Source organism: Anguilla rostrata, chromosome 13 (assembly GCF_018555375.3).
Source record: "Anguilla rostrata isolate EN2019 chromosome 13, ASM1855537v3, whole genome shotgun sequence".
Classification (NCBI taxonomy): Eukaryota; Metazoa; Chordata; class Actinopteri; order Anguilliformes; family Anguillidae; genus Anguilla; species Anguilla rostrata.
In genome coordinates, this window is record NC_057945.1 from 15,168,201 (window position 1) to 15,456,558 (window position 288,358).

General features: G+C 40.8%; 5 protein-coding genes and 1 long non-coding RNA gene across 13 annotated transcripts; 5 read left to right on the forward strand and 1 right to left on the reverse strand.

Annotated features, from left to right (window-relative positions):
• Positions 1 to 70,451: 70,451 nt before the first annotated feature.
• Positions 70,452 to 76,222, reverse strand: LOC135238506 (uncharacterized). Its single transcript, XR_010325134.1, has 3 exons — positions 73,473 to 76,222; positions 72,445 to 72,537; positions 70,452 to 72,195 (listed from the first exon to the last, which is right to left on the reverse strand). It is a non-coding gene; the product is annotated as an uncharacterized LOC135238506 (long non-coding RNA).
• Positions 76,223 to 76,337: 115 nt separating this feature from the next.
• On the forward strand, positions 76,338 to 111,537 carry ralgapb (Ral GTPase activating protein non-catalytic subunit beta). 8 transcript variants are annotated; one of them, XM_064306454.1, is made up of 34 exons: positions 76,338 to 76,488; positions 78,868 to 79,076; positions 81,034 to 81,236; positions 81,973 to 82,139; positions 83,795 to 83,981; positions 84,580 to 84,711; positions 85,094 to 85,272; positions 85,970 to 86,017; positions 87,497 to 87,544; positions 87,877 to 87,924; positions 89,256 to 89,407; positions 89,957 to 90,173; positions 93,295 to 93,499; positions 94,107 to 94,274; positions 94,745 to 94,859; positions 95,071 to 95,218; positions 95,315 to 95,379; positions 95,702 to 95,840; positions 98,169 to 98,302; positions 98,949 to 99,131; positions 99,644 to 99,795; positions 100,668 to 100,855; positions 101,360 to 101,469; positions 101,918 to 102,070; positions 102,596 to 102,646; positions 103,137 to 103,346; positions 103,862 to 104,020; positions 105,197 to 105,362; positions 105,977 to 106,099; positions 106,359 to 106,495; positions 106,868 to 106,973; positions 107,242 to 107,320; positions 108,427 to 108,575; positions 108,716 to 111,537. In XM_064306454.1, the coding sequence occupies exons 2-34, from the start codon at positions 78,900 to 78,902 to the stop codon at positions 108,907 to 108,909; spliced, it is 4,692 nt and encodes a 1,563-aa protein (XP_064162524.1). In that variant the 5' UTR covers positions 76,338 to 76,488; positions 78,868 to 78,899; the 3' UTR covers positions 108,910 to 111,537. The 8 variants fall into 8 exon arrangements, with proteins under 8 accessions (XP_064162524.1, XP_064162525.1, XP_064162526.1 ...); XM_064306455.1 differs by having other exon boundaries at positions 98,181 to 98,302; XM_064306456.1 differs by lacking the exon at positions 102,596 to 102,646.
• A 1,853-nt stretch (positions 111,538 to 113,390) lies between these two features.
• On the forward strand, positions 113,391 to 194,070 carry LOC135238367 (phosphatidylinositol 3,4,5-trisphosphate-dependent Rac exchanger 1 protein-like). Its single transcript, XM_064306160.1, has 40 exons — positions 113,391 to 114,125; positions 132,614 to 132,679; positions 134,570 to 134,692; positions 138,148 to 138,252; positions 140,162 to 140,263; positions 142,059 to 142,220; positions 147,083 to 147,216; positions 147,475 to 147,590; positions 149,536 to 149,685; positions 154,400 to 154,547; positions 156,871 to 156,971; positions 158,339 to 158,442; positions 158,736 to 158,785; positions 159,342 to 159,417; positions 161,402 to 161,474; positions 163,029 to 163,171; positions 167,581 to 167,673; positions 169,189 to 169,337; positions 169,906 to 169,991; positions 170,663 to 170,802; positions 171,165 to 171,282; positions 172,946 to 173,121; positions 173,436 to 173,597; positions 174,619 to 174,829; positions 175,805 to 176,087; positions 176,558 to 176,764; positions 178,584 to 178,672; positions 179,343 to 179,425; positions 180,038 to 180,128; positions 180,530 to 180,658; positions 180,769 to 180,810; positions 181,514 to 181,731; positions 182,311 to 182,413; positions 183,173 to 183,316; positions 183,802 to 183,916; positions 184,541 to 184,607; positions 186,102 to 186,277; positions 187,291 to 187,393; positions 187,760 to 187,827; positions 188,331 to 194,070. Exons 1-40 carry the CDS (start codon positions 113,964 to 113,966, stop codon positions 188,371 to 188,373), a joined length of 4,911 nt encoding a protein of 1,636 aa, XP_064162230.1. The 5' UTR covers positions 113,391 to 113,963; the 3' UTR covers positions 188,374 to 194,070.
• A 3,944-nt stretch (positions 194,071 to 198,014) lies between these two features.
• LOC135238319 (potassium voltage-gated channel subfamily KQT member 2-like) lies at positions 198,015 to 250,109 on the forward strand. The gene is made up of 18 exons (XM_064306103.1): positions 198,015 to 198,783; positions 213,655 to 213,745; positions 214,209 to 214,335; positions 214,877 to 215,052; positions 218,397 to 218,522; positions 218,985 to 219,095; positions 219,740 to 219,835; positions 221,689 to 221,783; positions 226,136 to 226,204; positions 226,855 to 226,884; positions 232,432 to 232,655; positions 233,870 to 233,917; positions 238,277 to 238,419; positions 238,993 to 239,229; positions 240,090 to 240,274; positions 241,305 to 241,400; positions 244,632 to 244,755; positions 245,399 to 250,109. The coding sequence occupies exons 1-18, from the start codon at positions 198,488 to 198,490 to the stop codon at positions 246,197 to 246,199; spliced, it is 3,075 nt and encodes a 1,024-aa protein (XP_064162173.1). The 5' UTR covers positions 198,015 to 198,487; the 3' UTR covers positions 246,200 to 250,109.
• A 14,720-nt stretch (positions 250,110 to 264,829) lies between these two features.
• Positions 264,830 to 274,961, forward strand: LOC135237731 (neuronal acetylcholine receptor subunit alpha-4-like). Its single transcript, XM_064305121.1, has 6 exons — positions 264,830 to 265,510; positions 269,324 to 269,475; positions 271,152 to 271,196; positions 271,298 to 271,407; positions 271,715 to 273,065; positions 274,193 to 274,961. The coding sequence occupies exons 1-6, from the start codon at positions 265,450 to 265,452 to the stop codon at positions 274,316 to 274,318; spliced, it is 1,845 nt and encodes a 614-aa protein (XP_064161191.1). The 5' UTR covers positions 264,830 to 265,449; the 3' UTR covers positions 274,319 to 274,961.
• A 5,900-nt stretch (positions 274,962 to 280,861) lies between these two features.
• arfrp1 (ADP-ribosylation factor related protein 1) lies at positions 280,862 to 285,781 on the forward strand. The gene is made up of 8 exons (XM_064305122.1): positions 280,862 to 281,015; positions 281,429 to 281,522; positions 281,798 to 281,885; positions 281,983 to 282,065; positions 282,879 to 282,960; positions 283,155 to 283,225; positions 283,818 to 283,918; positions 285,080 to 285,781. Exons 2-8 carry the CDS (start codon positions 281,430 to 281,432, stop codon positions 285,165 to 285,167), a joined length of 606 nt encoding a protein of 201 aa, XP_064161192.1. The 5' UTR covers positions 280,862 to 281,015; position 281,429; the 3' UTR covers positions 285,168 to 285,781.
• The last annotated feature ends 2,577 nt before the right edge of the window (positions 285,782 to 288,358 follow it).

The following is a 288,358-nucleotide window of genomic DNA, read 5'->3' on the forward strand; positions in this document are numbered from 1 at the left end:
AGACACCAAGGTGTAGAGGTTGTTACACAGGAAGTTGTTTGCCTGATGCTTTTGGATACCTCCCAGTGCTTTATAAGCTTCTCACTTCCTCTAAATTTATAAAGTATGAAATATACAGTTAAATGCAAATGTATTGGACAGTTGTGTCACTGGTTGTAATATAGATCAATGGCTGTTTAAAACAACTCATGAAATAAATGCAGACATTGTGAATGTTGACTCATAGTCAATGTTTGATTGACAAAAAATTGTATTAGTACAAAAGAAAGACAACTTATTTGACAACTGTCCCAATACTTTTGCAGTTAACTGTATGCAATAATATGTTTGCCATCAATACAACAATAAGACAGCAATAACAATACTGATTGTCATCATAATCATCACAGTTCCAGTAAAACAGCTGCCAGCACCAATAATGCAATAGTGTAAACCATTTTTGTATCATGTGGCCTTGTGATTTCAAATGTAACTGGTAAGTCCTATTTTAGTACTAATTTACAATTGCACCAGTGGTACCCTAACCACTTGCTCCATCGGCACCTGCATATACAGTGTCCTCCAAAATTATGGTAATGGTAGAGTGAAATTTTGATTTTAGATCAAGGGAATATGAGACAAAAGTACAGACAATCAGCTTTTATTTCATGGTATTTACATGCATATATGTTTTACCATTTCACAGACACTGTTTTTTGTGTTGACATTCCCTATTTTCAGCTGTGTGAAATTAAATTAGCAGATGACTGGTAGGTGTTTACTGTTGCTCATGTATTTCTTTTTGCATGGATTGTTCGCAAATAAAAGAGCAGTGAGATTCTAGTCTTGGTTTACCCTTTTTTTTTCATTTGTGGAGATTGTATTTGGAGTCAGAGGCATACACCATCATGGAGTACAGATAACTAATTATGGCTGAAAAACAACAAATCTGTAAGCTGAGAGAACAGAAGAATTTATTAAGAAGGATACACAGAAACTGGGTACATTAAGTACAGCAGTTTGTAAAGTCTTGAAAAAACAAAAAGAAACCACTGGTGGACATGGTACAGGTCATCCAAAGAAGACAACTGCAGTTGATTACTGACAGCTGTGAAGAAAACCCCTAAAACAACAGTCAGTGATATCACCAGCAATCTCCAGAGGACAGGGGTGAAAATGTCACAGGCTACTATATGCAGAACACTTTGAGAGCAGAATTACAGAGGCTACACTGCAAGATGAAACCTCTCATCAGCAGCAAGAATTGAAAGGGCAGATTAGAATTAATCAAAGAATACAGAGAAGAGCCGGAAGAGTTCTGGAACAAAGTTTTACGGACCAATGAAACAGAAATAGATAATAATACCGAAGTGATGGAAAGCCAAATGTGTGGAGAAAGGAAGGAAGAGCCCATGATCCAAAGCATGCCACCTCACCTGCGAAATATGGAGGAGGTAGTGGCATGCCTTGGGTCTGTATGGCTGCTTGTGGAACAGGCTCATTCATCTTTATTCATGATGTAATGGAGGATGGCAACAGTAGGGTGAATTTGGAAGTGTACAGACAGATTTTATCTGGCTATGTACGAAGAACTTCCTCCAACCTCATTAGCTAACATTTCATCCTGCAGCAAGACATTGATTCCAAGCACGCTGCCTGCACAACCATAGCATTCATCAGTGGGGAGAAAAGTGGAACATTTTGGACCGGCCAAGTCAGGCACCTGGTTTAAATCCCGTCAAGCATGCATTTCACTTGCTGAAGAGGAGACAGAAACCCCAAAACAAAGATCAACTGATAGTGACTGCAGGGAAGAAGTTGCCAAATATTTGGTGATGTCAGTGGGTCATGGGCCTGATGCAGCTATTGCGTTTAAGGGCCATGCAACCAAATATTACGGTTTATTGCTTTGATTTACTTTTAAATTAATCCAATTACTTAATTTTGCACAGCTGGAAATGGCGGGACTAAACACAAAAACAGCTGTTTCTATAAAATGGTAAAACGCATACACATGCAAATACCATGAAATGAAAGCTGATTGTACTTCACCTTTTGATCTCAAATCCAAATTCCTTAAGTCTATAGCAAAAATAAATTATAATCTACCATTATCATACTTTTGGAGGGCACTGCAGCCCCTCTGATATGCCCCTATGCTCCTCTGCAGGAGCGAGCAAGTACCAAGTGGATGAGAAGAGCATATCTGATGACAAGCAGTAGCTTGTGGGCGTACTCTTTATTTCAACATCTTGGAGATAATGTTTCTTAAGCCTCTGCCTGTGTAATACATTTTAAATGGCCAATGAATGCAAACTGCCAATGTTATATAACACACACACACACACACACACACACACACACACACAGAGCCTGAATACCGTTCTTGGAATGGTGAGCTTTTAACGGAAACGAGTCACACTTTCCAATAATAAAATTAATTCAAATACACATTTTGCTCTTTTACTGTGTCTATATTAAAGCAGCCAGTTCGGAAGGAATTGCATAATGAAAAGACAATAACTGTAATATCTTGCATACAGTACAACGTGCTTTTAATACATTCCTAAGAACTTTGACAGATTAGTTTAATTAACAGTGCAAATTTAAATTGAGCTGGGTTTTCAGAAGCTGCCTTTCTGTCCACAGGCTGCTGCTCACTACACAATTTCCCCTCGCCGATGCTGTGGCTTTTATGGCATTGCAAGAACCATCTCCAGCTTTCTTTGCATTCACAGTTCGCTCCATGTAACCTTCTAGCACTTTCCTTGGTTACTGACTTTTAGTTCCTCTGTAATTTACAGACATGGGCTTCATGACATTAACTTAGCCTACAACTATAGAGAAGTTACTAGTATACCCGCATTGTTTGGAAGACGATGCAGTGTTATAATAGAAAGAAAATCTTCTTATGAGTTCCCAATGATGGTTTTTTGATTAGTAGTTATTATTTAATAGTCTGTTTAAAGTAAATAAGGCTAGAGTTATGCATGTAACCATTTCAACAAAGATTCAAAATTATTCAAATAAAAATTTGTGTAATATGACTTCACTATCAAAGTTCTGAACATTCTGAACTCTGAGTTCTGAATGAGCCCCATTCGCAATGGGTTTGTATCTCTAAGATTCTACTGTGGTAATGGGCCAAGTCAGAGGTAGGTCTGCTGTCAACTTTTATTTATCTATACCATCTACATCCTGCACAAACATAATTTGTGGGAGGGAACTCATGTTAGGGAGATTAGTAGTTGTAGCTAGCTTGCTTTCGTGTTGGCTGCCTAGCCAACATGGAACTGGTAGCTAGCGAGCAGTTCCTGAAGGGAAATAGAAAGCTATAAGAGGTCACTATAACAGTTCCCTGAGACTGAGATGAATGTTAATGAGTAGCTAGTTAATGCAGATGTATTAATTTTGAATTTTATTTAAAATAATTATTAGGGGTGTGAACAGTGGTAAAATGTATTTGTTGGAAAAAGTATTACGTATTAAAAAAATATATTGTTCTTTAAGCAATAGTATTAATATAAAATAATTACATTTTTTGAGCATACAATAGCTCATTACCTGAATTGTTTGTTCTATACAGACATCTTTGCTCATCTTTATCAAGGGTGTGAATAATTTTAGAGGGCATTGTATGTATATATACTGTATATGTGCCCATATATAGATGTCTGTTTTGAATTCCATCGATGTCTGCATTACAATAAGCAATCATGAGAACAAACCTCCTAATTTCCTTCTGTATGCACAAATATTAAGGCATCCATTGTGGGAATGGAGGATAGAAATGTACAATTTTAATTAACAGATGGCTCTGATGTAATTAGTTTCAAATTTATGGAGGGGCAGACAACACAAAATAGAATATTTAACAGAAATCACACACACACGTTTTCCTTGCCAACTGAGGAATGTAATGAGAGATGAATTAATAGAAAATACCAGTGTAGTGCGTTCTGCTGTTATATAAGCCATAATAGTATAACGCATCCAATCAACATCTTATTAATTTTCATAAAATTGTTATTACAGGAGAAAAATGTAAGATGGTTCATTGAAATGTTGCATCTTTTAGAACTATGTGTACTCAAAAGTTATTTTCCTTCCCAGAGGCCCACAGACCCACAAACTGAACCACGCCTGGGAAGGCTTTGGATCAAAAAAGATCACTCTCGAGGGTTGGCACTTCATGTTCCCATGACAGCAGGAGCACACACGTCTGATAGAATAAATCTTTTGAAAAAAAAAAAAAACGACATACTAAGTTCAAATGCATTCGTTCCTCCTTGGGGCGCTTTGACAAGTTTACCTGAAAGCGTATTGGCATTGTGGTGTACTTTCATCCCTTCATTTCCTCTTGTTTAATTCCTCCCTTTGTTTCAGAAAACATTCAGGCAGACAAATTAATTACAAAATTAATTGAAGTATGTTTATTTAGTCCACTTCCTGCTATCTGTCAACCGGCATCCCGCTGCTGTCATATTGAAAGTTTTCAGTTGCACTTGATCTGCTTGCAATTAACCTGCAGCTTAAGTTCTCAGGATAATGTACTGCTGTGACAGAGAATACTGACAACCTTTGTGTAGTCCCTTTGCTCTTCCTATGTGTCCTTCGGTGTTTTTGTTTTTATTTCACTGAAGTAGGAATGAAACATAGTCTTTTTCAAGGGACTATTTACAAGGTACATCTTGGAAGCTCGTGTTTGAAGAAAAGGAACATATGATATTATAGGAGACATTACATATGCAGTTTGGTGTTCTCTTCAACCTATTCATTCCTAACTTTGAATGTGTTCGATTTCATGATGCACAAATTTCCAGTGGCCCGAAATCACAAATGTACCTCAAGTCCACTGCTTTTCATTTAACTTCCAAACAGTCTGACACTGCGTATCTTTAGTTAGGGTTTGGAGTTTATCGGGTTTTGGTTCACATCCTGGTGCAATTAAATCCATCTCAGTGGTTTCACTTCTGCTAATGAAACCAACTGCGCTTCTATAAGAAACAATGGAAATAGCTCTGAATGTGCCTTCTTAAAATCATAACTGCTTTTTGTAACCGCTTTTTATGTACACAGATGCTGCACATTACAGCAAAGACCTACCTCTTTGTGTGCTTTGACAGTGGCAGGCTTCTTTTCAGAGGCTCAGCTGGATCGTATTTTGCTCAAATTGGTGATATATGCAACTAATCAGGCTGAGAGCAGCATCGGGTCCGATGACAGAAGCTCTATTCGGGCAGATAGCTGGTACAGGTTTACCAGTCCGAGAAGATGTCTAATACACACAGTTGAAAACACATTTTAAAAATCATATGAACCCACTGCTATCCATGCCTGCTGACTATCTGTTCAAGAACATGGGATCCTATGTTTGCAGCCTAGGGAAAAATGGCGGCTCTCTGTTATGGCATCATCGTACTAATAGCACTCACGCTGCACAGCTAATCTGTGGCTAAAATGAGCCACTTCTCTTGCCTGTGTTCCTTTTAGTTTGGTTTCATTGCCTGGTTGACAAAAGCAGTTGCATTGTTTTGCAGTCATGTTCTTCCTGTTTTTCATTTTATTTGTTATGTACCCATTTGCCGTTGGTTATTCCATTATTGCGCTATACATGTGTGTTCTATTATGAATATAACTATATTTTCATAGAAAATCTACTAACCTGCATACATTTAACATGTTCAGCCTCTATACAAAAGAAGCACATGCTATTATTTGTATTCAAACTGGGTTTGTTATTGTGTTCATAAGACTGTATTACAGACCCTGATGGGTGTATATTTTTTATTATAGACTAAAAGGAGCAGATTTTAAAGAGGTGAGACAGGTAAACAACCCACTCTGTGCAAAAGCCATTTACTGCATAGGAATATAGATAATATTAACCACATTTTACTCAAGGTGGAAGAAGTAAACAATTATTTGCCTATAAGAAAAGATCTGATTTTATTTTTTTGGTACAATTAATACTGCATTTGAATTACATTGAAAAAACCTGAAAGCATAATTTAATGATGGAAAAAGAAATCAACCGATTCAAATGTCTCACTTGAAGGAAATAAACATGGATTTTAAATGTGAAAGACACAGCTGTTCACTGAGCAACAGCCAGTGCTATTTGTCTTTTATCTTCCTCTGTAATGTGCACAGGTGCTGCTTAATTCAATTGGAAAACGTTGCCATGGTTTTACATTAATATGTTTCCATGTTACCAGTACAACTGTTGTCATGGAGATGATAGGACTTATTTGAACTGAAACTGAGGCTGTTTTCAAAAGAGCTCTATATTTTGATTTTCTCTCTTTATTTTAGGTTTGTTTTTATCCACAGACATTAAATAGACCTTGTTTAATTTAATCTAAATTCCATTTTATGAACGCGACTCAAACATTAAGCAATTAAATTGGATGAACCAATTTTAAATTACACAAGCCACGAGAGCTCGGTCTGCGTAACTACTCTCTTTATTCAGATAAACCTCAGTACCATTTGAAGGTGAATGCAGTTAAAATGATGGACATTTTCAATCATTTTCAGACTTATTGTCGTTGTCCATTTCCTTGCGTTGTTTTCTTCCCCGAATGGCCGTGGAAATTTCCAGAAGAGGTCACAAGCACCTTACTGTCCATCTGCTTTCTGAGAAGGGGGAGCAACCGATTCAATTTTGTGGTCTTGGAAATTGGTTCAAATTATTTAGCTACTACTGATAGTAGCATCTGTGTAGCATATGTGCTTTTATTATTTATTTATTTTTATTCTACAACAGAAGGTGAACATGTTTTTTAATACTGTTTTTTAATCTGTCTCAGGCTCTTCTTTATCTACTGTGTCGCTGGTATATATCTTGCTCTGTTGGCTGACTTGCAGATTACAGCAGACACACCATCCCACCCTTCCTTCCTCCTGGCTACCACTAACATTACAGTATGTTACAGTATTATAATCTACTTCAAATGTTAGCTGTTTTAAGTTTGTATTTCTGGCTCAGTCATACAAATGTGGTGCCAGGGCTCTGGGTTTTATTCAGGAGAGTCCTTGCCATCCATACGGCAAGCAAAGAGGTACAATTAGCTTGCTGAGCAGGAGACCAAGGTCCCTAGCCGTACATTCTTTTTTTTTAAGGTTCCTGGATGTAGCATCGCTTACTGAATGGTATTTTAAAAATACTGTTGTTTGTTCTGACTAATTGTGCTGTTATGATGTGTTCCTGTGGGCTGATTTAAATGAAACCTAAATAAAGGATTGCGCAACAGTTATTGCAAAGAACAGGACTTGTTCAAGGACAGACTGACTCTTATTGAGAAAGCTTTGCGCTCAAAATCTTTTCTTCATCCCTTCAGACTCAGCTGGGCACATGACAAAGCAGGGTCTGTAATGTTGCAAACGTCTAGTTGAGGAGAGCGCAAACTGAAAACCACTCACGTCATGGTTTAACTACGGTAATCTCTAGGGGTGGTTTTGTGACCATGTGGATATTGAAAGGCTGCCTGGCTGTCAGCACCGCCTTATTTTAACTTGTGTTCGGCAGCTGTGTTTCAAAAGGTCAGATACATAGGCTCGTTATACGGTAAAATGGCTTCATCATAGTTTGTATTTAAATGGCATTTTAATGTTATTATTATCATTTGTTATGTAGCATCAGAGATTTATCACTATAGTTTTATCTCTCTGGACTGATCACCTCCCATAAGTAACTGCAACAGTAGTGCACTTTTGCTGGAAGGAAACATTGCTGTCTGCATGAAATATTATATAAATATTATATAAATAGCATCTCTGTGACAGCGTTGCTGAATAAGCATCAGAAGAATTGTGATATTGTAATCAGCAGTCTCAGGGGTCATTTTGGAGGCCAAATAAGAAAAAAATATAGACTATGGAGGAATGGACTTATTATTATATTCTTTTGTTTGCAATTGCATACATTCAGTTCTCTGTATCACAGCATATTAAAAACATTTTTATTGGTTTTTGATATTCATTTTTATGCAGGCTCCTCTTTAAAGCTCTGGAAAACAAACTTCAAGCAACCTTATAACAATATCTCAGATTATTTCATGATTAAGACAAGTTCTTCAGACAGTTTGCTGTAATCAAATGTATAGCTGCGTCAGCGGTTTGTCTATCTAATATTAGCTCGTATTATTTATTACGAAAAAATAAATATTATGCCTTCTGGCCTTTTCTTTGACCCGTAATTGTGTTTACTACTATGGGATCTGCTTATGTTCCATGACTGTTGAATGCAGCTTGGTACGGTCTACACATAAAGACTATGCACAAGCTTATACTTGCTTTTTTAAAATATTAAACAGAAAATTCAAGAAAGTGATAATGGGATTTGTGAAGCCACGGTTTTTTCTTTCTGTCTGTCTAGAATGAATGCCATTGGCAATTGAAATATGACACCAGGCTTCGAAAATAGATTTCTTCAAAGCTCAGACATCGCAGCCTAATTCCGAATGTTGAAGCTGTTAAGTGTATTTTTGCTGACCGAATGGGCGAACCCCATAAACACGACTTCACTAATTTGGGTTGAGGTTTTTGTTTTTGGAATGGCATGTCCTCATATCAGGTTATAGCAAATGGGCAAATGCTGAAACTACCCTGTGCCTCTGATGCCATGTCGAGTGGGCACAGTTAGTGATACATGCTTGTCCTTGTACAGTAACATGCATGTTGACACTGTCCCATAGCAGCGAGCTTGTTAGGTGCACCATTGCAAAGTTTCCGGAGATCTACGCATTAACAGGCAAGTGTAACCAACAACAGTGAAATACCACAACTCCCAAGATATGAGACTAAGAAGTGTCAAAAGTTGCTTTAAAAATGGTGGATGAAACCATAGACCGTATAAAAATATGGACGAAATGATTATGACGTCACCCACTGATTTGCTATGGTTAATGCTCACTGGCGCATGAAGCCTAAACTAGGGCGCAGCCATTGCCCGTTGCAACCAACGCAAGCGCAATGGAGCGAAAGAGTTGAGTCCACGACAACAGGAAAATCCACCCCGACTACCTTACATGGTAATTAGACACGCCCACATCTGGACAACAAGTGTGGCCTTGTAACCACAGAACCGTACTGTCATAACATTTCAAAAAAGTTAATTGTGCAAGATACGTTTAGTGTTAAGATATTTACATAGAAAAATAGATAAAATAGATCACTAGCTAGCTAGCTTACTAGCTACCTAGTTATATAGACAGATAGATAACAGATCTCTAGATAGCTAGACAGCAAGTTAACTAGACTGATAAATCGATAGCAAGACAGTAAGCTTTAAAATCCCGCTAGCTTGTCTTCTTAAAGAAGCTTCAAAACTGCTTACAAATCTGATTTCACATATACAAATTATAAAAGACGAGACTTTATGAGAATCAACTGAAACCCCAAAATGGTCAAAAATCGCATTTTGACATAGGATCTTGTTTATCTGAAGATAAATGTACTAACCGAAATGTCTCAAATGTACTAACCGAAAGAACAGGAGAGAAGAATCCTTAGAATAGCGGTTTAGCGGTTAGTACAATTAATCCCTATTTTTTATACGGTCTATGAGTTGAACGCAGCACACAACATTTTTGGACCTTGGACTTAAAATGGTGAGATCGTATGTAATCTAGCTAATCAGAATAAAACAACACAGCATCGCACCTGCTGCTGAAGGACTGCCTGGCTGCGAGGATGGGGAATGTCCTTATATGGGACATGTATAAAAATGTATTTTTTAAAAATCAAGCCCAAGGGAGACATTACAAGGGATGGGATTAACTAGTTAAACCATCATTTCTTGTGTAAAAAATGCATTGACTTTATATTTCCTCAGAAAAAATAGGCTTTCCCCATTGACTTAACATTGGGTGGGCTGGGTTTTAGGTTCTTTTTGCAACCAGGCGTTGCAGTTCACTTTTTAGCCACTGGGGAGAAAGGCTTCACTAATAAAGGCGAGTTGTTGGCGCTTGTATGAAACCCACAATCTTTGCAGCCACACGCCAACTTCTGTGCATGAGACAAGATTATTGTCCTATTTTTTTAAAAAAAATTTAATGTTAAAAGCAAGTAGCAGAGCCTAATTGACCTTGTTCAGTTTCTCTGAGGTCACTGCACGGACGGAGAAGTACATTTATGAGGATGTGGAGAACCGTCGTGTTTTGCTGTGTGTTCGAAAAAGTGATCCAGTGATCACAGAAGACACTTTGCACCCATCTAGCAGCACCAAAAACAATTGTGATTGAATATTCATATATTTACGCGTGACTGATCATACTCTGCTGTCTGGTGTACTGTATACAATAAGAAAATAATCTACTTCAAATGTTAGCTGTTTTAGGTTTCTATTTCTGGCTCAATCACACTTAAATGTGGCACCAGAGAGCCTGAACAGGGGATGCTTGAAAAAAAAGAGGAAAATCCTGCAATGAAATTTGTAAATTTGTAATCTCAGTTCAGAATGCATACTGTTGGGAGAATTTGTAAAAAAAAAAAAAAAGTGTTTAAAAAATAAATAAAAAAACTGTTTACCTGGAAATACAGTCCAGCTCTCAAGTTCAGAAGACTCAAGTTTGCTTTCTAACAACCGAAAGCGTCAAAGTGCAAAAAAAGCAGAAGACAACAGACGGGAGGAAGCGGCGCGAATGCGCTGCTCCTATTGAGCGATTTCAAGTGCCCGCCGTGATTGATTAACTCAAATAATGGGAGTTCTCGGAGGAGAGAGCCAAAGTGAGGCTACGTGCCAGGACTCATCTGATAAAGGGGGAGCCCATTCAGCTGTTAATATAATCTCATGCCTTTATATGGAAGCATCTGCTCGGCACCGCACGTGGTTTAAAGCCGGAGCACAAAAGGAAAATAATTGACGTTCGTTCGCCTTCAATCGCAGGCAAAGTATGTGGCGCAACAGCCGAGCAGGGTTTGCCAACTCCCGCATGGATAATATCGCGGTTCCCTCCGATGCGTGCGCTGCGGACGTGTACGGGAAACCTTCAAAGTTTGACATTATTTGTCTCTGATTATGAACGTGTGTAGGTCTCCTTTGAGATCCCACTGGATTGGGCATGCGCGTTCCATGTCAGGCTTGCATGTTCTCCAAGGGTCAAAATTTATACATGTAGCTACTTTCTAAATTCTTAGTTTCTATGTTGTCAAGCTAGCAGTTACTTAATATCAGCTGCTGTGCTCGCTCATTTTGATTCAGTGTTTGATTAACATATTCATGAACCCCAGAAAGCACACATTTCAGTGGATTCACTATTATCCAGAGTTGGAGGTTTGGGAATATTAATCTGTAACTCATATCCAATTCTACAAATTGAGGACAAGATTCTTTTGCTAAAAGGCAATTGCAGGTAGGATGAGAGAAACACATCTTGCTGCTATTTTTATGATGTCAAAATGACGCATGACACCGGTCCTTATGACCAGTCCACTGGCACATGCTCAGTGTTATAGCTTTCCCATTTGAAAGAACGTACTTTAAATACACCTTGCCGTCATAGATGCTATTCAGTTGGTATATATCCTTTTGAAAATAAAAAGCATCTCTCAAAGTCTTTTCACAGACATAGATGAACACCTTTCATGGCTAGTATGTAGCTATTTTAAGAGCAGATAGTCCCCAAGTGGTGCACCTGGTAAAGATATTCGTGCACAGCCCAATAATGTTTCCTGTTGCTCAGAACAGCGGCAATGAACTCGGGACAAAATATATTGGGAAAATATATTGGGAATATATTTTGTAACAAATTAAAAATAGTTACACCCCATATCCTGGGCCCCCTTCGGGCCTGGGTCCGGGACAAAATGTCCCAGTGGTCCCCCCCCCCCATGTCTGTGACCCCGGTGCATGCTCAGTGTAGGCCCCCTCCGCAGGATGGCCTGTAATTGGCTGCATTACCCCCAAGGAGGGAAGATTTCAGTCCACAGGGTTATTATCGTCTCGCTGCGCCGGACTTAGTCACATGGTCGATTGAGCCCTCGCGGCCTCCCAGGGGGCGTGGGCGCGGTTTACGGCCGGAGGACCGGGGAGGGAACGGGCGACGCAACGCCAGGCAAAAACCACAAGGGGGCCGATCGACCGAGAAGGACGGGATCTTTTGTAACGAGGCCGGGGCATTCCTACCGAATGAAAGCCCCTCCTCCTCAGCTGTGCGCGAAACTATGAATTATGCAGTCAGCCCTGGAGAAGGATTTGACACCAAATGGTGGGGAACGTCACGGCGACGAACGCCACGGTTTTAGCAGTACGGCTCCTGCAAGCGGTTATTAAAAGGGAGTGGTGGATCTGATCATCCGGAGCCATACCGTACATTCACTGCGTTTTCTATACTTTAAAAAGTATAAAGTAAGGTATTCATCAGTCGCACACTGAACTATGTGCATTTACCCTGCTAAAACACGTGAAAAACAGTAAGCAGACATGCTTTTCCCGCATCTGTGCTAGTCCAGGCATTTGCCAACTGCATTTGCATCCTTAAAATAGGAACCACGGAGGGAGATGTTACGGCTGCAGCGCATTTCGTTTCAGCGGTCTTTGTGTTTCGCTCTTTCCTTGCCGTGCGCGACGCAAAGAAAAAATAAAAACGGACAAGATGGTTTCTCGCGCGGTTCCATACTGTGCGATTTACAGCACTTGCAACTTTCCAGTCTTATGCCGTTGCTCATTTTTCTCCATCTTGGCTAAACTAATCAAAGGTGAACCTCCTGCTTGATCCAGATGGCTGAGAGGAGTCTGTCTGTGTAATGAATTCCATCTACGTCAACATCCACACAGCTGTGCTACTGGATCTTTCTGCTTGCATAACCGCCATGATTGTATCTGTATATAAGGGTTAGACAATACTTTTTTTTTGGGAAGGAGGGGGGGGGGTGGAACACCTAGAAATACATGCAAACATATCATATCTGAGTAAAATATAAATCTGGCTTGCGGGGTTCAGCTTTAGGTTTTACCTTGTAAGGTTTAAGTGATTTAACACCCACCTGTGTTATGCTATTGATCATGTCGAGGGAAATCTATTTTATAGCCAGAGATTCACATTCTACAGGGTAATTTTCGGTACTTATTAAACAATCCCCTTGCGTCTGAGAACAAAGTAGCAAATGATCAACTTGTGTTTGTGTTAGAATGGCAATATGCATTTTCGTCCAGTCTATGATTTTAAAGACCTTTACACTTTATTTTTAGACGATGTTAGTCTTATATTATAAAAATGAAAGCATAAACACCATTTATATACATTGAACATTTAACATTACAATACATTGTCTGACAGATCTGGTCTTTTCCAAAGCGATGAACAGTATCAGTAACATCAAACTCATTTAAAAAGAGCATTAGAAATGTAAGTTGGAATGATATCTTGCAATACTATTGTCAGATAATGCATAATGTACTTTCAATATGGCCATCAGTCAACCAATCACAAGTCAAGTTTGATTTTGTATGCTTCTGCAAGCTCACATTTAAGAATGACATAGCAATTAGGTAAGTCATCAGTGGCTTCCCCATATCACTAAAACAATGTGTTTAAAATGTTAAAATAAATAATATAATTTATTTTATGTTTATTTAAATATTTCAATAATATTTAATTCAATTACTAAATGCACACTGTTACAGACATTATTGAAGCCATTGTATATACCGGCACTGAATAGATATCGAAGCAGCTGTGTTCCGGCAGTGAAGGGTTTAGGCAATTCCGTAATGGTGTGGAACACAATATTTCTGGCATGGTTTGGGTTCACACATATGCCACTCGTTACCTAATGCAGAAGCGCATCTTTCGAAGTGAAATGTACCCATTCACAGAGTTGTTCCTCCTGTAGAATTCAAGACTCTGGTTGGTTCTATGGAACGGCATACAGATCTCATTGACCACACATTGAGTGCCATGCTTAATGACTTCACACTGGCGTTCCCATGGACTTATATACTACCTGTACGTTTATTAGCAGTTAGCAGTTAGATTTTTTCCCCACATTTTAGATACTTGACACTTTGATTTCACTATTAATAATTCAAAGATATGTTTCAAAGCTAGATTTTAATGTTTTCAAAACTGACATTATTTTATTTTTGTTCAGTTTCATTATATAAAAGCTTGGGTATCCAGATTTGTTTTCTCATCTAATCGAAAACATATATACACTATCAAGTAACGCTAATGCATTCATTTAAAAAAAATAAAAAATAAAAAAAAACATATTTTGACTGGTTAATTGGAAAAATGTTTTATCATAAATTTGAGAAGATTGCAAGTGCGGTGATAATCTGAGGAACACAATCTGTACTAATATGTAAATCATCATTTCTATTTTGCATTATGCATTTTAGAACTATTGGTAACCTCCAGTGCTATCTGCAATGGGCTATGTCCAAAGGAAATGTCAGTTTCACCTCTTTGTAAAATGTGATGAAAAGAGTGAATTAAGTGGAATTTAAATGGAAAATGACAGAGCATATTTAATAAGCAGAAATGTCATGAAGCTTTAAGCAGGGCATTGTGCTTTCTTGCTTTCTATTAGTATTTACCAGGAGAGAGAGAGTCCGTGCAAATCAGAGATATCTTTCAGTGGAAAGATCAAGAGGAATCAAAATGATGCAAGAAATTATTAACATTGTTTGCCTTCAGGGTCCTGAATGAAAAATAGTGCATTGGTCTTTATTGAGATTTCCAATTTCTTTTATTGGGGGAATTGTATGGTACTAAAACCAAGCTCACTTAGGAGTGTCTTGTAATAATGTTTTTCTTTTTCCGATTGAGATTTTTGTGATCTTCAAACATTTCCTGGCAGACCAGCATCTCCACTTTCTCCAGCATCTTCCCAAATTCCCACTGCTGCAGTACTGCTGTAGTTATGAGCTATTCATCAGTAAAATCTTGTAATACAGTGGCAGTGTTAATGCACTACATTCTGCAGACATGACCAAAGAATTCTGGAACAAAATGTTACACATTTTATTTGTACAAAATGGAGCTTACTTCATGAAACAGGCAGTGATAAAAGGAGGCTTTATTACATTACATCAATGCCCACTGATAAATTGTAAATGAAAAATTCTGTAAGCTTCCAACTCATAACAATTCACATGCCACACATAATGCTTCCGTCCAAGTCTGAATCAGACACTGCTTCCTGTTGAAAATGCCATAAATCGCATGCATGTCCAGCATGCCCAACCACCCAATAACCTGCCAGTCTCCTGTACCGTGCATGAGATATTGCACTGTTTTTTGATCTGGCCTTGTTAAACCGGTATGTGTAAGGCTAGGACATGGACTACAGATTCACATCATTTTCATACTCATCAAACTATTCACTGACCCCTCTGCAAAACCTGTTGCCCTCTGCAAAAATGGTTTCCATCCTCTTCTGGTCAGGTCTGGTCGACCTCTTATTGGATAAAACGCTATTGCGTGATTTAAACTTCAGTAAATTGTTTTGTGCATGCGTACATACAAGTTACTGGTACATTCATTCACTAAGCCTGTACGTAGCTGAAATAGCTGTAGCTAGCTGCTAACTTGCGAGTGAAAAAGGCACTATAATTTTGGCTGAATTCACAGTGCGGAAATGTTGTACTTTTGTAATGTTCGATTGCACTTCTGTTTGTAAATTATAATAATTTGAAATGAAAAACTTTTTGCTTTAGCAGTATGTTTGGGATCATTGTCTTGCTGTATGATGAAGCGCCATCCAATGAATTTAGAGGCATTTGGTTCAACACTTTAGAATTTATTCTACTGTTACTATCAGCAGTTGCATCATCAATGGAGATAAATATCTATGGCAGCCATGTATGCCTAACTAGTGGTTTGCATGTACTGCAGCCTTTGTAGTTCTGTTCATGAAGTCTTATGCGCATAGTAGTCACTGACACATCCACACCTGCCTCCTGAAGATTATTTCTGATCTGTTGGACAGGTGTTTTGGGTTTTATTCTTCATTAGTGAGAATTCTTTCGTTAACAACTGTAGAGGTCTCCCTTAGCCTACAAGGCCCTTTGTGAGTACTGAGCTCATCAGTGCTCTCTTTTTTCTTAATGATGTTCCAAGCAATTGATTTTGGTAAGCCTAAGGTTTGGGCTATGTCTCTGACTGTTTTTTTTCTTTCTTATTTCCCAGCCTCATAATGACTTCCTTCACTTTCATTAATACAACACTTGTCCTGATGTTGACAAATGCCAATTACAGACTCCAAAGGCAATCCAAAGCCTAAATCCAGGCTAAATGCTGAAGACTGTTATATCTGTACAAATGAAGTGTTTAAACACACCTGACTAATCAGAAACATCTGTGAGGCCACATTATGGTGCCCTGTAATGTAATGTATAAAAAGTCCTGTAATCTCTACATGGTGAGACTAAAATGTATAACAAAAACTCTTAAATAAAAATACCCTTTAAATACATGTGAATTGTTTGATTGCAAACCTGAAATTGTGGAGTTCAGAGCCAAATCAAGAAAAAATTTATTTGTCCCAAACATTATAGAGCTAACTATACCTATACTATATACAGGTGCACATATTTATATATATCACCTATCTGGATTTACATCTGCTTATGGAGGTTTTCCTCACTATTTTTTTTATTTTATTTTACTCAATCTTCAGAAGAACGGCCTTGAGAGACTGAAGATGCATCCACGCCGATCCAAAGGGATTTTTTTCTTTGGGAAGGTGCTCCTTCATGCCTTCTGTGGCACATCATCTTCATCCTTTTGAATTTTTCCCCAGAGTCTGAACAAAAAAATAAACTCTCATTGATGGTTTTAATTCTGCCCATTTTTATGCCACCCCCACCCCCATTCTCTGCCCACACACACCTGCTGCACAGGCAACCAAAAAAAAAACAAACAAAAAAACACAGACATACACACAAAGGTATTTGTCATACTTTCCAACATGTCGCTCATTCGGAAACCTCTCCCGCGTGGATAGCTTGACTTTCAGAAGCAGAACGTGCGGCGTCCTGTGATTCTTTGCGCAAACGCAATGTGACAAGATGGTTACTCTCTCTCTCCGCTGTGACAGTTAATTCCGGACTAGGAAAAATGTCAAAAATGTTTAGTTCCGCTCGACTGGAGTTAATTACAGCCCCTGAGGCAGCCCTGCCTTTAGCTGCTAATGGCACTGAGTCGCCGATAAAATTCCATTTACAGAAATGTTTTTAGCTACAGATCTAATTTACTGAATATCAAATATTTATGCTGTTGCAATTAAAGTGACAATGTTTACCTTCTAAATATAGTCTGATATTTCTCTGCTGTGTATTTCAGAGACCAGAATCCTGTTGCTTCAGCTCATGTGTGACTAAGGGGACATATTTGGTTCTGCCCTTTTGCTGTGTAATATAGTGAGATAGATTGGGCAAACAGTAATCCTTACCTAGGCTGAGGAAGACCAATATTTGTAGTTGGAACTACATGTTGAAACACCGTTGGTCTCAAGTAATAAAAACTTGTCTCACATAGCTTTTTAAAAAATGTTCTGCTTCCTAGATACAGAAGCACTGCAGCACATAAAAAACACATCATATTATGACATTTGAGGAGAAAATGAGACTAAACTATGGAATTCAGTGCAGTTCTTGAAAATGCAGTTTTCTGAAATGGCCATCTGAATCTTGGTTAATTGAAACATATTCCTATATGTTCTGACTATATGTATAAGTATTTGCCCCCTCCTGATTTCCTCTCTTATTGCAAATTGATAATTCGATTCGGCTGATTGAACACAGCCAGCTTTGATTGCAGCCAGCCCTGTTGAATCTAAACATCACTCATATTGAAGGATGTGCATCTGCTTTTTCCCAGTCTTTTAGGCCCAGCGCTGATGGTGCTTGGCCCACTGGAGTCTTTTCTTATTTTTAACAGAGTATAGCAAGGGCTTACAGATACACATCCTTTTAAACCAGCAAATCGTCGTTGCACTTTCACTGTAGTCCAGGGAACTGGTTTCTCTCTCGTTGCATTGAGTTCTTCCTGTAGTTGTGGTGCAGTTTTACAATGGTTTCTCTTGCAAGACAACACAACATATTTGTCTTCTGCCTCTTTATCTTCCTGGTCTTCTCTTGTTAACAGTACTGCCCATCAGCTGGAATCACCTTCTTGTCACAATGTTTACTTGGCCCTACACATCTAAGACTAACTCCTTCTGCTTTGTCATATTTCTTGTAACTTTAGTGCCTACTTTACTTGTACTATAGGCTAAAGCTGTTAGGCTACCTGGGGTTTTTAAAAATGTACGGTAGATTAGATTTCACTCAATTTAATTACCCCTTCACCTCCCTCCCACCCTTTTGCCTCCCACTTTGCAGAATGATTAGATAGACTTACAATAATTAAACTGTAATTAAAGCCAACAGAGGCTATTTTGTGGAAAGTCCTGTCCAAGATAATTTTTAAGTAAAAGTCATCTTTGTGTGTTATTGTAGGTAGAAATTGAAAAAAGTTTGTATTTTGGTTTGTTATTCGATAAATGTGCATACATTAACTGAATTCTTCTTTACCTAAAGTTTAAAAAAGAAAAAAAAAAACTATTGGTGGCCTAATACCTTTTGGCCTGTGCTGTGTATATACTCTTTTTAGGAGTTAGTTGTAATGCTGGAAGACACTCAGTCATTCACTTGTTCCAGTCCATGGTGTGTAGAACATCGCATTTTCACGCAATTATTTTCAAACTTGTTCTAAAAGGAAAATGGAAAGATTCTTCCGTTTTGATCATGTTCAGCCGTTGGAAAAAAGGAGACTTACTTCCACAGATGAGAAGAAACCAGATGAATCCCACTTGTCAGTTTGGGGTGAGAGGAGTTTAAAGAGCCATTCTGTCCACAGAAGGCTGATCAATACAACACTGTAGGTTCTCCTGACTCACTACCTTGTTATGCTCCTAGGAAGCAATGAGGACCTTAAAAAACCCACAAGAACCACTTAAATGGTAAATTTTCCAAAAATGTACTTTTTATATGTTATCCTTTATATTACTGTTGAGAACATATACACTCTGGAAAATAAGTAAGACCTAACTACTTTGACTTGTTTTAGAATTTTCTTCCCACTCTCTGATCATGTCAACATGACATTCCTTTGTTCTCTAGCATGACTGATAAATATGTACATGATTCGTGTCTTCCATCATTTCCATCTCTATTAAACCACCTGTTCATTTATTTTTTAAATTTGTTTGTTATTACGTGTGCTAAGCAGTGAGTACACGATTGTTTTATTGATGCCTGCTTCCATGTTATGCTACTATTTTGTACCACTATAGTATGATTCCTGACCACCACTCACTTACATGTGTGTCAGTTGTCAAAACACTACTCCAAATAAACAGCAGTTTATTCATCATATTATTAATATTGGGTCACTATAGCTAAGCAAGAAGTCAACTTGCTAAGCAAGAAACATGCATGGGAGCAGCATCTTTTCACACCACAAGGTAGCAAACAATTCAAGTTATCTAGCTATGTCATCCAGGACTGTAATCTAACACTAGACTGATAGCCATGTATGTAGGTAGTGTTTCACACTTCAAGTTGTGTAACTAGATAAAAATGTGTGTGTGCATGCGCACGCATGGAACTAAGTAAGTGCAGAATGCGCGATTGTATTGCACAACACATAATGACTGTGTGTACATGCGGTGTGCAGGGACAAAGGCACACTGATGCCACTTTATTTGGAAAACATGCGCTGCTTGACTTGCGGTGTGTTTTATGAAATGATGATTAATTAAAGGCTTGAAAGCGCTCCTGCACGTTGGCGTACCGCATCTCGCACACTCATGGGAGCGGGAAACAGTGTATGAGTCGATAGTTTACGGGTGGTCAGACAGGTGGGCAGAGTTTCCAAATGTCACACACATAAGACTGCGCTTTCTCTTCTGTTTCCAATCGGCGATGACTGCAGCCAAGACAACCAGGTGCTGACTTCGGCGAAACCAGCCGGGGTCTTAAAGGTTGCGTTCAGTTCATTTAGCCACAAGAATTCCCTGGTAAGCCTAATAACGGAAATTGATTTTAAACATGATTATTGCAATTGATTCTAAACCATAATAAACTCATATTTTCAATTTGTCATTTGTTTAAGGGGGAGTGAAAGTGCTTAAAAGGACATGTTGCAGTTCTTGTAGCAAACGCAGAAAATGCAGTAAGGAAAACTGACTGTGTGCAATCCAGAAAATATTTTTTGGGAAGCTTAAAATTGACATGTGACAGTAAACAACATGATTGGAATGCTTGAGTTTGTTTAATTGTACTTGAGCATAAATAGCGTGAAGGCAAAATAGAAATAGAGTATAAATAGAGAGAAGGCAATTTAACTGTTTGATTGGGGAATCAAAGTACCGAAGAATGAATTTAGAGGAGTACACCTCTGCCAGTAAATCTAACATTTTCAAGGAAGGGGGGTTTGTCATAGTTGCAGTAGCTATAGCGCACTGCACTGGTGCAGCAGTTGGCATCGTGCATCGTCACTTCATTGTCATAGGCCTCTAACAGGATGCGTCAGCATAAATAAACTAAATATCCTGTTCGGGCAAGATCATTAATCTGAGGGGAAATGTTTGTTATCGCTGTTCCATTTCGTAATGGATAAAACAATAGTGTGTTTTTTTGGAAAGGGTGCTGAGTCGGGGGAGGTGGGAAGGGGGGGGGGGGAAGAGAGGAGCCTAATATAATGATCGACCCTCATTATTTCCACCGTCGCGCACAGAAAAACACCCTACGTGGAAAATAATAATTGCCATTACTTTTTAATTTCTTTGTATTTGTGCAGATTAAAACCTGAAGTTAATGATGTTTCCGTGTATTCACCGACTAATTAATGCTTACACCTTGCCAAGAATCATTTTCTTCCTCTGCTAATTCTAATTGGGGCAATTAATCATGCAAAAAGTAATTAGCATAGTCAGATGTGAAGTAAAGCCACTCGCGTCCCCCGGGGATACCGGCTTTGCTTCTGGATGCAAATAAAAATTAGTCAAGGTTGGTAGCTGCTTGATGCTGCGGAATATCGTATATGATATTAATGATTCAATTCATTTGTGGCAGTAAGTCTGCGCGGGACTGACGGCTGTGTTAAACTGGCGGCGCCTGGCGCCCGGGCTCCCTTTAAAGCCCGCCTGCGCGGGCGCCTCTGAGGGAGAAGGCCGACTCCCCAGGTGATCGCCAGGTGAGGCAGGAGAGGCAGCTCTCTTCCCGGAGCGCTCCGATCCGGCACTTTCAAGGTTTCTGCAAACAGCAAAATATCGAATGTGCGATTACCTGCATTCCTTGAGCTTAATTATTGATCCGGTTACATAATTAAGGGTTTAGGTGCAGAGAAGGCCGGAAAATACTGAACACTGAGTTAAATGGAAAGCAGTGGGCTTGTGGTTAGGGCATACATTTGTAACAGTGTTGGCTATTAAATACGACTACGCCCTCTGGAGTAAGGAAGATCAGAGGAAGATCAAGGGATTCCTCCAATCACAGGGCTCCAGATGATGAATTAACATGAACAAGCAATAGTAATTCATTAGGAGCCTACTTATACTTATGATTTGACTTGGTGTGAAAGGGGAAAATCTGTTGTCTTTTTATTCTAAATCTGTTAGAATAAAAAGACGACATTACATTTTTTAATTTATTTTTTTGCACAAAAGTTTTATTTAGAAACCATTTACAGAAACCATTTACAGTTTCACAAAAGACATATGAGGACCATTAGAAAACAGAATATGTGTTTTGCTCAAACACAATAGTTCTGCTTTCAGGTGATTTATGGGTTGAGGTTGTCATTCTCAGTCTGTCTGGCTGTGTGTTGAAGACAGTCTCAAAAGTCTGTAACTGGTCCTCTGCTGAGGTGGGGGTGGAATGGCTGAGCACCAAGCTGGATGATGTTCTTCAGGTGTGGTACGAGGTTGAGGGAACTCACAGGTCAGCCGAAGACATCTCTCTGATACTTTATTTCTCAATGAAAACAACTCGACCTCTGGTTTACTCGGAGTATCGGAAGGGAGGACTTAATTTGCCTTTCTAGTCAGAAACAGTGAGATTTAATTCATAAGACGGGGAAACGTATAGCTTGAAGTGCAGCAATACATTTTGGACATTTATATTATAGGTTTTTCAGCTGAGCAAACAGTTTACATTTTGTTTGATTCTTTCACATTTCTCAGACATAAATTCAGTGGAAGAGTTCCAGTTAAGTGCCTTGCTCAAGGATTCAACAGCAATACCTCACCAGGGAATGGAACCAATGACCTCGTAGTTACTAGACCAATGCTCTGGTCATTATGCTAAACTGCTGATCAATTGTTGCTAATTGGTTCACTGGGAACAAGAAGCTCACCCCACCTTCAATATTGTTGGTCAGCTGTAGTGTCACAAACAACAGTTTATGGGTTCCTCCATTTATTATGCATTTCATGCATGTGGTTTGTGCTATGAATATAATGTTGTTGGTGAAAAAAATAAATAAAACAATTTCACCAGAAATAGGAGCTTCCATGGAGTCAAAGCACATGTAGATCAGCATTCCATAGATATGAAGATCTGTTAAATTGTCATTTGTCCTTAAAACTTCTACCCACAAATGTTATGCAAATCTTTTGCAAATATTACCTTTTTGTTATGGCAGTTCAAAAGATTTCTCTCAGTGATTACCAAACTTCCTAAACTGTAATTGTGAAGGGAAAAAAATCTTTCAAGTCAAATATAAAGGAGCTTTAAATTTATTGGCTTCACGCTGAAGTCTATTTTCATTTTTATCTTTATTTTTCAGAATCTGTTCTGTAATGTACTGTATGCACCAATGTTCTTATCGGGGTTAACGGCCACCGGATTGCTGAGATGTGAACAGACGAAGTTCGCCAGGAGTTACTAGGGTCAGGCATGCACTAGGCATGCACTTTGGTGAAGGAACTAGCTGCTGTTTCTCTAACGGAACTCACACAACCACAATGCCTCGTACAGAGCATTAGGAGCAAGGTCAGAGGAAGTCCTATGCATGAGGTAGAGGAAAATAAAGAGTTAGATGCTATCTGCGGCCCAGGTGGGTGTCAGGTTTTAAATGTCAGAGGGTTCAGAAACAACCTTTGAAAATGGGTGAAATTTCTTTCACTGAACCCTGAGAAAGAAGCTTCATACTTTTCAGTTACACATTGTATATTCCCCGTGTGATAATTTTGTGTTTTCATAACAATGTTAGGAAAGCCAAATATAAACTGGATCCCTTTTAGTATAATCTTTTAATGTTGTGCCTATATAATATAAATTGCAGCATAACTGTGGTGTGCAAGTCCTACTTGATGCACAGAAAGAGATTTTGATGACAAGGCATCAGGTTGGTTGTCGTACCTCTAACGGCAGTTGCTCACCACCTTCCTGTAGCGCTGAAACCTTTATCAAATAAACAGCTAGCATCAAGTGGGAAGGAGATTCACACCCACAGCAGACGTAATGTGGCCAACCTGTGTTTTTCTTTTGCGTTTATTAGCTGGCAACACCTAACAGAAAACCTTGCACAGGAAGGTGAAATTGCAAGAAAATGTGGTTGATGCATATGCACACACACATACACACATGCATGTGCACGCATACACGCATACACACATAGCGTGGTTTCAGTTAATTCTTAATTCTGAATGCCTGACAACTGTTACAAGGACGTGTGATATTTCTACACTTTCGATACGCAATGTAAATAAACAACACGGTGGCATTCTATAAAATGAAACAATAATGAAGCCGTTTTCCATGAACAGTATAAACGAATGATCGTTTAGGAATGAAAAATATATCAATGTGAGACTGGTTCATGTACGTATGTCTATGGAAAAATAGCTTTGTGCATATTATAATTTTTTTATTCTGATGCATTTATATTTGACACTAATCTGTTACTTTACACTCCAGTAAGCTAAGGTGAAAGATTGCAGCCCTATTTAAGTGGTTTAGTTTGGCTCATTTTACCCACAAGTCATATGAGTCATATCAAATGCAAAATTAGAACAGCCGAAAGTAGAGCAGGTACAGTGTTTTGAGTTTCAGATTTTACATGAAGGAAAATCAAATAAAAATAATATTTTTAGCTTTACAATGAGGTTTTAGCTTTTACATAAAAGAATATCCAATAAAAATAATATTTAAGTTTTAAAATGAGCATTTAAATATATGCACATTTAACCACTAACAAAGTACACGCTAAAATTCAGTGCGTACTTTGTGGTTAAATGTGCAAACCGAATGCTGCTCTGGTGATTAATACTCATAAATACTCCTCCAGTGTTTTCAGTTATTTGAGGGAGTATTCTATAAACCACATGCCTCTGAAAACATTCCTGTGGACCGGCGATAGTGTATTCCCAGAGAATGAAACAGAATGCCATCTGAATTCATGCTATATTTATCTCTCCAACTCGCCTTCTGCAACCTGCATCCTGATGGGGAACTTCTCACTCAGTTTATGAAGCCACAGCATTGATTTTTCATGCTGTTAGCTCACATTATACCACATTTCCTCGCTGGAAAATTGCCAGGATGAAAATGTGCTGTGATCGATTCGACCACCGTTCTGAATTTAGCTCGGGGGGGATTTCATAAATCAGGATTTTTAGTGAAAGATCAGGAAATATGTCTGCGGTGCTTTATGCTCACAAAATGAACTTACGACTGTAGAGGTAAAAATCAGAATTTTGGCAGCTTAGCTCATCACTTCAAGTAAAGCAATATGCCATATGGGTGACTGTTTCTTACATAGGCTATTGTCCTCCTTAACAATATTTAGTAGCACCAGCAGTTTCTCTGCCCCTCTCTGCTCAGCGGGTAAAATATGGGAGCAAACACAGAGATGGGCAGTGGTGAGTAAGGCTTAGCACGGTGTTCAATTCATGGTAATTTGTGTGTGTGTGTGCATGTGTGCGTGTGTCCATACCTATGTATGTGTTTCATATCATTTAATGTAAGTTTGTGTTATAAAGCATACTAATGCAGAAAATGTATAAAATGTTATGAATTATGCTCCTTGGCTTGGAATTGTACTTAAATATTATTTTTTCTAAAGATAGCAGTTGGTACGCCATTTACATGAAGTTATAATGTAATGTAAAATTCAGAGTATATTTAAGTCATTTTGATGCATATTTTCATAGGCATGCATTATTCACATGACTTTTTACTTTAATACAAAAGACATGGATAATATTTCATTTATACATATAGCATGGCTGTAACCAATATTGATGCTATCATTAGAAGCATATATAGTCAGAAATTATGGCATACCCTTGAGCAAAACAATTTACTAATTAGCATTGTTATAAACTATACATTAAATTTTCATAGCTGCCCAGCGCTCCAGATGGAAGGTCAATAATATAGCTCTGCTCAGGCTACATAGCTATGCATGGTATGCCTGGTACCAGGCTTCTTTGGAACAAACCGGAGATATTTACGTATGTAGCTAAACCGTTTTCTCTTCCCATGCTTCCCATGCCTGACGATGTCACACAGTTGTCTGTTACTCACATTCGAATGATTTGAGGCTTGCCACTAAGCAGTCAGTGTCATTGTTTGTTTCCAGTATGACTCATGAGATGTCACTCCTTCTGATAAGGACAGCATAGTTCTATTATGACAAGAAAATCGTTTTTTGGTTTCTCTTCTTAGAACTGGATGATCAAGTATGTACCCGATCATAGCTCATATCTTATCTTAGCTGATGGGAGTTAAGAGGTCAAGAAGAGGATAGAAGCTTCACTCTAACATTAAAATGTACAGTATGTAAATTTTAAATAGGAGAGGGATTTTACACAATGACATAAGATGATATATAATTAGTATTGTTGGAAACAAATAAAGTAAAAAAAGATAAAATACAAAGAATTTCCATCATCCCACAACATTCTGGAATTTACCTTCACCACAAACCTCCCTTCCACAAGTGAGTCCCTTCCACACAATTAACAGGCAAAGGGCCTGAAGTATGCTAAGAATCTTACGAATCCTATAGATGACAGTTGATATACGGTATGACCGTCCTGTTTTAAAAACATTTACAAGGGCCCGGACGTGTAATCCTCCAATTAATTTCATAAACTGCTCATTGATTGTTACCTCATTCTTCAATAATAGATTACAAAGCTCAGCTCTAATAGGTTTCCATCCAACTTTGAATAATACATGTGCTGTATTGCTTTCTCAAAATATCAAAGGCTTCAGTGGAGAACAAACAACAAAAAAAGGCCCTGGTCTTAATATGAGTGTCTGTGCACGCTCACTGTGAGAGTGCCGCTTCTCTTAAAGGCGCAGGTTATTATTTGATCAGCGGTCCTGCGACGGGCCCCGGCAGAGAGCCGCTAAGGAAAGAGCCGTTTGGTCTCCGCCGGCCTTGGAGCTGAGCGGAGTTAAGAGGCCGCTCTGAAGCCTCTCGTGGTTTCAGAACGAAACGAGCTTCAGAAAGCAAGAGGGAGGGAGGGACTTTGTTTTGGGCCTCTCTCTCTCTCTCTCTCTCTCTCTCTCTCTCTCTCCCCCCTGTTTGCTGTAAATCTACAGGATTCATTGCCTCTCTCTTTTGGTGTGTGCTCCTTGAGGCCTTGCGGACTTACTGAAACCTCCTGGATGAAGAGGGTTTATTTCGAATGTGAAACAAAATGGGGGGGGACAGTCACATTTTAAAAAAATGGTTTCCATATCCACCACAGGAAACATATCTTCTAACAAATGTTGTTGCAGGTATGTAATCTCTCTCTGGGTGGATTAAAGAATTTCCTTTTGTTTTAAAGCACCGTGTGACCTGATTCCCAGGCCATGTACAGGGATTCTTTTTTATCAGTCGCTGTTAACTTAAATATATAAAAATATTGGCACTCTTGATAATTAATATATTAATATAAAGAAACATAATTTGCCCACAAAAATTAAATGACAAAATGCTTATTTCACAATAGAAGTACATTGTTGTGTTATTCTTACTGATTACTGTCATGATTTTTTTTCCCCCTCATGTTTTGAATGTCCAGTTCTATTTGTAAGCCTGTGACCTAAGCATCCTCCATTGCTTTAGAAGAGTGAATATTTGCTTGTCTGATGCAGGCAGACAGCTGTAGGTCTACAACAGTTCATGCAGAGCTCATGCAGGCAGGGTGCAGGTCCCTGACCGACCAGAGGTGTCACTGTTGGGCAGGTAGGCAGGGGAAGCCCTACCGAGTGCAGCCTACCTGTTGCCGCTAACAGTCTTGCTGGCAACAGTTGGCACAGGCAGGATCAGGATTCCTTTTTATATTGTCAAAAGGCAGTGGGTGTGCCCTATCGTTGTATCTACTCATTTGTAATGTATGCCTTTAACTTATAAAACCACTTTAAAAAAAAAAAAAAATCTAAAACACAATCATTTTTTTGTTAACATTACAGACAGCAATTCCCTTTGATTAAATACTCCTGACTCCAATGAAATATTCCTCCTAACACCACAATTGCATATTTTATGTAATTTTTTTCGCATAATATCCAAATGTATTGACATAAAAATGTATATTAACCGAGGCGTATCAGTTCAAATCACAAATAAACAGTCTTGCTCTTTGGCAGTAAACAAATGAAGGATGCGCCGTTTCCAATAATTGTTTTGTGATTTCATATTAACTTGCACGTTTGCTTCAAGGTCATACGTCTGTGACTGTCTATGGTAATAATAAAATTGGACGCATGTCTCCCTCTCCATAAATTCTGTGCATAGCTCTCAATCAATAGATGTGTGGATTCACACAAAACAAAGATTTTCCTGATTTTTCACACTAATCTCAATCTTGTGAAATAAATTAATATTTCAATCAACTATTTGAGCCACGGAATGTTCAATCAATGAGAGCACTCAGATACCATACATCAGTTATTAGACACAGAACATAAAATTTCTAAGTGGTACAGGTAGCTCTTAAAATCACCATGACTATGGCTGCCCACAAAATAAATGCAATATGGAACACAAAATGAAGAACAGGACAAAATGATTTACCATATACAGTGCTAAATTGGATTCATTCGTTGAAACAAACAAGGACAAATTTTTCTATTTGGCCTAATTGGAGAAATGCTATTTTGTACAAATACTTAAAGTGAAGATCAATTTAACAGACCTAACTGCGGTAATTGCTTGCATTGCCCAGTACCGTGTTGTTGACTCTCAAATGTATTCCGTAAAAATGAGGAGAGTAATCTAAAAAAGCCAATCTTGCGCACACAACCCCAATCTCCAGGATTGAACCTGTTCCCTTTACTGCATCTGACTTTTCAGAAATTCTCTTGTACACAAACGATGTAGCGCTGTAGTATTGTCCAGCACTAATTTAATACCTTATTACCATAAGCTTGGTGCAGTGCATGCATAATAGATTGTTGTTCTTTCCCTCTGCTCATGCATGTGGTAGGAGAAGGATTCCCTTCAAAACTGCACCAAATTTGCATGATATAATGTGAGAGTTGGAGGGATTCGAGGATTATATGAAACACTACTTCCATTTCCAGTTCATTGTACTAAAAAGAGGTATCGCATTTGTACAGATGGCATGAAATTTGGAACCACTGCAGTGGGGAAATAGGAAGCACGACCAGGAAAAAACACATCAAAGGCGTCGGTAATTTTCTCTTTTTGAAATGGAAAAATTGGCTCTCAAAATGGCTGGTTTTACTTTTTTAAAAGAAGAAGCTTATTTAGTATGTGATGAGTTTGAATGTTCTGCATTCTTGATAACTTGTGAATGCATTACTGGAGTTTTTTAAGGTTCATAACAAATTTATGTTGGAATATAACCTGTAGCTGGTGTAATTAACTGTAGTCCACTGAGAGAACTGAAAAACCAACCATGAAGAGCAAGAAAAAGCCATAAAAAGAAAATCCAGATAGACCTTGCTGTAAAGGAAATGCAAAATCATTCAAAGCATAAGATCCCATATGCTGGCTAGTTCTAAGTTACCAGTTTTACCATCCTAATCATTGTAATGCTTATGATTAACACTGTTTTGTTACTAGCCTTCCCTATTAGAGCATCAAGTAAGTCGACAAAAATTTATGTCAATTGCATGTCCTCAAGCTGATACATGTGGTTACTGCAGTAATATTTTTTCCACAAAGTGTAAAAGAATGTAACTGACAATACATGGTTTCACTGAATAAAACTCAACTGAATTATTTCAAAGAATAGTCTACACTTTCAAATCCCTCTGTTAATTGTACTAGCTTGTGGCATGACACACGCAAAAATTTTCAGAACTCCGTTTGGTGAAAACCTTGCTTGTCATGCTTTTTCCATGAACATGAAACTGCCATGTCAAGTCAGATTAATGTACTAAACAGTCCATATTCCTTGTATTTGGATACAGATGTTTGGATAATCTGCAGACAAAAGAAAATGCTGCTCAGCTTTGGAATGTAAAGAACAAAGCTAAAAATGCCATCATAGATCAATACTTACAACACCATACCTGTTGGTAAATTGAGAGTAATCAAAATTTTCATTGTATGCGTTTCAGCCTCTTTTATTTCAGGATGACAAATCATTACTGGTGCTTGGCCATCCTGTCGTTATTCTCTGCATGCTTATTATTATTATATTTAATGTGCTTTTTCTTCCCATGTTACAAGCTTTCAGACAACATATTTTCTATGTTAAGATTTTAAGGTGGACCAATCAAAAAACCAATCAAACGGAACATTTTGAAACAGCTGTGTAGAGACTCATCCTCTGCTGGATTCATCACTGCAAAATAATGATTTTATAAAGGCTGTAAAGACACGGTTTTATTCTCAGCCCATGTTTTGACGGATTTACATAAGCAAGTTTCACATTGAGTTGGACCGTTTTCATTTTGCATGCGGTTTCCATTTCACGTTTTAATCTCAATGACATGAAACCAAAAAAAGAAAATAGACAGAAAAGACAGAAACCAATTAATAAGCGAAAATATCGGGCAGTTTGTGATCTGATTTTTTAACCCTGTTTTTCTGTCGGTTTCTCATACCCAGTTTGTTCATGTCTGTGCTCATTACCGTGACTGACTCTCATTTTGGCAAAGCCCAGGCAAGTACGCGGCCCTCTGTGAAATACTGCTGCTTCTTATGACTCCACAGACCACCAGCTAGCCTCGCACAGGCAGTGAGTAGGAAGAGGTTACCCGTAGCATATGCAGGCAGACTGGGGGCACCCCAGGGCATGATGTGATGCAGACATCCCGCAGATTGAGTCCCCTCCCTGCCAGGGCGGTACTCCTGGCAGTTATTACTTTCCATTGGCACACGCTGGAATGCGCTTTAACGGGATTAGGCACACGGCAGCTCGTTATCGTTATCACAATGTTCTTTATCGCTATCAGAAATTCATTTCCTGATCGTAAACGTATGGCATTCCATTAAATCGTAACGTCAAATCATTTCCACCCCAGTGTCGGAAACTAGCCGTTACCGTCATCCCTGTACCATCAAACTTTCCACGTATCCATCACACGTTAGACCTTGCGACCACAGCTCGGAACAGGGAAAGCGATCTCGGAGTATGTACCCACTAGCTATGACTCATTGGATGCTGTTTATCAACTACAGTTAATCCATATGCAGCATTAGCTAAAGTTAGAGAATAAGCCTTATGGTATATTTGGGCTCATGGGTTGGTTTCTTTTCTTGGGGGTCATGTTACCAAATGAGAAAATCTAACACAATTTGGGAATACCTGTCAAAGTAGCTAGTGAAGCTGATGTAATTACCTACCACAAGTGTCTTCTACCTTCAAATGGTGACTTAAGGAGTATTCATTCCAAGTCCTGTATATTCTAATATACACAGTGTGTATACAAGGTGCACATGACACGTGCACATATGAATGCCAATTTACATTTCAGGAGCAAAACTGCTCTTTTTTCTGTTTAGTGTTTAGGTACCACTAATTGAGCATATCCCACCTCAGTGTACCTTTCTCAAGTACTCAAACCATACCAACTTAAAGATAAATTCTTAGAAACTTGGTTTTAGACACAGAGATCAAAATGATCATACCATTTAAAAGATGGAACTGGGCTCTTACTGTAAGATTTCTACCTCACACAGGTAAGAATAGTCTAGAAGCCCTTCATATTAGAATTGTCGACAGGACACAGATACTGTATCAGCTGAAAGATAATGTACTTCAATCATGAAGGGACATTGAGATGGCTGAGTTAATTTGTCAGTGTTTTGCATTGACACATAATAACATACCCTGCTCAGTCAAAGGTCAAACTATTTCTTGAAAAACATATTCAACAGGTCTCTGGGTGCTTGTTGCTTGGAACGTTTTCTGTGATTGAATTTCCCCTCCCTTTAATATGTTCCATCTCCTCGGTGATAGGCAAAGATAAATCTTACCTTCCCAACACGAGGGGTGACATTTAGCAGTACATTCAATTCAAGATATTTGTTGAGAACAGTGCAACATATCACTGAACCAGGAGACAACAGCATTGCTGACTGATCCTATAAGATATTTCAAACTAAAAGCAATGTTGAAAATCGCAAGAAAAAAAATGCAAGACCAAGAAATTAGTACCGTTGAATTAATAGACATTTGTCTCTTGCCAATAATGGCACATGAATGGAACTTACCATTAACCATGAAACAATCTCAAAATCTCAGCATAATCTGGGTCATGGTATGATGTCCAGCGATGCCAAGCTAACTATGACAGGAAAACAGTTGTGGGACACTGTAGGCTTTTTGTCTACCCAGGGCCATTTTAAGTCAGCCGGGGAATTTTCAGGTAAACATTGTAATAGTTTTTCACAGGCCACAGACATGCCGCTTCCCTGAGCTGTTCCATCTGTAGTGTCTGTGCGGCATGCAGTGCGTTTAAAGCCTCTGGCATGCAGGTGGTTGTATCACAGGGGTGTGCAGCTGCTCCAACTGCAGAGCTCCTTATGCTAGGTGTGCGTGCCAGAGTGGTTAGCCGAGAGGTACTACAGACGAAGGCCGTGATTTAACAACAGCAGAATTGCGAGCGAAGACAGTGGAAACAATCGTTTTTTAAAAGATCGCCATTTCATCAGATGTCTTTTTTTCTGGACCAAAAGCGCGACCATTTTAAGTTTGAAGTGGGATATTTTTTGCAGTGTCTCTTTATTCAAAGCGTACACATTTGTGTTGTTGAGAAATCACATGAAACTGAAAAAGAAACTTTCAGTGTGGGTGGATGGAAAACTGTCAGTTGAAACCAAATAGGGGACATAAGTTTTTCTCGTTTATGAACTGACCAAAAAATCAGCCAACCCTCCCCAAGCTCAATAACTTACGGTTATGGTTTATTGCATTCTCTCCAATAAACTTTCAATATGAAATATCAAAATGAATGGTAAAGCTGAATGGAAGCAGGTCATTACCTGAATCTTTATAAGCTGCACCTGTGGCATCCTGTAAGACATTTTATGTAACTGACATAACAGTGGAACAAACTGAAAATACAACAAAACTATGACAGTAAGTGTCAAAACACAGAAGAAACCGTTGGGCTCAAAATTGAACTGGAACAGGAACTCTCCATGGAACGTCTAATAAAAGCACCTTGGACTCCTGTGAAGGATTAATACCTCAAAGCCCTGGTTCATGACCGAAGAACAGACAGAAGAGGTTCTTTTAGTCTCATCTATACGGGCTATAAAATACTATAGACCCATTCTTCAACAGAAACCTGTACGAACACTGAAACATTGCTAAAACATTACTAAAGTCGTAACACTGTCCAACTTTGGTTTGTCATCGTGTTTAAATATCGAGACCACACCCTGCGATATGGGGGTAGTTTGTAACCCACTGAGGACAGAAGCTCATGAAGCTTATGGAACCCAATACTCGCTGAAGTGAACCAGTGGAACCAGAGAAAACAAGTAGTGGCTGCTAAATGTTTCACTTCCCCAAAATATTCATTAAAATCCCCCTCATTTAGTTGACCTTTAGCAGTTCAGAAATTCCATACATTATTCTTCTGAAAACATATATATGGATTAAAAATACATTAACCTTATTATTAGTACTATTTCAGTGTCATTATATATTATATATCTTTGTTTATAAGACAATTGAATGCCATTTCAAAACAGTTGCATAGACCTTTGGATTGTGACATTGAGGTCTGTGATTTGTGCCACACAGTACCCCTGGTATAACTGAAGTGCAGTTGGTTTACAATGATCCAACAGCCATTTTGATGATCTTCATACATTTTGCACACATGATAGCGACAAAATGTCTTCCTGACCTTCTGTGTCTTTCTTTGTGTTTGAAAGGACACTGAATTTCACAAATGGGAGCAGTGCAATTCAGTGAAACTAATCTTTGCTGAATAGCTTTCAGCTTTTTCACAGTGCATCAGAGTCATATCACAGCTCATTATTATGATGATAGTAAGGATGGCAAGTTTCTTTCAAGTTTAGGAACAAGGAGATGATCACAGAAAATTATGTTTATGCAGCAGGGCAAGAGAGCTGTAAGCTGATTTTGCAGTACAAAAAAATGTTATTCTATAAGCATACTATTTAAACATTCAGAATTTGCAAAAGCTTGATGTATGCACAAACAATTGGGTTATACATTACATATCTTTGGGGGAGGGGTTGAATTTCCCCCAATAGTACCCAAATTTCCCTGTTTGTATCATGCGACTTTTTCACATAATGTAAATACACACATACACATACACACACAAAGAACAAACTTTGGAAACATGAAGCAATCTGGCTCCAATAGGTAAAGCACTCAGTTAAAACAATAAAAATATACAGTATATGCCATCCAATCCTGAATTCATACAGGTTTTGAAGAATATGGACCTGAAGTGTGGTACAAAAGCATGTTTCAGTCTGAAACATCAGTTTCAGTCCAAGGGCTTTTGAAAGCAATCTCTCAGAGGAAAGCAAAAAAAACCCAACTGGAAACTAAGTGGGGAAGTGATCTGAAAATGGCCAATGCCCCCCCCCCCAGTCCGCTTTGTTTAAAGCCGTAATCATCTTTATCTCTGAACTCCCTCCTTAGAAAAGATCCATCTCGTTTTTGACCCGGGAGATGGAATTTTCTCCGCGGCATGTGCTTCCGTGCGAATAGCGCCATAAATACAGGGAGAGCCCTGTCTTCACTGGATAAACATGTCATCATTTAGACCCCGGCTATCCATCTGTTTGCATATTCCGACTGTGCGCGGCATAAATAAAAAGTGAGCCTCTTCTGTGAAGCCGAGTTTCGAATCCCATTCACCCACAATGAATATTTTAAAGTACACTTTTCAGTGCCATTTTGGAGTATATGAATACATTTCTAAAAAAGACCACGGTAATTTTGTGCATAGATGATGCTCTCAAAAGTACACCAAAATTAAGAAATGCATTAGCACACATATACTGTAGTTTCTCTTTGGCTAATAGTTCAGAGAAGATATTCTGGAAGCCAATGGCTATGTGTACTAATGTAGTTTGGATGGGAGTTTGCACCTATTACTAACACCAAGCAATGAAATTTGATTTAAAAAAGATTGCGATTAATTCATAAAATGCGTATGAGGTGCATCCTTGCCCTGTTTTACTTGAATGTTTGTCTACAGGCCCAATGTGTTCATATGTAAAACTGACCCTAAGAACCGTATATTGTTTTGTATTCATATATCCTACATTGAAAGACACATAGCGGATGTTTCTTTAGTCTGCTTTTAATTTGTATTAATTGATTACACAAAATACATTCACAAAAAATAGATGGTAACAAAGACAATACCTACGTTTCCTTTTAGCGGTCAGTGATAACTTCATTAGTCATTTGGACATGAGAATGGTGGATATTCATTAACGCAGCCAAGGCTTTTTTGGAAATGAAAACATTGGATTTGTTTTATTTCACAGACAAGCTGTTCTGCATTCTGTCAATAAGGCTTTCACAAAGTCATCAAACTCTTATTTGTTTGCACTATTTCGTTTCCAATTGTCAAGTGTCACAAAACCAGGACTCGGCATTTAAAAACATTCTAAAATCTATTAAAGGAAAGTCAGTCCATTCCACATCAATATCATCTGTCAGGATACGTAGACATCTTGTACTACAGGGAAACTTAGTATTTGGACTTCATTACATTTATTATATACAGGAACCAGAAATAGAGTACATTCATTTATTAAAACACATAAATTAAAGTCTAGCAAAGACAATAAATATATATATATATTTTTAACATTCTGTTTGAGCCTCATAGTAACGTGCCATATTCAGCAGTCAAACTGCATACATTTCACACAACAGTCAAATTTATTTGAGATAAACAGCAAATTCAGCAGTCAAATACCTTGCTAATTAACATTCATAGCATGCCACTATCGGCACAGTATAGCTTTCAGATTCGAAAATGTGGCGTTGGATGTGACAGATGTGCACCAGAAAGGGGTTAACGGCTGCCGCTGGATGTTGCTCAGCATCGAATGATGCGGCTCACTGAACTGCTCTTACTCAAATACCTTGACGGATATAAGCCCCAGCATGCAGAAAAAATGAATCCCAACATTTTCCTCAGCTGAAAAAAGGCAGGCATATAATAACATCCCGAAACGTCTGATCCCTCTCAGCGGCAGCGTTCCCGTATCAGTGCCATCATGTGTTTTACAGTGTATTCATCTGAATGTAAATTCGCCCAAAAGTAGTCTCCGTAAGTTGTTAATGTTTCTCTCTACCCTGAGCTGGGAATTGAAAGCACTCTGCGCCGTAGCTGCGGGGGTTTGTGTACATTATACATTCCATTTTGTGTCCACAGGAAGCAAAATATTAAATATAGCTGGTTACCCATTTTGGCAAGTAATTCAGTTGCCATTTGGGCCATAGGTGAAATAGAGAGGTAATTGTTCTGTACAGGTATCCACCTAAACCATTCCCATTTCATTTCTTTTTCCCCCAATCCATCTCAGTAAATGAAATTGTGTGCGCGATACTTTTTTTTGTTTCGTTTTGGGGCCTAAGTTCTTTGAGGCAAACGGAGGTGGGCCAGGTGAAACCCCAGGGGTCTACTGAGCATAAAGTAACTGTAATCAGGTTTGAATGTTGTGGATGCGTGAATTCAAATCCCTGTGACATTCCAGTCTAAATAAGGCTGGGGTTTATCAGATGATAATCAGGTGCTCTGCAAATATTTTGAAGGGTGAACGTCTCGTGTTGTGTCAGTCTCCAACCCACCCCTCCTCCACCCCCCCAAAGCCTTCCCGAGATGTTAACCCCACGTGCGCCTGAAATGTTTTTAAATCGGCGCTGTTTCCACATTCTTTTATTAGAGTACCCACAAGGCCCTGCTGGTAATAAAGGTTTGTTTTTATTGCCGTTTCTACATTGTGCAAAGTTGTGAAAACATTGTGTTCTTGTCGGGGTTCAAACGGTGCCTAAAACATTTCCTGCAGAATAAAGTGCAAAGTGTGATCTGGGTATATTTGCAACGTAGCTGGAAAGTTGTGGTTTGGAGGTGATAAAAAAATTGTATATAAAAATACTGCTAAAACATTGTTATTCACTGAAACCTTATGCTGCCCTACATTGTAAAAAGTCAATGCAGTCTGTTATTATTTAAACTCTCCATATTATTTGTATTATCCAGATTCTGGTATTGCGCTAGATAGGAACTTGCAGAAATCGTGCATGGTCATCAGAACCACTCTAACTGTGAAGACGTGGTATTGAGTAAACATTCTTAATGTAGAATATTCATGCGCTGGAACAACTGCGTATTCATTAAAGTACATAAACAGTGTGTAGGAGATTCATGAGACTGTATGAATTATGGCGTTTTAATATAAGATGCCGTGTCATGTGATGCTGAGCTTGACATTTTAAAAGGCTTGCACACTGGGGGCCCTTTTGTAAAGTAAACGGAAATGGCATTTTAACAATAACAGAAAGCACTTCCTTTGACTAAGCAGGAACGTGGCACTGCACATTTCATGCAAATGTTTTTTTTGTTTTTTTTTTATTCGTAAATTGTTACACCAGACTGGTGTCCAGACATTTTGTACATTATTATTTTACATATAGTAGTTTCAACTGAACCCAGCACAACACTGGCCAGAGATCATATGAAAGGAATTGTTTTATAGTTGTCAAATTATTTTCTTCTTTCATTTTTTGTTCTACATTTGTGTTCTGCATGAACATACTAACTACTAAACTAACCAACTAACTACTTAAATCAGATCTGTCCTCTGTGCTCTCAATGCAAAAAAAATTTGTAGTTTTGCACACACACACAAATACACACGCACACACATGCGTGCACTCACACATAAACACACATACACACACACACATACACATAAACACACACACGCACGCACACTTGTGTGCACTGAGCTGGAGAAGGCAGAAGTGTGGAGAAGATACACACACACACACGCGCACTGCACTGGAGAAGGCAGAAGGGAGGTGGGCTTATCAAAGCACTAAGGCAGCTGTTAGTATGTATGCATGGGCTGCTGTCCCCCCTAATTGAGGGTACATCCCCATAGTCTTATTGGAAACACTTTTGATAATACCATAGGTTCAGTGTGTGGAAAGAGCCAGGCAGTGAGGTATTCTCTCTGGTAAAAAAAGATTATGCAGAGGAGGTACTCTCGTGGCTTGAATATGAATAAATTGCATTTTTCAAACCTTATCAGAAGTGAGCCATTTTGCTCACAAATTTCACAAGTGATTTATTATTTATTAATTTTCAAATAATTGATTATGAATGCTCTGGCAGTGAAAAAAACATTTTGATGAAAAGGCAGACACGATAATAAGTCAGTTTTGTCACACTGTGAATTTACCCCCGTTCTCCACTGTGCTTGGATTCGTACATGTGCATGCACATTCTCCCACCATCTTTGCTAAAACACAGATGTAGCGATGGACATCCCAGGGATGGAATTGTTCCTTTTCTAACTCTATTTAAATACTAGTAACGAATCACATACTGAATAAAATGACTGCCTTGAACCAAAATAAACTCACTGAAACTCCGAGGATCCCCTAGTCTACACCCAAAGCACAGAGCAATAATGAAGTAACGCAAAATGAGGGAGCCTAAATAAATAAATGATTCAAATGGGGACAGCTGGTCTGAGCACATCAAAACCTGTGGATTAATTCTTATAACACTGGACACATTCAACAAAGAGCAACATTGCTTTGCAAATGCTTCCAGATTGCATAATGATGTGAGTGTAACGGTTAATTTACGTTAAAATAAATCGGAAATCCAGAAACATAATTTCAGACCTTAAAAACAGCCTAGATTTCATTAATTTAATGGTTCAGTCGAGTGGACTCCACCATTGTGCTGCTGAGGCATTTAGCTTCATTTCAGATGTAGCACCATATAGTGGTTCCTGTTCTGTAAATTTTCATTCCTGAATAAAAAATGCAAGAACATTTCACTGCAGAGTACTGTAACTATTGTATTTCACTAGATAATGTGTTAGAACTAAGCATGCCTTTGTTTCATTGTATTTCACCGGGACATGCCTGTAATGTTTCACGTCAATTTGCCCGTTAGCGATGCTAATGCATGTGGAGGAAGGTGCAAGCAGGCTGGTAATAAGTGAACACATGATCGTACATGGGCCAATCAGAAAACCTTCCCTGTTCCCTCATTATGCCTGCTTGGGTCAGCTTTCCAAGACGGCACCTGGAGCACAAGTAGTCCTGAGTTTGACTTTCATAGACTTCATTTGTAGGAAAGTATTACCTCACTTCAGGAGGACGGCAGTTTGTCATCCCTAAACAGGACAAAAGCGACTAATAACCAATCAAAGGGACCAATAAAAGAGCAGACTACTTTTAACTGGATTTGAACTGAATTATATTACATTATTAACATTGTATTGCTGAATGCTGTACTATATTTGGCACTGCGGAGAAAGAAGCATAACAGGATGTTTACATGCGCCAAGATATAATCTTCCATCGACGTTAACACAGCAGCTGTGCTTACAGTGACTACTCAGAAGGAAAGCGAAGGTTGAACCCTAGACGCGTGAGCCAGACTGTCCTGTAGTGCAGACTGATGCCCTGACAGGGGGAGGGCAGCAGGTGCACTGCTGAAGCATCAGGTTTGGCGACGGCAGGTGCAAAAGCAACTCCGAAGCTGCGCCTGTACAAGCTGCCTGGACCTGAAATACCTGTTCCTATAGCTGTTTAAGGAAGCCAGTCAGAAGGCAGCCGTAGCCAGGGGAGCAATAAGAGAAGCTAGCAAGCTAATCCAGGTCCCTGTGTTGTACTTCTGCTAGCTAGACAGGCAGAAACACTACACCATCTGCCATAGTGAAATACACATGGCCAGTGTCGCTAAATAAGAATGCTGCAAACCGGGCAACAGCAAAAATGTGCAACTGTTAGTGAACTGTATGACCCAGCAAGCAACAGAAACTTTTCCCAGACAGTGGTAAGGGATTGCCCCACAGACAGATTGGTGGAAGTCGTAGATGGTCACTGACATTTATGGGTAAAAGTTGTTGTTTTTCAGCCACTATTTTGGACGTTGTGACCTTTCTGTGTGATTTTTTTTTTGTCTTTCTTTTCTTTGATTTTTTTACACGGCTGCCATCTTGTGGCTATGTCACCTTTGGTGGAAGTGCCTATGGCCATTTTCAATCTCATACGACTGATATTATCCAAAAAATTAAATAACACACAAGACTGTTAATGTCTGTCACACCTGTGAGAGGCAGAATAGCTGGACACGGATGAGGTAAATCTGGTTTTCACCAGCAACTTATTTTTAAGTGAGATCACATTGTGTAAACAAACAAAAAGAAAAACATTCACCGTTAACCATCAGGGTACCAAAGCAAGACAAACCTAAACACGGTGTTGCTGGGTGTCTCATTCAGTTAAAGCACAAGTTGTGGTGCTTGGATGAGCCCCACGGCCTCAGATCAAATCCAGACCGTGCCAGTGCAGACTAAGTGCATGGCCCAGTCTCCTACTGTGAAAAGAAGCATACTTTTAAACCTTGGGCTGAGTCATAACTCAACCCCAGGACGTGTGCCACTTAACCAGATTGCCTCTGCCAGAACAAGCCCTGGCACAATGTGCAACAAAAATATATATTACATATACAGTGATCTAATATATTGCTATTATTGAGTTGTCATTTTTTTTGCAATGGTGGAAGGCTATTCTGATGCATTTTGAGTGCCTCCATATATTTAAACATATTACTCAATGTACTACACTATATATGGCAATATATTTTCATTTCAGAAGTGTTACTCAAACTTAAATGTCAGTTTCTGTCATAAATTCAGTTATTCGACACTGCATATTAAATTGAGATCTTGCTCACTTCATTTTGTAATGTAAAAATTATAGATAATAAGGGTATAATGGTTTTTTTGTGTCAAAAAAATTTCATGTTCTGTCCTTCATTATCTTATTTTGTGAGTATTACCTACTCTGTGTCAGTCAGGGTTTTTTCTTCTAAGCGGTAATTAAATGTATTTTAATGACTGTTGGATCTTATCAAATGCAGTGTACTTCCAAACTGATTAATTTTCTTTATAAACGAAGCCCTTAATGAAATGCAAGCAATTAAACTAAAAGCCCTATCAAATAGTTCCTGTCACTCAACGGGGTGAAATTTCATTGGAAATCCTTCTTGCCTCAGTCCCATTGCTCTCTTATACAAATCCATTTAAAAAAAAGCTCAGGTTGCAGTAGCGCGGAGAGAAGATGATACTTAATTAACTAATTGACACAACAAAGAACCTTCTGATATGTTTGGCCAACTAAAGTGTATGCGGAATTTAATGATGGCAGGGCTCCTCATCTCGGTGTTAAATTATTTAAAGCTGACTTAAACTGTTGAGACAGTCAGAGTTGGGATGTTATTAAGCTCATTAAGAGTACTCCTCTGAGAACTTGTGTTTGGTTGCAAGGATCCAAGAAGCAATTCTTCAGTTTTATACTTTATGGGTGGCAGTGTGGTATAATGGTTAAGGAGCTGGTAACCTAAAGGTCACAGGTTCGATTTTTCAGGTAGGACTGCCCTTGTACTCTTGAACTGTTGTACTTAACCTGCATTGCTTCAGTATGTATCCTGCTGTATAAATGAATGCAATTAAAAAATGCATTGAAAAAGATGTGTAAGTCGCTCTGGATAACAGCGCCTGCTAAATGCCTGTAATGTAAATTATCTACTTGTAAATTCCATTGCTTCCTTCACCAAGCTGCACTGTGAACTGTGAACAGTATTCCAGTGTTTGCCTACTGTAGCAGTTGTGGTTACTGGCCCTGCAATCTGCATTTAAAAGCAGATTATTTGTTACACTGTAGAGTATGTGCCTGGCGGACAACTGTTTTCAAGTAAAATTTAAGCAGGCACATGGGGGGGGGGGACTCCGGGGGCCCGAGCATCTGCCTATCTGTGGCCCTCTCATTTGACTTTTAAAAATTCTATTTGTATTATTTTTGTTACCGTAATTCATTTTCATTCATTCATAAAATATTTTATGCAAAATAACTCTGTGGGGTTTTTCTAGGTTGGCGTGGTTTTCTCACTTTGAGCACCTGCCCCTCAGAAGGTCTATCCATGGCCCTGAACATACGCCCCGTTACTGTCGATAAGTTGTGGATTCATTTACTGAAATTATGGTTTGGTATGATAATTGCACTTGTTATGAGATGGCTGGTGTCTGGGAGGGGAATTCTCCTGGGAAGGTCCAAGTGTAGGTTTGAAGCCTCTAGATTTGTCATGTGGGGCTTTTCCTTGGCTTTTGTAAGGAAATTATACCGTGGGCAGCAGAAGACAGGTGATCAGAGGAGTTATTTTAACATTAACATCATTCTGGCGTCATATATTTTACAGTACATTTTGAATCCAGAAGCTTTTTTTGTGGTGCAGTTTAACACAGACTTTGGTGGCTTTGTCTTTCCTTGCATTCTGCATGAAAACTCTATAGCATAAATATGATGAAGCGATTTTCATCCCGAAAAACAAATATCTCGGAGCATCTCAGTACGGTCCAATTTTCCCTCTCTATCCTCTAGAATACATAGCAATCACTCCAGACAATCACTCCATAGCAACAAGCATGCAGGAGAACCTCATAACTGCTGTGGCCAGCCCTAGCACTGTTCCAGTCAATCAGAGAGGGTCTGTGGTTTGCACCATATCTACATAAATGTGAAATTCTGAAACACAATTGTGGGTGGGGGGTGGGGTGGGGTGGGGGGTAATGGCATGTTACCACTTGCAGTTTTACATACGAAGCATCAATGATAACAAAAGGGACTTCACCACATAACAATGTGTTGCAGCTTAGACCAAGGGATATGAATGAGGATGTCTTTGTGAGTGAAAGGGAAATAGACCCAAGTATAAATTAAATATGGTCACATTGAGTTTGTAAGCTGATTGTGCCACTTATCCACCAGCTGGTTATGTTTGGTTAAATTGGTATAAAGTTGATTTAGTTGCTAGCTTAGGTGCACCTGACTATAGCAACTTAGCTGACAAACAATAGCCTCTTCACAAAACAGTTTCATCACAATACAGTGAAGATAGGCCATTGCTCAAACAATACACAATTTTCCTTTGAATGTGTTGTCTCCTTCTCTCTTTGTATCTTTTCTCTCGCTTTCTGCTTTGTTTGTGTTTCTTTCTTTGTTGTTGTTTTGTCTGTTCTTTTATTTTTAAGTACACTCATTTCTGTTTGAACAATGTCCCAATAAAAAGTTTTATTTTTGTTCTCAAAAATAAGTCACTTGGGTTCCAAAATTACAAAAAAAAAAACAAATGCAGACTCACCACAGACGACAAACGAGTGAAGCCAAGAAAGAAACATTCTCCAACAAATGGTTAACTTCAGTTGCTTAATACTTCAGAGGCTCTGTTTTTTTGCACACATAAAAAGCTCTTTTATTAATTGAGTGACTGAGCCAAACCTCCTGGACTTAACCGGGTCCCACATAGATAGCTACAAATGGAAATTGATTGGGTGACCTAGATTTTAATAAACTGGTGCAGAGGCTCACACCACTAATTCCACTCATAGCAGCTTCTTCAGTCGTTACGTGACTCGATATTGTGGAAATAAGAAGCTAAAGTTTCGACAAATAACTATCATGTTTATTGGTAAAACGAGCAGCCCTCCTGTAATGTTGTTGGAGTTTTTTTATCGATGTAACAAGCACAACATATAATACTCTGGTTTATGATTTTTCCACCCAACAACTTCTTCTATTGCACAGAAGGAACAAAGAGTAGTTTGTAGGTCATACATCACCTACAAACTGCATTACAAAGGAGCAGCGAAAAAGAGAGAAAAAAACACAAACAGCATAGTTAAATAAAGTGGTATACTAAATCAGACCATAAAAAATGAAAGAACTGAAAAGTCTTATGTTAATAATGGTGGTACTTCACATTCTTTTTGTCAGAAAATGCTCTTATTTTGGCTTAATTATGAATTTCCTTTGTTTCTTTTTGGCTGGACCGCAACAGCGAGGCCAGCCCTACAAACGCGAATGTCTGTGACTGAGTGACTGAGTGAGTGATGAAGTTACATCATTGGTCGGCTGGATCACGTGTGTAAGGTCCAGTCATATACTAGGTTTTAACCTGGTCTTGTTTACTGACAGATGTCAGGCACAACAACGTTAGTCAATTCCCTAAGCACTTTGCTATACTTCTGACAGCATGGCAGTAGCTTGCTGCCACTGATGTCTTCCCCTGCTTGAATGAATGTGCATCATTTGTCGTACTGAATTGTTTTGTTGCAGGCATATTTTTGGGAACCCTAAAGAACGACTGACAGCAAATAACTGTAAAGAATGACTGATGATGCTAATTCAACTACGAATGGGGATCAAGCATTCCTCGCTCTCGTGTTTTTATTGGTCATCATTACAAGGTCTCTCTTTGAGTTGCTTGTCCTTGACATGAGAGACTCGTTACATTACATAAATCAGGGGTCTTACAGGGTTTTGATATTGAATGATAACGTTTGGAAATAAGTGTTTTTTTTCTGTTTTGCATCTCACTCCAACTATTATCTCCACAATTTGAGTTTTTCTTTCATTCTAGAAAAATAGCTCCAGTGGCCTCTGAGCTTGTGAAATAGAAGACGGAGAACCTAAACTGATAAAGTTTTAATATTTATTTTTAATTAATAGTTTTTCCTATTACATAATCACACAGCCCCTGATTCATTTTTGTATAGTCATATATAATGTGAGAGCATTACTTTTAAGCTCTGATGTTAATAACAACAAGGAGATCTTGTTACAGTACCTCTTGTGGATTGGAGGGGGTTTGACACTGGGTTCAAGTTAAAACCAGTTGTTTAAAGATAAATCCTGATTTATTTACAATAAAGTATTTAATGTGAAGGACGCAATCATAATAGAATCATATTAGCCCTAAGCTTGTGAGTTGGACAAAGATTTGTTTATGGTAACAGTATTATATTCAAAACACTCAATCAATGCAAATTTCATTCAGCATTATTTTTTACTTTAGATCCCTGTGTGTGTGTATGTGTGTGTGTGTGTGAGAGAGAGAGAGAGAGAGAGGTGTGTGTGGGTGCAAATACATATTTGTTCAAAAACAAATTCCCATCATGTCCTGTTTCTTGCTCATTGATCACAATTGCACTGATAGGAAATAGGCAAAGAATAACTATGGCTTCTATCTCCATAATGAATGAAGTCAGAATCACTAACTGAAATTGGTGCTGAACACTAAGGTTTTCCATGCTTTTCATGTTAATGTTAAAGCAAACCAAAAGTTAATATAATTGTGTCACGCCAAGTACGATACTGCATCTATTCCAATCTGAAATAGCTTGTATGGTCTAATCTACAGGCAGACAGATGTGTGTATGCAGCAGAATCTTCTCATAAGCCATGAGAATGAGCTTGACAATAAATAGCTGCACAGTGACCTTATGCAGATTCCATTTCACAAGTCACACCAAATCTGCACAAGGTCCTGTAAATACACCAGAAACGGAAGATCAAAAGCAACATATTGGAAACCTGAGGGCTTATAGGAAATCAGATTAAACTTCTTTTCCCTCCGTAATAGTACAATAAAATAGGTGTTTCTCTGAATAGCAAGTACCTGTTGGCTAAGTTATGACAACAGTAGTAAATACATAGTGGACATAATTTATATTGTGCACAAAAATTTAACAAGTGGAGTTCAGGTAGTTTATAAGAGCATTATGAAGGCTTTCTCAAATTAGATTAAAAGAGGAAGGCACAGTGAGCTCCATAACAGGTAAAAACTTTTTTTGTTTTTGATTTGGCTCTGAACTCCATAATTTTAGAGTTGTAATCAACCGGTTCCATGTGATTAAAGTGCAGATTCTCAGCTTTTATTAAAGGGTTATTTAAAAATACATTTTGGTTTCACCATATAGAAAGTACAGCATTTTTTTATACATAGTCTTGCCATTTCAGGGCACCATAATGTTTGGGACAAATGGTTTCACAGGTGTTTCTGATTAGTTAGGTGTGTTCACATGCTTCCTTAGTGCAGGTATATGATATCTGTCAGTATCTATTCTTGATTCTATGCTTTTTATTGCCTTTGGAGTCTATTGGGGGTTGTCAACATGAGGACCAGTTGTGCCAGTGAAAGTCAAGGAAGTCATTATGAGGCTGCAAAATAAGAAAATAAACTGTCAGAGACAATGGCCAAACCTTAGGCTTACCAAAATCAACTGCTTGGAACATCATTAGGAAGAAAGAGAGTGCTGGTGAGCTCAGTAATCGCAAAGGGCATAGTAGGCCAAGGAAGACCTGATGACCTTGATGACCAAATAATTCTCACCATAATGAAGAAAAACCCCCAAAACACCTGTTTGACAGATCAGAAACACTCTTCAGGAGGCACGCGGGGATGTGTCAGTGGCTACTGTCAACATAAGACTTCACGAACAGAACTACAGGGGCTACACTGCAATCTACAAACCACTAGTTAGCCACAAAAACAGGATGGCCGAGTTAGTTTACTAAGAAGTACCTAAAAGAGCCTGCAGAGTTCTGGGAAAAGTATTGTGGAGAGATGAGACCAAGATTGACTTGTATTGGAGTGATGGCATGAGCAAAATGTGGAGGCCAAAAGGAACTGCCAAAGCACCCTCCCTAATCTGTGAACATGGAAGTGGGGGTGCTACGGTTGTGGTTTGAATTATGAAGTGCACAAATGCATCTTATCTGATTAAGTTGAACCAAATACCTCTAAACTCATTTGACAGCTATAGCGATTCAGCAAAGTTTGGAAGCAATACAATGCCATTCATAATAGTAGACATAATAGTGGGCTGTCCCATCTGTCCATACTCACACACTTTGGTGACTTATTGTTATGCAGAATATACATTTCCATATAGTGTGCAAGTATATATTAAGTGCTTGGAGTGCTTGGATTTTCAAAACAGTTGGAACACACTTTGGTCCCTGATTCAAATAATGTATTGTAGTCACACCGCTACTAATAGCTAGTAATAGCTGTGCAAAGCTTGATGTGGGCTTGGTAACTGCTGACAAATTAGCCAAGCTTGGTAACTTTATATTCACATTAACAATGCCATTATTATGCTACAATATGAATAAAATATAAAGTTACAACATTTGCATCTTTGCAGACATCTTTCTTACATTGATATTTCTTCAATTTTCCTCCAGTAAACACACAAGCCGGGAACCTCGTGACTGGCATCAACAATTAACGTCACCAACTTGGTGCATTGTGGGTCTGTGTACTTCACCAGAGAACGCTCTGAAGCAGTCATAGCGTAAATCCGGATAAAGGGCACATCAAGCTCACCGCACTTTTCATTATTCGAGAAATGGTGCACACTTGCACACTAGCGCTAAGCACACAAACGCACATTCCAAGTGCCCAAGCCTGACCAAGTGTGCATATAGTACATGGGTTATTTAAAAGCTTTTTCATAATTGAGATTTGAGGAACTTGGTAAAATATTGATGATTTTGACTTGGTGCTACTGGACATTGCAGAAAGCGCATGCAAATATATGCACGCATAAGTAGCAAGTGGAGACAGAAATGTGACAGGAACGCGAGTGCACACTCATTTTACCCTGCCCTGTGTTTCCTGAATAACCAATCCAATAGTGTGCTTGCTCCTCACTCAGAGTCATCAAATCATCTCCCAGTGAATTATGCTAACCGCTAGAAACCCATGGGACATTAAGGAATGGCTTTTGCATTCAGGTTAAGCTGGTATACCCAGGGAAGTGCTGTACTGTATTTTTCTGGCTCTGAAACCTTACCACCGCTGAGGCAATTCCATCAAATTGTTAATGCTAGAAAACAGGCGCTTTAAAGTGCATAATACCCTCGAGTGTTGAAATAGCAGCTGCATCTTAGCTGCCGTGAATTGATGAATACTGATTTTTTTACATTATGGCCTCTTATGCAATTATACAAGGGATGTATATGTTAGTATGTGCACTGCGTGCATATTGAGTTCAGCCACTGAACGGTCACTTCTACACCCAGGTGTAAGGTAGGCAGTCCATACAGTTGTAGGAGAAACAGATCACAGCATTAATTAGTTTGGTGGCTTCATCAGACAGTATTTAACCCCTTAGCGCACAAGCCAAATCTTGCCAATCCTTGTCCATTTAGGGGGTACCCTATTTAAAGCTTTATAACTCCAGATGTGAACACCACAGAGACTTTAAAAATGGCTTAAATGAAGCAAGACATTTGTACAATTTACAATACTAATGCAGATTTGTTTATATTCAAAGTACCACAAATGCAATTGTTTTGACAAAAAATCAAAAATGAATTTGCACTTTTTAAGTTTGCAATGAAATACTGAGAGATTGCATATACACAGCAGGTTAAACTATTCATGTGCTAGATCAAAAACTTCTTGACCACAAGTTCATAAAATCTAAGGGTGGATATGTAGAACTGCTATAGATGTATGAAGCAAAAACTAAGTAGTGTACCCAGCGTCTCCAAATCTATCCAAAATGTCTAAATTATGCATTGCTGTAAATCACAACATATTCACATATTTCACTACAAATCGACTGTTTTGACTCAAGAAATCACTGTTAATAATTTCAAGTGGAATTACAGCTTTCAGTCAGTAGTGGTCAAATATCGAGGTCCAGAAACTATCAAAATCTCTCCAAAACTGAATTAAATGTTTTTGTCATTATAAAGCATATAAATGAGCCCTTATGAAGGTTAAGATGAACATGCTATCAGATTTTTAAATAATGCAAAAATTGTCACACAATGCGGTACAGTACCTAATGTGTAATATTACTCTTGTGTGTATTTCTATACTCTGTACTCTCGTATGTTTTCTTGTATGGGGATGGGAGGACATGAAAACAATTTTCAACCTTGGCAATGTTCCAACTCTCACGCCATCACTGTTGCATGCTTCATAACAACTATTACACTACCATCTAACGCTTGCATTACAGTGCGAAATATCCACATTATATAACACCACTAACCTATTTAAAGATACTCAATTTCAAAAATAACGTATATAACCGAAATATTTTGAGCAGTAATACTTACATAGAGATGATGAAATCTCATCTATGTTCAGTAGATGGAGACAGAGACAGTATCAATGTTCTATTCGCTTCTGTTTTGCTCAAGAAAACGATGTCAGCTAGGTCTGCAAACATATGGCTTAGCTAGGTCCAGAAGTCCTCAATAGTAATAGTATTTTCCAAGAAATTACGAAATATCGTTGACCACGTTTCGTTAGGTGCAGCTTATTTTTCTGCTAACATAGAGTGAATGCGTAAGTGAATGCGATGCTAAGAATATTTTCTGTTACGCTGACCTATAAAACGCTATTCCAAAAGCAGAATTAGACATGTTATACATCGTTAGAAAGCTTATACTCTCACCTACTGAATAAATTAATTGTCAATCAAGCCAGACTGTACTAAAAAGGGCGACGACGCCGTAAACAACAGGTGTGGTATTATGCACAGCTATTTTGGAAGATACCCAGGCGTCACAAATGCGTGTATATTTCCCAAACGAATTGTCTAAGACAATATATGACCACGCAGTCTCAAAAGGGACATCTCTACACGTGAAACCAACAGTAAGGTTGTATATTTATTCAATATGTAGTCCCAGATATTGACTGTAGAATGACATGGTATCATTTTTAAAAACTTTTTCTAGTTTATTTCGTTAATCAATAAGCAGCGTTTTCACTGCTGTATAGGCATATCTTAGGGCTATTGTCGGGTTTATCTTGTTGCTATGACGGAATGTGATTTTTTAGTGGTGAAAGAATATTTTTATGAATGCCAAGATAGACAATATTATCCATTATGTCAAGGGTGGGGGGTGTTTTGTAGATGAGACTGCAGGAAGGGGGTGCATGTTAAATGAACAACCAGAGAAGACAAGATGGGGCTGCGAAACTACGTTTTCGGCATAGTTGTCCTGTGTCGTCTACTAATGAAACTAAAACAACGGGTTTCTGTTTTTAACTCACACTTTGGTTGCAGTAGCACCGAATGTTTTAGTTTAGTAATCTCGGCACACCAGCGTGCCGACCACTAGGGGCTTTGCGCTATGAGGTTAATGTCTTTCAAGCCCTATCCATAACATCAGATTTTTGAGCAGCCCTTATGCTACATACTTTTAAAATGCTTCTGTAGAAGCTGTCTCAGCTGGGGTGGCACGGCGGTGAGTCTCGAATCTCGGCCCTGGGCCTTTCTGTGTGGAGTTTGCATGTTCTTCCCATGTCCGCATGGGTTTTCTCCGGGTGCTCCGGTTTCCACCCACATTCTAAAGACACGCAGGTTAGGTTAACTGTAGACTCTAAATTTCCCATAGGTGTGAGTGTGTGAGTGAATGGTGTGTGTGCCCTGCAATGGACTGGCTTAAGTGTCCAGGGTTTATTCCTGCTTCTCGCCCAATGTATGCTGGGATAGGCTCCAGCACCTCCTACGACCTTGACCAGGAATAAGTGGGTATAGATAATGGATGAATGGATGGATGGTGATTCAGTAGGCCAATCTGTTCCGTTTCAGACGCATTTCTCATTAAAAGCCGATAACATTATTTAGCATGTCTGCTGATTTTAATGTGCTTGATTGTAATGTTTCTTCTTCTCAGCTTGATCCCCGGTTGGCCAATGGCCAAGCATTCCTCAGTCTCATTACACATTTTGAAACACTTTCCTTCCACAGTATGAAGGTCAATATCTGTTTAATACCGAGAACTGCCAGAAGCCTGCATTTTTCAAGAGGTCGCACCCCGCTAGCCAGTCTCAAAAATAAAGCACTGACTTGTTCGGTTCGAGTCTACACATATTTACAGGAGTGAGAGGTGTGCAGCTCAGGCACTTATGGTAAGAATGTATTTATTCTTTCTGTGCCTGGAAGGCATCTCAAAATATACACTCCAGCACGGTGCCTTGTAATTTCAGTTTACATAATGAATTAGATACAGCAAAGAAGGGCCTTCTGAGTGTAGAATAATATTTTTAATTTAGCAGCAAAACTGTTGGTGTTCCCGGTTGGTGGAGTATGTGTGCCGTCACTGTTAGAAATGAGCAAAGTGGAACTTTGTGGATACAGCCTTAGCTTAATCGCATGTCGAATCTGTTGATAAAACCCCATTTGTCTACTGGTAGCCTGTGTTTGGTGTCTTTTGTAATAGCATGTGCAGTCCAATCGAAAGAACAACCTTTTCTATAATTAGGCAAGCGGCGCAGTGACTCATTTTTGAAATCATCTTTTAAAGGTTACCTGATGCAGCAGACCACTAATTGTAGTCTCTTAACTCTGATTCAATCTGAAACCACCAACAGATGCATGGGTCCGTTTAATGTACTTTCTGATTCAGAAAAGATTCATATGCCGCATATAGAAGCTAAGTAAATAATTCACCTTTCATTGTTTTCTCTAACCTAAAAAAAAAGACATTTGGCTTGGAGTTATGATTTGATTTTATCTGCCAAAGAACATTGTGACCTGTAGGTTGATGACTGCTTGTGCTATGTAATCTGGTATAAAGACGCATGGTATTTGCTAATGGACAGGTACCCCTTCACTAAGAGCACACCATATTTTGACTTGTTTTGAAAAGTGATTGTTTTCCCCCTTCATGCCACAAGAAAAACTGATTGTGGTGGTCACTCTTGGGGATTGTGTGTGTGTTGCTTTGAAATAGCATAGTGCAAGGTTGATATTTATATACTAAGTGAAACCTGCATTGCAAGTCTGTCACCTTCCTTGCACAATTAAGCTGCTCATAAGCAGGTTTGATCTGAAACCTATTTGATGATATCAAGGAGACAGAAGAATTTAAGTTGAGAAGGTATTATCTTGCAGCTTGATGAGTGTTCTTTGTACAGCTAAAAGCCTATACCCAGTATAAAAATGTGCTAGCCTTACAGGGGGCAGTACAGAATGGCATAGCGACTGGAAGAGCAAAATTAATTTAACTGAATTTAAATGAAATAAAATTTGAAATTAATTTCATGAATTGTCTGAATTAAATTGACCACAACCCTACTGCCCACTTTTTTATGTCAGGTGTGCTAGCACAGTTCAAATATCAAAATCGATTTGGGAATAGAATAGAATAGAATAGAATAACTTCATTTTTCCCAGTGCGAAATTCAAGACTTTATGATCTCTCTTATCCGCTTGAACTATACTTTCGCCAACTGCCTTTGTGCTCTGAAAACAGGGCCCTAAAAATAATCGAATGCCTCTGACTGTTCTGCGCTGCAAGACTACCCTGTTTTGCATTCAAATTCATGCGGGCATCTTTCAGGAGGTTTGTTTCGGGCCCTGGTTGCAGCTGAAGAGCTAAAAGCTCCCTTCAAGGGTCAATTCAAGAAGCCTTAATCCACGGCTGAATGTCAAGTCAAGGAAAACAGGATAACGCATGAGTCTGGTGTAGAGAATGGGGGAAAATGCACTTTGGATAAGCTTACAGAGCTGAGGAGAATCGTGACTCTCCAGAGCTGTGAGTCATTCGAACATGGAGGGGAAAAGCAGCAAAGTAATCTAGCATCAGAAATGCATACGATCCCTGCCAGCCCACATTATGTCTCCACCAGTAAAATGTATGCAATCTCAGCAGTGAAAGCCAGCATTTTGTGAGTGGAAATCTTTTGTTTTTAAGTTTGCACCAAGCCAGTAGCAACTGCTTGCTTAGTGTAATATATGCAATATTTGCGATGGCAAACATCAAGATAATTTTCCTGATCAGTTTCTATTTCCCAGACAAGATGTTTATTGCTGGTACCGGTAATTAATGCCAGTAGGCTTTGGGGTATTTCATTTCGGTACAGTATTCAGATCCAGACAGAAAATTTCCTGACATGCTGTAATTATCTTCTGAGCATTTTATGCTACACCTGAAAGCACAAGAATGCTTCCCTCTGGGTGTTATAGCTCTGGATGTTTTTTCATGGAAATACATTGCACAATGGCTTTTACATTTCTTTGACCTGCTCAGTACACGGCATATGATGTGTAGTGAAGTTGCTTGCTTCCCCAATGATAGTCTAAGACAGAAATCTTTTGACTTGTTTTGCTCAGTCTAATGCTTTCAATCTTCCATGCCTTGTTAATATAAGATAATTGAAATGCCTCAGCACATAGAAATATCTTATCAAGCTGCATACACCTGGAGTAAGACATTTTTAAGCATGACACAGTGGTACTGTTTTTTAATTTATACATTTTACTTCAAGTCTTTTCATTTCATAATAAATGTGGTGCATTATTACAGGCATATCTTGTCTTTTCATTCTTTTAATTTCTCTTACTGCCTTTTATGAATTGTGTAGATATACAGCCTCTCAGTCAATCAGCTGGATTAGTGCCAGTGTGTAAACATTTATAATGGTAACTATATGCCTATTTGCTGTTATTCACATTAACGTTTATGGATGTTTTTTCAGTACTTATGATGATGATGTACACTGCTTGTGAATGAGTTATATAATTATATAGTGTATGACACTTTCATTCCAGAACATGTATTCAGAACAAAATGGAGGAGATGGTCTGCTAATGGTGGATTTCACTTTTCTTTTTTGAGTCAATCCACAGGCCTGATACAGAACTATGAAATAATAGGCTTTTGTTATGAGTAAATGCAACAGAACTACTGTAAAGGTGCTAGCATGGTGATGCATTCAAAATTAAAATGGAGGCCAGGTACTTTTCAAAAATCAAAAAATTAATAAAAAAGCTAATATACTTCTCATGGGGCTAAGTAGAATTAATATGATAATTCCCTTATATCATGACATTATAGATTTATGATTATAATAATTTTCTATATGGCTAGTGCTTTACTCCAGGTTACTAATTTGTTTTTACCTCTGAGAGTATGCAATAAGCAGGTCTGTTCTTCAAGAAAATGAAATTCCTCAGATGCAACACAAAGGCATAATAATGAGGTGGGCAGGGCTAAGTACTCCCCTATGGTTCATTAAAAGCTGAATTTACAAAGCTGGATTTTTTCCACCTAAAGACAAAGACAATTTATTGGGAGAATGCAAAACCACTCGGAGAAAAGCTACCTGATTGGAAAGAAACCTGTGCTTTTCAAATAAATTGCACCATGTAGTATGCTTTTCTTTCTGTGATTTACTATATGTCTGGGACCGGTGTTGACATTTCAGCTCGTGCATATCACTTCTTTGATTCACGCATATAGATCTAGCGGGCCCCTGGCTCTCGCGTTTAAACGGCTGGAACGCCTGGCTTCTATAGAGGCCGCTAATGATAGCGGCGGCGCATTGCTTTCGCGGCTCTCTCCAATCAGTCTCAGAAATGTTTTTTTTTTTTTCTGAACTGTAGACATCTGAGACAACCACCTGGTTGAGGAGAAATGAATGCATTTTTATCTCTTTCAGCTTCTCGCGCAAAGCAATTAGATTCCCCAGTCACTTTAAGGGGAGTAAAAGGATACAGCTGCTTGTGCGTAGAAAGCCGAAGACTAGATGGAATTTCTCCGCATGTATTAACTGTGTGGGATTTGGTACATCCAGTAACTGTGAAGTCCACGTATGAATCTCTAGAAACTGGTGCTTTCCAACAGGGCCTTTCCAATTGGTGCTTTCCAGTGTGTGGTAGAGAAAATTTAGCGTTAGCCTTGTCCTTACTTCCTTGACACGGCGAACAAATAGCCACAGAGATGCCGTGAGGTTGTTTATAAATGGATGTCTATGTATTGTGGCCAGACCGATGACAGGCTGAGATATGTCAATGGAACCAAGTGAAGATAGTGTTGATGATGAGAAGAATGGAACCTAAAGGATTGAGGTGGAATACCGTGGTCAACAATGTCAGCAGCAGCCTTCATATCTACGGTAATAGACCCTCAAGGTAGAATGTAAAGAAGATATGTGTGCGCATACAGAGCATTGTTAAAAACCGTATGTACGTGAGTGTACAAAAATATAATTTCTGTTCCTTTTGTGTGTGTGTGTTTGTGTCTCTCTGTGTGTGTCTGTGTGTGTGTGTGTGTGTGTGTGTGTGTGAGTGAGTGAGTGTGTGTGTGTGTGTGTTTGTGCTTGCATGTGTGCTTGCGTGCATGTGTGTGTAGGTTTCAAATGACAGTGGAATGAAAGAGGACATAGTTATTTCTTCATAATATCACAGTTTTGTGTCTATTTCAAAGTGAAGTTGATTATGGACATTATAAAGGAATTTGTGTTTGTGTGTGTGTGTGTGTGTGTGTGCATACCAAATATTTACCAAAAGAAACCCGTATGACCAAGCTGGCTCTATTTCTCAAAATGCAGGGAGCAGGAATTGCTGTGCATTTATTGAATTGGGGGTTTTCAGTTTGTTCAATAAGAGTGAGCCAGTTTAATCAGCAATTGATTTGTTCGGTTTATAAATGTTTCCCTTGTCAACAATGTCCCTTTTCTCCCTTTGTTTTATGCAGACATATAACAAAGGGACAGGACTGTTGTGAAATGCAGGCTAGCAAACCCAATTAACTGATGGCATTCAAATTTAAAATAAAACATTGGGAAGTACCAATTCTCATAGCATTTAGACACGTGCTGAAGTTTAGTCTATTATGAAGACAGTTATATTGACAGTATTTCCAAAGACGGGCTGCTGGGTGGTGCATCCTGTCAAAATGCTGGATTCCAGTGCATGTACGGAAGTGCCCAATGATCCGATATGGAACCCTGACTCTGCCGATGCCAGCTGTGGCCTGCAGCCCTACAGGGCGATGCACAGTTGACTGTGGCTTCAGCCAGGGAGGGAGGCTTCAAGTCAGCAGTGCTGTCCTCGTCGCATTGTGCTAGAACGGTTCCTCCGGTCAATAGCATGCCTGCATTCTACCTGCACCGGAGGTGCGTGACTTGAGCAGGAGGGGTTCGGTGTCTGCAGGTCCTTGTGTTTCTTCCAATCAGCTGCAAGTTTAGGCCTTGGAAACCATGCGTGGGGCCAATCAACTGCACAGCTTTACAATTCCAAGAAAACACTTTGTTGACTCCTACTGACTGACTGCTGCAGTCAGTGCTCTCTCAGCTTACCTTTGCCAGTTCTGTCTCTGCCTGCCTTCTCTACCAATCCTATTCCTTATGACACCATCTATATAACTTTCAAATTATTACCTCCTCTCAATGACATACTGTATGGATATAAATTATAAATTCTATAAGATCTACCATTAGCATTTATGCTTTATGTTGCATATTTATTGCCTCAGCTCAACAGGTAAAGCCAGCACATTCTGTGGGACTGAAGACTTATTTTAGATGTTAACGCGTGATTACCGGATATCTGATATCCAATTAAAACGTGAATGAGGGGCACGGCATTAAAGACACGAAGGCCTCATTTGCTCTTGTCTGTTATCTGGAATGACTACACTAAAAGGTTTCTAATTACAGTGGGATGAAAGTGGACACACCTATTTCTCCACAATGTCACCGATGCTTCCTATTTCAAAGTGACGTTTCCATTGAAGCGAAGTCGATTACGGGCATGATAAATGAATTATTGTCGACTGTGAAAGGATATTCCTTCCAAATGTTCTTTATAGAATTAGAATTGCACGTATTATCTTCATGTTTGGGTTTTTGTTAGTATTCAGATTGCTTCTTTTTACATTACCTCATGCCAGATTAATGTTTGTGATAGGAGGAGTGGCTTTGAAGAAAACTATGAAGAGAAGAGCAGGCACTTCTTTAGAGATGATCAATAACTGGAAAACAAATACCTGCCAAGGAATGATAAATGTGTAATAGAAATGGCTGCAGACAAATAAACAAAACATTGATTAATTTCTTTAAATAAAGCGTCAGGTCTCTGGTTTTGGGCAAAGCTGCATGTTGAGAAAAAAAAAGAATGCTCAAAATTTTAAGGTTGCCTTTTAAGGGGCATATTTATTTCAGTTTGGTGTTTTAGTTCAGCGCAAAAACACAAATCTAATATTATAACACGAATGAGAAGAGAAGGACAAAACCGCAGTAAAAAGAAAAGGAAATGTCCACAAAAATTATTTATTTATTTATCTATTATGTAATGGAAGTGAAAAATAATTACAGTTAATGCATGTCTTTTGATTAGTGCTTACTTGATTGGGGAAATGTATGAGTAAAGAGTTACTCTTTTGTTCTGTAATAAATGTTAAGTTAGTGGGGTTACTGATAAATAGTATTGGGGGGAGGACGAGAATGAACCTGTGACAAAATGAACAGGATTATTTGGTCACGTGCGCGGTTTGTTGATAACTGATAGCTATATTTCAGGGAATCTCTGAGACCTCCATTAACAAGTGTTCCTTCCAGCAGCTTTTGAAGCCGACAGATGTAACATTAACATACACTTAATTCCAGCCATGGCCTGTTTTTAACCAGGCTATTACCAGAAAACTGTGGAGCCCAGTTCTACACAAAGATAAGATGGGGAAACCACCCAGAACTGAAGCCTGTATAGCTGAAGATGTTTTTTTACTAGCTGATATACAGTACTTTTTCAGATCTTTTAAGCATTAAATATATACATATGGTATGGAATACATGTTTATGTCTGTTAAAGTATTTGAAGGTGTATTCCGGAAAAGGAGGTGCCTCAGAAGGTTAAGAATCGGAGGCAGGCTGTATCATTGCCATTTCAGATAATCGCTTTTGCAGGGGAAAAAAATGGTTGGGATAAGACAACTCAACGCACAACAAGCTTTGCCTTTGTATAAATGCAACCTTTAATGTCAGCACAATCAAACAAGGCCGAGTTTATAATATTTCATCCGAAAGGTCAGCTCAGTCTTCAACTCAGCTATATTCGTAGTCTCCTCAGAATTGCCTGAACTCCGACCATAAATAAATAAATAAACAAATACACAGTGCCTGCATGAGACGTTTTCAGCACTGCAAGATATATTCAGACTGCACCACAAATCCATTCAACTGGGTTACTGTGCACTCTTACAGACACTAGGATTGATTTTTTTGTCTCCTTAAATAGATACATCCAGAACCTTCCCCTGTCTGCTTCGGGGCTTTAGATTCAACCTGCATTTCCTTGTTCGTATGGCTCAGATATTCTGTTTATTGACCCGAGTCCTCGCCGCATTGTATTTTTATATCGGAGGTCATTGGTTGGTATGGCGGACCCATTTCTGTCTACACAAGCCTCATTTAAACTGTAAAATTACCAGTTACCAACAAGCATATGTATAGGTAGCAAAGAACCAGTATCTCAATCATGAAAAATCTGCAGACTTATATGTTCAAAAAACATGATATTTAATTAAATAAAACTAACCAGATATGAATATGAAAATGTAGGAAAGAAAAGGTAGAAAATGACTTTTTCCACAATAGCACTCAGTATAGCACTGGAAAAATGTGTTTATGTGGGTTTAATATTTTGAACCAGTATAGCACTGGAAAAATGTGTTTATGTGGGTTTAATATTTTGAACTTTGACTAATCTCAGATAAATGTAGGCAGAATTTTACCCACAGTTTTCCTTTGTCTCCAGCGCTCTGCCATGGCCTACTGCTTATGTAACACTAATACAAGCCATTAGCTGGTTGAATGCACAAAATGATCTGACTTCCTGGCTGAAAATAGACTTGAAACTAATGGTACTTTGATCAATGTGTGTGCTTCCTTAAAACTAGCTTCTTTAAAACTACAAGCCACTAAATGTGCATAATAATGATGATTATTATGATGATAATAACAATAATAACTATAATAATAATAATAATAATAATAATAATAATAATTATTATTATTATTATTATTATTATTATGGATGGACAGGCTGCCAATCCATCGCAGGGCCACACACACCATTCACTCACACACTCATGCCTATGGGCAATTTAGAGCCTCCAGCCGGAGTACCCGGACGAAACCCACGCGTACATGGGGAGAACATGCAAACTGCACACAGAAAGGCCCAGGCCAGATTTGACCCCAGCACCTTCTGCCATAAACTGATAATGCTACCCACTGCACCACCGTGCTGCCCTATTATTATTATTATTATTATTATTATTATTATTATTATTATTATTATTAATATTATTATTTATGTTGTTGTTGTTAAAAAGCTCAAATATTATTTGGACTGATTGTATATTTAAATAAAATGTACATGTTTATGAATCATCATTTGGATTAAGAAATCCACACTTCTAGCAATATACCATTTCCGAGAACTGGCCTTTATTCCGGTGAAAAAGAACCCTCCTTTTTCATGGCAAAATGATGGCGGTGCGCTATAAAACCTAGTCCGCATCAACGGAACGCTTACTTCTTAACTGAATTAAAATCATTTTATATTTTAACCTGAATCTCAGTGTTCAGTGCGGGTGAGGCATAAACAGCACAAAGACAAGAGCAGAAAATGGAGAGAGCAGCCTTTGCACAAATGACAGGAAGTGAGGGAAACCAACTGAAGAGCGGCAGACTCAAGTGCTTTCAACTAACAAAGACGTGTTGTACTGTATCCATGGTTGCAATGTTTTGCTTCCCCGGCCGGATATTCAAAGTGATCAAAACAAGATGTGATAAAGGCAGCTCCGCCATGACAGCAACATGCTTGCCAAACTGAAATCTTAAGTAGGCTGCCATTTTTAAGATAAAGAAACCAATTTTAATTAAAATATCAATGGCATCTGCATGACCTGGAAATAAAGAATATAATCATTTTGCGGGTTTCTGTTTTTTTTTTTTTGAAACACATGCCAGGACCAAAGATGACAACACATAGTGACATTATGAGGAATTTTTTCCATGCAGGGAGTAGTCAATGTGTGGAATAGCCAGGTCACGTAGTAGAGGCAGAAACTCTAGAAATTTTCAAGACTAGGCTTGATACGGTGTTAGATACTATCTAGTTTGTAGGTAATCAGAGCACTAATTTAGTCAGGAAAATGGTTGAGCGTCGTTGGGCTGACTGGCCTGTTCTTGTCATTATGTTATATTATGCTATGTTAGGTTATGTTATGTTATATTATGTTATGTTATTGTATTAAAAGGAATAATATGGCTGCTGTTTAGTTCATTCGGCTCTCAGGAGTGAGCATCACGGTCTCGGATCGAATCCAACCCGTGTCGACTGTGGCTAGGAAGCCTAACAGGAGCAGTGCATACTTAGTTTCACATCACTCAGGGATATGGGGGGATACAGTCGGTAGGGATATGTAGCATTGTTCTTTGTTCGGGCGCCCGTGGCTAGCTCTCTCTGCGCATGCGTATGAATGGGTCTCCTCTGCCCCTGCTCTACGCGTGCACGGCTTCTACGAGGCCAAATGCACTTTCATGGTTCTGAACGATTGTTAAAATTTTGGAAAGTTACGGTATAGAGACAACGACAGCTGCAGTCTCCACTGACCAATAGTCGACCAATATATATATACGAATGTGTCTGTGCCTATCAGGGATAGGATGGATTGCAACCTTGAAAGAAGAGTGACGGGTGGAATGACAGATGGCTCCTGGGGAAGGCCGTGCCCTGCCGTGCTGTGATGTAACAGGCTAAAATATAACTCCCACTAGGGAGCACCCCCATACACTGATGGGAAAGCATTCATTGAGGGTCATTCCAGAGCCTGGTAACCTTCACAGGAAACACACTCTTGCCTCAAAACTAAAGGAGGCCAAGCATCTGCAGGATCTGGAATGTCCTAACACATGAGATCAGGGCCGCAGAATCACTTGTTTAAAAGGCAAATTGCAGTTTTAAAAAAAAATTTAAAGCATGTGTGGTCATTTTACCTGTAGATTTTTACTTTTTTTGTTTTTAGGTTGTGTTTTCTTCAGTGTCTGGTTTACTATTTTTGACCTGCCTTTAATTCATGCTGTGCAGTGGGGAAAAGTGGACCTGAAATCAGGACAGAATCAAATGATGTCACAGAAACTGGTCAAGAATTAGAGAAGGCTGAAAGCCTATTGCTTTAAAATCCAACCAGGAAGTGGTGTTACCCACAACTCAGCTAGGTGAAATGGGGAGGAGCCAAAGCTGGGCTCATATCTGTGACTGATGCCACATGCTTCTGTGTACGTCGTGGTACCTATATTCTGCTGTTACTCAGTGCATAGATCACTTTCATCTGCATCGGTCACTTTTTGTTTAAATTTCCTTCAAAAACTCCACAGCAGTTACCCCACTCTGAATCACAATATATCCCCTTTAGACTTCTCTGTCATGCATGAACAAGTCAAACTGACTCTCTCGTACAAAACAAAGTAGAAAGTGTACCTTACCTTTTCTAGGAAAACCACAGTCGTACTAATCAACATCCAGGCTGATGCTGCTTTTCGAACCAAGAGACCTGAGTACGAGTGCTCAATCTCTCAGGTTGTAGAGCACTCATTAGCACTTCTGTTATAATTGTTTATTAGAAATCATTAGAAGTAAAAATAAGGCTTGCTTATTAATTACTGCAATGCCTGATTCTTTCACTTCCTTATTTTTTTATAGGTTTACACACTTCGACGAATTGTAGAACTAATCAGCACCTAAACACACTCGCGCACACACAGTTTGAATACAACCCCTGCTTTCTGTTATGAAAAATGTGTGATGTTTAGCCATAGTTTGACAAATACATTGACTAATATTTTCAACTATTCTTTAAAATGTTTATCGTTATCTTAGTGCCATTTCTTATTTTAATGAAGTCATAATCAGAATAATACATCCCACAGTGTTGCAGTTGGCTGTTCAAAACCACAGCCTCGGGAGGCTAAAATGGTTAATGAAGCACTTATGTAGACATTTGAGGCCCCTTGTGCCTATGCGTGTACATCTGTTTAACATTAAATTGTGCATAACCATGGGAAACTGTTCCAGTTTTCGCGTACTATTTCACTCTATGTAAGAAGCGAGTGTGCTGAGCCAGTAATATTAGTACAAAAAAAGGGCAACAGAACCCTTGTAGGTGTGCTACTCTTCAAATCTTCTCATGTTCTCATCAGTTTTAGTAATCTTGCTTTGTTTGCACTGTATACTATGAGTCATACCCTCTCCTGTTTTCTCTGAATTCAGTGGATTTTCAGACACAGAGATGTCCTGACAGATTACAGTGCATTTGTGCAGAAACTACAATTTTTTCTTCTTCTTTTTTTTTTTAGAAGAAGAGTTTTTCTTACAGTATGCTACTCTCGGTTACTGAAAAACAAATTTTAGAAAAAAGAAACTCCCAGAAATATGAAGGAAATGGAAGTTCACGGAGCTCTCGAGTGGCTCGACCCGTACAGGTGCCGAGCGCAGTGCCCAGACTGGGCCTTCTGGTGGAGTCCATATGTTCTTAGCCAGCTAGCCCAGCTTTGGGGCGCAAACGGCCCCCTCTCCACCAGGTGGGTGGGTGACTTTATATTGCTTGGTGTTCCGCTGTATTAACTCCTCCAAATGGTGCGCCAGGCCCACAGGCAACCCTTTATTTTCAGCCAGAGAGGACTTTTCACTGCAAGTTCTCCTCCGGTACTGTGTGGACTGTAGGGTACTAAATAGTCAGTGGCTTGCAGCAGTATTGGGTGAGTATGTGTATGTCAACTGTGGTGCTCTTTGTGTAGCTATGGCGGAGGGGCGGGGTGTTAATCTAGGTTATATCACTCCATTCAGAACATGCATGTTGCATAAGGTTCATTCTGAAATAGCCTCACCCTTTAAGCATATCTCAAAATAAGGAAATGCTCAAGTACATGAATGTTAATTTCTTGAAAAAGCTATTTATTATTATCCGCAGTTGATACTCTGATCAACTTTGATTCATTTATTATATCTTTTTTTTTCCACACACACACACACACACATGCACACACACACACACACACACACAGGCTTGTAATGCCTGCATCCCGTTACCACTACCTCTTTGCTTGCATGATTTAGTGTGTATACCAAATGCATTTTGTTTTCTATGTACTGTTAGGTACTGAAATGCTGCATTTTTTTCCTCTATCTCAGAAGAATCTAATTTCCATATTTTTTGGCACCTGAATTTAATTGATATTAAAATGTCTTCCGTGGTAGTATTGGAAAAGAGGCCAAATCCAGCATGCAGGTAAACTCACATGCATAATTCATTGCTGCCGCCCTCATTTGAGTGAGTTGTTGACTCGTAGTGTGTAAAATGAGGACGGTATTAAGGAAAGAGGGGGAAAGCTTTGCTTTGTGTTATTTCAGCTCTTGCTGTGTTACTAGAATACTTATTTAAGAATGCTTACCATGCAGCGGCTTGCTAGTTTGCGATTTTTCTTTTGCAATGGTCTGGTGAATCTGAAGGAGAGGGTTACTTAAAACAGCACGATGAGCATAATCTAGAAGAGTGACAGTAATTGCCTTTCTTCAGATCCTCACAGCCAATAGAATCATTCTTCTTCCATGAAAAGATGATTATCTTGTGGACTGGGGGGTGTAGTGAATATGTGGAGTGGAGTGCTGTACTGTATTGGGTTTATGGAGCTGGACTCTGTAATTTGGATTTTCTAACTTGGACCTATTCCATGGCAGAGCTTAGAGTTCAGCAGAAAATACTGTATCTTAAAGGTCTGTCTGTGTGGAAGTTGCATATGAGCACTGACTCCACTGTACCCCTGCTCAATTAAAGGTGTTCCTATACTCGCCGCACATAGACACACACGCACACACTCACGCACACACAAACACATGCGTACACCCATGCTCATACACACACACGCACACACACATGCTTGAGCACGTGCACACATTTGCACGCAAGCACGCACACTCATGCACACACGCATACGCAAACGCACACACACACGGTTCAAATAATACTGTATATTTCTCTCATAGTAATTCAAGTGTGGGTCTAAGGAATTTTAGTTCTGTCAGTCTTGTCAGCTAAGATCCCAGAATTACACAGTAAGCACCATACATACTGTACAAATTAAGATCTAGGATCATGAAGCTCAGCAGCATGTCTTTGAATATTTAGGCCTGAAAAAAACCCAGAGAGGAAGGCCAGGGAAAGCAGACAGCAGAAGCCAGAGGGGAGGGCGGGCGTAAAAGGTTGTTCACTGTAACTGGCTGTTCAGTTCATAGGTTAAATCACTCTGATTGGATAGTTTTCCAGTTCTGCGGTGCGGTGTGGCTCTGCCTGAGAGAAAATCACAGATCATGGCTCAGTCATAGATCTGCAACAACTGGTAGGCAAAGTCCCTGTAAAAATAGACATTGAACACGGTTGTAGGAGTTATTTACCTAAATAATACCACACGAGAAAGTGAATATTTTCAATATCACTTTTTTTTTTTAACGTAACTTCTTTTATGTGATCTTAATCCTTTGACAGATGGTGGTTTTTTGTGTCTTGTACACCATTACATTCTGCCAAGCATTTGTTTACAGTTTTCCTACATGGAACTCAAAAATTATGCATGGATTCTGTAAACACTATTCAAATCCCTGTCTGTGGGGATGGCATCGGAGTAATTAATTTTAGCCACTGCATACACATTTTTAAATGTATAATTTTTAGCTTTCAATTGTGATCAATTTAAACAAATTGCCATAAAGCAATGCATTTTAAAGCATAACCAAGAGAACAGCTATTTCCTGTTCAACATAGCTATTTTAATCAATGGGTAGCTACAGTTGTAGGACAGCTTCATTTATCTTGCAATTAACATTTGAACAAAACACAAAACGCACACTTCCCCCATAGTTTACTGTACTTTTTTAAAGATTCTTGAAATAAGAGAAATCACGTCTATACAGAACATAAACATGCCTTCATCACTGAAGTTGTGACAGCATTTTGGAACATCGTCAGTGCTGAGTAGCTGATCTGTGCACTAACTGCTTCCCCAAGTTCGCACAGTGGATTAAACGGTTAAACGTTTGATCTCCTTTTCAAATGGTAACGTTAGCTGCCTTCCAGAGTGATGGAAACACGCTTGTACTGTTAAGATATTTTACAGTAAGGAGGACGATAAAAACAGTTGCCAAAAACTGTTGAACAATCTTCAAATTCAAATTGTTGGTTAGTTATTTTCAAGGTGACAGAACACAGACAGCCTCCCTTAGGCAATGACTCCTAGTCCAGGTTAAAATGTTCCAAACTTTTTTTAGTATGTCTAAAAAAATGCTTTTAAAAACTTTCAAATGGTTTTCATTTTAATAGATTTTTTCAATATTGAAAAGCATTTCAACAAAAACATCACAATAACACAAAGTAACACAAATGGAAAAAAAATGGACAGTGGAAAAAATGGACAGCATAGAAAACAAATACACTACCAAACACTGCCCAGGTATGTGTATTGCCAATTTGAGGTTTTGGAATTTAAATAATAATTAAGCACTGGATCGACAGAGAAATCTGTGCTAGCCAGATCTACTTAACTCTATGAGCTTCCTGCTTATGCTCATGAGAAACAGATGCAATCTGTCATTACAATCGTGCACAGATTTTACAATCCTTCAAAGCAAAGTGAGGCAACAGTTCTTACATTTTCATAAACAAAGGACATATGGTAGTATATCACTACCATGAAGTTATAAAACAGAGCTAAAAAAAAAATAAAAATAACAGACCCATTTCCTTCAAACCAACCTGTAATGTGTAACGATTTACAATTGCAAAATTACAGTACATATTTTATTTTTAATTGCTGTGGGAGTCCTTTCATATGTAATCATTGGGCATTGTGAGTATCATTATGGCTTTGCAGAACATGGATCTCTGGCACCCCTAGTGGCATAATTAGAAAATAGCATTTTTAATTGACCATAGTGAATTACTGACCAAGATGTTGCATACTTTTTTGTTATCATTGGCTCAATACTATACCATTCAGATCATGAAAGTTTAGGTACATACACAAAATACACTGACGCATTACACTGCCACAGTAAGTGCAGTGATAATAGATAACCAAGCTATACGTTGAGTGTGCACATTTGACCGGTTGTAATGTCTGTTGCTGAGTAATGTTAACATGGTAATAGAGATTGCATAATATTGAAATGGTTTCCGCAAATCATAACCGACATTGTAGCCTTCCGTTGAAACCAAGTGAAAAAAGAACTAAAGACTTTCCGTTGTCCAGCTCAACCGTGAGGGTTGACGAGCACGTTTCTCACACCAAGGCTGTTGGTCTTAAGCGACCTCCGTCGGTTTCGGATGCGGTCAAAGTAAAAAATTTTGGCTCTGAGAATGAGGCATTTGGAGAGAGAAAAAAAGGCGAAAAGGGGATCTCCCCTGATGAAACACACAAAGAGAAACTCAGAAAGTGACTGTGGTGTGAGAGACAAGAACCAGGGTCAGAGTGTTTTGGGTTCCAAGAAGTGAGGCCAGATAAATGTATCCTGACTACATTTTAGCCGTAGCAGTGAAATAAAAATTATGGATTTTGGATTATCTTCAATGTGTATCCTGCCCTGTGTGACTGATGAATACAGCAAGACTATTAATTTTACGAGTACGAGTAAAATAAAGACTATGCCCCTATCCTTGGTATGCATTCCTCTCTGTCTCATTGACAAATGCAAAAATACTTCATTCATTTTAACTATGAGAGTAAAAGAAGGATTATGGGACTTCACAGCTTTGTTATATTTATGTGTAAATAGATTTTTCAGTGTAAAAACATGTTCATCCTTGGACTTTTTCCCCACGATTAAATTATTATGTGGACATTTATTGCTACATGTTTTCTTCTTATCCGAATTGAGCAGGACTACAGGTTCCAGTTCGAAGATAAAATCCAGCATAATATTGCCCATGCATAATCAATATATCTACAGTACTATTGGGTTTGGCCAGTTGTGACCAGACAACCTCCATACATCTATCTTCGGCACAACCTTTTAATAACTGATGAGATTGAACAGCAGAGCGAACATAATAAAGTGTATGTTAAAATGCTTAGAAGCTACGATTAAATTTGCCATATAAACGAATGCGAGGCGGCCTCCATAAATCCTCCACTGTTTTAAGAGAAAATGCTACCTTGGAAATTGTAATGAAAAATGTATTGGCGAGAATGTGCCAGATTTATGGCTGAGAGAGCAGCACAAAGAAAGCTGACTGCTGCAAATTCTGTTCAGCTAATAAAGTTGCCTCTGATTTCCCTCAGTTTCAAAATCTGTCATGAGATTGATACGAGTGGAATACAGGTGATTTTACAAATGCAGATGCAAACATTAAAAACCCCACAATTACAGAGCTCGAGGTTATGCAGTGTACACTCCCAAATAATGGAAAATAGATGCCATCCATTGCAGCTGTTTGGAAAATGTGTTTTGGAAGAGAAATTCTCTTTTGGAAGTGTAGGACACCTTTTTTATTTGTCTGCTCATTGTATTTGAAGGACATTTTTGTGTTTGTCAATTATATATTTTTATTGACAATTTTCAAAAAAATATGAACTCGCTATGCTGATTATTATATGTATACGGTTATTTATTATTTTATATTCTCTTCCACAAAATTCATGTTACTTTTGTTTGTGTTCCTTAAGATTTGTGCATATGTTGCATATTGGTGCACGACAGTTGTTATTTAGAAAATCATGATGTTGTGACTTGTACATGTAAGATAACATAGGCTGTCCTTTCAACCGAGAAGTGGAGAGAATATTCGCTCGGCAGAGAAAGGAGAATGAGCATTCCAGCTCTTTTCATATTCTGATTTATTATGGGGGAGGAGGAAGCATCATGGTTGAATCAGTGTGCCTCCCCAACTCTATTACACTGCATTTGTTTTCATTTCGCTCCTCGGTTCTGCTGAATAAATTATGATTTTCCCCGGAGGTCTGCCTGTCTGGTCTTTGTAATCTAAACATGGATTGGGGAAAAAAGAATGATGATGATGGTGGTGGTAGTGATGATGATGATGATGATACTATTACAGCAACAAAAATGACAAAAAAAATTATTATTATTATTATTATTATTATTATGAACAATAATAATAATAATAATAATAATCATTATATCATGAAAAATTAACTATATTAATGATAAGAAAAAAATTGCTTTGTAGTACATATCCTTTTAACTGAGCTGCACAATGGCACTCAGGATTCACTATCCATTGGTAATAAATAGCATAGCTGGCTCTGCGGAAGGAACTGCACAGAAAAAGAGAAGGCGAGGCTGTCATTCTTGAATTTCAAATTTTGTTCTTCGTTTCCGACAATGAGCACGCCGTTACCCTCATTGCGGCTCCCCCTGACTTTGGAATTATGCACGCCTTTCACCTCACAGGCAATTTCTGCAGATTTATACGACAAGCCTTTAACCCTTCCACCGCCCAACAGTCATTTGAAGACACCCCGGGGCACGCAGCGCAAAATCCGATTCTCCTTCCCCAATAGGATGGAATTAGAACACGAGAGAGCAAATGAAATACGGCCCTGTTTGAGGGCAGGACAGTCATCGCAAGGGCAAGGAACAGTAAATTAGATCATTGCGAGACTAAAATGTAATATTTTTCTTAAGCTCCCCTCTAACACAAGCGCACAGCCCAGCGAATACGTTGTGACATATACCCAATCATCTGGTTTTAAAATAATGTCATGTGACCCAAATGCAATCTACAGATATATATATATATATATATATACATACACAAAGAAACACACAGACACACATGCACACGCACACACACATATGTGTGTGTGTGTGTGTGTGTGGCTAAATCCTGTTTTACATTTTCCCATTTACATAACAAAAAGATGGCAAGTGCAGTAAATAATATGATTGCCTTCTGGTGTGACCTTTTTCATCATCAGCATTTTCTTATAATGTAATTTGTGTTACTCTGTTCTACTGAGCTGATCAATCGCTTAGTAAGTCTGTCTATTGAAAAGAGTCTGATTGCTCAGACTTGGAATCATGATTGGGATACCACAGGCAGGGTGAGGCTATGTTTAATAAATCCCAGGATTTCCTAACTGAAATGTGTGTGTGTGTGTGTGTGTGCGCATGCGCACGCATGTGCAGATATACAGACTCAATGTATCATGGGCTGAATTCTGCCAGTTGAGTTCTTTAGGCCCTATTCACGACTATATTTCTATAGGCTAGGGGATGTGCTTCATTCGCATACTGTACATTGAGGAAACAGGGCTGCAGTAAAAAAGAAATAAAACCGTGTGGAGAAAAAAAAACCGTTGCCCACATCTCACAGACTTTAAGTGCAAGACCTTTAAAGCTGACGTATTGTATATAGTGCAACCAGATGTTGATAAATGCTAATAGAGCAGCACGTGGCGACAGGATCTGAGAAGGCATTGTTTCCTGTGAGTAGATATTCGCATCAACATTCTCCTCTCGCAGTCAACACAAGAACATTGAAATCTGGCCGTATTTTGTTATAAGCACTTATACGAAACGTTACATTTCGGTCCGTGGTAAAATAACCAACCCTTACTACTGATTTGTGCTGTATCAAACCTTCGTTCTTTCGCATCTCAAATCTTTCTGTGAAAAGTGTCTCCCCCTGCTGGTTAGAATTTTTTTGTTCGTCCGCTGTTAAAGGAGTCCATCTAGTGGCTGTACATGGCCATGCAGCAGATAACAATTTGGTAAAAAAATAAACTTCCAAGTACATTTGTAAATCTAATTTATTCAGCTACTGTAACCTTGTTTGACCTTTGTCAGATCTGTTATTTTTGAGGGTTTAGAGTCTGAAAGCTGAATAAATGAAGTTTACAATACAAAAGTGTATTTGCCCTAAATATTTACTTCTGCGCAACAGAGTAAAGTTCATGTCAGACATGATATTTCTCCTTTGATGCAGGTGAATAAATAAGTGGCCATTTGAAATTACTTGAGTTGTATTTTCTTGCTTTAAACCAGATACCCATCTGTGCCCCTGTATCAGCCACTGTAAAACCAGCATGCCTTTGGAAACTGTTTTAAGTTTGTAAAATATCCTACATCACACACAAAATCTATCTGGGAAAATCAAAAACATACACTAAAACTGGAGTAATACTTTTAAAACACCAGAGAATAAACTATTCCTTTAAATCTTTACTGAAAACTGATCAGCTTTTTACCATAAATTAATTGCAATGCCTTCAGATAGTATTAACCTGCCACCTCCTAAACCTTTTCACATTTATATTTGTATATTTCATATTATTTTCATTGTATTTTTATTTTTATTAACTTTTTTTCTAAAATTGTAGATTAACATTTGATAAATAGTCCATACTATGTTGATAGGCCTTTAGCAGCAAGTATAGCTCTGAGTCTTCTCTGGCATGTTTGAGGTTTTCATAATTACATTTGTTCACTACTCCATGCAAATTTGTCCCAGAAAGGTTGGAGATGGAGAGCATCAATGGACAAAAATTTCCAGGTCATACCACAGATTTTCAATTGAATTTAGGTCTGGGTCACTTCAGAATACAGACCTTGTTTGTAAACCAATCCTTTTGTGTTTGTGCAATGTGCTTTGGTTGAGTCATTCTCCTGTTGGAACATGAATCTTTGCCCTAAGTGTCTATTTCTTGCAGAGTGAATAAGGTTCTTCTCAAGGATTTACCTGTATTTGGCTCCATCCATTTTGTCTTCCTTTCAACAGGTTTCACTGGCACTCCTGCTGACAGACGATCCTATTGCATGATGTTGCCACTATGATACTCGATGGCAAGGGATAATATTTGTTTTGCACCAAACATAGTGTGTGTTTTGCTTTCAGACTAAACAGTCCCAACTTTAATCTCATCAGATCAGACTACAGAAATCTTCTTCCAGAATGTATCAGGGTCTGTCACTCAGCTTCTTTCAATCACCAGGTGTTGCTTAATTCCAGTCTTTCTCAGAAATGGCCTCTTTGTAGCCACTCTTTCAAAGAGGCCAAATCTATTAAGCAGGGGCGTCACCGTGGGGGGAAACAGTGGAACTGACTACCTGGGGCCCAAAGGGGAAGGGAGGGGGGCTTTGCTTTTGAACATACAGTTGAAAGAAAAGGTTTGTGAGCCCTTTGGAATTACTTGGATTTCTGCATTAATTAGTCATTAAATGTGGTCTGATCTATCTACATCTAAGTCACAATAATATCTTCATACCTAGAGGTTGGCATACTGTAAATGATGAGACATCAAAACATAAATAAATCTATTTATTTCCCAGTATTTGGACCAGGCCTAACAAAAACCATAGCTTTGCCATAAAGTTTCTTGCAAGAAGCCGTACTGAGGCCATTAACCAAACACAACACAGGAGCAACACAGAACTACTTTCAACTTTGGCTACGCCGGTATTCTGCATTACCGGTTACCGTGGTAACAAATTGATACCAGGGCGATGAATGTTGAAGGTTATACGGTCATTATTTTTTCTCTTCATTACACTGATTGAAGCGAGCGCGCTGTACACAAGCTGACACTCCCTCCTCACGTCTCTCTCTGAAGCTGAATCACTGGAGGTCATCGCAGTGCCACACAATGCGCGAAAGAGAATGGGGAGGGAGTAGCGGGTTTAGACCCAGGACTGGTGCTGATATAACAAGTTTTTTCGTGATTTAAAACATTGAATTAACGTTATTGTCTAGTGGTCTTCCATTCACCAATTATTAAAATATGCGTCATTCAAATGGTAATTTGTGCTATTCTAAAAAAACCATAATTAATAATTGCAAGCCAAAATGTTTTGAAGTCACTGTATCCAGTTTTTTTTTTTACCTTTGAATTGTAATACTATACATTTTAAATTTGGATTTACTGCAATATTTATATAATCACAGAATAAAACATTGCAAAATGAAACCAAGTAACAATAATTCTGCATCTGCTGGAAGGCGGATATCTGGGATTTCAGCTTTTCTCTGTCTACTGATCGGCCCACTGAACACAGGAAACATTTTTCCTACTCATTACCGACTTAGATTCATGCCACCGATGCAGAAAGGATGCTCTTTATTTCAGTGACTGTAGGACTTCGAATATATTTCTCATCTATATCCTGTCATTGCCCTTGAGAGAGCCCCACAAACAATTTTCCTCCCGTTACTCGGTAGTGCGATGTGGTAAACACTGTCTTCTTGAAAAAGTAGCTGTTGTCCCAGAACCTTTGACTTCAGAATAGACCACACAATTGTGGAAAGTTTTCTGTTTGACTTTTTGACCGTTTTACTGTATTTTCTCCTGACTCATAGATTCTGAGCAGTGGATGAGGTTTATTTTCTGAAAAGGTCCCTCATTTCAGCATTAGAATGACAGCTGCTAATGAATTACTCATATGTGTAATCTTGTTTTGTACCCCATGGTAAAACAGGTGTTAACTATAGTTCCACAAGGAACTGTTAACGACCAGATGGCAGAAATTACATTCGCAGATGCAGAATTTCATTTATTTGCTTTTATGGGTCAATGACGGATAAGGATTTTGAATAGGCCAATTTTAAAATACAAAAAAGAAAGGATATCTTTGGCAATTGTTCAAACATTTGGAATGTTGTGTACACATGCATTTATACAAAAACATTAAATTAAGTGAATTCAGTGTTTTTTAAGCAAGATTAATAGGACAGCCAGAACTGGTGGAGTGTTCTCCATAGACGGTGGTGTAAGATCCAACACAGCATTTTCCATCTTTTTCCTATCCCTGTAACTTCTGGATGCAGCCCTCCATTTGTCTCTCTGTTTCTTCTTCTCTCTCTTTGACAGCTCACTTGAATTTTAAATATGTAATCTTTCCTTGCTGTTTTCTTCTCTGGCAGCTGAAACAGTAGTGTATAATGTCATTCCATAAATCTAAGTTTGTACATAGTCAATTTTATTTTAGACTAATGATAGACGGCAACAGAAAGTTAAACATGTTACAGAAAAGATAAAATTCATTACATTACATTCATTTGGCAGACGCTTTTATCCAAAGCGACGTACAAAAAAAATCCTAACATGACAGTTAAAAACACACTAGAGAAATGAGTACTTTGTGTTACGTTACTTATAGTTCCTTCGTATACCTTTCTTCTAGCAAGGTACTTAGCTCTTGCTGCAGGGACGGAACTAACATACTGCCTGTGGCGAGTGTTTTTTTCTTTGCTTGTGTGTGCCATCTAGGAAATAGGTTAAAATAGTTATAAATTATTAATAAATGCATAATTACCTAAATGAAATGTCATGCTATAAATTGTTTTGGCATTTCTCTCATAAAATTGTACAAAGATGAAAAAAAAAGTTTTCTGAAATATTGGGGAAAATGACTGAAATTGCAGACAAATCTATGTCAAATTATACTAAAACTTATACTAAAATAAAGAACTGTATGTATATAAATCATGAATTAAATATAAATGCACAGAAACTGCCAATGCAGGACATATATCTATCATGTACAACGTTCTGCAATAGTTGCACCACATGATACTTGGTCTCACCACATGATGTTTTCAAGTTCAGTCAAATTTTACAGGCACAGAATTGGTCACCTAAAAAACAGGCATTCTTCCCACCAAAGTTCACTATCAAATTTATCATCAAAATTTAGATTTGCAGATAAAACTTAATATTCATAGTTTTTTTGAAGTCATACCACATGACATCCAAATGTGGCAACTATATTCCAGCAGTTAAAAAGGTGTTATAATGTGTGGTTATATTTGGTCATCCTGTTTTGAAAAACAGTCTTTTATTTGTGAAAAATATGATTGTTCTTTCTTTAATATTTCCATGTATGCATGCAGAATACTGATTATTTCATAACCTATACATTACAGGCATTTAGTAGACGCTTTTATCCTAATGGACTTGCGCAAATTGTTGCACAAGGTTTTCCACATGGTATCCATTTATACAGCTGGATATATCCTGAAGCTGTTCAGTACCTTGCTCAAGGCTGCAATAGCAGTGTCTGTCCTGGGAATTGAACCTGCAACCTTCATGCAATCAGCCGTGTTCCCTAGCTACCGTATAACACTGCCGCCATTTTGATGCATTGCATTCGTTATTCCATTATCTCTGTGCATGTAAAGGAAAAATGAAACACACTCACACATGCATATTTGATATTCATACAGCCCCTTTGCTACAATGCTACAACTTGATCTTCTGCATCCTCGGTTTTTGGCTGAACCTTCGACAGAAATCGGAAATGGAAACTTGTAAGATACACACATACATGCCCGCCTACTCAGAACAGGAAAACTTTTGGCTCAGTGTGGTTTGACGCAGCATTCAACACAGCCCTGCGCTTGGTACTGGAGATGTTATAGACATTTTGGTATTATATTTTTTCCAGTATAACCAATATGCTATAGATACAGAGTATATCCAGAGCTATAATCCTGTGCTAAATCATGCAATTAAGTTTGGTGAATTATTCCTACATTTCTATAACTGTCATACAGCAAATTACCTCTTATGCTACTTCACTAAACTATCAAACTGCATTAAGTAAAATATAGCAATAGCAAAAAAAAATCTTTTATCTTTACAAAGATGTTTTAAACCATAAAATAACTATTTTCTTCCTCTGTGTAGCTGGAATTTTTTTTGTTTTTTTCTTGCTTTTATGGTCATATACTGCAACCCAACATTTCATGACATATATAATTGAACAGTATACTTCCCATAGCCCTCATTTACTTGGAATGCAGAGAGGATTGTGAATGGCAGAAGTTAAGTGGCGGAAGTTGGGCCTGTGTGGTTTCAGACAGAAACACAGGGTCAGCCGTGCTTTGCAAGAGTTGATTGCTTTCTTCAGACAGCGAGGGCCAATTGAAGCAAGTCATCTGGCACCTTGACTGTCTCCCAACAACCCCTATCTAAGCTGGGGAGTCAATATGCTACTAGCTGTGAGACTGAGAATGCTGACTGCAGTAAAATTATTTCAAACAATAACATTGCTAAGGATTCATCAGGAACAGGCACCCAACAGAATGGCCTTATTAATGACTTGTCTCGCCCTAAGACCATGTGGACCACAGTTTGACACTTTGCATGTGATTACTTAATAACGTGCATTAAATTAGATGTTATGTCGAGCAGTGCAGAGGAAATTCTTCAGTTGATGTACAATACAATACTATTTTAATGTGACTGGATAGTTTTTCAAATTGTCAAACTATTGTAAAATGCCATAATAGTATTAATGCTGCCATACAACTAAGGGGAAAGCCAGCCTACTTTTGTTTGATAAAGGGGGTTATTGGAGTATGTCAGTTGGTCTCAGAGTGGCACTATTATTGTTACATTACATTACATTACATTACATTTACTTGGCAGACGCTTTTATCCAAAGCGACGTACAAAAAGTGCATTTCATGGTCATAGACAACTGCTGAACACAGGTTCAGTAAGGTACAATACTTATTTTGTACAGCTATCTCTAGCCAAGAACACAGTTCACACAGTGAACACTATTCTGACCTAACCTCTGCAAAGCCAGCTAGGCAGAAGAATAAGCTACAGTATACAGTACAATATTACAATATTACAGTATATTGTCACTTATTTTTTAAATGTTTAATCAGAAAGTTTAAACTTTCATACTCATGTACAGTTTGCAAAAGATTATTTTTAAAATCTTAATACTCAGATTATCCTCCTCACATGGCCTATTTATGCATCTTAAAACACTGCAAGACATGGCAACATTTAACCTAGATAGACAGTTGTGTTGAGACCTGCACACTTTGTTCTAAGATCCATGTCATAATACCTCAGTCGTTCATACACTGCGGTTGTTTCATAGTATATGGAGTACACATTTAATTATGAAGGGACACCCCCCTGAAATCCTATTAACTGGGGCATGTTCAGTTGATTGAAATACAAAAACTACTAATTCATATTACCTGAGTCTTTCACCAAACTGTCACTGTTTAAATATATCTGTATGTATACCAACTTTAATCTTCCTTAACAGAGGTTTTCGGCAATCACAACTGCATTATGATGTAGGACACACTTTCTGCACCACTGAGTGAATGGAAGCTAGACTGGCACAAATACAGTTCATGCACTAATGACTGGGTGAAAGAACATTTAAAGACCTTGTTTTTTTATTGTGAGGGGATAATTAAAACATTTTTATCACCATGTGCCTGATTGTCTTGTATTTATTTTCTCAAGCTCCTGTGTGCTTGCCTGCATGCTATGTTGACCTTGACTGATCTTAAAGGAACAGCACTGTGCACTCATAATTGACAATGGTCAACTGAAACAAAAATAAGACTGCTTTGTGAAATGAAACAAAATAACCAAGGTTAAAGAAAAGTTATGGTTCTGCTTGTCCTTATTTGTTAGCACTCTGTGACACCTTCTCTTGAAGAAGGGCCCAAAGACTCATAGGCAACAATAATTAACAAAGCAAAGCAAAAATGAACAGCGCAAAGAACAGAACACTTTTAAAATTAGCTAAATCATAATTCTTCACTCAACACAAGTGAGTTGTTAGGCCCTTAATTGGGCATACATTAGGCCTATTAGTTGAGAGATATATCATCTACATTTGCCTAGTTTTAGTTGGTCAAAAATAAACGCCTTCGAGTTCAATACATACACACAGCATCAAGAAGCAGCATCTTCGAATTCTTGGAATGGCATGATTTTTGGTGATTTCATTGCTTCATGACCACCTCAGTAGTGTTATCTGTAGGGCAAATTTAAATACTTATTATGTACATTTCAATCGTTATTAGCTTTACAATGATGGCAGTGTATGTGAGATTTTCTTAGATTTATTAGACCTTCGAGCGATATGATAATGTTACTGTTACTCGTAGTTATTCACAATGTTTATAGAATTCTAACATACTGACAGGAACAGTTCCTTTCCCAGTTGAGCACAGACAGATGGCGCTGCTCTCGGGTACCATCGGCAATCTGCGGCGCCTCCCGATCCTGCAGTGTCAGTGCCGGACTCCGCCGGACGGAGACGGGGCGGAGAGGTATATTCATGTTGGTGGTCTTGCAACAGTGATGATGTTATAGTCTCCTGGTCTCTAGAGCTATATTTGTTGAGAAGACACGGACGGTTGATATGTCAGCCTTTCCTTCTGATACAGGTAACGTGTGTACATTCAAGTATGCGCTTGCTTCTGTTTTTATTTATCCCGCAATGCGGCCTGTGCCTTGTGGAACAGGGGATTGGAGTTCACCTTGTGGCCGACATCGGGTTCCGCATGAAATCTATAGCTGCTAGCAGCTAGCTACATCTCTGACGACACTAGCTAGGCAGTTAGTTTGTTAGCTAGTTTGCCAAAATGACCTTTGTGTAAAACAATGTTTGGTAACAAGCTAACGTTAGCTAGCTAGCTACTGTTGTTATCTTTAGCTACCTTGCTTGCTGGATAAATTAGAGTATATCTCTTAGTTTAAAGTTAACACAAACTAGCTAGTTATGGATGTTTTGCGGTTTATGTTCGCGATCTTGCAAGATTGCACATGAACACTCTTGGCTAGTATCTAATAGCTTGCTACCCAACTAGTTATAACTATTGGATAGGCCAGCTGAATAAACCACTTTAGAAACAAGGAAGTTGTCCTGCTATCCAACGAGCTAGGCTACCTTTGTAGCTAGTTAGCTAACGACCTAACAAGCTTGTTAGCGTGACACATTGAGTCTTTTAAAATGAAACAAGGTTCAACCATCGTTTAGTTTCTTTAGCTACCGAATGTGTAAAATTTAAACCACTGTTACTGGGCTTCAGCTTGAAAGACTGCCTAGCTTGTCGCTATCAGATAATTGGCTAAAGTTAATGTTAGCTGCCTCAGTGTTATGAATTGTGTTTTCTTAGCTACGGCTAGCTAGCAGACGGTCATATGTGAACTGTGTGATTAGCTTGCTTGCTAATGTTAGCCAGCCGAGCATTAGTCAGTTTTCAAGAAAGTTAGTAAATTAAGCCTGCTATCAGTATTGATAGATTGCTAGATGTACATGGTCAGAAAGCAATTAGCTGTGACATTAGCTTCCTGGCTATATTATTCTCCGTGCGTCGAACTGTTGGGGAATGAGCCCAACCCTTCCGCCCTTAACCGTGGTGGCTAGCTAGCTAGTTAACGTTGTATCAACAAGAAACCTTAGCCCAATCGATTTACCGGCCCTTACGTGTAATGTTATGGCTCTTGCCCTGTTTTCATGCACCATTCCCATTATAGATTTCTGGGAATAGGAACACTATGGTTAGAGAAGCAAAATTGTATTTAACATTGAACTTGCGCTCTGTCCTCGAAAGTATTTGAAATGTCATCATCTCAGACTGTCTTGAATTAGGGTATGGCTCACAGTGATTGCTTTAACGCTGTTTACCTTATTCCGTCTTCCTACTGTACCTAAATTATAAAACGTGTCGTACTATGCGGAGCATGTAGTCTAACGTTACTCTTGCCCCGTAGATTTAAAGACCGGTGAGTTGGTTATCTTCGTTCTAAACCCAGAATCGCTTGCTTGGCGTTGGTAGATGCTGCAATAACAATTGTCTTAAGTTTACATGAGAAGAGGTGCTCATGACAGGAGTCTGTTCAATTTACAGTCGAGGTCTACAGTGGTAAAAGACATAAACATCACCCGTGTTTCAAGGAGTACACTTGTACCCTGACTGTTTAACATTTCTGTTAACGTGCCAAAGAGATCAGCCAGATTAAAATGAAGCCTGCCTTTTTTAGACCCTTCTGCCGTGCTTCAAAATAAGCAGTTTGTCATCTATTTTTAGAACAGGTCCCATGGCTCACTTTAAGTTTAATACATTAAAATCATTGCAGGTCCATTGTAAATCATTGCGTTACTAGCTTTTGTTTGGGTGTTTTTGACCTACAGGTTCAGATGAAGTGGGTATTTGTGATATAAACATAGACAGGAACTCTTTGTATAACAGCAATGGCTCATTTCAGCATGTACAGTCAGCAAGGCTTCTGGTTTTCATTATGCAGTTCTTAATCAGATTGAGGCTCTCATTTGGGCATAAAGCAGAGGCTCTGGCGCAACAGAATAATTAATTAGTTTTGTTTCTTCTTCAATGAAGAAAATGGTTTCAAACCAGAACAATAGAAAGTCAAAATCATAGCAGACTCCTTTCCCTTAGTTTGTCAGGATTTTTTCTGTAAGGCTGGAAACTTGTCATGCTTGCTTTGTGGATGGTGACAGTTTTTTTTATAGCATTGTATTTTATTACATAGGATAGCGGATAAAGCATGGGACTCTTGGGGGTTTCTGTTATCCGTTCACAACGTCAAATTTGACACCGCGGCTTTTGAAAAACCGCAGGGAGCCGAGCGGAAGCGTATTGTCAAAACACCAGAGGGACGCGTCCCTTGTTTGCTTGTCGTCTTTTGTCAGCGGGTCGTAAAGGACGGCAGCAACAGCGAAAGGGAAGACCGGAGGTGGGCACACACGGAAGGCTCGAGCCTGGGCTGGGTGTAACACGCCGAGCACTGCTGTGTTGCAGGTAGCCGCTGGATCGAGTAGAAGAGAGGCGGCATGTACTCGGAGTGGCGGTCGCTGCACCTGGTGGTCCAGGGCGACCAGGGCCACGTGAGCGTCCTGCACACTTACCCCGCGGCGGTGGGGCGGGACGTGGCCAACGCGGTGGTGCGCCCGCTGGGGACCGCCCTCGTGTCCCCGGTGGCCGAGAGCCTGCTCAAAACCGACAAGGAGGTAAGTTTTCGCAGCCCCAGGGTCTTACCCTCCTATACTATGCACACCAGCAGGTTCCAGCCTCCTAGGGTCCTACCCTCCTATACAATGCACACCAGCAGGTTCCAGCGTCCTAGGGTCCTACCCAATATTGTGCGCACCAGCAGGTTCCAGAACTATGGGTCATTCATGATCTTTGGTGACTTGGGTTAGGGGGTGAAGCACATGTTGGTCTAGATTTTAATAATAAGGGGCGTGTCATAGCACTGCAAACACGTACACAGACATATGCTTATGAATTGGGTCCTGGGTTTTGAAACCTGGTCTGGGAACCACTGGCCTAGTTTACTGCCGAACCTGAGTTACTCTTACCTTTGTTCCTGCTAGTAGAGCCAAGAATGAGTATGTAAGTTTTTTTTTTTTTTTTTTTTTTTTTGCATAGCATCAATTTAGCAGACGCTCTTTACAAAAACGTATCTGGCAATATACTGTACATAGTTTTATTGATTGTAATCTAAGTGCTTTGCATAGATAGTCTTGCTTCATGACATTTTAAGGAGTCTCCTTTCTTTGACCTTTGATACATGTGACACATAGGTGAGGTGACAGTCAACTCTTAAAATCCTCCAGGTGTGCTGTACTTGCTGGTTGTGGAGGGGTGTAGTTTGTTGCCCCTTTTCCTCTATACTACATTAGGAATTTTTAGGAGTTGGCTAAAACTCTTTGAGTACTGAATGAATCAGAGAACCTGGCTTGTCAAGATAAGGACAGGAAGGAATTCCAGAGTTAATTTTTTTTTCTTTTGCCATAAACGCAGGTATGCCCTTGCCGGGAAAAGATTTTTAATTAATTTAGACGATTCAGCTGTGTTGGCCCAGTACCTTTTGCTGGATAGATAAGCAGAGAGCTTTAGTATTCGAGGCAACCTTTCCCTAAGTGGGTTCTTTAATGCTACAATTGCTTGAGTGTAGCCAGAGCAGTATCTTTGGGCTTGCAGTTATTATTAGCACCTTATCCTTTCGAGAAACATGCAGTGAAGGACCTTCCATGAAAATTGCTCCAAGTACGTCAACTTTTGATGTTATTGTATAATTTTACCAACCTACTGTTTGTTGGTTATGTATGCGATGAGAGATGTCCACAACTTTCTCGGAGGATCCTTTGTCTGCGTACGGTGTTCACTTCCACATGTTGTGCCCTAGCTCTTTGCTTTGGGCTTCTGCGTCTGGTGATAACAGCAAAAGGATTTCCTGTGTATCCTCTGGGGCATTTTTTTGCCAGTAATTCCACTGGCCGTTTCTCCACCCAGCAGAAGGCCCTTATTTAGCATATTAGGCAAAGCCATTAGATAAGTTTGTTTGTGTTAAGGCAGGCAAAAATTTTGGCCGTCTGCCAAAGGCCGCCTGTGTGCCCTTTTTTAGTGCCACCACTCTGCTTCTTCCATAATTCAGGATGATCAGAATGATGTAGTGACATCTCTAGGACCTTGAGCAAGGTCTGGGCACTTGTTCCACGACCTCACGATGATGTCACTCATTTACAGGACACCAGAGGAAGTAGGTGAGGCATCTCAAACAACAATGCACAATTGTTGTAGCCCAGTCGTTCCTCTTTTGAAAACCGCAGGTTTTCCCTCCGTGTTATTCAAAGTTAGTCTAATCCAACCCTAAAGCACTAAGATATGGAACTGCTTGTAACTCAAACGTTGTAGATTCAGAACCAAGGGAGCTATTATACCATTGAAGAAACCTAACCTTTCTTGCTTTAGTCGATGTCCAGCTGTATGAATAAATAGTATGTAAGCTGTGTCGCACTGCATAAGGGCATTTGCTAAGCAAATTATGTTGGCAGATACTCTCGTCCAGTACCTTTTTTTAAAGAGGCAGTCCATTTTAGTTGGACTGCATTCTTAATGGAAAAATAAATAAATCAACAAATAAAGATGATGACGATGATGATCTTGATCTTGTCTATTCAGGTCAAGTGGACGATGGAAGTTTTGTGCTATGGCCTCACGCTACCTCTGGATGGAGACACTGTTAAGCTGTGCGTGGACGTGTACACTGACTGGATCATGGCACTGGTGGCTCCAAGAGACTCCATCCCACAGCCCATCATCAAGGAGCCCAACCTCTATGTGCAGACTATTCTCAAACACCTCCACAACCTCTTCCTGCCCAGGTAGTGTGTGGATTTTTGGGATGTGAAGTTCACCAAGCTGACCTGAGGAGGATACAAGCGGTATACAGTACAGTAATACATCGGATTAGAGCTGTCACATTACTTTCAGATATGGAATTAAATTTCAAATTTGCGTACCAATTTCACTTTTGAAGACGAACATGGAAATTCTGTGCTTAAGGAGAAAAAAGTATGACAGTTTGCACACTAGCTAACAATTTGGCAGTGCAAAAATTACCAAAAATTAGTGATGGTAGCTAAATAGCCCCGCCTCACCCAGCTGGCACGAAAGTAACCGATCCCAGGTCATAAGTGCGGTTGGAGCCCATCTTCTCGACAAAATATAATAAAAATATTAAAATATATAAAAGTTGTTTTTGAAAATATAGCGCAATATTATATTTGTCTTCATATTTTGCAATTTGCACTAATAAATCTGCTGATTCCCGGCTAAGGTTATTTTTAGCCTTGAAATTTTTAATTTTGGAATTTCGGATAGTATTTTTTGACTTGAGCGACAGCCCTACACCAGGTGACTTTCTTATTCAAATTACAATGTAATGCATGAAGGAATGTGTACAACCGACCTTGGAAAAATTCTTGTAATAAAAATGAGCATTCTTCATGAGTGATGGTCAGAGATCGGTTGTGTTTGTTAAAAGAATAGCCGGCGGTGCCCGTGAGACCCTCTTTCTGATTGGCGTTCTCTCCCTCTGTTTGTTGCTCTCCGCGGCAGGCCCGAACACTACAGCCCCAGCCACTTCCGGCTGTGCCAGCAGGTGCTCACGGCGGTGCAGAAGCTGGCGCGGGAGTCGGCCAGCATGGTGCGGGAGACCTGGGAGGTCCTGCTGCTCTTCCTGCTGCGGATCAACGACACGCTGCTGGCTCCGCCCACCGTGGGAGGTCAGTTCCGTCTAGCCGCAGCGCGCACTGCGACAAGTCCAGTGCCCCGTTCGCGCCCGCAGGTTCTTGATGAGTTCGAATCGGAAACTGGCATCGCCTCAGATCATTGAGCGTCGAAGCATTTGTAAAGCATAGTAAGGTTGATCCTGATTGGGTCATTTCGTCAAGATTTTTACCCTGAATAAGTTCGCCTTAGAACATTACCTAGTGCTGTCAGGCTATTTCAATGTATTCATCTTGTGAGCACGTGGCCAGAGAGTAATGGATGCATCCAAATGGATGCAAATGAAAATTGCACACAGTAAAATACACACCCGTTTTAACATACGCCTAAGCAAATGTACACTTTCACAGCCTGCCTAAGCATCTTATTAATGTGTTTAAGGGATCGAGAAGGTTTTTATTAAGTTAGATAAGTGATTTGAGGTTCTTTGCAGGTATTTGGTATTTGAAGAGGATTTCAATGTATTTACCTGCTATATAAGGAAAATATTTGTTGCAATTTTGAGTTGCAATGTTACAGAATTGAAACTTGAATTTATGCGCACCTTTCTCAACTTGCTGTTTTAAATCAGATATTTCATAGTTCAGTATACAGTACACAACAGTTAAAATGAAAAATGAAAAAAATGCGAAATTCAATACATGTGTGGTTGTCCTTAATAATGATTTAAAATCCTTCCAATGGCGGAAATCTCTACTTGAGAAAAATATTATTCTATTGAACAAAACAAATGTATTCCATGAACTTGGCGAGGTCTGTAAATACGACCACGAGCAGGTTTGTTCCACGCATGGAAACTGGAGCTTTCACTTCTGATCCTTGTATTTTACTGCTGACACAAACCATGAAGACAGTCACACTGATATGGCAGTGAATTTCCCTAAGCAAATGCTATCCAGTTTTTTGCATTAATTACCATGTACAAACAAAGGCTGTTCGGATACCAAAATTTGGGTTTCGGTACCAATACATAGTTTAGTGTCACAATGCTCGATGCCAAAATGATACTGTTTGTTTTTTAAAAAGGAAACGTCAGCCATTGCCATATCCTGCTAGTTGCACTCACTGTGCTTTATCTCAAATTTGAACAACTTGTCTCAAAACACAGGATCGTTTTGTATACATTGAACATTTCAATGGCTTGTATTAACTAGTAAAGCAGCATAACCTTGAAAAGTTTAGGAAATGTGTATATCTTGCCAAGGCCTTGGCAGCTAGCCTTTTCATGCACATCCGGCAATAAGGATGTAGCCTCAGTAGACAAACATACATATTAATCCCAAATCGTACGATAAAGCTTGGTTGAAGCTTTCATTATAGGATATATGGAGGAAAAGAGGCATCTCCCCATTTTGAGATTCCTTGTTTATGCTAGTACTTGTGGATGCGCTCATTTGTTTCAAACGGGGGGTAACTTATAAACTATCACTCCTGTCATTTTTTAAAAAATATTCCTTGAAGAGATCCTGATGTTTATCTGACAGATGTTTCACTGTATTTGATGTGTTGCCTCCCTGTGCGAGCCTGATTTGTGACCTCTTTTACGAATTAGCGCTGTTGCGTTGGTGGACTTGCCTTTCCCATTGGCTTTAAATGTGAAGCGCTGCCCTGTTCGCGCTGCGCGGTGGGTAACCTGCGGGTTGCTCTGCAGGTGGGATAGCAGAGAAGCTGGCGGAGAAGCTGATCAGCGTGCTCTTCGAGGTCTGGTTCCTGGCCTGCACGCGCTGCTTCCCCACCCCGCCTTACTGGAAGACGGCCCGGGAGATGCTGGCCAACTGGAGACACCACCCCCCGGTGGTGGAGCAATGGAGCAAGGTCATCTGCGCTCTGACCTCCAGGTGACCCCTCGCCCCTCTACTCTCCAGCCCTCCCTCCACCCTATTGGTGGAACGAGTTTTCAGCTACCAATCAGAACATCAGTTACCAAAAATCTTCCAAAGCTGATTGAGAATCTACCTGTTACTACTTGTGCTCTTTTGTAATTAATATATTGTGGACTTCTGCTGATGCAATGTGGCACATATGCATCTCACTATGTTTATTATGGGCTATTTTTAGAATGGTTGTTTTTATTGAGTTACTCAGTTTTTAAATCTGTATGGGTGTTCATTAAAGCCTTGTATGCATTGTGTTATATGTCCCTCAAGATAAGATTTTCTGCTCTGAACTTTTTCACAAATTGTAGTGTAACCAGGAAACTGGCACCATGTCGCATGGCTTAATCAGCTAGACCTTGTTTTACCACAAAAGCAGAATTATACCACCTAAACCTTGTTTAGGCATTTGGAATAATAAGGTATGTGTAAATGAGATCGAACAAAGGTATTTTATTTTATGAAATCAGTAAAAGGGCCTAAATGTATAATGCCTCCACCATTTTGTTTGGGTAAATAGAAAGGTTGTTTTGTTTTGTGGATGTGATCTCCCCCACTCCAGACTGTTGCGTTTCACTTACGGGCCCGCGTTCCCGCCTTTTAAAGTCCCCGACGAAGACGCCAACCTGATCCCTGCTGAGATGGACAACGACTGTGTGGCTCAGACCTGGTTTCGCTTTCTGCACATGCTGAGGTAACCGCGGACACAGCAGCTGACCACGCCCATCCGGCACTGCCCGACACCCCCCGACCAGGGCGAGTCGCTGAGTGCTAGACCAGGGTCGTGTTCTTTAATGGCGTGTTCCTCTGCGATGTAGTCCGGTGGCGTTTGGGTGATGTCGTTCCAAAGCCCGGAAAGCAAAATGAGCGTATCTGTAACTGTTACTGCACGCGTAACTTCACTCGACTGATGACTGACTGTGGAACAGTCGGGTGTAGAGTAAGATCTCGCACATTCCTCGTAACATGCTTTTATGTGTCCCCCCGTGACCCGCCTCGACGCCTCCCTCTTGAGTGGGTCCCGGCCCACGCTGCCAATGGGCCAGCCTCAGCATTGCTCTCTGCTGTCGTTCCAGCAACCCGGTGGACCTGAGCAACCCGGTGATCATCAGCTCCACGCCCAAGTTCCAGGAGCAGCTGCTCGGCGTGAGCGGCGTGCCGCAGGAGGTGGTCCAGCACCCCTGCCTCAAGCAGCTGCCCCAGATCTTCTTCCGCGCCATGCGCGGGGTCAGCTGCCTGGTGGACGCCTTCCTGGGTAAGGAACGGGCCGGACGCTGCCCCCCCCCCCCACCCCCCAACCCCCCCCACCCCGCCCCAGGAGTGACGCGGTGCTCGGGCAAGTTGGGCAGAGTGGAGGGTTCTCGTTGTCTGCGCTCTATCCCTCTCTCCTGTGTTCTTTCCTGGGCTTCTGATGCTCACTGAATCGGAGATGCAGATGGCCCTCTCGATGTGTAGCGTTGTGTACTGTCCACGGTTTACGAGAACCATGCTGGCTGATTGGAACTTGCCCACATTATAGTTAGATCTCAGATGACAAACTACTATGATTGGGGAATGTTTCCTTCTTAATGAATGAACTGTTACCAAACTGTGTGCTAGGCACCAATGATGCTTGTAGCTGCCAAACAGAATTGTATAAAATGAGCTTGATGTTTGTCGTTTGTGATAGGCTCTGACTCGGAGAGAAGGTATACGGTGCAGCGATATTCTTCCCCGTGAAATTAGCAGTTCTAGACATATTGAGACATTGTTGATTGTGGCCTAAATTCATTACAACCGCAGTGTGCTTTCTTCTTAATTTTGAATACATTCAAAATAGAAAATTGAGAAAGTAGTAGAAGTTTCAGCTGCTCAACATTGTGTTTGTTAGTCTTTTAAATAGATGAAAAATTTTAACCCAGCATTTCTCTTTCATCATTGTTAAAAAAATGTTAATTTGTTTCCCTTCGTAGGTGTTGCAGTCTCAAAGAAAGAGATACAAGAAAGACTGCCCTCTTATGGTACATGATAAACCACATCTTTTTGAGAATCCAATTCCTATCTAAATCGGGCCAGAGGGGTTATACGACTAGGTGGCTGATTCCTTTTGATGGTGGTTTTTGAAAAGAGTCACTAGTGTGGGAGGATGCAGTGGTGTTTGGAGTATGAAATTAGTGGAAAATAAAGGTGAATCTTTGCATCTAATCTTCTGGACAGTAATTACCCCCTACAGTTAATTTTTACGTATGCCATTTATATGTTGTAACTCCATTGCCATGTGTGTGTATTCAGTCCTTGTCCAGTGCAGTTTCTGTCAGAAGAAATTTAAATCTTTCTGCCACTCCGTGACCACTTCTGCCTCTTAACACTTGTTTACTTGATGTTTCCTGATGGAGGAACATAACAAAGGGTTGTCCTTTATATTTCAAAAGTGTTAGGCTGCGTTCAGACCAGATCAGGCAATGCAGCACCTTCCCGCAGGGTTGTGCGGAGGTGTGGGCGTGTCACTACATGGCCCATTTGTGTGACGTCACAATGGCTTAAAAGATCTGTAGAATTCCTTCTGATTAATATAACTGTAGTATCGTTAATGCCACAAAAGCCACGTGCGCGCACACACAACCTTACTTATTTGTTATTTCTTTTACTCGTTATAGTATTTAATGATAGAAAGAGACTGTATTTGTATCACTGGTTTAATTTCACCGGCTTACGTGACTGGCCACCGCAGCGTGGCGTCGGGTTGCGTTACGGCAAAAGTAGATTCTGGTTCTACTTCCCGCACGGTTGCTGCGTTTTTTTTCTGCACCCCATGCGGTCCCCACTACCGCAGCCTAAACGCACTACCCCCATTCAGATGAATGGGAGGACTGCCGTTTTTGCCGCATTGCCTGATCTGGTCTGAATGCAGCCTAAAACCAGATGCTAAATTAACCAAAACTAAATTAAGACTAAAGGAGGGTGCTCCTAGTGGCACAACGCAATAAATTTTAACACAGTTCAAAAGCATCTTTATATGCAGGGAATCGAGATACTATTTTTGAAATTATGGAATGATGCAGTTGAATACTTGCCACAAGGGATTATTTAATGTCGGAATGTCTAGTCTGGTAATAGCCTAAGCCGGATAACATTTGTCCTGATAGTAGTTAATGGAGTCGTGGAATAGCAGAGTCACAAAATTATTTAAGAGCATGGTGTAATTCCAAGTACATCACTATGCTGAATCTATTAGTTAACTAAACCAATGTTTAAGGAACTGACTTGCGGACATACTGTCATGTCATAAATGTAACATTTGTAAATGTAACATTTATATTATATTTTGGGGCACTGGTACAGTTATGTTTGCCTAACTTAAAAGCGGTCTGCATGAAATCTGGATGAAGTAAAATTGTCAGTGTGCGATTGTATGTTCTTGTTTGTTTCTGTATATGTATGTTGTCCAGTATTTAGCTCTTATCGCTGCTGAATAGTATTGTTCTGTCTCTGTTCTTCAGGAGTTACAGTGTCTAGGAGCAATATTCGCGACAGACTTCCTTCATTAGGTATACTAAACCTAACTAAACCAAATCAGCATGACCTATTCTAACACTTCATGAGTTTAGGGTTAATTTGATTAATATTTGCCATTCATTGTGTGTTTCATTGGAGGGTAAGGCGAGTAAAATGGCTCATTTTGTACCTTTGCAAGTGTGATGGAAATGTGGTTCTGTTTACACTTTTTTTTTCTTTAAAAATTTAAATGGTTTAAATGGTTTAAATCCAGCCATCTGAACACACTCTGAAGTGAGTTCAGTTCTTAGTTTTGATTAATAGAAGAATAAGTTTTCATCGTTTGTCATTTTGAGCCAGTGCAATTAATCGGTTTCTCCTACAGGTGTTGCGGTGTCTAAGAACAATTTTCGGGAAAGGCTACCGTCTTATGGTACAGAGTAGTGCTCCAGACCAATCAGAGCGGAGCTTTGATATAAGCTGATGGGGTTGCTGGGCTTTGCTTAAGTCTGATTGGGTGAAACTGTTGTATAGGCATAAGGAAAATTGTATAGATTTAAAAGCACTTGACTGAATATAAGCAAAGAAGAACACTGCTGGGTGGCTCCTTCACTCTAACCGTATTTGGACATGTCCCATTATCTGATATAGAATCCTGACTGTGTCACTGCCGACAGTGGTCTGTGGGTAATCGGCCTTGGCAGTTTCCCAGGGAGGGATTTCAGCCAATGGGATCTGTCAGTGTCCCATCATGCACCAGAAACTACTGTGGTCAGTTGGCCACCTGCAGTCCGCCAGTCAGCTGCACCAGAAGCATAGTTTTCTACCATAATGGCCGCGCTCTGATGGTGGACTGCGGCACACAACGCGTATAACTGACAGATTATACTGCAGCGGCAAGATGGCCGACAAACATAGTTGGACATTCTAAATTCAGAGAAACAGAATGGAAAGAAATACCAGGGCGCTTTCAGTTATGATATACGATAATGTCGACATTTTTAGCCGTTCTGTTTTTATGATTAGAGGGCACTTCTTGTCTTCTTGTCACGCGACCAGAACATTTTATTTATTGCCATTTGAAATAATAATAATTTTTTTTGAGATCGATATGACTCTCTTGGTATTTTAACACACTGCCATACATTTTACCCTTCGTAGTTTTCATAGGCCAAATCTCTCTGTCAGTGATTGTGTAAGTTGTTTATGAGAATCGGTGTGTTGCACGTGCCGTTGGTGAGGATCAGAACCTTCAAACGCATGGAAGGTTCGTTACTGATCTGTGTAGATTGGTTAAGGACTCACCCAATCAATAGCCATATCAACCAAGGAAATCCTCTTCAAGTTGTATGCATGCTTATACTTGATTTTCCAAAAGTTTAGGATGGTACTTGATCCAAATTGGACAAACTACCTTCCAGTGTGTCTGGAATGGGGTTGCTTGTCCCTCACAAGTACCATCTAATGCCGATTTAAATCCTCTCCAGCTCACGTTTGCTGGGGCATCCGTGATCGACAGATGATGCCTGTATGAACTGTCCACGTCAGATGTTTTTTCTTTTTATTTATTTTCCACTGAATACTTTGAATTTATGGGGAATCGGAAAGGAGCATCAGTACTAATACCGCCGGTCTGATCAGGGTTCTAACAGAGCGGGGGAAAGGGTCGCGTCACCACGTTAAAGGCCTGGGTGGGTTCCCATAGTAACATGCACCCCAACCCCCCTCCCCCCCCCATCTGTTCCTTGTGCCATGTTTTGGTAGGCATCTCCCGGCCGAGGTCGGACAGCGCCCCCCCCACCCCCGTGAACAGGCTGAGCATGCCCCCTCCGCCCACCACCACCAACACCACGCCCCCGCACAGCCGGCGACATCGCCCCACGGGGGTCACAAAGACGACCAGCAAGGCCTCCACGGTACCTTCCTTTTGTGGCGCTTCGCTTGTACTTATTTCAGCTGTTTATTTCAAGGGAAAAAAACTATTATATTAGCCCCCCATGAGCAGTGATATCCAGCGTAACTTACCCTCATTGCAAATTGTATATCATATGCAGGTCTGTGTTATACCAGCGGTCTGACATTATGAAGTTGTGTAGATCAGCTCGGTCCCAGCGTCCCCCTTTGTTTGCTCGTCTGACAGTTGCAGCCACTGAATCATGTTTAGCCCTGAAATATTTTTAAAGCTAGAGGATATTACCCTCTTTTTATAATGTTCAGATTCGAGGATGAAGCATATTAACCTGCCTTCACAACATATTCTATGTTCTTTAAATATTATGAATGCTAGAAGATCTTCAGTATTTATTCATAGTGCTCCATATTCCACAACTGTACATTTTACATCGCAGATTGGAGCCACTGTGCTTTACTACCCGCCTCCAATTCTGGTTAAATTTTGCAATTACTGCAGAAATCTTCAGTATTTATTCTCAGTGCTCATATCCCACTGTCATTTTACTACGCAGGGGAGCACGGCTCACCCCCCCAAAGTGTCCCACCAGACTTCCTCCACGTCCCCGCTGTCCAGCCCCAACCAGACCAGCTCGGAGCCCCGCCCACTGCCCGCCCCCACACGGCCCAAGGTCAACAGCGTCCTCAACCTGTTCGGCCAATGGCTCTTCGACGCGTCGCTGGTGCACTGCAAGCTCCACAACGGGATAACCCGGGACGGCACCATGACGGGTAAGAATGGCTCCCCGCTCCCCCCCACCCGGCCTTCTCTACAGCTATATTTTGTTACAAAAATATTTTACATTTTTTGTTTTGTTTTTTTCATCTTTCTTTACTATTTATTTTTGCTTTCTTAATTTCCTACCTGCAAGATTAACTGTCATTTACCCTGGCTCCTGGAAACGAAGCCTTTTTTTTCTGCGAGGATAGCGTTTCTGTGGTCTCAGACTGGCCTCTCAGCTCAGAATGCCCCTCCCCTCCTTTTTAATTGGCCGGGGCCTCGCAGCGTCGAAGGTTGTTTTTGCCCGCTTCGCTAAATTTAGCCGTCGGCGGCTCGCTAATTTCACGCACGTTTTAACCGGGGTTTTTGTGTTAAACCCAGAGGGGGGGCATTTGGTGGCGGTTGCTGACGGAACTGTGTTCCCGCCGCGCCGGTGGGAATGCTCAGTAGCAGCAGTGGCGGTTTCCTGCCGCCGCTTTATCGCGACCCGCTGGCACCGCTCTCCCCGTCCGCCGAAGGGGGGGGTGGTGGGGGGGGTATGTTGCACTAGCACGCCTGGGCCTGGAGATTAGCCCACATCCTTTCCTTTTCCTCCTAGGAGGAAAAGCACTGTTAAACACTGCACTTTTTTGAGGAGAGCAGGCAGTCCACCCTCACTTTTTTTCTGGCCCCCCTCCCCAGCACTTTATTCAGATGGGGAAAGCAGAGAGGGCTACAGACAGTGTTGGGATCACAGGGCAGAAAGCTTCACAGCCTGCAGCCGAACACCGGGCCTCACGGTGGGAATCGTATATTTGAGTCGGTCGTCAGGCTGGCCCAGTCACTTTCTATCAGCACGTTGCACATCGTCTTAATGTTGGGTAAAGTTAATGGGTGTGAGGGAGAAAGAATATTTGGAATAAATTGGAGCTGAAGTGCTGTGTATTTTCTGATGATCTGTAAACAACAAGGTGTGTTCGCCGATAGGATGGCAAAACCATGTCTCAGAGCTGGGGTTAATGCAATTTTGGAATAGGTGCATTAAAAAAATTGAATTGAAATTCGATTTGGGAATTTCAGAAAAAAGCTCACATGAAATTGCATGTACTTTTTAATTGATGAATTTAATTTGAGTTTCGTTTCGTGAAATGACTGAATTGAGAATAGATTTGACCCCAAACCTGGTCTACGCCCCACACTGGTCTACATTGTGTGCCCCCCTGTGAAAGTGTTCATGACAGTGGTGCCAAATCATGTACATTGAGGGCTGAGAGTAAGCAGGTTTTCATTCCAACCAATCAGTACACGTGCTGGTTTCACTAATTAACACACCTTCATCCAGAGAGGAGGGAACTAATTCATGAAACCAGCAGTGATTGCCTGGATTGAATCGTCTCCGTGGCACGTGATTGGGCACCACTGGTTTATAGTGTGACGGTCCTTCCGTACATCTGCATGTGGTTGTCTCCCTGCTTGGGATTCAAAGGGTGGACCATGTTTTCCACTTTCAGAAGCATTCTGAGCTGACAGCGTTAGTGAGATGTGTAAACGTTTAAAGTACCTTTGATGCCCCTCGTCCCTGTTGTCTGTTTTAGTTTTTTAGTTTTTTTGTGTGCATGCTGGATGTAGCCTGACTGCCAATCTGTTGTGTCTTTAGAGTGGACTGATTTCACATGAGGCGACAGTAAGATTGCATATGAGAGCAATACGTAAAGTATAACCAGAGTGCTACTTCGGGGATAAATAAAAATAATATAAATATAAATAAGGATAGTATCTCTGTTTAGATCTATGTTACTGCTCTCCTTTGATTTTTCCCATTTTTATTTCTGTTATCTTTGCAGCATCTTTTATCCAAATTCTCCTTTCTTATAAATCTTGTAAGTAGGAACATTAGCTTTCTATTTAATTGCAGTCAGTTATTTTTTGCGTATCTGTTTTTTTCGTTGCATCGTACTTTGCCATCGTCACAAGCTTTCATTTTATTTGAACATCATTGTCACCAAAGTCCTTGCTGCTGCACTGTTTTTCCGGGGGAAATAAAATTGTCCACTTCCTGTGTTCTTGGAGGGAAACAGAATTGCCCACTTCCTTCCTGTGTTCCCAGGAGAAACCGAATTGCCCACTTCCTTCCTGTGTTCCCAGGGGAAACAGAATTGCCCACTTCCTTCCTGTGTTCCTGGGGGAAACAGAATTGCCCACTTCCTTCCTGTGTTCCCAGGGGAAACCAAATTTCCCAATTTATTCCTGTGTTCCTAGAGAATTGCCCACTTCCTTCCTGTGTTACCAGTCGAAACCGAATTGCCCACTTAATTCCTGTGTTCCCAAGGGAAACAGAATTGCCCACTTCCTTCCTGTATTCCCAGGGGAAACAGAAATTCCCCCTTCCTTCCTGTGTTCTCCGGGTGTGTCCCCCGGGGTTAACGGAATCCACCATGTTGCTGCCAGTCTGTGATCACGCCATGTGTCCAGAAGTTTCCACACTGAACATTCTCTTCCAAGAAAAAAGAATAATAAATCTACAAACAAGCCCTTTAGTTTACTTTCAAAGCTTTTTTTCTATTTAGTTCATTTATTTATTTTTTGGATGTGTTTTTAATGCATGGAGTAGGTGTCTGTCTTGTACGTGCAAGTGTATGTGAGGGGGGCTGACATAGAGTCTTTGCATTTGTTCACACCCCTTTCTTCAGTCATATGTGTTCAGTGAGCGCTACTGCATTGAGGACAATTTGGTTTCCGTAATCAGCGCAAAGACAATGTATGAAAACCAGATGAAAGTGCGAGTGCTCTCCCTAGAGGTTTCAAGTTTTCTCTCAAGGTCCATCGATTTAGGGACAAGGATACATCCCTGTACTCGTGATCCAGTGAATTGTGGTGTAAAGCACAGCTGGTCTGTGTCACTTAGCCCAGTGGATCAGGAGGAAACTCATATTCAAGAATAGAGAGTAGGAAGAGACTGGCACGTAAAATAGTTCACTCTGCCATCCTGCCGATGTCGTTCCGAGCCTTTCCCGTGGACTTATCCCCCCCCCCCCCCCCCCCGCAGAACCTTTGTGTCAGAGTCCCCCCCCCCCCAATCACTGTGGTCGCTGGGGTCTCCACTCACACGACCGGCTCTCCCCTCTGTGCCCCCCCCCCCCCCCCTCACCGCAGCAGCCCTGGCTACTCAAGCTGGCGTGGAGATGCGCAGGAGAGGCCCCCAGATGTCCACCGAGACCATGGTGTCCAACCCCATGTTCGACGCCAACGAGTTCCCCGACAACTACGAGGCCGGCCGGGCCGAGGCCTGCGGCACGCTCTGCCGAATATTCTGCAGCAAGAAGACCGGCGAGGAGATCCTGCCCGTCTACCTGTCCAGGTAACCCGCCCGAGAGGGAGGAGCGTAGCAATTCAGCTACAGTTCACGCCTCCTGTTTTGCATTTCCGTTTATTTAAATGGCAGGGCCTCTTATCTAGAGCATCCTTCAGCATAGTGGTGGCAATAAGGCTCACTTAGCACCAGCATAGAGTTGATTCACTGCAGCACAGTTCTTTGGCTTGCTTATTGTCGTACTGAAGTGCCGTAGTGTAGCGGAATATTATCCACAGTAAAAGCGCTGTACCATTATTTGTGAAGGACAGGTAAAGTAAAGCAAGTAAAGACGTTGTGGTAAAATAAATCACTTTCACTCTGGGTTTACAGAGACATTTTCTTATTCCATCAGCCAATGTCACTTGCAACCTTAAAATTAATTATTAGACATGGCCAGATGAGATCCAAATCGGTTGTAAGTTCACAATTGACTTTTGCTTCCTTTTGGCAGCTGTGACTAATAATTTCAAAATTCAAGCGTCTTGCTGGAATGTGCTAGTCTTAACAGGACAGCAGCAAGCGCAATCGAGACTGAACGAGAGATTTTAAAAGGGTGAATGTTGTGCATTCCGATGCTGCGCGGCCAGTGACGGTGCTGCTCCGTGCTCGGCAGGTTCTATATGGTCCTGATCCAGGGCCTGCAGATCTCGGACTACGTCTGCCGACCCGTTCTGGCCAGCATAATCCTCAACTCGTCTGCGCTCTTCTGCTCCGACCTGAAGGGCATCAACGTGGTGGTCCCGTACTTCCTCTCGGCGCTGGAGACCATTCTCCCTGATCGGTGAGGATTACACTATCCCAAAAGCGTGAAGCGGGGGCTCTACCACGTCCGTTTCCCCTGTAAATCCTTCTGAGAATGAGCTCTCCTTTTTTGTTTGTTTTTTTATTTTTATTTTACTGAGTGCATAACGCAGTGTTGTTTGTTTTGAATGTTGAAATGTTGATCACTGGCATCTAAATGAACCGTAGCTATTCGTAATGTGCTTTTGGTTCATGACGCTCAAAGCACTTTCCAGTTAAACACAGCTGTCCCTCAGAGTCATGGTGTCGGCTGTTAATTACGCTTTGACGCTCTTGAGGAAATGCAGCCAGTACTGCCGCCAGATGGGTGAACTGCAGTTTTCAGGCTATTCATGTCGATGATGTGCCACTGTGATTATTTAGCTCAAGCTCCGCGGGGTTCCAGCTCCCTTTGGTGGAGAATGGCAGAATTCCCAGTGTTCCAATGCTGTGTTGCCCTCCTCTTCCTAGGGAACTATCCAAGTTCAAAACCTACGTCAACCCCACAGACCTGAGGAGGTCATCCATTCACATCCTGCTGTCCATGCTGCCTCTCCCGCACCACTTCGGACACGTCAAATCTGAAGTGAGTTCCGCCTTCTCTCCCTCTCTCTGGCCTCCTCTGTCTTTTATCCTGGAGGAAAACCAGGCACGTCTCCCCACAATGCAGGTTGCAATTATTATAGAATTAAGCATGTTGGTGTTGTAGTCCACGCAGGTAGTACTTTATAAGGTAATGATCCGCTTTGCATGCGATACAGACGGTTTTGTAGCATTATTTATTTTCTTGCTTTCAGGTTCTTTTGGAGGGAAAGTTCAGCAACGATGAGAACTCCCTGCAGGACAAGGCAGTCACCTTCCTCTCCCTGAAGCTGCGATTGGTCAACGTTCTCATAGGAGCCCTGCAAACCGAGACCGACCCAGTCAACACTCAGATGATTCTCGGTATCTAATTCCGCTGAATTCTACTTGCTGTTTTTTTCCCCACAATGGCATGATATAAGTAATATGACAAGTGACTTTATTATTATTATTTTGCAGCTGCGATGCTCAACATTGTCCAGGATTCTGCTCTTTTGGAATCGATAGGGGCTCAGGCGGAAATGGTAAGATGTTGTCATGTTTTGGGGCACTGCTCCTGTGTTCTCCTTGTTGTTTTTCCTATTTCTTCATTCAAGACAGTTATAGGATATTTTCAGTAGTGTAGAATCCCTAACACAGTCTCTGTGGTGGTTCCCCCTCCAAACACATTTTCACACAGGAGTGCTGTGTTAAATTTTTACAAAAAATGAGAGAAACTGGTTGTTAGTAGGTACAGTTGTAATGCGTGGATGGAGCATGCTGCTACCGTCTCGTCGCCCAGGACCCCGTTATGTCACTCTGATGTCACGTTATGTGACCTTCGCCGCCCCCTGCTGGTACACACAGGGCAGCGCCGAGGGAAGCCACATGTCGGTGAAGAGCCACAGCCGGAACAACAGCGGGATCAGCACCGCCAGCGGGGGGAGCTCTGAAGCCACCACCCCAGACAGCGAGCGGCCAGCGCAGGCGCTGTTACGCGACTACGGTAAGGCCGCGCCGCGTAACGCTAACGCTAACCCTGACTCTCCTTCTCTTAAAATAGCGACAAATATTTCAGAACTGGAAGGTCTCTGAAAATAGACCAACAAATAACACACCCCGCCCCCCGAGGGATTTAATGCACCGGGTCAATTGCAGTGTGCTTAGCTGGAGTTCAGACCTCGGGTATAAACCCCTAGACCACAGAACTGCATTACAACTGGAGCAGCTAATCCTCATTTCACCTGAGGTTTAAACTCCAGCTAAGCATGTTGCGATTGATCCGTGGTGTTCCAGATGGAGATCCCTGCCTAGTTCTTGTGTGATGTTTTGACGTAAGCTACAGTGCTGTAAGGTGCACTAAAGACACTTATTCCTTGCAGTCTTGCTCGGACTCATGTAGCCGCATCAGACAGTCTGGTAGACATAACTAACGAAAATTTCAAAATACGAGTTGAGTCTAGGACTGCTGGACAACTCGCGCTGTCAGTTTAATCACATCAGTGTTAAACCCGCAACCTTCTCATTCAGTAAGCCTCACACTGAAGATAATTCAAAAGGCATTGAAAAAAAATCTGTTGATTTGTGACTCTACCCTTTCTTTAGCAAACATGGTAACAGTGATACGGAGGTGTGGAAAGCGCTGGGTGAAAGTCGTCTGTACGTCTGCGTCTGCGTTTGTAGTGATGCCGTGCCGTTTTGGACGATGAAGGATTTCTTTCCTCGCTTCTGGGAAATAAATAACGTGTTGCTTTTTTTTTTGTTGTTGTTTTTTTGTCACCGTAAACTGTTGATTTACTGTACGTATGTGAGTCTCCCCACGCACATGGTCTTCCACTAATGACATGTGTCCGAAAGCTGTGCATGCTGTAGTCTTGCCGGCTGCGACCTGATTCCATCAGTGTGGTCTGATAATCGCTGATGTGTGTTACATATTAACTGACTGGGCACGGATGGCAGACTTCTGAAAATGGGGATTTTTCCAGTTTAAGATCTGGTTCTGATGAACCTAAGTGGAAAGTGTGTGGAAAAACAACAATGAAAATTAATAGTAAGTTAAATTAGGGCTGCATAATAATCTAATTGCGTTTTTTTTTGTTGTTGTTTTTTTTTTTTTTTTAAAGTGTGATAAAAATAATTTTGTTGTTTACTACCACTTCAGGTATTTTTACCTCGGAAAGGAAAAAATAGACGAAAGATCGCCCACACGCTGCAGGGTGGCGAATATTATTATTATGCTTTAAAAAAAAAACAAACAAAGAAACGTGATTGGATATATCGTGCAGCCCTAATAAACACGCTAGCTACTTCTTCCCCATTGTCCGTCCCTGTCTTGTGTAGTTTGACATGTGTTACAGCGAATGGATACTTTTGACTCTCTGCATGAACCTAAAAATTGCCTGGCATTTTCCTGCCAAAGGTTGCTTGATCTTCATGTGTCTAGCTCTATTCTGGTTGGAGTTCATTTATGGAGTTATAAAATGGTATGGAATTAAGGGCCGACAAGATCATTTTGGGACAGCGCAGCTATACAGTTTGCCTAATATGTCTTTTTATTATATTTAAATGTATACCACCTGCTAATATTTGAAGTAAAGTGTGGACTCGCACTTTACTTCTCATAACAGGGCACTTATAGCATTGCCAAATGAAAATTTGGGTTGATTTAATAAGAAAGGTAAGCTAAAACCTTTTCTAATGGTACTGTATGTTCATTATGTACAATTGTTCCCTAATATACCTGCTTTGTAAGATGCATTGTAGTTCCTAATCATGCGTGTTCACATATTTCTTTGTGACAATTACAGCGACATACTGTCTAATAACTTATTCGGCTAAGCACGAGCGGAGGTCGCATCTGTGTACTGCTTTCTGAAAGTGACATAAGTGTTTGTTAACAGTTTCTCTTGTGGATCTGAGTTTGCATGTTAAAAGCCTCGTGAAACGTGTGCAGTGTGAGGCAGCCCTCCGTGGCAGCTGACCCATCAGGTCGTTGTTATGGCCGACAACTCCGGGGCAACGGAGGGTTGCCATTCTAATCGAACTTAACACCTCCAGAACTTTCTGGAACAGTCAAGTCTAACAGCTTCAGCGTCTTGGCCTCGCCTTCGAAGAACACGCACAAGTATCGATTTGTAGTCTTCAGACAAGGCCTTAAAGCCGTCTGCTGTCGCCGAACGGCCTTCTGGGTAGTTGCCACCGGAGCGGTAGCTCCCTGCGATTCGCTGACCTGGCTGCCTCTGCTTGTTTGCTCGTGGTGTTGCTTTGCTTGTAGTTACTAATGCCTAGTTGTTCTCCCTCTCTGTGGTGCGTGGTATTGGGGGTTATATCCTAGCTCTTCATACAGATACGGCGGCCGGCCTCCTCATCCGCAGCATCCACCTGGTCACCCAGAGGCTCAACTCGCAGTGGCGGCCGGACATGAGCATCTCGCTGGCCGCCCTGGAGCTGCTGGCCGGCCTGGCCAAGGTAACCGAGGCGGAGACACCCCGGTCAAATAGGGAGGGAATAGCCCCGCCCCCTTTACCTCCCACCCCGTTTCTGTGAGGTGTGCGAGTCATGCTTCAGAAGCTGTGACATTACTGAAAAAGACTTCATTCGTTTAGCTGTTGCCCTTGTCCATATGTGCACTTGCAATACCGCACTTATTATTTGCTAATCTAGCGTGACCTATAGCTAAGCTTGAGGGGTAAACTGCTTTGCTTTAAGTACAACAGCATTATCCCAATCTGAATTTTAACTGAAAGTTTCTCGCTACATGTTTAGTACTTCCGTCTATCTTACCACAGATTCTACAGACTAACCACTTGATCAGATGAAAATTATTAACATGGAAAGCCAAATCTCTGCCCTTTAAGCTGGAACATTCTAATTTGATGTGTGCTGAATATTCTTGAAGGGAATGTTCTGTCCTCAGCATTTTCATGAATATTCATGACCTTTAATATAGCAATGGAAACTGTTTGTAGATAGGAAGTAAAGAGGACAGAAGGAACACAGGAGAGGGCAGCACGATCAGGGTAATCCGTAAGAAGTTAGTGTTGTTACTGTCCGACGAGCCCGTGTGTGTGTGTGTGTGCATTGACCGTTTCCACCGGCCTCCTCCTCCAATCAGGTGAAGGCGAGCGTGGAGTCGGCGGACAGGAAGCGGGCGGTCAGCTCCATCTGCGGCTACATCGTGTACCAGTGCAGCCGCCCCGCCCCGCTGCACTCGCGCGACCTGCACTCCATGATCGTGGCGGCCTTCCAGTGCCTCTGCGTGTGGCTGACCGAGCACCCGGACATGCTCAACGAAAAGGCACGCCTCGCCAGCTCCCCCACTGCCCCCGCACCCCCCGCAACATCTGGCCCTTCATCACACAGTCCAGCCGCAGGGTTACCCACACCTTACTTTTAAAAATTCCTACCCCCTGGGAAGACTCCCCACTTCAGTAAAATGGATGAATTTTGCTTTACAAAATGCAATACAGGCTGCAATAGAATATTTAACATGCCAGTACATGTGTAAAACAGGGAATTTTATACTTGAGATGTCTGTCAGACATTTATTTAAAGTAGAATATAAAAAAGTAATAAGTTGCCATGGCTAAAAATATATTACAATAGTATTACAACTTATAAAACTGTTTTTCTTTTTCAAGGTTAATTAAGTTTATTTTTTCTGAAAGTGTCATGTTTGTGCATTGTGAAATGCGGAGATACAAACAAAAGTATGGACGGTCAAGAAATTGGTAGCATATTTCAAAGAATATGGACAGCCATTCAGAGTTATGTTAACCCAGGCTTAACGCAGGCTGTCCCTCCTTCCAGGATTGTCTAATAGAGGTGCTGGAGATCGTGGAGCTCGGCATATCCGGGAGCAAATCCAAGGCGAGCGACCAGGAAGTGCGGTACAAGGGTGACAAGGAGCACAACCCCGCCTCCATGAGGGTGAAGGACGCGGCTGAGGCCACGCTGTCATGGTGAGGGCCCAGCTTCCTGATTCCGTGCCGATGACTGGGTTCAGAAGGGAACTGTGGGAAATGGTGTCCGCATGCTGAGCATAAAGGAAAAACTCTGAAATCATTTTCAGTGGTGTGTTTTCACCAGGGATTAGCTATTTTCCATAGGTAATCATTCACCAGTGGGTCCTGGTTTGATGTCTGTTTTCCCCTCAGAGCCTCTTGTTAAAGCTTGCCCTTGAGCGCTGGTGTGTGACTCTGTACACACCCACAGTACTTGGAGAGGGCTTTTATGTTCCTGCTTAGAAAATTACTTACTTTATTGCATGTGTTTAATTATATATTTTTCTGTACAATACAGTATATAATCGTATGTTGCATGGGGATGGGATGACATTTGTTACAAATAACAAATAACATTTGACAAATATTGCAATTTATGATCACCCCAAGGGAAATATTACATTCATCTAGCTCATATCAGAACACAGTAAATTTGGATGAGTATTTCCCATGCCCTAAGTGACAAGTATAGCCCGTGAAGATACTAATACCCCACATTACGTACAATAATATTACAATAAAATAATATTCCACAAATATATCAAAATTTTGGCGATGTTCTAGCTTCAAGGTAAACCAAACATCAAGCATAACACTATGTTTGTGAAGTGCCCACATTAGAGAGTAGCACAAACCTCTTAAAAGACACTCAGTTTCATTGTGAATGGTATGTATTCTAACAAAGCAGCACCCAGGATACGCTAACAGGCATCCTGGCCACTAGAGGGCTTGCGCAAAGGGGTTGAACTGCTTTTGTGCTTGTTAAAAGTTATCTCTATGGCTGTGGAGAACAAGGTTGGCTAGCTGGAATTAACGATGGTCTCTGACAGCATCATGCAGGTGCTGGGGGCGTTCCCGTCGCCCAGCGGCCCCGCCTCCCCGTGCAGCCTGCTGAACGAGGACACCCTCATCAAGTACTCCCGGCTGTCCTCCACCAGCAGGAGCAACTTCCGCTACTTCGTCCTGGACAACTCCGTCATCCTGGCCATGCTGGAGCAGCCGCTGGGGAACGAGCAGAGTGAGTTTCGTGCCCCCTCTTCGCGGGCGGGGCCGACCCCCATCCCTACCCCCCCACCGATGATCCGCGTGACAGTTCCCTGTCTGCTCTCTTCTCAAATAGATTACCCAGAGAGACCTTCAAATGCTCGTCCAGATGTCTTTTAATTTGCGCAGTGGAGAAATTGAGAACAGTTCGTTTGTCTTGATGTCTCTGCAGCCTTGTTGAAAAGGGCTGTTTTGTTATTTGTTAGCGGACCCCTCTGTGAATGTAGGCCGGGAACGGGCAGCGGAAAATGCTCGGAGCTCAACAAAGCTGCAGCCCAAACCGGAAAATGCCTTTTGTGCAAAAATAAAAATCGGTCAGTGCGTACTGACTGGGTTTGGGACAAACGTGGGATCGTTCTAAACCCGGTGAGAACCCCAGCGGGGGTGGTCCCTCCTGCAGAGGCGGGAGAAACGTCGGGGTGGGGGAGGGCAGGGGCATCAGTCTGAACCCCCCCCGTTCCTGTGTGTGTCCCTGCAGACCCCTGTCCATCCGTCACCGTGCTGATGAGGGGGACGTCTGGCCGGCACGCCTGGACCATGCAGCTGCACCTGCAGCCCCGAGGAGCGCGAGCGCGCGCCAACCAGAGGGTGAGACGCGCGTCTGCGGGCCCCGCCTCCCACCGCGGGGGGCCCGGCGTACGGGAGACCGCTCCCGCGCGGGTCGCCCTTCCCCATCCTGTCTTTGGGGGATGAGACCCCACTTACTGTGGTCTTTACGGCTTCGGTTGCCACAGATTAGCGGGGATTCTTTCATGTCTGAGCCAGAGTTTTGATGTGGTTCTCTCAATCTGGCCACCCTGTTTTAACTGGCTTGATAAAGATGGTGGAACTGGCAGCCATACATCACCCGAGTGTCTGCTCGAACACCTCCCCCTTTTTACTGTAAAGCAACTCTTTGCGTAGCTGAGATGTTGTTCGTACAAAACTGCCAGCCAGGCGCGTGTCCTTTTGCCGTCCTCCCATTGGCTGTAGGCTCTGGGATTTTCGCGTAGTTCCGTTTCCGAGGCCCAACCTCCGCGTCTGTTGCGCACGGCAGGTGTTCGTCCCCGAGAGCCGGCCCACCCCCAGGAACGACGTGGGCATCCGCTTCAACGTCAAACACAGGCCCTTCCCGGAGGAGGTGGACAAAATCCCGTTCGTCAAGGCCGACCTGAGCATTCCGGACCTGCACGACATTGTGAATAAGGAGGTAGGGGTCTGAGATGCGTGCTATTCATGTGTGTTGATGCTTCCATCGAGTGTTTTGCTTCTCGCTGTGATGTCATATCGAGGACAATTTTCAGCCAGAAATACATGGTACTGAAATGTGCATATTAGATATTAACACAGTAAATAAAATAATAATTACTATTAGTCAGTTATAGTTTTGTAGTGGCAAAAAATATGTACATTTATTTTTTTTTTAATTCTACATTCTATTAAACTGAAAATATTTTGTTTATGTTCCATTTAAATGTATATTTTCTTTATGGTTTGCTGAATGTATTTTTGTTATTCCTTGTATGTGTCTTGTTTTGAATTATTATTTATTACAATTTCTTTGCTACAATATAAAGCTATAGAAATGAAAACGCAATTATAGAAATTAAGTTTGATACTCACGTCCAAAGAAAAAGACTTGTGAAATGCTTATTTCATTTTGTTGTGGGGTTTCGAGGCGTATTTGGAGATGCGGTACGCATTCATGCTGAATGCAATGTGTTTTAACTGACAGGCTGAACTGACCGTGCCTCGCACTACGACACTCAAGTACAGTGACCCAGAAGTGAGTTGTCCTCTGCAAGAAACGCGACGAGGTGGACAAAAATCCAGGGTGCACCTCCAAACTTTCTGCTGCCGTGCCTTGATTATTTTATTTTATTTTATTTTATTTTTCCTTCTTGGTAGAATATGCCCCAGTGTATACTGGGAAGTCTTTAGAGCGGCCAAAAATAAAACCTCTTTCCGTTCGTTTTTTCTCTCAGCTTTTTATATCTTCATTTCAGCTTTTGAAAAATGAATTCGGCAGCAGGTTGTTTGGTGTGTGTGGCTGTGCGCACGCGCGTGCACACACACGTTTGCCATTTTTGTCCTCCACCGCGGTCGACCGTTGGGAACGCATGTTACTACCGAACACAAAACCGTCCACCGTGGGAACTGGGACCCGGGTGATGGGTGTGGGCTGCGTTCGCTCGGTGGTGAGGGGTCTCGAGACTTTTTGAGTAGGGATCGGCCCTGAAAAACCCCCTTCTCTCCCCCTTCCCCTCCCCCCCCAGCTGGAGATCCAGCACGACAAGCTGCGGAGCGTGATGGTGAATCAGATGGAGTACGAGTCCACCCTGGAGCGCCACAGCGAGGACCTGTGGAGGAACAAGCCCTTCCCAGACCCCCTGGTCGACTGCAAGCCCCCCGCGCCCTCCCAGGAGTTCCAGACCGCCCGCCTCTTCCTGTCCCACTTCGGCTTCCTGTCGCTGGAAGCGCTGAAGGTACGGCGGCGGGAGTTTGTTCCCAAGACAACCCGTGGCGTAACGTTAGCCTGTAGCAGCACCTGTGAATTCACTGCAGAAAGGAATCCCAGCTTTCAGAAACTAACTGACATGTCGAAGCTTTTGGACTCGTAACATCGTGTTTCATCTTAAAATATTACAGATAGGTGAAAAATGAGAATCCATGTTTCACACTTCAATAATTGCAGACAATTAACAAACACATAGTCGTACTTCAAGATTGTTGTAGTTTAAATTCAAGTTTAAACTGACTCGAAATCAACTGCATATGAAAAATATTACTGTGCTTACCGTGTGAAGCCTGCTAATCCTAGACCTGATTTCAAAGTTCCCGGAACGGCTTGCTCAGCTCTTTACGAAATCGAATGTGCATTACGCTTGTCTGTAGACGCAGGGGTGATTTCAGAGCTTTTAAACCGTTCTTAAACGTTTTAAACGGTCTTTTAAAACTTTTCAAACTTTTAATGCCTTTGACTTTTCCATTTCTTTCTCAGGAGCCCGGGAACAGTCGCTTACCTCCTCATCTAATTGCACTGGAATCTGCCTTGCCTGGCTTCTTTGATGACATAGGATACCTGGACCTCCTCCCCTGCCGCCCCTTCGACACTGTATTTATATTCTATATGAGGGCAGGCCAGAAAAGCAGCCAAGAGGTAAGTGCCGTTTACTTGGGTCATTACATTACATTACATTACATTACATTACATTACATTACATTACATTACATTACATTACATTACAGGCATTATACTGAAGCAGTGCAGGTTAAGTGCCTTGCTCAAGGGTTCAACGGCAGTGTCCTATCCGGGAATCGAACCTGCGACCTTTAGGCTACAAGACCAGTTTACTACACTTCCACCTGAGTGCTAATTGGTGTATTTGTTGAATAATTTGTTCTTAATCTATTCCGGCTCATTGTCTTGCCAATTCTTCACTGTATTTATATTTTTTGACCCTTATTGTATGTATGTTTTTTGTCCAATAGCAGTGAAACATTTTAAGGACGCCCTCATTACGTGTATGCACTTAAGTGGGGGTGTTGAACCCCATTTGTATGGTACAGGTGATAGTAATTGAATGGAACGACGTGAGATGTGAAAATAATCCATGCGCTGTGTTCAGGGCGAAAAATAAAATTCCTGTCATTGGATCACTTAAACTTGTTAAAATTGTTTCTAGCTTAATATCAAATTGAAATAGCCCTTGATCAGTTTGTAAATGGACAGTTTCACAATGTCTTACATGACGCAGGCCCTGTGTCATTCTGCCTTCAAGCGCCATGCATTCTGCTAGTCATATTTAATCTAGGGGAAATGTTTAATGCTTAATAAAGCTCATTTTTACCAAATGCTTGCATAGTGTGCGCATTTGCAATTACTCAGCAGGCCTCTGTAATATAGTGTGACCCTTATGAAGTGTGGTCTGAATTGCCAATTACTGACAGAATATTCGTGTCACTGATCATCTTCTGGCACAGACTGAAAACCTACCTCTTAAATCTCACCTCGGGTCAATAAACCGCCGAGCCTCTCTGCTGGTACTAAAATACCAAAGCCTTCAGTCATCTCACACTGCTGTGCTTGCACGATTAACGCTATAACTCTTTTACTGTGGATTTTTAATATGCGCCTTCAGTACGGTATTTATGTTTGACAATATGCTTATTGCAGCATTGGTTTTTACAGCAAGGCCTTGTTTCAGCTGTATGGTTTTTTGCACAGGGGTTTGTCTAACCTTTTTGTGAGCGCCCCGTTGCTATATCCTCATTTAAACTGTATGATAACACTGTTGTTTCCTCGATCGTTCCTCCCCTGCGCTCCTGCGTGCAGATCCTGAGGAACGTGGAGTCCTCGGCCAACGTCCAGCACCACTTCCTGGAGTTCCTGCTGTCTCTGGGCTGGCCGGTGGATGTGGGCCAGCACCCTGGATGGACCGGCAGCGTCTACACCAGCTGGTCCATCAACGCCTGCGACGGCGGGGAAGGCCAGCAGCAAGGTGAGACGGCCTGCCCCACCCGGTACCTGAGCGCTACGAAATCTCCTGTCCGCCTTGGGGCTCCGTCAGTGCTGACAAACCTCATATTTCCACATCACATCTCCTTCAGTCAGTGCTGATCAGCCTTAGATCTGTCAGTGCTGTCACTCCTTGAGTTCTCTTTGGATATCTGTGAGTGATGCAAGTTTGCAGATCCAGATTACAGTATATCTCTGTCAGTGCTGATAGACCTCAGATTCTACCTCAGAGCTCTCTGTCAGTGCTGCATAACCTCAGATTTCTACCTCAGATCTCTCTGTCAGTGATGGCAGACCTCAGATCTCTGTCAGTGCTGCAAAACCTGCTTTCTACTTTAGATCTCCTTCGGTCAGTGTTGCCAAACCTCAGATTCACCTTAGATCTGTCAAAGTTGTCAGTCCTTAGATTCTCCGTGGGTATCTCTGAGTGTTGCAAGTTCTCTGATCTATCATGAACTTCTGTCAGTGCTGATGAACCTCTGATCCAGTGCAGCTGACGGTCAGCGAGTGCCGCCCAGCTCATCTGGACCTCCAGGCCGCTGTGTGGCGCTGTTCACCTCCGTATGGAAACATGACAGATTTGCTCCATTTTGGCAGATGAGACCATTACACTGGGGGACACTGGTGGCGGCATCTTCAATGGGGAGAGGAGGGTGCTGTACTACGCTGATGCTCTGACAGAAATAGCCTTTGTAGTCCCATCACTTTTGGACTCTTCTAGTAAGTCATTTGCATGTACACAAATTATAACTGACCAAATTTGTCATATAGTTGAGTTATCACTTAAACATATTAACGTGTAATAAAATAGTGATATTTCTTTTTGCATCACTCTAATCCGTTTCAGTTCGGGTGCTGTATCCCCTGGAATCAGTTTATTTCAGTATTTCTCCTGTCTCAGTTTTTTACTTGATGAAGGCTGCTGGTTGACTTCCTGCGTCAGCGAATTTAAAATAGTTGTTGTTTGTTTGCGATCCAGCTGAGTCATCGGAGAACAGCTTCCCGACAGCGGAGACGGATTCTCAGATGGAGCTGTTTCCCGGATTTCTGAAACAGTCCAATTTAACACTGGAGCTCTTCCCTAACAACTCTGATAACCTGGGACCCTCTCAAAGGGTAAGGAAAATGAAGGGCACTCGGTGATCTCTAGGAAGACAAACACGCCCTTTGAAAAATATCCCACTGCTATTGTTTTGCAGGAGTTTAAAAAAAAAAAACTGCCACTGATTGTGTCGAAACGAAAAGTTTTACTGCAGGTTCACTGTGAGATATTATTGTTCTTCAGTATACAAATGTGAATTCTAATTGAAGGAACGAAATGGTGACACAACGGTTACCATTTCTTTCCTTCGATTAGAATTCACATTTATATCACATGTATATCCTTTTTTTTCCAGTAATTGGCCTTTCAGCAACATAAAAATATGTATTTCGCATTCAGTTTGGAGAGAAGATGAGAATAACGCTTTGTGGTTGTGTTGTTTTCAGAGTCCCACGGTGAAGATGAAGAAGATGCCTCTGAGCAGAACTGTGCCCCCGCTGGGACCAGAGACCAAAGTGCTGGTGGTTTGGGTCGAGCGCTACGACGATATCGGTAAAGATAAACTTAGACTGCACATAGACTTGATTACTCCTTCCTCCAATGCACATAAACTTTAATATATTCAGCAGGAAAGGTTCCCAGATGGTTTACTTTTCAGATCAGATTCACATCCAAATGAATTGGCAGGCATGTTTACACCGCATTCTATTAATAATTCTGCGTGTTTATATCATTTCAAACTGCACGTTTTTATCAAACTAGATTGAGAACACAACTGTCTTTTGGCAGTGGCGCAGTAATTCTGGTTTCTGTTTTCTAGAAAACTTCCCTCTTCCGGAACTCCTGGCGGAGACCAGCACTGGAGTGGAGACGGCTGCGAACAGCAGCGCTTCGTACAGGTACCGCGTTAGCACGTTAGCGCTCGCAACCGACGGCCATTTTCCTTTTCTTTTGGTTCAGCGCGGCTTCAATTATCCTCGGTCAGTGTATCCCAAGGGAAAAAATTAAATGGCTGCCACGAGCAAGCTTTTATTTCATTTTCGGCTGTCCCAACACATGTACTAACACTAGGGGGTGTTTAAATGTAAGAGCTGTGCGGGAGCTCCAAAGATATACGCAAAATGAAATGAACTGAAATTGCCAGCAGGAACTGAACAATGAGTTGCTTTCTCCTGGGTACCATGTTTGTAAGGCAATAAGCCTGAGGTTCCATCCCACCTTATTGCCAAGGCCGCAATTAGTCCACAAGGAAATTAGTCAAATTCAGTTGCAATGAAAATTGAGTGGTTTTTTCTATTTTTTCATGCTTTTTGGCTCTGTAGTGTTAAGACAAGTCTTGTGGAGGTTACGCACCAAGCAAATGCGCTGTGCGAGCTCCACTATTTACTAACGCGGTGTAGCTAAACGCGAATAAACAGGTGTCGTACTTTTCTTATCTGATAACGCAATTAAACAATGTTTTCATGTTCAACTCTATTACTGTGGGAAGCTTCAACACCAAATGTCCAAATTTAAAAGAGGATAGAAGGTGAATTCTGTTTATGTAGGCTAGTTTGTTTCTGCAGTGCCAGTGACAGACTGTGGGAAAGCTGTGGTCGTAGAGCCCTCAGACAGGGTTTATATTTAGACGGGGTCCGTGAGAACAGCTCATCCGCTTCCATACAGGTTTTTTATTGGCTAAAAGCTTCAGTGGAAGAAGGCGAGGGTCTCAAACTCCAGTCCTGGAAGGCTGTAGTCTCTGCTGGTTTTATGTGATTTCTTTTCAGTCAGCAGCCAATTTAGGCCTTGGAAACGAGCTGTGCAGACCCTTCAGCCAATCAGTGACTTAAATGAGGAAATTAAGAGTAGGAACACGTGAAAAAGCCAGCAGACGCAGCAGCCCTGCGGGATTTGAGTTTGAGACACCCGCTGTAAGAGAAAAGTCCCGTCGCCCATGGCGACAGACCCGCGAGGGCGGGCTTGGAGTGAGGTGTTCTCGGGGGCTGACGGCGGGTTCTCCCCCCAGGCCCATGGCGTCGGAGAAGGACGTCCTGGCGATCTTCATCCACCCGCTGAAGACGGGCCTGTTCCGCATCAAGCTGCCCGGGGCCATGGGGAAGTTCAGCATGGTCATCCCCCTGGTGGACGGGATGGTCGTCAGCCGGAGGGCTTTAGGTGAGGCGCCCTACGGCACCCTCACCCCCCCCCCACACACCCCAAGCACGCGCAGCACGCTAAGCGCCCTCTCTCCCGCCCGCAGCCTTCGCCATCAGAAGATCTAAAAAAGATATAAAAACCCCCCGTCTCATTTTCAGGGTTCCTGGTGAGGCAGACTGTGATCAACGCCTGCCGGAGGAAGAGGCTGGAGAGCGACTCCTACAACCCGCCGCACGTGCGGCGGAAACAGAAGATCGCCGAGATCGTCAACAAGTACCGCAACAAGCAGCTGGAGCCCGAGTTCTACACCTCGCTGTTCCAGGAGGTGGGGGAGGGCAGCCTGAACCCCTGACCGGGGGAGGACTGCGCGGACGCTTCGTATTTATGAAAACCGGTCCGTTATTTACGTCGCCACTCTGCGGCCCGAACACTACAGGCGGGGGGCGGTCCTCGGAAAGAACGGCGAATTTCCACACTGACACGCAGCCACGGCAACTACCCCCACCCCCTTTACACCCACTCCCCACCCATTCCCGAGTACCCCTCCCCCTTGACCCCCACCCCTCAAACACTACATAGGACCCACGGAAAGACGGACAGACGGGCGCGGCTGCCTCCCCCCACCCGGCCCAGGGCTCGGACAGCCCCACGGTCGGGGGCCGGCGCGCGACAAACCTGGAGGGGAAAGGGGCGCGGCGCGTGGGACCGGGGGGCTCGTAGCGCGGCTCGTACCGTCCGCGCGAGCAGCCGTTAGGCACGGAGCCTCGCGTTGGACGAGAGAGGCGGAACCTCGTTTTCCCAAAGAATGCAATACTGTCCTTTCACCATCGTCACACCTGACTGTACTTTGTTTTTGACACTGCTGTAATTTTCCTTTCCTTCACATTTTTGTCAGAATTTTAGGCCTGGAATGAAACGATGAAACTTGGAGAATGAATGACAGAATGCATTTGAAATGCCAAAAGTAGTACTTCTGCGATTTAACACTATACTGGTATAGGGTGACAAATTTAGCCTCGACCGTTATTTGTGCTAATGAGTATATAAGCAAGTTCTCAGTTGCTAAAATGTATTTTATAAATTAAGTCTTTTGAGTGATTTCTCCCCACACAAATGACACAAGCAGAGCAATCTACTCTTGTCTGTAACATAAAGGTTTATTTTAATCTCAGGTAGTTTATACCATATTGGATATGCAGTCATCTGGTCATGTATTTAATGCACTTCAACCAACTGACCTCAGTTAAGACATCAATCACACGGTTTGGGCGTTGATAAGCATACATTTTGTTCCTTCTTAATTTTAAAAAAGAAAAACAAAAGTAATTCATTTTTGATGAACAAAGATTAGAATCCATTAACTTTAAAAAGCGTGATTTGTTTTTTAACAGTCTTGGAAAGGCCTTGTCTGACCATAACACAAATCTTAACACTATTCCCCAATGTAACCAGTATGTAAACTTGTACTTCCTTGGAGTATAAAAACATCCAATCAGCAGGGACTGCTTCTGCCAGAGTTCTCATTTTTGGCGATATCAGTGTGAAAAATTGCTAATTAAGCTACTCAAGTCTTCCTTATAATTCATTGCTGGTTGTAGCAAGTCTGACACAGTTGAAACGTGAGCTACATTTTGATTGGAGCAGTGAAGGCCTGTTGTAATTGTAATTGTTTTATATATAGAGGCCCACTTCTGGAGTTCTTTTTTTTCCTTTCTCATTATTTCTAAAGGAAGTGCCCACCTCTTCCTTTGCTATTTATGTATAGCTCAAAGTGTAGGGGTAATCTGATAGACCAGTGCTTCTCTTCCGGTGTCTATTGTTGTGTAGGCTTTCCTGTCTGGGTAGAAAGAGAGAACGGCTACTCGCTGTTAGTTTGTCGGTGTTGCCTAGCCACATGGACACTCTCCCAAAAAAGATAGCAGTCTGTTCAGTGTGTAACCCAGCCGGACCACACGGGGGCGGCAGTGTGTTTGCAGGACTTCAAAACATTATTTTACTTCAGACTGTCTGCAGTTAGGTCCAGGCTGTGCCAAGGATTTTGACCATTATAAGGGCTTGAGACATGTTTTCCCTTTGGAGTTGTATGACGACCCTTCGCCACCACGTCATTGTTGAATACATTTTATTTACTGCTGGACGACATAAACATTTCTTTATTGGCGAAATTATCATCTACTTTTGATCTGATTCAGGTTTGATCTACTTTTTAAAAATTATTATTATTATTATTCCTGCCTTAGTAGTGTGTCTAAAATCAATATCATTAATCCCAATAATTTAAAAAACTGACCTCTGACTTCACTCCAAATTGATTAGTCATCCTTCGATCAGCGTGGCCCAATGCAGATAGGTCTTTGTTTTTCTTCAGTTGCAGATGTCTAATGTTGTTTATTTTAAAGTTTCAGTTCTTGTGTTTGACCGGCCTGGTGTTAGATAACCCAAGCACCACTGTTCCAAACAAAAGGTTGAGTTCAGCCAGAAGGAAAAAAACCAATGAATGAAGTTTGAGGCTCTGTTCTGGAGTTTTCTTTCTCCTCGCTGATGATAAAGTCTTTGAAGAAACGGAATGTGTTCCATGTTGCTGTTGCACGTGGCCTCTTGAAAAATCACTGAAAAGGTCTGATATCAAAGCCATCGTGTGCTGCGTATATGATGTACAATCTCAATTTCAACACATTGCCTAAACTTGATTGCCTATTTTAATTTTTTGTTTTGTTTTGAGTCCCTGTTCCTATATAATGGCATTTGTTCTCTGTAAATATTGCAGGCTTTAACTCGAGATGTATTTAGTTGGAGGAATATATGTAAATATGAAAGTGTGAAGTATATTTCATTTGTCTGTTCTCTTTATTCATTAGGAAAGGCACAAAATGCTTGTTTGTATTTATGCCAATTATATATGTGTCCAAGAGAAACACATTGGATATTGAATGTAACACATATACTGAATAAAAATTTTAAAGAACTTCTTATCATACAAGCTTGCTATTGTTTGTTTATTTTCAGACATGTATGTGCGTAATTAGGAGAGGATTTGTCAGTGGTTTTGTTTAATTTTTCTCTCTGCGACTAGCATTATGATTAAGCTTGTATGCACTTGTGACTGAAAATTAATCTTAAATCCCACATTCATCGTTAAATGTGCTGATAATAAACTTAGCCAGCTCACTTCTGCCACTTTATTTTAATTTTTTTTAAGATACAACAAATCATATAATATACGTTTCCCAGTCTTACCCTCCATTAACAGAACCCCCACCACCCACCCAAAATGAAATACTGGTTTAATTTTGATGTGCACTTCTCCAGACTGTTACGCGTCCTGAAGTACCTGTGCGGCAAAACTCTGGTCACCGGAGGGTGTTCTCACCTAACGTGTGACCTTGCCTTTTACGTTTATGCGTTAAAAATCACATTCGTCACTTTTGTATGTATACCCTGGTGGTTAAAGCTGGTTACGTTTACAGTAAATAGAGATCACATTTGACTATCGAGATTTCACTGCTCACTGATTTAACATTAAGAGCAAAACAATGATTTGGAACGTATAGGCAACAGTGTAGCATCGTATTTAAAGCCGGACATTGGGCGTACGTGTTAAAACGCCATGGAAACGGCTGCAGTCACAAAGAGTAAAATAAAATTGCACTCGTAACACAAACTCGTAACACACAGCTCGCCAATCATACGCGGATATAATAGCCATACTTCATCATGTGTTGCAGAATGTTCAGAAAATACCGTGTTTTCATCATGTGCTTCAATCCTTCTCCAACAGGGGTCACCCAACAATAACAAGTCGGGTTGTTACATGCTACAGAATATCACTTTCACTGCAGCACATTAAAACACTTCTCTCTTGCAATAAGTGTAATTAGCAAAAGGCAACGGACGAACTTCCTAAAACTGTTATTTCAGTGGATAGGTTAAGTTATAATGCAATATATTGAACTTCATCTTGAACCTTATCATGATCAGGTTTAAGAACTATTACCAGTGACAGCCTATATTGCTATATTTGAGAACTTATTTAATAAAATAACTACATCAAATTGTGTTCATTTTGTATGTCCCTCTTGATGCAGGGTTGAATTACATCCCCATCCCACACCTGCTAAATACGTTTGTCCTCCTCTTTTCCCTCATACTGACTTTGTTTTGGCTGTTCACTTATTGCCATTTTACTTTTATTTCTAATAAACACCAAATTATCACCGTGATTTTTCAGACTAAAATGTAGGGTTTAGCAGCTTTCCGCCCATGACTCACTGGCTTACCCAATTGTGAATACGTTTAATCAAGCAAAGTCTTGATGATGATGATGATGACGATTATGATTCAATCCTATTTAGCAAAATAGCCTAAAAGTACAAATCTGTCACAGTGTAGCCGGTATTTTTAATAACACTATGACATTCACTTTGTTTTAGATAGTCGCTTCGAGTGAGACAGGTGCTGACAGTGAGTGCATTGATACAGGCTATAGCAGGGGGTATCGCTAAAGTAAAATATTTCGACACCACTGTAAGACTAATAGCCTACATTTATGCGCATTATCTCCGTTTTTTATATTAATTATTGTTCTCGGGTACATTTAATTTCTAATGCAAATTTTAATACATATTTTCAGAAGTCGTATACACAAGTGACCACTATGTATGGCCATTGTGGTAGAAATAATAGTCTCTTAAATAACTTGGTCTTTAGCCAATATTTTGACTCCTAGGTTTTTCCGGCTAGAATAATGACGTAAGTCTGTACATAAACACACCGGCATATGGGCGTGCTTATTTTACTCCGGGGCGACGATACGTCTCAAATTGATAGACGTGAAATTATAGATGATCCCTTGACACTGACTGGGTTCCTGTTGCCTGTGTTGTGCGTGGTGGAGCATAGAAAGACGAGGCAAGTTTGAAGGGGGCTGTATTGCTCTTAGCCTACTTCTTACGGACCTGGAAGGGAGCTTTAAGCTAACTCTTCCCTCTTGAATACCTTGCAATATATTACGCTCTCACTGGAATGTTTGTTGAACAGGTTTTGCTACTTGTTACCTAGTTTATTTTACTTTTCCGGACCCTGTGTCTTATTTTAATTTTTAGCAGTGATTTACCTTTTTAAAGTTGCAATCTCGTTGAAGGACTGTATGAACGAAACAGAGGGAACAGACTGCACTTTATAGGGATTGTGCTGTGTCCTTATTTTAAAAGAAAAGACAACAAACAACGGATTTGTTTTCAGTTTATCGATACTTTGTTTTGTTACAAGATCCTCTGGAGTCTCCACAATGCGCATCATTGGTCCTGCGTTTGAACATGTGGCATAACGGGATTGATTAAACGTGTTTCTCTGGATATTTTGGAGAAAACTACTGTGTCCGTTACCATTACTAAGATACAATTTGTAATGGATATCAAATCCGCGAACATGGAGGATGAAGGCCACCCAGGCAATGGTGTCCAGACCATCAGAGATTCGGACCGCCAGGTCCGTTTAAGACTTTGCGTTTTAAATGAGATCTTGAATACCGAGAGGGATTACGTGAAGACTCTGATTTTTCTGCAGTCCGTAAGTTTTCTGTTTTAATTCTCCATCATTTATAAAGTGGGTATGAATGTAACTTCGATAAATTACATGCGTATGCTATTCTTAAAAATGAAGTGGTAATAGTAGTCTGGGCTGGTTGGCACGCAAACTTAAAAATTCATTTTACCTGCAGTATTGCACTTGCATTAAATCGCAGACAAAAGGGAGGTTATTGATATTCGGGAAAGCAACTCTTTGTATATGTATTTTCATATTTGAACCGTGCCTCTTAAAATTGTGGTTACTGGAGCAATTTGAAGCACGCACTTCAACATACATTTCAACACTTTTCAATAAGGATTTCAAGAGATTGGCTAACAGACTGCATGGGAGGTTTGCGGGTTCTGCTTTGAGGCTTGTCATTTTGCACGACGTCTTCCTTCTGTGCCGCGATTCTTCAAGCCGAAGTACCTTCAAAGCATTCATTCATTACAGCTGTTCGGAATCCATAATCTGCAGGTGATAGGCTACCAGCCTCGTTACTAGCTACCAACCGTGTTTTTCAGGCTACAGTACCGGACCTTTTTCATCAGCAATGTAAGTGAGCAGGCAGCTTGTATCACGCGAACCATGCATTTCTGTTATTTTATATGTAGGCTATTTGAATGACAGAGTGCCTGCGCGGGTAATTAATTCTAACACATTCAATTGGTGACCATCATTGTCACTGCTTCGTCTCACGAACTGATTCCATAATATTATGCCATTCGCAACTGCAAGCTATTCATTTCTGTGACTTTTGGTTCTGAGCTTTTCTGTCATATGCTGATATAGCTTGTGGTCAATGGATATTGTATTGCTCAGACTAGAATTTCTAGGAATCACTCATTCCTTTCTTACCGTACAATGATAGATAGATAACAGCATGCCAATACCAGGTTCTGTGTTGGCTTGACTTTACTGGTTTTCCTTGATTATGGTGGCCATCAGTATGTTCTGTGACAGGTGGAATCTCTCTCTCTCTCTCTCTCTCTCTCTCTCTCTCTCTCTCTCATTCTCTCGTTCTCTCGTTCTCTTGTTCTCTTGTTCTCTCACTCTTTCTCCCTCTCCCTCTACCAGATAGAAGATCCTAGATTAGGAATGCAATGAGGACATGGAAAAAATGAAATCTTGCCCTTGACTGTGATTTGTTTTATTTGTCATCAGACATATGGAGAGCCTCACAATAACAGTGATGTAATTGTTGAAAGATGCTGTATTATTATACAGTGATGTCTAACCTAGACAGACATGGAAAGCTCCATTCTAGCTATGTCACAGGCCACGTAATTAGTGTATTGTATTTTTCAACAAGTCAAGACCCTTTCATTTGGATTAATTTTTTTTTTTAGGTCCTATCACTTACAGTTTATATTCCATAAACCAATAGCCCTTTTTCCGCATGTTCCAAGCAAAGCCTCACCTTGCTGTTGCGTTTTTTGAAATGCTGTTGCGATTTCAAATTTGTTGATTCGTTTTGAGGTTTGTTGTTGTGTTTTTTAAAACGTTAATTTGCTTTCTGTAATGCAGTTGTGTTTGGCACTTCTCCTTCGCTATAGTCATGTATTATCAATCTTGCTGGATGAGTCATTTCATTGATAACAGTAACTCTTGAACCGGGAAGTTCAGCTTTCCCATGCAACCCTTACCAGTGCCTCTGAGTTTCTCCTTCGTCCTGGGCATGAAGTCTCAGCCCCCCCCCCCCCCCTTTTACACACGCACACACAATTTTCTGCAGTTTTGTCACACCGCAAAGAACATTCAGACAGGTGGTACTCATACAGCAGATCTGGGAGAGATTTGCTGCTTTCAGATAATGGTACAGTGCACCTGGAGATCATATAGCTGAAGTGGAAGCACGTGAGATCAAAATTCAACATTGCAGGACGGGTTCATAAATCAGAGTGGCTGTGCACCAGTTGTACAAACTCCTTATCATTAGCAACAATAAGACACTGTATAATCTATTAAATCCCATGCTGATTTTTTGATAGAGAGGACTCTCAGGCCCTCATCTTTCACGTGAAGGCAAGCTGCTAGGATCATCATATACTCATTATAATGTTTACCACACACCATTTACATTTAAGGCACATAGCAGAATCTCTTATCCCAGGTGATAATGTTCCTCTTTGTTAATGCATGCAATCGGTCTATATGGCTAGATAGTTACTGAAACAATTTAAGTAAAATACCCTTTGAGTACCCTTGCTCAAGGGTACAATTGCAATGGCCCACCTGGGAATCGAACCAACAACCTTGGAGTTGCAGGTATAGTTTCCTAACCGTGCTACACTGTTGCCCTACGTTCCACAACTATGGAATGTGAATATTGAATATGACAGCGCGGGGTTACATTCTGCCAAGTCCCCCCCCCCCCCCCTCCTCCTGTGCTTCTGAAACTGCAGCGGTCCCAGTGCCTGACTAGGGAGAAACGGTAGCCTTGGGGGATTGATTAAGGCGTGTTGGGTCTGGCTGCCTGTCGAAGAGCTCTCTGGATCGCGTCCTGCAGGGAGGTGCTTTTCTGATCCATTTACGGTTAAAATAATACTCGCTTTGCTGGAAAACGGGGCGAGGGAGGGGCGAACCCAAACAGCAGCGTACAGCTGTCCCGTCCTGGGGGTGGGGCCCTTTGACCCCTGTCTCCGGGGACGACGCCGCTTGTCTTTCTTTGGTTAAACAGAGATCTCGGTGGTACGGAGGGTAAGAAAGATTTCAAGTAAACATTTGGACATTGCCAGGAGTACACATTGTTTTGTGAAGCATTAAAACAGGCACACAGTATACAGATCACAAATGACTACTACTATTTACTGTATATTGATTCTTTCAAAGGCTCCAATCCTAAATCTATCAATGCCATTCGACTAAAAAGGCAGTCACTTTCACAAAATTAGATGGTAGAAACTAAATTTCACCGAATTTGTCTCTCTTCTGAATTTGAAAGTGAGGAACAGGATCCAAACTGGAAATGTTTTGACACGAGAGTGCTCATTCAGTGTTGATAAGGAATCAGGCTTACACTGTAGGTGTGACATATGGTTCGGGATGAAGATAGACATGTCTGTCTTGGCATTACAGGTGAAGATTTTGCCAGGAGATGAAGAGACGGAGGAGGGATGAGGTGTGCTGAGGGAATCAAATCAGTCCTTGTTAAACATAACATTTCTCATTGAGATGCTCTCTGTCGTTTGAGTTTCTCGCTCTCCTCTCCTGGGAGTCGAGTCTGCTCACTGAGCAAGCAAATAGCGGGGGAGGTGATGGATCACTCTGTTTTCAACATCCATTGATTTCGGAGCTCCATTTGCTGTTAGATTACAGCCTGAAACGTTCAGACCGCCTAAATCTTATTTAGCACCGGTCATTATTTTTCACTGATCTGATTTACAGAAATGGCCATAGACATAAAATACTTCTAAATGATCAATAATGAGTTTTGGAGTTTTGGACAGTTTTTAGTCCCAAATAATAATTCCAGTAGAAAGAATCTGTTTTGGAAATGATTGACTGTTTTGGGCATAACGCGTTAACTTAGCAGATGCTAATGTAATTTAGCAGATGCTCACCATTTTGCCAAACAACAAGTGTAATTAATAAAAGTAGTAAGGCCACTTGATTAGTACAGTAACACTGATTATGTGCAGCTAAAAGTGGCCCAGATCAGATTTTTTCATTCGTAATATATGACAATTTGGATGTTCACTTCTGATTTGTGGCACAACTGTATTTATTTTCAAATTATTTTCACATGCAGCCACTTGGATTTGACTTGTGTGGCGCTGAAATCGGAATTGTGCAGTCCGCGTTTATTATGCCAGCCTGCACCAGTTGGCAGGGATTGTGCCCTCGATCAAAGACACGATTGGTACAGAAGGGCATGCCTTACCCAACAGCAGGTACGCCGGCAAAGTGTTGTTTGTCAATCAAGAAGATAAAGATGACGGATTTACAGGAGTGGCCACCACTTCACACAGTGCAAGCAAAAGAAATGGAAAGAAACGGTACAATTGCAATGGAAACGGTTAGTGACTTTGTGTCCAGGATTTATGGCAAGAGATGAAATTTACAGAGTACCATCAGTGATTTGGGGGGGTGGAGGGGGGTGCGGCACCAATCGGAAACATCTGGAATTTCCCCTTTTGTTTCTCTTTTCTTTTCCCAGTTGAAACGGCATAATTTCCACCTGTCCCTGAGAACCGCAGTGTGGAATTAACCCTTTAAGAATGCGAGAGTGAAAACCACACTCAAACGCAATTAATTCAGGGCAGTCCAACCTTTTGTCATCAGGAGAATTCTTGTAGCTTTCTCATTTTAACAAAATGTAGTTTACTAGTGTTCTGTTGTTGACAATGACTTTCTGATGATGTGTAGAAGATACGATTGGATGCGGTTCAAAATGACTGTATCGACCGTGTCTGCCTTTCCCACAGAGCAGAGGGGAAACGGGCTACTTCATTCAGCAGGATTGATTTTGGACAGACAACTCGGGAAAACTGTGCACTGAAATTATACCGGTGAAATTGATTGAACGGCACAGGAATTTGAATGTTGATGCATTTTGTCCATAATGTGGAATGGCACGTTACCCTGGGATCAATATGAGATTAAATCAAAGGTCACTGGCTTCTCTGTTCTCTCATTGTGGAAATGTGTTAGCAACTTGACCAAGAACTTGCAGGGCTGCAGAATGGCCACATATAGATCTGTCACAGTCTTGAATTGTCCTCTGGCTCAGAAATGTTGGTTGTTTCTTAAAGATTAGTGGCTTTCCTGTACCTCATTAAGGCTGAAACATGTACCATGTACCATTTAAGGAGACACAATGGTCACGGCTCCATCATGTATTAAAAGCATGTTCATTGTGTTATTTTGTTAATATGTGGTCTGCAGTGAGTAAAACAAGCACTTGCTCACAGATGATGCACATATTTTACCAGCAGTGCTCCTGTTGTGGGACCAAGTGGCAGAAATAAGATGTTTAGAGCCACTCTAGATGTTGCAATTTCAAATTGGGGAGAAAAGAAAAGACCAAAAATATCATGGCGTAAAGGGTGAGTGCTGCGATTGCAGACTGGATGAGTCGATAGGCGATTCATGAAGCAGAAAGGAGCAGTAATTTCTCGCCTAGTGAGATCTGGTATTGTCGGGGGTTATTTTTCGGTTTCCGCTCACTGCCAGGGAAGGAAATCCTGCTTTCCTGAGCTGGGCAGCTGGCTTGGATTCCTGCTGCACAGCTGCACAGAAGGACGGGGTTGCGCAAACAGGATGGCATCTCTTTTCTGCAGCATTTCCTGTGACTTCCCAGGTGACTCTCGTTTGGGTGATTCCGCGGGGGAGCCTGACGACAAACGTCACCGTCCCGAGTTAGCCTACAAAAAGCGCAAGAGGGAATAAGCTGCCTTCGCCTCATTTTTGTAACCTCCCCCCACCTTTTTGACAAATATTCTATATAAGTTATAAGCAGCTTCATAGAACTGTAGGTCTCTGAATCGGCTCATTCTGTGTAGTTATGCACATCAGTATTACAGTTAATGAATTAGTAGGTCTTTGCAGCTGATGCTCTTTCTGGTCATTATGTATACGAACATAAAAATGTTATCAAGAGAACAATATAATGCAGTAACACAGGCTCTTCAAGTATCAGAATGGCCTTTGTTTCCCTTTTTCCTACTTAATGTTTTGTTAAAAAAAAAAAAAAAAAAACTACAGGGAAATACCATTGCAAAACCTTACATTTTAGTGCTACCTTAAACTGCTAAACGTTACATTTTAGTGCTACCTTCCACAAACATGGGGGACTTCTGTCTGTTTTGACAGGTGCTTTACTATGGCTTCCTGCTGTTTTATATTGCTGTCAAATTTCCCTAAAATTCAAGGCATTTATCTGACAATGGTCAGCTTTGACAGTTTGAAACTGATGGACTAAAACGTTGGGACATTCTGTTGAAAAAGAAAATCCCCCAAGAAACTGCCAAAAACAATCATTACCACATTGCAATTAGATTAAGAATTTTGAAGGCTTTTTTTTTTTTTTTTTAAGGATTTTGAGGCTAAATCTTTTAGTCTTCTTTGTCCACAGTAGTAGGCTGCTTCAGCTCTGATCACTTCGCTGTTTATCTGTGCAACATGTGGCGCACGGAGGTCACCAGACTCCTCCGTTGTCACTCGTGAAACAGTTAAGCTCCCCTGTCTCTGTTGTGTTTTCAGATCATGTGCCACATATGGGTGGTGCGTGTTAGACGGGAGGATCGTGCTGAAAGGAAAGGGTAGACTGCTGATATCATTGGGAAGACCTTGGAAACAGCACAGATACAACCGACAGATTCATTGGCAATATACTTAAACGCCAACCTGACAACTAGTTGGTATTGTTTTTTGTTATTTATTTATTTTATTTTTTTTGCTTCGGTGAAGCAGATTATTTATTTATTTAATCCTACCTTGACTTTTCATGCATTGTATTTCTTATGCTGACCTTATAAACAAAATGCTGAAATCTAATTTTTAAATTGACTTTCAACTGAGGACAAACCCCCAAAAGGGGGTTAGGTCGATACCTGATACCAGTACTCGTTCAGTGCTTTTCTGCTTCGCTGTTGCTCTCTGGAAATAATGTATCAAAATTTGGGGCCCTGCATATGCACTTTTCACAGATGCACAACTGCATTGTGTTTGGGTTGTTTGAAGGTTAGGCGGTTCATATTTCAGTGTAAAGCATTCATTGGGTAGAGATTTAGCAGAGACGGGCCGACTAATCAGGGAACGACTTTGGGAATGAGCCCTTTGTTTGTCTCCCAGCGAGATCCAAATGGAGAAAACACCATTCCCCTTGTTTCCTGGAGATAGATGCCATTGTTGCAGAATGAACATGCAGCAGACGGTTGCCGAGATTATCGGACTAATCCAAATATGCATGAGGGCCCAAAGACTGGGAGCTGCTCTTGGTAGATATTCTCTCTCAGGTCCAGAAAGGAACAAACGTTTTTGTGTAAATTTAAGATTAATGACCAACCACTACTATCCCTATCTTTTTAAATTTAAGGTGACTTTGGCATGTCCATGTTTTATCATAATAGTAAAATTATATGATTCATCTGCAATGATATGTTGAGGATATTAAATGATGTCCACCCACACTTCCTGAAATTTTTGTGTAGTTCTGGATAATACAGTAAGTTGTCTCGCTTTGAAAACAATGCCGCAGGCCCCTCCATCCCATACCAAAAGCCGCTGTTCAGATGACTCAGGCCTGGTCCTCCAAAGTGGCAGGGTACTGACGTAAGGCCAAATCACAAAATGACAGTTATACACCACCTTTGCTTTACACAGGTTGTAGTTCCTATGGAGATGCTATTGCGTAAGTAGTGACACTCATTATAAGGTGTGGCTTGAGCGATCCCTGTGATTCAGCTCAGACACACAGGAAAAGTACTCCGCACCCCCCCCCCCCCCCAGACTTGTTACACCGGCCCCTCTATGGGACATTGATTTGGTATTGCCTTTATTATTGTCTACAGGGAGTGGAGTTGTAGGTGGTGTTATCTGGTAGGTGCTGACTAAAGGTACGGTGGCAGCCCTCTACAAAAAAAAGACCCTCATCAAAGTTGGACGGGACCCTTATCATTGTGAGATTCAAAAAGGCAAAACTGTTAATGTATGTAAAATTGAAGACAAAAATTTGCTTTGGTCAGAAAGCCAAAACATTATATGTAGCTTATTTCATTCCATTTCTATTACAAGTGTCATGCAATTATGAACATCATACATTTATTCTGTTGCTATCCTGAGTTTGGCAAAAACATTTATTTTTTATCGGAATGCAAGTGAATTAATGTAAAATTATAAAATGTCTTGCATTTCGAAGATGCAGCATTCCATGGGCTATTGCGACCACTGGAACCGTGTATGGAGGCGTGTTTCGAAGTTAAGGGCAATTGTTGATTCAATCTGAGACAGTTTGTCAGTCGGTTGTTTTATTTGGACCATGATTGTCATTCAGTTAGTCAATTTATACCTCCTGAAGAACATACTGTACTGTGAGGCAAGTGAGGTCCTCTTTGTGAGTGAGCAGAACCACAGTGATGCTAAATTGATGAGGCATTTCATAACTACCCACAAGATGTTATCGACGCAAGTTCAGCCTTATGTTATAAATAGATAACAATGGGGCCAGAAAGAGATTGCAGGAGTGTTTGGTCATGGGACTTGTAATGCAGATTGCAACTTAAGATTATTGTAGAAAATTAGTCATTTAAAAGTCAAATTTGTTTAGTTCTGAATATTGGAGCAGATTGTGGTGTATATACATTATGACTGAGTGATCCACTTTGGGGGACTTAACCATCAATGTGATGGTTATAAAAATGGTTTGTGGTAATAAATATTTGATAATATTTAGAATACAATTTTTAAAAATATATGTCTTACAGGATATAGAATATTTTTTCATGTATTAGCGTAATCAATATCCATTCTTGAAATGCAATACTAGGCATGTGATTTTTTTTCTCTTTCTGTTAAACATGAGGTTGCATAGCATGCCATGTAACGTGTGGCTTGTACTTGTCTTTTTTTGAAAGCATAACCAAAAATGCAGAAGCACTGTCCAACAGCATGCCATGTTAGATAGTTTAGACACCTACCACAAGGAGACGAGTCTCATTTTGTGTAGTTCACAGTTTCAGTTCAATTAAAGCAGACATGTTTTTTAGGCATACAGTATTTGAGTTATGAGCTCTCAATGTGGATCACACTCTTGTGGCTGAACCTCACTGCAGAAACCACACCTGAAGAAAATGGCAGATATTTTACACCATAAACAAGATTTAAAGTGGATGTGTTCTCTGAAGTGTTTATTTGAAAGGTTACTTTTGTTTCTGAGTGAGACACTTGGATCTCAGTGTCGTGAGAAGGGCCGTTTAGAAGTGAGCAGTTGGCTCAATTCACCTTGGAGGGTAGGGTGCTCTCCAGTTTAAAATGAAGATGCCGAGTAGGGTCCTTCTGTCAGTCTTTCAGGCCTGTGTTCCTGTAAGGCAGGGCTCTCAGGATTCAGTGCCCAAGGCTGCCTGTTCCAGTCCAAACGAGCAGCGCAAATCTCCATGAACTGGCAATTAAAAGCGGAAATGGGTAGACAAGGGGAGATGCTAAAAGAAGACATTGTTTGTACTCTTGGCATTTAAAGGGGTACTCCTGGGAAAAGAAGCCGCACAAACGAGGTGGACTTGTATGAATCCAGCCCCCAACTTTCTTACCTCCCCCCCCCCCCCCGCCCCAGTTGCGTCTGCCAACCAGCATAGTTGTGTACCATTCAGCCTCATTGTCGTGGTACTGGCCCTTTGACACGCTTGGCTGGCCTTAGCCATAAAGACAGTTGGTGGGGGTGGGGGGTGTTATTCAATTTCACAGCACACATATGCAAGAAGTCCCTGTGGTCAGTACTGCCCTCTCTTTAAGTTAGCCAAAGTCCCAGAACTGTGCATAAAGAGCTGTTAGACAAACTAAGTGTTTATTTGTTTTTTTTTTTTCTTGCTTTTTCCAATGGGCCTGAGAAGCTCTTTCAAAGTATGGTACTGCGGCTACTTTTTTAGCTGAGTGTTCCCTTCTTAAGCTTTGGAATTTCACCTATGCCATGCACTGCATTTATTTTTCAATGTGACAACACTGCTGAATTCACTAGCTGTGTTCTATATATCTCAAAGGTCTTTACTGGCCTCTGTGTTCCTAGTTGCTACCATAACACTAAACTTATCTCCAAGTAGAATGAGATGTTTTACTGTTACTGTCGTCACTAGTTGTAGCACTAACATTGTGCACTTAAGTCAAGTGCCAATTCAGTCCAATCAAAAACAAAATTACTGTTATGTTTAGATATAATAAATATCAATAACAAATATAGGTATTACCATTTGCTGTAAAATACACAGCATGACCCTTTTATTTGAAACATAACAATAAAGTCAGTACTTTAGGGAACTGTATGTTTGTTAGAGTCCCAATGGCTAAAAGCTTTGCAGTAAGATTGGATATTCCCATGAATTAGCTATTCTTCTTCATGGTTACATAATGCTGCCCTCGTTATGTTTATTTGGAAGGATGACAATGGGTGGCAAAGCACTTTTCAGCTCGTCTTCAAATGCCTTTGGATTCGAAGTAGAAGCTTGCTGGTTCTGTTGTTTCTTTCCAAACTTGTGGGGTGTTTTCAGGAGAGAGGTTTTCCATTTGACAACAACAGAACTGAAATTGGACTGAAGCATAAGGCTTGGGAAAACTAAATGGAGTTTGCCACTAATTGGTTTCTCAGCAACGGATTCATTATACTTGCTGAATTTGTTGTTTCACTTTTTGAATACAGTAAAAGTGCAAAAAAATACACATACATATTCAAAACACATCTTTTTCTAGGGCAAGGGTCCCCAACCCTACTGAGGGATAAGTTGCACTGGATTACAGAGCCAGCACTTATTTTAGTATGAAAAAAAAAAACCAGGAGAGCCTAGGACTGTCCAGGATCACGATCCCTGCTCAGGAGCTTTCAAGTGCCTGGTTAGCTGACCACATGCTTTTCGCACGATTCATGCAAGGCCCTTCTAAACTGACAGAGGATGTTTCAGCAGTGAGATGAGCCTGTAGTTGCAGTACATATTGCAAGTCAAAGTTAAGGACAAGTGTTGATTGAATCCTATTGTTTTTGAAAATCTTTGAGAATCTTTGAAATGCTGAAACTGAGGAAGGGAAAGCAAGATGGGGATGAGACATAGAGCATGAAATGTTCTATATGCCTTTGTATGTTTTGTAAAGTTTGCTCACTTTGCTTCCATGAATGTGGCAAAAGTGTAGTTCTAACTGAGGTGCTACAAGCCAAGTCTGATTTTACATGATGAAAATTTCACTCCTGTAAACAAATATGGATCTATCTTCGAAGCTTGCTAGCTTTTTAAAATTGTGCAGCACTGAGAAGAAAAGCAAATATTTATGTGCTCATCATCAATTGGGCACCCAGTCAGATTTCAAATCTGTTCAGAATGTTCAAAGGTGTGAGATTGCTCAGCCCTGGACAGAGCTTTGGTTCAGAGATGTGTGATTAGATTTTTCTTTGCGAAAGTAGAATGAAACCGTATCTTGATGACCAGGCCGTCATCACACCAGGGAGGAGCTGGAGCGTTAATGCCAAGCTGATAATGTTCACACACTCAACCACAGCCATCATCAAGATCTCTTCTCTAGCCTCCTTGGCTTTCACGGTTCTCTCTTGCTCTTTCTGTTGCTCTCTGTCTGAGTCTGTCTGCCTGTCTTTTTTTTCTCTCTTGAACCCACTTGTAAATGCGCACTCACGCACATAAACGCACATGCACACGCACACACACACACACACACTTTGTGTTCCTAAAATTGAACCACTTGTGACCATGTGATGTGCTGAATGTGCCTAAAAAAGTATTAACTTGCTTCCACTTCCCTCTCTCAACCTTCACTCCAGTGTCAAACATTTCACTCTTTCTGAAATAGGCTAGTTTTATTTGCAAGCCATATATGCAATATTCATATTTTATTCATAAGTACTTTATGTACTGTTAAATGCAGGAGTATTGGACCGGTGACATTATTTTTGTTGTTTTGGCACCGTACTCCAGCACAATTATTGTTGTTAATTCAGCAAAGTTTTTTGACTCACCCTTTAGTTTTAACCTGACTTAGGTATAGTATATTATAACTCATAATATACTTTCCCTAATTACTACCAATGTAAAATTCACTCAGAGTCTACTAACATGAAGGAGCTCATTGATATTCAGTTGACCTTCTCACACCCTCCATTAGTCATTAGATTAGCTATTGACAACCATGTCTGAGCAGCCCCAGTGCCTGGCAGTGAAGACGCAAGCTCGCCTCGAATTCGACATGGTCTAACTATGGAAAGCTTGCTTATTTGCCGTTGAAGCAGGGGTTTTAATCTTTAAAGCACAGAGGTACAATCTGAATGCTGTGAATGTCACCTTTTCTCCAATGTTTTACCCGTGGGGTAATTGCGTATACCTATAAATTTTACTAGTGCGAAAGGTATTGGGGTCAAAGATAGGCCTTTCAAATACATCTGTGGGTGTCAGGAAGTCTTGACACAGATTTATGTGGTTTATGAAAGTAAACCACACCTTGGATATTGAGGGATATTTCTGCCTGTACATGTCATTTTTAACTTCTCAGCTGAGGCAATTGTTGATTTAGAAAATCTGATTCTAAGAACCAAGCTTCAGCAAAGGACATACAGACTTCAGGTTTTGGTCCACAGAAATCTATGTCCACAGTACTCCTCGCATACTGACCTCTGAATTTGTTAACAGCACTGTTCTTTTGTTAATTTTGTGTTTTGTGGTGTTGTCAAGGTTGACAAAGAACATTTCTCATATTCAAGTTTTTGTTCATTTTGTTCCATTTGTTAATTCTTAACATTTCAAGTGGTTTTAAAGACATACATTTGTTGTCTTACTTGTTAATGGATCTCAGACGTGTTACTCTGTTTATTCCATGAACTTAAATGTTTTTAGAAACAAAAATAGAAAGCACCCGAAAACTGACCCCAGTGAATATGTTAAGTTCATTACTCCAGGCACATGCACAGGGCTTTTAAAAGGCTGACCAACGGCCCATAAACATTTAGTGGACCCAAACTGCACATTTTCCTTTTGTTCTTCGTGCTCTTGGTTTAACACAACATACTTTTAAATAAGGTCTTAATAACCGTAAAAGGTCTTGCATCTGCTTCCTGCGGCAGCCCTTTCCTCTTCCGTGGCTAATTTGAGTACCGCGTTTAATAATTATGTTAGACGGCAAATTCTGACAGCAGAATGGCAGAACAGCAGGCCTCGTCAAAGGACGGCCACTGTCAGCGTATAAAAGAAGCCCCTCAGAAGCTCCAGGGCCATCTGTGTTTCGCACTTTAGGATCCGGTTGTCTCCGCCTCACCAGCTTCTGACAAACAAACCGCACCGGGTGTATCTGACCATTTTCTGGTTCACCTCACGTGACCACACCCCGGTTCGGTCGGGGCTTGTTCTGTACCTGCCGTGTGTGGCCGAGTTGGTACCAGCCGACCAGCATGATGGTGGGTACAGGCTAGAGTGTACCTTTAGTGTGAAGAAAGGCTTCATTTAACCATTATAGCGTAAATTAAATAATTGTCATTGTTATATTACTCTGTCAGTTTTCACAAGATATAACACATTTATGTTTGAGTCACTGTTTGAACATTTCTATTGTATTTCTAAGCCAAAAACATGTGAACATAGTTGCCTGAGATATTCCATGGAAGCTCAGAAAATACAGTGATCGCACACTAAGGTTGTTGTTTGATACATTAGCTTCTGTAGAACACCATTTCCTATGTTTGGTCACACTTCTCATTTTTTGAGAAAGCACACTTACAGAAAACTCTGATTGGAGTTTGTTGATCACTTGGAGATCCTTGAAGACCTTCAACTTAAAAAAAGAACTCTATAGGCCTTATTAACTCAACAGTTCCTACAAAATTTTCAATGCCTTTATTTATTGTACCTGACACTTCCCCTAAGATTATCAAACAAAGAGACTGTGAAAACCTAAAGATGTCATGGCTGCAAAAGCTAGTTTTCTTGAGTGTGTTTACCTATAGCCTATGGACGTCTAAACCTCCAGCCTGAGCTGAATCAAATAAATGTCTGTAAGAAAAAAATATATATATTTAGCAGAAGCAAGTTCAGAGTAACTGACCCTTCCTACCAGTGAATTTGTTCACTAAGCACTGGATTCATGTCTTCGGATGGCTCGCTTGCTTTTGATAGGGACTGAACAATGAGAATTTATTGGCACAAGCTTTGCCCTTATGGCGTACGTAAACAGCATAATCTCTCTCAAAGGAGGGACCAAGTGCTCATTCGAAAACATAAGCGACTGCCCTTTCTTTGTTCATAATGCGGATCGTCTTTGTGTTGGCACAGGACAGCAGAGAACGGGATTTGTGGCCTGGCACGGTTTGGTAATAAGCCGGTCCTTGCGTTGTTTCCTCTTGCAAGGGAAGACCAGTCACCCGTGACTCACCGCGGTGTCACTCCAGCGTTTATCTGTGGACGGCAGTCCAAGAAAATCTGGCCCACTTTAATTAGCCTCGTGTTCTCGTTACATTTGTCCAGTGACTGCAGTTGAAGGCAAGACACGGCTGCCAGATCGGGAGATGATGAAACCCGGGCTGAATTGGGGTAACGGTTTCAGAAAAGCAGGACGAAGGAGCGACTGACCTTGAAGGTCATGAGAGAGACCTGATGCACAAGGGCAGCATGTTCCTGTCTAATTTGTATCGTCATGGCGATGTATGGCCAGACGTTGTGTGCTTTGTTTTGTTTTTTGTGTGAACATTTTTGAGATATCAGTATGCACATGAAGAAATGGGTATCCCCCCTCAAGTTTCATAAACAAATGCAGAGATGCCAGTTTTATGAGTTTATTTTAGTACTGATTGAATTTTTTAATTATGGTTAATAAGTCTAATCTCTGTTACTCAAAGGCAAAGAGCACTGTGGCTGAACATTATGAAACCATAAATCTCTCAATATTAAAAACATGTTTGTGAACATAAGTATTGTCACATATGAGCCTGCCTAATGACAGAGGCTAGAGTTTCCAATGGATATGGTTTCCTCTGCGGCATCTAATAAATTGGCTAAAGCTACTGGCTGCTTAAGCAACCAAAAATAATCACATTAAGTGGTCACCCTCCCCCCCTCCCCCCTTCCCCCTTCCCAGAATGTGAATATTACCAGTCTGTTGTTGTTTGATAATGGCTCATATTTCCTAATGCCTTACAAATGAAGAGGAGTTTAATCGTGTCCGGTTGCAAGGCACAATGTGCCAACCCGGGCAATGTGTTTAATGGGATGGGCCCACTGGGACTGGTCTGAATTAAAGGCCATTTAAACAGAGACTCCGAACAAATCTTCAGTTCAGTCAAAATGAGCAACAATGACAGGAAACTGTATAGAAGTACAGTAATGAATAGACCAGCTACCGTAAGACTTTCGAAGACGGAAAGTGTGCATAAGCAGTTCCTCATTCTCTTACCAGTGGCGTGCAGCTGTGACTAGGAAGTGCTAAGCTGTGTGGCCGAGATCGATAGGAAATCACTGCTGCTTTAGGTTTAGAGCAAATCGCTTGGCCAGCTGTGGCAAGGTTCAAGCCTAATACACGCAGAAACAGGGCACACGATGGAAGTGAAGCGAGTGTAGCAGCAGCCTCTCTTTCCGTGTTATTTAATGAAACGTTTTGCCCAGATCTGCGTCAAAAATCACTTGCATGGCAACAGCCGAATCATTCACATAATCATCAACAGCAGTGACGTGCTGCATGTGCATGGAAATTGTGGGATCTTGTGGCATTCATGGCTTTTTAATGGTATGTCTCTATACAAAAATTGGTTGTAGATGTTGAGGACAGGGTGGATTGTTCAGATGTTCTTTAAAAATAATCTGCATACCATACGCACGGCTGCTTTGTGGAGAGAGAGAAGGAGAGTTGGTCATACAGGGTTATCCGTAAGCTTCTTGCAGTAGAAGAGCTTTGAGTGAGCTCTCGTGTAGCTTCTAGACTGAGGGAGAAAGAGCTTGCAGGACTTCTACCTCTTCTCAGTTTCAGACGTCATTCAAAAGGCTATGAGGTGGCTGCTGGTTGTGAACAAAACAAGTACCTTGATAATTTGCATTAGATAATTATGTATATTGTAAAAAGGAAGATGCCCAATGTGCTTCAAGCCACATAAATTAAAGACAACTAAACAGGTGCTTAACTGCCAGTACAGTCAAACTATAGAGAATGAAGTCTATACGCGGACAACTTCTCGGGAACTAGGCCAAAATAGGGAATGCTGAAGCTCACTGAGCTCGGAGTAAGACACTGCTTAATGAATCAAACGGACGTTTCGACATCTACGTTGGTTTCCTCGGAGACAAATAAGCAAATGTTAAATTATATTGTATATTTTAAAAAAGCTTTTCTGTACTGGTAATTGACTGGTGATTTCTGTTAACAAGTTACTGAGTCACATGATGCATGTTCTCCTCATGCCACGCCTTCAGGGTCACAGGAGCTGGACTGCCACTGGCGGGGATGTTTTCCTTCATGAATAAACACAGAGGAATACGCACAGTAACCATATCCAAGCCTGTATTATGAAAATACGAGCTTTTGCTCGGCCAAAACAGACCCTTGATGATTGAGCAGTGACGCAAAAAAGATTGGTGAATTTTAATTTAAGTGAAACTGGAGAATAAATATTAGAAGTGCATCACATTTTCCCTTCTAGACCCTGAACTGTGACACGTGCATCCAAGCAGTGGCAAAAAATAAATTTGGTTGCCGAAATACCACCCCTGTTGATTTCAACTTCAGTTTTATTTTCTTGCCACCGATTATTCAGTTTACGTAAACAAGAGGTTTATCTATTTAGGATCTGTAAAAAACACCCATACAGTCATTTGATTGTTGTATTTTTGCTGCGATGGCTGCCCTATCTGGGTATGTACTTGTGGTATGTGGATATTAAGTTGTACCTGATAAAGGGCGAGGCATTTGGGCCCCCACAACCTGTTTTCAAGACTCAAAAAGGTATTAAATCAGAACTGTGTCTTCATAACTTCTAGCCTGTTTGCAATCTTGCACATAAATGGTGCTATGAAGTATGCCATATGGGAGAATATTAGTGCACTCTTCAGCTATGATAAGTATTGCATGAAGTAGGTACCCTCTAGATCATTTGGACTTTCAGTGTTTTTGTTTGAATTCCATAAAGAATCGTCTTGTTTGGTTGAGTTGCTTATACTCTTAAAGTAGCTGAGTATGTTTGAACATTAAAGCATTAATGTTGTAGTGTAGTTTTTGTAGTGGAGAGGGCCTTCTCTTAATGGATAATTTCTTGAAAGGGCTGCTAACATGCTGCTCTATTTCTTTAGCCTGTTTTTTTTTTTTAACATTAAGTTCCCAACTTTCATCGATCAGTCTGCATGTCCATACTTAGTTTCAGATGGTGCATGTGAGTACCTGAGAATTTTTTCAGGGTAGCATTGTGCATTAACCTCTTACGGATGATTTTCATTTTTGTTGTTTTTTGCGTCGTTTTAAACTTTTTCCTTTTGCCTTAACGGTTCTTATCATACACAGACATTGCTTTCAGCATCACCATTCTCTCAATGTGCTGATGCCAGCTTTTCCCTGACATTTCATATATGCATTGGTTTTCTTACCCCATCACTGCTAGGTCAAAGAATTTCAAGGTCCGTAAGTGGAGATGGGCCAGAGGTCATCGAATCACTTGGGGGGCACTGCCTGCACCCCCTCGATTAGAACCAGCTGTTGGCGTCTCCCCTAACTGTGAGCGTAAACATCTGCCAGGACGTTCAGAGAAAACTGCTATCAAGAGAATGAACAATTTACCCACCAAAGCAAAGATAATGGGTTTATATTGTTTTGGAGACCTCTTCAACAAACATAGGAATAGCAGCAGAAAATTCAGAAGCTGATCGTACTGTGGTTGATTGAAATGGGCTGCATCTCTTGAGTGTCAATATGGACTTAAATCGGGTTCATGCGGTGTGATTCCTTTGATATTTGTGAAAATTTGATCTGCCACTCCTGGTCTCTCTTAAGTCTTCTGTAATGTCAGGATTTCTTCTTCTTTTGATTCATCTTTTTTAAACATCAGCAGCAACAGCCTGCTATTGAACATAATTGTTGTTTTTAATGTTGATGCTGGTGCTATTTTAATGACTTATAAAGATTGAGAAAATTCTAAATGGAAGTTACAATATCAATCTGTTTATCAGTAAATAGCAAGCATTTTATTCTATGCTGTTGGATACTAGACTGCACACTGGCAAGACAAACTCTTATGTGGTATTGGATGGTTTCAGACAACATGGTGATATCTGTGTGTTTAAATAGGTCTCATTTTCTCATGGTTTGTTTGTTTAAGATTCATCTGGTCAGGTTTCATTTGGTAATTACATGTCACCTTATTGATGTGTCCAATCAATGCCTCTGTAATTAAAGTACATCATTTAAGTTATTTTTCATTCTTTCATACTGCTGTTGAGGTCACTTTGAGAACATGGTGGTTGTTAGCTCTAGTTTTCTCTAACCCTATGTAATAAATTCTCTGCATTAATGTTTCCATATTGATTGCAACAAAGCTGTTTTGATATATTTCAGAAAGTCATGTCTGCATGTGGAAGATCCCTGGAATTAATAATCTTATTTCTCTCTTTCTTTATTGCTCTTTGAAACTGACGTTATACTCCTTTTACTTCACAATGAGAGTCCATGTGTGTCACACATTGGGCATCCTCTAAGATCATATGGGCCTGATCACATAACTGCATCAGGGAAACGTGTCATTTTCCACCAATGGTATTTTATACACTGAGCGTAATACTCAGCCAACCTCTCTCTCTCTGTCCCTCTCCTTGCCACCGCAGGCGTTTCTGCACAGGATCCAGCAAACGGCAGACGATCAGCAGTGCCTTTCTCCAGAAAATGTCAAGGTATACACTTTTTCCTAGATTCAGTCTTAAGATTGCAGGGCTTTGATTGCATGTTACAGATATAGCACAAAGTATCACGCTCTCCTCAGCTCAACTCACAGCCATAATCTAGCAGCTAGTCTCAATCTGGCGCGGTCTTAATTTGCTGTCCAGCGAGGGAAGTCAAACATATGTTGTGCAACTAACATGTGATGCAAGTCCCAAATGTGACTATGTTGGATGCTTTTAACCCCAAAAAGAAAGGAGTTATTTTATACATTTACAAATATATAAATTAATATTTAAATGTATATTCACTGCTAATATCACTGCTTATTTCTGGTTCTTTATTTTGCCTCATTAGATTGAGTTAAACGATCATGGTGGGAATGTGTCCTTCCCTACACCCTTTTTAAATCAGACGTTTGCGGGCTTGGAAGTGGGGTGGTGAATGCTGAAGTTCTCATATTGCTCTTCTGTGAGGGAGAGATAATATGTCACCCCCATGCCACCCAGTCTGAGGACCGCTCTTCCCCCACATCTGTTCCAGGGTTATATTACACCGCACGAAAGGGGGATATAATTGTTTTTGGGAGGATCTGATACGATTGTGTTTTCTTTGTGTCACTATTAATTAGCTTAGCAGATGCTCTCATCCAGCACAATTTGCATCGTACGTCTTACAAATCAATTTGGCTCAACGTTTTCTGAAGAGATTTGGGCTAATTGTTTTTGGCTGTAGGTACAGAACCAGTGTCTCATGATAAGTAGAAAGGAAAAGGAAACTGTGGAATATCCTGAATACTGGCATGACTATAGAGCAGTGGTGTCCAATCATGCTATGGAGGGCCGAGAGTATGCAGGCTTTCATTCCAACAAACCAATCACTATACCTTTCACTAATTAACACACTGCCAACCAGAGAGGAGTGAATTAATTAATGGAATCAGCAGGTGTAGTGATTGGTTGTAATGAAAACCTGCATAATTTTGGCCCTCCGTGGCACACGATTGGGCACCACTGCTATAGTGTTGTTTGGTATTAGGGGTAATATAAATAACTACTTTGATTTCTTTTTAAAACTTAAATCAGTATGTGTATAACTTCCAATTTTTCCAGATTAGCCAGCTGGCTAATTCATTAACTTCTGAATGACATTTTCTAGCCAAAGAGATAAAATTGCTTTCAAGTCTGCTAGCTACCTAGGTAAAGTAGCTAACATTAAAACTCTATGTTGATATTCTGTAGCTAAATATTTACATAAATGTACAATTCATTTTGTTTTTTTTATTTACTGTAGTAATCCATGTGCATGTAAAATTATTTACAGCTATATCGCATATTTGAACATTGGATTTATAATGGGCCAGTCAGCAAGCAGAATTAAAACTATGTGTTCTGTAAGATCGGATTTATACCTGCAACCCTCTGCTGCCATGCTACTCTGTAACTCTGGAATTCAAAACATACTGTTGATGTTTTGAATTCCGGAAAACATTATCAGCCACATTGATGGTGGCCACTTTGCGATTGTGCCAAATGTTCATACTAGACCGAGTAAGGGTAGCCATGGTCTAATGACTTCTCAAGTGCTATCCTGCATTCATTTTTTTTTTACTCTTTTAGCCAACACTCCATCTTTTCATAGCAGCACCAGTGAGTTTTCCATTTTGCATTTATACTTTTTCCCAAGTTGTCAGCATCCATATTAATGAGATGGTGTGATGCTGTGCCTGGGAAGGCACAAACTATCTTTGTTCTGAATCACCGGGAAGCTGTGAGCTCCACAGCAGGCTGGAAAAACCAGGACCCGTCAGAGCAGCGACGATGCCGCGGTGGGGCCAGCTCTCCTCTCTAACAGCCCCGCCCCGTGTCCTCTCCTCACCCCTCTTCCCTCCCTTATCACTGAAGGTCCTGTTCTCCAACATTGAGGACATCCTGGAAGTTCACAAAGAGGTCCTGGCAGCGCTGGAGTCCAGCCTGCGGCCCGAGCCTCAGCCACAGCACGCCCTCGGACACGTTTTCCTCCAGTTCGTAAGTACAGCGCCCCCTACGAGCCTTCGCCGCTTCCCAACCAACAAAAAGCTTCCACTGGTAATGTTTTGCTTTGAAATTTATTAAACCGTCCACTTCAGACATTTCCATGATATTTTTTGCTAGTAAGCTGATTGCTGGCATACGAATGAGTGCACCCCAAACTGTGATGGCAAGCCAGAAATCAAGTGTTCCTGCTTTTATGCTCGGCTCACCTCACCCTCGATTCGGTATAAGACTCTGCTGAATCCCTCATGCAGAGAGTGTTCACAGCTGTTCACGTTGAGCAGGCAGGCGTGCAATCCTGATCGTTCTATGATGATCTCGCCTAGCGTGTCCAGTGAAGCTCCAACCCGCCCCCGTCAAGGAGAATCTTTGCACTCTAATTTTGCCATATGGCCAGAATGTTAGTTACAGCCATTGTGTGTACCATGCTGGTCTCGGAATCCTTTAATAACACGATAAACTGACCCGCCAGACTTGCCTGCACTGGGAAATCTGAGGTTTCATATGCCCCAACCAACGCATTCGTTTTCAACAGAAATCATCACAATTTATCAGACCTGGGTCAAATACGTATTTGTTTTGGGTTCAAATACTTTTCTGTGCTCTGTTGATCTTGCCTGGTGTAATTGAGCCTGCCAATAAGACCAGAAGGCGGGGTTTGCACTTTTTGAGAGTATTTCATTGGTTCCAATACACCAGACAAGATCAGTAAAGCGTTGAAAAGTATTTGAATCTAAAACAAATACGTATTTGACCCAGGTCTGCTATTTGTGTAATGCTTGAAAGCCATCAGCGCACGTCAGGTGAGGTAGAAAGCGAGAGGGCCCTGCAGCTGAGACAGGCTGCTGTCAGAAGGCTCATAGAGCCTGTTGTCAGAAGGCTGTCAGAAGGCTCATAACGGACATCGGCTCACACAAGTTTATCTGTGTTTCGAGAATCGCTTGTAATGTGTGGTGCACTTTCTGTAAGGTTCACAGAGTGCTACATTTGAGTCCGTATTAGAACGCAGCGTGGTTTGAAGTCAAGTGGAATACAAATTTCAGCACCTCCTGCGCTCGCTGAGAAAGATCCATGTTTCATCAATGAGGTGACCTGGATGTCACCATCAATTTTACATGCTAGCAGAAATCATCCCAGTGCATTTCAGTACATTGGTCTTTTCTAGACATTTCTCAATTCATTTTTTCTTTGAATTGAGTTTATTTGTTCCTTAGCCTCCGGCTGGGAAGTGCCAGGCCCGTATTGTGCAGGTCAGCACACTTGGCCTCATTTTGTCGAGCCGCCATGTCACGTCCAGTCCCCCCTCCACCCCACTGTGATATGGGTTCCTTTAGGGAACTGCAGGCAGGACGGGTCGCAGGAATTCTGCAGGGTAGCACTCTGGCCTTCTGATGGGGGTCGCCTCGTTCCAGACGCACCACCCTCCCCCCTCCATCCCTCTGCCGTTCTGACGTGTGATTGGCTGAGGGAAACCGCTAGGGGAATTTTCTGGATTGGGGGGCCGGGGGGGTGGAGAATCTGATTGCCATTATGCTCCGCTCCTGGGGGAAGGTGATGACACACCTCCCCCAGGGGCTCCAGCTCTATGTTCTGGGCCCTCCCCCCCTCCCCACATTCGCTAAATTGATCTTATGGTCTTATGCTTTCTGGCCTTCAACCCCACCCTGTGTCAGACTCCTGCTGGAGGTATTTTTTGTGTAAAATGGACTTGTTTTATTTTGTCCTTGACATGCTCCCGGTCGCTTGACGAAAATGAAAGCAGTCGTTCTCAGGTCTCTGTTTTGCCAGACTATTCTACGCTCTTCAGTTCCCTCGTGGAGCCAATCAAACTCATACGTGTTCACTGGCTGGCGTGCACAATTTTAAGAAATGATTACATCAAATTGGTTTCACGCTTTACCAAACGGAAATTGGAAATTAAAGCGCTTCAGTCTTATTTGAAATACATTTCTCTTTTTTTTTTTTTCTCCTTTCAATGAAGATGCCGGCTATGTGAAACCACTGAAGCTGCACGCGTAGTCTGCTTATTAACAGTTCCTTCGAAAAATGAAAGGTATCTCAAAGACAGATGCTCACGTTTATTCTTAGAAACAATCAGTAAGCGCTTATTGTTCCGGTGAGGTTAATGTAGCGGCGAATTAATACATTCGCTGGTCGAGGTGCAAGACTGACGCACTCAAGCGTCAGAGGATTATTATTAGACTCCAGGAATATTTTGTAATCCTTTTGTATCACTCTCGGGCTCTTCCTAATGGCTTTTTTCTGAGGAAAGATAACACCCCCCAAGTGTTCCTGCAAAGCACGGCTTTTCCCAAAGCTCAGCCAGGTCTGCAAGAATACATGCCCAGAGAACTTGCAGGTGTCAATGTTGCCACCATTCCCTAGCTTTTTTTGGTCTGAGGCACAGTGTCTTATGAAGTTTATATGCGTAGACTTATTTTCTTTGTTCACATCATCCATTTTTGTGGGCATGGATTTCTTTATCGGTGGCAGAAAGCACCCGAAGGGGCATTTGAGCTGGAGTCCAGTCTCCCAGAAGCAGACCTCCATTCAAAACTGAATTTGTGTGAGAGAAGCGAGTGAACTGGCCAGGTTCGAGATGGGAAAAAAAGGAGTGTATTATAAATGACTTGGCTTGTTGAGGGTTTTTTTTTCCTCTTTTTGGTGGGGAAACGGCTCAGAATGCTCAGGCTTCCTGTGGCTCCGGTGGCAGTCTTTTGAAGTGAACCGGCAGGAGCCGTGCAAAGGGCGCTTTGTACCCCGGCTCCTGTTTTCGTCCGTGGCCTGGGTCTGGGCGGACCCTTCAAGCGTGATGTCTTTCATCTCTGAATATTTTTGTGGAGTAATGATATTAATGCAGAGGGACTACATTGTTTATTTGGCATGGCTATGTGAGAAGCTGCAGACGAGAAGTACTGTCCTCAATCGTCATGTGTACATTATACATTGAAAAAAGCTTATATCCTTATATATTGTTTATTATATTCATAATTGTTTCTTATCATGATTTACAAAATTGGCAGATTGAAACAGCACACTGCCATCTATCATATATAAATGCCCCCAGTGCACTAATGTACTTTCTTTCAGATTGAACACTGAATATTGTTATGGCACAGAAAAGGTGTTATGTGCCCTTTAAAGGGATCTGCAGGTGTGGGGAGAGGAATTGTGTTCTGTAACCTCTCAGGACGGTACGGCTTTATTTCCTGCCACATCACAACACAACGTGGTAATTCATCTTCCTGACTTGAGGTTAACCAGATCGGTATGCTATTTGGATGTCCTTGCATCGGTTAAATTGAACTTGACTTCTTGACTCTTGACTGAACTTGAATCGCACTTGGCTACAGAGTGTGAAAACGAACAACTTCTGCCTGGGAATGTTTTATGAGGTTCATCTTGTTTTCCAAAAAAATGCTCATGCCAAATTTTCTTCTTATTTTCAGAAAGGCAAATTCTCGGTATATGGAGAGTACTGCAGTAACCATGAAAAAGCACTTAGACTTCTAATGGAATTGAACAAGAACCCAAATGTCAGAACCTTCTTACTGGTGAGTTTTGTCTTTTTTTTTTTATGAGGGATGTCACAGTGTACATTTAGTGGATACACTTTGATATTCCGTATGTCATGACAAAGCCCATAGGCCCATTGTTTTGATACAGTTTACGAGACTTCGGTTTACGAGGTCATCTCTTCAGAAATCTTTTGGATTATTTGTTGGCAGTCTAAATTATTTACAGCGACGCTTTCCACATTCCACTGCTGTTGCTGGCTGAAAGGAGAGGTTTATTTTGACGTGGTGCTCGTACTCCTACGAAAACCCTTTCTATCCGCACACATGGGGATCAGACCTGCTTCAAATACGTATTTGTTTTGGATTCAAATACTTTTCTACGCTTTACTGATCTTGTCTGGTGTATTGGAACCAGTGTAATACTCTCAAAATGTGCAAACCCTGCCTTCTGGTGATATTGGCAGGCTCAATTATACCAGGCAAGATCAATAGAGCACAGAAAACTATTTGAATCTATAACAAATACGTACTTCACCCAGGTCTGATGGGGACACATACACCTGGAAACATACAGCTGAAATATAAGTATTACTATTATTATTTGACATGTACTCATTCATATATAGATCTTAATTCATGCTTAAAATGTAACGATAACTTACTATTACTCTTACTGACCTTTATCCAGGGGTGGCAATTACTTTTTAAAAAAGTAACCTATTTAAAGTAATTGGGGAACCGCTAACTAACAAGCATTGGAGGTGATAGCCCTGTCTTACTTGTGTTATGAACTCAGTTCAGTAACAGAATTCCCACGTTTTCGTTAAATTAAATTTGTAAAGGTTTATTAGGACTGATGGTGTTTGCCTGCCCTGAAAGGGAAGGTTTGTGCATTGCATCACCTGTCTGTGCTTCCGTCAGAGAGTGAGAGAATAACTGCCGATGCTGCAAACGCCTGTCGGTCGCTCGTGACAGGGCGACGCCTTGTTAAAAATACCAATGCTGAACAAGCATACCTCTGGGGACAAATTCTGGGTGCTGCAAGTGCGTAAATGTGAAATCTGAAATTTTGTCCTGCTTTTTGTCCTTTCATATTTATTTGGAAATAAATAAATTTGACAAAATCAATTTGCACTTACAAGCAACTTCATATTTTGTCTTGTTGCTTACACTATGCTGTGACCTGGGTGTCCTCATTCAAACTTTAAATGAGATTAAAGCAGAGATTAGGGTTATTTATTTGTGAACATTGGGTCCATTTCTTACCTGCTTCTTTTCAAGGTCAGTATTAGCGTTAATGAGCACCTGTTTAGATGCAGTAGTCATTCCTGTCCATCTGATTTGAATTGGTCTATTAGACTAAGCTGAACCCACAGGTACATGCAATTAATACTTCAGAGAGATTTCCCACGCTTGCATTGATTTGTATGTCTGCATGCTCTTAAATATGTTGTTCATTGGGCTTTTCTACTTACAGAGTGTGCCTTACACTTAGGCGGGACCTTCTTATCTGTTTTATTCTATTATTGCTTGTGCCTTTGGTTTCCTAGGAGAGTTATGGGAGGCAAATTGCAACTTATTTAAGGTTTTTGCCAAAGTAAGCTGTTCAATATAACTGGCAAACCTGGTGTTTAGACAATATGGCATATACCATGTCTTATCTTATACTATATCTTATCCTCCTTTTGAATGATGAATGATGGTGTATATTACATACATGATACATATATTATGTACATGATCCAGAAATAGCTATTTTGTTAGAATTGAAGAATTGAGCAGTGTACATAGGATGGCTTGAAAAGTGCAGGAACAACCAAAGGTACACACACACGCACATGCACACAGGCACACACACACTCATGCACACTCACACGCACACACGCACACATACACACACACACACACACACACACATTGATCTATCATTTTTTTAAATCCTCAGCACTGCATGCTGCTGGGTGGAAAGAAGACCACAGACATCCCGCTGGAGGGGTACTTATTAACACCCATTCAACGGATATGCAAATATCCCCTCTTGTTGAAGGTAAGCAACTATCTTTCATTGATGTGCATCTAAAAACCCCTTTGGACTTTATGAAAACCCCATTTTCTTTTCACGCTACCAAAACTGGCTTCACTTCAGTGGAAAAGGTGTCAGAGATCATGCAGCCTTTATTAGTGTATTTGATTGCGTCTTTAGCGATTCTGGTGGAGACACTGTATTCTATACAGCGGCCCCTATCCAGCCTTGCAGTTCTTGCAGTGTCCTGCATCTCTGTAACACACAGCAAGCAAAAGCGCATACAGTATAATACACTGTGGATGCAGTCTGTTCGTTTTGTTTATGTCTCTCAAAATGGCCTCTAAAGGACACTGTTGGTGAAGGCTCATGGTACACTGTCTGTCAGGAGAGCTTACCGAGATACTCTGAGTAATAATGAAATTCATAAATAAATGTACATACCGCACAAGAGAAGGTGTATGGTGCCATCACCTAGCTCAGTATGAATGTACCATGTCTCATGTCTAGCTTCTGTATGATTGACCTCAGTGGTAGGGGGGAACAGAAGGTTAAGACACCGTTTTCCAGAGATAGCAAAATTCTGGTATTCCCTTCTGTTGAATGAGAGGCTAGACAGACAGGACTACCCCCTGCATCAGCATGCAGAAATTTTGAGTAAATTTTGACAAACCAATACAATTCCCTGCATCTAATGTGGATCTTAAAGTGACACTAAGGTTATAAAGAGACAATATCACAGGTTTAATGGTACACAATGTAATGTATACTTTTGTGAATACAAAAAATTTAATTTTTAAAATGTAAAAATAAGATATTTTTATATGTTTACCAGAACAGGTCATCAAACACCTTAAGAACAAGAGCATTAGTTAGCGCACACGTTTGAATATGATCGGTTGATCCAGAAAGCAAACAAAGACACTTCCTCTACCCTGAAGTGAAGGAAGCCATTCACCCCCTGCTGTGGGCGGGGCATGACATGTTTGCTCGGTTTCACCAGAATTGAAATGACAGTCGCCGTACTGCAGAAAGATAAGGAGGCGAACCAGAGCTTCAGCTGATATACCAGGCAGGAAACTGAGGTTTCCCCTGGCTCACTGCTGCCGATCTCTGACCTAGACGATGCATTTTCAACTCACTGTATAGACCTACAACTCTGCAGCATTGAACCTTCTCTCAGTTATTCACATACTGGTTTAAAACCGCTTGACTAAAACAATAGAAGGAGTTAGTTGTGATAGGGATGTTCATTTATCCAAATACAGTTTATTTCCAGGTCATTTAAAGGTTGTTAAGGTCTGGGGAAAGAAAATAAATAGCATTTATTTAAATTGCCTCGCAGTAACCTTTCCACAAGTAACAAAACGCTCATTCCCTTCACTTCCAAATTATAGACTAAAGAGCCAAGAGTTTCTGCCAGTAACCCAGCTGCCAGTAATTTCATAATTTAAGGTTAACATCTGGTTGATTTTAGATTATTTTATGTTATTTATTTTTTTGGTCCTTGACCACACTTTAGCACATAACGTTGTTATGTCAGAATAAGTTTGTTGATATGCCTATCTCAAATCCAAATCATGGTTTTGCTTTTGGTTGGGTAGTAGACCTGAAATCTAAAAAGATATAGATGTTCTCACTTAGTGTCTTTAAACAATCAGTCCAGAGCTTTTTTTACAAGGAGTATTCCACTGGTTTCCAGCCCATAGTCATTTGGTCTCTTTGGTGCTTCGCACTGATGTCACAAGATGGACACCATCACATGGATGAGTTGCTTCTGATTGGCTGAGATCTTGAGCCACATGACTCTGCCCCATAGGAGCTGCTGAAGAGGACTCCGAAGAAGCACGCAGACTACCCCGCTGTGGAGGTGGCTCTGCAGGTCATGAAGGCCGTCTGCTCCAACATCAACGAGACCAAGAGGCAGATGGAGAAGCTGGAGGCTCTGGAGCAGCTCCAGTCCCACATCGAGGGGTGGGAGGTGAGATCGTTATCTTCTGAGTCCCGTTTCTCAGTCTACTGCCCGGCCAAGTTGTCCCCTACAGTGTGTGTTTTGCTGCTGATAAGATTGGCATCTCTTTGAGCAACAGGCTTGGGTTTATTTTTTTCCCCTACCTTTTACGGAAACTGTAAGAGGTGTACCATTTGTGCTTCATCGGATTGGGTGTAAAACCAGATTTTCGCTTCTGTAATGTGAAGCTGGCCACCACACAACAAATGGTCATATCAGGCAGACTTGCTCCTCTTGTTTATGTGGAATGACCGGGCAAAAGCAGGCTTTCGGATGCTTATTTCTATGAAAAAAACCAAAGCTTGACTGTGCATAGGCTAGCATTAGACACAAGACCACTGGCTCCAGTGCTCCCACCTCATTAACCTACTTGAAGCTTATGCAGAAATGGTCATTCTTCCATCACACCAGGTTTTTAAAATGACGGTTTTATATTACTCTGCTTTTTGCAGTTTTGAACACGCAGACAACTTTGACTATTTTTAAGCATTTGATACATTTTGTTAACTTTGTTAATGAGCAGTGTTGGCAGGCAGGATGCGCTATGTCTAATTAAAATTCTTTGAATGGACACGCCCGTCGACCGTGCCTTACTTCCTGCTAAAGAGAAGGATCTGCTAGAGAGTTGCGCCTACCAGCAGGGCTGACTGCTGTGTCATGTAGTGAGTAGCACGGTTTATTGAATGCATCGCATTACGGGATGTGGACTATGAGCAATGCTGCCCCTCCCTCAGCGTGAGTTTGAGGTGTGGCAAGGAACAGGGATTACTCGGCGCTGCCCAAAGTTTAAAATTTTAAAGGTCCCTAAAATGGCCTCCTTCCAGCTGCTACCTCAGAAAGGGTTAATTAATGTAACTGATCAAATCTGAGTATAAATTGGCATTCTGCTGGATTAGAGACCAGTAAGAATGTTTATGCAAGCGTATTCAGTTACTCTGGTTTACCCTTTCACCTTGCATAGATTCTTGTTTGCAACAAAATGCAAAGATGCACTTGCAAAATGGCTTCTGTGCGGGATAGCTTTTTTTGTAAGTGTGCCTTTGTCTCGCATGTCCATTTAACATTTTTAAGGGCGTGTTTTCAAAGATACAGAGGAAGTGAGAGCACTGGTACATAGGAAGTGTTGTTGCTTTAGAGACGAGTCAGCACCACTGTGGTTTGCAGCATATGCGTAGTCTTCGCATAACAGAGGCCTGTTTCACACTGTTCAGCCTCTGAGTGCAAGAATACACCACGCTTCACTTTTTTTTGTTTGTTTTTTGTGCCCAGAGGTGTGCTTGTGCATCCAAAGTTTCAGGTTTGACACACGATTTGTTTCTTTGATTGTCTTTTTTTTTTTTTTTTTTTACAGAGCATAACTCTGTTATCTTGCACAATCTGGTTGACAGCACTTCACACAAATGCCATATGTTTGCATGGTTCTCTTCCTTCGTACAATCAAGCTCTTGTTTTCTCGCCGTGGGCCATCTGACCTCTTGATAGCTAGTGAAATAGATGGGCAGCAGGCCCATAGTGGGAAAACCAGGCACCCATAATCTTGCAGGGCTCCACAACTGTGCCTCAGTTTAATTATGGTAGCATGCAGCTACAAAGAATACTTTCTTGAGGATGACCTTGTGTGGTTAGGTTGAAGAAAAGTTGCTTGTGATTGATTACATTAATGGTACAAGTGTTCTTCTGCTTGTATCCATTTTTTTTTTTTTTTTTTGAAGTCATTGCTCTCGTGCAATACTCTTAAAAGGCTACCAACACATAACGCAAAACATTTTGCACCTTGGTTCATTGTGCATGAAGGGAGGTGTTAAAACTGGTGGTTTTACACACCGAGATGAACTGTGGAACTCAGCACCGCAAGCTGTTGGGTGAGTAAGCATTTCAGTATGTGTTCATCACTGGCACGTTGACAGTTGCTTCTTTCTCTGTATGTTCTGCATAGGAAAACATGACCTATGCTGGGCCAGTCAAAAACAAGTAAAGATGGCATTTCAGGATGTTTTCACTTTTTCAGATATATGTGGTCAGACTTTGCAATCAGCACTGCTCCTAGTAGACCACACACACCACTCATGTGCAACCCACTCACTTTTTGGTGCAATTCACTCATGTGCAATATAAAGTATGTGCAATCCACTCGTGCAATATAAAGTGTACCAAACTTTGAATTGTTTGTAGATTGTTTGTATATTGTTGGTATATTGTCTGTATATATTATATCAATTATATTTTTTTACTCTCCTTGCTATTGCACTTTGCTGCTGAAATACTGCAAATTTCCCCGCTGTGGGACTAATAAAGGATTATCTTATCTTATCTTATATATTAGTGATGTTTTTGGAGATGTGAATAGTGTGCATATAAATCAGATTGTTAGAAATAACTTTACCTCTGAAAGAAGTGTATAAAGCTGTATAAAGTGCATTCAGCTTTGTTTCCAGAAGGTTATGTCTTCTACGAATGTTTGACATTGCTCTTGTTTCCCTGACTGATTGTATGTGTTTAGTTGTTGTTTAGGTGTTGTGAAAATTAGCTGCCGACACTGGTCCAGTTGAGTCATTTCTCTTGCGTCGAGCAAATGTAGCTGCATCGCTAAATTTAACAGGCCCAAGTTGTCAATTTCTTCAGGCGTAAATGCTTATGAAACAGTGGCATTCAGTTTGAGCAGCGGCATTGTTCAGATGACCCTTGCGGTGAATGGAATCAATTATGGACGCTTTGAGTTATTGTGAGGCTCCTCTTTTTGGAGGCGAATGTTTTGAATGACATCATTGTCTTACCAAGGCATCAAAGTGGTCTGGCTTCCTGAGTGATTTGCAACCACGGTCTTGCATATTGCTGAATGTGGGGTTTAATGATCCACACATTGAGATGCTTATCTACGGAATTGCAGATTTGGAGAAGAGTGGTTGTTTAAAAGACCTCCAGACCCCAAGCCACCCAAATCCTTAATGAAAACAAATAAATGTGATTATTTCACCAATCTATTAGATTTATTGTATTTTCATGAGAGGTTTGGTTTCTGTTATAGCTTAATACTTGGTATTAAACTTTGGAATGCCATTTCTTTTGAACTGTTATATTTGCTACTGTACTTTTCCATTTTTGACTGCTCGCCTTTTTCTTTTCTGATTCATTTAACTACATTTGTGCTGTCATTGATAGCAGAATAGCCCTGGGGACAGCAGTGCACAAGAAATGCATAGGCCTATATGTTTTGTTTGACCAGAGTTAACTTTCTTGAAAGAGGTCTTTCAATGGGCTTTCAAATGTTGTGACATCCCAGTTTAAGAAACCTCTCAGATACACCAAACAGCAGAAGCATCTGAGTGGCGAAGTAATGTGTGTAGTCTTACCCAGTGCTCCTGGAAAGGGATTCATTTAATGTTATTTGGGTTATCAAGATCTTTAGTCAGCACCCCACCACTAAAGACACCAACTTGTTCCCCATGTTCATACCTGGGGAATCGCTGTCAGCACAGCAAACAGTCCGTTTTCCTTTGGGGATCTGATATGGTGCACACTTCTGTAAATCACCCTACAGCACCCATACTGTCTTGTGACAGACCAGCTAAAATAAACTGCTGAGTTCCTGGAATGTGTTGCAGTAGAATTATTTATGGGTGAACAGACAGAAGTGTCAACTGAGTTTGAAAAAGTCACAGTTTGTAAGGGCTGATTTTAAGCAGTTTGTAATGTCTTTAATATCACAAAGAGGACCCAGGGACAGTGTAACTCTGAGGAAAGATTATTGATTACATGTGTTTTTCCCTGATAGTCAGAGGTCATGTCATTCCTTACAAGGATATGTCCTATGATCATACATTTTTTGTTGATTGTAGACAGGCAAAAAACAAAAGTACCTCAAAAGTTAATTACTTCTGTAATTACAAAGGTAATTACAACTTGTGTGCTCTTACTTTTGTTATTTTCTGTTCTTCGACTTGTACTCAAGTGAATTTTCACTGTACTAGCAGTGCTCTTACTTAAGTAGAAATTTTCAGTGCTCTTTACACTGGTTAAGTGAGGTATACAAATATATACAACACAAAGGCTTCAACACTGGTGTGGTTCATCTAACGATTAAGAAAATGATATCCCAGAATTCATAGGGTTCTGTGTAAAAATTCTCATTCCCTGTGATTATGGCTAACAAAGTTTCAAGAAGAGATTTGACTGCCGCAATCTCCTTTCAAAACATTGTGGGCAGAAGTTACACGGACTGAACTTACTGATGGCTTGTGAGCAATGATGTCAGCATGGAGCTTGGAGGGTGTGATGCCATCAGCAAAGGGCACGAGTGGGAGTAAGCACACACTCCGGGATGGCGATGCCTCGCATATTCATGTGAGAGGGGGAAAAAACCAGGCAAGCGACTGCAGACGAATTAGCCGTAAATGTCAACCTGGGAGCTGCCAGCTTCGTCAAAAAATATCATGGCCCAGCGACCTGTTTAGTGACTTGGCTTCCCTTTTTACCTACCTGTAGTGAGTGTGTGTGCGTGTGCGTGTGCGTGTGCGTGTGCGTGTGCGTGTGTGTGTGTGCGCACTCAAATATTTTGAATGCAGTCAGCTGTCACTTCTATAATTTATTCATCAAACTGCAGAGTTGTGTTTGAATAACACCTTCTGGATTTGGGGTGTCCCGTCTGCCAGAGGATTGGCTGTTGTGTTCATTTGGCGGGAACATCCTGCCGTATGAAGGCCTCTCCTCCCTGGGTGACTTTATGGCCGCGGACCTCTGGGGTTATGCTTATTATCTTTATATGATGAAATGTAGATTCCCTCCTCTGTCGAGCAGCCCTCACGCTTGTGTTGTTTCCCCTTCATCTCTGACAGGGAACCAATCTAACGGACATCTGCACAGAGCTGCTCCTTCACGGCAACTTGCTGAAGATATCCGCCGGAAACATTCAGGAGAGAGTCTTCTTTCTTTTCGATAACCTGTTGGTGTACTGCAAGAGGAAATCACGGTAAGAGACATCAGGCACAGCCGACAAAGTTAACGGGGCTGTTTCATAGGCAGAAATAACTCACTTGCTGTTTCTCAGCCCGGCTGGTGAACAGCCCATGCTCAGAAGCTCAGATTCGAATGGCACTCTCACTGAAACATCAGAATTGCTAAGTCAGCAAAACAAAAGCGCTGTGTGTGGCCGTGTTTTGAAAATGGCTTGTCACAGGCTTGCATCAAGCATGCAAATTGGGGAAACAAAGCTCTCTTTTCTCTCCAGGGTTTCAGGGAAGAAATCTACCAAGAGAACCAAGTCCATCAACGGCCCCCTGTACATTTTTAGGGGCAGAATCAACACGGAGGTCATGGAGGTGGAAAACGTGGAAGATGGAACAGGTTAGCACCATAGCTGCCTTTTAAATAACCAATTAGAGTTTGAAATAATGATTTAATCTGCATATTTTTACTTCTGAAGAACAGGGGTCCCCAGTCCTGTGGCTACGAACTGGTTTTTCTGTTCACCTTAAAATCAGGAGCAAATTTAGACCCAGTTTAGACATGTGTAACCAACTCCGTGAAACCGACCATTAAGTGCTGAGTAACAGTGAAAACCAGCAGAACCTATGGCTCTTCAGGACCAGGGATGCAGACCCCTGCAGTCATTTTTTTGTTTTTCTGGCAGAACCATGAGGGCATGCATCGCAAAAAGCTAACCGAGTAGAGTTTGGATGTGTGTCTGTGTGTGTATCTGTTTGGTGATATTAGCCTCTTAGCCTGTTAGTAATGACCTAGTCAGCCAAAGTGAAGAAACCACAGAGAAAAACAGAATGTAACGTTCTTAATAACATCCCTACAGAAGTGCGAATCACCTGACTTGTGCATTGCCCTTGACGAAGATGTTTTAGCAGCCCCTTGAGTCAGTTACATTAGTAACATTCTTTTTCTTCACAGTTAAGGGGGTCAGACTTAAATAGGTGTGCTTGAGTAGATATACACTTATTTAAACCCAAGAGCTTTGACAGCCTTTGTCAAGGTGGAAAGCATATGTATGTAATTTCTGTCTTATTGCCATTTATAGTTCACATGGCTGTTCCTTATTATATTTCATACGCATTATCTTGAAGTGTTTGATGTGCTATTATAAGTGGCAGTCTGCTTCAAACTGGAGGTGGAGATGCTGTCACTTGCTGCTCCACCCCCCTATCTAAGGTTTCGGACCAGGTTGTGACACCTGCACTTCTGAGGAAAGGCAAACCAAACCTCTGCTTTTGAAGTCACTCAATGACTTGAGGCACCATTGCTGCCTTGATTGTATAGCTGGAAACCATGCAGTTTTTACATGACATGTTATTATTGTTGTTGTTGTTGTTGTTGTTACTTGGTTCATTAGTCTCATGTACTGATTTTTTAATTGAAATGTTGAGTCTACAGTTGCATCTGTAGTGCGACAGTGTTAAGTCGAGGTTAAGTCATTCAGTCCTATTTGCTAATGCAGCTGTTTTTGAAAGGAACAGTTGTTTGACTGTGCAGGTTTTGACACTGGGATGCTTTCATTGGACTACAACACCCTGCCAGAGGAGACGGCAAGATATATGCTGTCCTGCGCAGATCCAAACATGATTAGTCTAAAAATAAAGGTTTTTGTTTTCATGTGCTAAAATGTGATGATCTCATCGCCCTGGGGAGTTCAAGATCCAGATCTAGTTTTTCATGGCTTCACCTAATGTGTGTGTTAAAGCATATTGAATAATTTATTGGCTGTCCTTCCCACCTTAAGAGCTTAAAAGTGTTATATTTGGAGTGGAATCTGCAATGTGCCTGTATCGGATATTAGCATAATTGCACCTTCAGGGGGAGGGCGGGATTGCCTTTCCAATATAAATTACTCCTCATTGTGGAGTTCAAGTTTTTTCCCCCTTTGTACAAATATGCAAATTAATCCACATAAAATTATGAAAACTTCATTTTATTATTCATCAGTGTAAGTTTATTCGCAATGATTGCAAATTTTTTTTTTTTTTTTAACGCAGGTGTTTTTTTACTATAAATTATTGCTAGACCATAAGCTAGCATTTTTAAACACATACAAATGTACTGTATGTACTGCATGCACAGTCTATTCCCTGGCAGACTTGTTTTCTCAGCAAGCAACTGATTAGTGGAGAAAGCTGCACCCAGAAGCAAACTGTAACCTTGGGTTCTTTTCACCGCATGCTGAATTCTTTGGTTCCTCCCTCTTGGCCAGTATATTTACTCTGTAATGAGTGTTAATCTGCAGAGAAGTTCATTTTTTGTGTTTCAACCGGCCATGCTCACTCTCAACTGTTCTAATCCTCCGCAGCCGACTATCATAGCAACAACTACACGGTGACCAACGGCTGGAAAATCCACAACACGGCGAAGAACAAGTGGTTTGTGTGCATGGCGAAGAACGCAGAGGACAAGCAGAAGTGGCTGGACGCCATTCTGAAGGAACGGGAGCAGAGAGAGAGTGAGTGAGAGAGAGAGAGGGAGGTCATTGCCCCCCCCCCCCCGGCCTGTCGCCTTCTGTTGTTTTTTATGGTGTTTTTGGTTAGAAAATAAGGGTTCCTGTTTATGAGACCCGCGGTGACATGACTAGATAAGCAGAGGGAACAGATGCGAGGGATGAAATTAAAAACATCCCCTCGGGCTCTAAACACGGACCTGACCCTGTGCAGGAAGGATGGGCCGCAGGAAGTAGAGAGGGAGATCCGTGACATCACCAGAAACCATTCATCCCCGCTCTGTCCTCAGTCTTGCACGTCTGTCCGCTCAGGCTAACATGTGCGTCTTGGGCAGGGCCTTTCATACATAACGTGGCTGTGCTTGTGCTGTTAGCACTGGGCCTTTCCATGGTCTGAGACAACTTTGCCCCTTTGTTCATTTCTGAAGATCCCCTTTGGGCAATAACCTGAGCCTACAGGTCCAAATAGCTGTCTCGCTTTGCTGTGAATGTATTGCGCACGCTCAGGTACTTTGTTCTGTATATGTGCATGTCATTTCCTTCAAGATGCAGTCAAGATGGAATTTGTTTTGTGAATACTGATCTGTGGTGCAGAAACTACAGTACCGTTATATTTAATTCACAGAGAATTGTAAAAGCATTAAACCATTATAAAAGACATTTTAATTCTTGCATTTTTAGCCTCTAAAAGGTTTGTTGAGTAAGTGTCAAAATACTGATACAAAGTTTTGGTTCTTCTGTTAAAATCTGAAAGCATTAGTGACTTGAGATGGTTTAATTGACATCTCATCCTGACAGCACAACATAATTACCTCAGGCTGTGAAAAAATGTTGTGGTTGCTCTTATGCCCTTTGTTATGCATGTTCTGGTTTTACATTTCAAATGCATCACTTAATCTGCTTAATTTATATCTGTACATATTTTATAGAAGTAAGCAATTTTTCAGTTTGTAAGTAAATATTAAAAAATTACACCAGGTCTAGATAGAGGAAAGGAAGTTGGTTGCACCTGAAAAGGAACCCGACTAGAAAAGGATGTCCTGATTGATTTCAGAAACCCAAGGGAGTAAACACGCTTCGAGGGCACACCCAAAATAACCGTTGACATTTCACTTCCTCTCAGATTTTTTTTCTTTTCATTTTGAGTGAACTTTTCACTTCTGGACCGCAGTGCAAAAACAACCACAAAAAATGTTTATTTTTTGGAAAACAGACAAAGAAAACGTGATTCAAGCGCGTTTCTGTAGTGACCTTGCGTTTTGTGCCCTCTCTAGGCGTTGATGACATTATTCTGGGTTTTATGAGCTCCGGTTTATTTCCTCAGCTGTGATACCTCTTGAGACGAAGTGCATATTTCCCCCGCTTCCTAAACACTTCGGCCTGTTTGGGGATATGTGCTCCTTACTGTAATGGCATGCACAGGGTCAATAAACTGCAGCCTCTAAAGCATTGGGACTTGCATCATGCAAACGGTGCACTCCTGCTTACCTAAGCATTATGCAACATTGAGGAATGACCCTCCCATGACCTTCATAACATAATCTCAATGCCATGTATCAAAAACGTCCATATAGGTGATGTGAATCAAAATGGTTAACATGCACAATGTTAACAAAAAAAAATAAAAAATTAATTGGATAGCAAGCAAGCATGTCCAGGTTTGTTTTATTGCTCAACAAGATTTGCAAAATGAGCAGGAAGCAATATCCGTCCTGCTCATCATACTGAAAAAAAATGCTAGTAGATTGAGAGAGAGTTTGTATGGCAATTGTAATACCCTTTGAAGGTGACTGTTTTTATCTAAAGAACGACTGCATGGTGGGTTGAGATGTTGGTTTTCCCCCTGGAGTGACGTTTTGAAGGATCGCTGGTTACATCACCGACCACTTTCATGCTCTTAGCAGTGGGGCATGGAAGTTAATGTGGAGGGTTCGACAGAAAGATTTACAGCACTGACTTTAGAATGCTCGCTTCTTTTCATCTTGTGCCTGTCATGGTTTCTGAATTTTTTGGTTTGCGATTTTAGGGCAAAAACCTAGGGCCATTACAGCCAAGCTGGACTTGCTGTGTTTAAGGATATGATCGTTTTTAATGGTAAAACAAACACTGAAATAACATTAAACACAAGCGGTCTGCGGGTTTGGTACTGGTCCCGAAGGCCCTAGACCCCTGTCTACGGTTCCCTTTTATCCACACGGGAAATTCAGACGGTTCAGTTTATTGTTTTTAATTGACTGGGTGGTGCCACACGCCGATTAATTAGCATGCCGTTTTTAATTTCGGTTTTTATTAATCTGCTCTGGCATTGCTAAGGCAACCGCACGTGACATGAAAACATATACTGGCACAGCATCATGGCTAGCTGGGGATTGTTTAATTTCCGCTGCTTGCTCCCTGTCCTTGTATTGCAGAACCTTGACAGCAGTGTTCTGATCCGCTTTCAGCGGTCGCTACCACTGAACAGCGCCACACATTTCATTTTTGTTGTTCACGTGTAGTTAGCTAGAGGCCTTTCCCTGCCGGCAGATGTGTGGGAAGTTTATGGAGCGTATCGGCTTTCAGCCCTTGGCTGTCTTGGCTTACAGTAGCAGGTGCCGCGTTGGGCTCACTGCTGCTCGCGGCCGGTGGGCCTCCGGGTGTCGGCCGTCCCCTGTTGCTGCGCTGCTGCGCGGGAGCTCGCGCTACAGAGGGCCCCAACATCTGTGCTTCCTGCCGTCCTGGTTTCCTTTGTTTACAGCAACCCCCCGCGTCCAACCCCCCCTCCCACCCACGCCCTTTTCAGCCTTCCTTTCCGCCACCCGCACGCAGGAGCGCTGTGGCTGAAGTATACGCTGTCCCACGATGCACTTGCCCTGCAGTCCTCGCAGTGCTGCGGGAACGAGGTAGCTCTTATTAGTTTATCTCTCTCTTATGAAAGCCAGTAGACTAGCAATAGACTGACATAGACTGTGAATGCTAATGTAACGGTCACGTACAAGATCCCTAGTAAACTTACACCCACTGTACTCTTGAGGCTAATCTTGTCCCGCTCCTGGGTACTCTCCGGCCTGTCAGTGTACTGGAAACGTGTTTGAAGATTCAATGTTGTTACCACAGCAGATTATTTCTGCTGAACCAGGCAGTTTCGGCGTAGAACATTCTGGATTTTCTCGAAATATAACTGGTCAAAGAGGTTTTGTGTATGTCTGTCCTGACCAAGCTTGATGTTTATTTCATATTTCAATTCTTTTTCTACTTCTCTGCAAATCCTATTATTGGTGTCTGCTTTCAGTGAGTGGTTCTCCCAGTTGTTTCAGTCATCAGGGTCACCTGGCCTTCAACAAAAGCTCAAGATTTCAATGCTCATTAAAAACAGGAAGTGTGCAGGACAGAACAGGAAGAGGTATAACATTGTACTGTTCAGCCCATGACTACTAAAACAAGACAGCTGATATGATGTAATGCAGTATTGAATTTGATATGTTTCCAGGTTGATCCTAAATTGTTTGATCTAGCTTCAAGAGACTTCCAGTCAGATTAGGAATCATGTTAACTTGCTTGTGGTCTCGGATCCTACTCCCACTGACTGGGTTTCATCGATGGCAATTTTGCGGTTTGCTCTTTCAGATGCCTTTACCGATGACACTGGTAGCAAGTGATCAGTCCGAGCCAGGTTTTGTGTTTTTTTACAAAGACAAAGGCAAGATTTTTCAAGAGCATGGGCAGTAGGCCTAAGGTTTAGACTTCCAGACAGTTTTGGGGTTGTGAGTACCGACTCTGCGTGTGCGAGGACTAGATATCTGAGTGGTGGAGGGGCCTGTTTGCACACTGGGCAGCTGGAGGAGAGTGGACCTGATGGGCTGATTGAGGAATGTCACCCCTCAAAGGCCCTCTTTGTTTACGGGGGCTGGTACAGCTGCTTTCGGACATAATCCACACCCCACCCCCCCGGCGCTCTTAGCCCCGCTACGGTCAGCAGGGGGGCGCTCCGGAGGAGTCCCCCAGGACCGGAGATCCCTGTCCCCACGTCTCCTCGCCCCAACATCAGCGTTCTGAAAGACCCGATCCTTAAAACTCCATGTTTGGAGACTGATGCTGCATGCACTGAAAGTGCTCATGAAAGCTTGGCAGTCTTCCTATAATGCTTCCTGTAGCCTTATAACATCATATATAACCATGACTTAATTTCCCTACAGTAAATTGCTGACCATGCATTATCTCTTTGTAATAACTTCTGCAAAAAAAATCCCTCCCTAATTCATTCCTGTTTAAACTTTTGAAACGAAAGTAACCTTTATTCAGAATGGGTCACGTCAGGGTGAAAGCTTGGCGGACAAGTGAAATTGAAAAATGAGCAAACAAAAAGAATGGAGGAGGGCTGTCTCCGGATCAGCCACGCAGTACAAATAAGGTTGCACTTAAAATGCGCAGGTTGAGATTAACAGTCCTTGCAAAACCTTTTCTCACATTCCACTTTTAAACCGTAATCGCGGCTGTAGAGCAAGGGTCTGCAGCCCTGGTCCTGGAGAGCCACAGGCTCTTTTCACTGTTACTCTGCACTTACACAGTCAACTCACTTCACCTGCTTTCTTGGGTCTGAATTGGGTGCAGATTTTAAGGTGAAAACAAAAACCAGCAGAGCTTATAGTTCTCCTGGACCAAGGCTGCAGACCCCTGCCGTAGAGACTGTGGTGCGTTGTATGGATCCTGTCGTGATGCGCCTCCTCTCTGTGTTGGGCAGGTCTGAAGCTGGGGATGGAACGAGACGCGTACGTGATGATCGCCGAGAAAGGAGAGAAGCTCTACCACATGATGATGAGCAAGAGCCGCCACCTCATAAAGGACCGACGCAGGAAGCTGAGCATCGTGCCCAAGTGCTTCCTGGGAAAGTGAGTCCCCACGTGCAACCGGGAAGAAATCAGGGGTTCAGAACTGAGGGTTGTTAGGCACAGCATATTGGTAAACACCGGGCCATGGCACATTCTACACAGTGATCCTTTCTCCATATGTAGACTTCTCTGGTTTCTCCCTGTTTGAATAAAGTGGAAAACACAAAAGGAAGGCAAACTGATGATATTGAGTGAAATTAACGGCACTTGTTTTTAATCAAATGAGAGCCGACAGTCTATCCTCCCTGTGTGATTTTCATTTTAGTCAGACACGGGAAAGCCGATAGAGGTGTTGCAGACAGAGATGGGATCACAGTGCAGAAAGTGTCATGGTAGGGAATCTGACCTCTAGCTGTGCAGTGGGATTCCTACAGTATATGGGTTGAGAGTGGGCCGTCCCACAGACTGAGCCAGATGGCCTACCAATGCATGTCTTTTAGTTTTAGTCCAGTACTGCAAATATGTGTCGATATTACACTAGCAATGCAATTTACTTCCGAATAGTGAAAGACAGACAGTTAAAGTATTATTTTATTTTACTATGCTAGTTTAGGTTGCATTTTACTTCTGTGAATCTTCTGTCACACATTTTCTAAATGTGTATAATCACTCAGAAAAGCTCCCCAGGGGCTGTGTGAAGACAGCACTTTAGCCCCAAATGACTTAATGGCGAAGTCCAGTCACTGAGGAGTGACCCAGCTGTAACTCACTTTTTCGATCCCTGTGCCAGGAACTTTTGTGAGCCGGAACGGCACTTGATGAAGTCTCATTATGAAAATGCAGTAAGCCGCAGGAATTAATCGAGCTTTCTCCAAAGACGCGCTCTGCCTTGAATGAACAGCGAGGCCTTTCGCATGAAGAGGCCACAGTTAACACATTTTCCGTTTGCCTGTCCGTTTGGGAAAAGGAAGCATTTGGAGAGTGCCAAAAGCCAACACGTTTTTTTTACATTTTTTTTAAGCGGGATTATTTATCATTGGAGCAATTCTGAAAAATGCGTTGGACTTCAGATAGTCTATATGCATTTTCTGATCTCAAACTAAGCAGCATCTACAGCTTCTAGGTTATTTATTAAAGGCCGGGATGTTCTTTAATGACTTTCATGCCCATGGGAATTCCTTGAGAGTTTAAGGTAATAGATGACACTTCTCGCCTGTTTTGCCCTCAGGACACAAAGTTCTAGTATAATACAGTAACAGTTATTATTGAGTATAATATTACAAAATAAATATAAGTTAGCACTGGGGACTGGTAATGGAAGAAACATACTCTTATATACTGCAGTGCCTATACCTCATTTTCTAGTGCATGTGATTTAAAATCCTCATTCGGATATACTTCCAACTGTGCTGTGCATCAGGTACAGTATGTGCAGTACCTGCTCTCCCTTTGAAGATGGAACTGCAGTATTCTATTGCAAAAATAGTATTCCTATTAACAATGCAGACCAACAGTCAAGTAGTAATTTTGGCGAATCAATCCTACAATCAGTTTTTATTCTTGTTAAATTGATGGTGACGTGTGTAATAATATATTCCTCGCTTATTTTCAGTTAGTACATCGTGTCTTTCCCCCTCATGAAGTGTGTGGTCAGGTCAGTGGTTCAGATAGTTAGTGCTGTATCTTGGTCATGAATGATGCACCCTATTTATTCTGAGGAAAATAATGTAGTTGAACAAACTGAATAGTTGACGTTATTGAACTTTCAGGGACATATTTCCCCTAATTCTTTGTTTTGCAGGTAGTGTTCTGAAATCTGTCATAAAAACGTTTAATTGGAATTATGTCCTCAGTTCCTCTTTTCTTTCATGAATCTGGTTGGCATGGTTACAGAGCTGGTACACAAATATATTTATACATCTAGTAGTGTCACTGTGTGATTGAAGCAGTACTGTTTTGGTTAGTTAGTTTGTTTTTTTTTTTAAATTATATATATATGGGTATAGCTGGTGATGGAGGAAGCTGGCTCTTTGGAGCTATAATTCTGCAGCTTCAGCAGGTTCCACAGTACTACTGAATGCACTCGACCAGGAGACTCCAGTGACAGGGTCTTTACAGTGGGAAATGAAAGTCATATTTTGAGAGCACCCAGATCTGCGTCTAACACACACACACTAAGCTGCGGTGTACACCGCAAAAGGCCTTGAGCGCAAGCAAATCCGTCTTTCGTTCGGGGTGTACACATCGTCTGCGGCTGTGCAACTCTTAATAATAACGTGACTGTAGTGTGTTGTTCTCTGAAGGTGTTCGACGCCGCTGTGATGACCAGGCTGCAAGCTTCAGAGCCTGTGACGCTGTCGTTTGTCTCTGCGGTTTTTTGCAGCGAGTTTGTGTCCTGGCTCATAGAGAGCGGCGAGATCAGCAAGCCGGAGGAAGGGGTGAACTTGGGACAGGCCCTCCTGGAGAACGGCATCATTCACCACGGTGAGGCGCTGCTTCCGCCCGTTAACACTGACGTTCTCTGCGTCCGTGAGTCACTCTGGATAGGAGTGTCTGTTAAGCGATCGTAATGTCATTTCCTCAGCTCCAAAATTTCCAAATTTCCAAATTTTAGAATTCCACCCATAAAGTACGTCTGCTTTCTGCTCGTTAAAGAAAGATACCGTCACTCATTCTCTTCCTTGTGTCAGAACATTTGTGTGGATGGTGTCCGGCCTATACTCTTGACAGCTGTTCTGGTCTCTGAGGTATTACAGTCAGGTTTTGGCTTGTACTAATATGGTTGAGAAAAGGAAACCTGGAAACTGAGCAAAGTGATTCCTGTCATTTATTCGTGCATGAATATCTCAAGGAGGATGGCTTGAGGTGTCGAGGCTGGGAGATGGGGTCTCCTAGAGTCTCACCCTGCACACATTCAAGCAAAGTGCTGATGTACGACAGCCGGACACGTTTCGTACGGCTGTGAGCGCCTGTAATGAGTTTTACCCTCCGATGGCCAATGAGTCTGGAGCGCTCAGTGACCTTACGCGGAAAGCGGCTCGCTACGCGCCGAAGGGAGGCATCCGTGGCACCAGACGGCGATGCCGAGGCCTTGCTAATGTCAGCGCCCATTCCCCCGCAACTTATTTTCCACCCCTTTGCCGTTTCCAAGACTCTTTCAGACACGATGTATTATTTTGCCGGTTAGTGAGGACCGCGGAACATTCCGTGGGGCTATACCTTCGGGAGCCACTTTGCGCGAAGGCCTTAAAGGTCACGTCTGTTTCCTTCAAAATAAAGTAGCTTTATTTGGTCACGAGCCACGTTTTTTTTTTTTTTTCAGGTTATGTAACATGGGTGATGATTCTCATTCCGTGGGGCACGGTTTGCATGATAAAAAATGGGCAACAGGATGACTGATTTATAAACTACATTTTTCTAGGAAAAGACTTTGAGAAAAAACAAGAATAGGAGCCATGGCCCAACAGATTTAAATTGGAAATAATTGAGAAAAAAACAGCTCCAAAATATTTCTGAAAACAATTGTTAAGTGGAATTTGTTGATTTTGATAATTCAAAAGGACTTCAATTCATTTACCTTACCCTAAGCGTACTCTACAAAGCTGTATCATAAAGCTTTTTTGTAGCAGTTTTGTATGGAATATAAATGAACATCACAAGATTGCGATTTCAGGATGCATTTTCTAACACGGATTAAGGTGTACTGCAAGCCGCTTATTCCTGCTCTGCCAAAATCTCTTGAGTTCATCTTCATTTTCAATGGGAGTCTTGTGTTTTATAACATGCCAGGGTAATTTAAAATAAAGAAAGGTCAATCCACGATGTGCATTTGTTTTTGATTGTAATTTCAGTGTCTGACAAGCACCAGTTCAAGAATGAGCAGGTCCTGTATCGGTTTCGTTATGATGACGGAACTTACAAAGCCAGAAGTGAGATGGAGGACATTGTGTCCAAGGTATTTTGTTCAGAGGATCCACAAACTACTCACCTGCTATTGTGAAAATGATAATTAAAGGTGTGCTGCTAGCTTTGGGGGGAAAAAACGTGCAGTTTTTTCCCGACGTGATGTAGTTCTTGTTAAAAGATTTTAGTTGCACTGCTCATTTCATTATATATTTCTTTTGTCTTTTTCTGTTTCTGGCCAACTTCACCAGTAGTCAAAATGATGTGTTCATGACAGATAAGAGCTGAAATGTTGGCCTAAGGTGTGAAAGTTTACTAAATGTTTCATGTTGTTTCCTGGAACAGGGAGTGAGACTCTACTGCCGTCTTCACTGCCTGTTCACTCCCGTTGTCAAGTAAGTTCTCCTCGCCACACTGACGTGCGCTGCATATCGTGACGTGCGCTGCATATCCTGACGTGCGCTGCGTATCCGGACGTGCGCTGCATATCCTGACATGTGCTCCGTACACTGTGGTTTATGGGGCACCAAGGAAAGCCAGAGCCATTGTTGGCCAACGCCCAACATGCGTAACAGCCAATCATCTGTTGGCTGTGTGTAGACTGGCAAGTTCTCTCGCGTTCGTCTGGGTACAAATAGTATTTGGATGCGCAGTCGGCAGACATTGGCTGCGTTCCTGATGTTAGGGTTATGCCTCTGCAAAGAGGAGACTTTAAATTTGACAAATATGCTGCCGAAGTGTTGCTTTTTTTCTTAGCACAGTCAATTCTGCTTGGCAAATGTGATTGCTGAACATTCAAAACTGTGTTTATTGAGAAAAGAAGTGCCCTTGCATTTGAGTCGTTTACAGTGTTAGGTTATTTATGGACGTACTGTGTGATTGACACTTAGTCAGTCGCACAGTACAAACTAATTTGTTTCTTTTTTTAAGTCATGCTTTTCTCTAACACAGGGATAGAGACTACCATTTGAAAACATTCAAGTCTGTGATTCCAGCAAGCAAACTGGTAGACTGGCTAATAACTCAGGTAAAAAGTTCTGACCATTGACATTTCAAGCGTACACAAGCCTCACACATTGCACAGTGTATAGTGTATATCTGTCTGATTGTTTCAATCCAATAATGTACGAAATGATTTGGTTTTAATTGACAGGAATTCATTATATAAATAAATAATAATAAAGGTTCTGACTTTATTTAGAAAAATTCAAGCTTCAAGGCTGTACTCCTCTCTATGGCTACATTTTTGGTAATCCTAAATATATTTACCTCATTGGAGATTCAGTTTATCAATCTCTTTTGGTTTGATAATTAGAACAAATCATATCTGTTTTTATATTATTCAGAAAGAGCCACGACGTACGGAAAGTTCTAGAATACCATAGCAACGCTTGACCCGTAAATAACATGATTTGTTTTATTTTTTTCTGGATCTTCTGTATTGGTGAATTGCAAGCAGCCCTAGACTGGGTGCGGTAGTCCACGTGCCGTCCTCTTTTCCATGGAGTCATGTTTGTTTGGCAGGAACTCCTGTGACTCCCTTTCAAATGTTTGGAGTTTTTCCAGTGGGGAGAGCAGCTTGGAGGTCCTTTCCTCCCCTTCCAGTGTGATGTTGTAGTCCATTCAGATAATAATGGGAGGGGAACAGAAGCAGGGCTGAAGTCGGCAGGACCGAAATCCACTCCCCTGGGTCTCGCCCTCATTACTCATAAGCACTCATAATGTAGCCGGAGGGATTGTTTTATATTGCTGGGTTCTCTCTCACTTTCCCTCCTGTTTGCGGTCTCACTCCCATGCTCCCGTCTGTTTGTCTTCCTTATATCTGTGTGTGTGGGGGATTGTGTGTGTGCGCGTGTGTGTGTGTGTGTGTGTGTGTGAGAGAGAGACATTCCTTACATGTTACACATCATTTGACCTTTTTCCCTACAGCAGTGGACTAATTTGAGTGTAGGCTTGTGTGTTAATTTTTGTTGACCACATGTATGTGCATTGATTAGATTTTCCCCTGACATTTGGATTGTTTACTGTTTATGAAAGTTTTATCCACACTACGCCATATCGTACAGCTGTTAAATTCCTCCTCAGTGAGTTGTTAAATCTGTCGTAAACCAAATGTGTCTTTTTTTTTTTTTTTGTTGCAAGAAATAAGTTCAGTTTCATATCTCTGCAGTTTCTGTCCAAACACCAGGAATGCTGCCTTTTGTTCTGGGGGATGATGCCTTTGGTTTACTGTAAGCTTGAGTGTTAACGCGGCTGTCTGAAGAACAGAACTTTAAGGATCTCTGCAAATCTTGTGTAAACAAGTTCCAGTCAGGGATACCATAGAAAACGAAAGCTCTAGATCATAGCGATTTAAGATTTTTTTGAAGGAAAAAAACATACATTTACTTTGCGAACAATTAGACAGAGATAAGAACTGGGTGTGCTGTCGCTGATTATTAATGGATTATTCCGAACCCTAAGAAGTACCATGTTGTACCCGAGTGAAAAAAGCTGTCGTCACTCTTTGTACAGCCGAGATAACTATCATTGCCTCAATTTCCTGTGCTATTCATAACCGTGCCAGTTTTTGTTTGCTTCCTTCTCGTAAAGATCGCCCAGGGCTGTTCTCTTACCAGTAGATTCCTTTAAGGTTATCATTTGATTTGATGAGTATATTTAATTTGAAGATGAATTACATATTTTGTAGGAGAAGCAGTGGAAATGCTTAGTTGGATGTTCAGTTTCTACAATACAGTTTCAACAAGCCTGTTCAGTCCTAAAGTAACATGCTTTAATAATAAATGCTTCAAAAGAAAGTTCAGTCTCCAACAGCGCCGTGTAATAAACCCAGACACATAGCTCTGGCGTGCAGTAAATGTGTTTTTTCAGTTACAGTCAAAAGTTTTTAGGTCGAATCGGGGCCTAATCGGTCGTCCGGCTCTGGGAAACACACTGAAGCCTGCTGTGGATGGTTCGAATTGCCCGTTCTCGTAAAGAAACGTTGTCACGAACCGTGTGTTTTCCCGCAGGGGGACTATTCCACGCGCGAGGACGCCGTGACGCTGGGAGTGGAGCTGTGCAACAACGGCTTCATGCACCACGGTCAGTGAGCCTTTTTTTTATGTTTTACGCCCCGTTGAAACGGGACCTGCCTGTCTCCGGGGTGCGATTTCCGCACCGACAGGCCTGCGAGGCTCCCTGTCACAGCTGTTCCGCGTACGGACAGATTTGTCGTGGATTGGCGGTCAGGGTGTCACGGTGCGTCTCCGGATTGAATCCTCGAGCTGAACTGTGACTGCCAACTATCACTGAGCGCATATTAGCTTAATATCTGCACACCTGTTAAGTGTGCGTCCTTCTTGGATATATACATTATTCATAAGAATGACACCTATGCATTATTCATAAGAATAACGACAGTCTTGCATGGAAGGTTATGCCTGAATCTGTTGTCTGTTGTAATGGGGCTATTGCCCTCCCCCCATCTACCACCTGCTGTTTTGCATGAAAACCCAAATGACGCACTTCTGAACCAATGGGGAACAACCAAGGTTAGCTTGGCAGAGCTCCAAAAATTATGATTGGGAATTCTGTCACAGCTGCTGAACCACCACTATAGGAGACGAAGAGCTCATCTTTATTTGATATTCATAATGAACCCGCCTCTGATAGCCAATCCACCCATTTCCTTTTTTACTTTATTGCATCTGTGACAGGTAATATTACCTTTTCTGCATTTTATACGGAATATCTTTTTGGTATTTGAAATAGAAATACAATCCCATCTTATATGGGCAAGCTTTTTTTTCAAATTTTTGAGATGGGTCATAGAAACTACTTTAAAGGTAAAGATTTGTGTCCTTCTCTGTTTCTGGCTCGTTTCGCCGCCACACAGACGTGTTTATTGAACGGCCTCAGTTTCAGGCTGTTTGTAGTCGCCTTTTGTTCCACAGAACAATCGGCTCTCAGATCCGCAGCTGGACACCTCCGCTCTGATTCCAGGAGTCACGTGACGGACCCAGCCCTGTTTCAGACGGCTCAAAATGCCGCGCACGCACTCCTCGTGTTCAAACAAACAACAGCCATCTGCAGACACACTTTCAGAGTAGTGAATGTGTGTTTTCACCTCACATCTCTGAGACATTTTTATTGAACAATATTCTAAATGAGGGAAATTAAGAATGGAGTCTACTTCCAAAACGTTTGAGAAACTGTATGTTTATGCATGTAATGTCGTTTTAGATGTGTTGACCTGCGGTGATCTAATCATGATGATTAGAAAAGGAACTGCTTTTTTATTTTTTTTTTTTATTTGTCTTTAGTATTTGTATTTAAGTATTTGTCTTTAAAAGTAAAGGTGTACACAATATATGAATTACACAGTCCAGTTGACATTGTACGGACTTTTAAAATGGTGATCATTAACATTGCTGGCTGCTGATATCCAGCAAGTTTTCTTCAAGTAATTTGAGGAGAGCACCTTGGCTGCCTTCTTCTGTCCTTTTCAAATTGTGTTAAAGTAGAAAGTTCTTGTAATTTCGGCAGACATGACGGTAATGGAAAAGAAAATTGTCTGATTATCTCTTAAACAAAGCGAATGTGTTCCCGGGGTCGAGTGCGTGCGTAACGCACTCATCTCTCCCTTCTTCCTGTCAGTGCTGGAGAAGAGCGAATTCAAAGACGAATCGCAGTTCTTCCGCTTCTACGCCGACGAAGAAATGGAGGGCACCAGTTCCAAGAACAAGCAGCTGCGAAATGACTTCAAACTCATCGAGAACATCGTGGCCAAAACCCTGCTGGTAAGGCGTCGCGGAGCCTGTAACCTCTGAAACCTGTGTGACCTGTGAAACAGCGGTGAGCCGCACTCCTCCCCGTCACAACCGTGACTTAGCCACACGCGCGTTACTGGCGGCCGGGCAAGGGGAGAAGGCTCCCGTGTGACATCATACCCACTGAATGATGTAACTGGCTCAAAGAGCTTCTGGGGTTTTTTTTTTTTTTTGGGGGGTTTTTTTTTTTTTGCAGGAATGGATCTTAGAGGTTGCTAGGTATGCAAAAAGAATTCAGAATTTTTGATGAGCCCTGACAGAATTGTTAAACAAAATGTACCATTTAAAATGAGAGGGATAATTGTTTCCTGGTTTGGCAGGTTGTGAAAGACTTTGCTCAATGGGCTGTTTTGTCCAGTGCAGTCATTCTGTGGGCCCTGTCCATGGCTCCAGGCTTAGCTTCAGCGTTAAGCATCTCTGTCTGAATATGTGATTTCTGTGGGGTTGGTGGGGTCTGGATGGCTAGCAGGGACATCCAATCCAGGGGAAAATCTCACTCTCACTCGGAAAACACGTTGCATAAGAGGCCATCCTCTTTGTTTGGTTTTGTTTCCAGAAAGAATCCGTGCCGTGGAAGCCAATTACGGAGAGCCACTGTTGGGGGGGGGGGGAGGGGTGAAAAGGTGGATTTAGGAACAAGAGGAGTCTTTTGTTTTTGGAATGAGAGGGGCTGATCTGAGAAGAGGGGAATCTCGTTAAGCTATGATTCTGGTGGGGTGGGAGGGTGAGCGGGGGCATTACTGGGAGCCTTTTTTCATTTTCTGAGACATAAGACAGCTATTCCCCTCTGAGCCTGTGGACATACTGTTACTGTGTTACATATCAGTACATGTCAGTACTGCCGTGAAAGTGGCTCTCCTGAACAGATATGAATATCTAAATGTATCTGTTTAGGAGATATGCCTACACCCACATATGAGAGGGCAAAACCTTGTGGAAAAATGTTCAAGTGCTGCTCTCCCCATCTGAGCAACCTTATATAGGCTAATGCTAGTTTTGGGTACAATTCCAGCAAAAGAAAAGATGAAATGTACAAAGCGGTGAATGAGGAGAATTTAATTGGTTGGTTTAATGTGTTTATTTCCTAAACTTTACTTTAGATTTATATAGCTGTACTCATAAAGTATATTTATTTATTTTGGCCCCCTGTCAACCTGTACAATGTTTCATCCAAATTGGAAAAAAAATGTTATGGACAAATGGAAACCCACAAGTGATTTCAATACCCCCTCTTGTGTGAGCCTAATTGAGCGCTGTGAAATTCTGCCTATGAGGGTTCATTGGTGCATAGGGTCAAAAGGGTAAGGGACTGTTGCGAGAGGTGGGATTTCCTCCCTCCCCTACGTCTAAATCAGGCTCGCACTTTCAGTGGCCTTTCCTTCTGTTGGCCTCGGTGATTCCTCCTAATCGTAGCTGCGGGCTAATGTACAGTACAGCGTGTTACGTAAAAATGAGGCGATGTTAAGTGTGCGTCTGGGTCTTTGGCACTGTACGGATTAACCAGGGAAAAGTGTTCAGTTCACCTGCTGCACTGGCAGCACTGTGTCCAGTCAAAATGAACCTCAGCTCTAAACCTAGTAGCACGACATTTATTAAACTTGTTGAGAAGACTGAGGGTCCCCATCCTTTAAAACAAGGAGAGCACTCAGCAGCTTTGTGTCAACATATGTTCGTCTCTTGAATGATGCAGCAAACCTAATTTTAACTTTATGATTTAATGTAGTCCAAAATATATATTAATTCCTCATTTTAAGTACTTTATGTAATTTCTTTGTGATTTATGTATGGACGTTTTTAACTCAAATTTGCTTCATACTATTCTCAATTTCTAATTTGTAATAATAGCAGTGACAGTTAGAATTAGAAAAATTGCATTTAGATATTCCTATGTCGTTTATGTAAATTGTTTATTTAAGTTCTAGTATGTCAGCTACTGTGAGCTTTACCAAACACATGCGTATCTTTCTTTTTAAAAAATCCTTAATTTTTTTGTGGCTAACAAAAGAAGATGAGGAACATGGATCTACTGTAGGAGTACTTAGTAATGTATCCCTTTCCCAACTGAAAAAAAACAGAAACAACTTGGCATGAAGGTGATTTATTTTTAGTTTTATGCTGTGGCTATTCTCTAAAAAAGGAAAGGAATAAATGAAGATTCCTTTTTTAAAGAATGAGTTTTGATCTGGCAGCCATGTAGCATCACCGTTAGGGAACTGTGCTGGCAACTCCAAGATCGCAGGTTTGATTACCCAGTGACGCACTGCTGTAGCACCCTTGAGCTGGGTACTTAACCAGAAGTGCTTCAGTACATGTGCAGCTGAGTAAATTGACTGTCAGTAAGCGTCTGCCTAAAATGCAAGTGTATAATGGCTTACAAGTAATTGGACGTGTTCCTTTATTCAGCGCAAGCACAATACTTAATCAAATTTGTCCAAATCTGAACTCGGCACCAATTTGCTTATGAAAAACGACGATTGCGAGTTAATTGAAACCAGGCCAGTACGTGTTTGAAAAGCATGTGTGTTTGTCTGGTATTTTGAGTGGAGGTGTCTAGCCAGGTAGAGAGGATCCCGGCCATTGGTACGGCAGAGGCAGCTGGAGGTGTTTTTGTTTTACGGTGAGACCTTCCCACTGTTGGCTCCGCGGCTCGGGCGTCCCTGGCATTATTCCCCCGCATTAGCATGCGGGACGAGTCTGCAGCGCTTATCTGTTAATTAGGGCAAGCTGCCTCTCCCCGGCGTGTCTGGCAGAATTACCCGCAACCTCGCAGCAACACTCGAAACATTAAAAGGAAAGGTTTAACAAGATTAATGACTGCCGGGACCAGTGCCTCGTCCTGGAGGCTAATTTATCAGGGCTCGTACGAGCGCTAGGAGACAGCGAGGCCCGAGGCGACCCGCTGCGGTTCTACCGAACCGGTTCCGATTCAGTGCTCGTACTGTTCCTGCCGTTCTCTAATGCTGGCCAATTTATTGGCATTTTGGAGTTTCGGTGTTTGATAATTAATCGATCGACCGCGGTTCGATTATTTGAATTGTGGATTCATCGGTGGATAAATCGGTGTATTCGGTGGTCTCCATGCAGCTACTCAGTGCAGTTTGCTCAGAATTAAGCATCGCAGTAACTACAGTGACCATGATCCATTGCGCCTACAGGCACGCAAGTGACATGATAGTTCGGAAACGCAGAACCAAGTACTCCCTGGACATGAATGATAGAGCTCGACCGAAGGGGTAGCTATATGTATAGTAGGCCTACTGTGCGACTGTAACCAACAACACATATTCCATAACAGCACTTCTAACAATCTGGTGGTTTTTACTCTGCAGAATGTTATATCTTATATCTACATTGTGGCAGTAATACTTTACATTTGGGTGTCCACTCGATCGATGTCATCTGAAGTTCAGTGAGCACAAGAGTAAGAGAGAGCTGAGATTTGAACCTGCAAAATGCTGTCCTGCTCTTTAACCACCAATATTTCCAAAGTGCACCAGGAGAAATTGGTCACGGATTTCACGGTACGCTAGAATCAAACCGTTTCGCGTTATCGTAGCGACACAATGCGGAGCTTCACATCCCCGACGCCCTGAGCACCAGCCAGAGGAGCGACGTTTAGCCGCAGGTGTTCGGAGAATGGGAGGAAAAGGTCGAAACGGAAAAACAACATTGTGGCTGAAAACGAGGGGGCGCATTAGCGGAGCCTTTTAAAAGGCCGTAAATCAGGCTGAGGGGGAAACGGTCATTGTTCCCCACGGCCGAGGCAGCCCGCCGCTCCGTTAATTGATCACCCATCACCCCGCGCGCAGGTCGCTGTGATTCACGCGGTGCTGCTTCACCTGCTGTCCACGTTGACTCTGACTGTCGGTAGAGAGAACCAATCTGATCCCAACACTGCGGGAGAATAATAGATACTTATATGTGATTGGTTACTTATTTTCACAGTTCACAGTCTTCTGCATGCAAGTGTTAAAACCATTTGTGAGTGTATGTGTTGGCCTACGTGGTTTTGTATGTTAGCTGCGATCTGCGTAATAATGACAGAAGTGTTTATGGTTTATCTCAGGGGCATCCTGGGAGTGGCCCGTCCAGTAGGTAGTGTTTTGGTTACAAGGTGACTGTTTAGCCAACCTGCCACCAACTACTAATGACTGCTGAAAATATAGATGGCATCATAGTGGTGAAAACAATTAAAACACTGACCGTGCCAGCAGCTGTTAGTCACAAGGAAAATTATGCATGCTGTTCAATGTTTTAATGCTGAATGAACATTAGGTTAAAAATGGTGAGGACTGTTTGTGATGGTATACAGTATGATATATCTTGAAAATATAGATAATCTTTGATTTTGTTCTGTCCCCCCCCACGCCCCAAATCAGATACACCCCCATGAAGAAGACTATGGCTTTGAGATTGAGGAGAAGAACAAGGCTTTCGTGGTGAAGTCAGTCCATCGGGGGTCCCACGCAGAAGTGAGTGTTGCTTTGGTTCTTCTTGCCAATAGTCCACCACATGTCTCCCTGATATATTCTGATATATACCACCATCTTCTGGGGAGGAGAGGGGTCCATGTTTTTTTTGTTTTTTTTCTTGCTTTGTTTTGAGGGGATGGGAGACGTGGGACAGGGAGCTCAGACACACTTGGACTCAAAAAAAGGGTGCTGTACACCTCAAAGGTTCCTGTCCCTCTAGTGGGTTGTGAGCTGATATTGAGCTGCTTGGATGTTTACTACAAAGGACGTCCCCAAACAGATTAGAAAATGAAAAACACACTGAATGAAGGTGGCTGTAGTGTTTCATGCAAAGTCCCTAATCTCCTGCCACAAAAGGAGTTGGCGGCCATGTTAATGTTTTAACAGAAAGCAATGGCACCCACACCAGCAGTCCTTTTCATGAGAATATATATATATATATGTATCCAATAATTAAATTGTAAAAATAGCAACGTGGTGCAATGGGCACTGTATATATAAGCAATACATTTTTTAGATACTGTATATTTAACTGTGTGTGTCTATTTACACACATACACATGCACGCACACACACGTAAATGTATTTTTTAAAATATGCTGACGAGTCAAAGGGGGCACAAAAGGACTTTCGGTACATGTAGAGGTGACTGATTTATTGATTGTTTCCTTTGTGGATGGGCTGTACCCAGCTGTAGCCTGGCACTGCCAGTCCATTCAGATTCTTTTCCTGACATGTTGGTGCAGACTCGAGCCGTATTTAGAACAAGGGCGCTTTGTTGATTTGCCCCCGTCAAGCCTTTTGCGCTCTCCCAGTTTGCAGTCTCCCCGGTTCTGTCCCAGACGCATCGGAGGCAATTAGACACGGCACTCCGGAGCCTCATAAAAGACGCCGCGTAAAATGCTGGTGCCAGCTCGGGTTCAGGTGTGCTGGGGGAGAGAGAGGGAGAGAGGGAGAGAGAGAGGCGGAGAGGGGGAGAGAGAGAAAGAGAGAGAGAGAGTGTCAGAGGATCCTGGATATGCCCCGTGCAGGTGTCTCCTCCTCCATTTTTTCACGCCCGTTAATAAGCACCACAAAGGCAGGGGCAAGTTTGGGCTTTTATATCCTTTGCTGAACCAGAGGGCGTATTTTTTTAAAAAAGCACACATTCAAAAAAACATGCCCAACAGTCTTAAAGGGGAAGGGCACGGAATACTAACCGGCTCCTGACTGAAAGCAGCGAATCACAGCCTGCAGGCTGTCCTTCTGGTAACTAAGGTCATTTGAGACATAAAGCAGCAACATATGATGCAGCAACAGCAACCTTTTTTTTCTGCCATGAAGATCCCCACTTGTCAAAGTATATTTAGGATCGTACTGCCTTACAGCATGCGTCTTTTTTGTCAAGTGACACTTGTCATGTAATTAAGTGTAGATTTGGCTTAAGGGTACGGGAAAGAAATGTTACAGGTTCACTATTAAACCTGGTTAAGGTCCTGTGCAATATCAAGATAGTGCCTGCCGTCACATTTGCAGATGGCTGGACTCCACGCAGGCAGAAAGATCTACACTATCAACGAGGACCTGGTGTTCCTCAGGCCCCTGTCCGAAGTGGAGGCCCTGATCAACCAGTCCTTCTGCATCCGGCGCTCCCTGCAGCTTCTGGTGGCCACGAAGTCCAAGGAGTGAGTGTGCTCCAATTTCATACCTGCGCTCGTATCCCATAGACTAATCTCTTATGGTCAGCACAATACAGCAGTGATCCTCAAACCTGGTTCTGGAGAGCAACGGGTTCTGCTGGTGTACGTTTTCACTTTGAAATCAACTGATTCCGGCGCGAGATGGTGAGGAAAGTGAATCATGCAATCTGCTGCTCTCATTCGTCCATTAAGTGCTAAGAAACAGGGAAGTGTGAGCAGATGCTGCGTCTCCCTGGGACCAGGGGATCTGTAGGGCTGTGTGGTTTTCCCTCAGTATGTCCAAGGCCCCTGGATCACCACGATACTGGGTGCCAGTAAAGGTTGCCATTAAACATTTAGCAACATTTAGCCTCCTAATCACCCTCTACACCCCCACACAATCCCATAATAATAATAATTCCCTGCCCACTTAAATTCCACAGGTTGCCACCGCAAATAAAAATGGGAGTTCTCAGCTGACATGCAGTACCAGGTTGAATAAAGAATATTTGTATGTGTTAGGTTAACCCTTTCAGGGTTGTGATTGTTAATTCTGTGTTTTTGTTCCTTACAGGATTGTGAAGATACCTGACTGTCCGGTTGCACTTTCCTTTAAAATCAGAGGCTCCGCCCCCCCTTATGTGCATGCTGTGAGAAAAGGTATTATTGTTATGTATTTGTTGTGCTAATGCATAGAGGACAGTAGGCCCGCTGCTGTTGACAATGGGTGATATATTTGTTCGGTAGGGTGGGTACAAGAGGAGATTTTGTTTAGTGCGGGGTAGAAAATAAATGGGATGTCTTTGGATTCAAACCGGAAAAGGAAAAACAGGATATTTATGAAAACTGAAATGCAGTATGAAAGGGCAATTGGCAGCTATGAACAGGATGCTGAGTTTTTGTAAGTGTAAGCATGATACATCAGAAAGTGACTGGGCAGAATTTAAATGTCGTGCAGCCTGGAGACATGTAAATTTGTTTTTTATTTTTACCTACCACAAAGATGCACTTTGTTTAATGGAAACATATGGGTGAACCTAATGAACTGAAGTTCATTAAGTTCGTTTAGAAATGTGTTAAACAGCTGTGGCATAAAACAACCCCATTTTCCCTTTCTCAGAGCATGCAAACAACACAAATGGAGATTATTTGACAAGTGTACTCGCAAATTCAGCTGGACTCAGATTAAAGCCACCTGAAATACTGCATGCGTGCCAGATTGCTAATGTTTTCTGGACAGTGTTTTCCGGGACATGGGTTCAGTTCTCTTCTGGTGTCCGCATTGACCCCCACGGTGTCCTGCTGTTCTCTCCTCCCGACCCCGCCCTCAGGTTCCGAGGCAGCCGCCGCGGGCCTTCAGCCTGGACAGTGCGTACAGAAAGTCAACGGCAACAGCGTCCACGGCGACGGCGACCTGGCGGTCCTGGGCCACTTCTCGGCCCACCGCGCCGGCCGGGAGCGGCTGGAGCCGGTGAGAGTCCCGTCGCTTCTTCTCGTCAGTCGCTCCGTATGAGCGCGTCTGCTTAGCGACTGTAACGGAACGGAACGGAATAGAACGGACCGGAATCTTGTCGGGGTCACATGGCTAATTGGTACAGACGGCAGAAGCGGCATACTCCAGTCACTTCAGCAGAGCTTGTTTGCGTCTTCTTCTGTGGCGTAATCGTTCAGGGAAATGTAGAAACGGCAGTAAACGCCCAGTAACGCTCAGCTCACAGGATTTCCCGAGGCACGCAGTGTCACTGGCTGGTGTGCTATGAATAGGTGTCCTTGTGCGGCGTTTTGGCCCGTGTGCTCTGACCAGGTGGCTGTGTTTCTGTCCCCTGGACACAGGCGCTGACTCAGTGGCTCTACAGGACGCTGGATGACGCGGAAGAGGAGAGGTCCCTGAGGACCGGCCTGTCAGCGACGGGGTCGGGTACCGAGGGAGGTGATGTCATCAACGGAACAGGTATGTCACCGCGCGCAACCCTGAGGCTTTTCGAAGGGAAACGGCTGAGCATGAGCATGTTTAGCATGTGTGCGTGCGTGTGTGTGTGTGTGTGTGTGTGTGTGTGCGCGCGTGTGTGTGTGTGTATGCACATGCTCATGTGTGTATGTGTAAATAAGATCAACAGTACTCCATACATTCAGCTAATTAGCATTATTGTTAGAGCAATGTGTGCACATGTGTGTGTGAGAGAGATTATAATTACAAGAAAGTAATTTTTCCATATTTCTTCCATATGTGGAAGAAAGTCACAGAAAGTTGTTTCATGCAAATGTGATGCAATCCCCTCACATAAAAATCCCACAAATCTTCCACAGCCAACGCAGGTTTTTGTCGTTTTTTTGCGCAGTCGTTTGATTTCTGTGCCGATTTCCAAAGACTTAACGCGAGCCGAATGGCGCAGATGAAAGCGAGAAAAAATCAAAGGGCGGAGAAGGAGACAAAAGCGCCACTTAATGACGCCAACGGCGGTGTCAAAAGTGCCACGTCCCCAGCCCGCGGGGTCACGACCTTCCCTCCGGTCCTGGGCGGGGTGTGTGAGGGGGGGGGCGACCTGTCTGGGGAGGTTCTCCCCTCTTCCCGGACGCTGCGCGGCGTTGAGACCTCAGGCACCGGTGAATTCGATCAGCTAACAAGGTTGTTCACACGAGCGTCTGTCTGGTTCCCCCCTCCCCACCATCCCCACCCCCCCCATCCCATCTGGAGGCCGAAAGGATGGGAGTTGAAAGGACATCCTGTGTTTTAATACCCCATAAAGGCTAAGTATAGCCCACCTCTCTGAGGAGGACAGACCGACAGACTGCACGGTCCTTCGGCTTCCTCACTGCCTCCTGCGGTCAAAGGACGAGATGCGTCTGGCTTTAGTTTCCCCATTTCCCAACACAGTGAAGTTCTTCCATGGCAAATTCAAATCTCGCATGATGAAAATACGAAGGAGACCAATAAAGGACAGACCGACGGCTTTGTTATTGTTTTGGAGATTGAAAAGTGGGGTAAATGTTTTGGATAGGTTTTAGTTCATTTTCCAAAAAGGTTATTCTCCATCAAACTAAAAACTTATATGACATTATGTTTTTACTAAAACAAGCCCTGCTTGTTCTGTTTTAGTTAAAATAATGTTGCAGATTTGATAAATTTTAGAACACTGTTCAGGTTTTTTTTAAATGCAAAAAATAAAAATCTGATAATATACAATACACTTTTATTATTATTATTATTATTATGTTACTTTGCACTTAACTGTTCTACTCTCATTGATTTGAGTGGATGGAAATTATTTGAAAACTGATCACAAGTAGGGTAATGCTGATGCGGGGGGAAAAAAAACTCAGAAATTGATCTTTTCAGCGAGACGCGTGGCGCTGCCGCAGGGTGTCCAGCTCTCGAGCCATATGCAGGTCTCCCGTACGGGCGGGGCTTCAGTCCCTGCTGTGGCACCCTGTGGCTTGTCGTCTCTTCCCCTTCTGTTGCCCTCTCTCCTTTCTCTCTGAATAAAGTAAAAAAAAGAAGGAGGGCAGTATGTCTGTTCCTCTTTAAAAAAGAAAAAAAGATTTTTTCCCCCAGTGGAAACTGTTACACCAATTGCGTATTTCCTTACCTTTTTTTGTTTTGTTTTTGAAAACAGGTAACGATCTGCAGCGGTTAACCGTCTCCGATGACGCTCCGCTGGTCAGCCTGACCGTGGACAACGTGCACCTGGAGCACGGCGTGTTCTACGAGTACGTGAGCACTGCCGGGATCAGGAGCCACGTGCTGGAGAAGATGGTGGAGCCAAAGGGCTGCTTCAGCCTCACAGCCAAGGTACCGTTAAACCAGCACGCACTAGCTCTATGCTCAGATGTGTTCTTCCTAGCAAACGCAGCTGCTAAAAGGCTGAACCGAAATAGTGTCGGCTGTCTGCGGCCTGGGTCTAATCGGCACGTGTCCTTTACTTAGAACTTCACGTACACAGTTTGGCAAGTTAGTTTTATGAACTGATCGCGTCAAGCTGTGGTCAGGCTTGCTTGCAAGCTTGCTTGCTTTTACAAGCAAGTCAAAGGACAGGTGCTGATCGAAGCAGGCCTGTGTACATGTTGTTGACCTGAGATTTAGACGTATGTTAAATTTGTGATCAGATTTTAGAGGCCTTTGCCGGCGACGACAGCCACTTTGTGAAGAGCTGCGGCCGCCTGATGTCCCGGAGCGACCGCGTGGTCACCATGCCGCAGTACGAGTTCCAGAACATCTGCGACACCAAGCTGGAGAGCATACGCAGACGCGTCGCTAGCTACCAGCAGGTAAGTCCGGTCTTTCACGCGCAGATGCGTCAGCGGTTCTCCACGGCTAAGTTCCGCAACCCAGAACATATGCGGACGCAACCGCTGCCAGCGCGTGGGTCACGTTCTGCTCCATGCCGCAGACCAAATGCTTTAATTATGACCCTTTAACAGACTGCACATTCAAAAGAAGCCACTTCAGACTTCTTTGTATTGACAGCTTTGTCGCATTGTTAATGACAAGCAGTTTACAACTAATTATTCCTATATAGAATGACTTATATATGGCTTCTGGTTCATGTATTTCATAAGATTCTTTAATGGTGAACCGGTACAACTGAGTATACACTTACACTATTACTTAATATGTTTCAAAAGGAATTCATTTACAAGAGAACAGCTGTTTCTTCTTGGCACATTGCACTGCAAAGCCAGTGAATATGCTATATCCATATATTGGTGCCAAGTTTAAACAGGAAGTGGAAGAAACTTCTAAAGGCTATTACAAGAGCTAAATTATGTGCATTTGCCTTTCGGGCCTGAAAGAGCACTTTGATTCCTTCATTCATCAGATTCCCCACTGTGATTATTGTATTTTATCAATGTTGCTGTGGTTATCAGAAACCTATTAAATCGTAATACAAAACCGATCGCTTTGTGTTATGGTCTGGTAGACATTTAAAAGGCTTATATTGTGCAGTTAACCACAATGGCATTGTAACACTGCAGGTGCTGTAAATAATCTTCCCAAATGACAGACTGTCTGTGAAATTCGTGGCAAGCCGAATGCTCCTGAATGAATGTAGCCCGTCAGTAACTATTCTAAATGGACAGAACTTGGAAAGAATCTACACATTTCCAGAATCATTCAGTATCATTAAAAATGCACGATTAGTAATATATTTTTCTCACTACATTATCTCTCTCTCTCTCTCTCTCTCTCTCTCCCTCTCCCTCTCTCTACCACACCCTCCCTTCGACTCCCTTTCTCTCTCTCTCTCCCTCCCGCTCCCCGTTGTTCTCTCCCTCTCCGTCCATGAAGTTTGCGCAGGAGCTGCGGAACAAAGCCTGGCCCACGTTTAAGCAGGCCTCCAACAAGCCCCGCCCCCTGGGCTGCATGGACTTTGTCCCCACCAACTGCCACGTCAACCTGATGCAGGTGTCCTACCCCAAGAGCACCACCTCGGCCGGCCGCACCTTCAGCATCCGCTTCGGCCGCAAGAACTCCTTCTTCGGCCTGGACCCAGACCAGGGTGAGCCGCCGCCCTCACTCCAAGCTCCGCGTTAGCGGAAAGTCCCAAAAAGCACTGAAAACTCTCGAGTATTACTTACACATGGACGCTGAAGGGATTAGTGGTTATAGGTGTAAATGGGAAGTTATATTCCGAACGCGAGTTTGTTTTATTCTGTCATTCCTGGAGAGGTGCAAAGGAGATAATTGTCTACCTCAATAAATGCTGTTTGTTTATTGACTGATTATTTTCATACTGCAGCTAGCACGTTTCCTCCGACAACAGGGTAATTACCCTCCATGGTGCATGCGAGTGAATAATTTGCAGCGGGGAACCAATAATTAAAAACATACTCCTAAAAACTTATTGAGAAATTAGTGCAGTTTCTCGTCCCTCTTCTCATGAAACGTTCCTCGTGGTAACTTTCAGGAGTGTTAACCCTCCTGCGTCGTCGTCTGATCGTCGTCTGACAGTACGGCTGCTCATAACTCCAAAGTGCCTGCAACCGTGGAAACGGCAGGCGGAATTTGGCCAGGGTGCTGGATGTCAGATCCCACTGATTCTGTGTTCCGGAATCCGTTTGTCAGCTCTGTGCCATGGGAATGTTTAGCGCCGTCAAATAAAAAAATTATAATGTAGCTATTTTGTGTCTCACAAAGACATACAGCGTCACAGAGATTTTAACCAGCTTCCCGCGATTGTCAAATGACGGTGACACTCTTTGTAGCAAACTCTGTGACAAGTGCTGTAATAAAGCCTTCATTATAAGCAATTTAAAAAGCTGGGTTTTCATAACAATGAAGGAGAAAAGTTAGATTTTATTACAAACCTTTTTTTAATCCTTCAGTGCTTAATCCTTTGAAAGAAACGCTTGCAAATGTTAACGTGAATAAAGGTTCTTGGAGATACAGACTGACGTGTTTGAGGTTCAGACTGCAGAAGTTTAAGAACAAAGATGGAGTCCACTGCTAATTTCTTTTATGTCCGTCTCTACAGCGAACCTGAACCCCATGTCCCACACGCAGCACTGCATCACCAGCATGGCCGCCCCCTCCTGGCACTGCCACACCCAGGAGGAGGGGGAGGAGGCCTGGCCGGAGGAGGCCAACGGCAGCCTGCTGGACTCTAGCCTGGACGGGAGGTCCGTCCACGAGGAGGGAGGCCTCAGCTTTCTCCTCAAGCAGGAGGACATGGAGACGCAAGACTCCTACATCCGCCTCTTCAACCGCCTGGATGTGGCCGTGAAGGAAATGAAGCAATACGTAACCCAGATAAATGTGTATGTACAGCATCGCCCACCAGCCAGTCCCCATGCAAACTACAGATATATGTCAAATTCAATGATGTCACTCACTTTTGGGACACTCATTTTGGAGCAGAATTCTAGATTGAGGCACAGTCTACTTGAGTAACTTTGTTTGTTGCTAATGTCTCACACGTAACGAAACAAATCTGATTGAAGTTGCCAGATTCATGCTCCCCAAATGACAAAATAAACATGTTTTTTTTATTTTGTTTTGTAGTGCTTTTTATTCAGAGCGGACAACTTTCATTGGTTTAGTGTTTTGCGTTTTATGTTTCAGGATTTATGAAGGATATATAATTTAGTCAAAATGCATTAAATCATTATTTGCAGAATTAATTTTCTGAGTGACAGTATCCAGAGCAACATTGCTCTCCACTTCAATAGATTGCAGAGTTAAAAATCCATGTGAATCGGTCCACTGAATCGACCTTTCTGTTCGCCAGTCTCTTGTCCTCCATAACAGAGCCCACAGAGCCTGGAGTCTGCGATCCGCCCGCTTCTGAGGAGACCCCGCCCACTTCTCTGGTGTCAGAGGAGGGGGACTTGGAGAAGGTGGAGCACTGCGGGATCAAGCGGGTCTCCTTCAAGGTGTCCGAGGACGACCAGGAAGACTCGGGTCAGGACACCATGAGCTGCAGGGATTCGTACAGGTGAGACGGATGGGCCCGACGCGAAGGCCGCGACCGCCCGCCAACAGGCTGTAACGAGGCGGATCGGATTGAGCGCGTGCGGTTTCGTGTGTGAAGATGAGCTGTCATCTCCCCCTTTGTGATGTAATGGAATACAGATGGTAAAAAAGCTCAACTCGAGCAAACGTTTGTACACATCATCTGTTGCGTCTGAGTTTTTAACAGATAAAGGAGAGGAAAAAAACTGGCAGATGGGCATTGGCCTGATGTAATTACCCGCGGCAATATGCTAATCTTGTCGTACGTCATTTAGACGTTCATCCAGATGGACACGTTCCTCACTGCCACCCACTGTGCTTTTCACCAGTATCGGAAAAACTTTTCAGATTTCCCCCAAGTCTAATTTCATTTTGTCACTATTTTTTTTAAAGAGGTTTACCAGTCAGAGTGACTTGTCTAAATTAGTTTGAGTGGTCCAAGTGCAGGCGAGATGCTATTTCTGCTATTTCACTTCGACCAAGTGAGGCTTAGGTAGGCTTCAGGATGTACAGCAGCTGAACCTAAGACTCACACTGAACATACATGGTTTCTTCTCCTCCTTTCTTTCCTCTTCGGTGCTTCTTAATTTTCTTATTTTCATTTGGCATTTTAAATTTAGCATTTGTTATGGAGTAAAAATATTGCTGGAATTAGTCGCACTCTACCTGTACGGAACAGTCCACGCATGTGTCTGCATCTGAGACTTAATCCGATCAAATGCGCCGGCTGGATCAGTGTTTGTTTTCGTATCTCCGGGGCAACATTCCTGCGGTCCGCCTCTCCACACAAAAGATGTCGATGTGGTTTGAATAAGTGCCGACGGCTGGCCACAATGCGGTCTAGTGCCCCCTGGAGGCCAAGCCAGCGGCTGCTAAAACCGCTCCAGAGTCTGAGGTCAATATTTCCTGAATGAAATTAATCGCTGTGGGTCTCTTAATGCGCCTTGAATACTGTTCGTTTTTTTTTTTTCCCCTACTCTTTTCAAATGAATTTTTTTTTTTTTTTAATGTTAATTGGTCCAGTTGATTGAATCATGCCATGTAGATATTTGCTTATACATAAATGATGCATAGAATAAATGAATTGAATTATTTTAAATCGAATCATTCACAACTGTTCAGTTTTTGATTTGATTTGTTGGGTTGGTTTGAACCCTGAGCTCAAGTAGAAAAAAATGCAGTCTCAGTCTAAATAGCCAAAATTCGTTAGGCAGTATATTAAGAAATCATTCAATGTCATACATGTGTTTAATACAAAAGTTCAAATAATAAATGCGTATATCAGATATACAGAAATTCTCTGACAACTATATTGGCTATGAGTGGGAAGCCAGCCTTAGCTCTGGAGATTCCACTGATGATAAGGAAAAGAAGTTCAGGTGAAACAGAATGTAAAGAACATTACCCCTGGGAATCTAACATTTAGAAGTGTCACCTGAAGATAACCAATTAAATTTTTTTATGTGGATTTCCGAATTTAATTTCTTCTTTGTTCTTCGCAAAGTATCAGCATGATAAGCCCTGTGACGGTGCCCTTTTATGTCAAAGAAAATTAAACCAAAGAACAATTCATAATTCAAATTCAGAATTTCCTGCGTTGATGACATTTGTTTTTTGCTCATCGTTGCACGTAAATGTGAGTAGAAAAAGCACTTAACTGGCATCCATGCAGATCGTATTAAGGAGTTCTAGTGTGTCAAATAGCACGTCAGTGTAATTAAAAATGCAAGCCGCAACCTGTGAGGTACTGTGGAACGATCTCGGGCTTGCCGTTAAACTCTGGCCTGTTTTTTCTCTTGTAGCGAATGCAACAGCAACCGCGACTCCGTGCTGTCGTACACAAGCGTCCGCAGCAACAGCTCCTACCTGGGAAGCGACGAGATGGGATCAGGTAAGGGTTTTTTATTTTTATTTTTTTATTATTATTATTTATTTATTTATTTTTTTAAAGGAATACCTTCAAATAGTGTATCGTGGCGCTCCCCACAGGACCCCTCGCCTGAATGTGGTTATTGTGGTGGATTCTCATTTTAGCGGTTGCATTGACGTTGCGTTAATGATTCCTCGCGCTCCGTCACATGCTTCTGCGCGGCCGTCACTATTTTGGGGGCGGCCAGGGAGCACACGCTCTCTCGCCATAAGGTTTTACCCACCGCTGTCACATTCGACTTTCTACAGCTGATCTGTGTCTGTGCAGGAGCCCAAGTAATATTGGAGAGTATTAAACATTACATTTAAACGCTTAGGGAAAAAAAAAATACTATTCTAAAAGAAATTGAAAAATGGAAAAGAAATACTAGCGGACTGTAAACTTGTAGGCTGCTGCTTGTCTCCCCTTTTTGTCTTTTGTTTCTTCACTGAAAACAGCCAGACCATAACAACACTCTAATTATTAGTATTTTTATTACATATTATTTATAATAATATAAATAATAATAATTATTATTATTATTATTGAAATCACTTTCCAAATAAAACTGAAAAGCCACACAAAGTGACAAAAGGGGGATGGTAAGACTAAAGAAAGTAGGCAGATAAAATTGTCATTTGCTGCTTTCCAGGTGACGAGCTCCCGTGTGACATGAGAATCTCCTTGGACAAGCAGGACAAACTGCACGGCTGCCTGGAGCACCTCTTTAACCAGGTGCAGTATGGCGCCTGATCGGCCTGTAGACCACCCTGACCACACACTTCCCACCCACCCCCCACTCCCCCCCCAGCATCGGCTGCTCACTGTACAGGCCCCGAAACCACAAGCGTACGGCCCTGGGGCAAACCTGTACCGACGTCTGGACAGGCCCCGGACCAAATTAGACAAATGTACCTTTCCTATTTTTCTTTCTGGGTCTAGCTGTGGAAAAGGCTTTGATGTAATAACGGGAAAGCACCTGGGGTGCGTCTGCACTCTTCCACGCTTCCTCGGGCTAAATCTGCTCGGGAACATTTCGTACTGACGACTCCAAGCATGAGCGGCCAACATCTTTAGCGAATTAGCCTCAGGTCCACGGCCCTCCCTTTCTCGCACGTGCCCGTGTTCAGGCCTCTCTTCCGCACAGGGGCGGCCCTTTCGCCGTCTGCTCTCCTCTGCCACCCTCGCGTGACCTTTGAACTTGTCTCCTGAACGAATCATCTAAAAACCCCAAACCATCTCAAAGCACGAATTTCCATTGCCGCAGGGCTATGAATCGCCTTGTTGTGGAAAGCTGGGCAGAGGCCGTTTTCGTTTTTTGAGCGACGCCGTGTTTTCTGTTTGCAGGTTGACTCCATAAACAGTCTGCTCAAAGGCCCCGCCATGACGAAGGCGTCCGAGGAGACCAAGCACTTTCCCATGGAGCACGGTCACCCGGGTAACAGAGTCCCTTTCATTTCATTTCATTTCAAAGCCTCTTTCAGTTTCACTTCCACTGCTGCTGGTCTTCTGCTGTAGCAACAAGACGCTTTTGTGTGACGATGGAAGGTCCGGTAAGCGACATTATTCCCGTTTCTGTTGACCGCGACGCACGTAGTCCGGCGTGTTTACCTTTAGCTTCTGCGTGCGATCAGAAACGGCTGTGAGGAAATGACTAACCCTCGCGTTCTAAAAATATGCCAAAAAAAAACAAAAACAACCTTTAAAAAATAACAGTAATTTCCTGTTTTCTCCACGTTTTAAGACGGCGAAGACTGCTTAGGGCGAAAGCACGCCCGCCTCCCTTTTCGTTATGAAACGGCGGTAAAGTCGCTAAATCACACCCCTGTTCCCCTACAGACGTGTGTCACACTGAAGACTGGAATCTGCACTGCCGGTGCCTCATCGATAAGAACATCCAGGAGGACCCCTGGAACCTGCCCAGCTCCATTAAGACCCTGGTGGAGAGCCTGCAGAGATCCGTAGAGGGTAAGAGGCCCGCTCGCCGGCGCCGGGAGGTCGGCATGCCGCCCGAGACCGCGTGTCCCTGCGGTGGAAAACGCAACGAGTTTGACACTCCTTTCGCGGTTGTGTTTCAGATGGCAAGAACCAGCTGCTCCTGGCTCTGCTGAAGGGCACAGGTAATTCCTTTGAAATGTCGTTACGTCACCCCCATTCATTCGTCCCGCAGACATTCCCCCACAGTCCTACGTATGTAGCATCTCGCCCTAGCACGTTATCTTGAGACGGGTTGAGTTTGGGTTATGTACCTTATGCAATGGTAACTTGGCAGTGGCCCATCCAGGATTCAAAACCGCAACCATCTGGTCGCATGTCAGGCTGTGTTGCACCATGCCTAGAATGACATGTTTTACCTTGAAGTGGCTAGGCAGTAGCTTGCCCATATTCCTTAAAAAGATGAACATGAATGGTTGAAATGCGTATTATTGTTGATGTACTGCTGTATTCTTTATTCTTATTCTGTTTTTCTCATCTGGCTGTCTGGCTTATTTGATTTCCAGCTATTCACATTTATCATTTCGACAGACCAAGTTCATTACTAGGGAGAAAAATTTTTCCGTGGTCTATTCCTAATCTGATCACTTTTCTGTAGAATATATGAGATCTTTTAATCAGCTGTTATTGTCATCCCTAAATTAACTCTTGCACACCCCCCCCCCCCCCATCCAATTTCAGTCATTTAAACTTTTAGTCTACAGAAGAATAATGCCTTGCTCCGTTGCCTTTGAGGGTAGCGTGCAGCCAGTTTTTTTTAGCATTGTAATTCAAAAGCATCCAGTTGGGGGGCAGTGTTGAGCCGCGTGTCCCCCTGTGTTTGCGCAGACACGGACCTGCAGCTGCGCCGTGATGTCATGTTCTGCCAGAGCGCGGTGGGGGCGCTCAGCACCCTATCCGAGCAGCTGCTGGCCGCGCTCAACTTCCGCTACAACAACAACGGCGAGTACGAGGAGGACAGCCGGGAGGTCAGCAGGAAGTGGCTGGAGCAGGTCTCCGCCATCGGCGTGCTCCTCAGCTTCCAGTCCATGCTGTCGCCCCACGTGGTAAGAGGCCCCCTCCTCCGAAGTACGCTGTCAAGAGTCTGTTTTTTTAGCACAGGTACGGCTGGGAAGCACATGCGAATCGTTAGGTCACAGTCATACTGTTAAATACATAAATATACCTTATTGTATCTTTAGTTTTTGTGGACCACAATCCAGCAGGATATCCTGCTTCATTAAAGCACTGATTTTTTGGTGGGAAGTTTGTTTGTTTCTTGTTTGTTTTTTCGTTTGTTTGTTTGGTGGTTTGTTTGGTCGGTCGGTCGATCAATCGGTCGCTTGGTCGTTCCGTCATTCGTTTGTTTGTTCATTCGTTCGAAGACGGTGATTGATTTAGACAGGTGCATAGGTATACCATTGGTGAGTAAGTAAAGGCCACAGATACTATGATCTTCCAGGACCAATGCTGAAAGACATTAGAATGAATGCCTTCTACCTGGTCCAGCACCAGGTGGGCCAAATGTAATTTCAATGATCTCGTTATCTGAAAGAATTCAACTTAAGAAAACAATTGTCTGCATTTGCTTTGATTCAGTTTGGGTTTCCGATGGTTAAATGTCATACTGTTGTGCCATCCAACAGCAGGAGGAGCGGACAATGCTAGAAGACACCAAGGCAGCACTGCTGGACATGGACAAAGTCACTGTTCACTTCCGGCAACTCGAAGACGAATTCCTGGTCACAAGTGAGATCTACTAATATGCTGTACTCTTTTAAACATCAATGGTTGAAATGAATGTTGGACACATTCCTTTCCTCTGTGTTTTCCGGAACTTAACAAATGATCTCATGGGGCATTCCAAAAGCCAAAATATCCCAACAGAGATCATAATAAACAAATGAGTAATCATTCACAGAGCACATCTTCTGACACTGCACGGTAGTTTAGCACTTGTGGGACAGCATCACTACCACACACAGTGATCACAGACCAGAGCATTTATGCACACTGCTAGCCTCTAAATAACTATGCTGATTGGGATCCATCCAAATAGGTCTGCAATTTTTTCATTCTGTCAGCATTTACAAAAAAGGCTGTTTAGTCTTCACAGTGGTTACACCTAATGATTGAGGCGTGAAGACCTGAAAATGTAAATAATAAAAAAAGACATTTTAGCATGTGAACCCCATTAGCATCCCCTCATCGTATACTGTGGTCTGCGGTGGACCCATGCCCACCAGCCAAACAGCCAACAGTCTGTTGCTTCCAAAGTATCTTCTCTCATCTAAAACAGTTAATTTCAGCATTGTTCTCAAATTTTACATTGTAGCTCAGCCTAAACTTGCCTCTAACCATAACTGTGTGGAAACAGAAGATAATACCTTTGTGTAATCACTCTTTACAGTTGGGAATGGTAATAACAAGGCATCTCGTTATGTGACTGAAGCATCTCACTAGTTGGCTAATGTCTTCCCCCCTACCCGCCCCCCCCCGGCCGATCAGACGCCCCGGTGTATTACCGCGTGGAAGGCAGCCGCCAGGCTCTGAGGGTCACCCTGCACCTGGACAGCCCCTACTTCTGCAAGCTGCCCGGACGCCTGCGCAATGGGGGCTGCCTCCGACTCCACACGGTGCTCTTCTCCAGAGGTGAGGCAGCCAGTGAGCGTTCACACGAACCGACATATCCCATATCCCTCTGTGTGGATTGCATGGCTATGTACTGTAGCAATCAAGCTGCAAGATGCACTACTCTCAAGTACGCTAGTAAGAGTGTTGTCCCCACCTAGTGGCGTATTCCAGATCTGCATGGTCCACTCCAGCCTTGTGAATGGACTAAATCGGCCTGTGTGGACCCAACCTTTGTGCTGGGTTTTGTTTCAAATTAGCTAAGGTTTTATTAGCGGAATCCTAACAGGATTATTTCTCAAGACTACACAGAGGTCCAAACGACCGGTCTCGGGAAACAAAGTTATTTTGTTGGATGGCTCTTTAAAATGCTTTAAATAGTTTCACTTTATCGGCTAACGTTTTGGAGATTTTGTCTGTCTGCCTGTCTGTGTGTGTGTCTGCCTGCCTGTCTGTGTGTGTGTCTGCCTGTCCGTCCATGCGTGCCCATGCGTGCATTGCGTCAGCGCTGGAGAGGCCGGAGGGAGTGACTGCGCAGGACTGCGTGGCCATGGAGGAATTTCAGCAGAGCATCAACGCAGTGTCTCTGGAGAAGGCCAAAGCCTATTACCGCAAACTCAGGTACTGCGACTGCAGCAGGGACTCCTCACAGCTGGGCATCCTGCACCAAACTGCGGACGGTTTTCTGCCTTTTATATATTAAACTTTATGCCTTATACTTGTGCAAATATTCACTGAGTATATTCTTGCACGGTAACACTTGATAATATATTTTATCAGCTGTGAATTGTTTATGTAGATCTGGGTCAAATATGTATTTGGTGTATTTAAATTACTTTCAATTGTTGTAGCTTTTTTTAAAAAGTATGGTATTTAAATACTGGAAAATTTGGAAACACATTCAGGACTATTCAGGACTATTACAATGAGTATACAAATATATTTTTGTCATGCAAATATTTGAAAACCAGTATTTTCAATTCGATTTTTTGATTCAGCCCAAATGAGCCTTTACAGATTTCATTCATTTGGTCAGAATATTCAATTTTTTTCTAATTGCGCTTGAAAACATAAATAATGTTTTTGTGGCATTTCATTGGAAAATACTCAAATACGCAGACAATTGAATTTTCAAATACAGATTTTACAGTCGCATTTACACTTAAATATTAATGTATTTGGTAGACAGTGCTGGCAGACATTACTATTATTGAATACTATTTTAAATCTTTTGTTTATTTTTAGGGCATTTTACCTAGAGAAGTCCAATCTGTCCACAGACTCCAACACCACTGCTGTTAAAATAGACCAGGTAAGATGGATGTTTTGAAGTTTATTGTAGATGCCTTTATAAAACAAATTATGGCAATGCTGAAATGCGATAATGTACAAAAACTTTACCTCTTCTTGTGTGTGTGTGTGTGTATGTATGTATATATATGTATGTATGTTTGTATGTTTGAGTGTATGTGCATGTTGCCAAAAATAGCAAATCTCTCTGTTCTCCTGCTTGAGATCATCCTAATTGAGACCACAGGGTGGTGCCAGAGGACATAAGGAATATTTATTTCAGATGACCTCCTCAAAGCAATTGCACTCAGTTGAATGAAGGGAGAAAAAGCGTATTAATAATAATAATAATAATAATAATAATAATAATAATAACAGTGGCAATTATTGTAGTAATTATTCAATTTCTGGAAATTCTTCAGAATTGGTGTTCACGGTCTGACCAGCCGAAAATGACTTTGGCCAGAGCTATTTAACGGTGCTCTTTAACGATGTCTCATTAGCAGTGTTGTCGTGGTAATGAGTGCAGGGGGGACAGCTACTTGTAATCATATTTCCAGTTGCTAGGCCACATGTTCATTAAGGAAGGGTTATTTAGCAACTTACTTTTGTTTGCTTGCTGATTAGTAGGAAAAGAATCTGACACTATCTGAATGCAGTGCTACCAATAATTGTACCTTACCATGTTCCAGAGTATTCCTGAAGAATATATTTTTGTTCTGAGTATTGTAATTTTGTATTTGGAACCTGCTAGGAATATGCATGAATATGGATGTCTGAAGTGTTATTTCAAGTGGAGTTTTTGACCCAAGTCTGCATCCCTCTGCAAGTTTTCCTGTTCTCTATGGTTGACATTTCATGCAACAGTAACAATCTCGATAAGTACCTAATTTAGAACAGACTTGTTTCATCTCAAATATGACTCTCAAAATGGTCAGTGAATTTTCCTGAGCCCCGGAATAATATGATAATAACATTTTGTCCCAAACTCTAGCCCTGATGGTTAGAACCATACTTGGAAGCAAATGCATAGAGTTTAACCCATATACAATGAATCCAACTGCTCATGATTTTAAATGGGCGAATATGTGAGCATAGTACTAGTGTATTTTGAGGTAGCACCAGAACTGGCTCTATGCAGTGTTTCTTCGTTGCTACAATTTTCATGAACTTGACTTCACTTAAGCACTTAGTTTCAAGTAATTATGAATAAAAGCATTTGCTTGATTAAATGTAATGGAATGTGTTAAACAACGTTCATGTTTACTCTGCAAAATAGCTAGTGTCAAGTTAGCACCGAGAGTTAAAACCCTGGCGCAAATGAAGAAGCTGACCTATTTGCATGACGAGCCTTAGCAGAAGGTCTGGTGCTGAGGCTAATTTGTGACGCTGGCTAAGGTTGTGGTTGGACGAGGCCGTGATTTTAATGAATGATTTTGACCTTTCCCTTGACCTCCTGGTGACCGCACCCCCTCTCCTCACTGCCCCTCCCACTCACCCTCCTACCCACCCACAGCTCTTGCGACCCCTCAACGCCCTGGATGACCTCTGTCGGCTGATGCAGTCCTACATCAACGTCAGGCCCAGCGGGAGCGCCCATCCGTCGGGGGTCAGCGTCTTGGCAGTGTCCTCCGAGCTGTGCGACCGGCTGGGCGCCTGCCACATCACCATGTGCGCCACCGGCATGCAGAGGTAACCTTCCGCCCAAAATAGTTCCCTGCGCAGATATGGAACTGCAGGTTGGAGATGCCTTATTAGACTTGGTTTCATGCTTTAAGGCATTGAGTCAATCTTGCCACTGTGCTTTGCGCTCTTGTAACTATAATAAGTGTTGTCTTAATCTTTCCTCTTTTTTAAGACAGGCTGCCCTGCTTTAGTGTTTTTTGCTCTATTCAGACGGGGAGAAAGTAGAGCGGGTAATGGACAGAGAGGGAATGATGGCTCAGAAGTTGTTGGGGCGGGGGGTGGGATTGAACCCCCAAAGCAAGGGGGAGGTTTCATATATGGCTTACAGACTGCACCTCATGCATCACCAAGTGTTCTCATTTTCATAAAGCGTTTTGGTTGTTCGCTTCTTAGACAATATTTTATGTTTAGCTGGCACAAGAAGTGACATTTGGAATATTGCTTCTAGACAGAGCACCCTGGCCAGATTCCATACAGACATTATTATACAGATATAAATATGTATTTAATTGTGAATATATAGTTAACGCGTTAACATGTAAATACGTATTGAGTCATAAAATGTGCATGCTTTGATTAAAGCATTATTTTAGCTGTTGTTCAGTTGATGTGTGTCTTTTTGCACGTGGTCTTGTAAGTATTGTCGTTGGTCAGCAAGCATTTTTATCAGAATTTGGTCTGGAATTTGTTAAATCTTTTTCCTGCCCCCCCCTTACAAATTATTTGGTGAGTTCAGCAACCACCAATACAAAACCGTGCTTGTGAAGAAAAACACTGAGGAAGGCCGTAGTCTGCACACAGCGGGTACAGTGCTGTATGCTGTCAGAGGAGCCCTCCCTCCCCCTCCCGCACCCCCAGGGGCTGAGTCAGGGCCCACTCTGGCTCACTTCCTGTTCCTGAGCATGGTGACATGCGCCAATGATGCAGCTGCAGCTAAAGTCTCTCTCTCTATCTCTCTCTCTCTTTCCCTCACTCCCTCCCTCTCTCTCTCTCTCTCTCTCTCCTTCTTTCCTGGGCAGGTGCACCCTGAGCATCTCCCTGGAGCAGGCCACCATCTTGGCTCGGAACCACGGCCTGCCGCCCAGGTGCATCATGCAGGCCACGGACATCATGCGCAAACAGGTAGCCTTACTAAACAGGTGCATTACTAAAGAGAAGTAGCCAACCGGCACTGGAACTCATCCAGAAGTTATGCTGCATCTTTCTTACTTCTCAAATTCCATTGTGCTTTTACTGTATACTGAAGTCACTCCCCCCTCCCCTCGCTATTCATTTTAAGCAGAATTCCGTTCATATATTTCTTGGAAATGTGTGTACAGAATAGCCCTGTTGTTGGCCCGCCATCTTAGAGGGCCTTCAGCTCCCTTTAGAAATGGCCATTAATTGTACCCATGTGTGAAATAGTTGGCTGTTAGTATATCAAGAGACACTGCACCTCAATGAAATGCGATTAAATGAAATGGAAACGCTGTAAATCTGTCTGGACAGGGTACACGGGTTGAGATCTCTGCCAAAAACCTAAAAGTAATGGATCAGATGCCTCCCTCTGCACCAAGGTACATTTTTTATGTGTACAATATGACTGACTAGCACTGTTGGAGAAAATGACAGAATAATAGAAATTCAGAATAAATAGAAATAAATACTTTGCCAGAAGTAACATATTATTCAGATGTTTAGATATATTTAGATATATCCCTAAAAGGCATATACCTTTTTCAGGCATGTGAAATATCATTATTTAATGGTTAATAAATGCTTAATAAAAAGCTTTAAATGGTTAATAAAAGTTGTCAAGGTTAGCTGTTGTGCAATAGTTCACCTGGAAATTGGCATTTAATATCAGGCCTTATCATTGCAGTGCATAATTATGGAGAAATGTAACTAAATTCCATATGCCATACCTGTGTTGTCTGAGTAATTAACCTGAATGACATGAATTAAATGTCTCTCGTGAATAATTTTCTGTTTTCCATTGCCACATTCCAAGATATGATTTCTGTTGTGTATTTTTCTGATTGCATTATTACATTTTTATTGACTTCTGCTCTTTCCTTAGGCTCTTCAAGTTGTGTTTGCCGCCTTCAGATGGAGATCTATAAGGGACATTGAAACCAGAAGTTATATTAGCCGCAGGATTTTATTAGTTTCACTAAGATTCCGATGTTACAAAACTCTCTAAAGAAGGTTAGGAAGTTCCCTCCGGAATCCAGGCTTACAGAAAGAATTGTCGATCCTACGGAGGATATTTGTTGCTCCTAGCTTTGTACACGCAAGAAAACCTTACAGTCAGAACGGTGCAGTTTCTCAGGAACGACCATAATGACCTTCAGTCGAAATGCACACATCGACCACGGGGACCTCTTCGCCCCTAAGAGACGGGCCGGGCCTGTCGATCCGGGGACACCCGGAGGAGATTTGGAGTATCCCGGAGGGGCCCCCCGGCGGTCCTGTCCGAGCCTGCCGATTGGTGCGTTTCCGCTGCCCCCCGGCATCCAACTTCGTCGGACTGCAATTTACCCGCGATGTCAAATGCACCCCCCCCCCCATACCGTGTGAATTATTTATGGGATGACGGATGCGGGGGGAGCCACGGGGGAGCGGACGCTCAAGGGCTCTCCAGCCGTCCCTGACCCTGAGAATTCAGGAGATTACGCCTGTGGAAGAGCTCGGCTAGCACGCGCTCAGCCTCAGCCTCAGCTGGGCTGGCTGGTTCAGCCGCTACACAAGCAGCCAGTTCCGTACACGTGCGATTCCCTGAAAGTACCACACGTCGCAGCATTAACCCCTTTGATTATTTCAGGTATACAGAATTTTATCATCTGAATTCCAAGCTACACATGCATTCTAATTTTAATCATTTTAACTATATTAAATTGATGAATATGACTTGAATCAGCCAGTGGAGAGATGGAGAGAAGATGACTGAATTTGTTTTAATATATTTAAATCTTAGGTGTGTCGTACGCTGTTTTTTTAATGCACGCAATGCATAAAGTCTCTCTTGTTGCCAATTTAAATAATTTAAACAGCTGTTAATAGGCACATGATTAGAGGCATAATATTATCATAAAATGTGTGACCTCAAGAGTAGCTCTTAAATTAACATGTTTTCTCCATGATATGGTGTTAAACATCTAAGGATTCAGAAAACTAAAGAACTAAAGATGTCTCCTATGTGTTACTCATCTTTGAACTCAAATTTGAAAGGGGTAGCCAGAGTGTAAAAATAACGCAGTGTCTTATATGATGTAGTTCTTTGTATATATTTATAACCAGAATGTTTATTATATTGAACGTGACCAACATGCAGTATGTAGTAACTGCTTGCTCTTTGCAGGAGAGTAATGTTATTATTTATGAGGGCATTAAGAAGGCTTTTAATGCTTTTTGAAAAAAAAAAAATATTTTTGTAATAATGTACGTATGAATGATTGGCAGGGCTGATAACATGGACGGGCCAGTGAGAAGGCTATGATCACGGCCTGGTCGAAAAAGTATTACGTGTGCATAGGGCCGAAAAGGATTCCTTCTCTCGACAGACATCGTATAGCACTACACTCTGTCACCATGACTTCAAGTCTCTGCAGGACCAGTTAAAAAGGCAGCTTGGTTTTTTACGTGGGAAAGAGAGACATTGGAAATGTGTCTAGCCAGACATGCCATCATCGTAAGTTAAGCTTATCTGACGCTTAAAATTAAAGGGATTTTCTTCCTTTAATTTAAATATCAGATAAGATGCATGTGTAAAATAGGTGAGACGTAATCGTTTTGGGCCATTTTTGCCGAGATCGGCTTGGGACACCCTTAATAATGAGCTCATTTTGTCATCAAAGTCATTATGGTGAAATTATTTTCGATTTTCCTCAGTCGGACAGTGGAACAGTGGAGAATGGACCACAGCCAGTGTAAATCCGTCATTGAAACCTGGTTCCAGATAATGGTTCATATTACATGAGTGGTAATTTACTAGTGTGGTTAGGGTTACACAGTAAAGAAATCCTTTCTGATTTTGCATTCAGTGTGACGAAATATGCGTGTGTGCAGCCAATGAAGAAAATAAATACAGACTGAATTGGTCTTAATGGAAAGGTTAGTGATTTTATTGTCAACTGAGTCTGCATTCATTTTCTGGGGTTTCTTCATGTTGGTGAAACACCAGCATTGGTCTCAGGCCTGTATTCACAAAGCTTCTCAGAGTAGGAGCACTGATCTAGGATCAGTTTAGCCTTGTGGGTCAATTGGATAAGGGTCAGATGTGGACAAAAGAAGGCTGATTCTTTTGCTCTTACTCTGAGGCGCTTTTTAAATGCATTTTCATGAATTGAACTTTCAAAACTGTATCCAACTTGTAGTAGCATAAGTCCAGTTGAAACGTTTTGAATAGTTTAAGAAATAAAGAGAGGTTTTATGCCGTATTAATCTCTTTGGAACCGAAAAGATAAATTAGGAAATTATTAATAGTTTGTATCTAAACAGGCCCATAAAAACCAGCATGGACATTTCAGGCAGCATCTCAGTTGAGTTTCTATTTGTTTTTGAATTTTTATTTTTTTATTTGGATTGTATCTGCTTACTTTAGACTGCACTTATTTTCCAATGGAAAGCACTGTTATTACGCATTGATTATTTAAGAAGTGACACATGAACCACACAAGTGTTCTTTTTATTTGTGTTAATACCTAGGATTTATTATATGGGCATAGGTTATCTTCATTTGAAGTAGGGCTGTCTCACCGTCCTTCCCTATATGTACTTTGGTGTTCTCATATGAATTGGTGTTGAAACTGCTTTTGTAAATACAGGTGACAAAATAACATTAACTTTTGGCAGTTGTATTGAGGGGCAACAACAGCGAAGAGCCAATATAAATAAATGATCCTCTTCTGCAGCCTTATGTAATTATTCCTGATCACTGAACAATAAACACATAGATAGGATGTTAAAGGAATAGTTCACTCACGTTATAAATCTTGATGGTCTCACACATTATAAATTTGGATGGTCTCACATAAATCTGGATGGTCACGCACATTATAAATTTGGATGGTCTCACATCATAAATCTGGGTGGTGTCACACATTATAAATCTGGATGGGCTCTCTCATTATAAATCTGGCTGGTGTAGGAGGAGGCAAATATTAGTTTTAGTTATGTTATGTTGGCACTTGTATGTTGTTTTGTCAAATTAAATTGTGGCGTAGCACAATTTCCTTGAGCACAGGTTGCATATGCCGGGAGAAATGGTCCTTAACCATTAAGATTAAACTTACGGTTTTGGTAGAATAATCAGGTGATATACACACGTGCAACCTCTAGGCTTATCACTGCTGTAAAAACTGTTTTGGAGTTACCTGAAGTGTATTTTCTTGCTTTAAACTACAAATCCCCCAATCACCCTATACCAGCCACTGTAAAGTTGACCAGCTCTCAGAAACTTCTGGAAGTGCATATCTTTCATTGCACACAAAAAAAACTGGGTCAATCAACAGCATATAATAAAATAGAAATAATGATTTTTAAAAAGTATAAAAAAATAGAAAGTGAAATATTCATTTCCAAGATAAATGTTAGAATCAGAACGTGACTGAAATTACATCAGGCCTTGCCAATTCAGTTGAGAATTCCTTTTTCAGGAAAGTGCTTATTAACCTTCACCTAGAAATGTCAGGTTGACTCTTAGTGCCTCAACCACAGCCTCTGCGTTTTTCATTTTGCTACTTCTTTTCATTTTGTGTTTCTTGTGAGTTTTTTTTTTTTTTTTGCACCTTTAAAGGGTAATTTAGATCTAAAGTGTTTCTTACAGTCTCCTGCTGATAAAAAGAATAAATCCTGAAATAGTGTTCTCATCAGTATTCCGAGCAAGAGCTTTTAATTTGAATATGACTAGCTAGCTAAAATTAACTGAATGCATCATCTGTATATTATTCATATTTATTATTATGAATAAATGCATGGTAATATCATAATTTCAGGCACCTATCTATATAATATTTTATTATTATTTTCTCCCAAAACAAATATCTTTCACATTTACTGAAAGGTTAGAAAACCTCAATACAAGAAATTATGTCATGTAATTTTAGCTGTTTAAATGACTGGAAATGATATAGGAATTACACAACAAAAAGCATACTAGAACATCCTAGGACCTAGTCTAAACATGATTATAGAGCTCCATGGACAATTACTACTTAAATATTGGTGGCATTTAGCAGACACTCTTATCCAGACCAAATTTTACATTTTTACATACCGTAGTATTCATTTTTGCAGCAGGATATGTACTGAAGCAATTCAGGTTGGGGACTCTGCTCTGATCTGCAACCTTTGGGTTACAAGCCCAGTTCCCTAACAGTTTTCCTACAATGCCACCATTTTGTATGTTTAATTGAACCAAGTCAAATGTGTACGCTAAATACATTCTGCAGTACAATATTAAGTGCTGATGTTCATGTGAAGGTTATACAGAAAATTAAATTTAAAAAATATGCAGTTCCTAAACTAAATGTTCTTAAGCCAATTATTCAGACTATAATCACATTGCCATATGAGGTTACAGCTACACATCTGTATCTCCCTAATGTAAGCATGTGCTCATGTTAAAATGTAGTCTGAATATACTAATGCCGACATAAGAAGAGGTGTGCAAATTTCCAAGTCAGAATTGGTGACTTTGATGTCATTAATTTTAAAGGAACTAAGTGTGTACATCAGGGGTGTCCACTCTTATCCGAAAAAGGCCAGTGTGGGTGCAGGTTTTTGTTCTTGCTGTGCACTATGACACCTGATTGTACTTATCGAGGTCTTGATTGAAGACTACACTATAATTGGTTAATTAGTTGAATCAGGTGTCGTAATGCTGGGCTGAAACAAACACCTATGCCCACACCGGCCCTTTTCGGATAAGACTGGACACCCCTGGTGTACAAGCTGTACTGCGTTTAATTCTATGTTGGAACTATGTTTGTCTGAATACCTCATTAAAAAGAAGGAAACCATGTTAGATTGGAGTAGCGTTTAACGTGTGATTGTCGGTTTTCCTCAAGCCAATCAGTGACAAAAGGAAAGGTGTGCCACTAACGGGATCTGGCCGATTTGGTGAGCATTTATATTACAATGGGCTCTCAGGCACTGGTCATTGTGGGAAGTGTTGTTCTTCACTGGCTTTAATCCTTTCAGAGTCAGGTTGCTGTAAAGCATATCTGTGCTCTGAACAGAAAAGAATGGATGATTTTCACTCAAACATTCTGTTGTACTGGCACATCAAGGGGGAAGCATGGCTGCTGGGTTAAGCTGTTGCAGTGAACATGTCCTTTTTTCATGTAACAATGGTCTGTGATTTGCCTTAAATTGTATCCATAGCAACTCAGTCTAGCGATTTGGCTGGACAGGTACACAAATCATCCCCTTTGTCTTTGAATGACTACCATTTCTGGGAACACTGATGAGGCTGTGGTCACTAATCTTATTTTATAATAAGGGTATTACTTAACAGAAATATCAAAGACCCCAAATCATTTGTTTAATCATTATACTTGTGTTGTTATTTTATTAATTCAAAGTCAGAGTAAAGCAATGGTTAATTGAGTTTATTTGTATGTTTGGGTAATGGTCCTGTAATATTACAATTTAATAGTTTGTTTTAATAGTTTGTTTTCCATATTTTCTATGTGTATGCTTTGTTTTATGTGTCCATGCGTGATTAATGCAAACATTAGAAAACATTCTAAGTGTCAAATTTTTTTCAGTTTGTTACAGATGTTACAGCTAATAAAATATTTACAACATAAAACATACTTTTATGATTGAATTGTAATTTGATGGTTAATTTGAGGTCCGAGAGTTACATTGTTACATGTTTTTTGTCATCAGTTTGAGTCCTCACGGAATTTGCTAATCAGTTGGTGAAGACTATAGTATTGATCTGAAATGCAGCATACCATTTATTGTTTTTCTAATTAAAATAGTAATAGTATTAATAATAGAATAGCCTAAGAGATCGATAAGAATGCTTTGTTTTGTATTATGTATGTATATATTATTTATATTAAATAGTTTTAAGTTGAGACAAATAACATTGCATTGAATTGTATTATGATCAATCCTTCTCAATCAACATTCTGCTCTATCTCCAGTTACAATATTATAGACTATATTTTGTAGTATCATACTCTCACTCTTAAACCAAAGACTCAGCCATAGTTTGTCATAATGAGGCATCTTGCTGAAGCCATGCGATGAAGAAGTTGAAAGTGTGTAATAGGTGAAATTGCCTGGAATAAATAAGAAAATCCACACAAGAAGACCAGTGAAAATATCCTTTAGTCCTTCTTCCCTCACCTTTGGACTCAAACCATACATTCAAAACTCTAGTTTTGCTACGTGCACACACCTTTGTGGTCATGGATGAATAAGACGGGCCTGGGTTCAACCAAAATGCTTTGTCTGAATTATTATTAGTGTTCATTTCCTTTTTTTTCTTCATAAGTGCAGTCTGGAGAGTTCACCAATGAACACACCAAATTGTTTAGGAAGACAAAGTGAATATTTACACTTAATAAATATAGGACACATTTTCTGTGGTTACCATTATATTGTTTCTACAGGTACATAGGTTACACGTACACACATGCAAATATATAAAACATGTTTATCCAAAAAATCACATAATTGTAGATTTATATAGCAAGGGCTAATGACAGTTAAGTGTTGTTATCAACTGACCGATGTTAAAAATGATTATTTTGTTTTTTTTTCCAAATGGATGCTTATGTAACATGGCCTGTTTTACGCTGTAAAGCAAGTTTACCTCTTAGTGTCCTATTGTTAGCTTAGCTGGGTCATACGTGTCATCTGTATAGATGCTTGTATTGATGGCTGTTGTATAAGCTGGTAAAAATGCGGCAGAGGTTTTGAAGCTGGGGGCTTTAACTTGGTTAATTGCCTTGTCAAGAATTGCAGTTCAGCAGTGGAGTGCACTCAATAATGGTTGTATTATTCCACACTGCATGTTGCTATAGCAATGAAATGGAGTGTGCGGGTTTTCTGAAAAAGAGGGCACAAGGCAAATATGACATTTGTCAGTTAATTAGAATACTTTTCTTGTGTTTATATGTGGCTGTTTGTGTTTCTGTTTTTGGGGGGAGGGGGTGTTCATGTACATGTAGGCCTATGTAATGTTGGCGATGGGTATAAACCATATGTCTTTGGATGTGACTTCAGAGTTTCAGAAAGGTAGGATAGAGCTTTATTGTATGAGCCGAGGTGGACATTAGGATATTAAAAGAATCTTTAGTGTCCCCATCTTTACTGGCAGATGGCAGCCTGTCTGTGGGGTGCACCGTCAGAGACAGGAGGGGCCACAGAATCCTGTTTTTTCTGTGCTGGCCTTGGAGAGAGAGAACTGGTGGTAGTCATAGAAACAGAACAGTGAAGATCAAAACAAATGCACTGCCTAGGCTGGGGCTTTGTGTAATTGTGTCTGAATACATTCATGTCTTATTGGGCATGTTTTTTAAATTTTTTTTATTTTTTTTAATTCATGGTCTTGACAAGTCCCGTTGCATTAGCCTATCATGCAACAATAATTGCAATGAATATTGTTTCATTAGTTCTTTTGTAAGATAAATAATGAAAATACTATTGTGGGAATTAACTACAGCATGTCTGCCACTGAATTCTGAACTCAATTTTATTTTAAATCATTTTAATCTTACTTGTTTTCTGTTCGAGATCCAATAACTGTGAATTGAATTCTTACATAGCTCGTTTTTTGCTATGCATTTTGAACCCTGGTCTGTTGATGTGGGTAACATGTCAGTTGTAGTCAAGGATAACATACAGTGTTAATGCTTCCTTGAAGCTGTGGTGCTGTACACCTCTGTATGTCTCGATAATGGCCCTAACCGATTTGCTTTTTATCTTGCCGGGCATAACGTTAGTCTTTATTAAAGGAAGCCCTCCATAGTTTCAAGTTGGAAACATGGTGTACAGTTACCTCAGTGTGCACTGTGATTAAAGAAACAAATAGTTCAGTTATTTTGATTTTGAGAGTGTGCGTGTGTGTTTGTGTATGTTAACGCTGGTCGTCTGTGTAAATCTGTGTAAATCTGACTTGCAGACACAGCAGTGGAGCATATTTCTCTCTTCTGGGAGGGCTCACTCCCTGTTGTGATTGAAAAATGTCACCAGATGCTCATTTGCGATTTTTATTTTTAAAAAGAAATATTTATGCACAGTATATTTAATGGTTTGTAATACCACATGGTGACGTGTACTTTATGTACAATGTATTGAAATAGTATGGCACTGATTTTAGTGCAGCTACCTACTTCCTGTTTTTTTTTTGCTACGCACGTATTAGCCCACAGTGATGAATACTCTCTGCTGAGAAAATGACTATTGAAACAATTTGCATATTTAACTGATTGTACTGAAAATCTGTATCTGATTACTTCCCAGAATACCATGTTCCCATCATCGTGTCTGCTTAATTTCACAGGGAAATCCCCTGTGCATACCAACTACCTATTATGTTCCCCTCTGCCCCCCTCCTGAACAATCCTATTGTGTTTCATTGGAGCTGTTGAACTTGATCGAAATGTCAGATCAACAGTAAGGCCACCTGGTCACTTCGACTAGTGCGATCCATATAAAATTACCGCCACCAAGAGATCGCTGGAGGTTATTTCGGGAGGAATGGATTCCCTACACGTTTCTGCTCTTTCGGGGAGCCGTTGTTTCTCCTGCTCTGGGGAGCAGAGAGGCCGAGGCCTCCCTTTAACCTGCGCTCTAAGCGTTTAGCGTCGTTCACAGCGAAACTGCAGCGTGGGCTCCCGTGCGGCCTGGTGAGCGAAGGCAGCGACCGGGCCCTGTAGCCCAGACACACCTGCTGTTTTCAGCCTGGGCTGTGCCAATAGCTGACTGTAATGGGGGTCGGCAGCCGTGGGACATACATACTGTACCGGAAGCTGAGTTGCTTTCATTTGGCCTGGGTCCCTTGGAATTTTGTTGCACTGGCGCCTTCCTGTGGAACACCAGGTCCCCATAGCCTACTAGTTGTTGTCAGTAGAAGAAAACTCTTGGTGCAAGTTGGACTTTAGCACAGCAGCGACAGGGCACATTAACATCACAGCTGGATGAGCATGCATTAATGAACGGTGGAAACTATAAACTGGCTATGTTGAATGGAACAGGTACCACTATACATTTTGATTTAAAAAAAAAAAAAAAAGCATAAATAGCAACTGGAACCCCTTAGCCTGCAAGTTACCAAGATGAAGAATGCACTTGATTCTGTTAGGCCGTATGCAAGATAATATCAGAGCCTGGTCTAGTGTTGGGTTTTTCATGGGTCAAGCTAAATCCTGGGTGAAATGTTCCTCAGACTGCTCACATGCCTGAGAATAGAGGAAATGTTCTATTTGCAGGCCAGCTAATGATTTGTCACAAAGGTAAATTGCCTAAATAGAGTTTAGAATATATTGTAATTAGCCTTACAGACAGTGATTAAGAATTTTGTCTTCTGACTGAATCTGTGCTACTGTGTACTTTAAAAAGTAGAGCGATACTCCGTAAGATGCATGCTTCTTCCATCCTTCTCATTCTCAACATTGCTATTTTATTTGTTCAAAAATTAAATGATTTCTCCTTCATTCCATGGGCAATCATGTTCCATGTGTAACAGAATATAATAATACTGATAATATTTCTTATTATCATATTCTATTACGCTGTGTTATCCTCTAGAGTTTATATATTTCACTGAGTGTAATTGCACCTGTCTGTCTGAACTGTAAACCTGGCGGACAAACAAAGCAGCAGCAGCAGCAAAATTATGAAACGAAAGACTATGCACATGATTTGTACAGTGTACAGCTGGAAAAAAGCAGAATTTATATTCGGTTTTGGTCATTTTGGCAATTTCACAGTTATTAGGTTGTTATAATTTTGCTACTGTTTACCTCAGTTTATTCTTACTTTCTTTTGGTCTCGTCTCAGGGCTGTCAGATGGCCGGAAGGAGCTGAGGTAGTAGACGGTTGGCTTCTCATTGCAGGTTCTCGTTTGCATTTCAATTGGCTTTCCAGCAGCAGGAGACTACACCACGCGCACAGGGGCTCCACCGACCCTACACGCCCAGCCCTGCGATGCTCCTACCTGGTAAAGGTTTGGAAAAATCCCCGATTGGTTCCCCATGACGGTATACTTTAAGAATGGTGCAGAAATCCCGCAACGGCGGTGTTTACCCGGGTCCAGCTGCGGAGAAAAAGCTCAAAGTCGGCTTTGTTGGGCTAGAAGCTGGGGCTACAGACTCGAACAGAGATGGGGCGCTTCTTATAGCGGGTTCCGAGGCAACAAAGCGAGGCAGCATACTAAGCAAACCGAGATCTAGCATCTCCGGGAAAGGGAAACCTCCGAAGAGAAATGCGTTTTATAGAAGATTGCAGAATTTCCTCTACAATGTACTGGAAAGACCGAGAGGATGGGCGTTTATATATCACGCTTACGTGTAAGTATTTACATGTTTCAATTCTTATGGGTTAAATTGCCACCGTTCGCGTTATGTTATTGATATGATGAGACATTTTGCATACGCTTGGAGCGTGAACATACATAAAGTGTGTGAATCGTTGTTCATTTTTGGCTCTGATTTAGACATTTCAATATGAGTACATTGCTGGACGTAGAGGGAAGTGATTGTGCAGGAACCCAACATTATAAATTTATGAGCACCACTGCGTACTGAGAAGCATGCTACCATCTGTATGTTGTTTTTAACATCTTAAATGGGGTTATGTATTTCAGACATCATTGAGAGAATAATGGTCTTTAAAACCGCTATGTCTGCAGTGCGTTTGGTTCAACGGACTATGTTTTAAAAAATATATAATTTCGCATGTAGCCCACTGTATGCTACGTCGTTATTAAGTGTACCGCAAGCTTGTCCTTTTCTATCGTATTGAAATGCTGCTTTATTTTAGGTCGGTGTTATTGCCTAGAGTCTGCAATTATTATTTTGTCATTCATAAAACGAAAATGCAGTCGTAAGAGACAACTAATTTATGGAATTTAAAATGACCAAGGAAAATAATTTTCTCAACGCACCAAAGAAATGTCAACGTTATTTTCAAGGGGTTAACAATGTGTTAATTATTGGTTTGCTAACATAACATATTGCGTAAAATCTGTGTATTGTGTGATAGCAATTTTGTCAGATTTTTGTTATTAAAGGTAAATTGATGACGGATATGTTCGTGCTATAGCTACACACACACACACACACACACACACACACACACACACACTATATATACATACATACATACATACAGTGCGGTCCAGAAGTATTTTATACGTAATTTATGTTGTTTTGGCTCTGTACTCCTGCACACGATGAAACATTGAATATGAAATATGTGGTTAAAGTGCAGACTGTCTGCTTTGATTTGTGGGCATACTGTATGTACATCCAAATCAGGAGAACCAGGCAATGCAGCCCTTTTAATACATAGTCCCCCCAAAAGGGGGCCCAAAAGTAATTGTCCGCTCAGTAATTGATAATTGTCCGCTCAGCTCTTTTTGTGGTCATCTGTGTGCTGTTGCATCACTAGTTCATGCACAAGAAAGCTAACAAAGGTGTAGAATCATTGGAGTCTCTCAACACGAGGAACAAAAGTGTCAATGCCAGTAAAGCAGGCCATCCTGGGATGGAAGAATCTAAATGAATCGATCAGGGACATACGCGAAACATTGGTTATGTCACACTCAACTGTTTGGTACATTCTTAAGACACAAGAACACGCTGGTGAGCTTAGTAAGTAAACAACCTGGCAGAGCACAGAAGACCACCTTAGTGAATGACCAAAGAATACTTCATGAAGAAAAAACATTTTTAACTGTCAACCAGATCGAGAACACTCCAGATGTGTCAAAGACTAAAATAAAGAGAAGTCTACACCACCATAACTTCAGAGGGTTCACTGCAAGATACAAACCTCTTGTAAACTGCAAGAACAGAATGGCCAGGTTAGAGTCTGCTAAAAGGTACATAAAAAAGGTTAGAGTTCTGGAACCAACTCTTATAGACAGATGAGATGAGTATTAATCTGTACCTGTACTAAAGTGATGGAATGAGGAAAGCATGGAGAAAGGAAGTAACTGCTCTGGGTCCAAAGCATCTGTTAAACATGGTGGAGTTGGCATTATGGCTTGGGCATGTATGGCTACCAGTGGAACTGGCTGACTTATCTTTATTGATGATGTGACTGCTGACACTAGCTATATAGATATATTTGAAGTGGACAGAAACATTATTTGTTCCAATCCGACCAAATTCCTCAAAACTCATTGGACGGCGGTTCACCTTGCAGGAGGACAATGACCCCAAACATAGTGTTAAAGCAACCAAGGAGTTTTTCTGGGTGAAAAAGTGGAATGTTCTTGACTGGCTTAGTCAATCACCAGACCTGAATACAATTAACCATGCGTTCCATTTGCTGAAGACAAGACTGAAGGCAAAATGCCCCAGAAACAAACATGAACTAAAGATGGCTGCAGTACAGGCCCAACAGAGATCACCAGGGATGACACCCAGCATCTGGTGATGTCTATGGGTTGCAGGCTTAAGTAATGACTTCATTTAAGATTATGCTAATTTGTCCAATTACTTTTCGTCCCTTAGAATGGGGGGCTATGGATAAAAAGGGTTGAGATTCCTACATAGTTCAGTGGATATTAATGTACATATCCATAAGTCAAAGCTGACTGTCTGCACTTTAACCTCATATTCACCGTTTCATGCATATCCAATATGCTGGAGTGCAGAGGACTATAGCCTATAAAAATATGATTGTCTTGTTTGAATGGACACAATTGTACTAGTATGCAGCATCACTGGAGCCGATCACAATGGTGTGTGCCTCAAAATGATATGTTATTACTTGCAGTCAGTTTATTGTGATATATTCTGACTGAAGCAATTGAGCATACTGCAAGGCCTCAGGGTCTCTGTCTTCAGCACTTAGAGTGACTGGACAGCTCCACAGCCTATCCAGTGTTGATCTCACTTTATTGAAAGACTAAAGCTCATGACACTCTGCAACAGTGCCTAAAATGTTGTGAATGTATTTACTGAGAATGTGTGTATGTAATTATGAAATTCAAGGTGGTCTCTCATTAGCCATTCATTTTGTCCTTTAGCAAAAAATTTGGCTCTTGAGTGTAATGTTACTCATCTTGGTACTGGTGTATGAAAATACGATTCTGTATTGTCCTTGGGAAGGGAGAAAAGCAGATGTTTGCCAGTGCCCAAAATGTACGTAGGCACACTACTACTTTAACCTAATGCCCTGCACCTTTCAGTGGGTATTCCAATCTTGCTAGTCTTCCCCCTTGTCTGATGCCAGGCATGCTTACCACACTGTTTGTCTGCTACCCAAAACCAGGCCACCCACAGGCATTCTGGGAGTGGAATGGGAGAAAGAGAATACCAATTCACACCTCTGTCACAGGGACTGGAGAGTACCAAAGCCTCATACCAGTCTAACAGCACATAAAATACGCACAACATGGTTGGCTTGGAATTTGTCCTGGAGCTAACTCCGCATGCTGTGTGCGTTATTCACCCTTAGTGATGTTCCACAGACGTACAGGTCCTGAATCACAGCCTCTCTGACTTGCCTTCCCAAGAAGCATAGAGACCATTTTGTAAATATTGTGTTGTAGTATTGTATATATTATATGTAAGCTTACGGGAGTTTGGGATCACATGGCCTTCCTTCCTTGCTACGCTACAGGCCCAGTGGCAGTGTGCCAGTGTGCCAGTGGCATGGGCTGAAAAAGCAGCAGAACACCCCCGCCCACTCACTTGGAGATTTTAGCATAAAAATGGTGTTTCAGAGTGGGACAAATGCTTCCATTTTAAAGGAAGCACAAGAAGGCTTTTGAGAATGACTTGCCAGATTTGTTTTGCATTTTGGAAGAGAAGCATAACAGGGATTGTAATACAAATAAGCATGTGTCAAATGCAGGCCAAAGCAAGGGAAAACCTGCCTGTGAGGACGAGGACTGAGGAGAGGTGAATGTAAGAATGAAAGATAATTTGTGCTTTTAGCTCTAATATGATATATCACGTGTGCTTCCTTATGGACTCTATTTTATGTCAAAACACCACTTCTCTGCCTCTGTAAAATTTGTTAAATATTGAATACTTGTTTTCAACAGACTAAAGAAATGCCAATTAAAACAGCACATATAATTTTTTTTTCAATTTATATGATTCTATAAATTATGAAATAGTTACCTGGAGTAAGGCATCCAAAAATGATGTAGCCTGGTTGCTAATGGAGCTGATTGTGCTTATGCAAGGCACGTAGCACTTTCGCTTGTTTTACTCAGTGTGGCATTAAGGGGGTTCAGCCGCATCATGGGCAGCCACTGGGGTACAGATGAACAAGCACAGTTAATCTGATCAATGCACTTTCAGGGAGAGAAATTTTCGGAGAGAAAGTTCCATAATCGCTGTTTGGAGATGATTCTGTAGTCATCCTCACATATTACTGGTAGGATATTTGCCAGGCAACTGTCAAGCCAATACAGACAATGTTTTTCTAATGCTGTATGATTTGATAATGTCCGCATATGAGGATGAAGACATTGTAGCTACACTGTCCAGTACAGATTTATCTACAAAGTTAACACTTGGTTATATTTTATTCAATGAATTTTTAAATGATTGTTATTATTATTGTTATTGGTATTGTTATTATTATTCGATGAATTTGAAATTATTATTATTATTATTATTGTTATTTTGACAAATTATCTGCCAATTATAGCTAGCTATTCTGTGAATAATGACAGGGGAGCATGAGTGCCAAAATTACTCCATAATATCCTAATTAATGTGAAGCACAATTACAGAGAACAGACTCTATTGTAACAAAAAAAATTGGATTTATTGATATTTATCTTGACAGAATTTACAGCTTTCAGCTCCTTACATAGTATATTTATCCATGAATAAAATACTTTCAGTCATCCTTGTGTAGTTTCAAGGCTACAGCCAACTAGACTACAAAGCACATTTGTGTTGCCCATGCCAATATATTTTGAGATATATTCTAAACGTTTCCTATTGACTGTGTAAAACATCCCCAACATGGAAACGGCAGTCATCGTTTCAGTGAAGGTGCTGCGTTCCTGAGCTGTGGATCCTCCAGCTCTTCTTATTTTTGGTTCGTCCCTCTAGCATTATTTGGTTAAGGACCCTTCTATATGTAAAGGACTTTGTGCTGGTTCTTTAATAGATTCCTGGCAACCCTTCTCTTTTTTGTAGATTCTGAATTTTCTTAATTTAATTTACTTAACTTTCCCAACAATGAAATTATGTGGCTTGTTCAGTTTTCACTCCGCAAAATAATAGCTGTCACATTTAAATAAAACACCCATTGTCTGTAAAATAGATTAATAAATTATAGCTCAGTGCTGCCAGTCTTTGATTGACAGTGTACCGGCATATTTTGCCAAAAGTACAGTCTTCCTAACTTATGTTAGTTACAGTAAAGTATGCTGCTTTTCTTAGTGTAACCATTGGCTCCAAGAGACTCATGCAGTAGTTGTAACCTGATTTGAATATGTCCAAAAGACCACCGCTTACTGTGTGACCACACTGGCAGCTAAACTCTGTAGAAAAGAGAAGAAATGCTATTTCAAGGAGTTTTTGTTCTGTTCCACATGAGTTTTGCATAATGCCTTATGTGTCATTCCAGCATTAGGTCCATGAATATGGAAGCCCCGGTGTCTATCTTTGTCCGCTAGAGCTGTAATCTATGCTTACTTGGGCTATCACTAGGGCTATCCAAAATTGAAAACAATTTCAATAAAACACGTCTTCGCTGATTGGAAACAACATACTCTGTATTCTGTATTTATCAATAGACGATACACTACAACTATACCAAGTACATAGTTTCTAAGTGCCACCATTATTGCATAGGTTGTCCATTTAACAAGCACCCCCCACCCAGTCTCATCTACAACTAGAGTGATGTATTGGACAATAATGTCTATCAGCTCTAATGTCTACTGTTGCTGCTTCTTGGCTACTGAGTGTAGCTGCAATGTAGATTTGAGAAGGCAGTTCTGCAAAGTGGACTATAAAACTGCCCACACTGATAGCATAGCCTATGTACAAATCTTGTATGTACTGTAACACTCTTACCAGTGTTACAAATGGTAATATTGAATGGTGTGTCTTTTCAGGGAAGCTTACATGACATGTCATAGTTTTGAAAAAATAGCACGGTCAGATTTGAAGTGAGATATATTGCATGTTATGCATGCATTAAAAAGCTGTCCAGATTACTTATTACTCTGATTAATGCATATGACCCTATTTGTTAGATATCAACACTACTGTGATATAGTACTGTATATGACAGCAGCATATAATAGTAGTGTACATACAGTGCGCTCCATAATGTTTGGGACAGACATTTCTTTTGATTGGCTCCACAATGTGTAATCAAGATCAAAAAATTATTATGTGGTTGAAGTGCAGATTCTCAGCTTCTAGTATTTTTGTGTTCAATTGCTTCTTTGGTGCAGTATTCCTTTTAGTATCTAGTCTTGATTTTAGGCTTTTGATTGTATTTGAAGTCTGTTATTGGCATTTGTCAAGTTGACGACCAGAGAAACAAAGTCAAGTCACGGAAGCCATTATGAGGCTGAGAAATAGGAAAAAAACAGCAAGAAGCATAGTCCATACCTGAAGCTTACCAAAATCAACTGTTTGGAACACTAGAAGAAAAAGAAGAAGAAAGAGAGCACTGGCAGGCCAAGTAAGACCTCTACAGTTGATGATGGAAGAATTCTCACCATAATGAATAAAAAACCCCAAAACACCTGTCGGACAGATCAGAAACACTCTTCAGCTATGTGTCAATCAAAAGCCTAGAATCAAAACTCGATACTGAGAGCCCTCTTATACTGCACTAAGGAAGCAATTGAACACGCCTGACTAATCAGAAACAGCTATGAAACCATTTGTCCGTGCCCTGAAATGGGGGGGTTATGTATAAAAAGTGCTGTAATTTCTACATGGTGAAACTGAAATGTATAAAAAATACTCTGTAATAAAAGCTGCACTTTAACCACATGTGACTTGATTACAAATCTAAAATTGTGGAGTACAGTGCCAGATCAAAAAAAAAAAAGGTATTTGTCCCAAGCATTATGGAGCTCCCTGTACATGTACTAATTTGTATAGCATACACTGTAGAACCGTACTCTATTATAACAGCAACACAAATTGGGATCTGTTTATATTTCGTAATTATGTTTACCCCTATTTTCAGTAACCAAATAATCCACCTTAGTTTCCCATTGTATCGTGCCTCTCTTATTGTCTAATAGGACTGCAGAGAAAGCACATAATGATGCATAATGATGTGTGAGTATTGTAAGCTCTTTGGAGAGGTCAGGTCTCCAGGACAGAAGAGTATGGCTTTCAGCTCTGCATGTGATCACTCAATTCTTTTTGAAAAGCGTCCTCCTCAGTTGTGCCGTATTCATCTTGGTGGCTGAAATGAAGAAGGCGAATCTTGCTGTGTAGCAAAAATCTGCCAATCAATGGCCCTGCCGCTGCAGAAAAAGGAGAGCCGGTGGCCACAAGATTCCATTAAGTCTTAAAAAACAGTATCTCTTACCCAGCATGCATTTCAATGTATTGATTTCTTCTCTGTAAGTTCATTTGAGAGTTAAAGGCTTTACTAATCAGGGTGTTGCTGTTAATATGACATTGTTCCTCTACCTGAAGGAGGCTGCATGCAAACCTTTAATCCTGCAAAAAGTTTGCCTTTCTTTGGTGAAACTGAGTTGGGAAAAAATAATCTGCAAGGCCTCTTGCTTTTCATGTAATTAGTCTAAAAGGTGATTTTAGAGGCTATTATTCCATGCAAGTGATCATGTGTGGTCAGTGGGGTGTTTTGCAGTAGGGCACAGTACAGACTGGGTACTTGGAAGGCTGTTGGCTAGCAGAAATCTGATTATGCAAACCAGTGTCACTGGGTAGTTTTTTTTTTGAAGTGGTTCTTCTAATTGTACCAAGATCTACTTCCTGCGCTCACTTGAGTGCTCTCACTCTCCCTCTCCCTCTTCCTCCCTCCCTCTCATTTGTTCCCTCCCTCCCTCCCTCTGCCCTTCTTGATTTCATGCCATTGTGAAATTTACCATTCATCCTTTTCAGAATGAAATGAAGTGGATTTACCAGTCATCCTTTTCAGAGTGAAGTAGATTAAATGATACGACTTTCTTATTTATGTGCTTTTTCTTGTTTTTTTCTGTGCCACTGGCTTCAATACTGGTGTTAATCATAACTGTAGAGAAACGTGAACAGATTTGAGCTGCATCAGACACCTGTTTGAGGCCTGTAGGCCAACTGTTTATACAGGCTGAAAGGCACCATTTGCCAAATCACTGTAAAACCCCAGGGATTTCTCTCACTTTGAATGGCTATACACAATCAGTTTAAATTTCCTGTTCTTCAAAATGGATCCTGATGTCTCATTATCTAGAGAGCCTGATGTATGAAATCATAACTAAAATGGTATTTTTTATAATCTTGCAGTACAGTGCATAGGTTATCACAAAACACAGAAATATTCAGAATGCATGTGTTTGCTTGTGATTACTTTCAGTACATAGTTTAAGGTTATACCACTGTTCTCCATTTCTGCAACATTTCTGGTGGGGAGTAGTTTCTATAGTCATTTCAGTAGTCATTTTAGGTAGTTCAGTAGTTTCAGTTTCAGTAGTTGTTGCCCTTAGCGACCCAGTCTAATCAGGGCTTCCTAGCCCTCTCCCCGGAGAGCCACACGGTCTGTTGACTGTTATTGCTACTCTGTTCTTAATCGGTCAATTAGAGCCGCTGATTATACATTTCATTTGCCTCAGCTGGTTTCCTGGGTCAAGATTTGTAGTTTTTGATGAAAACAAAAACTATCTTGGTGTAAATAAAGCATTCAAAATCTTTAAAAATGTCAGCAATTTGCATTCACGCGAAATAGAGATTCTATCATTGAGTATGAATTCCAAGTCTTGTTTCCTATAATGGGCTGAGAGTTTGTTGTATAAACAGAATGTCTGTGGGTGCACACATGAATATTATGATTAATAATCATACGGCGTATGCAAATTACACCACCCCTAGATTCAGTTGCCTTAAGCACTACACTGCTTACACATATACAGTACTTTTCACATGAAAGGAGTGTTTCTTGTTCGGCACCTTATGCTAGTTGTGAAATGTGACACAGGTGGGAAGAGCAGTGCTCCCTGCTCATACGCATCTTGCCCTTTCTGTGCCGTATGACAGTAAACGTTCATGGAGTTTTATGGTTCCCAGGGAGTAAGACCTCACCCCCCCCCCCCCCCCTTGCTTTAGTAATGTAATCAACACCCATTTTCAGGAGCACTGTCACCACACTGTAGATTCACCATCAGTTCTGGGGGGCGAGGTGCTTCGAACACGAGGTTCAATGGCGTAGAATAGATGGTGGCAGCCGTCAGTGCCTGTTTTCTGTTTGTGAAACATGAGACGTGTTTTAAGAGCGCTGTCGACGACCTCAACATCGGTAGGCGACAGGTCGTGTCATCGATTTTGTTCTGTCCTACAATGCTAGGACCGGTCTGTGTCGTTGCCTGCGCCTTTACATTTTTTAACTATGAATTTGTAATGTCAGTGTAAGGGAAAAAAAATAAAGGAGAGGAGAGGATGCAAAACTGTGAATACATGCCAGGCTCTAAATTGTTTTTTTTTTGTTTTGTTTTTTTAAGACCGCATTTTTCTGCATGCGTAATTTCTGCGTTATTTGCATCCGGTGTCTAACCAGCCGAAAAATTCTTTAAAGGGTTTCCTGCAGAGAGGAATGAAAGGAGAAGGAACGGAAAACATGAAAACATGGCCTCCGCTTCACCAATCGCGTTTCATCAGGGCCCCTAATCACGGACTCTTAATCGCAGAAGGCCTAATGCTTTCAAGTACATTTGCATAGTAACAACTTTCCAGGGGACAAACTGGTCCTTGTAAGGCCTGGCAGAAATGTAATCAATGTGGTTTTTTTTTTTTTTTTTTTGCTTCAGTATCTTTTCTGACCAAATGTATTCTGCGGCTTACGGATAAACCGTTACCCGGTTTGTTACCCAATGGCGCACGCTCGTGTTGTCGCATGATTGATGAACGTGTCAAAAGGAGCCGCTGTCCACTGCCAGCCATCACCGCTGCTTTTGACTCGTTGTAAAATCAGCGTCAGTCTGTAATCTGATGAGATTATAAATGGCTTGAAGGGGACTATCGTTCAAAAGCGCGTTTGTGTGCGGTCGGGCTGTTTTTACACTTGCATGTGTATGTGTGCTTATGCATTTGACCTGCTTCCGCATGTCTGCATGTGCACTTGTGTGTGAATATTTGTAGTTTATTGTTTAATTGTATGTTCATCTGTTTGTTTGTGTGTGTGTGTGCTTACCCAACTGAAAAAAACAGCTCAGACTGGAATAAGTTCCCAGCTGGTTATTGTTAGTCCAAGCGGGGCATTGCTGGTTTTATGCTGGTCAAGCTGATACACTAGTTAGGTCAAGCTGTTGATAATGAAAATATGTGTGCTGGTAGACCAGCTTAGGCAAGTTGGTAATATCATAGTCATGCTGGTAGATCAACTTGGTCGTGCTTCACTGATCTACTGCGTTTTTTCAGCAGGCTCTGAGTGCGTGTGCATATATTTTTATTGTTAGTATTCTCCTCGTGTTGGCTGATGGTGGCTGGCCCTCTTGTTAGCAGGCCCTTGTGTGAAGCGTATTAACTTGCATTAACATACAGTGCTCTTATGAAGCAGGCATACCAGCAAGGCCACTGCAGGCCGGGGTGACTGCGGCTCTGGCACGGAACATGGCTTTTAAAAGCCCCTTCTGTTTGCTTTTCAGTCTAACCAGTCAGCAGTGTGACTGCGCTTTGGTTGTGCACTCCATCTCAGATTATTGGTGTGTGTACTGTACATGATTGTGTGAGTGTCAGTATTTGCGAAAGTTTATGCGAAATGTTTAGGCTATGCGAAATGTTCAAAGTTAGTATAGTCGACATATTTATGTGCAGTTTCGTGAACCACATGCAAATGTTATCATATCAATTTTAAAACTAATAATATAAGAAAGAAAATATACTCCAGAAACACCATTTAAAAAATTACCTTCAGTTGACCGAATTTCCCTCATCTCCGCAAGGTCTATTGATATATATATATATATATATATATAGCCTATACTGAACAAATGTAGAATCGTCCCTCCTACATGTAATAATGTAAAAATGGTTTTGTCTGGTCACCCTAGTGCATGCTTATTGAGTTGCCCGCCTACGGTACTCACCCATCTTCCTCCAATGAATATTTTAAACCTCCACACATCTTAGGGGATAAAAATAGCTTTGCCCCATGTCTACAGTTTATACACATTGGATTTAGAGAAGCAAAAACGTGTCTGCGTTGTGAAACCAATGGGTTTTCTGAATGCTGGTTTCAGATATTTAGAATCCCAGAAACAGCAGGACAAATGAACATTTGCTGCCGATTAAGGAAGGTAAGACACAACACTGCAGAACTTGCTGTAGGTAAAGGAAGAAGCCCACAGATCAGATCGAATGTAACCTGCAGTCGATCGGAGTCAGTGACCTCGCCATTAGAGATTCTGTGATGTGCTTGCAAGTGAAACATACCGTTGGAGTATAAATGTGTAGACATGGAGAACTGGATCTTTAAAAAGGGAAACTAAATTGCTATATGGCATTTATTATTAATTTCCGGAGACAATGCCCTTGCTTTATATAGCTCGCTTTTTAATCAGAGTTGCAATGATTAACAGTTTGAAAGCATAAACTGAAATAAGTCCTCAATTGCTTGGAATTTATATAATGACCACCATTTTTTATTCAGTGTACAAATTGTATCTCCTAAACTTTATAGGTGATATATTGTTTTTATTGTAATACCCCATGAGTATTATGTTTAGAATAATATATAAACTACAGTTGCACATGTAGTGCCTGACATTTTGCAACACAGATGTAGATGATTGTGAGTGGGAATCATTGTATTATGTAAAGTTGATTAGGAAATATATTTTGTGAAATATGTGAAAGCACTTTGTTGTTGGAGCTGTATAATCCTTGTATGCAGCCTGATACTCACTAAGAAAGTTCAGCTTATGATTCTTGTGGTCTTCCCTAAGAGTCTGTCCTACTGGTTTAGGAGTCATGAGCCTTAACCACAACAAATAAATGAACAGTAGAATTCAAGAGGTAAAATAATCAATTAGAAACCATTAGTAAACGAATGTAGTTTCACCACTGACTATTGCCTGGTACTGCTAAAGCAATTGTAATTGTAATCATAATACATTTAATCATAAGCCTGGGCCAATTATTTACTAAGGGTTATGTTGTTCTAATGTGGTCAAAGGTTTAATTTACGGGGGGATAGGGAAGTTACACCCCCACTCCCACAATATTACCAAACAGGAAAAGTAACTCCCCCAATAATATAACATAATGATGAGAAAGATAATTTCATATAATGAAGATGGGGATTTCCAGATGTATTTGGGATATACTGATCAATAATTCTGGGTGTTTGTCAGGAAAGTCTGTAAACCCAATAGTGCATATTATTATCTAAAGACTTCATCATTTTGTGTCCTTCTTATTTTACTAGTGTTTGTTATCGTCAAAAAACCTATCAATGATGTGTGTTTTGAAGATGAAAGTTTTAGGTTGGAAATACCAAAAGCCGTTTCAGAGATGTAAGACTGTTGTACTGTTCAGTACTGCACACCTATAGCTTTCTTGGGCATGTCTGCATCTTACAGTTCACAGTCCCAGAGTTAACATTAATAAACTACTTCGATATCATTGTGCAGTTTCTGTCAAGGTTGCTAGCTGTAGTTTTTTTTTTTTTCTTTCTGAGCTGACAGAGAAGTAGTGGCTCAGGTCTCAAACAGCCTTGAAGCCTATACTTTTCAACCACAATTAATCTGAGTGTTCCATCTTGTATATCACATAGACCAGTTTATTTTAAGCTGAAACAAAATAAAAAGGAAATGTTTAAATGTGAGAAACAGCCTGGATGCTATGCATCCCACTCAGAAGCTGCAGTGGAGCTGCTGAGTGGGATGCATAGCATCCAGGCTGTCTGGCTAGTCTTGATTTGTTTCGATCATGTGTCCGATCAAATGTGGCCTGCAGTGGATGTGAGAATAGAAGTTTGTTCTTCTAAACGCTTGGTGTGTCCAAGGCCCACGAAAGCTGACATAGATCTGGTCTGATTGCTTCTGTCTGCATAGTAATGAGGGTGATTGTGGTCCACCTGCACAGAATCTAATCTGCTCAAACTTCATATTCAAATTGAATTCTAGGTGTAGTAGAGGTCATAATGAACTAAAACAAACACTGGTCCAACTGAGCCAAACTCCCGACTAAGCACTATGAATATAATTATAAAAGCAAATTAGAATTTAGCTGAAAGCATTTTATTCCATCATTTCAGTTTCTTTCGAACTTAGCAAGTTAAAACTGTTGTTTTGTTGGTAATAACTGATGATAGAGCTGTGCAGTTGTTATATTGAATATTTGTTTGATCTTTGGGCTGGCAAACATTTCAGTTGAGAAACTGAAATAACAGCCCAATACAATGTCAGGTGTCCATTGATTTCAAGTCAGCATTCAGCAGTGTAGCGAGGGAACTGGCCTGTAACACAAAGGTTACGGGTTTGATGATATTTCACCCTGGATCACAGTACTTACCTTGTTTCAGATTGTTTTATATCCAGCCGTATAAAGGGATTGTATGTAAAATGTAGTCTTTGTATGCTGCTTTGGATAAGAGTTCCTGCTAAATTCTGAAACGTAATCTAATGCAATATGATCCTAATAGTCGTCCTCACACATACTGAATGCAGTTTGCTTGATGAGTAGCATGTTAATTAGGAGATCATGCTTCAACCATGTGTCCATGCATGGTTCTCAGGAAAATTTTGTCCAGTCAGGAGGACTGGTTTCTAGGTGGTGTACATTGTCCTCGGGTCAACATATTGACTCATGTCTTGTATTTCCGATCAATGTGCTATAATTAGGGGCCTGCCTCTTGTGTCACTTAATACACTATCCACAATGTCTGTTTGGAGCTGCAGTGTTAACTAATGGCCATAGCAGACTGGTCATATTAAAACAAATCCTTATGGCATGTACAGTTAATGGTATAGGGGGGTGTAGACATTTTTACCCTATTAAAATAATAAAGAGACAATAATTATTAATAATTATTTGTAAAATTAATTAAAGCCATAGCTTTATGGCTTCTACTTAATCCAACAACAGTGCATTCAGTCGCAGTGCATATTAACAACTTGATGATTTCTGTAATACTTTTAAAAGATGAATTAAATAAATAACAGCAATGCGTTTTTACACAGTTACATGGTATAAACGCAATGGATGTCTTATTATCTCTTGCCCGAATAATACAATCAAATAAACAGTTGTGGTTGCTAATTTGGTTTTGTGCATTTGGCTGCTGAGACATCAGTTATTTCCGCGGTTCTCCACAGCTCAAGAGATTTCCGAACGCGGATCATATTACTCGCTTACTCCTTGCAGTAAATGTATATGACTCATGATGAGATAATGCTGTCATTTTAATGCCACTCCTGCTGGTAATATGATTTAGAGCAACGTTATTGAAGTATTTTAATCTCTTATAGCTTGAAATCAACCTTTTTATTTTGTTTCAGCTTAAAATAAACTGGTCTATGTGATATACAAGATGGAACACTCAGATTAATTGTGGTTGAAAAGTATAGGCTTCAGTATAGGCTAAAGGCTCAGGCCTTCTGTAATCATTTCTTGTATAACGATAACATCACAGTACCAGAAAGTGTTGAGTCATTCCTCATTACATGATGCATCATCCACATTACTTTAATGACATCACTGACATGTCAGTGCAGTCAACAGAGGGAGACTTCTGGATTCTCTGAGTGCTTGTGCACAGACAGGAAGTGCCATAAATCTGAAAATGTGATTACATTCACTTATCTCACTGAACAAAGAAAATACCAAAGCATTTTTGTCCACCATTCAAATTCTGTAAAACAACTTGACTGTAGAGAATGCAATAAACATATGTTTTAGGGAGTTTTCTGAATGTGTTACTGTATTTCTTTTTTTTTATGTCAATTGGCAACCATTGAGGTGTTAAAGCTGACTTTCTGTGAGGGAGAAAGCCTCATGTTATTTCACTGAATTGATTTCAATTGCTGTTTTTTCCTCTATTTTCAGATTCCTGCTGGTCTTCTCCTGTCTTGTCCTCTCTGTATTTTCCACCATAAGAGAGTATGAGAAGAGTTCAGAGGATGCCTTGTATATACTGGTATGTCTACAGTGATTTCCTTTTCCTTTCAAACTGTGCACCTATGTTGTTTGCTACATGTGTTTCTTTCCTTGCTATCTTTATTATTTGCTTATGTCTCTAATAGTAGGATTAGCATTGCATCTTGTTAACATGGCAGATGAAAAATATCATTGCACTGCATCATTGGTTGTAGGAGGTCAACTTGTAGGAGTGTTATCTAATTACACAGGGCATTGCAATCATTGCAGCTATCATGCTCTGAGCGTTTGTATTGCCATCCATAGATAGCAGAAAACACCAGATTTCAGCTCCATATCCAACCTTATGTCCCAACTCTAAGCCCTTATGTTTGCTCAAGTAGATCATGCAAACATTCCCAGGTTTCTCGTTTCCTTCAGACGCACTCCCACACAGGTAGGACGGTCTGTAAAAATGTCGGTGAGATGACTGTGAGGTGTGTGTGTGTGTGTGCCGTGCTCAGGAAATCGTGACCATCGTGGTGTTCGGCGTGGAGTACATCGTGAGGATCTGGGCGGCCGGGTGCTGCTGCCGCTACCGAGGGTGGAGGGGGCGGCTGAAGTTTGCCCGCAAACCCTTCTGCGTAATCGGTGAGACAGACCCGCCCCTGGACGTGCGCACCGGTCACCTGGGGGAGGGGTCAATGCTGAGGGTCTCCTTCTCACACAGTCTTGCTCTCTCTCTCCTGCCCGAAGGCGGTTGTGCGAAAGATGAAACAGAATGTTCCGTTCTGTTCTAATGTTATGAGTAGCAATGGCTTGCAGGTGTATTGCATTTCAGCAGATTTTAAAGGCCTTCAAAGACCAGCTCCTGACCTCATTTCAAGCTAGATGTTATCAATATTTCATATCAATGTTCAGTACGTTAGGTGCCTGCCAGTGACTTGTATATGAAATAATGTTAATATAATTGGATAACATATTTGCTGCATAGAAAATTTTTTCTCAGTGGTTTGTCTTGCATTGTTAGTTACTTTTTAATCATGATGCTATCATTAAACTTCAAAAAAATATTATATTATTATTATTATTGCCATAATTTATTGTAATGTTCTGTCTGTAATATGCTATCTTAAATTCAGCTCAGTTCTTTCCAAAATGAAGTGTCTAAAATGGGCTTGTTATTTTCCAGACATCATGGTGTTGATAGCGTCCATCTCGGTGCTGGCGGCCGGTACCCAGGGGAACGTCTTCGCCACCTCCGCCATCCGCAGTTTGCGCTTCCTGCAGATCCTGCGGATGATCCGGATGGACAGGCGAGGCGGCACTTGGAAACTCCTGGGATCAGTGGTCTACGCGCACAGCAAGGTGAGCACAGAACCCCTGAAACATGAGGGCTTCTTAAAGGAACGGGTGTGGTAGATTGGGTGTGGCTTTGTTGGGACAGGGCTTTGTTTGCCCAATGAATTCAACTCTGCTCCTCATCCTCAACTCATTTTAGGACCTTGCGAGGAGAAAAATACTGGAAGTGACATGACGTAAATAGGCCTGTCCTTTGTTGGAGGACTGCATGGACTGCAGTTATTAGACCTATGTTTCTGCTGCTGGGTCAAAATGCTTGGTGCTGTTTGCTGATTTTGCAAGATGGCATTTGCGCCTTCAGGCAAGATCTTTAGGTTCGCAAAACGATTTCAAATTCAGCTTGAAATAAGCCTAAGAAGCAGAGCTGTCAAACGGAAGTCCTGGGGAGCTGGAGTGTGTGGGTTTCTCTGGTTTCCTTTCAGTTAATGCTCAGTTTAAGTGTTTTTGCTGTTTTGCCAAACAGTGATTACAGTTAATTAGATGTTGAGACATACCAAGAACCAGCAGATGCTGCAGCAACCCAGGGCTGGAGTCTGACATCCTTGCCTCTGGGCATTTTGAGATACCGATGTTTAGTATTACAGAATAACAAGTTATCTTTAACAATAAAGTTTTATTTCACCTTTTTAGACTCAGTTCACTTAACACTCAGTTAAGTCTAAATTGTCCTTTGGGTCCTTATGTGGGAGTAAATGGTGTGTGGGCTCTGTGATGGATTGGTGATCTGTCCTGGATCTATTTTTTGCCTTTCACCCAATGTCTGTTGAGATAGGATCTAGCCCCCACCCCCACCCCCACCCCCACCCCCACCCTGCCCTGACCTGACCCTGACCAGGTAGGCAGTATATAAAATGGATGGATGGATGGATGGATATTATGTTTGTTTGGTCATTGCCCCTGCATTGGAGTCTTGGAAAAGAGTATTTCATTCTCAGTTAACAGCCTTAAGAATAATTAGTGAGGTATCAGAGAGCAGAGATTATAATTAGATAGTCTAGTTAATTGAACAGCTCAACCTGATACAGTGGGTGAAGTGGTCACAGTTCATTTCCTCTCATTGGCCACACTGATGAGTCAGTTCGGAGAGTTTCTAAAAATGGATTGAAGTGTGACCTACGTTTTAGTAGTAGCTTTTGCTGAAGTGAATTTTGAGTGATAACTCAAATCACTAACATAAATGTGATTAGCAGAATTGCTTGCTTCTCTATTGGCATTAGAAAAGCATATACAGATGGAAATTATTATTTTTGGTCCAAAGACACCTCTGTCCATGCTTTAATTGCTATAGTTAATAGGTGACTTCTGACTGAATATAATTATTCAGTTATGATTACTGGCATCAGGTACCAAGTTAATACCACTTGGCCCTAACACAAGAGCTGTACCCTACATTACTTGGCATTTTGTTTTTGTGACAAAACATAAAATTTCATTCTTCGTCAATCAACAGAATAATGAATAGGCCTAAGAGCTTTTGAGCAGTAATAAATTGAATTATGTCTATCGGTAATTTCATCACTGTTTCAGTCTCTTAAATGACGATGTTTCCTTAAAAAGTAAAGTGATGGGAGCAGTAGTGCAGTGTAAATGTGTGTAATGCACAGCCAGCTATTAATTATCGGGTGAAATCTAAATTTCAGTATTTATTGGTTGAGCATCAAGCTGTATAGTTTTTGAAATACCAGTTTAATGGAAGAACGGTTCTGAACTGCACCAGTGACAGAGATTTGGAGACCTAGACAATAACACCATATACAAAGTATTTATTATTTGTTTTCATGAGGGCGTGAGAGAGGGCACGCTGCAATCGGGACTAGGGCAGTTTGGTCTTGATCTTGTTCTATATCCGGGAAATACATAAAGTCTTGAGAAGATTTTGTGTTAGACTCCAACTTGAAGGCATGCTGCAATCGACCCATAATGTCTTAAAGAAATGACCCATACCAATACCAGAAGAGTCTTAAATAACAGTGGATGAAAATGCACTATTAATATATAGTGCTGGACTGCCCCCTCACCTGCCATCAGCAATTCAGCATATGCCGATGTCCTCCCATTGGAAACTTACTGAAGACATAGAGCTTGTCAAATATATAGAAATTAATTATTTAAAACCTCTTTATACTGTCAGTGGAGGAAGCCAAAAAGATAAGATGGTGACTCATAAAAGCACACTCCTGACGACAGCAAAAAAAAAAATAGGTATGCCTTGTTGCTTCTAATAATACCAAAACTTGTCAACAAGTGATTCTATCTGTGAGACAGAAATGGTTTGTCCCCAATATCATGGAGCTGACTGTCCGTGTGTTTGTGTGTGTGTGTGTGTGAGCGTGCACGTGTTTTTGAAGAATGTAGACATCCATGGTTCTCCTCCAAAACATGTGTTGTCACCAACAGCTTCTTCTCATATCCCAGACTACAGCTCACTTCCATATACAGCTTTAGCATGCAGTCCACATGCGCCCAATCAAATAGCGGGGCTTGCTAGACAGCAATTTGGGTGAGTCCCTAACTGCCTGAACCTTCCCATACCCAGAGCGATGTAATTGCCAGTTGCGCATCGCCCTCTAGGGTTACTGGATCCTGCTGGCACTGGCACGGTCCAGATTTGTGTGGCTGTGAGGTTCACCCATGCACTACAGCATTAAGCGAATTAGCTATACCACAAACTTCAACTTTTACGTTTTATTCTGCCAGCTGTCTAGAACAATCATTATATAGAATCCCAGCCTTCGTATGCCTTGCTGTTCTGCAAACTCTGCAGTCCCAGACAGCCGTCAGTACTAATCTCCAGAGTTATATTGACACAGAGCTCAAAGCAAACTTGAGTACCGTAAGTCTGCGTTGCTAAATTTGTGCAGGGGAAAAACTGGGCGGGATTCCAGCCAGGTACTGTGAATGCCCTTCTGCGCTACGTTCTCGGCCAGCGACTCATCTGTGAAAGGCCAGGGGGCTTGTGGGTAATGGATTGCAATGACGTGATTTTTAGTTCCTGGTTTTTAGATTTTGGTTTGTTTGTGTGTGGTTTGTTTCAAAGCTGGAGAAAAGAGCTATGGAAAAATGATGTACAAGGGTGCATTAGATGCATTAGATGAAGACAAACAGTAGTGTATACTAAAACAAAGTTTTACTCACTATATTTTTGCTTATAGAGAGAGTTGCCATTACAAGGACTTGTTATGCTGTTTACACTGAAACAAATACATGGTTGCTCAGCTGTTTTTGTCCTGATTCATAACTGGCCTTCCTGTAGCTGTGGGAGTCATGATGCTTGGGCTCTGGAACGAGGGTTTGTTGAGGTGTTTTTCTCTGTGGTAAACGATTATAACACATTTTTGTCGTCCTCACAGGAGCTGATCACTGCCTGGTACATCGGATTCCTGTGCCTCATCCTGGCATCTTTCCTGGTGTATTTGGCTGAAAAAGAGGACAACACCCAGTTTGAAACCTATGCGGACGCACTGTGGTGGGGACTTGTGAGTCCTGGTTTTGAACCTTTACGGGGACTCAGTAATATGTAATACTTGTTAACAGGGTAGTTCATTAATTCAGTGGTTGAACTTCAATATTAGATTTCCAGTATGTCTCTGGAAGATATTTAGTGTTCCCTACTGATTTAAGTCATCAATAAATGCTCTTAGGTTACTTAACCTAGAACAGAACTTTGGGGAAGGGCTTCTCTCAAAATTCTCAATTCTTTTGTAAATAATGTAGCATTTTCTGGAAACCTGTCTTCACTTACTTTCTCATGACTAGATTTGTTATACCTTGCCTGTGCACTAGACCAATTACCCTTTAACTTCCCAGAGAAAATATAGAGATAAATAGAGCTGTTGAGCCAGGATTTATCCCTGTCCGTTCAGCATTGATGGAAGGGTTCGCACATTGATTATTGAGGGTCTCTGTGTCCAATATCAGCTTTCTTCCCCCTCCATCAGATAACTCTGACTACCATTGGCTATGGCGATAAGTACCCAATCACCTGGAATGGACGACTCCTTGCCGCGACCTTTACTCTGATTGGTGTGTCTTTCTTTGCACTTCCAGCGGTAAGCTTCCCTCGAATGATGTGCCCTACTGAGGTATAAGGTGGCGGTATGGCATAATGGTTAGGGGAATAAGATTGTAACTCAAATGTTGTGGAGTTGATTCCCAGATAAGATTCTTCGTTTGTAAAACCCTGAATTGCTTCAGTAAAATATCCTGCTGTATAAATTGATCGTATGAAAATATGTAATAATATGACAAAATGAATATGTAAACGTAATGTGTGTGTGCTGTTGAAGAGGAATTGTTTTGTCCATGTTTAAAAGATATATGGAAGCTAGCCTGAAAGCAAAGAATAAGCCAGTGCTTGAATTTACAGATGCAGGAGAGAGACACTTATTTAGGGCATAAATGTACAGTGTAATATAATGATTAGAGAGCTGGGCTTGTAACATAAAGGTTGTGGCTTTGGCTCCCAGGGTACTGCCTTTGTGCCTTTGAGTAAGTTCCTTAACCTGCTCCAGCGAAATATCCAGCTGTGTAAATTAATTATATGTACAAAATGCTGTTTGTGTGAATTGCACAGTTTGTGTAATCACATGCTATCGATGTTTTAAGCAGTCATTGTGCTTTGCTGTAGGGTGCAGTCTTTTGATTGGTTCAAAAAAATCAAGGTCTGACAGTCTGCTTTCCCTGGGTGTCAAAGGGTATCTTGGGATCAGGGTTTGCCCTGAAGGTCCAGGAGCAACACAGGCAAAAGCATTTTGAGAAGCGGAGGAACCCTGCCGCAGGACTGATCCAGGTACAGTGATGCGTTGATAGATTTTGTCCATGTTCCCGAGCACTGCTCATCACATCTGAGGTGTCTAGTGCAGCTAAACCCGACCCCATGCAAATATAAGTCAGTACATTAGATGGAATATATCAGGGTGTCCATACTGTATAGTGTTGTGCTCGAGCATGTGCTGCCTTTTGTTATTGATAAAGTAACCTGATAAGATTATTGAAAATGCATCTTTAATTTCTTATGTTTTTTTTTCCTTAACTGTGTTAAGGCTTTGTGTTATTTTCATTTGCTTTGGTTGCAATTCAGATTCTTAATTTTCCACAGATAGTTTAGATTCACTGACCTGATGTCCACATTGATTTAATCTTTCGGGCAATAATTTAAAAAATGTTTTTTTATCTAAATGAATCATTTGGCGTTGAAGCACATAAAACGAGAAATTACGTGGTCTGATCGATTGAAAGTCCTAGAATGTGAACACAGGAAATCTATTGATGAGAATTGTAGCTATTTCTGACACAATGTGGCCTTTAAAGGCTAGATCATCCCACAGCAGACATTAGAAGTATCTAATTAAGAACAATTTGCAACTTCTTACAGTTCAAAAGTTGCAGTTGTGGCTGGAACAAAAAACAGCGTGTGGGGGGTGGGGGGGTCAGCCAATAGTGCAGTTGTTATATGATCTTGCAGCTGCAGGCACATCCACTGGAGCTCTGCTGTTGTACCTGTACCCAAGGGAATTAACCTAAATTGCTTCAGTAAACTGCCCTGTTGTGCAAATGCATAGTAAGTTAAAGGAAATATAAACTCTGTTAGACATTTTGAATAGGGCTGTCTACTAAGTAAATAATATAGGCTGCGTCTAAAATGGCATAATGTGTACTATATATGTATACTGTTATTCAGCGTTTCTTAATATGTGAGCAAAAGGTATGATGGCTTTTTGGACATACTACATCATCACCGAAACGCGCCACATCCTTTCAGCACTTTGTGCGTTGATGACGGCCACGAACCTGCCATTTAACGAAGATGCTAACGTTAGCGACAGATTTAATCTGGCACTTATTTAGCTACCGTTATTTGATGCATACTATGGTTTTGGGCATACTAAAAACGTTCACATACTATTTAGACATACTATAATAGTATGCTAGCATGCAATTTCAGGTGTAGCAATAGGCTGTAAAATATCACATGGCTGCAAATACAGGAAGTGACAGTGGAGCCAATAAATAACAGCTCTACTCAGCACATGAGGCTGAACACGCATTCTGAATCAGGCCTTGAATCCAAGAAATACCACACCAGTCCTGTATCTGCAAGACAGACAGAGAACAATGTTCAGCACTACGAATAACAGTAAAACGGAAAAAGGGATATGTACAAAATCCATTTTGCACTATAATACTGTAGCTCTTGTACAAATTGACACAATATAAAGTACAAACGCAGCATTATTTCAACTTGAAGGCCAACAGTTGCTCTGTGCATTTGTGTGTGAGTAATTGTAGGTGGTGGATTTGCATTCAGAAAGGGCAAGACTTAAGCTGACCTTCAACAAGCACAGAGCCTTGGTTTTTGAATAGGATTAGACAGAGAAATCTATTTTGTTGACAACGACTGTGCTGAGTAATAGGCGAATGGGCAAACCGTAAATAAACGTTTCTCCGTTGTCTGTTCCATGCGTGCAAATGCGCAGTACATGTACCACACAGGTATAGCATGATTGATGATGATTTTTTGTTTAATTGTGAAAACTTGGATTGAGCCCACACATTGAGAGTGTGCAGTGTATTGGAGGCATTATGCAGAATGGCTGTACACTGCTTTTAATCTTCTTTCCTTAACTTGTTTTCCAAATCCAGGCCGCATGGAGGTTTTATGCCACTAACCTGACACGGACAGACCTGCAGTCCACATGGGATTATTATGAGCGGACAGTGTCTGTCCCTATGTACAGGTATTTACTGGGTCTACTTTCATTCAACATCGACCTGAAATCAGCCCTCCATGCTCACAGCGCTGTCTGTATGAAATACTTGTGATTTAAGTGACTCATTCCAAGCTTTTTAAAAGTCACTTTCTTTCTTTAACAACATTACAATACTTCAATTGGAGAGGCAAATTTGTCTTCAACCTGGGAATGATCCAGTTTGGAGTTTTATGAATTCTCTTTTGATTGAACAGGCCAAGGCTCTGCAGTTCGGTTTTGCTTTGAACTTTTTGTCATCATTACATGTTTGCTAATTGACAGTAACATGGTCTCTGTGTCTCCATTCGGCCATATTAGATTATCTGTTTACAAACAGTGCTGGATTACATTGTGCTGATTACTCACAAAATGGAGATGTGCTTATACTTGTGCTTCTCTCCAGTTCTGTTGCTGATGTTGCGGTTCAAGGGGAAAGTTGTTTACCTAAACAACACTCGCACTGCTTCATGTTACCGTTTACACAATGGGTGCCGAAAAACACGGCTGTTTTTTTGAAATCTTCATTGAAAATTTTAAAAGCGTTGTACAAGAGATAAAATGGGTGTAGGACTTATGATTGATTTTACATTATTGATGCCTGGTAGATAAGTCTCTGTTTTTTTTAACCAATAATGTCTGATAGATGCTCAGCTCTTGCTACTTTGACATTTCAGCGGGCAGTACTGTAGGTTCCCAGATGGTCATTGTCTTATAGATTGCATTAAAATGTGCCAGATACATCAATCAAAGTCTGCTTCATGCCCCGTCTCTTTTGTTCAGTGTCTTATTGGTGTGCCAGAATTAATCTGGTTTCTAATTTGTTTAGACATATGAAACATTTTTCATTTATATGAAAGTAGTTTTTGGCTGGACCACAGCAGCGGGGCCAGCCCTACAAACGCGAATGTCTGTAACTGTGTGACTGAGTTGACTGAGTGATGAAGTTACACCATTGGTTGGCTGGATCACGTGTCTTAGGTCCAGCCATATAATAGGTTTTAACCTGGTCTTGTTCTTTGTGCACTGAGACTGACAAGAATCATTATATTAGTTATTAGTGTCGCAGCTATATAAAAAGTTTCATTTGTCATCTTTGACTTTCTGCTTTTAAAATATTATTTCAGTTTTTGCATGTGTTTTTGATCAGCACAAACAGTTTTTGTGTTTTAGAGTTTCTGACAAACTCTCAGCTTTACAATGACAGGTATAGAGCATTTCAGGTTTGTGGTCAAAAGCGCAAAAAAAAAAAGAAGCACTTCAAAAATCCCGTTTCACATTTTTCTCCCCCTGTACCACTTGGCTCATGCAATCCTCTACTTTTGACATTTTTTTGCAGCTGACTTGGAAAAACAGATACCCTGTTAGGGAATGAGGGAATAAGGAGATGGAGAAAGACTGTAGGGATAGCAGCTATAGTGTTTTATGTAACACTGTACATCTTTCTCTGAGACCCAGTTTGTTTCACAAAGCCTCTATTGTTCAAAGATAGCAATATTATGGATTGTAATTATTTTATTTTACAATGTCTTTAACATGATGTGAAAAAACTAATAGGCACTAATCTTTCAGATAATTGCCAGGCTTATTAATTCAATTAAACTCAATTATTATTTATTTATTAAATTCAACTCACCCAATTCTATTTGTGTAGTACTTTTTTACCTGTCACAAAGCAAGGAAACTTGGAAAATTAAGCTGGAATGGGCTTGAACCACCAAAAAACTGGAAAGTGAAGTACAAATAAATCAATTAAACTATTCATCTAGCATAATTGATCAAACAAAAGAAACATTAAAGGACAAAGTTCTATTCAAAGGTAAGATTTAGCCTTGTCTATTTCGAGATGATTAGCTGCCAGTGCTGGAAGTACATGCTAATTTTTATTATTTTAATTGCAGCTCATTGAGCACAATTGACTATATTCAAAAGGCGCAAGTATAGTGAATGCTGTGTAAGTGCAGTTATTGGATGGTGGTTGACCCTCCATAAAGACATTGGCAAATTATCCATTGCAATTCCAAGGACATTGTATTGATCCATCTGGAGTATTTGCTCGTAAGTGTTAAAATCTATGGAGATGATCTGAGCATAGCTAGTATCCGTTAAGTGCATAGAGGTCAATAAAATCCCCGCAGAGCTTTGTGGTATTAATGCTGGCCCTATGCAGATCTGGTCACGATGCATGGAAAACCTTAGCTGTATATTAGGCTCGCATATCTCTGAGACATGTAGAAATATAATATGAACAGCACAAAATGGATATATTCTGCCAAAATACACATAGATTTCACATTTCAGATTTTTTTTATGTAGATCTCATGTGAGAGAGAGGGAGACAGCATTATATGTACTGCATTAGTGTATTATATTATGTGAAACCACAGTCAAACCATATATAAAAATACAGAGAAAATGGGAGTTTTGTAATTCGGTGTGCTGCCTGTGGCATTTTGGAAAATGTTTGCCTCTGATAGATATCAATTTACCTCTCTTGTTTGAGAATTATGGAGAAAAAATAAGCGTAATTACAGTATCTGCGAGCGGGATAAAAATGTACAGATTTCTGAAGACAAGGACTATACTATTAAATTGAGCGAAATAGTCTGACTGGTTAGGAAAATCAATCTTAAAACTAGAAAACAAGAGTTATTTTCTGAATTAAATTTTTGAATAATTTTTTTTCCGGTGTGGCCAATACAGACACTGCAATAGCAGCATGCTCTGCTGACTGGTTTTCAGTTTAATATATTATTCATTTGTGCAGCAGTGAGCCTCGCCCATTCCATTACTGTTAATAAAGCCCTTGCCATTCCCAATTTAGAGTTGTGTCAAGTACAGAATTCAACATTTAATGTGGGAAATCATGCATAATTCTCAGCTAGTGCTTGATGTTGCTTGCGAGCAAGTCAATTTTTATGTTTGAACACCCAGTGGTGTGATAGCAGGAAAAAACGGTGGCTGTTGTTCTCAGAACTATACAGTACAGTATAGCTATGTAGCTATTCAGTGGTGCTGAGCTAGGAGAATACATTTTCATTACACAGTCGATTACTTTTCCCAGTGAGGAGATGAACATTTATGCTAAATAAACACATTACAAGGCTGTATGTCTGCATGTTCTGCTACACAAACAAATATTGTATGAAAGCTCAGTCAGTAAAGATACTGACCTCGAGCACAATCGAGACAATATAGCCTAGGCTGTACCATCCAGCTGTGACCAGCAGTACAGTACATGGCAGCAAAATGGAATGGGTGGCTTGAAGTCTCCCACGGTTCCTACATTTACCACTGTATTACCTTAAAAGAACCGGCCAGGTAGCTAACTAGCTTGCTACCACAGCTGAACAAAACTGTGAAACAAGACCTAGTGAAAAATAAGCTAGCTAGAGAACAGCCTGTGAAGCTACTGAGGTATAGAATGTGGCAGCGCATGTGGTCCTACAGGCTGGAGTGGACTTGCGCTAGCTCGACACCAGAACAGATACTGGAACACATAGGAAAAGGTGGCGGACTCGAATGGTCTTAATTGGTTTTCTGTAGCCCTGTTGCCTTCCTTCTGCAGACTGTGGATATGGTCTGAAGAGAGTTGAATTCTGTATTGTGAAGGAGACAGCAGGTGGATACAGAATCTATTTACAGAGCAAACACAAGGGAGGACCTGTGTGCATTCTGTTACATATAGTGAATACTGATTTAGCCAGTACAGAAGCCAGCTAAATTCTAAATTCTAAATATCAAAAGCACAAGCCTGTCTCTCATGGTGGTTCCTACAGTATATTTGTGTGTGTGTGTGTGTGTATGTGTGTGTGCGTGTGTTTGTGTGTGTGTGCATCTGCACATTTTAATTGCAGAATTCCCTCTAGACAGGTTAGCTGAAATGGGGCTTGAAGCTTTAATTGATTAAGCATCAACAGTTTAAGCCATTTAGGAAGAGCCCATGATTTTAGGATTTAAGATCTTATAATTGATGTGGTCACATTAATGTTCCCAGCATGTTGCATTTTCCGTTCAGAGCAGGTAGTGACTCAGTCAGGAATATGGTGAGACAGTGCCATCTGCTGTGAATTATTTCTTGCTGTAATTTTGTTTTAATTTAATCTATTAACAGTGAGTGAATCTATTCTAGCAGCAGTGGGCAAAACAGTCACAGCTTCTCCAGTTAGAGTTGCAAGCATCCATTGTGGGTTTTCACAGAGGAAATGTCATATTATTTTAATATCATATCATAATATTTAATCATTAGCATCAGTACATAATATTATGAAATGTGTGCCTGTCATTTTTGTGCCGTTCATGTTTGGTAGAAATGACTGACTCAATTTTCCCTATTTTTGTAGACTTATTCCTCCTCTGAACCAGCTTGACCTCTTGCGGAATCTGAAGAGCAAGTCTGGACTGTCGTTCAGGTCAGGTCACGAGTGTTCTGCTTTTGCAGCTATACCATTTGATTTTGACTTTATTTATCATGGCTGCCTGGTTTAGTATTAAATAGATATGGGTAATAAAGCATTAATATTAATGTGAACTAAAACATTAAGATTGACTAAATAATTACAATCAGGGTAGGTAGTTCATTTATAATTTCCAATTAAATGTAGTGAATGAAATCTACTGTATAAATATTTTAAAGATATTAATGGTAAACATTTGTAATTTATACCCCATAAGATTTTTCAATCTGCTTCAGTTACTAGGTGTTTCACTGAAACGTACATTGGGCAGTGCTTTTTTGTTTTCTTCTGATTATAAATTACTGTTCTTCTGGGTTTATTGTTCATTGTAATGTGTCCCCCTTTGTCACACAATGTGTCTGACTGACTTGTGATATGTAGTGGTGTGATTTCCCCGTGCTTCATTATTCCTAGTGTTTTACCAGAACATGTAGCAGATGTTTAAGTATGAATTACATTGCAGTGAGGCATGGGTGAAGACATATGATATAGTAGTAATGGTGTGTGTTTTTATGGTCTCTCTCTCACTCTCTCCCTCCCTCCCTCCCTCTCCCTCCCTCTCTCTCCCTCTCTCTCTCTCCCTCTCCATATATCTGGAAACACAGGAAGGATGCTCAGCCAGAACCCTCCCCCAGGTCGGTGTGAAAGCATTACCGTTATTGCCTGTCAGTTCAAGTTCACCTGCAGTAGTGGCTTTTAATCCAATGGAAAGGGGTGCTGCTACTCTTTTGATTGGTGACAGTATCCACCCAGAATGGATTTTGAGCTGAAATGTGCAGTCGTTCAGTCTGGATAACAGTCTTTACACAGGGTGTTAACGTGAATTTTCAGTGTTTACCAGGTTCCAGTGTTCCAGTGGATTTCCAGTGTTCACCTTAACAGATAAGGGACCTAAAGGATGTGGATATTATATACAAAGCATTGCTGTAGCTGCAGCTGATACTTATATGACCATAGACACCACCCCATACTTTCATGAATAGTAGCAGGCCCTCATAAGTGTCTCTGTACTGTTAGCAATTGATATGATAAACACTTTTTGTTGGGTGTCCCTAATTAATACTTACTGTAGGCTTATATTAGCATGACTGGAGTAATGCAAATTGAGGAACTTCTCTCTTAATATGTAATGTCATAATACTTTCTGTAACACTTTATTTAATTCCACATCCATAAGTTATGGATGGTATTCATTCAAGTGCTGCTATAATATCGAATAATGCTTTGAATATGATGGCTATGTAGTCACAATAAAAATATCCATAAATACAACAAAATAGCCAGGGGATACCAGTTAAAGTGTCGATCTATACTTTCTATCTTTTAAAATGTGTGGCTGATGTATTGTGAGTAGTATTCAAAGCTTGCTTCCATTTTGACCTGGATCGAATTCACATTTGTCCTGAACGCTGAATTCATTTCTCAGTCAAAGTTCAGAACAACTATTGAATGAATCTGTTCCTTGTGCTTGCCTTATTTGTACAGCTGCTGGTTCTCTGCATCATTGAGGGGATACCAGTAATCGCATAAATGAGCACTCCATAATCATGTTTATTTAAAAAATGAAAAAAATGAATATTAATGTTTATTTTTGAACAGCAGCAAAGTGTATTGACTTTTACATTTGGCGTTTATGAACAATTCTCTGCTCCAAGCTTTAGCAAGCAGGCTAATTAAATGACAAGCTTTCGGGTACCCAGCTCTACAAAATAAATCCGCCCAGGTTCATGTTTTCACCAGCAGAGCCAGTCAGCCACAGAGGAGTGCCTGTGCAATGTCAGGTCCTCCTCTGGCGTCTCTCTCACATTCATAATGCTTAACTGGCGCTTTGATCCGCTGTGGGGCTTGGCCTGCAAGAGCAATGCATTTCCATTGGCTGTGTGGGTATATTATGTTCAGCCACACAGAGCGCAGATTATAAGAAGGGCCTACCTGGGCTGCTTGATTTGATGGGTCAATAACTGACATGCAGAACGCCAAGCAGTATTAGAAATGTAGTCTATTTGAGTGCTGTGCTGTCAGAATGCCAGGGCTTGTCTGCTTCTAAATCACTAACGGATACCGCACCTGACACCCCTGTACGCATATTTATTTTGCTTCGATATGAAACCGGAATCGGATTCATATTTTTTCCTGCCGAGGCTCGACTCGTCCTGGAAGTGCTGTTTAGCATGGCTGGCCCTTTCACAGCTCACGTTTGCTTTCCCTGTCCTCGGGTGCGGGGTGGCACAATTAAGCACCGAGACATTAGCACAGCATATCAGAAACTCAGTGTAGTAAGTTTCTGGTGATAGTATATAATTTCTGTCCAGCTTTTTATTTCAGTGTATTCAGCCACAGTGAATTATTTTTATAGCTGTTGTCCTTGTTCAGTGTTAATTGCGGCGTGTGCGGCAATTTCCTGCCCCATTTATGTAGCTGGATGTTTCCAAGGGCAACAGAGGGAAAAGGGGGAAGGTGCCCTACCCAGTCCAGAGAGTTCTACCGTGCACAGTGCCCTCAACTAGCCAACGCATACGGCACACTCTCCACCATGCATGCAGAACAGTGCTCAGGTGTACCCTACCGCATCGCCATGTCCAGATAAATGACTATGCTTGTCACAAGTAATTTGTAAAAAAAATATATATATACAGTATATTAAAAAATTTTTTAAAGAATTTATGTGGAGACCAGTGCCTTCTGCATTACATTACATTTAGCAGACACTCTTATCCAGAGCGACTTACACAACTTTCTACATAGCATTTACATCCATTGCATCCATTTATACAGCTGGATATATATTGAAGAAATGCAGGCTAAGTACCTTGCTCAAGGGTGCAAAAGCAGTGTCCTACCCAGGAATCGAACCTGTGACCTGGGTACACACTACCAGTTTCTCCTTCCTCACTAACTCCTATTCTCCCTCATTTTCAGTAATGAGAGTTCATGCAGAGAAACTCTGTGTGGGTGCTGCATTGGAACAGATAGGTACCACAGGAATTTATTCGCACGCAGATACCAAGATCCGCACGGTTAGACCTTTCAAAGCATTCAGGTCTGCATACCCTCTCCTGTTTCCCCCGTGCACTCTTTTGGAATGATTTACCTACCCTCTAGAGGAGGTGCACCTGACCTGAGCCAGGTGCGAAGCCAACAGGCCATTAGTCTCCTAAGCAGAGTGTTATTGGTGCTGTCAGTGCTAAATGCTTAGCATTCTATGCCAGCAAGAACAAAAAGAACCAAAGGGAAACTATCGTATTTTGCTTGAGAACAAAAGCTATTTTTGTTTATTTATTGTGAATTATTCTTTTTTTGTTGTTGTTGTTGTTTTTTTTTTGCGTGCATCAAACAGTACTGGCTTACCTCAGTGCTGTGTTGATCCTTCTGTTTGAGATCTTTGAGAAGGGCAACAGTATTTTCTCCTTTTGAGTTATTATTAAAATATTATTAACATGTTGTGACTTCTCACATATTGGGATGGATATGAAACAGCACTGAAAATGATGATGGACTTGTAATTCATCCAGCATTTGTAGCTATGTAAGTCAATATTTAAATTGTTGACAAATTTAGACAAATTTAATGAAAATATTTGAATGTTACTTACATTCTTTTCCACAGTGGTGAATTACACTCCTTACACACACTGAATCTCCTTTATTTGCTTTTAATTATGGTGAAGAACTAAATAGTTTCACACTAAAAACTAATGGATTTGCATCTTGCAAAAGCTGTTTTTTATGCATCATTTCAATATGAAAACCGCTTATCGCCATGTTTTACATTTCTTTTGTTTTGGCCTGCTTTTCAAGTCCACCTTGAATAGAAAGAATAATCACCGCATTGTTTTGCATCTACATTTAGATTCCGCATTCTGGCCTCCTTTCAGCAGGGGGTCTAAATCATGACCTGGATTAGAAAGCACACCTTTTTTAGTTAGTCCCTTTTATATTCTTGATTGTGCTGAATGGCGACAAAAAGAAACGCTTCCAAAAAGACGCCAGTAGCATTAAGTGGTTTCCTAACACCCCGCATTTGCATGTGATGAATGCAGCACTGAGGGGTGGGAGGAGCCAGGTCCATTTTAACCAGCTTGTCTTGCATGTCTGTGCAGTGGTGCTGTTTGCATGCCAGTCTGTTGCCTATAAAATGACAAAGATATCATTGATTTGTCAGGAGCATGGTGTGGAAACCTTGACCTGTGCGGCAGTTCTAATATAACCCCCTAAACTGCAGTTCACTCAAGCACGGCACTGTATAAGTGGCCCCTATTTATGGAGGTCAAGCAATAAATCAAAGCTTATTCACATGTCAATCAAGTGGTGCTGTATGTTCAGTGATGCTTTCTTCTATATTATTAATTAATTATTTATAATACTTCTGTATTATAAATGAATAATTGAATATGCAAAGGAGTATGGTTTCATTCTTCCCACTTTGTCTCCCGTTGGAAACACTGTAAAATGAAATGGAAAAAAATGAGAAGGAAAAAAAGACAATCCAGGACCTTGCGGCATCTCATTTGGTCCGAATCGCAAACGTCACAAGCTGTTACCTCAAGGTCAGGTTTTAAATTTATTTCTCCGTGACAACCAGGGGCAGTCCGCATGACCACTCTGACACCTACAGGTCCTCAGCATCGTTGCCCAAATAGCAGCAGAGCACTGCCTTAACGACTGTGCCCGGGGATGTATCATTTTAATCTTGAATGCATGTTGCTTCCCGCCAAAATGAAATGTGCTCTTTGGCCCCCGATCCCGCGGCTTATCACGAAGGAAAACGCTCGGAGTGAGAATGAATGTGCCGACCTGTCCCTGACTCACCAGAGAGAATTAAAGTGAATTATGAAAGTGAATTAAAACTACACACATAGCACCGCCTGCACTCACAGGTTTAAATTCATTTTCGTCTGTTCTGTCATTGAAATAATCCGTCTTTATAATGGTTTTTTTTATTCTTTTTTTTTGTTGCTCACTCTGTTTACGATTTTTATGTACCACAGTAATTTGTTGCTGAAGGGCTCATAACGAAGATCACTGACTGGATTTAATACTCGGCTGCCCTTTAGGGTCTCGGGAGTGAAAAGAAATTGTTGTAGGCGGGACTTGGGTCATGTGGTCGGAGTCTTTTATCCATCTTTTTTATGACTACGAATGCTTGATGGATTTACCTCGGTGAGAATATGATCCGTCGGCAACCCGTGATCTGTGAGGGTAAATTGCTCGGACGTTCCTGCCAGTGCATGTACAGTGTGCCATGCAAGTGCATGCCTGCATGCCGCCGCTTGCAATGTGCCCGCATTTATGTGTTTTACAGTCAGACATGGTCAAGATTCCAACAGTGATTATTAATTGTTCCAATTCATATGACATCACAGGTAAGAGGTTATTACAGCTTTGATTACTCAAATTGATAATTTATTGAATATTTGACATCACTATGCATCGTCTCAGTAGTGATCAGATTACTGTGTAAACTATTCTTGCTTCAGTGGTAGATTCTGAGGCTGGATATCTAAACATCGGTTTATTCTTCAATAAAATCAGCTGGATGGTAATATTAGTTTATGATCATTTCCATGCTGTGTGCCACTAATTTACAGCCAGATGTACTGTGCTTGCAGTGAACAGGTAATTCCAAATGTCAAACCTTGAGGTGATATTCCTGAAATAAACAAAAGCTATGAGATATGTGAATTTAAGTGTTTAGTGTATGTCACAAATTATATATTTTATAAATATATAATGTTTATAAAATAATATAAGTATAATATAAATATATAATTTTAGATTAATTATATTAATATATAAATATAATATTTAAATTTAGTATTTACGTTTATGCTTTGGCAATGCAAATGCAAATTTTGTCATGCCATTAAAGCACTTTGAATTTTATATTTGTAGTAAATAGTGTCTTCAGTTAAACTATCATATATCTTTATGTGTGAACTATAAACAAATAATAGGAATTATTTATGAAATTGTTTTGCAGATACTTCAGAAATTCTATTTCTGTGATTGTGGTTACATGTATTTTTCCTATAGCTGGTCATTCAACAGATGCAGCTTTGGTAGGCGGGGTTTGTCCTACATCATTGCTTTGAGACAGGTGCAGCTTTGGTAGGTGGGGCTTGTCCTGCAGCACTGATGGTGATTGGTGCATCTCGCTGTCTGGTTTCCTCCCGCCCCTTGCAGTCAGAAGGTGAGCCTGAAGGAGAGGGTGTTCTCCAGCCCCAGGAGCTCGGGGAACAAGGGGAAGGGCTCGCCGCAGGGCCAGGGCATACGCAGGTCCCCCAGCGCGGACAACAGCATCGAGGACAGCCCCAGCAAGGTGCCCAAGAGCTGGAGCTTCGGGGACCGCAGCCGGGCCCGGCAGGCCTTCCGCATCAAGGGGGCCGCTTCCCGCCAAAACTCGGAAGGTGAGACCGCTTCGGTTACCCTAATTTAATGCTCTTACCCCTGCTTTTAAGAAGAATACTTTACTCATTGTCCCGGCTGTCAGCCCTGACTCACCAAGTGACATCACAGTTGATGACAGCAAGGTGATATTATAGATATACCCTTTGAACTACTTAATAAAAGTTTGCCTGTTGTCTAAATTTGGTCCAGTGAATCATGTATATGTCCATGTAAATGATTTTAAATTGTACACTATTCCTTAAAAATATAAAATTAATTTAAAAATGGATGACATCACCTGAAAGCCTAATGATGCTGTGGTGTTGTGATTGGATAGAGAGTTATTAAAAGGATATAACCTATAAACTGTCTTTTTTTTTGTTGAATTAATATGCATTTTGTATTTTCTGCTGTGTTTGTGCAGGTCAGTGGTCCAGTGTGTTGTCTGTTTTTTTGTATGTGATTGTGATTGTACGTGATTAATTACGTATGCATTATTTTTTTTATTCGGTACTACCAGTGTCTGGAGACACTGAAAAGCTCAAAGGGTTGAATTTGAATGGCAGTATTTAGAGCATGGCCAGTGTGTGGTAACTTTATTTAGTAGTACGAGCATTCAGGAACCTGCTGGCTGGCTCTTCAGACAGAGAGGTTTGATGCCCCTCCCCTAAATTTAGTACGGAACCCTGACCATGCCACTAGTGACTGTGGCTGGCAGCCCCACAGGGTGGGGTATGATTAGCGTCAGCCGGGGGGAGGGGGGGCGGGGTAATCTCTCATGCCCCCCCAGGTTGTTAGGCACCTGCGGTCTGCCTGCGCAAGCTGTGTTTGAACTGTATTCCTCTGAAGCAGTGACCTCACGGCTCCGCCAGTGGGCCGCCAAGCAAAGAAAGGGGGGAGGGGGGCGGCTAGCAGCACGCGTTTTGCGGCTTGTCTGAGGCCTCGTGAACTGACAGAGAAAGACGTAGCGTGTTTCGCTGTTACAAAGCTACCTGTTGCCATATATATACAGGACAAATGGTATAGGAGAGGGGAAGACCTGCTGAGAAATAGACATCACTGTGCACCTATTGTACACACATGGCTGCCTGTGTTCTGCTTACAGTGAAATGTCTGTGTATCATAGTGCTGTTTGTAGATGGAGTCCTCTCTGTGCCTTTGCATATATACATGTATCTGGGAAAGCCTGATGCTCACAGATTCCTTTGTTTCTCTGTTTGATGCTGTGCTAAAGTGCTGATTGAGATGCAGGATGAAGAATTCAGGCAGAAGAGCTCTCCAGGTCAGGATTGACTGGGAGGTTTGCAGTCCATGCAGCTTCTACAGTAAAATCTACAAAAATACCATAGCATTGATCCCAATTTTAGGATATGCTATTATTTGTGGTTTGCTTTTGTTTTTGTTTTTGAACCTTAATTAAAGTGTCTTTTTTTCTTTTCCTGTTGGAATAATGGATGCAAAGCAGCCGGAAAGCCCTTGGGTCAAATGTGCATTACATCAATACTGTACGTTCTACATTAAACTACATGACAAATGTCATTTTATGGTAGTGTGAAGAGATAGAAATGTGAAAGAGATTATATTTGTACTTACACTTAAAAAACAGTTATACTTTTACCTTGCACACATTATTTTTTGCTATTTTTTGCGTTTTGAAAGCTCCCAAATTTTGGTGGAAACATTCAGCTTGTGTGATTGAATTCATTAATTTCATCGTTTCATTTCTGTTTATTAACCCCTGTACAGTTGTGCTGTTTGCCTTCTCAAAATCTGGGAGCGTTTCCTGAGTATTGTTTCAAAATCATTACATTTGACGGCCATTTTAGAGGCTGACATTTGCATCCATTTCTGAGTGTAGTTCATGTGCTTTATGTTTACATTACTGTCCTTGAGTTCTGTAGGTACCTCACACCCTCAAATGCACAAGCAGCCATACGCTCCTATGCACAGCTGCATAGAGAAGAGCATACACATTTAACCAGGAACTGAATTCATATTTCAGTAGATGAGAGGCTTTCCTAAAATCAGTACATAGCAATACACGTATGTGTATCAGCTGTATCAGCTTAAAGGGTGATTTTTATCTATCACATGAAGCACCCAGGCATATCGCATTACGTACCTTGTTTTTATTTCAGTTGTTTTTTTTCTACTACTTTGTTTCACACTAGTGGCAAAATCAAAGCTTGTCGAAAAATGATTTTTGTAGATGTGATCACAATCAATACGACATATGCTGTAAAGCCTGATCCATGAAAGCTGGGTTTTATACTCATAAACCCCAAATTTTTGAATTATTAGTTGTTCTTTTATGCTCATTCAAAGCTATAAATTTGGGGCCACAAATAATATATAATGGCACCCTTATGGAACATAAAAGTGGAAGACTAAATATGCAATAGACAGATAGTCAGCTGTCTGTGTAGCTACAGTATGTGTTCAGTGTCATACTGTTTATTACGTATAGCTATAATATAAGGGTTGCATTTAATGCATCAAATCATTGCAGTATCAAGTATACTGTAGTTTCTGCAATGGTAATCAATTATCAGCAATAAGAATGTATATTATTACTTTTAACTAAATCGTCATGTCAGTTTAATGAGATTTTTCCAGAGCCAAACGTGTTCTGCGTTTCCTCCCTTGTCTATAAGTAGAAATCATCACTGGATGATTTTTGTTTCTGTACACATACATCTGGAAGTTTGTGCAATTGTGTTGTCAGACTGCCCTAGCATGTAACACAACATACACTACAGTATTGCATTCTTATATTGCAAACTGTGTGGTCATACAAGTTATATGCTTGTATTAAACACCTCATGTACTACATATTTTGCAGAAAGCAATGTAAAAGTATTTTTGAATTTCAGTTTTGATTTTTTTTTTGTCTGATTGCCTGATTTAACCACTGAAAATGACAGTGATTTTAAATAAGTTTCCACTTAAAAACATTTTTCCCTGTTTCTATTTAATTTGTTTGTTTTTGTAAATCTCTGGCACTTTTTTGAAAAACCATTTCAAATTCAATCCATCAACTAAACTGGATCTAGAGATTGATATTTTAATGATAAAATACCACAAGCAGCTTGGTTGTAATCAGCCATATAGAATATTGGATCCCTTCAAATTCTGTGCTAGTTTAAAAATTTTGAAACAGGTCATTCAACAAATGTTTGTATGTTTCTTTGTTCACTGCTTCCGAGCCCAAAATCTTATTTTGAACTTTGTTTTAATTAGCATTCATTTATGAGTTTCTTTTGTACATTTAATATTTTTACCTATAGGCTATGTATTACAATTTTTGTATTGATACAGCTCCAGACTGTACACAGAAACAAACCACATATTTTGTTTCTCCAAAAGATTTCCAACCAAAATCTCAACTTCAGCTCGAATTCTGCGTTCTTTTGTCGGCACATCAGATTGTTTCTTAGTTTTGGAATGTTACCAGTTGACTTATTAAGAAACACATAAATAAATGCATTTCAATTAAACCAGTTTGTCTGCATGATGCAGAAAAGGATTCTCTAGGTGGTGGAAATGAATCTGTTCCTTCTAAAACACAAGCTGATTATTCATGCTGAAATTGAACTTTTGGTTGCTGCGTGTGTGAGTTCTCATTTGTGAATTTTCTTTGGTGGCTGACAAAAAAATAGTTAAGGCCATAGTCCCAATCCTGTTTTGGTATGCTACAGTTTTAGAATATTATTACCAAATTGTCTTGGAACCATCGTATTTTTCTGTTAGCTATTGCTTACGGCAAATTATCTTGGGTCAAATTTGCAACCATGGTAATCAGAAATTGACACGATAGTCTAATGACTATGTTACTTTTTTCCTTGGCTGTGTTTGTAAGTTTCATTTTTTTAATTATTGTTTTTAATTTTAGGTTCCACTGGCATTACATTAATGATCCACTGATATTTCAAATTCACTGCTTAAATGAATTACTTAGAATTATGGACTGATCACTGTAGCGAACACATTGAATTCCTCCTATGACAGTGATGTTGTTAAAACACCTATTTAGCAAGGGCATCTATGATTTTTATCTTATGAAATTAGATCTTCCAAATATTTAAAATATGACCAAGACGCACTATGAATCTAATTTTAATCACACTGCAGTGCGATTTATCTGTAATGATGATTATATATTTTAAGCATTTCTGTCCTTTTTTTCTCATTGTGCTTGGATTGAACCGGTCCAAGGCACATCAGAGCAAAAGAGGAAATTATTAGAAACTTTGAAACATATACATTTTATGTTGGCTTCCTTTTTCTACAAGCACTTAAATAATATATCTCTTTGTTGCACAACTAACTGTCACAGTGTCACCGGTAGTGTGTTGTTTGTTTATGTATAGGAACATGTTTGATGGTCTGTAACGATGCACAGCAGTATCATTATTCATTTACATATTCATGTATTAATAGGCCGGTATGTACTTTGAAATCATGCTAAACCGTATTAATTACTCCAGAAAGCATAGTAAGGTTGAAATCCCAAAAACATTGTCTCAAGCCAAGTGTTTTTTTTTTTGTTATTTGTGTTCATAGCATTACGGTGTAATGGTAGAATTCTTTGTAAACGAGATTGAATATGTGTATTTAGTTTTAACTACATACCTGTTGGCTGTAGTTTTGCCATTTAGGCCCTTTGGAAATACTGTGCATTGGTAAGTCATTGGTAAGTCCCAAACAAAATGATCCTAGCTTTGTTTCTGCCAATAGCTGCGTTTCTGAAATGTATATACATACTGTATGCCTTCCAATAGTAAATGTAAGCCCTGCATTCAATCAATTTTTTCCTTGAATTTGCCACACAATTAAATGTGTGTAACACTTTTTTTAAGAAAGGTCCTTCGTAACAGTTTCATGACTCCTTCATATGCATTGCATAGCACCTTCTTTTACGATTTATGAAGGACCATTCATTGGAAGTGTCACTGTTAAAAAATCAATAAAATTATCCAGTAAAACTGTTTTTCAAAGGAAGAAAGAAGTAACTCAAGCACTTGTTTCAAGTCAAAGTTAAGGAAATACTTGATTGAATCCATGCCTAAGACCAGCTCAAATTTAGGCACATGCTCATATTTACAAAGTCAGTATACATGACTTTTGCGTCTCCTTGATATCATGTCATCAGTCCATTGTTCTGATTGAGAACAGTAAACATGTCTCCCCACTTCCATAAGTTAGAAATTCTTCCATGACTGTATGCTCTTTCAAGATACACTCATAGTACTAGACCGAATGGGAGTGGGGGTTAATGGTAGGCACGGTGACGGCTGGTCACCGATACCCTTCTGCCTTCATTCAGTGAATCTGTATTTGTTTCTAAGTGACGCTGTTTAACTTTTCAGTACCAGTTTTCCATTACTTAACTATTTGTATTCCATGTCTCTCCTCTCCACCTCTTTGCAGCAGTTGAAGGGTTAATCAGTAAGAGAACACCACACAACTGCTAGGGGTTGAGCACCAAATCAAGCAAGCAAGCAAGCAAGCAAACAAACCAAGCTGTAGCAGAATCAATAAGAAAGTACTAGCCATGCATGCTAGATTTTTTAGCAACATCCCATTAGCACACAGCAGGGCTTATCATCCCATGTTACTGAATGACAGCTTGAGCGTGCAGAACGAGAGCCGTACACGCCAGTGGGCTGCTGCTCCTGCACTTTAACCTGCATGAAGGACGCTGACCAGTCTCTCAAGGGTCAAGGGTCAAGTCTGTTCACCTGCCAGCCACAGCGGGCCTCCTCGACCCAGAACTACAGACCAGTGAAATCGCTCACACCTCCTTTGGGTAGACAAGCGCTGCCGTTTCAAGGCTCTGTAGTACTACTTATTTCGTTTTTTTATGGATTAAATTTTTGCATTTGAAGCACGGTTTGTTTTCTTTTTACCCCATGCCAGACTGACTGCTGGGAGACTAACTTTGGCTTCGGTTGATGGCGTGGCCCAAAATGAGAGACTTTCTTGACAATGCCCCTTCTGTTCTCCCAGATAGAATCATTTAGGATGAGTAAACTGTGCTGTAGAAGCTTGGCTCATACTGCCTGTTCTCTTGTATGAGGACAGTCAATCAAACCGCTTCGCTTGGGAGCGCAAGGCAGTGTCAGGGCATGACTCCATATTTTTGGGCCACAGTCAGTCAGGAACCCCATGAATTAATTAATTCATTAATTAACCTATTGCCTCTCTGGTTCCATCCCTGCCTTCCACCCACCTCCGCCTCCACCCCCCTCCCCACCCCCCACCCCCCCCCATCCCGCATCAGGACATCTAGACATGACCCGGCCACTGAACATGAGCAGGCGCTCTGATTAATCTGGCCCCCGATCGATCCGTCAGCACACACAGCTCCTGGGCGGGAGACTAGTGGCCGCCTTGCTGTCAGCTTGGTTCCTGAAACACAGGCGGATGGGGAAGAGCCCTGCCAGCCCACCCTCGTCGTCCGCCTGCTCTACGCTGAGTCGCTTTGTCCGTTGTGTTCTGAGCCACTGCGGAAGACATGTCAGACATAAGAGCTGCCACTGTGAGTTTGTCCCGCAGGACTTAACCCCGGACCTAAGTTCATCAGGCCGTGTGGTAAGAGAGTCCTGAATGCCTGAATACTACTCTTTATACAGGCATTGCAGCGCTCTTATCCAGGCGATACAAGTGTTATTCAAGGTGCAAGTCCCAAAGCCTAGAGTGAAGTAAAGATCATAGTGCGAAGTGACACAGATAGACTCCAACCTGTGAGTAACTGTCAGCAACAAACCAACAACCTCAAAGTTACAAACTAGCACTGAAATCACATTTGCCTAATCAGAATCAGACAAAAACAATCCTGCCAAATAAAAACGTTTTTACATGATTTGCTTACGTTGCCTTTTGCTCAGTGCTCTTGGGTTTAGATCTGTACAAATGTTTTACCATGATTATTATACTGACTGTTATTAATAACGATCGTGCAAGTTTGATTCAAGCTTCAGTACTTCCATGGCAATAATTAAGGGAGGTCGTACAGGTGTTCATTCCGTCTCAACAATAAATTTCACCCACAAATCCACTTAAACCATCAGTTCAACCAATTATGCCCTTGAACAAGAACTGAAGAAATATGACGAATATTTTTTTTCCCTGTTCATTGAACAATCCAGCTGGACTAGAACTGGGGAATTTATTACTGTAATTAGTTCTTCCTTTGTAATTGAGAACACCTCAGAGATTATCCAAATGGTGGCTGTTTTAATTTGGAGCAATGGTGCAAAATATTAGGGGCACTGAGACATGGGGTCAATGAACACTCTTCCTCAACATGGACTCAGGACTAAGTACAAGTGATGGTTTATATAGTTTATACTGATAGTGATGGTTCATTCTAATAGTGGTAGTTTATTCTGATTGTTTATAGCTGATGAAAACAGTCCGAACACACCACCTTTAAACTGAACTTTGATTGAAATCTTAATGCTGGACTAACTCAATGCCTGTTTCAAATGCTTCTCTCCACCAGCATCATGAGGTTCATGGTCTCAAAGAGAAAGTTCAAGGAGAGCCTGAGGCCGTACGATGTGATGGACGTCATAGAGCAGTATTCAGCGGGACACCTGGACATGTTGGCGCGGATTAAAAACCTGCAGTCCAGGCAAGATGCTAACCCACGTCCTTATGTCTGAGTCAAAACTCTTGTGTTCTTGCCCTGTCCCTCTTCCCTCTCCCCAAAACCAACTGTAGCCACACTGCTGGGCTCTGGTGCTGCACTGGTACAGCTGGGCTGTGGTACAGCGCTCAGTTAAGCACAAGGTTGCTTCACATTGCATCTTCCACTTGTCTGTTGTCCTCTGTCTTTGTCATGATGGCAGCTCTACAGTGATATGCAACGCTGTCTTCTGGGCTTTTCCACCAAGTTCACCAGTAGTAGTAGGAATTTGTAGTAGTCAGATGTATAGAAGAACATGTATATCCCTTCACATCATACAAGCAGAATATTTACCACTGGTATTGTTTCATTGCTATTGCATTGGTTTAACGTCGCCAAAGCCAAGTTCAGATCCTTACCCTACATCTCAACCCACTCTAATCTCAGCCACATTGTTCTATCACCTTACCTCCAAGCCATTTTACCCACGAGGGGGGTGAGGAAGGCCCAGGCAAGTTAGCCGTCCATTCATATCCCCCCGACCTCACGCCTCACCTGGCGGCCAGCGATGCACATGACAACCCATGTTTCAAAAGTTGTGCCAACCCATCAAGACGCCTCCTTAATAGTCCAAGGGGAGGGACTCACAGAAACAGAGTTATCATTCTCCTCTTGAACATTCAGCTCAGTTTCTCTCATCTCAGGGCCAACTTCTCCACCAAATAAGTACGATATATGTTGTGAGTTGACAAAGTGGGTGTACATATATAAATATATTCCAACTTTCAAAAACGTGTACTGAAAAGGCCTTCTTTTAATTGAATTTAATCGATAATGTGACCACAGCGGCTAAAGCGTGGGATCAATTGAGGAAAAAAGTACAATTTGCTGCTTGCATGAAATATGTATGGAATATATTTTCACTTATTTGTCCTTGTCTGTCTTCTACACCTTTTTTTTTTGATGTTGTGTCTTCGACTTTCACATGTTGCTTCATTCTACATTGTGCTGGTGTCTTCTCTATCTACTTTGCCAGGATAGATATCATTGTGGGTCCCCCTCCCCTCTCCACTCCCCGCCATAAGAAGTATGGTACCAAGGGACCCAAAGAGTCACCCCAATACTCTCCTAGGTTAGGATTCATCAGACTGCATCCTTCTTAATCTAGCTTTTTCAGTTGGTTAACAGCAAAGAAACCTTTTTTGATTCCGGCTAGCTGGCAGCACATTTGGGCAAGCATTTTCTCATACCTGAAAACCAATGATTTAGGCAGAAAGTGTATCCTATTGATCTAAAAATAATGCATTATTGATTCTCCCATGCAGTGATATACACTGAATACATTATCATCTCCAGTTCACAACACCAAAACCCAGATTACTCACAGCCAGAATATGGTGGTGTTACATTATATGTAGCAGCACAAATTTACTTTGTTTAGTTTGACAACGGAGTAGTTAAAACATTGGTTTCCATACTAGGTGTGTTCTTTCTACCCTCCTTTTTATGTATTGGTCTTTTATCACCCAACTTTCAAATGTATAGTGTAGCTATTTTATAGGTAAAATAGCTGCAAATGGTAAAGCCAACAGTAGCTACGTTTCCATTGGCATAAATTTACGTAAATTCAGAATGTCAATTCACAATTTTTTTGTGTCTTTGTAATAGGAATTGTGCGAATATAAATTTGCTACTTTTTTAAAAATGCATTGGTGCTACATGGTTTTACTGAGTTTACAGAGTTTTTTTGCTACAGTTAAAAAAATGCAAAGAAAAATAACTGGTCTAAATTTTGAAAAGAGATACGATTTGCATGCTACTCATCCCACACTTTGGCGGTCTGCATTAGATATCCACCACAAAAACTTTTATTATGTGGACCTCGGTCAAGTGATGCGATTCCACTTTTCTGAGTGTGTTTTCAGAGATAATTCAATAGGTAATTTAGTATACTAACTTCTAGTAAACTGGTAATTTTCAGAACTCCGGGGAAAAACGGCTTTGTATCTGTATTGAAACGTAGCTACTGGTCCATTTAGCAAGCAACCGCAGTGGTCTGTATTACAGCACACTAGCCGTTAGGTGCTCACAGGTAAGTAGCCAGCCATGTAGCCGAACAAAAAAGGTGCTGTGCTGAAAATGCATCTAAACAGGGAGCCACAATGCCAAAGTGATAAAACACTGCCCATGAGCGAAAAAAAGGGCTCTATTAGCAAACTATAACCATTTATTAATGTTTTATTTATGCGTTATGTGCATGTTGGCATGAAGTATAATGAAGCATGCCAGATAATGCCCTTTGGCCTTGGCAAGATGTCATCATTTATTCAATTCTGTTAGTTATTTTTAATGTAATTTTTAAGCTGAATAGTTTCAGAGCTGGGCAAGCATAGTGTTTGAAAGAACTAGCCAGAAGCTACATGCAGGCAATCCAGTTTGTATACAGGCCTAAATGTCCCTTGGCCTTTTTAGGCTCTGATTTTTGAGTGCTCTTTGACATGCAGGGCAGTATTAATAAATAAAAACTCTGGCATGGCATTATCTGATGTAAATCCAATATATAGGAATTGCTCAAAGTTGCTTTTTTCCCTTTAATGAGAATTGCTTAGATACATTGTTTATGTCTTGCCCAGCTTAAACTAAGCACCTGAAGGATCTCGGCTGCTGCTGTACCACTGGGAGCAGTGGAGACAGGCTTAGAGTAGCAGCCTAGAGGTGACTGGCAAGCTTTTGGGCTCCCACCTCCCCTCTCTGTGGGAAATGCATTCCATCCCATACCATCCAGTGCACGTACCCATTCCATCCCCTCCCCAAACCCCCCATGCTCACTGCTTGGCAGGCGAGAACAGTACCTGAGTGTGTGGCCCTTACCGTTCTGTACTTGCTCCTCCCGACCTCCTTGCTGTATCTTTTCTAATTCTCAACACTTGCAGTGTAAGGAATTGTCTGCGTCGTTCGGTTTGTGTTGTCTAAGGCTGATCTGATGATGTTCTTGTTTATTCTTGTGTTTGCTGTATCATTTCCCTGCGTGTCAGCCCTGATATTCCTGATTATGGTGATGAAATGTTGTGCACATTTTTTTTAGGCTCAGATGTTTGGCTCATAACCTTATGGTACTCTCAGCCTGACCAAGTTTGCGCTCTGATAATTTGGCCTTAAATTCAGGGCTGTGCTTTGTTAATAAGCTAATGAGCCATTACTTCTTTTGGCTAATCGTGATCTTGCGTAGGTGGGACTCAAATCGAAGACAGCACTTCAAGCTCCCATCCAAAAAAGTTGGTTCCCTGACCAAGTCAGTTTCAGGGAAACAATTTCACACAACTGTAACCTCCCTTTCCAGGTTCTCTAGAGAGTGTCTGAGGTTCTTGTCTGTAGGTGTTACTTTAGAAAATAATTGCCAAAATTTTATAAACTTTTGAATTTTTATATTGTATTTTGAAAAATATTTTGTAATATCAAAGATTCTGCTTTGAAAATGAACAATGTCTGTCTGTTGTATTTTGATCCTTAGAGTTCATTTGGTTTCAACTAGTTTCATGTCATAATTTTTTTACATTTTTTGAAATAATATAGCAATTAATATTGCAATAATATAGTTTTCTAATGCAAGTGAAAGAACAAGAATAGGGTAGTACGAACAAAGTAGTAGCTTAGAGCTTTAAGAAAATATTGTAATTTTATTAAAGTTTTGAGTTGTTAAATATAAGTAGTGTTTTCCATGTTTTAGATGAGCGACCATGGCTGGATGGTTTCAATGTTAAAGTCATGCAGAAGTGAATTATTTATTGGACAGTAATACCTACATCGTGTTAAATAGCTTATAATGAAAATTAGTAATTTATTTAAAAATAAAGTTTGGTCATTTTTTTAGGTGGACATTCTGAAAATGTATATTGAAAACAACCCTACTGATTGATCTTAATGGATGAAACCTAAACAAACAATATATATGAATAAAACAATATTCCGTTCAAAATTTGACATTGATGTCTTTGGATATTCACAGTATTTTTGAATGTATTCTCCATACCGTAATTTAGCATTATGCTTTACAGTATATGCTGTGTATTTACCTGTTTACATTTGCACTTGTCCCATTGTGCTTACCGTAGACAGCGGCACACCTGTTACGTATGTATAAGGCGACATCAGAATGTAATACGGGGCTGCAAGTAAAGACATGTCATTTACCTGCACTCTGTCTACCGTCTCATCTTTATATTGTTATATAGAGGGTTACAAAGTTTTTTTTCCCATGTATTTCTGTACATATCTGGTCATATTTACATACAATTACTCCTTTACCCCTAACTTTCAAATAAATCTCAGGTTCATTGTAGGTGTCACTTGTTTTAATTATTAGAGTTGACCAGATTGTTGGTAGAGGCACTCCAATGACAGATAAGGACCGCCCCAAAAGCACCACAGAAGGAGAGCTACAGGAGGACCCCAGCATGATGGGACGTCTGGGGAAAGTGGAGAAACAGGTACGTCCAGTTTCTGCCATGTTCCAGCTTCTTCCATCCTGGGGCTGTGTGTGACTACTCTAATTCTTTAAACCAACCAGGCGGTAACCTCCAGTGTCCCTTTCATCGTCCTTCGCTTCCTAACTGCAGTTGGTAGCGGGAGTTTTCCCAGTGCAATATTACAGGGAATTAATTTTCATAAAGTGCCCATCTTCAGAATATGCAGTGCCTCTTGTATTATTCTTGGTCATGTTCCATACAGTACATTTATATGCGTCATAATAAAAAGACACAGATTGTCTTCTGGTTAGTCGACAGAAGCTGTTTAGGCGTTATCAAGGGTAGGTGTCTCTCTCCTGTCAGTATAAAAGAGGTTTCTGGTCTATGATCTGTCTGTCTATGATTTATGATCCAAGTTTTATTGCACAGTTTGATCGATTGCAAAAGTCTGAGCCTGAATGTTCAGTATTCGAACAGAGGACCGCTGAACACCTCCAGCACGTGACCACATGCATTCTTTTCGCCTTTTAATGAATCCAATTATTCAGTTAGCGGTTCAGATGAGATAGAAGCCCCAAACATTTCTGGTGCTCGGGGAACCCGAGGGTTGCATGCCTTTGACCTAGAGAATGTGCAGTCACACGCGCTGCCGTTTCTTTGGCAGGTGATGTCTATGGAGAGGAAGCTCGACTTCCTGGTGAACATCTACGTGCAGCGCATGGGCATCCCGCAGTCGGAGACCGACGCCTACTTCAGCTCCAAGGAGCCTGACCCGGCGCCCCCCTATCACAGCCCCGTGGACAGCCGGGAGCACATGGAGAAGAGCGGCTCCATCACCAAGATCATCCGCTCCAACAGCGCGGCCGGCCAGAAGAACTTCGACCCCCCGCCCGCGTCCTGCTCCGCCGCCGGCCCCCCGCAGGGCCAGTGCCCCCCCTCCACCTCCTGGCAGCAGCACTCGGTCGGTGAATTCCACCAGCGCAGCCAGCGCACGTCGCCCGTGGGCGACCCCTCCCTGGTCCGCATCCCGCCCCCGCCCGCCAACGACCGCTCCTCCAACGGGAGCGGGCGGGGCGGCGGTCACCACCACCCCCGCGGCGAGGACGGGAAGCAGCAGCAGCAGCAGCAGGAGGTGAGCGCGGGGGCAGGGTCAGGGGCGGGGGCGGGGGCAGGGTCAGGGGCGGGGGCGGGGGCCGGAGCAGACAGCGACACCTCCATCTCCATCCCCTCCGTGGACCACGAGGAGCTGGAGCGTTCCTTCAGCGGGTTCAGCATCTCCCAGTCCAAGGAGAACCTGGACTTCCTCAACAACAGCTACTTCGGGGGCGTGGCCCGATGCGCCAAGGTCCGGCCGTACATCGCCGAGGGCGAGTCCGACACCGACTCGGACCTCTGCGCCCCCTCCCCCCACTCCGCCACCGGAGAGGGCGCCTACGGGGACCGCGGCTGGTCGGGCCCAAAGTAGGAGGGACACAAAACGGACCGCGCGGTCCAAAACGGGCCGAGGAAACCCTGCCAGGAAGTGGGAGGGTACCGAGCCTCATGTGGCTTCCTTTGAGTGACACCTGTGGTGACGCCCCTCTTCTTCTTCTGAAAGTAATAAAGGTCTGTCGGTTTTTTTTTTTGCTATGGAGAATGTTTAGGATTGACTTGAGAGCGTGTATGTTTTCCACTCACACGTACACACATTCATTTTTTTTTACCACTCAAGAATTGTGCCGTCATCACCAGGGACATGTGAATGTAATTCTTGACAATACTGTGCCGATACAGGTCTCACATTTTACACTGAATACTGGGTGTATGAAGTGACAGTGAGCTCTGTCAGAGATTGTGTCATCACTGTTTATTTGCTATATACTATTCAACTGTGCAATGTAACAAATATCCTAAAGACAGAGTAATACATATAGCATCCACAAGTGCACACTTACTTGATCATGGTTCATCAGTTGTACATCACAACTGTTCTCTTGGTTTTCAATCAGCAGTGTCACGCCATTTTTTCTTGACATGTCAAAGGTGACATGACATAACGAGTAAGCGTTTGGGTTGAATTTATTATTTTGGAGAGGTTTTTGTTTTTTTTTGTTTTTTTTTGTTCTTCAAAAAATAATTTACAATAATAAGATTGTAAATTTGCTGTCCCGTCAAGATACCTGACTTGCGTCAAGTGAATCGCATGGCTAGGATGTCCTAGCTGTGCGATGTGTGAACGTGGTGACAAAAAACTACTACAGCTGGGCAAAGAGGTGTCAATATGGGATGACGAAAAACATTTTAAGCAATGCAGGGCCCTTTAATGCCACTTTACATACTGTATAATAGGTGTAATCAAGTATGGGATGCTTTACTCTATATGATCTAAGAAAAATGGGTCACTCTTTACGGGCCTATTTATATTGTTAGAAAACATTTTGGGGACATGAGTAGACTACTCTTTCTTTTCCTGTAAATATCAGTATGTCAAAACTGAAAATATCAGTCATTGAAAATTTGAGCATACTATAAGTGCATTTTTTTATTTCAAATGGTTAAAATGTAGGTTTATTACATATTTATTATAGTATGTGCTCATTATCAGTTTTAACACTATTAGACAATACCCATGTTAAAAGAAGAGGTAGTGATGTATTTATTAGTGGTTTTTTCACAATATATAGGCCCTTAAAATAAGGACAAGAAATGTATATAAAATATTACATATGATTACATATGACTTTGAATTCAAACAATGTACATTTTTCTGACTGATGCACACATGTTGATTCAAAGGGTAAAGTGGAATGGAAATTATTTATTCATTAATTTATTTATTTTATTTATTGTTTAATATCCCTACTTGATCAAATTACTTTGCATGACACAACAAGCCATTTGTTTCAACGAATAAAACAAGGGCAATAGTTTAGTAAGAAAAACAACAAAAAAACGAAACAAAAACAATCTATTTTACCTCAAACTTTTTATAGATAGAATATATTTAGATAAGTGATGGAGGTGTACTCCAGCTTTGTTTCAGCTCTGAATAAATTTGACAAATTTATTTTATGCCCGTTAATTTCAGTTGTAGTCCTCCATATGAGCTCTATAACGTGAAATATTATATATAAGGTTACCGTTTGTATCCATCTGCAGAACAATATAAAAGTATGTGTACCGACAAAATGTGTACACAAGATTTGTTTATAAACATGTCCATGGATATAATTTTATATGAAAATCCAGGACTCCACAAGGAGGTAACAACTTAAATGCAAAAAATCACATATATTAAATATTAGTATAACATCTTCCTGTACACAGTGTGCATGCTTAACACATTTAAAATATGTATGTATATTTCCTCACTGAACTCTCATCTGCATTTACAAAGCATTTCCTTTACACTCACACTTGTTAAGCTGTTAGTACTTTCCCATACTGTATCTGGCTGGGGGGGTTGAAATCCAGTTGAGTTACAGTGTGGGATTTTTAAAAAATGTGAATTCAGAAAATAGGGGTAAAAAAACAAGGCATTCAATGGAGAGAAGGAATGTCACAGCCCAATGATTTTTCAGAAATGCACTGACCCCCCGAATATGCATATCAAGTGATTTTTTCCTGCTTTCTCATCTAAAATGAAAAAGTTTGCACCTAAAATTCATGAATCTACAAAGCCCTTAATTACAGTAATCTTTGGTTCAGTTGAAGAAGAAAAAAAAATGCCTGCAAACCGTCTTGTCGTTGCATTTAATGTATTTATTTTATTTTATTTATCGCAGTGCTTTTTCACTGGTTTTGTCACAGTGCTACATAAAATTCACCTGGTAAAAAGGCTGAATCTATAACTATGGAAGTTTCACCAATGTGGATTTCCAAGCACATCCATCCGCATGTTCTATACCCAGCACAGTTCACCGAGACCCACACAAGTACACATAACGTAGATCAGATGATACACCGAGTCCTCACTGGAAGGCCTTACATGGCACCTAATTAATGACAACACCAGAGATTTTTTGTCTGTTTTCTATGAAATAAGTGCTATAAATTTGAGAACACACCAACGAAATTCACAGGTATTATGGTGCACATCTTTCAACCTCTAGCATGTGACCACAAGTACTCATTTGGCTCTCCACTGCCATCACAAGGTAGTCTGTAATCTGCTTCTTTGTTTGCTTCTGTTTTAATGTGCTGTTACTCTCACTGTAAGCCCCTGTGAATTTTCACTGTGTCCTCAAAAATTCAGCCTGGCGTTAGCTATAGTGAACTTTGTAATGATAAAACTGACAATCTGACAGATAATAATGCACATTCCTCTGTGAAGTCATCGTTTTGCTTATTGTAGGTGCAACTTGCTTTAAAAATGAACTCTAATAATAAGACGAGCTGTGAAAAATGCTGAAAATCCTGGACCTCTACTTACCTGTAAAGGGGGAAGTATTTGTTTCATTGTTTTTGTATCACCACACTACTTAAAAAAAAAAAATTTCTTCCACTCTTGGAAGTAAGGCAACTATCAATGTGTATTAGCAGAAACCCCCCAAAAATTCAAACATTAACTTAGTTCAGATATTACTCATTACAAGCAGATATCAATGACCTTTTTTTTCTTTTCTTTTTTCTTTTTCTTCACAGCTGCCTTGCTTGCAAATTTCTTTGCTTTCATGTATTTTTTTCCAAAGAAATATATCTTGCAGATGCCTTGGATGAAAGTCTTTTAAAAAGTATTGTATTTGTTTATGTTGTACACAGCTGTCATGCCAGACACAAACCATGCTTGTGAATGTAGATCTCAATGGCTTATACCATCGCACTTAAGCTACCATGTTTCAAAATGAGAATGTTTCTCCTGTGACAGCTTGCACTGCGCAATGCCAGTTCAGCTCTTGGATGTGGTGCAGCGTGTTTGAATGACAGGGCGGGAGAGATCAAAGAGTGGGGTGAAGCCAGGTGACGGGTCACCTAAGGTTCAGCATGTCACCATTCCTGCAAGCCTTACCTTTATGACACACAGCGTGGCACTCAGTGTTGCACTTACATTACACAATGTATTATTTATTTCACTTTTTATGGTAGGCAATAAATAGGCAATTTTTTAAAAAATAATAAAATGTAATAAAATATTATTTCACATCATGCCGGGTAATGTACAAGAGGCTTTCCCATCAAGTTGTTGTTCAATGTTCGAATTTGGTTACTGGTTACTTTTTTTATTCTGATCATTATTTTAATAGATACATGTTCATTTTAAATAAATGCTTGCCAGCATGTTTTCAACCGCTGAATGCCATGAATATAGCTTTTAATCATTATGTAGCATCCCTGTGAAGTAGGACACTAAAATCCATGGACACATGGGAAATGTATAATAAACTTTGTACATCGTACTGTTTGGAAAATCTTTTGTATTTATTCCTTAAAGCGATTTTAAAAGACAACTTCACAAAAGACACACACAACATTTCGGACAAGGCAAGTAAGATATGGGTAGATTCTCTGGTCTTCTAGTAGCATAATAGTATCAAAGGGTCAGGCAGTCGTGTGAGTGACCATGTTCAATACCATATTTGCACACTCACACGACTGCCTGACCCTTTGATACTATTATGCTACTAGAAGACCAGGGAATCTACCCATATCTTACTTGCCTTGTCAGAAATGTTGTGTGTGTCTTTTCCGTGCAGCAATGTGGAAATACGATAAGTGCTGATACTGCAAATAAGGTTAGCCAGTAGTGTCTAACTGAAATGTACATTTACTGAAACCTCAAAATAGAGCCACTAGATGTCACTCTTCATGTAACTAACATTTTATGTGATCTTCAGCCTCCAAGGACTTGAAGTTTGCACAAATGCACATTTATATAGTTGTTGTGAACACTTAAAAATACTAGTGTACTGTAATATCCCAGGAATGTATCCAGGCAAAGTTGAGACTTCTATTTAAACCTATGTAACATGGTTTGAGACATTTTGGGTGGTTTGAACCATACATGTTGTATCTATTCCATGTCTTTGTATGTATACATAGGTTTATATATTACTTATATGGAAAGGAGTATAATCAACTATAAGTCATAATATTATTACTCATAATATTATTATAATAATATAAACTATAGACCTAAATGTTGTTTTGTATGTTGGGAGTTTGTTTAACAGACAAGATTTTTTTCTTGTTTGTAGGGCATTTAGTTAAAGGGGAATTACACTTTAAAACACATATGGGCTTATTTTATTTCTAATTTTCTTCTAATGAATGTGTCGACCTTAATTTTTCGATTACTTATTTTGTTTTGTTAATAATTTACGATGTTTTGTTGCTTACCTTTACAAATTCAGGAAGTAGACCTGGGCAGCATATCATTGCCCGACTTGCTGTGCTTTTCTTCAAAGAAAAAACCGGAAACCGTAGTACCATGTGGACTTGCGCCTTAAAACAAAATAACTAATCGAAAAATGAAGGTTGACATTCATTAGAAGGACAATATAAACAAAATAAGCCCATATGTGTTTGAAAGCGCAATTCCCCTTTAACAAATTAATAGTAGCAACAATAATATATGCTGTGTATGCCATCTCATGCAATATGTAATGAATTTAGTTACCAATACAGCAAATAGCAATGTTGTTAGAGACAAATTGAGGACTCAGCAGAAGGTAAGCAGTCAGCATTAGGGCGGAACCATAGCTGGGGCTATAATTACCCCCCAGAACATCCAATCTGGGACACGAGGTCATCGGCAGGATGCACTTACCTGAGCCCCTGGGCAGGTGCATTCCAGGGCAGCCAGCCTGATTTGTCTCTCCCCTTAGGAGTGTCCTTGCTGCGTTGCTGCTCAGCTACTCTGGGGCGGATTGGATATTGTAACATTAGAGGTGGTATTTGCTGACAATCGTCCGGTTATAGATTGAAGCGCTGACCTGCTCCACCTCCAGAGGTCATGCGAGCTATGGATGTTGGTATGGGTTTAACAGCCGTCTGATTAACCCCAAATCTGGCCAATGCTCGCCAATTTAGTGGGTGTTGTATTTAAGGCTTCATAACTCCAGATGTGCCAGGCACAGAGACTTGGAAAGTGGCTTAAATGAAGCAAGAGACTTGTACTATTTACAATACTAAGACTACAATAGACTAATAAATTAGTTTATATTCATAATTTAGGCAGAAATTAAGTGCCACAGATGCAATTATCTTGGTGAAATCATTACCTCCTTGACCGCACGTGTGCAAAATGTGTAGGTGATATGTGTAATTACTAAAAATCTATGAAGCAAAAAAGTGTACCCTGGTGTCCTTTAGTTTCTCCAAATCTGTCTAAAATGTGCATTGCTGTAAATCATAACATAATCATACAGTATATTTTGCTACAAATTAACTGTTTACTGTGTGCACACATCAGCACACAGTAAATCTGAATTAGTATTTTCCATGCCCAATGTGAAAAGTACAGCCCATGGAGATACTAATACCCCACATTTTGTACAATAAGATTACAATAAAATAAAATTCCTTTATCAGATAAATGTTGGCAATTTGTTAGCTTCACGGAAAATCAGCAGGTGTTAAACCAATGGTAAGATTGTATATTTATTCCATATTTCATTGCAGATATTGATAGCAGAATGACATAGTATAATTACAGAAAAAAATCCTCTTATTTCACAATTCAGTGTGCAATGTTTTTCACCACTGTATTGGCATACCTTGGCTATTGTTGGCTTTATCTTGTTGCCAGGATGGAATATAAAATGCTATTGTCCAATGTGTCACGCTAGTTGCAGATGAGACTGGGTGGGCAGGTTTGTGTAGTATCCTTTCGACCAGATTTGTTTGTTTGTTTATGTACTGTATGTTGCTCTGGAACGAGTATCTGCTAAATTCCCCAATGTAAATGTAGTGTAAATTTAAATCAAATAGTATAAAATGGCCTTTCTGTATAATTTATATTGTTGATCAGGCTACCTTAATATGATGTCAAATGGAATTGTTGAATATGACAACCGAAGGGTGCAACTAACATCAGAAAGTAAAGATATTCCACACTCAAAAAATGTTTGATTTTTACATTATTCATGCCTTTTGAAAATTTATATTTTCCAAAATCAGCAGTTCCCATCTTTAATTTCACCTATTCAAGCATACGGCACCAGTTTATCAGTCCTTGAGTAAATTAGCATTAAATATTTCCATTATCACAATTGTCTAACATAACATTTATTTTGCATAATGGATAATTTTGCATTTACATTTTTATTTTAAAAATGATGTCATTCTTTGTGACTCCAAGGTACCATGCCCCACAAGACTGATCGCCATAGTGTGGGGGATAGGACATAGACGTCTCATTAGGTAGATGGACCAAAATTAAGATGAATTCCCCAATGGGTGCCATGAAGCACAGGAGAAGGACACACTTGAGACCAAATCATCGAAACTCCAACGGTGGGCAATTTCTACATGAATTTGGACACAATCCATTCTGTAAATGAATAAATGGTTGCTTGATCAAGGGCATACTTTCAGGTACTCAAGCTACATAAAGGCATGTGTCAAGTTTTAAAATTCTTGCATCTATTTTCTTTTGGAAATGATCTGTTATAATTCCTCAGTCTTTCCATGACAATTGGTCTGTCCCATTTGTCCTATAATCATAGATTTGCTGGCTTCCTCAAATCTGAACACCCAACTAAATTAGATTATTATATAGTGATACATTATCTGTCAACAACAAATCATTTTTCAATCTATATAAATCACATCCAAAACAGAGGTACCAGTTTAAACCTATAAACATCTGCTGATTGGTTTGTAATGCCAGGCCGTGACTAATACGTTGTAAAAATGCATTGTGACATTCACTAGATCAAGACTGCAGACCACTTTTTAGCACTACACGTGTTCACACTCCGTCCTATCCCTGGAAACAGAACCCACGTGGTTGCCATGGCGTCTCCATGAGCCTACCTTCTCTAACATTCGCACCTTCTGGCCACACACTAAAAACAAGATGACCTTTGCAGCGAATGACGTGAAGGAGTTTGAGACAATTGAAAATCTATTCCGCTTCTGACAGTCATGAATGACCACACTCAATTTGCAAATTGGAGAATCCCTGACCTTGAGTAATCTTCAGCGTCTGTGCGCATGACATCCCATGGAGTTGGAACTGACTGAGATGTCAAGCCATTTATAATCATGTTGTGTCATTGTTTATAGAGCTTTTTCGCGAATTGATCACCCTTGGCCTTGTCTCTGGTGAAAGTTGCTATTGAATATAGTGTTAATAAATCATATTCTGTCAAATGTGCTGAATTTCATACCTTTTGTTAATCTTGTGATAATAAATCATGGCACATTGAACTCCATGTACTGTTCCAGCTGCCTGTATTTGTAAACCTATATTAAGAGTGTTAATGCAGTTAATTGTCCTTCTGAAAACATTGTTTTTGTAATGCATCATTTGTGGGCAAAACTGTAAACATATAATTTAAAAAAAAAAAAATTTTTGACCTATGGACTTCTATTTGACCAATAGTAGAGCATGTTTCTTTTTTCCAATAATTCCTTCTCATGTATTTTGTATGAAGTACAACTCTACACAGAAGTGATGACCTTGGAAAGAAGCACATAATCCTGTTGTATTTCATCAGCAGAACAAATGCAGTAGGTGATACATCTCCATTACAAAACAGAAGGATAGTCTGTCACATTGATTCAATCTCAGTTGGGTGCAAGAATTTTAAATCACACCTTCTAAACCCTGTAGTGTGTTTGGAAAAAAAAACTGTCCAATGCAGTACTTAAGGGCCTTTTCATTTCTCCTGAGGCAATATGTGTGAATGTCAGCGGGAAGGAATGTTATATTACAGAGTAAACCTCCCTAGCAAGTGTCTCTTTCATTTCAGTTTCAATACAGATAGCCTAGTTCAAATACAGACGCCACTGCGTGAAATGGCTTTGTTAAATTTTCATTGAATGTGTGTGAATTTATTTTTGTTTCTTTATGTAAGAATCAATGTCACATCCTCACCTGCACTGTAAATAAAAAGCCAGATGCTTTTCTCTGAACTATGAATGGAATTCAGTCAAAGTGATTTTTTCCGGTGTGCATTTCAAAGAAAAATAAAAGTTATTTTCCCTTAGCCCACACACATTTTATATGATTGCTGTAAGAAAAGGACATTTCTTTTCTCTTTAAACATCAAAACATTTTCACTTCTCATGCAAAAATGAATGAATGTGGCATGTACATGGCCAAGCGATCAGTATGTATTGCCAGTCATCCAGTCAATGGCTGCTTTCACACTGAAATCTCCTTGGCTGTTAGGGATGTTGGGAATGGTATATGTCAATCTAAAGCACCAGAGCAGCAGATTGTAACTTGTCAACCTTGACCCGCCCCCTCCCATCACACAATCATCTCTCATACATGTTTGATGACAGCCATGCTGTCCAACCAGCTCTCCTCCTGTGGTAGCTTCCAGTGATGTTCACATTCAAGCAATATCACAGCTGGTTGGAGACTTCAATTAAAAGATTCAATTCTGAGAGAATGTCTGACAGACTTGCAGAAGACCTGTCAACACCAGGAGGAACACATTTCACTAAAACTGCTTTTGTAAATGGCACACAGTAAGCACAATAGAGAGCAGAATGTCAGGCAGTACATTTTCTTGTGTGTTTTATTTTTAATCCATGTTGGCTTTTTTAAATGTTTTAATTTTTCATTTATTTTTTTTTTGTCTTCATTTAAACTTAATTTAAGTTTGCTCAACTTAAAACTCTAATTTTTTTTAAATGATGACCCGGGGAATCACAGCATACCATGCTGTAGTTTAAACCATTAGTTACCATTAGTTGTTTCTCCTTTAAGGAATCCCATTATGTGTTAATGGCTTGATCACACTCACCTGCAGTTAATCAGATGATTGAGAAAAGTGTGTGGAATTTGGGTGCAGTCCCCCAGAGTGGCTGAAAGGTCATTGCTGAGGTTTTATATTGGTGCTGTGGCCTTGTTCTGGCAGTCATTGTCTAAAGAAATACATTTTCATGACAACCTCAGCCTTTTTGGCAATTCTGGGCTTAAGTGTTGAATGCTAGTGGAGTTTAGAAATGGAACTTGCTGCTCGATCATGTAGTGAGTTTAGCTTGAGCAGGGGTGCCCAATTATGTCCATCGCGATTGACCTGCTGATCACAGAGGCCATGCTGTTAGATTTTGTGTCATTATAAAAAATACATCACTTAACATTCTAATTCTTCCCATTTTCCTCCCTCTTCCGTACGGCTTCACCCTGACTGGCGGATACACTTGATTGGCGTGAAATGTGGCCAACCTGCTGCTGTTAAGCACTTTGTTACAGTAACTACGTCCATTCGTGATATAGGCGTGATTGTGCACTCAACATTTTGTGGTATGGTCATGTAAATGTCCAATACTACTTTACCAATGCATTTTATGTGGGGCAGGATAGTTGTGGTGACACCGTACATCTGGTCCATTTTAGGCATGGAATTTTGCTTTCAATCCGATGGATAATGGTGTAAATCTAAAGCTTGGATTTTGTCCAGATATGACACTGATCTAATGATTTTACTTTTATGCCAATACAGGCATGACCTAGGCATCTTATCTCAAGATACCCTTGACTGTCACAGATGCTGATCAATGACAGTCCTGTTATAGTCACATTTGATTGCATGATATCTGAATGTTCCACACACATTTGAAGATTGTTTGTGGAAACTGGCAAGACCACAGAAAAATATTCATGCCACATTTCAAACTAACGCCCATGATGCTCATCAATAGGAAAACCATAAAGAATACATCATTAACAGTTGCAGCCTGTTGTGAGTTTTTAAATGAGATGCCTTACATTTTTTCTTACTAAAATATTCTAAGACTGTTGCTTCTAAGGTCCTTGACTTGGGACGTCCAGGCAAGCTCCTGCTGAGTTTGAGGTATGCCAGTTTCTCTGTTCAGTTCCTCCTTCATTGACCAAATTGGTTTCGCCAGGGAGTTCATGTGCACATGGCATGAAAACCTATTGTTGACACATCCTGTCCTGTGGGCATTGGTGAATGGGCACAGGGCAGAGAATTTTGGGATTCTGCTGGTCAGTGAACATCAACCATGTTACTTTATCTGCATCAGAGACTTTTAATACCACTCATTCCTATTGATGGATGCTGCTGCTTTTGAGGTCCTTCCTTGAAGTGATCATTCCGTATTTGTGCTCTTGAGGTCTTATTTACTTATTCGTTTTGATTTTCCCTGCTTCTGAGGTAGAATGGCAATAGTAGGAGCTTTACACAAAATTCTTTAAGATTGCCAGTATGTGATTTTCTTATTTCCTGAGTGTAAAAGACATATGAATTGTCATGGTTTTGGCTGATGCCACCATTTCTTTTCCTTTCTGCGCCTTTTCTTCAGTTATTACGGCCATTGGTTTTTTCATGCACCTTTTCTTCAGTTATTACGGCCATTGAGTTGATTGAATTATACACGTGCAAATTTCCTTTTACAATTTGCACCTGTTGGTGTTCTATTTAAACCCTGAGCAAGCCGATAAGCTTTGCTTCAGTGTCACTTATGTTGCACGAGAGCTGGTATTCTGTCAAGCGAGGTAAAAGGTAAAAGGTAAAAGGTAAAAGGTAAAAGGTAAAAGGTAAAAGGAAAGGTAAAAGGTAAAAAGGTAAAGGTAAAAGGTAAAAGGTAAGTAAAGGTAAAGGATTGAGCTGCGATATTGGATTGTTGTGGCTATAAAATTAGCACAACAGTCTTTAGCTTTTTTAGATTGTTGGCAACAAGTTAGTGCCACAATCTAAGCTCAGTATTCTTTCTTTAGGGTTTTACTTTTTCAGCCTCGGTTCGAGGTCTGTTTTCTGAGTTGCCCCGTTTTCTGCTCCGGCAGTTTTGTTTTATTTTCATACTCCTTAAGCCTTAGTTATTTTTTACCCAGTACGTGGGTTGTGTAGAGCTTTTCTTTGGGATACTCTCCCTAAGGAGTATTGTTTTTTTTTTTCTTGTCTCTTGAGACTTTGTGGCTATTTTACCTCTGGTTAATAGCTTAAAGAACCCCCTGTTCAGTCGCGGTTGGTCTCCCAAAACTCCAACTCCCTCACATGAATATGACAACTGCTACAGCTGATGTGCTCCGCAGGGAAAACATTCTAGCTGTTAAACTGTGCAAATATTATACTGTATGAACTTGTGTTCTGATGGCAATTCCATCATTTTCAAAAGGCAACTCTCCTTGCATGATATACTGAACTTGTGGACAAAGACCGAGTGAAAAGGAGGCTCTGGCATTTGTTTTCCTGAAAAGTTATTTTCCTTTTTTTCTGATTGCTACTGAAATCAGTCCAGCCATTTGTTAGAATAAAGCCAGGGCATTTCCAAACAAATGTAACATTGCTATTCAGGCTTTTGTTTAGTCAATTCCAATCAAAGAATATCCAGTGTTACTTCTATCTGCTCATCTAACAGACAGGTATGTGGTCAATGGATATTTAGGGTTATCTTCAGGTTGGGGACGAAATAATTGCCCTTAGCCATTCAGCTGAGGCTGTTTGTATCCCCTTCATTTTGATAAAGTGAATCAACAAATGAAAAGACAGATTTTCTCTCCAGTTTTCATTCAGTGTGACCTTGCCAATTCCATGTGCCCACTTCTACCATAATGCACTCTTGTCAATGCGTACTGCTCAGAGCAGGAACTGCTTTTGCAACATCCTTGAATGCAACACTCCTGCTACTTCTGTTATTGCCCATCTCAATATCTGAGGAGAAAAAAAAAACAATTCTAACCCATGTAAAAAAACCTTGTGCAAAAACAAAGATAAGATATCTTTGCAGTGTGGCCTTTAACCACACCTTTATATACAGGTGGAACAAGAATGTTTTACCTGAGAAAGATACCCATGAAATCAAAATGTCTTATGTTTTTGAATTAAACATTTTTGGGAGTATTTGTGGAATGTGGACCTTATAATGCATAATTTCCAGGGCTATGTATTCAAAATTTGCAAGGAAGAATTTTGGAGAAACGGCAGAAAAATACTGGCTAATTTTTGCAATTACAATACTGTTTTGGTGCTTGGTTTTATTTTAGAACATGTTCCATCCCAGTTAGGCTTGTTTGCAAATGATTTTAATATTCAAGCATGCAGTTTGCTTGGGGCTACTCAGAGTTTACATTTTTAGCCATTGCTTTCTGCTTACTGTTTTTCCCAAAACCTTATTAAATGTCATGTCTTCACTGTATCATTACATTGCTTTCCTGATGTCAGAATGACTTATCAGGAATTGGCACGAGCGATTTCACTCCTCAAGAATGTTGTTTTAAAAATGCATCCTGGACAGTGACAAGCACTTTCACATATGAATTGCAAATGTTCCTAGATACATTTGGTTCCTGTTAATACATTGCTTATTCTAAGATAGAGAGCAGATGCATAACCTCTCAGCAGTGTCCACACTTTCTCAAAGCAATTCTCAGAGTTGTTTTCTGATTGCGTGGATACAGTTCCACCTCATAATCCTCCACAACATACAAGATTGAACAATACTTCTTCTTTTTTTTTACTTTTACTAATAATTTATAATAATGTCTTTATAATTTTTTTAAGAACTGAGTTCATAATTTTAAAAAAATGAATAGTGCACATTCTAGTACTGACATTTTGGCTGATAAGGCCAATATAAACGGCTTGTTAATTAATTAACATAAGTGACAGTATAAAATTAGATGTGTGCCGGTTCAATGGGAGCAGTCAGATACAGAAAAGCAATGAACTCAAGTAATGGAAAGTTTTTAAAAGGTGTCATCATCTTTACCACCTGACTGTAGTACCTCATATTAGTAGTGATTATATAGTTATCAAATGCAATTTCTCACTGTGGACAGAGACGATGCATTTGGGCCTTTGTACTATGAAGTAGATTTACAGTAGCCACAAAATAATTTCAAGTTGACTCGTTGTCTTGGTCATTAAAATAAACAAAGTGTTTTCAAGTGTTGTGGGTATACTGAAGGTAGTGGATAAATGATGACACATTTTTAAGCTACTCTTGCACTTTTAGAAAACCCTGAAGCATCTACAAATGGCTAGCTGCACGGCGTACCTTCTTTGTTAGAGGGGGTTACAGGGAGCTACTGGAGGGGGTAAAATAATGAGGATATGCTCTGTTTCTGCCCCAGCTGGAGAAAAGGTTCTGTTTATGAACTTCCAATTACACCTGCATGATACAACTGGGAAAATATTTCTGGGCCAACAATAATAATAATTGCTGGAGGTGTGCTCTTCATCATTGACATGATTTACTAGGGCACAGTCCAAAAACATCAGCATACTTATACTCTCTCTGCTGTCAGTTCTGTACATAAACAGTTTCTCAGAATGGAACTGCAAAATTAAATTAATGTAGGGACTGTAAACATGATTCTTTTTTTCTTTTTTTCCAATTTGACAAGCAAAATGTTGAGGGTTATATCAGCTTCATGAAATGAGTACCATAGCACAAAGGCGGCATTCCATGAATGTGCGTTTAGAAAATCTGAGAAAATGCAAAGCATTAAATCTAACAGATGGATGCCATTTTATGAAAGAAAAAGATTTTTCTTTCTTATGAGCAATTGCTGTAAATTTTTTCACATTGCAAATCAAATGCAATCGGGCAGATATGGGGAATGCTTGCGTAGCTTATCCTTTCATACTTGTGCCATAAATAAAGTAAAAATGTATTTACTCAACTAGCATATTTATGTAGTACTTAATCACCTTAACTTTAAAGGGTTTTTTTCTTTTTTCATCATAACAGAACTGCTTGGTGGGTTCAGCAGTCAGCGAGATGAATATGGAAACCTATTTGAAAAATTAATGGAGGATATGTTTTAGGAAACATCTAAATTAAAACCTGTCATTATACCATATTCTACAGCATTGTTAATGTAATTTCTCTAATTAGTCAAAACATTAAAAAACCGTTCATCTTCATCCCCCCTCCCACCCCAAGGTTAAAAATAGTGTTGTGCTCCTGACTCAAGAGTCAGCTTCACGAGTGTGTCTCCAGTGCTCACCAGGGCCCAGATCCCTCACCTGAGGGGGACTGATGGAGTGACTGGTGGCTCCCTGTCAGAGAAGCTCTCTTGACTCGGTGGGTGACTGTAGGCAGACGGAGGGACTGCTGCTCACTGACGTGTCGCCGGCTCATTCCCATCCCCAGCCTGTCACCCGACAGCATGAAAAATGAAAGAATTAGGGGACCCTTTGCGTGAAATGTGAAAAGCTTGGGTACAGATGCGATTTATCGCTGGGACTATTTATATGTAGCGAGATATTAGTTTTCCCTTCTTCCTGGGGTGGGTACCTGCACCATTAGCCCCCTTCAATGTGGATGTTTCTAAATCCAGTCTCATTCTTTCACACACATTGAAATATACAGTATTTTAAAGGGGGGGGGCTTCAAAATGAGGATGCCAGCGTGTCTTTGCCTTTTTCACTGTTTTGAAGAAATGATGGAAAAATAAGGGTCAAATTGACACATGCAGTTATGTTCAGCAGCTGTACCAAAGTTTTAAAAAGTGTGAACTGTGCTCCTGTTGGGATGTGCTGAAGTAGGTGCATATCATATGCAAGCTGAGTCATTCTGTTTTTCAGAGTGAAATAATGTTTCACAAAGCTATATTGCTTTATGCTTTGTGCTCAGTGATAGCAGATTGAGCGTTTTGTTTTTTTCGTTGTTCTTCTATGTCTTATGGTATCATGTCCAAATGAAGCCACAGGAGTGTAGCCTGTGTTCAGTCAACATTTGCTTGAACATCTTTCTTCATAAACACTTCACATTTCCGCTTCTGCGATCACCAAAATTAACTCGCCAATCTGTCGTGTGTTTCTGAAGAACCAAATGACATTTGCATCTTTTAAATAATCAAAGTTAATTAGAAATTGAATGAATTGAATGCTGGCCAGAGTCTCTGCAATTGCCCTCTCCTTCCTTGAGAATGGGCAGGTGGTCAGATTTTCTCTGTGCCATGCATTGCCGACTCCGTGTCCCCAGGAGACTGTGGAAGTGCAGCTGAAGGGAAAGGGGGGGTTTGGGGGGACTAATACGCCATTATCATGCTCCTGGAGAAGGAGAGCACAGGCCTGCTCTGACAGCGACACCATGGCATTTCCCTCTGCAGTTTCGCTGGGATAAAGGCTTTCAATGGTTACCTCTTTCACCTTCAAGCACTGTCCTTCGCAGTTAAGGGAAGCCATTTTTAGAAAAGGGCTTATGTAAGAGGTCAATATTTGAAAGTGGTAAGTCACACTGATAAAGCTAACATCTGGGAGAAAGAAGCATTAATATTCTTTTGATGGTACTCTTGTCAATGTATGAAATGAGACTTGGAATCTGTTATATGCATTACAACAGACGAATGTTAATGTATATTACATATTGTTCTTTCAGTGAAATGAATTAATTTTGGCGATTGCTGTTTTTTGTGATGAAAAAACATGTATGATTAGTTGTGAATCAAAGTTAAAGATGAATGCAACTGTAAATTTTAGTTAGCCAAACCTGCCAAATTGCACTTATGTAAAAAATAAATTAAAAAAATGACTTGGATTTTTTTAAAAACATGTTTGATTGACAGCCTGCTTCAGACAAATGCATGTAATGATCTGTTGAGTCTTCATCTATCACATCTGTCACTCATCTAAATTACTGTGCTAGGTGCACAGCATGTGTGAAACATTTACTTGCATTTCAGTGGCTGGAAAACAGCTTTTACTAATCACTTTCTCCAGACAATATTCAAAGCCTGCAAGCTGCCATGGTGAAAAATACACAAAATTCCCTGTGAGAGGATTCCGCTGCAGAGGACATTTCTGAAAACAACATCAAAAGCTGTCGGAATGATCCAGATGTAGAACATCGTAATGATGTAGAACGTACTCGTGTTGAACACCACACAACTCATTAGTCATTGGGACTCCATGCAAAGTTTAGTAATTCTATTTTATAGGCGTACATTAACAAGTGAGAATTCATTGACACATTGATCTTTCCGCTACTGAAATGATCTGTTGAAATGAAACGCCTTTGCCAGTTGAAGTAATGCAATATTTCACATTGTTGCCAGTACTTTCATTTCATGGGCTAAAATGGACTGAAACCAAATCCTGTGTAGAATGTGCTGATGATGGGAAAAAAAATCAGCAAAAATCTCAAAGGCAGCATTTTTCAAGCTTTTAAGATGGGAAATAGAGAGTTATATATATATATATATATATATATATAAAATAATGTTTAAGCATGCTTTTTTGCGGTAGGAATTCAGCAAATAACTTAAAATATCACTATAGAGATTTTTTGTTTTATATATATATATATAAAACAAAAAATCTCTCGGGAAAGTGTGAGAGGGTCACAGGTTCGATTCCCAGCTGGGACACTGCTGTCGTACCCTTAAGCAAGGTATTTAAACTGCATTGCCTCAGTATATATCCAGCTGTATAAATGGATGCAATGTAAAGAGTTGTGTAAGTCACTCTCAATAAGAGCATCTGCTAAATGCCAGTAATGTAATGTAATGAGATTAGGAACAGATGGGGTGGGAGGAGAGGTAGAAGCTGGCCGTTGATAATGTACCTTTAATTACCCAGGAGAGGAGCATACCAGGCAAACCTTTCTTCTCATTGTATTGCTTCCCAGGCTAAATTAAATGGTCTCCTAAGTGACGAAACTGTGCAGATGGCCAGGGCAGAGGATGGCAGGTAAGTGCGCCATGTCACCATTTAATTGGTGTTTGCCTCGTGCCAGGTCTGCTCTTCTCATGGGCAAGACTGACTTCTCACCCAGAAGGTAGCACAACTGTGCTATGAATTTAAAACAGAAAAATAGATATTGTCATCTCATCCCTATTAAAGAGTTTGTGATACCTGATGAAAACATGTACATTGTTGTGTGCTCTGCCAAATCAGACATTTTTATTTTTTCTACTATTAGAACATTAGCCATCATTCTGTATGTTCAGGAAACTTTAATTATGAAAGTCAATGTTGTGAAAGTGTGTTCCTATACTTTGAAAAATATCTACCGGAAAACTTAATCCATGATTTATCTTTGTTATTTTACTTAAATAGCACAATAGCAATTTAATCATGAAATTAGGAAAATATGATTCACTTTTGCATTCTCAATATGTGACATGAGTCTCACTCTCTTGAACCAAGGTTATAAAATCCTTTAAACTATTGAAACATTTGTTTGGTGCTTTGCCATGATAAAACTATTTCCACAGCAAGGCTACAACCTCTGAAATTCCTGTGATGTATTACCTTGGGCAGATGTCATCAGTAACACTAGCTCGATATCAGTCTCACGTGTTATAAAAATGCATTTTATCAGAAGAAATATGTTTTACTTAATGAAATAATGCACACTAGTCATTTTCTTATGCATTCATAAGAAAATAGCTAATTGCTCATTAGTTTATGAAAGACATGGAATTTACAGTACATTTACATTTACAGGAATCCTTTATTTAATTTATGCTTGATCTGTGCAAGATTTTTTTTTTCTTTATTTATTCCTTTTTATAAATTGCTTTGAAAGGTGGCTCCTTTAAAACCAATTTTAATAACTTATTGGTCGTTCATTGTTAAGGATCATTGTATAAAAAATAAAAAAAGAAGTGAGAGACAGAAACACTGATCTAAAAATAACATGAACCATGCTGATTTTACAAACTGCTGGACTGGCTGAATACGAGAGGAAACATTATAAAGAGATGATGTGAAGCAGAAGAGAGGAAGAAGAAGAGTGCACATTTCTGTCCTCCTGAAAGAAAACCCCAAAGCCTGGAGGATAAAGCAATCAGAGGAAAAAAAGGAGAGTGACAGGCTGCAGTGCTCTCCTTCTGTTTGACTGAATGACTAGTGAACTCCTCCCCATCTTCGCAAACATGAGCATGCACGCATACACACACACGCACGCACACATACATACACATACACACACGCGCGCGCATACACATACACACACACACACACACGCATACACACACACACACACGCACACACACGCACACACACGCGCACACACATGCACACTGTTCTGAACAGCAGTGGTTCACCTCACCTCATGCATAATCTCACCTGTGGATGTATCGAGGGATACGGAGAGAGAGAGGGCTAGAGGGAGGGAGAGAGAGAGAGCAAGCGAGAGAGGGGGAGAGAGAGAGAGCGAGAGAGAGAGAGAGAGGAAAAAGAGGGATTGTGGTGCAGCACTCTGCATTTCATTGGAGCTACAGCCAAGGTTGTTAAATATCATAACTGAATGAGGTGATATCTTTGAGCTCCCAGCAGCCAAAATCCCAATGGAGAGGTGAGAGGCAACCGCAAACAACCTGAGAGCACAGAGCTGATCCCATCAAAGCTTTCACTCCTATGGCACACTGTAATGAGGGACTTATGAGAACAACAAAAGTGTGTCTATCTGTCACATGTTTATGAAAAATTCCAGAATTAATTTTCTCCTGTTCTGGATGGTGTGAATGGTACAACATTTTTTTTAAAAAGCAATGAAAAGACATGCAGGCAGAATCCAGCTGTATGTTGTTAGCGTCACTGCAAGGGAGGCTTGAGGGGTGAGCAAAGCCAGGAAAAAGGACCAAACTTGTTCCGGACAAACGGGAAAGAAGACGACGGCTTGCGTTACCGGCTCAGAATGTCTCTCGCTAATTGTTTTCACGTGTTGGGCATGCTGATATCTTTTCATCCAGCATCAGGTAAATTGTATTTTTACGCTTGATTATTTTATAGGAATTTATCGGTGTTCCATCAGAACAGGTTCTATTTAGAGTGATGTTGTAGAAATATACATTAGGCAAATGAAGACTTACTGAGACTGAACTTGAGCACTAGATCAGCATCAGGTATAATGGTATGCCTAAAAATGCATGTATGTCCTTTCATGCATTCATTCTGTTTCCAGGATGGAGAATAATAAGGAACAGTAATAAAATTTAGAATATCAGAAATATCACTTCACACATTTTTAATATGTACTATATAGTACTTTTTTCAGTATCAGTAGTAGTCTGTTGGTAAAAATATACAGTATATCTAATGCTAAATCAGTGTATACTGTATACTAAGAATTTATTTATTCACGAGGGAGATACATATTTTAATTAATTTAATCAGAACTTATTCTTGAGCTAGAGCATTGCCAGTATTTTTTTAATGTAATATACATTCCCAGCTGCTAAGTACTTGATTATTATGCTGGAAGCTGCATAGAGAATAAAAAATACTTTTTTATGAGAATAAAATACTGCAGTATAATAGTTTAGGTCACTAATGCCTTGTTATGAGCAGTCTATGATAATGTGCAAATGTAGAAACACAAGCAGATGTAATCACAAAATCAGTGGCATGTGAACCAAGAACATACCGTAGGATTTTAGACATAGTTTGCTTTTCTCAGCCATCTTTTCCTCTTCGCAGCTGAGAACAAAATTTTGAAATTCTCCTAGGATGGAGCATAACACTGAGCATAGATGAACGTTGACCTTTCCTGAAAGAGTGATTGCTGTGAACCACTTGCTCTGATTAAGTCTTACAGCGCACACCCGCTTTTCTGTTTCAGGGGTTCAGATTCAATTCAATTTCCTCACTTTTCCCTCTGTGAAACCACCACCCTTAATGCTGAACTGCTTTTCTGACCTGGCAGTCAGTGTGGCTGACATACTTATTTTATATGTTCACCTGTGCAGTAACAATCACGATACAGCTTTTCATTCCAAATGTGGAGATAATCATTCAGACTTTTCTGAAAAGCTACTCTGGATATGATTGCTAACCGGATAATGTGCTAAACAGTGTTGCTTACTTTGAAAAGTGTTATTTAGCTCAAATGATATTTAAACAGTAATGATGGATTTTGTCGCTATATTTAAAGTAGAACTTCAATAAAACTGCATAGTATTCCCCACAATACTTTTTTGTTACATATTATAAAACCTGCCAATGGGAATGCTGTGGTGACGTGTTAAATATTGCTCTGAACTATTACAATATTGTACAGTATTACAAGAACTAACCACTACATTACAAATTGGCACGCTGAAATATTCTAGTACATTATCAGAGTAAGGGCTGGGGATAAGTTTATCTGGGGTGAAATATTTCACTGCATTTGGGACATATTTTACAATTATGTATAATGAGTGCATTGTCAGCCAAACGGGCACTCCCCCACTAAAAATATTTATGTTGTGGGAAGTGTGACTGTTCTCAGACTGCATGTCATTCAATCACTTAAGCCTAGAAAATAATAAGTGTCACTGAAGGAGGAGTAATGGTAAGAACTGTTTTGGCAATCTTTGGGGAAAACCTGAACAAAAATCAATTGAGAGAGGTATTGATCTAATGCATTTAAAATAAAAGGGTATACCAGACATCAGGAAATTGAATGACTCTTCTGTCCTCTGCAGTTAATGGACAGTGACTTTGGGAATTTCAAAAAGAAGTTATTTTTGGAAATGAGAATTGAAAGTGAATGCAGGCTAGCTTAATAAGAATGCACTGATTGCTATTTCAGTCACAATGTTTTATTAGATTTACTGACTCACTTTATTTACATTTCATACTTTATTAACAATAAATAATTTTTAAATACATAATGTAAGATTGTCCATAGTCCCAAATGTAATAAACTTTCATTCAAATTCCTTATTAGAGAATACTCCTACAGTATGTATACTGTATTGCACATTATCCTGTATGCTACCATATATTATATATTATATAATTGCTGAATATATTATGTCGTCATATATATAATTTTAAGTCGTTTATGCATTAACAATGTATTCTATATTGCTTAATGTTCATTTAAATGTGTTGTACTAATCACTTAAACTATGAATTATTCATAATGTATTTCAAAATGTATACATATAGATGTTTTATTCTGAATTGGCAGGCTCTTGCAGCACAGTTTCTGGCCTACATATACGACTGAGCATTCCAATCAAGAAGAAAAAGAAAAGTGGGAAGGTCCAAGGGGTATATAAAGGGTATTAAGGGGATAAATTAATTTTTACAAAAATAATTTTGCAAACATGAGTACATACAGTTATGCATAAATCCTGGGTCACTGACAAATCAACAATTACAATCAGTGTAGTTTAAATATAACTCATACACTATGGTATAGTTTCCGAATGTTAGTTTTCTGTATTTATTCCATAATACTGTAAAATGTACAATCTTTCAAGCCCTTGTGAGGCTCTTTCTCAGGTATACAAAAAGAATACAAATGATCTACATCCATGTTATGACATATCGCATTTTAAAATTAAATCATTCTTGGGACAGGAACAGGCTGTCAGTTAACTTGACGAACCTGCTTGTTTTTGTTCCCCTGAGTATATTTTGAGAGCTGAATCATTGATGAACTGCACTCCCCTTGCTGGAGCCCTGAAGACAGCATCATATTGAGTGATAAACATGTTCTGGCAGTGCTGTGTTCTTGGTGAGGTCCTTGTAAGCAGTTCCCTTTGAGCAATCCTGACCTCACAGGGTCAGCATGACTCATTTATTCACTGCCATCACTTGAATCTTTGAAACAACAGTCACAGGAGTTAGGCACATATCATATCATTTACAATGTATGTGTTAATTGGTAGCCCCTGTCGGCACTCTGTAAAAAGTAAAACTTTGCTGGCGTGTTGTTTATTATTTTGCACATCTCCAAAAAACTGCAAGTAATTAAATGGATTGCTTATAAATTGGGGAAAAAAATTATGGAGTTTAATTGCTTATTGGTTTAATTGCTCATTGGTGATATCGCATGTCCTCCAACACCAAAGAGGTGTCAAGAGATCCGCTACCAAAAGTATTAACGTGGGAGACGTTTTTTGTTGCCACTGTCAAGCTCTTACTGCAGTGCTGCTTGAAGGCCATACGGGATGGATAAAAGTATTACACAATCATTTTTTAAAAATTAAGGATGCAGTTTAAAAGCATCCGAGACTTCATGAGTAACCTTCTCCTGAATTACTGATACTGCATGAGCTTGAGGACACAAATGTGAGCTCATTTGAGTGTTTTGAAGAGCACAGAAGTACCCCCACCCCTTTCCCCCAAAAGCATATTCAGCGGAAGCTCTGGTCCTCTGCATAGTGACTCACACATACTGAAACCAGGCCACGCCTGCTAACTCTTCAGGATGTGGAAGATATTTCAGGTTGTCTGTGCATTTTTAAAAAGCACAAATACATAGAAATACGTACACTGAGAACTCTAATGAACTAACTTGATATTGGGCCACCTGAGGACTGTGCATGACACATATCATGCAAGTGAGTGCTGAAGTTTTACTTATTCTACCATAGATAAAGCACGGGCATTTGGAGACCTTAACCTAAAAAAGCTTTAACCACAAAGGTACCATTTCTAGTTTTGTATGACTGCCTGTCTTGTGGTCTGACGTCCGAGGGGTGTTTTATCACTTACAGCTAAAGGTTGCAATTTCTCAGAAAGGACTCTTCAAATGAAGTGCAGTATAGTGCATAACTGTGCTTCTCCCCCAGTCTACACCCACGTGCACATGAAGGCACATGCAGAAGAGAGGCTCCTGCAGACCCTGCTGACCCACTACAACAAGCTGTCCCGTCCGGTCGCCAACACATCCGACGTGGTGCTGGTGCACTTTGGGCTTTCCATCGCCCAGCTCATCGATGTGGTGAGCATGTGGACAGCCCATACGATCATTAGCCACAGGAGCACATCACGTTACACTGCATTCACTTAGCATTCAGGCCCCTGACCCTGGTTCTGAAGAGCTGTGTGTTTTCTGGGCTATGTTGTTACTACTTAACTGGTAATTAAGCTGTCAAATACATCGTTCATTACCACAGCTTGGTTGTTTGGTCTTAACTGGTTTTGGATTTCTCAGTGAAGACAAAAATGAGGAGAACCTGTAGCTCTCCAGAACCACGGTTGGGGATGCCTGATTTAGCAAATGTGCTTATCCAGTGCAACTTGCAAAATATAGCATACTGTAGGTGGTGTCCTATAGGTTAAATGGGAGCAGCTGAAGGTAATTTATGATTTAACACTCTACTTTCAAGGTGCAGAAGCAGAACCAGCAGTCTGAAATCACCTGTCGGCGATTCAAAAATGACCATGAAAATGTTAATGTCAATAGTATCCTCTTAATGGTGCCATCTTAAGTATGGAGATATCATTCTTTGTGCAGCTGGTGCAGGTCATTTTACTTTCAATCAAGCACTTAATTGCTCAATTGGAAATAGGTACTGCTGAGCATAAATCAGAGATTATATTGATGTCATACAATGCTCTTGTCAGACCATATTTAGAGTATTGTATAGAATTCTTGGCCCCACACTATAAGATGGATGCTTTTGAAAAGGAGTACAAAGAATGGAATTTAAATTGGTTCTTTACATGAAATGCTACAAGGGGGGTTGTAAAACGCTTAACCATTCAGGTTTAGCAAAAGAAGACTTAAGGCGGATGCTGACTGTTTTTAATTTTCATTAAAGGGATTAATAAAGTTAAGTACTTTTCTCAAGTGAACTTTTCTCAGGTACTTACGTGGAATTTAGTTACAAGTAAAAACAAGTTCTATAATATATTTCATTTCATTTATTAGGATCCCCATTAGCTCTAGCAAAAGCAGCAGCTATTATATACAGCAACAAAGTGGTTATGTAGTAAGTACAGTATATGGTAGAGATCCATGGGGCGTCCAAGTGACAAGCCTAGATGGGCTTATTATTATGTATTCATAGTAATATAATATTCTTTCATTTAAATGTCAAAGTTAAGGCCAGTGAATTCAGGCTATGATAATAGAGCTTTGATTACTCTATGACCTGTCCCTGTTGGCCTTTGACTATAGTGAGAAGCAGAAGGTCAAATCATCTCTTACCTCTTCTCTCTTTAGACTTGGACTTGAATACTTCCACTGCTTGCATGGCAGAGATTAAGAGAGCCAGAAAGGCTCTGCCTTCTATATTCTGGCACTTTCTTTTATGACAAACAATCAAAAGGTCACACTACTCACTTTGAAGATTAATTTCTGAGGGGAGTAGGTTGCCTTAACAATTATGAATGTTCTTTGTTGAATGGATATGTGACAAACTTAATCTTAATCTGCCAAATGATAGACATAAAAATGTATTATATCATCTTTTCTCACCTCAAGTTAAAAATCAAATGTAATTCTGTAATCAGAGCAGATGTAAACACATTTCCAGAGGGGGCATCACAGATGTTTGGCTTTCATGTCATGTTTGTGTGTATAACCAGTGAATTTAAACAATTGCTTCACTGTAATCCTATGCTCTTTTTTTGTTGCATGGATTGACCAACGTTGTCTTTTTCTATCAATAGGATGAGAAGAACCAAATGATGACCACCAATGTCTGGGTCAAACAAGTAAGTCTGAAGTGAAAAGGAATTCACATTTCAATTTTGGTTCTTTGCTTAGTGCCATCCTCACACAAAATATGTGGTCCTTTCTGTTGATATTCCAACAGGAGTGGAATGATTACAAGCTACGATGGAACCCCCAAGAATATGAAAATGTCACCTCTGTTCGTATTCCATCTGAACTTATCTGGAGGCCAGACATTGTGCTTTATAATAAGTATGTTTTGATAAAACACTTTCAAGACACACTTACTGTACATGTATTACCAGTTTTAGTTGTAGTTTTAGTGCAGCTCATCAGTGTAGTCATGTCACAATGCAAAGTGATACCTTTTTACCTGAGTTTGTGTTACTTGTTAAGAATTCTCTTCTACATTAATAAAATAAAGCCAGAGTGGGAATAGTTTTTAGGGAGCACTAGAACTGTTGTGATTGTCTTTTCTTAGAAATGAAATATCTGGGGTTGCATACCCATCCACTAATCAATACTGATGACTGTCATTCAATGTGTTTTTAAAATCCAGTGCGGACGGAGATTTTGCCGTGACCCACCTGACCAAAGCTCACCTGTTCCACGATGGCAGAATCAAGTGGGTGCCCCCCGCCATCTACAAGAGCTCCTGCAGCATAGACGTCACCTTTTTCCCCTTTGACCAGCAGAACTGCAAGATGAAGTTCGGCTCCTGGACTTACGACAGGGCCAAAATCGACCTGGTGAGCATGGCCAGCAACGTGGACCAGATGGACTACTGGGAGAGCGGGGAGTGGGTGATAGTGAATGCGGTGGGGACCTACAACTCCAAGAAATATGAGTGCTGCACAGAGATCTACCCAGATATCACCTACTCCTTCATCATCAGGAGGCTTCCACTCTTCTACACAATCAACCTGATCATCCCCTGCCTGCTCATCTCCTGCCTGACCGTGCTGGTCTTCTACCTGCCGTCGGACTGCGCAGAGAAGATCACGCTCTGCATCTCCGTCCTCCTCTCCCTCACCGTCTTCCTGCTCCTCATCACTGAGATCATCCCCTCCACTTCGCTGGTCATCCCGCTCATCGGCGAGTACCTGCTCTTCACCATGATCTTTGTCACCCTCTCCATCATCATCACCGTCTTCGTGCTCAACGTCCACCACCGCTCACCGCGCACGCACACCATGCCACACTGGGTCCGCAGGGTCTTCCTGGACCTCATCCCCCACTACTTGTTCATGAAACGGCCCTCCACCGTCTGCAAGGACAGCTGCAAGAAGCTCATAGAGATGATGCATAAGAAGGTGAGCCAGACGCCCCGTTGGGCGGAGATGGAGGCCGAGCCCGCCCTCCCTGTCCCGCAGCCCAACGCCTGGGACGCCCCGGCACGCTCCCCATCCCCAAGCCTCTACCTCCATGTGGAGGAACGCCTCCCAAAGACGCAGCTGCTGTCCCCGTCCCCTTCCAGCCAGTACTCCATTCTCCTGGAGGAACCTCCCCTGCAGGAGTGCTTCTCCCCCTCTCCGCCCCCCGGCATCCCGTGCAGCCTGTCCCCGGACGGGCCTCGGGGTCACCCGAAAGTGCGCTCCCTCAGCGTCCAGCACGCCCTCTGCGAGCACGAGCTTCCCCAGGGCGTGTCCCGCTGCCGTTCCTGCAGTATCCAGTACTGCTGCCTGCGTGAGGAGGCCTCCCAAAGCGCCGGGCTCCAGCGCGACTCGCCAGCCAAGGAGGCGCCCTGCGGCACGGCCCACCTCAAACCAACCATGCCCTCCGACGGGCTCTCCACGGTGACTGGCGGCCAGGATCAGCACCTCTTCCTGATGTCCCCCTCCATGAAGCTGGCCATCGAGGGCGTCCAGTACATTGCAGACCACCTCAGGGCAGAAGATGCTGACTTTTCTGTGAGTTTTCTGCCCCTTTAATAAATAAATGAACTGAAATAAATTTACCTCTGAAATAAAGAGTGTTCACATTCTTTATTTCTTTGGGTCTTTGGAAGTACCAATCTTCTCCTTCTACTTGCACTGAAGCACAAGTGGTTGTGTTCTCTTTAACATCTTAGGAGTGGGTATGCAAACTGCTAATCAAAAAAGAGAGCTTCACAGAAATGGGTCTACCTTGAAAATTAAATAAGAATGCTATTACAACATTAAAGGTGCATTTGTATTGAATGGGTTAGAGCTGAAGCCAGCCAAGTGTTCAATTCAAGTACTTCACGTGATGTGTTAATTCATACTTTAGAGAGATTTGGATATAAAGGCATCGTATTGATGACTTTTAGGCCATTACATCAATACCCATTGCAGACAATTTGATACCATAGAACATTCAGCATCTATCCCAGTAGGTTATTCCAAATCAAATCCATCCTTCAGCCAAAAAAAATCCATCAACCAATCTAATCTCAATTAGACTTTCTCAGAGATGTTTTGAAAAGATAGCTTGATATCTGTTGCCAATAAAGATACCTGATTTGAAGCGCAATAATGGCTCGGCCTGAGCGTTTCTGGGGAGTTTGCATGTTCTCCCCGTGTCCGCGTGGGTTTTCTCCGGGTACAAAGACATGCAGGTAGGCTAATTGGAGACTCTAAATTGCCCATAGGTATGAGTGTGTGAGTGAATGGTGTGTGCGCCCTGCGGTAGATTGGTGACCTGTCCAGAGTGTATTCCTGCCTCTCGCCCAATGCATGCTGGGATAGGCTCCAGCACCCCCAGTGACCCTGCCCAGGGTAAGTGGGTACAGATAATGGATAGATAGATGGATGGATTGTCCAAGACCCACCTAAATAAAACAAGTATTGAGTGACAGAGATACACATCAAAAAGTAGTTTTATTTCTGTGAAGCTCATTTCATTGCTTATTTCTGAGGAACATTAAAAAAAGTTTCCCATTACTGTCTGCATTAAGATTTTGTATCCAGACGTTTCTCTGTTCCTGCAGCAACAGAGGATTTTTTTTCAATGGGAAGAAACTGTAAATAGGAGTGGGATATGAAAATAAATTATTTTGCATCTGCTTCTGTTTCAGGTGAAAGAAGACTGGAAGTATGTGGCGATGGTCATTGACAGGATATTTCTGTGGATGTTTATAATTGTGTGCGTTCTGGGAACTGTTGGACTGTTTCTTCCTCCTTGGTTGGCAGGAATGATCTAGAGTGGGACACAGTTAGAGGAAATATAATATGGACATGGAGTCAGGCCAACACACATTACATATAAATCTGTTTTCTGTTCTAAGACGGATGTGAAATCACGGGCAAATGAGGAATGAAAGACTAAATGTTTTTTTGCTGCTAATGTTTTGATGTTTGTGTTTCAACCTTTAGCTAATTTCTGTGTACAATAATCTGTGAATTACCATGTTTTGTGTTCACTGCTTTGTAAATTACATTTATTTGCCTCTTCCATTCCAGTTTTGACAATCTGATATATCTTCATATTAAAAATTCTAGTGATTAACAGCCAGTAATAAATATCTTCTGAGCGACAAATTCTCAGACTAAAGTGGAATTCCACTGCAAAACAACTTTCAGCTAATTTAACAATTCAAAGAGTAACTGATTAATTATCTGTGTGGCTTGCCAAAGCAATCTCTGTACATATATCGGCAATGAAAGGTGCAAATTTTGGTAGAGGTATACGTCATAACAATATTCATCTGGAGAATATCCATAACAGCGTTTGTGTGAGGGAATGTCAATGAATGTCGAACATATATTTCTCCTTGCCTGGCTTAATGCCTCTCCTCCATTCTCTCTCACCACTAGTATTCTATTAAAATGTATGTTCTTGCTTTATTTTCTTGATTTATTATTATTATAACCAAATATTGCATGACTGTGTGTGTAATCATTGCTATGAGTCCATCCATCCACCCATCCATCCATCCATTATCTATACCCGCTTATCTTGATCAGGGTTGCGGGGGATGCTGGAGCCTATCCCAGTGTGCATTGGGCGAGAGGCAGGGATACACCCTGGACAGGCCGCCAATCTATCGCAGGGCAACTTGCTATGAATCTAAGACACAAATAAGTTCAAATCATAGTTTATTGTTGGTTCCATGCAATTTTCCCCTCTGAAGCGACATTTTCTTTTTAGTAGTACTAACGTAAAAGTAAACTGAACTGAACACATAAACCTTGATTTTTTTTCTTTAGTAGCTAGCATGCTAGCGATCTTTGCGGTGTCTAAGCCTGAGTGAAGAACAGTGTATGCTTTTTCATGAGACTGAAAAGTATTAACAGTGCTTCAGTAAATGTAATTTTTATTTATTTAAAAACAATAATAATAAATTTACCCCTGGAGACCAAAGCCACCTTAAATGAAACATGGTTTTCTAGGGTTAACAAAGAAACTTTCCAATGTAAAATATTTTGTGTACTTTTGCATTTTATAGCAGAGAGGCATGAGATCAGCAGGTCTGCTGTGGGTCTGCAGGTACAGCATACGGCTGGACTCTGTGCTCCATTTACCATCCTGAACTGTCCCCAGCAGATGCATCTCTGAGTAACTGTGGGCCTGGAGAAATGGGGTGACAGGAGAGAGCTTTTCACATCTCTCTCTCTCTCTCTCTCTCTCTCTCTCTCCCCCTGTCCATCTATCTGAAAATGCAGCCTCAGGCAGAACCCTCCCGCAGGTCGGTGTGAAAGCATTACCATTATTGCCTGTCATTTCAAGTTCACCTGCAGTAGTGGCTTTTAATCCAAAGGAAAGGGGTGCTTCCACTCCTCTGATTGTATAAAAAAAAAAAACCAAAACATAAATATTTTTGCCGACTTAGCTGATCTGTCCCAAAGCAGAGGGGAAAAATCATTTCAATTAATGGTTACTTCAGTGATTCCTTATCACACAAAACATGTCTGTCACTTGTGATAAAAGCTTTTACTAATACCAGACATATCTGGACTTCTGCCCTCATCTTCAGGCTTTTTACAGTTCCCTGGAAGTACATGTCTGCTACCTTAGTAAACTGAACCTGAATGGATCCATTTTTAAAGCAAATTGAGTTCTGCTTTCACCAAGGCTCTTTTCGTGTTTGTGTCTTTCTTGCCTGGAACTTCCTGCTTATAATTCAATTCTCTTGAGTACCACATAAAGTATAGATTACTGTTGGCAAGCATGTTTTCAGTTGTTTGTGACCAAAAATGACACAAGCACGTCCAAGGATGTACCTTTAGATTATATGAGATGCAAGTACGTTGTTTTTTGCAAAGAAATTAATATGAACATGCTCATCACAGGTATGTTTTGCTATGAAAACAATACTTTGCCTTTGTAATAAGGTCCATCATAGTGATTTAATGGAATATTCTTGACATTTTATTGACGATTACCAATAACTACAGCACTGGAATTTCAATAAATTAATTCAATAATTGGAAGGCTTTTAATTAAACCAAAAATAAAAATAAAAAATTCTAGTAACACTTCCAATACCAATGGCACTTTCCTTGTCAGTTTCCTACAGGATGCTATTTCCTATTCAAAATGTTTGATCCAGAAACTGCTGGTGTTGTGCCACATACCTGAACAGGTAAAAAGACTGTTGTTCTCATATACCTAAGTATTAAACACACCTGCATTTAAAATTGAGTCATTATACTGTATATTCCATGTCACACGTACAAAATGAGTCAGTAAAAAAAATAATAATAGCAATAAAGTTAGGGAAATTAATGCGTTATTGCGTTATTGGGAGGTTCCTCCTGGTAGTCATCATGAACACGTTCAGGAGGACAAACTATTCATTTAAGAGGCAGCTTGTTGGTACATTCAGTAAACCTACATCTCAAAGCTAAAAATGACCAGCGTTTCCCAAGAAAATGTTGCACATCATTTAGACAAGACTTTCATAGCTACTACAAGTACTGTGTCTTCAATGTGACTGCTGCATGAAAATGACTAACATCCTCCCGCAGACATAAAATAATATGTGATATGCAATCATAATGACGCACATTTCACACATTTTAACACATTCCTCCCTCTAACTGTACTGCAGTTTCTCTGACTCCTAACGCTCATTTTGTTTGGTTCGTAAACTGACCACCTGCTTTCAGGATTCACATACACACCTCTCTTCTTCTTGCTATTTACTATTAAATTCCTGCAAGCTTTAATTGGCTTTCATTAGAACGCAAAAATGATCGATACTTGGATAATAAAATATTCAGCCCATCATCGCTACAGCACTGTGCCAAGCTGAATCTTCCATCCATTAATGACGTAATGAAAATTCTTGTGGTGGAAAGTCAGTGAAATGCTGTGTAGGCGTTCAGGTGAAAAGTGAAGAGTTTTCTAGCTGACTAGGATGTAGCCAGGGTATGTCCGGATATAACCTAGATTTCCACCCTTCTAGATTACTATATTCTGGCTTCTGCTCAGGGGGAACTGTGTGTGCATGAAAAATACTCCTATCAGTATTATAATATACCTTTAACAACATTCCACTTGGGCTATCTTTGTGCAGATTACTGCCTGTCAGTCCTCCTTCTGCACTCAAAATTGGTTTGCTTTGCAACTCCTTTCAGAAATCCCAGTCGTGACTTTGCTCCTCTTTCAGACACATTTGATTGGGCTGTCCACCACCATCATTTCTGCATTCCTTTCTCGACATCCTCTTTTAGTCTTTTCAAGTTAGAGCCCATTTCTCCTCCCTTTATAAACCCTGCTCTATCTGTAATCACTTCACTATTCTCAACTTGTGAGAGAAGACTCCCCTCTCTCTTAATTATCCCTTCATCTCTCTGCGGCCTTCAGTATTGAATGCTTGAATCAACCTCCTAACTACTGTGTCCTCAAAATATGTGCTGTCTACTAAGCATGCTGCATACTGTTTGTATGTGATGGACAGTATGCTAAAAAAAACCACCATTATTCTAACCATACTATGGGAGTGTCTTAAATTCAATTTGGTTTTAGATCAAAATGGTCTCACAGCTGTTTGTTACCACTAGTCAAATATTGGATTATATTCAAAATAGAGGGTAAACTATAAACTTGGTTCGAGGTATGGTTGCCACTTCCACGATTGAAAATATGGAATAGGAGACGGGCATTCTCGAACATACAGTACTTCTGGGAAGATGCTATGTTTTATGGATGGGTTGGCAACCCTGAAGGTAATGCTACATGTGGCAACTTTCTGGGCAACAGTTGCAGCAACAGAGGCCAGAAACTACTTAAAAATTGATTATCAGGGGACAAGCAACTTCATTCTTTATGCAGAACATTTGATCAGCAGTAACTGATCCTCCAAACACCACAGTGAAATTGGGTCATCTCCCTGGTCTCAAAATATTTTTTTCATAATGGCTGCCTTTCAGCACCTGTGGAGTGAGGAGAAGAAGCTTGCGGTGGTAATGTTTTACTCTGCTAAGTGGTGATAGTATGAACACTGTTGTGGCTTGGGTATGCGGTTTACAATTTTTAATTTGTTACAAAATATATTGAGGGGGCCATACCAAGGTATTTTGCCCTGGGCCTGAGCATTAATAGCTGCAGCCTTGGTTATACTAATACTATAAAGATGGGAATAATGCATTTAGCTTTCAGCTAAAGTTAACTGAGAAGTCATTTCACCAAGCATTGCTAGCTAACGTCAGTGTTGTGCAGTGGCTACCAATCATAGTAAAGAACCAAGTTATTTGTAAGAGAAACGATCCACGCATTGAGGGAGGAACACTTCCCAGTTTGCTAGCAAGTGTAATGTACTTAATGCACTTAAAATGTAGTTAGTTAATGTTAGCTGAAGGCTAAATGCATGTTGTAGATGTCAGTTTTATATCAACCAAACTTTACATAATTAGTCTGGAATGTGGTTTCTGTGCATCAATTTATATTACCACAAGAGTTGTTCAAACTTTCACCACTTACCAGATTAAAACATTTTCAAATAGTAGTTACAGTAGTGACTGTTCATGTGCGTAAAACTCACAAACCAGCTTTGTCTTCTGGGATATCAGGGTTAAAAATGAAAGTGTGGCTGATAATCCTATAAGGATTATCTAAAAGTAAGAAGCCAACTCCATTATTCTAATGAAGGAAAACCACATTGATACTCCTTGTGTGAGAGTGCCTGCTTTCATTGTCCCATTAGAAGTCCATGCTCCTAGGCTTTTATTGTACCCATTTCTTAGTGGCAGTAGAAAGTTACCCTTCCAGATGGTTTGACATTACTTTACCTCAGGTAAAACAAGAGGGGGCTATTTGAGGACATGGACAAATACTTCAGGATAAGAAAAGAAATGTCGGGGACTTATTTATAGAAAACAATTGTGTCTTTAATGTTCAATCAATAAGATCTGGCAGTTAAGCAGTGACAGGGAGTAAGAGCCTTTGTTTGTTCACAGCTGGTAGGATAATGAGGCCACTGTGTATACTGTATGTGTACACCCTCAACACACAGTCATACTCATGTTAAATTTGACTAACCATTAACATATTTCAAAAGTAAAAGACTGAATTTTGACAGTATGAACAAATAAATAGTACAGTAGGTCATTTTTGCATGTTTTTGATGTGTAGGAACAGTAGTTTAATGTATAAATGCTGTGTATGACAAATATAGCTGAGTGGCTGGCTTCAGGTTTGCAGCCGGCACAGAGCTTTACTTTGCCTTTGGCAAAGGAATAGGCAAATGCATATCTTTCATTGAAAGAAATAAAAAAATTAAATGTACACGCTTTAAGGTGAAACAAAATCTGACACAATTTTAAATTAAGCCAAATATCTGTTAAATGGCTGTTCAACCATCTGTGCAGATTTCTCTCTATCTGAATAAAAAAAAATAACACATAGGATCTATATTACAACAGAACAGCTAATTTTGCATTCTGAAATTACATTTCTCATTTACATCTGTAGCCTACTTTTTGATTTAGGTCTATTTGATTTCCAACAGACACAGTATGCTTCAACATTTAACAACAGTGCTTGGACCTCACAGTTATATCAATACACATCAGTGCAAATCCCCAAATAATGCATATATATTATATATATATATATATATATATATATATATATATATATATATATATATATAACATTTAAAAGAGAGAATTTATGCCACCTACAAAACAAAACATTTTTATATTATTAAAGGCTTATACATAATATTGCCCTGAAAAAAGCAAATAGTTGTGGACTCATTTACGTTTAATCTCTGAGTTTACTTATTACATCAGAGACCTCTAGTGGTAATAGCGTGTAAAACTGAGTCGCACAAAGGCAAGATTTTATACTTCATTGAAAATATTTTCAAACAATATTGTAGAATTCAGCTCCTTGGCATCTGTCAACCTATGCGCAGCATTTTGTCCAAATAGAAAACTTCCAAAACGGTAGGATCTATGGCAGTTATGGAAAGACATAGTGGACAGACATAGTGATTGCAATACTCCCTTGTGCGAGCTTAACTCACGGGTGTGTGCTATAATAATAATAATAATAATAATAATAATAATAATAAACGTTTTGTAGTATAGAATAATGCAACCATAAAATAGTTGACATTCTTATTTTTAACTGAAACAGACCTATGTGAATAGCGTTCACATTTGCACCCATTGAATCTGCTAGAAAAATGTGCGTGCTGCAATCACTCCAGTTCCAGGGCCAATTCATTCATATTCGTTGGCAATCAGCCACTTGCTATACATTCTAAGGACGACCACTGAACGCAGATGCATTTTGGGAAGTGAAGTTTAGAGGCTTTTCGCTGTAACCAGCTAACTGAAATACACAAGCACTTTATTTCACTTCAACTCCCATAACGCATAGCGTATCTGCAAACACTTCCTATTTACAGATGACGGCATTACGCGTCTATCGTTTAACGTAGAAAGGTAAGATTACTTAAAAGTATATTTAAAGGCATTTTAAAAATGTACTTGTTTGTTAGATTACGTTCGTATGATTTATTTGCTGTTGTATGTAGCTTGTTAACTGGCCTTTTGGTCTAGCAAGGTACTAGGAAGAGACAGCTAGCTATTATGGCGCTATCTGGCAAACCAAAATGTGTGTTACTAGCCAAGTTAGCTAGTAGTATTACGAAAACAAACGCTGCAAACGACATTTTCGTTGGTGGTTGTCGTGCTGGCTAATTCACTTTTAGAGTAGTTTGATGAAAAGTTAGCGAGCTAGATGAAGTCATCCTCCGTTACGGCTAGCTAGCTGAACAATTATAGCTGTTGTGGATATTGTCATCGAACTAACGTTAGCAAACCTTCCTTAGTCATAATATGCTTTTTACCTTTAGGATGTACACCTTATTATCGGGTCTCTACAAATACATGTTCCAGAAGGATGAGTACTGCATTCTGATTCTCGGATTGGACAATGCAGGAAAGACGGTGTGTATTCGGCTCGACTATATGCATGGATTCTATCAACTAGAACTATCTTCTGTCAGTGTAACGTTGATTAAATCCGTTTACTACTTTGAAATATGGAGTGTGTGGTGATATTGTAATATATAACGGTAGGCCTATATCGTGAAATCGCGAGTCTACACACAAACACACACACACACTTGACTATACATATGGCCGCTACTGCTTGTTAATTTACCTGTCTACTTGTTTAATTTTAGTATGTGAAGTAGTTGTTGTAAATGTTTCCCCTTCAGACATTTCTGGAACAGACCAAGACTAAATTCAGTAGAAATTACAAAGGGATGAGCTTGTCCAAGATCACAACCACAGTGGGTCTAAACAGTAGGTCTAAACATCTTTCTTCTCGTAACTACATTAATTGCATATCGTAACAGTACTAGATAAATACATATGTAATCTGCTTGTTCCTTCTGTACAGTTGGCACAATAGATGTAGGCAAGGCACGGCTAATGTTCTGGGATCTTGGAGGACAGGAGGAGTTGCAGTCGCTATGGGATAAAGTAAGGAACGCACTCCTCTTCAGATCTTCCTTTTTTCTTCCTTTTTCTCTCAGCACATTTGGATTTTATTTTGTTCTTCTGTTTTCACTCTAATAGTAGAGAAGCATTCTATCTGGCTTTTTATTGTACTTGAGCAGGAAAAGAGAATTAGTTCTAGTGAGGGACTCACTAGTTATTAGAGATTTAGATAGTGTACTTGTGTGACAAGGAGTCTCACAAGACATAATTATTTTCTGCTTTTATGTGTGTTGTTTATAGCCAAATAGGGCATCCCCAAGGGAAGTTTTGGTGTGAGGCGGTGTGCCTGTGTCATTGTTCCGAATATTATGAAACTTCATAACATCAGCCTGCAGATCTATCAGACAAAAGACTAGCTTTATTTGCACTTGCACAGGCTCTTTCTACAGACACTTACTGGAGGTTCAAACTGACTTTTGGGGGGGGGGGAATACCTTGAACCACAAGCATTTGTCTGGTTGTTAAATCCCATGTGAAATAGCAGGAGCTTTTCTTTTTCTGGTATTATATAGCCCTTGCAATATGACACTGTGTCAAAATTGTGTTTTCGGAAACAGGAAGGACACACTCCTTACACGTGTCAGTCATCTTCCATCCTTCCAAAGACAATTTACACTGAATAAAATAATAGGCAAATTCCTTTGCTGTTAAGGGATAGGATCATAGAGTATTTGATCTCCGCATCAAGTGAGTCACAGGCTCAGAAGCCCTGCAGTAAACAATGCTTATTAAATTTAAAAGAAATGAACATATTTTGTAACTTAGCTGTGACTTAAATTCTGATGTCCTTAACAGTATTATGCAGAATCCCATGGAGTGATTTACGTGATTGACTCCACTGATGAAGAGCGCCTGTCAGAATCAAAAGAGGCCTTCGGTGAGCATCCCTCAAATGTTACGAGTATTTAAAGTACATTACTGTTATTTTTTCTGCCTTTCTGTCAAAGACAGTGTTATGTATTTGTTTACGGTACAGATTCATACGTGTACGCTTTGGTGGTGGGTGTAAATGTATGCCCATTTGTAATTATTTAGTGAAAGGTGAGTTGTAGTTTGTTTGTTTTTTTACAGAGAAAATGATCAGCAGTGAAGTATTGGAAGGAGTTCCTCTTCTCGTGCTCGCCAACAAACAGGATGTGGAAGTAAGATCCTTTCATGTTTGTTTGTATTTTAATTTATGTACGGTATGTACGTCAAATGGGCTGTGCAGATAACCGTTCCAAATACATTTTACAGATGAAAATGGCTCCAAGAAACATCAACAGAAGAAAGGGAACAGATAAAATTTTAAAGAGTACTGAGCTTCTTCATTAGGCTCTGTGTTTCCATAATTTGTGTCAGTACTGTAGGTGCCTGTACAAAGCATGTGACCTGATATTCCATTGTGCTGGATTTATTTTTCCACTGGGTGGAGTAATTTCCCCATTAATGCCAGGAGGGCTCACCTCATGCAGAAGCTAAGCATTATTGTTCAGTGCAGATAGTTGGTGGGCTAGTTTTTTACAGTTTTCCAGAGTTTGTAAGATGCGCAATTAACAATTGCTGTAACCAGTGGCAGTACCAAAAATATTTTGGATATCCAAGACGATGTGTGTGTGAACAATAAATGTTAGCCTCTTAAATTTAAATGTTTGCTTTTTCTTGGTTGCTATTGAAATGTCTTAGAAGTTTTTATTTTGTATGTTGGTGTGTGTTAATGCCAGTGTATGTTAAATCAGCAAATGTCCTTCCTAGAACTGTTTATCAGTCCCAGACATTAAAACGGCCTTCAGCGACTGCGCTCCGAAGATTGGGAAACGGGATTGCCTTGTACAGCCGTGCACAGCCCTCACAGGGTAAGAACAGCTCCCTAAACGCATTACACGCATTGCATTACAGTCACTTAGCAGACACACTCTTACCCAGATCAGCTTACAGAAGTGGACAACATTAATGTTAGTCTCAGGTGCAATATCTCCTGGAAGACACAGTGTATAGTTAAAAAACAGCAACTAAAAAACAAAAAAAGTCAACAGTTTGCATTGTAACAAAAGTAAATGCTACTATAGACAGATAACCTATCTTTGTACAACTATACCTATAAAATTATCCCAAAAACAAAATCCAAATTCCCTGCAATGGACTGGCAAACTGTTCTGGGTGTATTTTTGCCTCTTGCTGAATGCATGCTGGGATAGGCTCCAGCACCTCCCATGACCCTGACCGGGAATAAGCGGGAATAGATAATGGATGGATGGATGGTTGAAATCCAAATAAAGACAGAAAGGACAAAAAGGGGTCAGGAAAGGCATGGTGCAGTCTGAAGAGGTGGAGCTTCAGTCTGCATCAGGAGATGGGCAGGGTTTCTGCTACCCTGGCTGTAGTGGGATGCCTATTCCTCCATCAGGGGGCCAGGAGGAGATGAGACGGGAGGTGTGACCTGGAAGTGCAGGCACACAGGTAGCAGATTGGAGAGCTCTGGGTGGTGTGTAGTCTGATCTTTTGTAGATATAACAGACCTATCCCTTAAACTGCCTGATTGGCCAGAAACAAGTTTTGCAATTTGATGCAAGCTGGTATAGGCAGCCAGTGGAGGGAGATGTGAATGTTAGCGACATGGCTGAGCCTGAGGAGGTAGCAGTGTTCTGGATAAACAGGTGTGATGGAGGAGGCAGGGAGACCAGTGAGGTGGGAAATACTGTTGTCTACATGGGAGATGACCAGTGCTAAGACTAAGAGACTAAGAGCTGGGTTGAGTAGGAAGTGAGGAAAGGGTGGATTCTGAATGATGCAGAAGACTAACTCAATGGTGATTTTTGCTGGATAGTGGGTACTTTTGTGATGATCGGACAAATCGGAGGTCACAGTTCTCCACAAAAGTGAAAGGTGGAACACCATGTTTTCACTGCAGGTGTAATAACAGTAGAGTGCCATGTGTTTCTGTTGAGCTGTTAGCATTAGCAAAATTTTAACGCAGTGGTTTTTAGTTGACGTGAAACCGATCCCTTCCATTTCAGGCAGGGCGTAAACGAAGGCATCGATTGGATGGTGAAGTGCGTGGTCAGGAACATCCACCGCCCCCCCAGGCAGAAGGACATAACATAGGGCCCCCCAGGGACAGAGCCAGGCCCTCCAGCAGACCCTCACACTCTGACCACGAGGCAACGGTGTTCACATCGGCCCTGTCCACAACCACAGGAAGAAATATCTCACTTTACCTGTGTCCAAATGTTGAACATTTCCCACTGTCCTCTGTGAGTGGACATCCAAGATATTTGGAACAGATTATTAACTCCTTTTATTCTTCTCAGACTTGTTATGGATACCACGGTCAAATTATAACACAAATAGAATTTTTTAAATGTAAGTGTACACAGACATCTATACTTTAAATATTTTCTGGCCAACAAATACACACTACTTTGGATGGGACTGAGCTGACTGTCCTTTATTTTGATGTTTGCTTTAATTAAGAAATTAGATTGCAGTTGCTTACGTTGTTTTTCCATGTTCCATACGGCCTTTGTTCTGTCAGAATGCATTGACCTTTGTCCTTAACTTTGAGGAATGGTTTGAAGTGTTACTTTTTTCCTTTTATATGTTTAATTATGTTCAGCAACCATTTCCGTAAGATAAGTACAAAGTGCTCAACAGCTGGACTGAACAGAGGCGTAAATTTTATTTCTGTGTATTAAACTTGAAGGTGAACTTGCAAGAAAGACTCCCGTGTTCTTGTTTGACAAATAAACCGACAGCCTGAAACGTCACTGGGTGCTTGCTGAGTATCTTCTCTGGTGATTCTCTGCCAGGGCTGTACTGCAGCCATCTGTAGCTCCTGCTTGTTTCATGGGCTAGTTGCCTTATGTTCAACTGAATTCATACTGATTGAATGAGTCGGCCAGTCAAGAATTTTCTCGTTTTTGGATTTTAAAAACTCCTTTGTTTCTTTAGCAGAATGTTTGGGATCATTGTCTTGCTGCAGGATGAAGCGCTGCCGGTTGAAATTAAGCACGTATAGTGCTGTGAATAAGTATTTGCCCCCTTCCTGATTTACTCTGCTATTGCATGTTTGTCACACTGAATGGTTTCAGATGTTTAGAAAAAAATAGCCGAAGGGAAACTGAGTGAACACAAAACGCTTGATGAACATGCTGATGAGGAAAAGAATGGACAAACGTTTAATAAATATACACTGAATTAATGAATAAGACAATCAGCATCAAGTTCACGTGCAGTTTCATTGATTCAAACACAGATGATGGACTGCTGTATTCATTAGCACAGAAAGAGAAGTGAAAACACAAGGAAAAGCAGGTGACAGCATGCATTTATGACATGCTTAACTCCAGAAATATTAGTTTTGTATGTTGCATCTGGTCAAAGTGATCTGAAGATGCCAGGGCAAACTATATCCAGGCGAAACCATTTTTCAATCGTGTAGATATTGATGCTCAGATGCACAAAGAAATACATAACTCCGCAATACTCAGAGTTAACTTCTTAGATTTATATTGATTGATATGCATTCTTGAAATTAATAATTCAAATTATTAAATCTTTCATCTCAAACAACCAAAATAGCTATCACTAACAACGGAAGTTGAATATTTTGCACATCAATATTTTTCAAGAGGGTTGTCTCACACTTTAGATGAATGGTTCAAGTCACTAAATATGACAATATTTCTTACAATATAGCTTATTGCCTGTGTTATTTATCTTTATCATGAGGGGGTAATTATTCTGGAAGACAGGCATTTAAACGCAGTGCTTTATTTTTCATGATGGATGATGTTACAGACATGGATTTAAAGAAATGTAAATTTGGTAGAATATTAAAGACAGACTAATAATCCAAACAACATAAATTCAATATGGTTATTCAATACGCTTTTTTCCTAAAATATTGCACACATTGCACATTAATACATTAATAAGCAAAGTAAGTAATAATTACCTTAAATAGCTTAATTGAAGCATTCATGTTTTTATTTATTGAGAACTAGTAGATTTTAAAATGTATGTAATGCAAGTGAACTGCCCAGCAGTGCTCTCCAGTGGGCATTTGGAGTCCAATGCAGCAATATCAGGAAGTATTTCATTAAATCAGGGAGCAAAAAGAAACATGATTTATTGATATCTCTATTTCCTCTGTGTGAGAAATTGCTTCAGTGTAATGTTTGACGATTACCAGACAAGCTGTTGTTCATCATCGGTTTTTGTCAGAGGATTTCATGATTCTTGTGAAATGCAAAGCATCTGGATACACTACTTATTAATACCATCCCATATGTACCCTACAGTTTAAGATTAACCTTCAAATTATGTGAACTGGGCATTCTCAGTAATCCCTAAAAAGCCATTCCTTTTTTAACAAGTGAAATTTAGGGTCGTTTGCTCAACATGTGAATTAGAAAACCTAAAACAAAATGTAGCAATATGTTCAGTGAAGTGAAGCAGGCCATACACAGTCCAATTCATGTCCATTGAGCTAAAACAGTATCATTAATATGCTGAGCATTCCATAAATTGTTCAAGGCCAGTGTTGGCAGAATTATGAACCAAGTTGGTCAGAGAGAAACCTCCAATATTTCACTAAAGGTCAAACAGTAACAACAGGAAACGATCTGTATACAGTCTAGCCGACAGAAACGATTTGCAAGCTGCCATTTTTGTCACACTCCCCCTCAAAATATATGATTTATAGCTAAAGCAGTATAGTCTGTGTAACTGCCTTTTCATCAAGCAGTTAGCAGGAAGCGTCCTCATGAAAAGCCTGCAGAAGAGTCTCTCAGCACTCAGCCGCAGGCACGCAGCTAGGCTGGTGATGAAACAGCAGAGTCACAGGCTCCGTCATTTGCATGCACAGCCTGGTGAGAGTCTGGCCCAAAAATCAATAACCTGCCTCTCATTTCAGCCTCATTAGAGAGAGCTGGGGAAGCATGGTGACCGAGAGCCAATGTTTTATCGGCCGTCGGGATTTAGATTTGGTTCGTGGAACCTTCGGAACCGCCACTAATTGCTTGTCTGATGTTTTAACAAATCACTGCATGTGTGGTGGAAAGCAGGGCAGCGAAGCCCGAGAATAAATGATATTCTCATTTTCGCTGTCTGCAGCGGTTCATGGTTGTCACCCACATTTTCTCGCATTTTTCACCAGCAGGTTTCCGTGGGTTGTCATGCTGTATTGGTGTAATTTTCAGCATGTAATTATTAATTAGGTGCGCCATTAGATTAAAACTACAAAGGCCAGAATCAATCTAAATGTTATTGCCTTTGTCCTTGACATTAAGCAA

What these genes read in the sequence shown, in the direction of transcription:
- LOC135237731 (XM_064305121.1), top strand. Translation starts at nt 265,450, where the DNA reads ATGTCTCTCGCTAATTGTTTTCACGTGTTGGGCATGCTGATATCTTTT. An exon ending in CCAATGTCTGGGTCAAACAA is followed by an intron (nt 271,197 to 271,297) that starts GTAAGTCTGAAG and finishes ATATTCCAACAG; the next exon opens with GAGTGGAATGATTACAAGCT. An exon ending in GACATTGTGCTTTATAATAA is followed by an intron (nt 271,408 to 271,714) that starts GTATGTTTTGAT and finishes TTTAAAATCCAG; the next exon opens with TGCGGACGGAGATTTTGCCG.
- ralgapb (XM_064306454.1), top strand. Translation starts at nt 78,900, where the DNA reads ATGTACTCGGAGTGGCGGTCGCTGCACCTGGTGGTCCAGGGCGACCAG. An exon ending in CCTGGTGGACGCCTTCCTGG is followed by an intron (nt 85,273 to 85,969) that starts GTAAGGAACGGG and finishes TTCCCTTCGTAG; the next exon opens with GTGTTGCAGTCTCAAAGAAA. An exon ending in CTGCCCGTCTACCTGTCCAG is followed by an intron (nt 93,500 to 94,106) that starts GTAACCCGCCCG and finishes CGTGCTCGGCAG; the next exon opens with GTTCTATATGGTCCTGATCC.
- LOC135238367 (XM_064306160.1), top strand. Translation starts at nt 113,964, where the DNA reads ATGGATATCAAATCCGCGAACATGGAGGATGAAGGCCACCCAGGCAAT. An exon ending in TAGACTGGCTAATAACTCAG is followed by an intron (nt 159,418 to 161,401) that starts GTAAAAAGTTCT and finishes GTTTTCCCGCAG; the next exon opens with GGGGACTATTCCACGCGCGA. An exon ending in CGGCCTGGACCCAGACCAGG is followed by an intron (nt 174,830 to 175,804) that starts GTGAGCCGCCGC and finishes CCGTCTCTACAG; the next exon opens with CGAACCTGAACCCCATGTCC.
- LOC135238319 (XM_064306103.1), top strand. Translation starts at nt 198,488, where the DNA reads ATGGTGCAGAAATCCCGCAACGGCGGTGTTTACCCGGGTCCAGCTGCG. An exon ending in AGGATGCCTTGTATATACTG is followed by an intron (nt 213,746 to 214,208) that starts GTATGTCTACAG and finishes TGCCGTGCTCAG; the next exon opens with GAAATCGTGACCATCGTGGT. An exon ending in ATTAAAAACCTGCAGTCCAG is followed by an intron (nt 240,275 to 241,304) that starts GCAAGATGCTAA and finishes CTACTTTGCCAG; the next exon opens with GATAGATATCATTGTGGGTC.
- arfrp1 (XM_064305122.1), top strand. Translation starts at nt 281,430, where the DNA reads ATGTACACCTTATTATCGGGTCTCTACAAATACATGTTCCAGAAGGAT. An exon ending in TGGACAATGCAGGAAAGACG is followed by an intron (nt 281,523 to 281,797) that starts GTGTGTATTCGG and finishes TTTCCCCTTCAG; the next exon opens with ACATTTCTGGAACAGACCAA. An exon ending in CCAACAAACAGGATGTGGAA is followed by an intron (nt 283,226 to 283,817) that starts GTAAGATCCTTT and finishes TGTCCTTCCTAG; the next exon opens with AACTGTTTATCAGTCCCAGA.